The 288,358-nt window shown below is 33.3% G+C and overlaps 18 protein-coding genes, 1 long non-coding RNA gene, 1 other non-coding gene and 3 pseudogenes across 34 annotated transcripts; 11 read left to right on the top strand and 12 right to left on the bottom strand.

The window, feature by feature from the left end:
- Positions 1–55,838: 55,838 nt before the first annotated feature.
- LOC131181585 (coniferyl alcohol acyltransferase-like) lies at positions 55,839–57,501 on the top strand. Its single transcript, XM_058150359.1, has 2 exons — positions 55,839–56,513; positions 57,055–57,501. The coding sequence occupies exons 1-2, from the start codon at positions 56,305–56,307 to the stop codon at positions 57,083–57,085; spliced, it is 240 nt and encodes a 79-aa protein (XP_058006342.1). The 5' UTR covers positions 55,839–56,304; the 3' UTR covers positions 57,086–57,501.
- A 939-nt stretch (positions 57,502–58,440) lies between these two features.
- On the top strand, positions 58,441–62,058 carry LOC110660233 (coniferyl alcohol acyltransferase). The gene is made up of 2 exons (XM_021818456.2): positions 58,441–59,299; positions 60,978–62,058. The coding sequence occupies exons 1-2, from the start codon at positions 58,871–58,873 to the stop codon at positions 61,962–61,964; spliced, it is 1,416 nt and encodes a 471-aa protein (XP_021674148.2). The 5' UTR covers positions 58,441–58,870; the 3' UTR covers positions 61,965–62,058.
- A 9,998-nt stretch (positions 62,059–72,056) lies between these two features.
- LOC110660232 (cytochrome P450 71AU50-like) lies at positions 72,057–73,746 on the bottom strand (annotated as a pseudogene).
- A 9,434-nt stretch (positions 73,747–83,180) lies between these two features.
- Positions 83,181–84,854, bottom strand: LOC110671041 (cytochrome P450 71AU50-like; annotated as a pseudogene).
- Positions 84,855–110,262: 25,408 nt separating this feature from the next.
- Positions 110,263–112,171, bottom strand: LOC110671049 (cytochrome P450 71AU50). Its single transcript, XM_021833424.2, has 2 exons — positions 111,222–112,171; positions 110,263–111,130 (listed from the first exon to the last, which is right to left on the bottom strand). Exons 1-2 carry the CDS (start codon positions 112,095–112,097, stop codon positions 110,516–110,518), a joined length of 1,491 nt encoding a protein of 496 aa, XP_021689116.2. The 5' UTR covers positions 112,098–112,171; the 3' UTR covers positions 110,263–110,515.
- A 3,485-nt stretch (positions 112,172–115,656) lies between these two features.
- Positions 115,657–125,019, top strand: LOC110671018 (uncharacterized). Of its 2 annotated transcripts, XM_058150356.1 has the most exons (20): positions 115,657–116,294; positions 116,505–116,708; positions 117,851–117,955; positions 118,077–118,142; positions 118,211–118,375; positions 119,236–119,310; positions 119,411–119,553; positions 120,134–120,263; positions 120,358–120,427; positions 120,550–120,677; positions 120,784–120,840; positions 122,164–122,295; positions 122,392–122,484; positions 122,648–122,733; positions 122,804–122,870; positions 122,961–123,027; positions 123,099–123,229; positions 124,105–124,196; positions 124,273–124,339; positions 124,495–125,019. In XM_058150356.1, the coding sequence occupies exons 1-20, from the start codon at positions 115,719–115,721 to the stop codon at positions 124,657–124,659; spliced, it is 2,619 nt and encodes an 872-aa protein (XP_058006339.1). In that variant the 5' UTR covers positions 115,657–115,718; the 3' UTR covers positions 124,660–125,019. The 2 variants fall into 2 exon arrangements, with proteins under 2 accessions (XP_058006339.1, XP_058006340.1); XM_058150357.1 differs by lacking the exon at positions 122,164–122,295.
- Positions 125,020–127,000: 1,981 nt separating this feature from the next.
- On the bottom strand, positions 127,001–128,700 carry LOC131181426 (serine/threonine-protein phosphatase 7 long form homolog). Its single transcript, XM_058149490.1, has 4 exons — positions 128,312–128,700; positions 128,133–128,220; positions 127,652–128,050; positions 127,001–127,543 (listed from the first exon to the last, which is right to left on the bottom strand). The coding sequence occupies exons 1-4, from the start codon at positions 128,698–128,700 to the stop codon at positions 127,001–127,003; spliced, it is 1,419 nt and encodes a 472-aa protein (XP_058005473.1).
- Positions 128,701–131,470: 2,770 nt separating this feature from the next.
- Positions 131,471–132,652, bottom strand: LOC131181425 (uncharacterized). The gene has a single exon (XM_058149489.1). It carries the CDS (start codon positions 132,650–132,652, stop codon positions 131,471–131,473), a length of 1,182 nt encoding a protein of 393 aa, XP_058005472.1.
- Positions 132,653–143,782: 11,130 nt separating this feature from the next.
- Positions 143,783–154,695, top strand: LOC110671044 (uncharacterized). The gene is made up of 21 exons (XM_058149488.1): positions 143,783–143,936; positions 146,315–147,030; positions 147,368–147,571; positions 148,072–148,176; positions 148,309–148,373; positions 148,453–148,627; positions 149,551–149,625; positions 149,722–149,864; positions 150,527–150,662; positions 150,748–150,817; positions 150,914–151,041; positions 151,183–151,239; positions 152,041–152,172; positions 152,270–152,362; positions 152,525–152,610; positions 152,681–152,747; positions 152,838–152,904; positions 152,985–153,121; positions 153,497–153,588; positions 153,680–153,746; positions 154,256–154,695. Exons 1-21 carry the CDS (start codon positions 143,783–143,785, stop codon positions 154,418–154,420), a joined length of 2,934 nt encoding a protein of 977 aa, XP_058005471.1. The 3' UTR covers positions 154,421–154,695.
- A 264-nt stretch (positions 154,696–154,959) lies between these two features.
- On the bottom strand, positions 154,960–172,759 carry LOC110671021 (cytochrome P450 71AU50-like; annotated as a pseudogene).
- A 1,331-nt stretch (positions 172,760–174,090) lies between these two features.
- On the top strand, positions 174,091–177,260 carry LOC110671027 (pentatricopeptide repeat-containing protein At4g39620, chloroplastic). Of its 2 annotated transcripts, none has more exons than XM_021833385.2 (3): positions 174,091–174,502; positions 175,431–176,543; positions 176,951–177,260. In XM_021833385.2, exons 1-2 carry the CDS (start codon positions 174,155–174,157, stop codon positions 176,541–176,543), a joined length of 1,461 nt encoding a protein of 486 aa, XP_021689077.2. In that variant the 5' UTR covers positions 174,091–174,154; the 3' UTR covers positions 176,951–177,260. The 2 variants fall into 2 exon arrangements, 1 of the variants encoding a protein (XP_021689077.2); XR_009150127.1 differs by having other exon boundaries at positions 174,092–174,502; positions 175,431–176,671.
- A 434-nt stretch (positions 177,261–177,694) lies between these two features.
- On the bottom strand, positions 177,695–181,145 carry LOC110671028 (uncharacterized). Its single transcript, XM_058149487.1, has 7 exons — positions 180,666–181,145; positions 180,305–180,442; positions 179,525–179,985; positions 179,131–179,313; positions 178,951–179,007; positions 178,142–178,274; positions 177,695–177,952 (listed from the first exon to the last, which is right to left on the bottom strand). The coding sequence occupies exons 2-7, from the start codon at positions 180,426–180,428 to the stop codon at positions 177,936–177,938; spliced, it is 975 nt and encodes a 324-aa protein (XP_058005470.1). The 5' UTR covers positions 180,429–180,442; positions 180,666–181,145; the 3' UTR covers positions 177,695–177,935.
- An 8,079-nt stretch (positions 181,146–189,224) lies between these two features.
- Positions 189,225–193,496, top strand: LOC110671047 (pentatricopeptide repeat-containing protein At4g02750). Of its 2 annotated transcripts, XM_058150354.1 has the most exons (3): positions 189,225–189,794; positions 189,871–191,857; positions 192,542–193,496. In XM_058150354.1, exons 2-3 carry the CDS (start codon positions 190,313–190,315, stop codon positions 193,346–193,348), a joined length of 2,352 nt encoding a protein of 783 aa, XP_058006337.1. In that variant the 5' UTR covers positions 189,225–189,794; positions 189,871–190,312; the 3' UTR covers positions 193,349–193,496. The 2 variants fall into 2 exon arrangements, with proteins under 2 accessions (XP_058006337.1, XP_021689107.2); XM_021833415.2 differs by having other exon boundaries at positions 189,225–191,857.
- Positions 193,497–193,751: 255 nt separating this feature from the next.
- Positions 193,752–197,988, top strand: LOC110671046 (pentatricopeptide repeat-containing protein At2g22070). Of its 2 annotated transcripts, none has more exons than XM_021833414.2 (4): positions 193,752–196,583; positions 196,808–196,916; positions 197,062–197,237; positions 197,543–197,988. In XM_021833414.2, exon 1 carries the CDS (start codon positions 193,840–193,842, stop codon positions 196,189–196,191), a length of 2,352 nt encoding a protein of 783 aa, XP_021689106.2. In that variant the 5' UTR covers positions 193,752–193,839; the 3' UTR covers positions 196,192–196,583; positions 196,808–196,916; positions 197,062–197,237; positions 197,543–197,988. The 2 variants fall into 2 exon arrangements, with proteins under 2 accessions (XP_021689106.2, XP_021689105.2); XM_021833413.2 differs by having other exon boundaries at positions 197,058–197,237.
- A 463-nt stretch (positions 197,989–198,451) lies between these two features.
- LOC110671048 (transcription factor TGA1) lies at positions 198,452–212,771 on the bottom strand. 7 transcript variants are annotated; one of them, XM_021833416.2, is made up of 11 exons: positions 212,532–212,771; positions 212,286–212,444; positions 211,379–211,489; positions 210,331–210,572; positions 210,158–210,232; positions 209,835–209,894; positions 209,673–209,750; positions 209,493–209,553; positions 202,954–203,225; positions 201,767–201,994; positions 198,452–198,991 (listed from the first exon to the last, which is right to left on the bottom strand). In XM_021833416.2, exons 4-11 carry the CDS (start codon positions 210,523–210,525, stop codon positions 198,839–198,841), a joined length of 1,122 nt encoding a protein of 373 aa, XP_021689108.1. In that variant the 5' UTR covers positions 210,526–210,572; positions 211,379–211,489; positions 212,286–212,444; positions 212,532–212,771; the 3' UTR covers positions 198,452–198,838. The 7 variants fall into 7 exon arrangements, with proteins under 7 accessions (XP_021689108.1, XP_058006338.1, XP_021689111.1 ...); XM_058150355.1 differs by having other exon boundaries at positions 211,379–211,446; XM_021833419.2 differs by having other exon boundaries at positions 212,286–212,449; positions 212,532–212,770.
- Positions 212,772–226,925: 14,154 nt separating this feature from the next.
- Positions 226,926–231,130, top strand: LOC110671024 (uncharacterized). Its single transcript, XM_058150353.1, has 3 exons — positions 226,926–227,347; positions 228,090–228,238; positions 230,406–231,130. The coding sequence occupies exons 2-3, from the start codon at positions 228,125–228,127 to the stop codon at positions 230,853–230,855; spliced, it is 564 nt and encodes a 187-aa protein (XP_058006336.1). The 5' UTR covers positions 226,926–227,347; positions 228,090–228,124; the 3' UTR covers positions 230,856–231,130.
- A 737-nt stretch (positions 231,131–231,867) lies between these two features.
- On the bottom strand, positions 231,868–238,088 carry LOC110671022 (UBP1-associated protein 2B). 5 transcript variants are annotated; one of them, XM_058150348.1, is made up of 2 exons: positions 236,733–238,088; positions 231,868–232,312 (listed from the first exon to the last, which is right to left on the bottom strand). In XM_058150348.1, exon 1 carries the CDS (start codon positions 237,971–237,973, stop codon positions 236,750–236,752), a length of 1,224 nt encoding a protein of 407 aa, XP_058006331.1. In that variant the 5' UTR covers positions 237,974–238,088; the 3' UTR covers positions 231,868–232,312; positions 236,733–236,749. The 5 variants fall into 5 exon arrangements, with proteins under 5 accessions (XP_058006331.1, XP_058006333.1, XP_058006334.1 ...); XM_058150350.1 differs by having other exon boundaries at positions 231,868–232,223; XM_058150351.1 differs by lacking the exon at positions 231,868–232,312 and adding an exon at positions 232,788–233,094.
- A 1,136-nt stretch (positions 238,089–239,224) lies between these two features.
- LOC110671032 (uncharacterized) lies at positions 239,225–245,758 on the top strand. Its single transcript, XR_009150125.1, has 7 exons — positions 239,225–239,571; positions 240,109–240,194; positions 241,013–241,159; positions 241,296–241,404; positions 243,673–243,796; positions 244,782–245,052; positions 245,332–245,758. It is a non-coding gene; the product is annotated as an uncharacterized LOC110671032 (transcript).
- A 2,626-nt stretch (positions 245,759–248,384) lies between these two features.
- Positions 248,385–249,125, top strand: LOC110671033 (uncharacterized). The gene has a single exon (XM_021833394.2). It carries the CDS (start codon positions 248,736–248,738, stop codon positions 248,991–248,993), a length of 258 nt encoding a protein of 85 aa, XP_021689086.2. The 5' UTR covers positions 248,385–248,735; the 3' UTR covers positions 248,994–249,125.
- Positions 249,126–252,237: 3,112 nt separating this feature from the next.
- LOC131181584 (E3 ubiquitin-protein ligase RHA2B-like) lies at positions 252,238–254,889 on the bottom strand. The gene is made up of 2 exons (XM_058150346.1): positions 254,204–254,889; positions 252,238–252,471 (listed from the first exon to the last, which is right to left on the bottom strand). Exons 1-2 carry the CDS (start codon positions 254,661–254,663, stop codon positions 252,419–252,421), a joined length of 513 nt encoding a protein of 170 aa, XP_058006329.1. The 5' UTR covers positions 254,664–254,889; the 3' UTR covers positions 252,238–252,418.
- A 510-nt stretch (positions 254,890–255,399) lies between these two features.
- Positions 255,400–256,440, bottom strand: LOC131181424 (uncharacterized). The gene is made up of 2 exons (XM_058149486.1): positions 256,176–256,440; positions 255,400–255,485 (listed from the first exon to the last, which is right to left on the bottom strand). The coding sequence occupies exons 1-2, from the start codon at positions 256,438–256,440 to the stop codon at positions 255,400–255,402; spliced, it is 351 nt and encodes a 116-aa protein (XP_058005469.1).
- Positions 256,441–263,738: 7,298 nt separating this feature from the next.
- LOC110671034 (probable E3 ubiquitin-protein ligase XERICO) lies at positions 263,739–264,546 on the bottom strand. The gene has a single exon (XM_021833395.2). The coding sequence runs from the start codon at positions 264,485–264,487 to the stop codon at positions 263,996–263,998; it is 492 nt and encodes a 163-aa protein (XP_021689087.1). The 5' UTR covers positions 264,488–264,546; the 3' UTR covers positions 263,739–263,995.
- Positions 264,547–278,922: 14,376 nt separating this feature from the next.
- Positions 278,923–281,049, top strand: LOC131181583 (uncharacterized). The gene is made up of 3 exons (XR_009150124.1): positions 278,923–279,487; positions 280,232–280,287; positions 280,856–281,049. It is a non-coding gene; the product is annotated as an uncharacterized LOC131181583 (long non-coding RNA).
- The last annotated feature ends 7,309 nt before the right edge of the window (positions 281,050–288,358 follow it).

Here is a 288,358-nt window from a genome sequence, read left to right as displayed (position 1 = left end):
GAAGCCCTAGCTAAGGGTAGGGGTGGAGGAGCTTCCAACTATTGTGCACATGCTGCTATTTCTGTATTTTCATCATCCACTGTGTGGCTATGCACAATACATGCTTCAAGAGGATCTTTAAGATGTATCTTATGAAATTCCTCTTTAACTTGTTCGTCAATTATGTCAACCTTGCAGCATTCATCAAGTTCAAATTTGTTTTTCATTGTGTCGAACAAGTTGAACTCAACTTCCTCTTCTCCTACCTTGAGGGTTAATCGTCCATTTTTTATGTCTATGATGGCTCCGACGGTTGCTAAGAATGGTTTTCCCAAGATGATAGGAATTTGGACATATTCTTCCATCTCAAGGACAACAAAGTCCACTGGAATGAAGAATTTTCCCACTTTGATAGGGATGTTCTCAAGTATCCCTACAGGATATTTAATGGATCGATCAGCCAATTGCAATGAGATTGTTATGGGTTTCAGTTTCCCAATCTCCAGCTTTTTGCATATTGATAGAGGCATTAGACTGACGCTTGCCCCAAGATCGCAGAGGGCCTTATCTATTTTCTTGTTACCAATGATACAGGGCATGGAGAAGCTTCCTGGATCCTTTAACTTTGGAGGCAATTTGTTTTGTAGAATGGCACTGTATTCCTCTGTTAGAGCTACTGTTCCATTGTCTTCTAGCTTCCTTTTCTTTGACAGAATTTCCTTAAGAAATTTGGCATAAGATGGCATCTGAGAAAGTGCTTCAGTGAAGGGGATGTTAATGTAAAGTTTCTATAAAACTTCCAAAAACTTCCCAAACTGCTTGTCCAGTTTGGCTTTCTGAAATCTTTGAGGAAAAGGTAGGGAAGGCTGGTATGGTTCTGGTAATTTTTTTGTCTTCCTTGCTTCCTCTTCCTGATCTTTCTTAGCTTCTTCCTCCTTTTTCTCTACTTGGTCTTTAGAATTTTCTATGGTTTCCTCTGTCGATTCTACCTCTGGTTGTACTAGAGTTCTCCCACTCCTCAGTATAACTAATTTGCAATGCTCCCTTAGGTTCATTTCTGGTTGACTAGGCAGTTTGCCAGCAGCTTTACTTGAAGAACTTGCTTGCTGAGCGATTTGATTCTCTAGCATCTTGTTATGGGTAGCAAGTTGGTCCATTCTGGAAGTCAGCTATTTAATCAATTCAGTTTGTTGTTGTTAAGCTATTAGGGATCCTTCCATCATGGTTTCCATGGTCATTTTTTGTTCAGGTTGTTGAGGTTGGAGAGGTAGTGATGGCTATGCAAAGTTCTGACCTTTGTTCTGAAATCCAGGGGGTGCTAGAGGTTTGTACCCTTGTTGCTTATTTATTGGCTAGTTCTACTGATTGGACCATGAGAAATTTGGGTGGTTTCTCCATCCAAGGTTGTAAGTATTTAAATACGGATTGTTTGGCTGCCTCTGGTTGAAGTTTCCTCCATTATTCACATAGTTCATTTATTCTATAGGTTCATTGAAATTGTTGTATTCTGAATTCATGTATCCTCCTTCATAGCTGTCCTCAAGTTGACTATTTGTACCAACTGCATTGGCTTGCATTCTTTCGAGTTTCTTTGTGAGCTGATCAAACTGGGCATTTATCATGCTTAAGGCATCTACTTCCAGGACCCTGCAGTTCTTCTTGCTTTTCCTCTTTCATTTGACCACTCATAATTGTGGCATGCAACCCTTTCTAGAAGTTCAAGTGCTTGTGGCACTGTTTTCTTCATTAGATCACCCTCTGCAGCTGAATCAACTGTGCTCCTTGTAGAGGCTAGTAATCCATTATAGAAATTTTGCACCAATAGCCAATCTTCTATGCCATGGTGTGGACATTCCCTCTGCAGGTCTTTATATCTTTCCCATGCATCATAGAGTGACTCTTCTTCCTTTTGTGTGAAGGTGTTGAGCTCAAGCCTCAACTTTGCAGTCTTTATAGGTGGGAAATACCTTACTAGAAAAGCTTGAGAGAGGTTTTCCCAGGTAGTGAATGTTCCAACCGGTTGAGAAAGTAACCACTTCCTTGCTCTGTCTCGAAGGGAGAATGGAAATGCCCTGAGTTTTATTGCTTGATCAGACACTCTATTCATCTTGAATGTATCACATAGGGCAAGAAAGCACTGGAGGTTATAGTGTGGGTCTTCTGTTGGTGAACCTGCAAACTGGGTTTGTTGAATCATTTGGAGCCATGCTGGTTTTAATTCAAAGTTGTTGGCTTCCATTATGGGTCTAGTGACACTAGGCTGAAATCCTTGGGCAGATGGAGCTCCGTAATCTCTCAAGAGTCTTGGTCTGTCATTATTATCGGCCATGGTTAGGATTTCAGGATCTCCTTGACCATGCTCTTGATGTTTTCTTTCCCTCCTGATGGATTTCACAGTTTTATCTATTTCTGGATCACAGTCCAAAATTTCTTCTGGCTTTGTTCTGGTCATATACCAGATCGGGCACCTGAGAGAAAAGAAAAGAAATACAACCAGTAAAATAAAATTAAATAATAAATATAATTACCTAAATCAGCTAAATCGCCTATCGCTTGATATTACTAAAACCAAAAACTCCCCGACAACAGCGCCAAAAACTTGTTTTGCTATTTTGCAATCACCGCAAGTGCACGTATTGCTAACAAGTAATAAAGTGATAAGTAGAGTATCATTCTCATGAGGAATTTTGTTTAGCAAGTACCAATCTACACAGAAATCTTAACTGCCTAGGCTATCGAATAATTAGAGAATGAAGTTTGTTAACTTTAAAAATTAAAATGGTAAACTTAAAATTAAATGATTTATTTGAAGCAATTCCGGAATTAAGATTTCACCCTTGAATCATACTAGGGATGTTATCTCATTTATTTACTGAATTGAGGATCATTTTCCTTGATGGAAATCAATGCTAAGCTATCCTAAATCCTCTCTCAAGGCATTTAGAGTGTATTCTAATTAACTCGAACCCTACTTTCGTGGTGATCAAATTAATTAAAATCCTTTAAGACCTTTGACCAATTTTTAGGTTCCACAAAGGTATCAGCCTATGTCTAGGTCAGAATTCCTAGGTTCAAGATCTTGATTTTCTAATGTTAATCTTCACCTTTCAGTCCTTCAATTAACATCTACAATCATAACTAAGTGAGTACCAACGCATAGCATGCATTAAGATCGCAAGAAATTAAATCAAGAAACGAATCTCAAATCCAATAAATAAAACTCAGTGTTCATCTATAATAATAATTACAAGAGCTACTCTCCCAAATCCAGAATAAGAAAACTACTCACTCATGGTGAGTTCAGCAAATGTCATGATAAAAAGTAAGAATAATAAAAAAAGAGTTATGCAAAAGAAATAAATAGTAAAAATCTGTCTAAGGAGATGAAACGAAGGAACCAGAAAGAGTTTGCAGCTTTGATCTTGTGGAGCTTCAACTAGGAAACTTCTTTTGGTACTGATGTAGAGCCCGACAATAGCAACCTTCAGCAGCAGTCCCGATGACAGTGACCGACCTCTCTTCCTGATGTTTTCTTTTCTATTTATATTGGTTGCTCTAGGGTTAGGTCATTTTGAGACCAAAAGGCTTTAGGAGTCTCATTCAAATCAGAAAATAGGAGGGGAATTCAAGTCAGAAAATAGGCTACAGCATAGTACACGACCCATGTATCACTACACAGGTCCCGCAAAGTAAGGCCGTGTAACTTGCTGGAGGAGAATCGCGTGGTCTTTTTTTGGCACAGAAAGTTACACAGGTCTGTGCCAACTACACGGGCCTGATTACACGGGCCGTGTACTGTTGTTCCCATAAGGTTCTTCAAGCTTGCGCCCGGCAGAGACTTACACGAGTTCCTGCAGATTACACGGGTCTATTTACATAACTCGTGTACTTGTGTTTCTCATCGATTCTCTTGACTTTCTTCTGGCAGAGGGTTACACGAGTCTGGGGCTTGGTTTACACACCCCTTGTACTTTGTATCAGCAGCAATTCTTTGTCTTTTTACCTCTCCAAGCTTTCCTTTGCACTCCCATCCTTTGGGGCTTCACCCAAACACCTGGAATAATGCACAAAACATGGAATTAAGGGCTTGGCAACAAAATTTATGAAAACTAATGAAATCAACTACTATGCATGAAAATACTTGCCTAAATGCTATGATTTAGAATACAAATGTGCTCAAAAACATCTAGACAATTCAAGTGTATCAAAAATGAAAACAAATACAAACACAATTTATAATTTTAGTCAAAAAAGTCTCATTTCGGAAGTCCCAAAATAGATTTCATAAAAACATATAGTTATATCATGCCATCAGTACATTGTTTATCTCAATAGCCGAAGGCTTATGAGGAATCTCATGGCTAGGTAGCTCAAACTATGGGTGCCCATTCAATTTCTTCCTCTACTGGCACACACCTCAACACTTCAACCAAAGAGAGAATTCAAAATTCAAAACTAATTCCTCCCACTAGGCATTCTAGTGAGGCATTCAGATATATGGTCATGACACTATGGTTTCAAAACTATCTTAACATTTTACTAAACATTTATTGACAATTTAAACACATATAATTAAATTTCCAACAATTTAAGTTAAAAGCATAATATTCATTTCATTCACAAATTTGTAATAAAAATAAATCACAATTTATTCATCAAAATAAATTGTTAAGAGAATTTATAGAAAAATTTTATGTTATGCACAAACCTTGTGCGAGTTGCCTCTAGGACTTGACTCGATGTCTCGGGTTCTTTCTCGGTATTTTTTTTAACTGAAACACACAATTTTACAGTGTTTCAGTATCATAACTTATAATAAATTTATAATAAATTCACAATTACTTATGTCTAGCTCTAATATGCTTAATTTAACGTTTTTTAAATTTTACATTTTGGGGTTACTATTCACGACACTATTTAAGTCAAATTATTGACTTTCTTATGCTTAATAGGTATGGGAATTTCAATTTCACCCACATACCACATTTTAGTTGCTTATTTTGTTGATTTTAGTTGCCCCTTCAATTTTTAGATCTCCTAGGCACAATTTCAAATTTTCAGTTTTGATGTCCTATTTTGCACTGTTCTATTGATCATGTTGCTGTGGGACTTTGGCTAAGTGTTCTTCATAGAAGATGCTTCTTATTGTCTTAGATTTAATTCTCTTTTTGAATCACTCCATTCAGAGTTTTGTAGCCCAAGATATGGCCATTTGAACATGGCTGGCTGGATTGGTCTAACCCTGATTTCTGGGCACCTAATTTGGTTCTGGCAGTTTTGGACCCCTAAATTTAAGTGGCCAAATTACTGGGTTATGGGCAGAATTTGAGTTGATGTTCCTCATGAAAGTTGTAGTGCTATGTCATACCTTTCCAATGCCACAAAAATCAGGTCATTTAGACCTATACAGCTTATGTTATGGCCAAATGAACAAACACTATTCATTTGATCATTTTGGTACAGTGGCAGTACACTACACTCGGGTTTGACCTAATTGTTCACTATGTTAATATCATTTTCTGGGCATGGTTCCTGAATGAAAAATGTGTCATTATGTGTCTATTTTCATTCCCAATTGGTCTCACACCAATTGGGTTGGTAAATTTTCAGTTTTATTCTCTAAAAGAGACCTAGGTCAAGCTACTAGAATAGTGACTCTAACCAATCCGAATTGCACTTGGTTTCTACCAATTCAAACATACCACAAATGGTCCCAATTGACCATTTCTCACCTCAATTAAGGTCATTTGCACCAACTGACCATTTCCTACAATTTTTCTCCTAATTTCAAGAGGTTAAGAACCCTAATTGCACAATTATGCAATCTAATGCAATTAAAGTTTATAATCAACCTCTATACACTCAATTCAACTTAACTAATACTTCAATTCCATCAAAATCATGAAATTTCAATACCCTTATAGGCTAGCCGAAAATCCCATTCAGTCCCCCAATGATAGTTTTCTTTTGATTTAAGTTCAATTCTAGGTTAACTTAACTAAGAACATGAAAATTTAACAAAAGATGTCAAGTTTAAGTACTAACCTTTGTTTGATCTCTACTTCTTCAATTTCTTCCTTTTTCTTCCTTTCTTTCCTTCCTCAGTCTTCTTCTCAAGTGAAGATAACAAGCTTTAATCAAAGATATTTGGGGAATTTATGGGTAATTTAGGGATTTAAGAGCTTGATTTCATGCTTTAAAGGAGGTTTTTGGTGAGAGAAAAAATGGGGGAGAGAGAGCTACGGAAATTTGGAGAAGAAGAAGAAAAAAAATTATCTTTTTAATTTTTTTTTTATCTCCATTTATGCCATAATTAACTTAGTCAAAAATTTGGGTAAAATAATTTTAATTTTGACATCATTCATGATGTCACCTAATGATGTAATAATCCATTTCTTTTCCCTTTTTCTTTTTCTTTAATTTTTTCCATAGTTCTTTAATTTAATTCTCGATTCTAAAATTTTCATTTCTTCAATTTTATTGGACAGTTAGGTCAGGAGTCACCTCTATGGGTGAATTGACTAAATTGCCCCTCACCGGTCTGATCCGGTTTGCAAATAATTTGATATTTCTTCCTAATCCCTAACCTAATTATTAGACCCACTTATCAGTTCTTTTCTGTGGTTTTCTCTTTTCCACTAGGTTTGCAATAGTCCTAAGGACCGCGGCGTCACAATTTCCGGTTCGACATTAGGGTTTAGACTGACCTAGCAGTTACTTCCTGGGAAGGTCACCCATCACTGTGACTCTCAGCTCATTTAACCTTTTGTGTTCTGTTTTTCTTATTTATACTTAACTATCTGAAAATCACTAATTATTTGCATTCAGGGCTTATCTAGGTGTCTTAGATGTGGTTCTAATCCCCTTAATTGTCCAGACCGACACTGGTCACCGGAACAGTGAAATATATTAGGCTAGGCATATAGTGGTGTTACAAGGGTTTTACCAAATTATTGTGGAATTGATGTTCTAATGGTTAATTAGTGACCATTTGGCATGGTTTGACCTTAATTTGGGATTGATTGTGGCGTTGAATATTGAATTGGGTGAGCTGCCTTATGAGCTGGAAATACTATACTTGAGTCCAATGAGTTTGGGTGGCCATAAGTTGACTTGTGTAGCTTTAATTGGTATAAGACCAATTAGAGATGAAACTAAGGACATAATGCCACATTTTTTATGAAGAGATCCTACCTAGAAAACCAACCTAAAGTGACCTAAATTTGACTTGAATCTGGGTAACCAAAACATGGACATGGAAAAATAACCATATGAACAGTGTTTGTTCAAATAGCCATAACTTTGTATAGAGAGGTTCAAATGACCTAATTCTTGAACCCATGGAAAGCTTAGACATATTATAACAACTTTCATGAAGAACTAAAACTCAAATTCTGACCAAAACTGCCAGAACCATAATTGCTCAGAAATTCTGGACATAGACCAATCCGGCCAGTTATGGTAAAAATGCCATAACTTGAGCTATAAAACTCCAAATGGAGTGATTCAAAAAGGAAATTAAACTAGAGACATTAAGGAACAACTTTGGTGAATAAATTTTAGCCAAATTCCCACTGTAGAATTGTCCAATGGAATAGTAAACATAGTTAATGAAATTTGAAATTTTGGAATTAGTTCTAATAAGCTTTGAATTACAATTGGCAACCAATGCTAACAAATTTGTGACCCAAAATGTGGTATGACCATATTTTTAAAATTTATATATCTATTATTATTGAAAAAGTCAATATTTTGCATGAATAGTAATGTGAATAGTAACCACTATAATATCAAATGCAAAGAACCAAAACCTAACTTTGTTAAAATGCCCTAGTATGCCTAATATGATTGGTTTGGATAGGTTGGCATGCCAATAGGGTTCCGATTGCAGTATTGCCTATGGCTTTGCGCCATTTCATGATTTATGGCTTTAGTGCCATTTTGTGATATTATGGCCCACGGTCATTTTGCTATTCTTAACATACTTAGCTTTATGCCTGACTGCTTAGCCATTCTATTGCACACCTGGAGACTCTCTGTGACTAATAGTGTGATGGTCTGAGGCACTTGGTATCCAGTGCTAGTTTACCCATTTATCCAATCCAGTCAACTAGTATAGATTACTTGGAGAAATTAAAATAAGTCTCAAAAATTTAAACCAAATAATGAACATAAATAAAAATCACTAAATTAAGGATATTACAAATAATTACCAAAAATTCAGTCTGAATGAAATGATAGCATAATTTCTGTATATTTAATTATTTAGTTTATTTTTCTATTACATTGGCACCACTAAGCTTTATACTTAGCGCGTCGCTTTTTGCCACGTGTAGGTACTAGAGACTAGGAGTGAGAACCCAGTAGACCATAGACTGGGATCACTGTGAGAGTCCTAATCTGCATGTGTGTCCAATGTCACCTCATCCGTGCAGTGTATTTTGGTAGGACCACAAGGCTTCATCAGAAATTTTATATTTTGTATTTTGTGTTAGACATTAATTTTTGCCATGTAAATTATAAACTCATGTAATTATTATAAATTATGTAAATTAATGAAATTGAGTATTTCTTTATGAATGTGAGCATTTATTTATTTATGCATGGAATGAAGAAAGATTTGAGTTTGAGATATTGAGATGAGATTTGAGATTGAGAAAAGTTACATATATTTGAAATTATTATTGAGATTTTTAACAGGTGAAAATTGTCAAAATTATGAATAATTTAAGAGAAACTCTATTAGTTTCCCCGGTCAACAAATTGACCCTAAATTAATAAAATAAAATGTAATTACTGAGAAATGAAATAAGATAAGTTAAGGCACTCCGGCACTGAATGTGACATACCTCGCTCGGCTACATTATAGACGGGTAAGGTGTCTTACACAAGGAATGTCACATTCGATGGCGGAGCACCCTATCTTTTCTATTCTTATGCATTAGTAATTTAAATTCCATTTATTGGTAAATTTTTTTTAAATGAGAAATGGGAATACCTGATCTTATCTTGTTTTATTCATTATTACCTTTAGTCCCATTATATGTTTAAATTACCATATTTTTATGGAGAAACTGGCGGAGTTTTCCCTGTTTTATTAAAATTCGACCTGTTAAAATCAATTTTCTGTTTATAAATCTCATCATAATTTCAATCAATTCAATTCATATCATTTCTCACATCATCATGTATTCATATACTCATTTTATGTATAATCCAACTCATTTCATTCATAATGTTTATGTACATAATTTACATCAATATATTACAATCCCCAAAATTTAATTACAAACTTTATGATTAAATACAAAATATAATGACAAAAAAGATTTCATGTAGCTCATGAGCCCTATCAAAAGTACACTGCTTAGGTGACAACTCTCCTACTACAGATCCAATCACTACTGGTCCTTGTCTCTAATACCTATGCGTGGACAAACCAATGCGCTAAGCATATTGCTTAGTGGTGCAATAAGATAATGAAAATAAACTAAACAATAAAAATACAGGTTTCATGTGTGTAATATCATAAAATGTTATGTTTATGTAATTCATTCACATATCTATGTATATTTTAGGTTTACACATTTTTTGTGATCTTTGGAACATTTAGTTCATTTGAATCTTTTTCATTCATTTAGTGAACATCCAATCTTATTATAATTTTTCAATGCCAAAGTAATCTATAACAGACTGTTAAGACTGGATGCACGGGAGTATACTAGTTAGACAACCATGTGCCTATCAGGTATACATCTGTCAAGCATAAAGCCAGTGGGCAGGCATAAAAGCCAGTAAAACATGTCAGGCATAAAGCCAGCGGACAGGCATAAAGCCAGAAGAATAACCATATCAGACATGTATTGTTTATCAATGATCATCCATGAAGTAGGCTCGAAAGCCATGGGCAGTACTGCATCTGTGGTCCCTAATTGGCATGCCAATAGATCCAACCTATACACTAATATCTAGGCATACAAGGGCAATTTTATATCAGTATGTGTTCATAAATCTCAATATTTAATCACATATGTTATTCATATTTCTTAGCATTAGTACACTATTCATAGTGGGAACATAAGTCCCAATTACATATTCATGTGGTACATGTGGTACATGTGTTTAACAAATCATTTATGTTAAGTATATATTGCATTTCAAGTCATTTGTGAAGGTTTCATGAATTTTCAAAATTGTTGTTTTAAATTTCCCTAGCAATTTGCCAAGATGCAGAATCCTTTTGGCTATACTCCTTCATGGAAGTTGTTCCTTTATGTTTTAACTTTAATTCCCTTTTTGAATCATTCAATTTGAAGTTTTGTGGCTCTAGTTATAGTTAAATTACTAAGTATCATTCCAAGGTACTAAACCCTGCTCTTTCCTTATTTTCCAGAATTTCACTAAGTATTGCAACTAGAATCCAAGCACCTTAGGCTCAGAATTGGCTTCAAGTCACTAAAAACAAAGTTTTAGGCCTTTGTCTTAGGTTTCCAAGTCTTTTTGAGTCATTTCATTTGGAGTTTTCTAGAAAAAGTTATAGCCAAATAACCATTTCCGAGGTTGTAAGGCACATTTGCTGGAATTCTGGAATTCCAGCATTGTTACTTCTCACTTACCCTAACAATTTCCCTAAGTTGCATTAAGATCTGGGTTCTAGTCAAAATACAAAAGTTATAGTTCTATGTGTTATAAACATTTTTACTTTGGAATTACTATATTTGCAGTTTTTTAGCTTAAGTTATGGCAATTTTTCTAAAACTAGTAGGGTACCTAGGTTTAGTCTAGAATTCAGGGCAGGTTTCTGAATCAAATTTGTCCATCCATTTGGTTGAGTTAGGTTCATAACTTGGCTCTGTGTTCTCCATATGAAATGTTCTCCTATGTCTCAGGTTCCCATAGGTTTAAGGATCATAATAGAGTGAGTTATGCTCATTTTACTAAACACTGTTCATATAGTCAGTCTGCCTAGGTCTAGAATGCCAATTCCGGATTCAAGCCAAATTTAGGGTAACCTAAGTTTAGTTTCTGGGCAAGCTTCCTTCATGACATTTCTAGCATTATGTCTAAGGTTTCATCTTTAATTAGCCTCACACCAATTGGAGCTATGTAGCTCAACTAATGGCCAATTAACCATATTGGACTCAAACTATCCATAATCAAGTTCACTACATAAGTTCACTTACCATCAACCAATTTGATATCTTCTCAAGATACTTAAATAATTAACACATCCAAGAGTTATAATCAACATCCAATTGCATCAATTAGGGCATAAATAAGAAACTCCCTAATTATAGCAAACCCTAACAAAAATTCATAAAACTTCAAAATTGATAGGGATTTTTAGAACTAACCTTGTCTTCAAGCTCTCCTTAGCCTAAATCAACCATTAATTCAATCAAAACTCCACTTCCCTTTATAGAACCACTTCTTGGAAGAATTCTTACTTGAGATTTTGATTTGTTTTCTTCACTTCAAGGCTGGATATGAAGGTTTCTCTAAGTTTCCAACAAAATTAATGAAGGTAGGTAAGTGTTTGGGAGCTTGGATGATGATGTATCAATGGTGGAATTTAAGAGAGAAGAGAGAGAGAGAAATGGATGGGAATGAGGTTGAAGGAAGTCTAAAAATTTTAGCTCAATAATTCATTTATATATTAATTTAATGTTTAATGGCAAAATTGTAAATATGAAGAATGGTAAAATTGTAAATATTTTAAAGTTTATAATCATTATAATTTGACTTTTCAATAATTATTTTTAATTTTTATAATCTCAATTAATTAAACTAATCTAGCTTCATTAATTTAATAACTCTCATTTTTTGTCAATATTGGACCTTTAAATTTAATTGACCAAATTTTATCCTTACCGGGTTTATGTCTGTCTTTTTCATAACACCCGATAACTCCTTATCTTCCTTTGCTTTGTACTTATTTCTTTTCATTTTATTGGCTTATTAATTCATAGAAATTCCCTTAATTAAGTCTTCATTAAGGGTCTTATAGGGCTTTGCTTGAATTTAGAGTCACACCGAACTCATTATCATTTTCGAGTGAGGTCACCCATTACCGGGACTTGTGCTCATTTAACCGATTCCTACTTCACTTCTTTTATTTTTCTACACCCTTAATTGATTTTTATTTGATTTAATTATGATTTCTCACTCTGATTTAAGTGTGGTTCTATACATTCTAGCTACTCGAATAGACCTTAGTCATCGGAACAGTGGAAAGTATAGAATTGCCTACAGTGAGGGCATTACACTCCATTCGTCTAGCAGCTGTACACCTTGGGCCAGTACCCAAGGTTATACACCATATAGTCACACATGAGATTATTTTTAAAGTAGGTCATCGGTCTGACCTAACTTACACCAATATGTTTGTCATGAACTGTCTTTTGCAGAGTCATCCTTTAAACTTGCCTATTTTAATTCTTTATACTATAGCCTCAGCTCTTAGGCATTCCATGGCGTGTCTCCTCTATGATCATCTTATCATTAGACTTCTTGGGCCCTTAGAGTTGATTCGGGTATAGAAGCCACCATGATTATACCTAGAGACTATGGTTTCTACACCATAGACACTCTTCCACACATAGGGCTTACTATCTATCAGGATAGCTATGAGCATACTAGGAGGGATCGTCCTACTTCATCACAGTGACCATAGGCACATCGAGCACAACCTCAGAGCACACCAGTAAGAGTTTCTTCTAATCAGGCTGGTGCAACCACTAACCCAGCAAGACCCAGTGGCACAGTCGACTAGGGTGAGTCCTCTCGGACTTCACATGATATATATGACGCCTTGGCTCGTATGGAGCTCCTTACTATTCAAATGGAGGATTGACTGCAGAGGATGGAGGACCACCAGCTTCATCATCAGTGACATGTGGAGGAGCATATAGGCCATATCTTCTCTCTTCTTCAACATTTAGCCTCTAGCACTCCTTTACCAAACACGGCTACTCCACCTCCTTCGTAGACCTGATTTTCTTTATATTTCTAAAGATCCTTTTTATACATCTTCCCCTTTGGTAGGTGTTTTGATGATGCCAAAAGGGGAAGATATGTAGATAGTGGATGTACAGTTATAGGCTTTACATATGCTTTTCATTGCAATACATAGTTTTAGCCATATTGGTTTTTCGAATGATGCTTTTTCTTAGTATATTTATAATCTATTGAAATTGTTGTTGATATAGCAATACTTTTGCATCATCATTCATTTAGGACTCAATACATCATGGTATTATATTCATTGAGTTAAAACTTCTCTTATGTGCTCTCTAAATTTTATTTATTGAGGCATAAATCATTTTTGTAAGGGGGAGAATTTTTTTTTTTTTTTTTATAACCACACACTTCACTTGTGCTTAATTTCCTTCATCCACTAATTGTTTGTTATCATCAAAAAGGGAGAGATTGTTGGACCTAGGGATCTTAATTCATGTTTTAATGATAATTAAAAATTAGCAATTAATATGCTACTAATCTACCTTGGAAGTGTTTGTGTTAAGATCATAGGTCCCAAGTTCCAAACTGTGAAATTGGTTCAAATCAAGATTGAAAAAGAGCAAAAAATTAAAGTAACAATCAAGGAAACACTATAATGTAATTTTTTTTAGTCTTATGAATCTCAATTAGTTAGTTATGTTGGCTCAAGTCTAGGAATTTTCAAAATCTCTTTGTGTCTCTATTCTTATTTATTTCTTGACCAAAGCGGAGTAAAATAAAATTTTCATTGTTAAGAAATAAAAAATTTGTTTTTGAAAGTGTTTTATTGAAAAGGTTATCAAATTAGCTTTCTAACGATTTAAACGGATCGAAAATCCAAGTTCGTTGTCGCATGGTATTTTGCGGTCTCCTGGACAAAAGCTCTTCACTGAAGTGGAAAAAGTGAGGAGTCGCCACTTTAATTTTGAGGGAAATTAAAGAAAACCATTTGTGAAAACAGATCAAAAGGAAACGCTTCAAAAACAGAGATTCTAGATTCGGGGTCGGTATACGGGCGGGGAAGGTGTTAGGCACCCCACCTCATCCCTTAACGAGGGTAAACAGATTTAATGTTATGCTCTTTTATAAATTAAAAGGGTAATTAGGAGATTGAGATAGTGATGATGTTAATCCTTTATGCAAAATAAAGGAATGTTTGATATTTCACTTATCTTGGGTTGCCCAGGAACACGAGTTCGTGAGGTGGCCCTTTAGTAAATAAGTGTTTGAGTGAGATTTTCTTGTGTATTGGGGTCATGTCATTTAGTTTGAATTTTGTTAAGAGAGCTCGGGCAGGGAACTTCTCTCAATCTCTGGTATATTTTATTAAGAGTTTTGAACGGGAGATTTCGGATAAGAACTCTCCTCCGATCTCTGCGTTTTTGTTTGAATGAGGATCAGGTAAGAACTCTCCCCCGACCTCTTAATGTATTCGGCTTAAAGTTTTAATGAAGGATCTCGGATAAGAACTCTCCTCCGATCTCCGTGTTTTTGTTTGAATGAGGATTGGGTAAGAACTCTCCCCTAACCTCTTAAAGTGTTTGTGACATAAGACTAAACTTTTCACCGATCTCGTATATGACTACCTTGTCCGAACTCTTTGGCTGGCTACATCCGATCTCTCTCGGTTACTAGTCTGGGGTCTTATCTCGATTCCCGCTCTATTATGCTATTTCCTAGACTCGCTTAGTAGCCTGATCGCATGACTTTTCTCCTGATTTCCTATTTATTCCTTGATTATTTTTACTTATTCAAAAGAAACTATCACGTTAGGATATTGCTACTAAATTACCTATAAGTTACCCGCAACCGGAACACCTATATTCGAAGGAAATAAATAACGTGAACTTATGAAGGGAAAAAGTAAACTCAAGAGAATAAATATCAGCCTGAGGGATCTACGTGGGATCTTTAGTATGACTGGATTTAGTGAAAATTTCGAGAATAAAAGCAAAGAAAGTAAAATGCAAGCGTTCGGCAAAATGACAGTCTAGGCACTTACCTGTGTGAGGTTGAGGCTATCAAACTGACTCTGGAGATCACAAGTATTGTAGAGTTGAAAGCTGGTGATACAAGGACCAATGCTTACTTCGAGATTGCCGTTAGTCCTTCAAGAAACCGATCTACAATTGATTAGTCAAGAATACAATCTTCGGACCGACTCGTACGAGCTTATCAGATGCCATAGCGATCTCCAAGCCGATCACTTCTTTGAAGAAAATGATGCGATCATGATATATGAAGAGCAATTAAAAGCTGAGCTCCGGTTTCCTCTTGACAACTTCTACAAGGATGTTCTGAAGCTCCACCACGTATGTATAGCTCAAGTACATCCAAACTCATAGCGAATTCTGGTGGCTTTTAGAGGCTTATGCCGAGCTAAGAAGCTCGAGCCTACAGTGAAGGTTTTTGTCGAGCTGCATAGACTTACTCGTCGAAAGGACGACGAGTATTGGTTCTTCCAAGCCAAACAGCACTGTGGACTTTTTACCAATCTCCCCTCTTCACTGAAGAATTGGAAGAATCACTTCTTTATGTTGAGGAGCAAGATTCCGAACGGTTTTGAAGGTTTCCTACATAGCTGGCAATATCTAGGCCCATCAATTCCAAAGAAGGTCGCCCTAAGTAGGGACGAGGGTGCCATGGTAATGGAATTGAAGGATCAGGCGGCCACTCACAAGTATTCATGCTTATACGCTGTTATGGCCGAGCTGAGATGGTGGCTAATGCGGATAATCGCCAATGAAGGCTATGAACTATAGCTCTCTGACCTCAGACCCAGGACTAGTATAACCTAAATCTTTAGTGTCCCAATTTAGGTAATCTCACTAACTATTTTTTTGTGCAGAAATGGCTGGAGGCAAAGGCGCAAAGGAGAGCCACAAGCTGAAAAGAGAATTCTCTCGGAAGGTACGAGAAATGAAGATTGTCGCGGCATCACAAATGCCAAGACAGGATTCAGGAGAAGTGCCGCGAGACTTGTCCCGACCTTCGGGACAACCGATCCCAGAAGTAGAGGTAGCTCCTTCTCCCCCTCGACAAGAAGAGTGACCACCTCCACCTGTTCCTTCAAGTGCTGAAGAGGGGTCTTCCCAACCTACCGTGAGGACCCTTTCTCGTGGTGCCCAAGTCCTCATTCATTCTCTGGAGAAGAACTGATCTGTTCGGGAGAATCTGAGCTTCGCCAAAGTTCTGGGTGCTACCATTATGCCTTAAGGAGGACCGGAACAGGCTGACCTCGGGTAGCATTGACAATCTCCTGGCTCAGACGATGAGTTTGAGCGTAGAGAGCCTGGTGAATCAGCACATAATCAAGGAAAAGGCTCATTTTCTGAGGCAGGAGATTTTGAAAGCGGTCCAAGACGCAGCTTTTGCCCGAGCCCAAGTTTCATCTGCCCAAGACTACATTGCTGAAATCGAAGGTCGGATAAAATCCTACGAGGATAAGCTGGCCAAACAAGCTCGTGAACTTGGGGAAGCTCGGTCGCTTCGAACTGCCAACGTCACTCACCTTACTGAGGAGCTCAAAGCAAAGGAAGAAGAGGTTGTGACGAGGCAAGCTGGTGCTTATGCGAATGCACACGGCAATTTTCTGGCCGAGCTCGAGAGGCGTTATCCTGGGGAAGACTTCTCTTGGATGGTGGATCTTGCTCCCAGAGATGAAGAGGGAAGCGAGGAGGAAACTGAGAGAGAGAGAGGATGAGCGAAATGTTAATGTAGAACAGGCTGGGGGTGACCCTCCAGCCGAATGACTTGTACTTTTATTTTGAGATGAAATGAAATCCCTTTTGTTCAATTTCTTGATGAGATCAGAAAGTATTCAAATTGTATGAGTGCTTGATTGTTTGAACGTATTAGGACATCAAACTTAAAAGAGATTATTAATCTAAGTATAAGAGGTCAGAAAAACATTGTAACCATGAGATCGGCCTAAGCAGAGACCAAACACCGGATAGAACTTTAGATCATTAAAATTGGAAACTTGATTTGAATACTTAAGATCAGAAACACCATTAAGTTGAACTGAAACCTTAACTTTATTAAACGATTTTCCACAATATTTATAAAGGAGAGATCGGAAATAAGACGGGATGGCATGGAGACATGATATTGGTTTGATCTCCTTTGACGAGAGATCGAAAATGAGATTGGATGGCATGGAGACCTAATATTGGTTTGATCTCCTTTGTCAAGAGATCGGAAAGCATCCGACTAGATGCGGGATCGGTTTATTTCCTGATCGAGTCACTTGTAACCGAAGAATGTCGGTTGGGGGTTGATTTTCAAAGTTCATTGACTTCGGTGATCGGCCAAAATATGGTGTCGATAGCTGCCCCTCTTTACATAATTTCTATTGAAGGGAATAAAATTTTCCCGTATAGGAATTATGTAAAGATTCAAACCCATATTTTGGACGATTAGGTATCAAAAATTAAAACGTTGAGACTCAAAATTTGACTTGGAAGTTAAAGTTGGAAACTAAAATCAACTTGGATCAAGGAACCAGAGGTTGATGACAGGAATTTAAATGCAAGAAATAAAAATCAACTTGGAAATTTAAATGCACGAAATTAAAATCAACTTGGATCAAGAAACCAGAGGTTGATGATAGGAATTTAAATGCAAAAATTAGAATCAACTTCGATCAAGGAACCAGAGGTTGATAACAAGAAATTTAAATGCTGAAAATCAAAATCAACTTGGATCAAGGAACCAGAGGTTAATAACAGGAAATTAAAATGATGAAAATTAAAATCAACTTGGATCAAGGAACCAGCAGTTGATAACAGGAAATTAAAATCAACTTGGATCAAGGAACCAGAGGTTGATGACAGGAAATTAAAATCAACTTGGATCAAGGAACCAGAGGTTGATAGCAAGAAATTTAAATGCTGAAAATTAAAATCAACTTGGATCAAGTAACCAGAGGTTGATGGCAAGAAATTTAAATGTTGAAAATTAAAATCAACTTGGATTAAGGAACCAGAGGTTGATAGCAGGAAATTAAAATCAACTTGGATCAAGGAACCAGAGGTTGATAGCAAGAAATTTAAATGCTGAAAATTAAAATCAACTTGGATCAAGGAACCAGAGGTTGATAGAAGGAAATTAAAATCAACTTGGATCAAGGAACCAGAGGTTGATAGCAAGAAATTTAAATGTTGAAAATTAAAATCAACTTGGATCAAGGAACCAGAGATTGATGACAGGAAATTAAAATCAACTTGGATTAAGGAACCAGAAGTTGATGACAGGAAATTAAAATCAGCTTGGATCAAGGAACCAGAGGTTGATGGCAAGAAATTTAAATGCTGAAAATTAAAATCAACTTGGATCAAGGAACCAGAGGTTGATAGCAGGAAATTAAAATCAACTTGGATCAAGGAACCAGAGGTTGATAGCAAGAAATTTAAATGCTGAAAATTAAAATCAACTTGGATCAAGGAACCAGAGGTTGATAGCAAGAAATTAAAATCAACTTGGATCAAGGAACCAGAGGTTGACAGCAAGAAATTTAAATGCTGAAAATTAAAATCAACTTGGATCAAGGAACCAGAGGTTGATGACAGAAAATTAAAATTAACTTGGATCAAGGAACCAGAGGTTTATAGCAAGAAATTTAAATGCTGAAAATAAACTTGGATCAAGGAACCAGAGGTTGATAACAGGAAATTAAAATTAACTTGGATCAAGGAACTAGAGGTTGATAGCAAGAAATTTAAATGCTGAAAATTAAAATTAACTTGGATCAAGGAACCAGAGGTTGATAGCAAGAAATTTAAATGCTAAAAATTAAAATGCTTACAAAGTAAGCCTAACCTGATACAAGAAGTTCTTCCGTGACGAAGTGTACTTAATAGGATCCCAAAGATAAATGATTAATGGAGGACGAGTCTCAAGATTTAAACCCATAACTTTCCCTTTCTTACTCACTTCTCAGGATGCCCTTTTTGTTCTCGACTTTCTTATTTTGCGAAAAGTGCCCTTGTGAGTTTTCACTTTCCCCTCTGCCCATCTGACTAGAAGCGCCCTTCAAGGTTTTCACCCCTAGTTTTTTTTTTTTTTTTTTACCAATCATTTCCTGCAAATCTCTTAGCAAAGTACATGAGGTTATCAATATCCAAATCCTAATCTTATGACAAAATTTTAATAGATTAATAGCACACAAATAAAGATATAGAAAAAGACAGCATTAGAGTGTGAGTATACGAGAAAGATAAATCTGAGTGTAAGCCCAAAAAAAAAAATTAAAATGTAAATGTGTAAAGAAGATAGATTAAAGTGAAAGGATGACTTTATTATGGCTTAAGAGAAAAAGGTACAGTTTCAGAGAAAAAGGTGCAGTTTCAAAGAAAAAAGGTACAAGAATGGATCTCACAAATTCTTTGTAGTTGACTTTGAAGTCCCTTAACTGCCATTATTTCAAGTACTCTATTGACGAATATTCATGCCGTGGTGGTTTATTTCCTTCCCTAGTCCCGTATCCCCTTCCTTATTTCTGGTTCTAAGGGTGCCCTTTCGGGTTTTCGCGTCTAGATTTTTTTTTATCGCTTTTTCAGGGTGCCTTTTTGGGTTTTCACCCTTCACTCATTTTACAAAAAGTGCCCTTCTGGGTTTTCGCCTTCTTTCGCACATTTTGCTAGGAGCGCCCTTTCTGGTTTTCAACCCTACCACTTTTTTTTTTTTAGGCATAATATCTTTTGACAGTGTCGGCATTCACGGGTCTTGGGAATTCTTCGCCGTCCATATGGGTCAAGATCAGGGCCCCACCAGAAAATGCCTTTTTAACCACGTAGGGTCCCTCATAGGTTGACAACCATTTGCCCCGAGCGTCTTTTTGATTCGAAAGCATCTTTTTTAGGACCAGATCTCCTGGTCGGAATTCGCGCAGGTGAACGCCTTTGTTAAATGCCCTATCCATTCTTCTCTGGTATAATTGCCCATGACACGCTGCTACTAGCCTTTTCTCGTCCAGCAGATTCAATTGGTCTAACCTTGACTGGATCCATTCTGACTCATCGATTCCTGATTCTTTCAGAATTCTCAGGGAAAGAATTTCTACTTCAACAGGCAAAACAACTTCCATTCCGTAAACCAGCGAGTATGGAGTTGCCCCAGTTGGTGTCCTTATGGAGGTCCGGTATGCATGTAGGGCGTACGGAAGCATATCATGCCAATCTCTATAGGTAACTGTCATTTTCCGGATGATTCTCTTGAGATTTTTGTTAGCGGCTTCCACCGCTCTATTCATTTGGGGATGATATGGTGAGGAATTGAGATGTCGGATCCTGTATTAGTTACATAAACTTTGGACCTTCGGACCATTCAAATTTTTGGCGTTGTCAGTGACGATTTTGCTGGGGAGGCCGTGTCTGCAGAAGACATTATTTTAGAGAAATTTGAGGAATGTGTTCTGCGTGATGTGGGCATATGACTTCGCTTCAACCCTTTTGGAAAAATAATCAATAGCTACCAAGATGAACCTATGCCCATTGGATGCCTTGGGATTAATGGGACCAATTACGTTGATGCCCCACATTGCAAAAGGCCATAGCGAGACGAGTTTGAACAATTGATGAGGCGGAACATTTATCGGATCCACATAAATTTTACATTTATGACATTTTCAAAAGTACTCGATGCAATCTTTCTCCATAGTAATCCAGAAGTATCATCGTCTCATAATTTGCTTGGCCATCATATGTCCGTTAGCATGGGTTGCACAATTTCCTTCATGAGTCTCAAAAAGGATTTTTCTTGCTTCTTTTGCATCTACGCATCTCAACAGTTTGCCATTTGAGCTCCTTTTGTACAGAACTTCACCATTGGGGAAGTATCCCAAAGCTAATCTCCTTATCATTCTCTTTTTATTTCCGGTTGCCCCTTGAGGGTATTCCCTGGTTTTGATGTTGACCTGGATATCATGGTACAAGGGTTTGCCATCAATTTCTTCCTCGGCCATGAAATAATAAGCTGGCTCTCCCCTTGCTTTGATTTGCAATACCTGAGTTGTCTGCCCCTCTTCCATTTGAGCCATGACAGCCAGAGTGGCTAAGGCATCTGCAAATTGATTCTTGTCCTGACTGAGGTGGGTGAAAGAAATCTCTTCAAATTTCTTGATTAATTCCACCACAATTGAAGTAGGCTCCAGTGACCCTATGGCATATACCTCCGTGTAATTTCCCACAAACGTCACAAAGATGGGTAGGGTAGGAACTTCTGGTTCTTTGACGAATGGTTCTTGATTGCTTCCGCCCTGAAGATCCACCTCTGTCATACTTAGGAGCTCGGGGTCCCTCAAAATCTTTTCTCTTTCCCAAATTACTACTCGAACTTTGACCGATGGGTTTCCCACTTTTCTCTTTTTCATTCTGCTCTTGAGGGGGTTGGGTTTGTACTTGGGCCTGGGCTGACAGATTATCAGCCATTTGCTGAAAGAACATGGCCATCTGCTGGGCCGTTTGTGCAGTAATTTGTATAGGAGGGATTGGTGCAGTTGGACCCCCAACGCTCTGTGAAACTGGGGCCTCTCTTTGTACGTTAGTTGTATCAGACTGCTCTACAATTTTATCCCTCTTGTCCATATCTATTCACAGGATTTTTTTCTTTTTCCTGTACACCCAACACAAGGAGATTTCTCCCCATTAGTTCATATTCATGATGTAATGCACGGTATGTAACAATTATGGACATTGAGCAGTTGTACTTAACAAGAAAAGACACAAATTCACAATTTAAAATGTACTTCAAAAACTTGCTCTGATATCACTAAAACATGTCACACCTTACCCCTCTGTAAGGTATAACATGATCCCATAGAATCCTAATGAACTACCGAACTTCACCTACCGATAACTCATTAAGTACCCTACAAGGGATTTTAAAACAATTTTCTTATTTTTGATAAGTGGTGAGCATTTTCTAATAAGTACTTAAAATATTTAGTTAAATTAAATCTAGTTGGAAATTTTAGCCCATTTTCTTTTTCCGCAAATTTTATAAAAATTTTGACAGAGTTTCCTCTATATTTTGAGAAAACAGTTCTTCAAATACCTGTAAAAAGCACTTCTAAAAATTTTTCTCAACAACTGCTTCAATTTCATACTCAATCTCAATCAATTTCTCAAATTCACAAGTTCAATAATTCTCAAAATACTATCAATCAATATCATTCATATTTCATTAGAAACAAAACAATTTAGATATATCATTACAAAATTTACATTAAGAGAATTTCAAACTACAATAAATATTACAACTTTATACAAACTTTGTACAAGCTGCTCAAGACCGATTTTACATGTCCATACAATTACGTGCAATACATACATCAAAATGAATATTTACAGTCAGGGAATAAATTATACCCGATAACTTCTAGCAAGTAGCTCCCCTGTCCTCAGCAGCTCAATCTGCTGTTCCTCTAGTCTCTATATCTGCGACAGCATAACAAGCTATCGCTTAGTGGTGAACTCAGTGGTGCACAAACTAATAATTTAAAACTTAATACAATTTATGCTTGACAATTCATAACAAATAGAATTTTAAAATTTCTAAATTCTTCAAAATCCATGACCTTCAGAAATCAACATATTCATTTATGCAAATTATTCATTCGAATAACATTTTGATCAAATAATAACTATTTATTTACATTTCTTTTAAATTCCGAGACAATGCAAAAAATTTTGAATCATTAACAAATTATTTATTTCAATCACAATTTATCAAATTATGCATAATTTAAAGGGCGTTGCCAACAATACACACAGTCGAACCCATGACCCAAAATTCGAATAGATGCTGTGTTGTACACCACGACATTTCACATTCTCCCAATAACCGAGGCTAAAAGGGAGAAACAAAGACTAGCTAGTATATATGAGTACTCATTCACATCATTCCCCAACTGGCAAGCCAGAGAGGAAGAAACTCGCCCCATCAAGTGGAGGAGTTATCTCACTAGACAAGCTAATGAGAATTCACAACATATTTTGTCACGTCAACTGTGGTTTCAAATCATATTCAAAATAATTTCTATTTGCAAAGTATTTACAAATCAACATATTTAATCATCATAAATTCATGCTCAAGGTTGGCAACACATCAAACTTAAAATTTACAATCCTCAAAACAATGCAATAAATCCTTAAATGCATAAGAAAATTTATATTCAAATTATACAATTTCATTCACTAAGTTAAAACTTTTAACACAACAAAAATCATAAAACATACAATAAATTTATTTCAAATCAATTTGGAATTGAAAAGTAACAAAAGTGTTAGTTGTGCACAAACCTCAAACGAGTCGTCCCTTAGCCTCGACTCGATTCCTCGGGTTCCTTCCCAATATTCTTTTTAACTGAAACACACAATTTTACAATGTTTCAGTACTCGAACTTAACATAAATCCAATAATAAATTTAACTTCACTTTTATTTAGCTCCAACGTGTTAAATTCGACGTTCTTGAAATTTTGTGTTTCGGGTTACTATTCACTACACTATTCAAGTCAAATTGTTGACTTTCTAAGGCTTAATAGGTATGGAAACTCCAACTTCACCCACATACCACATTTTGGTCACCAAAATTGTTGGTTTTGGTCATTTTACCAAAGCTTAGGTCATTTTGGCAAAATTGCCAATTTTCGGTTTTGGTGCTCTTGGTTGCACTATTCCATTGGTCAATCTACTGTTGGAATTTGGCAAAACTTCCTTCATAGAAAATGTTCCTTATTGTCTTAAGTGTATTCTCATTTTTGGATCACCCCAATCGGAGTTTTGTAGCTCAATTTATAGCCAAAATACATTTACTGTTCACGTGCACTGTTTATACTGGTATTTTGGTTCTAGCAGATTTTTGGTCCAAATTTGTTCAGTAATTTGATCAAGTTAAGTTCATAATTTGATCTAACTTTCTTCATATGAATTGTTCTACTATGTCTTAGGTTTCCATCGGTTCAAGAATCACCTAAATCCGAGTTTCCTAGAGAGAGTTATAGCCCTTCAAACATTACTGCTCAAATGGAATTCTGCAGAATCGCAGGTACAGTAACTCAACTTTGCTCAATAATTTGAATGGGTTAATGGCATAATTTTGGGTTGTGTTCTTCATAAAAGTTTTAGATATATGTCCTATCTAATTTCTGGTAAAATTTCAGGTCAATTTGACCTGTCTAGCTCGAATTATGACCAAATGAACAGTTACTGTTCATTTGGTCAGTTTGGTGCAGTGGCAGCCTGCTCTCATTTCACTTTGGTCAATTGGTTCACCAAGTTTTAGTCAGTTTTTGGGCATGGTTCCTTAATGAAAATTGTGCTATTTTATGTCTATTTTCATCCCCAATTGGTGGTATATCAATTGGACTTGTAAAATTTCCGTTTTGGTCCTTCAAAGTTGGTTTGGTCATGCTGCCAGCAGCATGACCATTTGACCTACGAATTTGGTTTCACTTCCAATAATTCAAACACAACTTATTTGGTCACAATTGACCATTTTTCACTTCACAATAGGTTAAACATGCCATTTACTCATTTCTTGCATTTTTGGTTCACAACCCTAAGTCCCAAAACCCTAACTCACTAAGTTGTTTCATTTAACCAATTCAATGCCTATATACATGCTTCTTTAACTCTATCAAGCTCATATACACCTTTAAGTCCATCAAATTCATGCACACACATCAAAACCTAGCTAGCCTAAATTCAGCCTTGATCCCTCACAATTATTTTTGTTTCATTTTAAGTTACTTTCTAAGTTAATTAAACTAAGAACATAGAAATTTAGTAAAAGAATTCAAATTTATATACTAACCTTTATTTGATTTTCCAATCACTAATTTTCTTCTCTTTTTTCTTCTTTCTTGCTTCTTCAATCTCCTCTTCTAGTAGCCCAACCAAAGCTTAATCATAATTTAGTAGAATTTTTGGGGAGTTTATGTGGTTGATTCAAGCTTTGAAAGCTTGAATTTCATGGCTATGGAGGAAACTAAGGAGAAAAGAGAGAGAGAGAGAGAGGAGAGATACACGTTTCTGAAGAAGAAGAATGCTTTTTTTCTTTTCTTTTCTTTTATGTTTTTATCCTTATGGAAGACAACAATTAATCCATTTAATTAATTTATTAATTATGGGATTTATGGCATCATGCATGATGTCATGCATGATGTCATTTCCCTACACCTTTTTCATTTTCCTTCTTTTTTCTTTTTTTTTTTCTATTAGTTCTTTAATTTAATTTTCGATTCCGAAATTTTCTTTTCTCCGATTTTATTTGACAGTTAGGTCAGGAGTCAGCTCTCGGGGTCAATTGACTAAATTGCCCTTCGCCGGTTCAACCCGGTTTGCAAATAATCCAATATTTCTTCCGGCTCCCTAACCTAATTATTTGACTGGCTTAACAGTTCTTTTTTGTGATTTTCTCTTTTCCACTGTGTTCATAAGGGTCCTAAGGACCGCAGCGTCACTTTTTACGGTTCGAAATTTGAGTTTAAAACGACTTCGCAGTCATTCCCGAGGAGGTCACTCATCGCTGTGACTCTCGGCTCGTTTAACCTCTTATGTTTTGTTTTTCTTATTTATAGTTAACTAATTAAACATTACTAATTATTTGTGTTTATGGCTTATTTAGTTGTCTTAAGTATGGTTCTAATCCCCTTAATTGTCCGGACTGACACCGGTCACCGGAATAGTGAAATATACCAGGCTATGCAAATGGGGGTGTTACAACACAGGTTTCGTATTCTGCGATGTTGTTGGTGCAGTCAAATCTTAATTTGATAGCTATCGAGAAGTGTTTTCTGTCAGGGGATACCAGCACAGCTCCGATCCCATTACCAGACAAATTGATAGCTCCGTCAAAATACATTTCCCATACATCAGCTGGTTCCCTATGCTCATTGCCGACCTCGTTGACATGCTGATCAGGGAACTCGAAATCTAGGGCTTCATAATCTTGAATAGGGTTTTCTGCTAGGAGATCAGTGATTACACTACCTTTTACTGCTTTCCTAGTCGTATAGACAATGTCATATTGAGAAAGTATGACTTGCCATTTTGCTATCCTCCCTGGCACGAAAGGGCTTTCAAATACATACTTGATGGGATCCATCCGGGAGATGAGCCATGTCTTATGATTCAACATGTAGTGTTTAAGCCGATTCGCCATCCAGGCCAATGCACAACAAGTTTTCTCTAAAGATGAATACCTGGTCTTGCAATCATTGAATTTCTTGCTTAGTTAATAAATGGCCCTCTCCTTTCGACCTGTGTCATCATGCTGCCCCAAAACACACCCCATCAAACTCTGTTGGAATGCCATGTACAAAATCAGCGACCTTCCTACCACTGGAGGAACTAATATGGGCGGGTTCGACAAGTACTGTTTAATTCTCTCGAAAGCTTCTTGACAAACTGAATCCCATTGAGTGGTATTGTTCTTTTTGAGTAACTTAAAGATGGGCTCAGCCTTAGCAGTGAGGTTGGAAATAAATCTCGAAATGTAGTTCAGTTTCCTCAGAAAACTGCGCACCTCCTTTTCTGTTTTTGGGGATGGCATTTCTTGAATAGCTCGAACTTTATCTGGATCCACTTCTATTCCCTTCTCACTCACTATGAATCCCAACAGCTTTCCAGATCTAGCTCCAAACACACATTTGGCTAGGTTCAACTTCAGCTGATACTTTCTGAGCCTTTCGAATACTTTTCTCAGCACTTGTACATGACTTTCTCCCTCCCTGGATTTGATAATCATATCATCCATGTACACCTCCACTTCTTTGTGCATCATATCGTGGAATAACATAACCATAGCGCGTTGGTAGGTAGCCCCAGTATTCTTCAATCCAAATGGCATGACCCGATAACAGAATACCCCCCACTGAGTAATGAAAGCGGTTTTCTCTGTCTTCTTCATCCATGGGGATTTGGTTGTATCCGGATGCCCCATCAATACACGAACATCTACCCAATCCTGCAGCATTATCTACTAGCACGTCTATGTGTGGAAGAGGGAAATCATCCTTCAAGCTTGCTTTATTGAGATCCCTATAATCAACACACACCCTGACTCTCCCATCCTTCTTCATTACCGAGACAACATTTGCTATCCACTGAGGGTATTTAACTACTTCTAAAAATCTGGCATCATACTGCTTTTTAACTTCATCCCTAACCTTGAGCAGGGTGTCGGGATTCATTCTTCTTAACTTCTGCTTTACCAGAATTGTCCCGGGAATTAAGGGAATTTTATGGTCACTATGTGAGGGTCTAAGCCGGTCATATTGTTATAGCTCAATGAAAATACATGCAAGAATTCTTTGAGCAAACTGACCATATCTTCTAATTCTCCACTCCCCACAACCTTAAGTTCCCTCTTTATTTCTTCTGTGCCTAGATTTATGGTGTGTGTTTCGTCCCCACAAGGCACTAGGGAAGGTTCGTCTCTTTCACCCCTTTCTTCTGCAAGTTCTTCTTCGGAGTCAGTTGAAGTAATGGCAGTTATGAGAGTTTCAAAATTAACAAGAGGAATTTCTGAGTTTATTGAATTATTAGGCGTTAATTGATGAATGGTCCTGAAGAAACGAAAGTGGAATATATTATAAGAATGAATTTCAAGAGAAAAAGGAAAAGAGAATTGGATGCAAAATGCACTATTAATTCATTAACATTCAAATCATAAGAAAAGGGTCCATTTACAGCATTGCACTAGTCTTCATGGACAAAATGATCAACTGTAGATAACAAAATGTACTTTACTGGAGATTAAGCACAAGAAGGTCCTCTGCTTCCCAATTATCCAGTTCTTGCCCCTCAGCAATTGATGATATTAGAGCTTCATATAAGGAGTCCAGTTGTATGACATCAACAGATGGTTCTTTGGGTGATTCTTCACCCTTCTCGGGATTCTCAAGGATTGGTTTGGTGAAGACATCTGTGATTTTCAAGACAATCTTCATTTTCCCGACTCTCTGGTCAAATCTCTGATCCCAAAGCATGTTCCTCCTCCAAAATCGCCCATCCATAAGAGCATCTTCCTCAAATCCTAGGCCGAAATGGCCAATCTTCTAAATAGTGGGTATAGGTTTAACAATCCCCTGTAATGTGGTGCCTAACCCCTTGCCTACCTCATATCCACTCTTAAGCATTACCTTTGCAACCATAGCTATAGCCCCTTCATCCCTCAGGGTAATTTCTTGAAACTCTAAAGCCTGGAAAGAACTTTCCAAGGACTTTTCAGCTGCTTCCACATAAGGAAGTGATTGTGGGTTGGTGACCAGCATGGCTTCTTCCCCCTTACAGTAATGATCCTGCCGTTCATGATGTATTTAATTCTTTGGTGCAGGGTCAAAGGTACGGCATTTGCTGAATGGATCCAAGGTCTCCCTAGAAGCATGGTGTACGCAGGTTCAATGTCCATCACCTGGAATGTGACGTTGAAAGTGCATGCCCCGATTTGAAGTGGCAAGTTGATGTCCCCTAGTACCTCCCTCCTCGTATCGTCAAAGGCCCTTACCATATTGGCACTTTGGCGTATGTTTGATCGGTCGATAAGTAGCCTTTCCAAGGTGGCATTGGGCAAGACATTAAGGGTAGATCCGTTCTCGATTAGAACCTTGGCGACTATGCACCCCTTGCATTTAACTGTCACGTGTAAAGCCTTGGTGTGCTTCAAGCCAGCCCGGTCTATCTCCTCTTCCGAGAAAGTGACGAAACTGGATGCCTGAATTTATCCCACTATTTTCTCGAATTGCCCCAGTTTGATATCGAGGTTTATAAAGGCCTGATCCAGAATCTTCTGTAAGGCTTGGCGATGGACTTCCGAGCTCAAGATCAATGACAGCAACGAAATCCGGGCAGGCGTCTTCCTCAGTTGCTCGACAACATCATATTCACTTTGCTTCATTATTTAAAGCAACAATTCCTCTTCTCCACTCGATCCAGCAGGTTCTCCTTTGTCAACTTTCTCAACCTCCTCTTCTATGTTCTCTTGTGGCTCTCCCATTTTCACTTTCCCTCTTTTCTTTTCCTTCTCGTCATTCCCGTAACATCTCCCACTTCAGGTTATAAATTCTACCTCTTGCTCAGGTGGGGAGGAGTTGCTGGTAGTGACAGGTTTGGGGTTTGATTGGGGAGTAGCATTACCGGAGGGTCCGGTATAAGTCATTCTGAAGTGCTCGTGGGGGGCGAAGCACGACTTAGAAGGTGTCAAGGGTGGAGTATAGGTAAGGGTAGGAGCTAATGTACTGCTGGATGCTTCTTGAGTGAAGACTTGGAAATTGTAGTTCCAAGGCACAGCATGAGTGTTTGTGACTGGGAGCTGAGGCAGGGTTCGGATGACTATTACTGGTGGTGGTAGTGTTGGTGAATTGGGAGCAAAAAAGGTTAATCCGGGATTGGGGGTGGAAGCATTCTGGCCAAATCTGGCTGTGTTCACTTCACCCTCCGCCTTCGACTTTTTTTGACATCTTAAAATTTTGAGGGACAACAAGTTCTGGGCCTCTTGCCAAAATCCCTCACAATCTCGCAGCTCATGATCAACTGCTCCTCCATGGTAGGGACATCTCGTATTCCCTTCTGATCCTAATGTTTGAGGGAAAAGGTAGCCTTCCCTTACTGCCATAACAAAAATTTCCTCAAAGTGAGGAATCAATCGATCTATTTCTGTAGTTGACTTTTCATCCCCGGATTCTATCATGTTCACACCATTGCCTGCACCATGATTAGGTAATGGGTTTAACGTGACATTGGGAAGAGAGCCATTCCCTTCAATCTTCAACCACCCATTTCTAATCAGGGCCTGTACCCATCCCCTAAGGGCTCTATAGTTGTTAGTTGAGTGCCTGAGTGCCCCTCCATGATACTCGCATTAGGCACTGGCATCATACCACCTGGGGTATGGTGGCTGAAATGGATCAAGGGGGATCGGCACTATTTGATTTATACTGAGGAGGTATCAGTACATTTCACTGAGTGGGAGGGGAAGAGGTGGATTAGGATTTCTCTGTGGTCTAGGATTATTTTGGGGGTGGTCTTGATTGAATAGGTTGAAGAGGTGGTCAGGGTTGGTAAGCTGTTTGTGGTGGATACTGTGAGCGTGGATGAGGATAATTTGGAAAAGGGGATGGAATATTTGCAATTGTCGAGCCATGAGCAGGAGGATATGGCCGAAAATTATTCTGAGGGAATGAAGATTGGGTTTGTCGAGTGATGGAGTGCACATCACTTTCTTTCTTTTTGCCAAAACTGGCAATCTTCTTTGCAGGATTCTCAGTCAACTCCTGCAATTGTCCTAACCTGAGGTTAGCTTCAATCCTCTTGCCAGCTTGAATGATGTCTGAGAAGCTGTTGGAGGTGTTTTCGATCATCAGATTGAAATACGGAGCCTTCAATGTCTCAATGAACAAAGAGTAGAGTTCATTGTCAGTAACTGGAGGATACACCTCTGCCGCTTTCTCTCTCCACCTCTGGGCATACTCCTTGAAGCTTTCCCTTTCTCTCTATACTATATTTTGGAGGTCTCTCTTTGTGGGGGCGACATCACAGTTGAATTTTTACTGTTTCAGAAAGGCGTCGGCCAAATCTTTCCAGGAGCGCAGTTTGCTCCTGTCTAACTGAATGCACCATCTCAGTGCTACCCCGGAGAGACTTTCATGGAAGAAATGGACCAAGAGTTTATCATCTTCCATCAGGGCGGACATCTTGGCAATGTAAGTAGCCAGGTGAATGCGAGGGTCTGAGTTCCTGGTGTATTTGTCTAAGTCCGGGACCTTGAATTTGGGTGGCACCACCACATCCGGTACCAATCTTAGTGATAACACATCAACTGAACCATACATGTTCAGGCCCTCTATTGCCCTTAATCTTTCTTCAAGGGCAGAAATTTTTTCATTCTCTCTGGCTCTGCTCTCTCCTGCTGGATGAGTTATTACCCCAGTTGGGAAATAGGGGGCAGGGTGAATTGGAGGGATAAGGATTGAGAGGTGTGGCTCGGCATTTGAAACAGCCAGGTAGTAAGGGAAAGGTAGGTCATTATTTAGGGGGGTCGGATTGACAGTGATTGTCGAATCCGGAATAGGTAGTTGAAAAGTAAAAGAGGTTGAAGCTTGGTGAGAATCAACCGTCGTAGGGGGTGGGAGAGGTAGTGGCAAGTTTGGTTCTGATGCAGGTTTATTTTGGGAAATATCCCTCATCAGTTTCATGAGCTCTGAGACTTGATCTCTTAATTCGGAAACTTGTCCCTGTAGGTTCTGGACTTGTTCCTGATATTCCATTAGTTTTTTCGTTCGTGATCTTGTTAAGTACACTCGTCTTGGTCGAACTGCTTGTTCAGTCAGGCTTGCTTTGCTTGAAGCAATGTTGATTTTCTGTGTGAAAAATCATTAAATGAATTTCAAATTTTGTTAAAAATTAAAGGTCCTAATTTGAACAAAGGATACGGTGGCATCTGAAAGCTAGGAATGGGATCTGCAGAAGAATAATTGCATCAATTTTATCATGGCATCGCTCGATAGTCTGACGGTGAATGACCGGATCGAATGCGTGTCTATGATACTTGTCCATATGGAGCATTCATCTTTTCGCATAACCCTAGCGAGGATAGTTCCTACGGGAGTCATACTATTCATTCACAATTTCACTAAACAATGGCCCAAAGTGATTTTATTAATCAAATAGTTCATACATAGCATTCTTTACATTGGCTTAGGCTCAGGGAGACTTTTTATAATGCAATAACATCTTTTGAGATACTCATAGAGTCTTTCTTCTTGTCTAGCGGGGTTGAATGTTTTCAAGGCATATGCAGATTCTGGCAAAAGCTCCTGTTTGCCTTGTGCTATTATTATCTCCAACTGGTCAACATTTTCTCTCAGCTCTTGATGGAGAGTAGCTTGTCTTTCTTTTTCCTTTCTTTCTTTAGCACACTCCTTCAAAATATCATTGATAAGCTGTGCTTGCTCTTTCAGTTCAAACTTCTTCTTTTTTCCTTCTTGTTTATACTCTTTCATGAGTATCTCCTGGTATTCCACTTTCTCTTGCAGCTTGCCATTCTGAACTCCTGCCTCTTTTATTGCAGCTTGGAGGGAGATCTTTTCCCTTTCCCACTGCGTTTCTTGATTCTCAAACTCTGATTTTTCGATCATTGCCTCTTCCCTGAGCCTTTTCACCTCTCTTTTGAGGATTTGCTATTGATCCTCCAACTGCCTTATCCGTTCTTGTAATTGCTGGTTCTCGATATCTGATTTTTATAGAGAGCTGACCAAACGAGCATTAGCTTCTTCTGAAAGGATGTTCCAATGAGGGATGCTAGCTTCAAGTTCTATTGGCTCGGCAGTTGGGTGTCCTTGATCCCTGTAAGCCCTCCATTTAAGATAATCTTCCGTGGCACCCAGACCTTTAGGCGATCTTTCCATCATAGTGATGTTCTCCTAGGATTTGCGGACTACTTTCAATTCCTCCTCGCTACCTAGCTCATGATAGAAATGACCTTGATGGTGTTCTTCAATACTAAGTGTGGACTGGGTTGAGCCGAACTGCCTCATTACCAATGCTGGGAAGTAACTCGTGTATCCGGTCACTCTGATTAGAGATACTGAATAATTACTCCCCGTGCTGAACAAAATAGGTTGACCCGAAGTCCACAATTTCCTCCAGCAGTAATTGTGGCTGTTGAAGCTTAGAATCCGCTCTTGCCACTGGAGCTCATCCTTTGGACTGATTACTAATCTGGCCATTTTCTTAATAAGAGGCTGGTCAAGGTACCAAGTTAACCTCTTTATCTCCATAGGACACATGTGACTGATGATCCAGAGGTGCAACAATTGAGAACAGCATTTAATAGATCCCCTGCCTTGTTGTCGATAATAAGTAAGAGTCAATAGAGTCTCTGCAAGGATTGCCGATATTAGGTTGACCTTCTATTTTTCTACGGCCCAAAACATCTCCGTGACACTGCAGGTTATAATTCCCAAAGGCCTAAGGAATAAGATCAGGCCATAGATCCCCAAAGCTAGTGCCAATGAAGCTTGCTCCCATTGTTCACCCTAGATGTGCAGGTCCAACCACTTCTTGAGGTAGATCCAATACCATCCATGTGTGTTCCCTTTGATGATTTCTCTTGCCTTTGCTTCCTCTGGGGGAATTCCCAACATATGCACGAATCGTTTCCAAGTCTACCTATGCTCGAGGTGTAGGTATATCCGATTTTGTGCAGCATAAGGAATTTCTAGCAGCGCCTGATATTCTTCCATAGTAGGGGTCGTATCGATGTCGTTGAAGGAGAACACCCCATACTTAGGATTCCAAATTGACAGCATGGCCTTTAGCGCCAGAATTTGAACTTTGATCCGTATTAAGGTCGCAATCCTCCCATATTTTTCCTCGAACTTTGCCTTGACGTGATCGGGAAGCAACTTCCAACTACTAGATAGACCCTCGAGACCGGTCATTCTGACTTCGACCTTGCTTGGGTCTAGTGGAGGTAATCGGCTAGCATCTCCCCTGGTGACATCACTTCGTGGGGACACTGAGCTATGAGGCGGTCCGAACCATGATTTAGCGTTCTGTTCTGGTCTAGGAACTTCTTCTTTTGACTAACTCGAAGATACCATGTTAAAATTGACGTTTATTCTTTCACAGACCCTAATTCTGTGATGCCTGTGGAGAAAACTTGTTAGCAGGACAAATTCAGGTAATTTTGAATTATACTGTTGGCAGGGTGATACCCACACATTTGTTAAAGTAGGAAAATGTGTAGATCCTCCTAACAGTATGATCCAAAATTATCCTCAAAAATAAAAAAACATAAGAAAACAAAAACTGAGTAGGGTGAGAACAAGTATGTCCCTTTTGTCCTAAAATAGGGAAAACCTAGTACTGGGTAAGTGCTATCTAATTGAATAGTTCTATCTTATGAGGTAGTTTGCTACGGCTTCCAGCTACTGTGATAGTTTAGCTCAAGGTCTAATTTTCTAAAAGCCACAGGTTCCCAAATTGCCCCTATTGCAAACAGTAGAGCCTCATTCCATCACCATGATACTAACGGGAGAATTCCACGGGTATCACAGTAGATGGAACGAGTTTCAATCTGAGCAAAAGCTTTCATGGATACTAACGGGGTAAAACCCACGGGTACCGCTACATTACTCCTTCTTACTTTCCTAAAGGCTATGAAAGCCTGGGTATATGGCTGAGGTGTGTGAGGACATTGTGTAAGTACTCAATGTGTGAAGGGACATATTTACCTCTTCCCTTCGTGGGGGAGTTTCTTTTTGCATTTTTGTTTTGACAATAGTTGCTGTGTGAAATAAGACAAGCAAAAATGGTTAGAATAATAACAAACTGATATATCTAGATTTTCGAATTTTGCGAATTGAAACCCCCCCCCCCCCCCTTATTACGATTTCAATTTATAAGAACATAAAACTAAATTTATTCTTGGACCTCTAAATGATGGTAAAAACCAAAACTCCCCAGCGGAGTCGCCAAGCTGTCGCATGGTATTTTAAGGTTGCCTGGACCAAAGCTCTTCACTAAAGTGGGAAAAGTGAGGAGTCGCCACTTTAATTTTGAGGGAAATTAAAGAAAACCATTTGTGAAAACAGATCAAAAGGAAACCACTTCGAAAACAGAGATTCTAGATTCGGGGTCCGCATACGGGCGAGGAAGGTGTTAGGCACCCCGTCTCATCCCTTAACGAGGGTAAACAGATTTAATGTTATGCTTTTTTATAAATCAAAAGGGTAATTAGGGGATTGGGATAGTGATGATGTTAATACTTTATGCAAAATAAAGGAATGTTTGATATTTCACTTATCTTGGGTTGCCCAGGAACACGAGTTCATGAGGTGGTCCTTTAGTGAATAAGTGTTTGAGTGAGATTGTCTTGTGTATTGGGGTTGTCACACCTTACCCCTCTGTAAGGCATAACATGATCCCGTAGAATACCTAATGAACTACCGAGCTTCACCTACCGATAACTCATTAAGTACCCTACAAGGGATTTTAAAACAATTTTCTTATTTTTGATAAGTGGTGAGTATTTCTAATAAGTATTTTAAACATGTAATTAAGTTGAAAGGTAGTTGGAAATTTTAGCCCATTTTATTTTTCCGCAAATTTTATAAAAATTTTGATAGATTTCCCTCTGTATTTTGAGAAAACAGTTCTTCAAATACCTGTAAAAAGCACTTCTAAAAATTTTCTCAACAACTGCTTCAATTTCAAACTCAATCTCAACAATTTCTCAACACATTTATCAACTTTCAATTTCAAATCCAGTATCCAATGATCATCAAAATACTAACAATCCATTTCATTCAATTAAATAAAATAGTTACATTCCTATTTCATTAGAAACAAAACAATTTGAATAGATCATTACAAAATTTACATTAAGAGAATTTCAAACTACAATATATATTACAACTTTACACAAATTTTATACAACTACTCAATACCCATTTTTTACATGTCCATACATTTATGTGCAATATATACATCAAAAGAAATATTTACAATTAGGGTATAAATTATACCCGAAGACTTTAGGCTGAATGATCCTCAATCTTTAGCATTTCATCTGCTTCCTCTAGTCTCTCAGATTCTGACAAAGAATAAAGCTATCGCTGAGTACTAGGACTCAGTGGTGCACAACATACTAAAATAATTTTTATGCAAAAATAAAATCACATTTATTCAAAAATTTGACTAAACATGAGCATTAAACACAAAACATGAATTATGAGATTTTAATGCAAACCACGTTCATTTCGAAGTATCAAAACACATTTCATAAAACCCACAGTTAGATCATGCCATTTGAAACAAATAGAATCTCAATAGCCAGAGGCTAAAGAGAAATCACATCACAAGGCTAGCTAGCTCAAATATATAGATATTCATTCACATCCTCTTCTACTGGCACACCTCAACACTTCTCCAGAGAAGGAATCAAAATTCAAAACTAATTACCCCCACTAGTCGTGCTAGTGAGGTGTTCAAATATATGGTCATGACACTGTGGTTTCAAAACTTATCTTAACAATTTGCTAAACATTGCCATTTTAAATATACACAATAACTTTCACAATTTAAATCAAACATCCTGAACAAGATCACAATAACTTTCACAATTTCAAAGCAAGAGTAAAAATGCATATTTCATTCACTTTATCAATAAATTTTAAGGCATAGTAGTGTTGTGCACAAACCTCAAGCGAGTCGTCCCTTAGCCTCGACTCGGTTCCTCAGGTTCCTTCCCGATATTCTTTTCAACTGAAACACACAATTTTACAATGCTTCAGTACCAGAACTTAACACAAATCCAAAATAAATTTAGCTTCACATTTACCTAGTTCTAACGTGTTAAATTCGACATTCTCGAAATTTTTGTGTTTCGGGTTACTATTCACTACACTATTCAAGTCAAATAGTTGACTTTCTAAGGCTTAATAGGTATGGGAACTCCAACTTCACCCACATACCACATTTTGGTCATTAAATTTGTTGGTTTTGGTCATTTTCTCAAAGCTTAAATCCTTTTGGCCAAATTGTCAAGTTTTCAGTTTTGGTGCTCTAAGTTGCACTGTTCTATTGACCCTTTTACTGTTGGAATTTGGAAACACTTCCTTCATAGAAAATGTTCCTTATTGTCTTAAGTGTATTCTCATTTTTGGATCACCCCAATTGGAGTTTTGTAGCTCAAGTTATAGCCAAAATACAATTACTGTTCACGTGCACTGTTCATGCTGCAATTTAGGTTCTGGCAGATTTTTTATCCAACTTCATTCAATAATTTGATCAAGTTAAGTCCATAATTTGGTCTAATTTCCTTCATACGAAATGTTCTACTACGTCTTAGGTTTTCATCGGTTCAACAATCGCCTAAATCAGAGTTTTCTAGAGAGAGTTATAGCCATTAGAACTTTACTGTTCAAATGGAAATCTGCAGTTTTGCAGGTTCAGTAACTCAACTTTGCTCAATCATTTGATTAGGTTAATGGCATAATTTGGGTTGGTCTTCTTCATGAAAGTTTTAGATCTATATCTTATCTAATTACTGGTAAAATTTCAGGTCATTTTGGCCTTCCTAGCTCGAGTTATGACCAAATGAACAATTACTGTTCATTTGGTCAGTTTGTGCAGTGGCAGCCTGCTCTCATTTCACTTTGGTCAATTGGTTTACTAAGTTTTGGTCAGTTTTTGGCCATGGTTCCTCAATGAAAATTGTGCTATTTTATGTCTATTTTCATCCCCAATTGGTGGCATATCAATTGGACTTGTAAAATTTCCGTTTTGGTCCTTCAAAGTTGGTTTGGTCATGCTGCCAGCAACATGACCATTTGCCCTACGAATTTAACTTCCATTCTCACAATTTCCACACATCTCTTTTGGTCATTATTGACCATTTTTCATGTCACAATTGGTCAAAGATATCAATTATGCATTTTTCCAAAATTTGGTTCACAAACCCTAACATTCAAACCCTAACTCATTCATCTCATTCATTTAACTACATTTAATGATTTTATTGCTAATCATTCAACTAAGTAAGGTTTCTAAACTCATTCAAACCCATTAAATTCATGCAATTCATATTCCCTTTAAGCTGGCCGAAAATTCAATAATAGTCCTTCCCCCATACTTTCATTTCATTTAATGAATTCTAAGCTCATTTAAGTAACAAGCATGCACTTAAAATAGAAATTGAAGGTTAGAATACCAACCTTAGGTGAAGCCTTTGATCTTCACTTTTTGTTCCAACTTCACACTTTTTCTTTCCTCTATTCTTCCTTTCTATACTCTTCAAGATGCAAGAATGAAGTTTAGGTGGAGAATTTTAGGGGAAGCATGTTTAGTTTAGGGTTTCAAAAGCTTGGTGAGGCTTATCAATGGTGGAAAATGAAATAAGAGAGAGGGAAAAGAGAGAGAGGATTTCGGCCAAATGAAGAAGACAACCCAACAATTTCTTTTTTATTTGTTTTTAAATCTAATTATTTTAAATTTTGACTTAGTCAACTTTAATAAAATAAATTATATTCTTGACATCATGTATGTGTCATTTAGATGATGTTATAAGTCATATTTCATTTCCTTTTCTTTTTCCTTTATTTTTTTCTATTAGTTCTTTAATTTAATTCTCTATTCGAAAATTTTCTTTTCTCCGATTTTATTTAACAATTAGGTCAGGAGTCAGCTCTCGGGGTCAATTGACCAAATTGCCCCTCGCCGGTTCATCCCGGTTTGCAAATAATTCCATATTTCTTTCGGTTCCCTGACCTAATTATTTGACTGACTTAACAGTTCTTTTCGTGATTTTCTCTTTTCCACTGTGTCCATAAGGGTCCTAAGGACCGCAGCGTCACTTTTTACGGTTCGAAATTTGAGTTTAAAACGACTTGTGATGTTCGAGGAGGTCACCCATCGCTGTGACTCTCAGCTCGTTTAACTTCTTATGTTTTGTTTTTCTTGTTTATACTTAACTAATTGAACATTACTAATTATTTGTGTTTATGGCTTCTCTAACTGTCTTAAGTGTGGTTCTAATCCTCTTAATTATCCGGACCGACACCGGTCACCGGAACAGTGAAATCTCCCAGGCTATGCAAACGGGGTGTTACAATTCTCCCCCCCTTAAAATAAATTTCGTCTCAAAATTTTACCTGGTATCAATCTCTGAACAGCTGTGGGTGCTGTCTCCTCATGTCCTCCTCTCGTTCCCAAGTAGCCTCCTGGCCCGAATGATGGTTCCACAGCACTTTTACCAACAGTATCTGCTTGTTTCGTATCTGCTTCACCTCATAAGCCAGAATCTCTATGGGTTCTTCTTCATACGTGAGGTCTGGATTTACTTAAATTTCCTCTACTGGTAGTACATGAGATGGGTCTGATCGATACCTCCTCAACATAGACACATGGAAGACATTATGTATCTTTTCCAACTCTGGAGGTAGTGCCAACAGATATGCCAAAGGACCCACTCTTTCCAGAACCTCATATGGCCCAATGAAACGAGGAATCAGTTTCCCCTTTCTACCGAATCTCATAATTCTCTTCCAAGGAGAAACCTTGAGGAAAACTTTCTCACCCACTACATACTAAATATCCCTTCTTTTCAAATCAATGTAGGACTTCTGATGGTCTGATGCAGTCTTAAGTCGACCTCTAATCACCCTGATTTTCTCTTCAGTTTGCTGAATGATTTCAGGTCCAATCATCTTTCTTTCACCCACGTCATCCCAACACAACGGGGTTCTACATTTCCTGCCATACAAAGCTTCATATGGAGGCATCCCAATGCTTGATTGGTAGCTGTTGTTGTAAGCAAACTCAATCAAAGGCAAGTGTGTATCCCAACTACCCTCAAACTCAATCACACAAGCCCGTAGCATGTCCTCCAAGATCTGAATTACCCTCTCAGACTGGCCATCTGTCTGTGGGTGGAATGCAGTACTGAAGTTCAATCTAGTTCCTAGGGCTCTCTGAAGACTACCCCAGAATCTAGAAGTGAACCTAGGATCTCTATCTGACACGATGGATACTGGCACTCCATGCAGTCTCACAATCTCATTGATGTATAACTTGGCCAATCTTTCTAAACTGTAGTCCATCCGAACTGGCAGAAAATGAGCAGATTTAGTTAGTCTGTCAACAATGACCCAAACTGCACCATGACTTTTCTGTGTCCTCGGAAGTCCCATCACAAAATCCATCGTTATTCTCTCCCATTTCCACTGCATCGGTAGTGGATGTAACAACCCAGTGGGTACTTGATGCTCTGCCTTTACTTGCTGACAAGTTAGGCATTTGGATACAAACTCTGCCACATCTCTTTTCATACCCATCCACCAGTAATGCTCCTTTAGCCCTCTATACATTTTTGTGCCACCAGGGTGCATGGCAAAAGGAGACTCATGTGCTTCCTTCAAAATGATCTGCCTCAAATCAACATCATTAGGAACACACATTCTGCCTTGGTGTAGCAGTAAACCATCATCTTTGATTGAGAATTCTGGTTTCTTGCCCTGTCGGACTTCTTCCAACAGCTTCTGATACTTCTGATCATTCTGAGTAGCCATTCTAATCTGATCAATCAACACTGGCTGTACATGCCATGCAACTGCTGTATGACCATCATCATTAATCTCTAAGCTGGCATGCAATGATCTTAACTCATGTACCAAAGACAAAGGAGTAACCCGTAGACTTGCCATAGTCTTGCGACTTAAGGCATCAGCCACAACATTAGCTTTCCCTGGCTGATAGTCTATCAGACAATCATAGTCTTTTATCAACTCTAACCATCTCCTCTGTCTCAAATTCAACTCTTTCTAAGTGCCCAAATACTTCAAACTCTTATGATCTGTATAGATGTAACACTTTTCTCCATACAAATAGTGTATCCAGATCTTAAGAGCAAACACTATAGCTGCAAGCTCCAAGTCATGTGTTGAATAATTCCTCTCATGCGGTTTTAGCTGGCGTGATGCATAGGCAATGAAATTTCGATCTTGCATCAATACACAGCCTAACCCATTGTGAGAAGCATCACTATATACCGTATATTCTTTACCCGGAGTAGGTAAAGTCAGGACTGGAGCTTCAGTCAAACATCTCTTCAATTCATCAAAACTCTGCTGGCATTTGTCCGTCCACTGAAATTTTACATCTTTTCTAAGCAGCTTGGTCAATGGAGATGCCAACATGGAGAATCCCTTCACAAATCTACGGTAGTATCCAGCTAAACCCAGAAAACTACAAATTTCTATGACATTTCTGGGTGGCCTCCAATTAAGGACAGCTTCAATCTTACTTGGATCTACCTTAATACCCTCTGCTGATACTATGTGCCCCAAAAAGGATATCTCCTTTAGCCAAAATTCACATTTTGACAATTTAGCATATAGCTATTTCTCTCTCAAAGTCTGCAGTACAATCCGCAGATGTCTATCATGCTCTTCTACATTCCTCGAATAGACTAATATATCATCTATGAATACCACAACAAATTGGTCGAGGTATGGTCTGAAGATAGTGTTCATTAGATCCATAAAAGCAGCTGGAGCATTAGTTAACCCGAATGGCATGACTAGGAATTCATAATGGCCATAGCGGGTTCTGAAGGCAGTTTTGGCAATACTCTGCTCTTGTACTTTCAACTGATAATAACCTGATCTTAGGTTAATTTTGGAGAACACAACTGCACCCCTCAACTGATCAAACAAATCATCAATACGGGGCAATGGATATCTATTCTTTATTGTCACCTTATTCAACTACCGATAATCAATGCATAACCGAATAGTGCCATCCTTCTTCTTTACAAACAACACTGGCGCTCCCCAAGGCGACACACTAGGGCGGATAAAGCCCTTGTCAAGCAACTCCTGTAACTGTACTTTTAACTCTTTTAATTCTGCTGGTGCCATTCTATATGGTGTTATGGAGATTGGGTCCATACCAGGCATAACATCAATTTCAAACTGCACCTCTCTTTCTGGAGGTAATCCTGGCAATTCATTAGGAAACACATCCAGAAAGTCACATACAGTAGGGATGTCCCTTAGTGCTGGACTCCCCACTTGGGTGTCTATCACATGTGCTAAGTATGCTTCACACCCCTTTCTGATCATTCTTCTGGCTAGTGCAGCTGAAATGATGTTTGATGGTAGTAAATGCCTCTCCCCGTGTATTACCACATCACCGTACAAAGGGAGACCAAAAGTAATTGTCTTCAGTCTACAGTCAATCATGGCATGATGCCTGGCTAACTAATCCATGCCCAAGATGATATCATACTCTCTGAAGGGCATTTCAATCAAGTCTGACAGGAAAACATGTCCTTGGATCACCAAAGGACAGTCTCTATAAATTCTGTTGACCCGGACCTCTTGTCCTAACGGACTAGTTACTAGCACTTCAAAATCCATTTGCGCACATGGAACAGCAAGTGAATTGACTATGCTAGCACTAACATATGAATGGGTTGAACTCGGATCAAACAATACAAATACTTCTTGATCAGAGATAGAGAATATACCAGCTACCACGTCAGAAGTCTCAGCCTCTTCTCGCTGTCTCATTGTGTAGATTTTGGTTGAAGCACTCCCTTGTCCTGACTGACCAACTGTGCCCTGACTGCCTGAAGTAGTGCCTCTACCTCTACCTCTTCCTCTGCCAACAGACTGTGAACCTCTGGGAGCAGGACTCTGAATAGATCCCTCGGCAGTAGTAGGAGCTGGACTATATCTCGGAGCACTAGTACAGTCTTTAGCTATATGGCCCTTGCCTCCGCAGTTAAAGCAGGCTCCAGTGGCTCGAGAGCACTCCCATGAATCTTGCCACAAGTCTCATAAGGGCGCGAATGTGAACCTCGCCGATCACGACTGGACCTAGGGGTCTCGTCCGAGAATCGCTCCCTACCAAATCTTCCACCTCGACCCGCTGGGTCCACTAAACTTCTTTCTTTCCAGAGGTAGCACGTAACTCGTTCAACCGATTTTTCCCCTTGTCTTTTTCTCGATTTCTCACTTTTTCGATTTTTCTTTCACTGGGTTGCTTCGATTCAATTCTCTCTAGTTCAAGTGCTTGAGACATAAGCTCGAGAAGTTCCGTGGTCGAAATCCCACAACTTGCATCCTTATGCTGGGCTTCAAACCCGTCTCAAATCTCTTGCACCTTGCCTTGCTGGTAGTAAGGAGACTCCCCGCATAGTGACTCAGGCAGGAGAACTCCCTCTCATACTCTGCCACCGATCGGTTTCCTTGTTTCAGACTCAAAAATTCTTGCAGTTTCTAGTCAACATATGCATCTGGGATGTATTTCTGTCTGAATTCTCTAATGAAGTCATCCCAGGTCAACACTGGTGGTTCAGCCAAGCTGTGGGGGATGGTCTTCCACCAATCATACGCATCCCCTTGCAGTAGCGACACAGAGTACTCAAACTTCAGTTCATCTTGGCAATGTAGCTTTTTAAATACTCTGTCCATTCTTTCAAGCCATTGCTCTGCCTCTAAAGGGTCCACTGTACCCTTAAATTCTGCAGCCCCATACTTCAGTAATTTATCATATTGTCTGGCTGGAGACAGTGGTTGTTTCACAGGTCTCTGGGGTGGAGCTTGAGCAAGCATACCCCAACCATTTGTTGAAACATCGCAGCCATCTGTTGTAAACCGCGGTAGGAATCTGCATTTGTGGGGTGGTGTCACGACCCACTAACATTCGGTAAAGCCGGGCTTCCTTGTGCCTCAACAGCATCGCTCAACTGAGCGATCCCCTTCTTCCATAACAGTCTGGAGTAGGGTATCTCCTGAACAAATAACACATGGAGATTTCCCTCCGTTAGTTCATATTCATAATGTAATGCACTGTATGTAACAATTATGGACATTGAGCAGTTATACTTAACAAAGAAAAGACACAAATTCATAGGTTAAAACATACTTCAAAAACTTGCTCTGATACCACTAAAACATGTCACACCTTATCCCTCTGTAAGGCATAACATGATCCCGTAGAATACCTAATGAACTACCGAGCTTCACCTACCGATAACTCATTAAGTATCCTACAAGGGATTTTAGAACAATTTTCTTACTTTTGATAAGTGGTGAGCATTTTTAATAAGTATTTTAAACATGTAATTAAGTTGAAAGCTAGTTGGAAATTTTAGCCCATTTTATTTTTCCGCAAATTTTATAAAAATTTTGACAGAGTTCCCTCTGTATTTTGAGAAAACAGCTCTTCAAATACCTGTAAAAAGCACTTCTAAAAATTTTCTCAACAACAATTTCTAATTTCAAACTCAATCTCAACAATTTCTCAACACATTTATCAACTTTCAATTTCAAATCCAGTATCCAATGATCATCAAAATACTAACAATCCATTTCATTCAAATTAAATAAAATAGTTCCATTCCTATTTCATTATAAACAAAACAATTTGAATAGATCATTATAAAATTTACATTAAGAGAATTTCAAACTACAATATATATTACAACTTTACACAAATTTTATACAACTGCTCAAGACCCATTTTTTACATGTCCATACATTTATGTGCAATATATACATCAAAAGAAATATTTACAATTAGGGTATAAATTATACCCGAAGACTTTAGGCTAAATGATCCTCAATCTTTAGCATTTCGATCTGCTTTGCTCCTCTAGTCTCTCAGATCTGCATAAAGAATAAAAGCTATCGCTGAGTACTAGGACTCAGTGGTGCACAACATACTAAAATAATCTTTATGCAAAAATAAAATCACATTTATTCAAAAATTTAACTAAACATGAGCATTAAACACAAAACATGAATTATGAGATTTTAATGCAAACCACGTTCATTTCGAAGTATCAAAACACATTTCATAAAACCCACAGTTAGATCATACCATTCGAAACAAATAGAATCTCAATAGCCAGAGGCTAAAGAGAAATCACATCACAAGGCTATCTAGCTCAAATATATGGATATCCATTCACATCCTCTTCTACTGGCACACCTCAACACTTCTCCAGAGAAGGAATCAAAATTCGAAACTAATTACCCCCACTAGTCGTGCTAGTGAGGTGTTCAAATATATGGTCATGACACTGTGGTTTCAAAACTTATCTTAACAATTTGCTAAACATTGCCATTTTAAATATACACAATAACTTTCACAATTTAAATCAAACATCCTGAATAAGATCACAATAACTTTCACAATTTCAAAGCAAGAGTAAAAATGCATATTTCATTCACTTTATCAATAAATTTTAAGGCATAGTAGTGTTGTGCACAAACCTCAAGCGAGTTGTCCCCTAGCCTCGACTCGGTTCCTCGGGTTCCTTCCCGATATTCTTTTCAACTGAAACACACAATTTTACAATGTTTCAGTACTAGAACTTAACACAAATCCAAAATAAATTTAGCTTCACATTTACCTAGTTCTAACGTGTTAAATTCGATGTTCTCGAAATTTTTGTGTTTCGGGTTACTATTCACTACACTATTCAAGTCAAATAGTTGACTTTATAAGGCTTAATAGGTATGAGAACTCCAATTTCACCCACATACCACATTTTGGTCATTAAATTTGTTGGTTTTGGTCACTTTCTCAAAGCTTAAATCCTTTTGGCCAAATTGTCAAGTTTTCAGTTTTGGTGCTCCAAGTTGCACTGTTCTATTGGCCCTTTTACTATTGGAATTTGGAAAAACTTCCTTCACAGAAAATGTTCCTTATTATCTTAAGTGTATTCTCATTATTGGATCACCCCAATTGGAGTTTTGTAGCTCAAGTTATAGCCAAAATACAATTATCGCTCACGCAATCGCTCATGCTGCAATTTAGGTTCTGGCAGATTTTTGATCCAAATTCATTCAATAATTTGATCAAGTTAAGTCCATAATTTGGTCTAATTTCCTTCATACGAAATGTTCTACTATGTCTTAGGTTTCCATCGGTTCAAGAATCGCCTAAATCGGAGTTTTCTAGAGAGAGTTATAGCCATTGGAACTTTACTATTCAAATGGAAATCTGCAGTTTTGCAGGTTCAGTAACTCAACTTTGCTCAATCATTTGATTAGGTTAATGGCATAATTTGGGTTGGTGTTCTTCATGAAAGTTTTAGATCTATATCTTATCTAATTACTGGTAAAATTTCAGGTCATTTTGGCCTTCCTAGCTCGAGTTATGACCAAATGAACAATTACTGTTCATTTGGTCAGTTTGTGCAGTGGCAGCCTGCTCTCATTTCACTTTGGTCAATTGGTTCACTAAGTTTTGGTCAGTTTTTGGCCATGGTTCCTCAATGAAAATTGTGCTATTTTATGTCTATTTTCATCCCCAATTGGTGGCATATCAATTGGACTTGTAAAATTTCCATTTTGGTCCTTCAAAGTTGGTTTGGTCATGCTGCCAGCAGCATGACCATTTGCCCTACGAATTTAACTTCCATTCTCACAATTTCCACACATCTCTTTTGGTCATTATTGACCATTTTTCATCTCACAATTGGTCAAAGATATCAATTATGCATTTTTCCAAAATTTGGTTCACAAACCCTAACATTCAAACCCTAACTCATTCATCTCATGCATTTAACTACATTTAATGATTTTAGTGCTAATCATTCAACTAAGTAAGGTTTCTAAACTCATTCAAACCCATTAAATTCATGCAATTCATATTCCCTTTAAGCTGGCCGAAAATTCACTAATAGTCCTTCCCCCATACTTTCATTTCATTTAATGAATTCTAAGCTCATTTAAGTAACAAGCATGCACTTAAAATAGAAATTGAAGGTTAGAATACCAACCTTAGGTGAAGCCTTTGATCTTCACTTTTTGTTCCAACTTCACACTTTTTCTTTCCTCTATTCTTCCTTTCTATACTCTTCAAGATGCAAGAATGAAGTTTAGGTGGAGAATTTTAGGGAGAGCATGTTTAGTTTAGGGTTTCAAAAGCTTGGTGAGACTTATCAATGGTGGAAAATGAAATAAGAGAGAGGGAAGAGAGAGAGAGGATTTCAGCCAAATGAAGAAGACAACCCAACAATTTCTTTTTTATTTGTTTTTAAATCTAATTATTTTAAATTTTGACTTAGTCAACTTTAATAAAATAAATTATATTCTTGACATCATGTATGATGTCATTTAGATGATGTTATAAGTCATATTTCATTTCCTTTTCTTTTTTCTTTATTTTTTTCTATTAGTTCTTTAATTTAATTCTCTATTCGGAAATTTTCTTTTCTCCGATTTTATTTAACAATTAGGTCAGGAGTCAGCTCTCGGGGTCAATTGACCAAATTGCCCCTCGCCGGTTCATCCCGGTTTGCAAATAATTTCATATTTCTTTCGGTTCCCTGACCTAATTATTTGACTGACTTAACAGTTCTTTTTCGTGATTTTCTCTTTTCCACTGTGTCCATAAGGGTCCTAAGGACCGCAACGTCACTTTTTACGGTTCGAAATTTGAGTTTAAAATGACTTTGCAGTCGTTCCCGAGGAGACCCATCGCTGTGACTCTCGGCTCGTTTAACTTCTTTTGTTTTGTTTTTCTTGTTTATACTTAACTAATTGAACATTACTAATTATTTGTGTTTATGGCTTCTCTAATTGTCTTAAGTGTGGTTCTAATCCCCTTAATTATCCGGACCGACACCGGTCACCGGAACAGTGAAATCTACCAGGCTATGCAAACGGGGTGTTACAGGGGTCATGTCATTTAGTTTGAATTTAGTTAAGAGAACTCGAGCAGGGAACTTCTCCCAATCTCTAGGTATATTTTATTAAGAGTTTTGAATGGGAGATTTGGATAAGAACTCTCCTCCGATCTCTGCGTTTTGTTTGAATGAGGATCAAGTAAGAACTCTCCCCCCACCTCTTAAAGTATTCGGCTTAAAGTTTTAATGAAGGATCTCGGATAAGAACTCTCCTCCGATCTTCGTGTTTTTGTTTGAATAAGGATCAGGTAAGAACTCTCCCCCGACCTCTTAAAGTATTCGTGACATAAGACCGAACTTTTCACCGATCTCGTATATAACTACCTTGTCCGAACTCTTTAGCTGGCTATATCCGATCTCTCTCGGTTACTAGTCTGGAGTCTTATCTCGATTCCCGCTCTATTATGTTATTTCCTAGACTCACTTAGTAGCCCGATCTCATGACTTTTCTCCTGATTCCCTATTTATTCTTTGATTATTTTTACTTATTCAAAAGAAACTATCACGTTAGGATATTGCTACTAAATTACCTATAAGTTACCCGCAACCGGAACACCTATATTCAAAGGAAATAAAAACTAAGAACAAATAAATAACGTCAACTTATGAAGGGAAAAAGTAAACTCAAGAGAATAAATATCAGCCTGAGGGATCTACGTGGGATCTTTAGTATGACTGGATTTAGTGAAAATTTTGAGAATAGAAGCAAAGAAAGTAAAGCGCGAGCGTTCAACAAAATGACAGTCTAGGTACTTACCTGTGTGAGGTCGAGGCTATCAAACTGACTTTGGAGATCACAAGTATTGTAGAGTTGAAAGCTGGTGATACAAGGACGAATGCTTAATTCGAAATTGCAAAAACCAGGTTAAAATGCAGTTGAACCGAAGCGACAAAAACCGGGTCAGAATGAGATCAAGCTGAAAGAATAATGTGTTGATGTTGGGGTGATAAAAACGAGACTGAACAGAAATGGTGTGGTAGAGTGACGAACAAACTGAAAATGAAGGATTTTAGGGTTCGAAAACTCTATCAATGGAGATACTCGATAAAATTAGTTTCTGGAGTTTCTCAATTTTTATGCAAGCTTAGAATGGCAAAGCAGCAAGACTGAATTAAATTTCAGAGCCTTTCCACTATAATTACCACTACCTTTTTTTTCTGTCCGTCCCTTCTATAGTATTGCATGCAGGTATTTATAGGGAACGGGTGCTACTAATGAAGGGTCAGGATTTCCCCTTGGGGATACGGAAGGTTTGGATTTAAAAGGACATAATCCGACATCTGAAAATTAAAAGGAATCAAAATGGACGACTGGGATCCTATTCAGAATATCTGTCCTTTCTCTTCTCAATCCAACGGCTCAGGATCTTGCCTTTCAGGACAGATCCAAAGGCTGGGAATAAAAGGCGCCGGACCTATCGTCTGCCTTTTGATCCAAGGGCTCCAGATTCATCCTTACAAGTATGATCAACGGTGGAGATTGTGATGTACAAAACTGCCATAACTGTTTTTGGTGTCTATCAGCAATGTGGGCGATTCTGCAAATGAGGTGTGCGGTGAAGATTTGCTCACGCCTACAACGCTTTAACTAACTCGGCTCTGATTATGTAGAGAGTTATTGGAAGTCATCTCATCCTCTCCATGCTTTCCGATCTCTATTCCTTCCGCTCTCTCTATTATGACCCTCTTCTTTTTCGATCTGTCTCATATCGGCCCCTCATCTCTTCCCGATCTCTCCCATTCCAGAACCTTCCTCTTTATCCGATCAGCCTTAGTCAAAGCAATTAATTCTTCAGTTACCGATGCATCTGCTTTGGTTTCTATACGCAATAAATGCTCAGGCCTTATATATATGCACCAGCGAGAAAACTCCTCCACACTTCATTTCTCCTCCTTCCATTTCTCCATTTCTCTTGTTCTAGCTTCTCCGGTGACAATTCCTATTATGGTGACTACTTTTGATTTTTTTTCCGACTGTTTTCTTTGCTCCTCAATTGAAAATTTACGATCCCAGCGATCGGAGAAACATGAGAACAATATCTGATGACAGTGAAGGAACCAGATTAATTTACTGATCAGGATCGAAAACGACGATCATGCCGATCTCGAGCAACAGTACTGCTAATTTTAATCTTAATGTCGGTGACTGCCTCTTGAAGTTCATTTGGCTCCTCACCACATTGGGCGTCCCTACTGCAGCTCGGTTCCAGTCGATGACATCGACGATGACTCCATTCATCATCATGAGAGTCATAGTCACCCCATCTGAGCTGCACATCTATCCGATGCCTATGGTTGGCTTTCTGATCAAACACATCTTTTGATTCAGCCACAAGACTAGACTTTGACATAGGTCCTTACTAGGTAGGATGTAACACCGATCTTTAGAGATCGCCCAAATGATGTAATCTGACATTTAAAGGTTCTCTTAATGATGTAATCCGATCTCTTAAGATCGCCCAAATGATGTAATCTGACCTTTTGGAAATGAAATGAAATTTTATTTGAAGGTTATTATTTAATTATCGCATTGGTTAATTTTCGATCTCTGATGTGCATATCCGATCTGATCTCTAACTAAATCGTCATTAGCCGATCTGCGGCTCTGAAAATTATCACAACCTGATAAGCCCAGCTAGCCGATCTCATTTTATTCGATTTTATTATTGTGTTTCTGGAACTTTCCCGCGACGTGTCAAGAAAGCGGGTCGATTCCGCTAACCGAAGCGCCGCTTGGGACTTCGTGAGCATTAGATGCTCAGACGGGTATAAATAGGGGGAGGGTCAATCAGTTGCTCCCTTATGTCATTTTTAGCACTTTGCAAGCAATTTCAAAATTCTCTCGTTTCTTCAAGTTTTTCCGGCACCGATCACATTCTGGTAAGGGTTTTAATCCTTCTCTTAGTTAAACTTCTTTTATTTCTTTGAAAATGAGTGGCGCCGAGGGTCAAAGAGCGGCGAGCCCTCCTTCCATCCATATTTCTTGGATGTCGGACGAAGTTGAGGTGGTCAGGCCAAGTGGACGACCTAAGCCTCCTACGACCTCTGCTTCAGCCTACGGTCAAGTGGCACAATCAAGGCGAACACCTTCCTCTGGGAGAGAAAATCTTCCCATTGACGAGTTGCCGTCAGTCCTCCAAGAAACCGATCTGTAATTGATTAGTCAAGAATACAATCTTCGGACCAACTCGTACGAGCTTATTAGATGCCATGGTGATCACCGAGCTGATCACTTCTTTGAAGAAAATGATGCGATCATGATATATGAAGAGCAATTAAAAGCCGGGCTCCGATTTTCTCTTGACAACTTCTACAAGGACATTCTGAAGCTCCACCACGTATGTATAGCCCAAGTACATCCGAACTCATGGCGAATTCTGGTGGCTTTTAGAGGCTTATGCCGAGCCAAGAAGCTCGAGCCTACAGCGAAGGTTTTTGCTAAGCTGCATAGACTTACTCGTCGAAAGGACGACGAGTATTGGTTCTTCCAAGCCAAACAGCACTGTGGGTTTTTTATCGATCTCCCCTCTTCACTGAAGAATTGGAAGAATCGCTTCTTTATGTTGAGGAGCAAGATTCTGAACGGTTTTGAAGGTTTCCCGTGTAGCTGGCAATATCTGGGCCCATCAATTCCAAAAAAGGTCGCCCTAAGTAGGGACGAGGGTGCCATGGTAATAGAATTGAAGGATCAGGCGGCCACTCATAAGTATTTGTGCTTATACGCTATTATGGCCGAGCTGAGATGGTGGCTAATGTGGATGATCGCCAATGAAGACTATGAACTGCAGCTCTTTGACCTCGGACCCGAGACCGGTATAACCTAAATATTTAGTCTCCCGATTTAGGTAATCTCACTAATTGTTTTTCTGTGCAGAAATGAAAGAGGTGAAGGCGCAAAGGAGAGCCATAAGCGAAAAAGAGAAGTCTCCTGGAAGGTACGAGAAATGAAGATCGCCGCGGCATCACAAATGCCAAGGAGAAGTGCCGGGAGACTCGTCCCGACCTTCGGGACAACTGGTCCCAGAAATAGAGGTAGCTCTTTCTCCCCCTCGATAAGAAGAGCCACCACCTCCACCTGTTCCTTCAAGTGCTGAAGGGGAGTCTTCCCAACCTACTGTGAGGACCCTTTCTCATGGTGCCCAAGTCCTCATTCATTCTCTGGAGAAGAACCAATCCATTCGGGAGAATCCGGGCTTGGCCAAAGTTCTGGGTGCTACCATATGCCTCTTGGAGGACCGGAACAGGCTGACCTCAGGTAGCATTGACGATCTCCTGGCTCAGACGATGAGTTTGAGCGTAGAGAGCCTGGTGAACCAGCACATAATCAGGGAAAAGGCTCATCTTCTGAGGCAGGAGATTCTGAAAGCGGTCCAGGATGCAGCTTTCGCCCGAGCCCAACTTTCATCTGCCCAAGACTACATTGCTGAAATCGAAGGTCGGATAAAATCCTATGACGATAAGATGACCGAACAGGCTCATGAACTTGGGGAAGCTCGGTCACTTCAAATTACCGACGTCGCTCGCCTTACTGAGGAGCTTAAAGCGAAGGAAGAAGAGGTTGTGATGAGGGAAGCTGGTGCTTATGTGAATGCACACAGCGATCTTCTGGCCGAGGTCGAGAGGCGTTATCCTGGGGAAGAGTTCTCCTGGATTGTGGATCTTGCTCCCAGAGATGAAGAGGGGAGCAAGGAGGAAACTGAGAGAGAGAGAGAGAGGATGAGCGAAATGTTAATGTAGAACAGGCTGGGGGTGACCCTCCAGCTGAATGACTTGTACTTTTATTTTGAGATGAAATGAAATCCCTTTTGTTCAATTTCTTGATGAGATCGGAAAGTATTCAAATTGTATGAGTGCTTGATTGTTTGAACATATTAGGACATCAAACTTAAAAGAGATTATTAATCCAAGTATAAGAGGTTGGAAAAACATTGTAACCATGAGATCGGCCTAAGCCGAGACCAAACAATGGATAGAACTTTAAATCATTAAAATTAGAAACTTGATTTGAATACTTAAGATCAGAAACACCATTAAGTCGAACTGAAACCTTAACTTTATTAAACGATTTTCCACAATATTTATAAAGGAGAGATCGAAAATAAGACGGGATAGCATGGAGACATGATATTGGTTTGATCTCCTTTGATGAGAGATCGGAAATGAGATTGGATGGCATGGAGACCTGATATTAGTTTGATCTCCTTTGTCGAGAGATCGAAAAGCATCCGACTAGATGCGGGATCGATTTATTTCCTGATTGAGTTACTTGTAATTGAAGAATGTCGGTTGGGGGTTAATTTTCAAAGTTCGTTGACTTCGGTGATCGGCCAAAATATGGTGTCGACATTCGGGATAAAAAGTTATGAGTTTTTGAAGGCTTTTTGCATTTTTATCCAAAGAGTACTTCAGTAGCCGAAGTCAAATTTTCAAAAGTGAGTTTTTGGCACCTCCACCTTTGGTAGCCGAAGTAAGGGACTTCGACAACCGAAGTAAGGAACTTCTTGAACTCGATAAAATGGGGTTTTGGGTGGTTGAATGGCTATATTTGCATTAAATGCACCCCCAACGGTTATTTTCTTGCCAAAACTATAAATAGAGACCATTTATAACTGGAAGCAAGTACAACAATTAATTTTTCAGAATTTATTATTTTTTTAAAGCTTTTCCCTCTTTCTCTCTCTAAACTTGAGTTTCCATAATTAATTCTTGAGAGCTTGTTTGTTTAAGCTATAATTTTTTAGTTCAAAGAGTTATTTCAAAGTTGTTGAGAGTATTCATTGTAACTTGAGTGTGATAGAACATTCAAATGCTTTTGTAAGAAAAGGGAATTGTAAAAGAGTAAGGGTTCTCTCTTGTAGTTTTGTAAGGGGTTTATTCTTCACCCAAAGAAAAATTATAGTAGAGTTAACTCTCAAGGAGAGCCTGAGGAGAGGACGTAGGCTTGGAAGAGTTGAACCTCTATAAATTCTTGTGTTTTCTCTTTTTCCTTTTCCTTGTGCTTATTCTCAAAAATACCTCCTAACCTTCAAATTTTTTAATTAACACCCAATTCACCCCCCTCCTCTTGGGTTGTTACAAAGGACAACATGATTATTAAAATAGTATTAGACCTAATTGAAAATTAGTTTTTGGACCTCATAAAAATAGCCTAAAAAGTTTAAGGATTTAAAAATAAAAAGAAAAAAAAAAGGAAGTTAAAATGTGCAACAAACACCCCCTTCTCTCTCTCTCTCTCTCTCTCTCTCTCTCTCTCTCTCTCTCTCTTTGTTTCTTTTTCCTTTCCTTCCTTTTTTTTTGGCCATATCTCTCTTTTCTGGTCACCTTTTTCAGCATTCTTGATATCAAGATGCTCATCGCCTCATAAGCATTGCATAGATACCAAGTTTGTGTGGTATCATTTCCCGATTTGCGCGAATCGAGCTTTGAAAGTTTTAGCGTATTTTAACTTCTGGACAAATTTCTCCCAAACCAAAATTTTTTCTAAAAAATCCGAGTATACTAGCGCGTTATACACTCTGAGTGCTTCAAAACGATACCAATTTGAGAATTTTTTACACAAAAAAATTTTTGAGACCACGAGCTTACTAGTGAGATTTCGGGTCTTTAAACCTGTCTTTTGGGTTAAATAAAATTATATTCTAACCTTTTATGCTTTGGACAAGGTGTAGGTACTTTCTTTTCATAAAAATTCCACTGATTCTCAGGACTACATTTTGGTCTGGACGCGCTGACTTTGGGGTCCATCTCGAAAGCAGGTTAATATTACAGTCATTCCTACTATTTTCAAATGTCACAGACATGTTCTAGGTGTTAGAATTAGCATAGGCAACCCCAAATGTAAATTTGCTCTTTTTGCCTTAAGTTGAGCTATAGTTTGATAATTAATAAAATATTTATGGGCATATAAAATGCAGTCATGTTAATTGAAATATTAAGATAATATTATTAAGGACCTCTAGAAATATTTATAGAATTTTTAAAAATAAATTAAATATTTTTGGATAATAGTAAATTTTAAGCCCCTAAGCTGAAGTTGAGCAATAACACTAGTTAATCGATTTTGGCAAGTCCTAAATGGGCGTTGTGTTGTGGGCCTGAGGCCTTTGAATCATTGAGATAAAAATTGTGTTTTCTTACAAGAAGGTTAGGTACTAAGTGTAAGGGACACTCTACCAAATTTTCGGCATGAACTTAAGAAGTATTTTCTTTCTTTGATTAATTATTGTTGGTTTATTTTTTATATTTCTTTGGTATGTTTGCTTAGGTGATCTGAATCAACCATCTTTTTCTTTTCAGCAGAATCAACAAGCGTTGGGTCACAATGTGAGTTAAATATTGATCATATTTGTAATTTCAATATTATTACTTAATTATGTTTGACATGTTCATGCATCCGCATAAACATATATACATAAGTAGTTAAATATATATGAGCACTCTTTTGCTGCATATTTATTTCCTGTTAATCATTTGTGGCTATTGCCTAAGGATAATTTAGAGTTATATGTGTTTGTGCTTAAATGTGGAGTATGTTATGGATATGGAGTGGATGAATAGACGCAACTTAAACTTGTCTCGTTGGGACCTGGTCCTTATAGTTATGGAAAATCGGGATGAGATATGACTTTGAGTTGATCTATCTCGCTGGTTTCCGCACTTGAATTTAAGTACAGGCTTAAATTGAGCTCTCTAATAGATATTAAATTAAGAGAACTGAATAAAAGTAAGCTCCTATAGTTACATATGAAATGCTGAGTAATTACATATGAAATACTGAGTGCATACATAGCTTTAAAATTATATTATATTCAATGTTATCGATTCTTTAATTTATGTAAAAATAAAAATTTATATGTTGGCAAATAAATTGCAAATATAGCTATTTAATTCATTTTTTTAAAAAACGCACCGTAAACATTTCTACCAAAAGAACCAAACAACTCACATGCAACAATGCCTAATTTAAGCTAAATAACAGAATATCCGTGCGGAAGCATGTGCATGCCTTATTGAATATCCATTCAACTATATCTTCAATGGTGTAGAACAGCCATGAATCCACTAGATTTTAATTTCAATATTGTGGATACTTAATTTAATATGGAATTTTTCATTTTCTGATTTATAAATAAATATTATAACTTAAGCTTATTTACTTTAAATTAAATTAATTTTTTAAAAAAATAAATCAGTGCATGAACTAAAGCATATTCATTATTTTTAATAATTATCGGTTCGAATTACATAATAATTTTCAAAATTAAAATTAAATTAAAATATATCGATTATAAACTCATAACTAATATAATTTAAATGAAATTCATAAAATTTGAATCAAATTAATTAATACGATTTCACCGATTTCATCGATTTTGATGATTTCATGTACGCCTCTGTCTAAATTATGTCATTTTATACAATTTCATCGAATATTAAATAATTAAAATTAAATTTAATTAATTATTTAAATTATTTCAATTGAAGTTTCTAGATGTAAAAAATATAATGTAATTTTTTCTTTTTATTGGAAAAAATATATATATATTTCCTTTTGCTATCTTTATAATTAATATATATAATAATAATTTCTATAATTAATATTATATATCTTTCAATTTTTTTAATTCTATATTTATATTAAAAATAGATATTATTTTTTTTTAAATACACAATTCATTTTTCTTAATTTTGAAAAATAATTTTGTCCAATTCAAAATTAAATCAAGTTGAAATTGAAATCAGACCAAACCACAAATCAAAATAAGACTAAACTGAAATCAAATTCTGAATGGCTATACTTTGGATTGAAACCGAACCGATACCATAAGAAACCAGGATCCAATGGTTTGGTTTACGATCAAACCATCTACGTTGAAGCCACCAGTTTGGAATTGGTACTAGTCCAAAACCGGACCGAGTCTTTGAATTGATCATTTATTTTTTTTTTTTTTTTTTTAAATGGGATTGGTTGCTGGATGGCAACCTTCTCCCCAATGAAATACAAGGATCTACAAGAATAAGTCTTAAGCAGAATAATTTGCCTATAAATTCACAAGCGTCTCTCATCACTAACATATTCATCAACCATATTGATTTCATTTCAAGAAATAATATGGGTTCTGGAGGAGAAGCCAATTTCACAGTCACGGTGATCAGGAAGGAGGTGGTGGCAGCAGTACTACCACTGCAAGAGCATTGGTTGCCACTCTCCAACCTGGATTTGCTTCTTCCTCCACTTGATGTTGGTGTTTTCCTCTGTTACAAGTCACAGAAGGACATCAATTCTGGACGCGCTGACTTTGGGCTCCATCTCCAAAGCAGGTTAATATTACAGTCATTCCTACTATTTTCAAATGCCACAGACATGTTCTAGGTGTTAGAATTAGCATAGGCAACCCCAAATGTAAATTTGCTCTTTTTGCCTTAAGTTGAGCTATAGTTTGATAATTAATAAAATATTTATGGGCATATAAAATGCAGTCATGTTAATTGAAATATTAAGATAATATTATTAAGGACCTCTAGAAATATTTATAGAATTTTTAAAAATAAATTAAATATTTTTGGATAATAGTAAATTTTAAGCCCCTAAGCTGAAGTTGAGCAATAACACTAATTAATCGATTTTGGCAAGCCCTAAATGGGCGTTGTGTTGTGGGCCTGAGGCCTTCGAATCATTGAGATAAAAATTGTGTTTTCTTACAAGAAGGTTAGGTCCTAAGTGTAAGGGACACTCTACCAAATTTTCGGCATGAACTTAAGAAGCATTTTCTTTCTTTGATTAATTATTGTTGGTTTATTTTTTATATTTCTTTGGTATGTTTGCTTAGGTGATCTGAATCAACCATCTTTTTCTTTTCAGCAGAATCAACAAGCGTTGGGTCACAATGTGAGTTAAATATTGATCATATTTGTAATTTTAATATTATTACTTAATTATGTTTGACATGTTCATGCATCCGCATAAACATATATACATAAGTAGTTAAATATATATGAGCACTCTTTTGCTGCATATTTATTTCCTGTTAATCATTTGTGGCTATTGCCTAAGGATAATTTAGAGTTATATGTGTTTGTGCTTAAATGTGGAGTATGTTATGGATATGGAGTGGATGAATAGACGCAACTTAAACTTGTCTCGTTGGGACCTGGTCCTTATAGTTATGGAAAATCGGGATGAGACATGACTTTGAGTTGATCTATCTCGCTGGTTTCTGCACTTGAATTTAAGTACAGGCTTAAATTGAGCTCTCTAATGGATATTAAATTAAGAGAACTGAATAAAAGATAAGCTCCTATAGTTACATATGAAATGCTGAGTAATTACATATGAAATACTGAGTGCATACATAGCTTTAAAATTATATTATATTCAATGTTATCGATTCTTTAATTTATGTAAAAATAAAAATTTATATGTTGGCAAATAAATTGCAAATATAGCTATTTAATTCATTTTTTTAAAAAACGAACCGTAAACATTTCTACCAAAAGAACCAAACAACTCACATGCAACAATGCCTAATTTAAGCTAAATAACAGAATATCCGTGCGGAAGCATGTGCATGCCTTATTGAATATCCATTCAACTATATCTTCAATGGTGTAGAACAGCCATGAATCCACTAGATTTTAATTTCAATATTGTGGATACTTAATTTAATATGGAATTTTTCATTTTCTGATTTATAAATAAATATTATAACTTAAGCTTATTTACTTTAAATTAAATTATTTTTTTAAAAAAATAAATCAGTGCATGAACTAAAGCTTATTCATTATTTTTAATAATTATCGGTTCGAATTACATAATAATTTTCAAAATTAAAATTAAATTAAAATATATCGATTATAAACTCATAACTAATATAATTTAAATGAAATTCATAAAATTTGAATCAAATTAATTAATACGATTTCACCGATTTCATCGATTTTGATGATTTCATGTACGCCTCTGTCTAAATTATGTCATTTTATACAATTTCATCGAATATTAAATAATTAAAATTAAATTTAATTAATTATTTAAATTATTTCAATTGAAGTTTCTAGATGTAAAAAATATAATGTAATTTTTTCTTTTTATTGGAAAAAATATATATATATTTCCTTTTGCTATCTTTATAATTAATATATATAATAATAATTTCTATAATTAATATTATATATCTTTCAATTTTTTTAATTCTATATTTATATTAAAAATAGATATTATTTTTTTTTAAATACACAATTCATTTTTCTTAATTTTGAAAAATAATTTTGTCCAATTCAAAATTAAATCAAGTTGAAATTGAAATCAGACCAAACCACAAATCAAAATAAGACTAAACTGAAATCAAATTCTGAATGGCTATACTTTGGATTGAAACCGAACCGATACCATAAGAAACCAGGATCCAATGGTTTGGTTTACGATCAAACCATCTACGTTGAAGCCACCAGTTTGGAATTGGTACTAGTCCAAAACCGGACCGAGTCTTTGAATTGATCATTTAATTTTTTTTTTTTTTTTTAAATGGGATTGGTTGCTGGATGGCAACCTTCTCCCCAATGAAATACAAGGATCTACAAGAATAAGTCTTAAGCAGAATAATTTGCCTATAAATTCACAAGCGTCTCTCATCACTAACATATTCATCAACCATATTGATTTCATTTCAAGAAATAATATGGGTTCTGGAGGAGAAGCCAATTTCACAGTCACGGTGATCAGGAAGGAGGTGGTGGCAGCAGTACTACCACTGCAAGAGCATTGGTTGCCACTCTCCAACCTGGATTTGCTTCTTCCTCCACTTGATGTTGGTGTTTTCCTCTGTTACAAGTCACAGAAGGACATCAATCCAATGGTGAGTTTTGGGTCCATGGTTGGGGTTCTGAAGAAGGCCATGGCTCAAGTTCTGGTGTCCTACTATGCCTTTGCTGGTGAGGTTGTAGCCAATCCTTTGGGTGAGCCTGAGCTTCTGTGCAACAACCGTGGTGTGGACTTCTCTGAGGCTTTTGCTGATATTGAGCTTAAAGACCTCAACTTTTATAACCCTGATGAGAGTGTAGAAGGTAAACTTGTGCCTAGGAAGAAGAATGGTGTGCTTTCTGTTCAGGTCTGCAAGACTGTAACCTTAAATGTCTTTTTTTTTTTTTTTTTTCAATGTTTCCTCTTGTGGGCTATTAGGTTTGCTTCCATCTTACGGTAATATTAGGATGTGTTTGATAGAAAGTTAAAAAATTAAGAATTAAAATTTATTTATATTTTTAATATTAATATTTAACTCTGATAAAAATTAATTTAATTTTTTAAAAACTAAAATAATATTAATAAGAAATTAAAAATTAGAATCATTTTAGAAAAAAAAAATAATCATAAGTAAATTCAGAAACACTTATAACTTAAGTGCTATATCTAATTATCTATGTTTTATTTTATCTAAAAATATATAAAATTATTATTACCATTAATTACTAAATATGGATAAATTTATAAATTTATTTGAGTGTCATTTTATTTTTTTTAAACAAAAAATAGATAATTCATAGATTGCCATTAAGTTGGCAGCGCATGCGTAAATTTGAAGGATAAGCAATGTCAAAGAAAAGAGATTCACATTGACAAAATCTACTATAACAATGACAAAATATTGACAAATAATCTATCTAGATAGTTGATTTTTTTAAAATAATTTTTTAATTAATGTCAATAATTTTTTTATTATTTTATTTTATGAAACTTAAAGAGTGTTAGGTTTGGTTACTTACTTTTAACTTATAAATAAACTTAAAAATAAATAGTTAATTATTTGATAAAATTATTTAAAATTAACTTTTAAATAATTTAAATATTTGTTGTAATTGTAAAAATTATGATAGTGTTAGATATTTTTAAAAACTGGTTAGGTAATATAATATTTTACTTGATCAAAGAGTAATTTTAAAATAAATAGATAAGTTATAAGTAATCTTATTTATAATCTCTGACTTATTTTAAATAATTTTTTAACTTTTAAGTCAATCAAATATTAATCTACTTTTATAACTTTTTACTTATAAATTTATTTGACCGACTTATAAATCAAATCAAACACCTTTGAGATTTGTTAAAATTTTCAAAACAAACCAAACACAATAAATAAATCCGTTAATATCATATAAAATTAGAGAGGGGAGATTCGTAAGGGACTCATCTAAGATCAAAGTACCCATCAAATAAGAAGTAAAAATTGTCAACTAATAAAATTGTAAACTAATCAGTGAGATAATTAAATATTTTTTGAAAATCAAAATTTATTATTTTTATCCTTATGAGTACATGCACTTATATATAAGAGAGGAATTAATTATTAATTATGCAGCCTAAGTTTATTACCATAAGTTTAAGAAAACTTGACGAGTAGCATTAGCCTAATCTAAAATATTCATACTTTTACTTTAGTTTTTGCGTGCGTAACTAACAAAACTATAATTAATTTAATTAATTAAAAGACTTGGTATGCAGTCTTGAGTAGTTGAACTGTAAAGTCTTGGTAGACAGTCTATATGTGTGTGCCAGCGTAGGTGAACGCTCCTTAATTAATCATCCTTATAAGAAATTAATTATTTGAATTATTTGTGAGAATGCAATGTACATGGTGACTTTTCACACCATGTCAATGTTAAATATCTTGTCATATATATACTTGCTTTTATATATTATTTAAGGGTAAAAATAATAATAATTAAGTTCTAATTAACCATTTTGTTTTAATTTGTATGGTCTACCAAAGAATTAATCTCTATTCTTTTCAGGCAACAGAACTGAAATGTGGAGGTCTTGTAGTGGCATGCACCTTCGACCACCGCATAGCAGATGCCTACTCAACCAACATGTTTCTTGTATCATGGGCAGAGACAGCTCAATCAAAGCCAATATCAATCCTCCCATCCTTCAGGCGATCTTTGCTAAGCCCTAGACTTTCTGCTGGTTGCTTCGACCCTTCTATAGACGAAATGTTTGTGCCCATCTCCTCATTCTTACCTCCCAAAGATCAGCCTGAGGCCAATCCTGACGATCATCTCATAAGTCGAATATATTATGTTAAAGCCCACGAGCTTACTCGACTACAGTCGCTTGCTAGCTCTAATGGGTACAAGAGGACTAAGCTTGAGTCATTCAGTGCATTCCTGTGGCAATTAATCGCCAAATGTGCTAGTAACGAAGAAAATAGCACTACTGAAAGAACAAAGATATCAAAAATGGGGATTGTTGTGGATGGGAGGAGTAGATTAAGTGATAAAACAACTCCTGAGAAGGCAATACAAATGGCTACATACTTCGGAAATGTGCTTTCCCTTCCTTATGTTTGCAAGAGAGTTGAAGAACTTACTGAACTTCCATTGAGTAGGGTGGCAAATAATGTCCATAACTGCTTGGAAAAAGCAGCGACAAAGGAGCATTTCTGGGCGCTGATTGATTGGGTAGAGGCTCATAGGCCCGTGTCAGTAGTGGCTAAAATATATACTAGAGCTAGGTATGATGGACCAGCCTTTGTGATCTCATCAGGGCAAAGGTTTCCAGTTTCGAAGTTGGATTTTGGGTGGGGTGTGCCTGTTTTTGGGTCTTATCATTTTCCTTGGGGAGGCAACACCGGATATGTTATGCCGATGACAAGTCCGGGGGAGAACGGTGACTGGGTATTGTATATGCACCTTTTCAGAGAGCAACTTGAATTCTTGGAGGCTGAGGCTGCTCATTTTTTTAAGCCCTTGAATTGTGATGATTATCTTAACCAATAATTACATCAAACTAGCTTATCATGGTGTGTTTAAATGAACCTTGTTTGTCTTTGATTTGTACATATGATCAATGGATATCTTTGCACTTTGCAGATGTGAGTTAGCTGGAAATTCTATACCGTTATAATTAATTAGTAGTGGTACTTGATACAGTGAAGTGCGGCATAATTTCTTTTTTAAGCAAATAAATTATTATCTCTCTAAAATTATTCTCAGCGTAAACTTCATCTATTATAACCTTAAAATATAATATATATAGTTTATATGTTTAATAGATAAATTTATTGTATATATATTATCTTTTAAACTCATTATATAGCGGGTAAGAAAATTTAATATTTAAAATCGAGTAAGAAAATCTAATATTTACAATAAATTTATTTCTTAAATATAAAATATTATAATAAAATTATTTTTTAAAAGCACTAACAATTGTGGCTTGGCGTTGTTTTGAGAGTTCAGATGCATATCATATGATAAATAATCTTAAGTAATTGTACTGAATAAATACTACAATCTATTCATCTATCAACAATTAAAAGCTATCACAATAAAGAAAAAGAAAACTAATATATAAAGAGTATAAAACTCTCATTATGTAAATAATAATATTAATAAATAAAAAAATCTGCAAAAATAAGAAAACTAAAAAAAAAATAGATAAAATATTTGATTTTGTTGAAAAAATAAGACAAATGAGCTTATTGACGAAAATGATTACGTCAATGATAAGCTTATTTCTCTTTGTCTTATAACTTAATTATTGGAATTAGCAATAACGAAAATATTTTATTTTATTTTATTTTATATCTTATAAAAGAGATTAAATTATTAAAAGTCAAAAAAATAAGTCACACTATTAAATTTTATTGATGGAACATTATCATGCGTACCTGAAAATTCAAAGCCTCTAACACAAGAAAATCAACAATATATACTATATAGCAGTAATGGCTTATTATTAATTAGACTGAAAAATAAATTTAATATAATATATATAAAAAAATTGTGTAGCACTAATAATAATAATAATACAATTCTAGCTTCCCAACTAGGAAATAACGCTGTCACTCTCCGGTAATAAATGTTGAATATATGCATGCAAATCATTACTAATAATAAGCATGCATGTGGCTAAAATTAATGAATTGAGGCTTCGATCACTGCTAGTATCTAACCATCCACTTCTTCAAATTTTAAGTTTAATTTAAGAAAAAAAAAATCAATCTCAATTATTTTTTGCTTAATTTCATCTCTCATCCCTTAACTTTGAAATTATTTCATCATCGTCCATTAATTTTAGTTTGTATCACAAAAATACTCAAGTTTTAATTTAATATCACGCAATACCTCTCTGATCAGATGTCGTTGGATATTCATCCAGAAGCTAATCTAGACATTACACATAATAAAAAATATTTCTCCTTCTACTACTTGGAAAGAACAGTCTCTCTGCTATCTAAAAAATGCATGTGATGAGAGAGAAAAAAATTTGAGAGATAAGTGATCTCATTTATTAAAAATAAGGGAGAGAGACTATTCTCTCCAGGTGGTGTATGTGTGTATGTGTGTGTATATATATATATATATATATATATATATATATATATATATACAATGCTATGAGCCTCTGAAGATCAGTCCAAATGTCAAGTAAGACTGTAGATAAAAAGAAATAGTAAAGTCGGTAACTCATTGACCAGTTACTTAAATGCTCAAGTTAGTAATACTTATTAAGAATAGAAAGTTGTGAAAGTAAAGAGTACTGTAGAAAATTCAGCAGAATAAATATACTTGATTAATGGTTGTTTCTCATATTTATAAATCAAATGCTAAGTAGACATTATAGCTATCTGCGTGATTCTCGACTATTAAGTTAACGTCCGAGATTTCCTCCTGAAGATACGACTTTATCATTAACCGACACTGCTGGCACTGGGTATAGTTGATGCTCACTGAGCGATCGTCTACATGTCATCAATCTCTTCTTCTGCTCGGTCTAGGTTGCCTGAGCACTCTTCTATTCCGACTTGGCTATCGAGCATTCTTCTACTCGATTTGAATTGTCCGAATTAATTTTGCTCGCTCTATTTGGTTCGAGCATAAGCTCCTTTACTATTTTTGACTCTTTAACTAAACATTAACACTCTGATCGTCACATTGGATTTTTCATTTAAGCACTAACTATTTGACTCAATTTTGGATAGATAATATCAATATATATTGTGTCTAAAGCATGTTCAAATTAGCTTATGGTGGAAGTACCCAACAAAATATGATTAGAGAAATTTAGGATGATATTAAATTAAAATTTAAGTATTTTTGTGAAAAAATAAAAATTAAAAAGGGTAAAAAAAAAAAACCCTTAAAATAAAAATATGATAAGTGAAATTAAGCCATTAACTTTTGATTGCATCAATTAGAATTTATACAATATAAATTCACTTAAAGTATAAGCATATAAAAAAGAATTATTAGACAGATATAAGATTTGTTATATAAGCTATCTGTTCTTGCCAATAATTGAATGCAGCACGAGCTAGCTAGCAATGCATACGTGTCATGTAATAATATAGTTAGGGCTGTTGAGCCATTCCCATCGATGGCTTTCTAATTCATTTCCTTTCTCAATCTCGGAAAGATAAGTTGGAACAACCCTTAACTTTTTTAATTTCTACTCACTCAATCATCAGAAGACACTAGCCTACTCCAATTTAATATTGGGCTAACAATTCAATGATTTGTGTATTAAGCTATTTGTTTGATTCATAGATACAAGTATTTAAAGTCTTTTAAAAAACAAACGATGACAAATGTTTTTCCATTTTTTATGTAGCGAGATCGAAAAGTTAAGTTAGGAGTCCGGTTTTGAGATAGGGCTATTGTGCTCCTCATAAAGTTTAAATTTTTTTTCTTTTTGTTAATTTTTGGGGATGAATTAATCTTAATCTTAGAGCCTCTTCGATTAATATTGAACCTTCTATTTCATGTCTTAGGTATTCCAATCAAGGGGGTACGTTAATATCTCATATTAATTTAAGAGATGGATAATGTGCCCCTTATAAAGGCAATATTCTCATTTTGAGTTAACTTTTGAAAATGAGTTAATCCTAGTCCATTTCCTTAGGATAGTATCAAAGCCTCTTCCACCAATGTTGGACCTTTCATATATAAAAGTTTCACACTTCATATGCTCCGTTTAGAGGCACTATTCTCCTTTTGAGTTAATTCTTGGGGATGAGTTAATCCTAGTCTATTTCCATGACATTAGAGCCTCTTCCACCAATGTTGGACCTTCCATATATAAAAGTTTCATGCTCCAGATGTTCCGGTCAGAGGCACTATTCTCCCTTTGAGCTAACTTTTGAGAATGAATTAATCCCGGTTTATTTTTTTAAGGTAGTATCAGAGTCTTTTTAACTAATGTTGGACTTTTCATAACAGTTTCACACTCCAAATATTCCGGTAAAAGGGGTATGTTAATATCTCACATTAATTTTAAATAGGAGTCCTTATAACGTTTCAAATACTTTTTTTTTCTTGAATTAACTTCTATAATTGAATTAGGCTAGTCTTTTTTTCTAGACATTTTAATGATTAATTATGAGCGCATACAATGATACTAATTGCATTGACTTAGGTAACTTACAATACATGATATGTTGATGAAATTGTATTTTTGCGCTAGTAGGTGTTGAAGAATCCATGTTGGGTATAATTAGATGAGGACATAGGAACAAATATTTGAAGATGCAGACTGAAAGATCGTGAGATATAAACATTATCCATGAATATGAATATCTTGGAAGATGGTGAAAATTTTCATATAATATTCCTTTTAAGGTTCTAATGATTAAAAATATATATATTATATTTGACCCGATGAAATACCAATTGAAGTGTGGAAGTATTTGGGAGATAGGGGAGTGGCATGGTTAACTAAATTATTTAATAAGATTCTAAACTCAAAGAAAATGCCTAATGAATGGAGGAAGAGTATTTTAGTACCTATTTTTAAAAATAAGGGAGACATACAGAGTTGCTCAAACTATAGGGGAATTAAACTCATGAGCCATACTATGAAGTTGTGGGAGAGAGTTGTGGAGCATCGACTACGTCATGATACTTCTATCTCTCTCAATCAATTTGGTTTCATGCCCGGTCGTTCAACTATGGAAGCGATCTTTCTCATTAGAAGCTTGATGGAGAAATATAGAGATGTGAAGAAAGATCTACACATGATTTTTATTGATTTGGAGAAGGCTTATGATAGTGTTCCAAGAGAGGTCTTATGGAATGTGTTAGAACAAAAGAGGGTATCTATTAGGTACATACAAGTATTGAAAGATATGTATGAAGGAGCAACTACTATTGTGCGCACAGTGGGAGGGGACACAAGTGATTTTCCGATCTCAATTGGATTACACCAAGGATCAGCCATAAGCTCTTATCTTTTTACATTAGTTTTAGATGAACTGACGAAACATATACAAGAGAGTATTCCTTGGTGCATGATGTTTGCGGATGATATTGTTCTGATAGATGAGACACGAGAAGGAGTCAATAGGAAGCTAGAACTTTGGAGAAGTACTCTAGAGTCAAAGGGTTTTAAGTTAAGTAGAACAAAGACAGAATACATGCATTGCAAGTTCAGTGAAGGCCAAACTGGTGATAGGGAAGGAGTTAGTTTGAATGGAGTGGTACTGTCCCAAAGTAATCACTTTAAATATCTAGGCTCAGTTCTTCAAGTAGGTGGGGGATGTGAGGAGGATGTTAGTCATAGGATTAAAGCCGGATGGTTGAAGTGGAGACGTGCCACGGGAGTTTTATGTGATCGTAAGATTCCCAATAAATTAAAAGAAAAATTTTACCATAATGACCGGCTATGTTATATGGTAGTGAGTGTTAGGCACTGAAAGAGTCGTATGCATCTAAGATAAGAGTTGCAGAGATGAGAATGTTAAGGTGGATGAGTGGCCATACTAGACTAGATAAAGTCCATAATGAGAGTATTAGAGAAAAGGTAGGAGTGGTGCCAATTGAAGATAAGTTGAAAGAAGGGAGATTGAGGTGGTTTGGTCATGTGAAGCGTAGACATACGGAGGCTCCAGTTAGACAAGTAGAGCACATTAGGTTAGAGGATAGAAAGAAAAAAAGGGGTAGACCTAAATTAACTTGGAGGAGAGTAGTACAACATGACTTAGAAGCATTAAACATTTATGAGGATTTAACCAAAAATCGTTCAGAGTGGAAAAAGCGAATCCATATAGCCGACCCCAAATTTTTGGGATAAAGGCTTAGTTGAGTTGAGTTGAGTTGTATATTTGACCTTTTTTTAGTTTATTTGGCTTTAAAGCTATAGTTTAGATTTAAAATTTTATAATCGATAAAAATGATTCTAATATTATTATATTAAAATTTATATATTATTGTCAATTTTAATTTAAAAATATTTTGGATAAATAATAAGTTTTAATTAACATAATTAATCAAAATAATATTTTAAATTATTTTTTATAATGGAAATCCAAGGATTTGACGTGTCACCTAACTTGTTTACAATAATGGCCGAAGAAGAAACCAAGACCTTAGACTTGGAAAAGAATCCATCTCAATCAACTTGTTTAAATATTATTTTATCATATGGATTAGTTGAATTGAGACGTGAAATTTAATTTTTCCAATTAATTAATAAAAAATAATATTTTTATATAAATTTTAATTTTAATATAAATAATTTCTTACTGCATTAGAACGTTGACCGAAAAATTTTCTACATTGAAATTATAGGGAAGCTAGACGTTTTGTTAGTTTATATATTAATGCTTTATCGTTAATATTTTATAGCCGAATCCAACAAATCAATAATTGTTATTGTAATTGGGTAGATTCGAGTCCAAAATGGCTTCCTCCTTGCTCCCCAAAACTCTCTCCCTAATGAGGTATTATATAGTACTATCATAATTTTATATTAGTATTTAAAATGAAATGATAAACCAATCATGAACAGATAATTAAATATAAAAAAAATTATTATTATTAAAAAAATTATTTTTAATATATAAATAAAATTAAATTTTATAAAACTCATTATGAGTTAATTGTTACTCTATGATTAATTTGTCATTTTAGATATAATTGCCTATATAGAATAATTGATTCATTATATAATTTCTCTAAACTAATCTCATCATAAGGCTTTGTTTGGATAGACGAGGAAAGGGTAATTAATGAAAAAATATAAAAAAAAAGAAAGGACAAAGAGGTTAAAAGAAGTAATAAATATTCATTGTACTTGAAAAGAGGTGATGAAATAGTAAATTTAAGAGGTGTAAATAAAATAGTCATGGCTTTCATCTTCTCTCCTTACTCCTCCTTACACTTCAATTTATGATATATAAAAGCATATATATAAATTTGAGAGTAAAAGAGAAAAGGGCTTACCCATGCTTACTTTAACCCTTTATTTAATTCACGTTATTTATTCCTATTTGCTTTTATTTACTCCACATTCACCTTTATCCAAACAGATCTTAAAACCCAGTCATCACTTCCCCAACTACTTAGAAAATTATTACATAGTCTCCGCGCACCATGTCAAAGAGCATGATGTGGTGTTCCTTCTTAGATTTTCATATTATCTTTCACAATTTTAATTTTTCGTAACTTGCTTTTATTTACTCTATCTTCACCCTCATCCAAACAAAACTTAAAACCCAATCATCACTTCCCCAACTACTTAAAAAACTATTACATAGTCTCCGCGCACCATGTCAAAGAGCATGATGTGGTGTTCCTTCTTAGATTTCATATTATCTTTCATAATTTTAAATTTTCCTAACTTGTTTTGAATTTTAAATTATTTTTCATAGTGGGAATCCAAGGCTTTGGTGCATCACCTAACTTGTTTACAATAATGGCAGAAGAAGAAAATCACCAAGGCCGTAGACTTGGACAAGAATCCATCCCAATCAACTTATTTAAATATTATTTAATCCCATGGATTAGTTGGATTAAGACATGAATTTTAAATTTTCCAATTAATTAATAAGAAAATATAGTTTACATTTTATAATAATTAAATTTTATTATAAATATATTATTTATTCATTAAATATTTTTGTTTTGATTATTCATGTCAAATCAGCTTAGCATATATACGTAATGAAATAGGAAAAAGTCATAATTATATATGCAAAGTAAATATAATATATTAAAATTTTTTCATCAAATAATTATTCTATGATAATATTTATATCCTAACACTGCATTTATTTTATCAAAAATAATTTATATATAAAAAATATTTAAAAAATATTTTTTAAGAAAATATTTTATGTTATTTGGTTATAATGTTAAATTAATGGTATGTACTATGTCATATATCTAAAAATATTTTTATATTTTAATAAAATTATAAAATTAAAAAAGTAAAAAATGATTTCATCTTTTAAAAATAAAAAATTATTTTCTTCATAATTATTTAATTTTTTTATTAAAAAAATATTTTACATTGACTTTTTTTTTAAATACCTCAAATATTAAAAAATATATATTATATTTTCTGTGAAATAAAGAGCCTAATATATTAACTCTTTTAATTGTCTTTACGTTATATAACTATGGCTATAACAATGAATTATATTAAATAAATAGAGAAAGACGAAAGGAAGAGGGAGAAAGGAAAAAAATAAAAAATTTAATAAATTTAATATGATTATAAGAGTTAGATTTTTTTTTATATAATTAGTTTTGATTGGAATTTAAATTTGAGACTTCACTATTTTGGAGATGACTTTAATATTATTGAATTAAAATTTATTAGTAATGGAAAAATTATTTAAATGATGAAATTATTGACACATATATTGTAAGCATAATTTTATTAAATGAATAATATGCCGTATAACTGATATAACAAATCAGGCCATTACTTAATATATTTTTAAAATGAAAATTATTAATAAATAATGATAATAGCCAAACACTAAGTAATAATTTTCTCAAATATATAACTTCTTCCTATGTTCAAGTTCAAATATGAGCACTGGAATGGGTAGCGAAAATTTATTTAATATAATCGTTATATGTATAATGAATATACTCTAATAATTAATTATGATAAAATTCATACGAAACCCGTTATGGTGGTTATAATGGTGAGCTTTAGAGCTCATAAACAAGTACAATTCTATCAATATAACATTAACTTCACACTTTTTTTTTTCTAAGAATCTCTTTCTTTTGTTTTTTTTTTTAAATCTCTTCCTTTTTTTTATTACTTTTAATAAGAGAAAAGTATCATTAAAATCATAAAAAGCTATATTTACCAAAAAAAAAAAAGATAACTAATAAACATTAGCCCAATTCAAGTACAACAAAGCCCAATAATAAAAACCCATGAGCCCAATCAAACAATTTAATAATTATTATTGTAAAAAATACTATTAGATATAGTATTATGCATTCTCTTTACATTACAATTCTTTCATTTTTAATTATTAAATAATTACAAAATTATTCTTAATTTTGCTATATAGACTAAATTTTATCTTTGCATTTTATCATTTATTTTTATTAAGTTTGAATGAATATTTTAAATTGAATCTATTTCAGAATTATTTCCAATCACATTTGAATATAATATTCTTCGTACATAAAATTTAGAGTATTATTCTTGAAATAATTTCTTTAAATTACTCATGATATTTTATTTGAAAACTTTGATAAAGGATAATCAATTATAAATAAAACTGAAATATCTTATTAGTGAATTAACAAAAATATACAATTATGAATATATAATTGTTATGTGTATAATAAATTTATTTTGTGAATTTCATCATATCTGCAATTTATTAATTACAATTTCAAAAGTTCAATATATATAAAAAAATTTTATGTTAATTTTAAAGATTTAAGATTATCAAATTTTCCATCTAAAATTAATATAAAAAATAAATGAATATCGAAATACATAAAAACATAATTAAAATTACTTAAAACTGTGCGTTTTGTATAAATGTACACACATAAAATGAACGAATCATAAACTTATATAAACAATATTTGTGAATTTTCTAAGTAGACTCACTATTTCAAAAAAAAAAAATTAAATTTTTATTCATTTAGTTTCAATTAAATTTTTAAAAATTAATTTGTTTTTGCTTTTTTTTTTTAATTGGTGAAATTCATCTCCTTTACACGTTAGAAGTAAGTTACTTTCGAATTACATAAATTCTATATCTTCTATATATTTTATATTTTGTTGTTTAATTTTATTGTATTCAAATAAATTCTTCATCATCCCAACAGAAATTAGTGAAATATTTAGCTATAATAAAAGGATTATATATATATATATATATATATATATATATATATATATATATATATATATATATATATATATATATATATATATATATATATATTTACATTGATCACGTATTTTTTTATTCTATTTTACGATTGGTGAAAGACTATTTTCTTTCTATTGCTAAATATGCAATGTGAGGAGAAATTATATTATATTATTGTGATTTCATGTTAGCATTTGATATGAAATAACAAATAATAGTGTTTTGATAAATATATAAATATGGTTATATTTAAAAAAAAAAATACAAAGTGGTTATAAATTTGCGGGATCTACCCATATATATATGTTTACTTATTAGGACCTATCCATGTTTATATGTCCACTTATTATTAAATTATCATTTAATGTAAGATATTTTAACCGTTTTATTATATAATTTGAGACTCAATCTAAACTACTGACTTTACTAATCCAGCACAAAATTAATCTATAGAGTGTAATGTACATTCGTCACTACACTGGATTCACTTGAATTTTTTTTAAGACAATTAAGAGGAGAAAAATATCAAAACATATAACTCTTTATACCTTAAGATTGTGATGTCTGGGGTTTAAATTTCAATTAAAAAAAATAAATAAATTCTTCAGCAAAGACTATTATTTTAAGAGTATTTTCTCATTCTCTTGTTTATCAAAATACTTGGAGGATTAGAATGATTTGGAGCACATAATTTTTTTTTTTCAAGAATGTCAATCTATTAAGCGGCACATAATTTCATTGAACTGATGGGAACTGACATTACATACTAATACAATTATACAAACCAAGGACATAATTCCATATCTCAGGGTAGAAGACACAATGCCAAAGTTCAAATGTGAAGGCGATAAGTGGGTGGGGCCTCAAGATGCCTGGCCCTAGGAGTCACTAGACTGAACTCCTCAGCCATATCCAAATCGGTTGGTAGCGGGTCATTTTGGGGCTCCCAATCGAAGCAATGCACCAGCTGCGCCAGCACCAATCGAACCACATTAATTCCCAGTTGAATTTCAGGGCAACCCCTTCGGCCTGACCCGAATGGGAGAAGCTGAAAGTCCCGTCCTAGAACGTCTATGTTGCACCCAGCAAACCTCTCTGGCCAGAACTTCTCTGCATCACTCCAAGCATTTGGATCTCTTCCAATTGCCCATGAGTTTATAATAATATGTGACTTTTTTGGTATGAGAAAACCATCAATAATGGTGTCTTCGTTGCCTCATGAGGGAGTAGTAATGGTGCTACTGGGTCTGGATGGAGTCTGAAAGTTTCCTTTATAACCATCTCTAAGCATTCCAAGCTCTCCAAGTCTGATTCTTCCACCATTATTTCCTTGCCAACCTTCTCCAACTCTTTTTGGACTTTCTTCATTGTTCGAGGGTGTTTTATGAGTTCTGATAATGCCCACTCAATTGCTGCGGCTGAAGTGTCCATTGAGCATGCAAGCATGTCCTGCAATAAAATTATATCCGATCAAATCCCTTCAGATAGTAGCAGAATTGCAAGAGATTAGCAGTGTTTAGTGGATACTTAATTTCCTTACCGAGATTATTGCTTTGATGTTATCTCTACCTATGTGATATTCAGATACTTCAGAACCCACGAAGCCCAACATGACATCGACGAAGTCCTTTGTTCTGTTTTCGTCCTTCGACTGAATACGCTCGTCGATAATTTTCTCAAAGAAGTCATCAAACACCTTGCTAACAGCCTTCATGCGCCTTGTAAAAACCTGAAGATCGAGTGCTGCAATCTGAGGGATGTAATCACCCAAGTTAGGAGCTGCTGCTAACATCATAGCCTCTTGAATTACAGCTTTGAAGCCTCTCTCATCAAACTCCTTGTCCATATATTTCTTCCCAAAAACCATTCTACAACTCATATCAGCATTAAGAGACGAGACCTTGGCACTGAGATCAACAGAAACAGGTTGACGCGAAGCCTCCTTAATGTACTCAATCAAGAGTTCAAGCTCTTCTTTTCTCATGGATTTGAAAGAATTGATCTTAAGGTTACTGAGCAACTCTAGGGTGCACATCTTGCGCACATTACGCCAATAGGAGCCATATGAAGCAAAAGATAAGTTTTTTTTGCTCGTAGGACATGTACTTGGCAGCCTCATGAGGAGGCCTACTCGCAAAATTAAGGTCGCGGATCTTGAGAAAAAATTCGGCAGCTTTAGGGGATGAGACAACAATGGTTGGCACCAAGCCTAACTGCAGATGCATAATTGGACCATATTTTTTGGCTAGTTGATGTAGAGCTCGGTGAGGGGACTTCCCCAGCAAATGAAGGCTGCCAAATATAGGTAGCCCTCTTGGACCTGGAGGTAGTTTCTTATCCTTGTTCTTTCTAATCCACAGCCATGCTAGGAGAACCAACGCAAGGGCAATAAATGATAGAGAAGTCGAAGTTAAAGCCATGCAATGTGAGGAGGTGGTGGAGTTCGTCCATCCAATATTTATATTCTTATTATAGGTCGGCCCGGTTCACAGTAGAACTAAGACACGAACACGTGGTTTATTAATTTAATAGATAAGTTTTATGATATATTTTATATATTTTATTAGTAATAAATTAAGTTTAGAATAGAAAAATTCTTGTATATATTTAATTTATGATAAATTTAAAATAGAAATATATAAAATTATGTATTTAATAAATGATCTTATTATACATGTGTTTTATATATATAATTAATCTAATTTAAGTAATAAAAATTTAATATATATTTTTTCTTATCTAAACTTGATATATCATGAATTTAAGAGAGAAAATATATTATGAAATTTTTCTATTAAATTTATTTATATCTTAAATTTATAATGAATTGAGTTTAGATAAAAATTTAATTATTATTACTTTATTATTGATTTGTTATTCCATGTATGATTATCTATTTGGAATAATTGATTTATTATATAATTTCTCCTATTTAACCTCACCATAAGACTTTGTTTGGATAGGTAAGAAAAAGGTAATTAATGGAAAGATAAAAAAGGATAAAAAAGAAAAAGAAATGATAAAAATATAAAAAGAGGTAATATATATTCATTATATTTAGAAAAAGTTGATGAAATAGTAAATTTAAGGGGTATAAAAAATAGAATAGTCCTGACTCTCATCTTCTCTCTTTACTCTTTCTTACATTCAAATTGAAGTATAAGAAAAATTAAAATTTGAAGGTAAAAGAGCAAAAAAATTATCCATATTTATTCTTATCCTCTATTTAATTCACCTCTTGTGAATAGAAATATATAAATTACTTACTCCTACTTACTTTTATTTACTTCTCCTTCACCATTATTTAAACAGAATCTAAAATCAAATCATCACTTCTCCAACCTCTTAGAAAATTATTATATAATCTCAGTGTATTATGTCAAAGATCATGATGGGGTGTTCCTTCTTAGATTTTCATATTATCTTTCATAATTTTAAATTTTCCTAACTTGTTTTAAATTTTAAATTATTTTTCATAATGGGAATCCAAGGCTTTGGGGCATCACCTAACTTGTTTACAATAATGGCAGAAGAAGAAAGTCACCGAGGCCTTAGACTTGGACAGGAATCCATCTCAATCAACGTATTTAAATATTATTTAATCCCACGGAATAGTTGGACTGCGACATGAATTTTAAAATTTTCAATTAATTAATAAGAAAATATATTTTAAATTTTATTATAAATATATTATTTCTTCATTAAATATTTTAATTTTGATTATTCATGTCAAATCAGCTCAGCAAACATATAGTGAAACAGGAAAAACTCATAATTATATGTGCAAAGTAAATATAATATATAACAATTTTTTCATCAAATAATTATTTTATGATAATATTTATACGCTAACACTTCATTTATTTGAAAAAAAAATAACTTATATATATATATATATATCATAAAAAAATATTTTTTAAGAAAATATTTTTTATTATTTAGTTGTAATATTAAATTAATGATATATATTATATCATGTATATAAAAAATTATCATATTTTAATAAAATTATAAAATTTTAAAAATAAAAAATAACCTTATTTTTTAAAAATAAGAAAGTTATTTTCTTCAAAATTACTTAATTTTTTTTAATTGAGAAAATATTTTGCTGCTCAAGTAGAATAGCAGTCGCCATCAGTTCAGGAACAGTATTTTATGGCCTAGGGTCCCATGGATCCAATAGCAACTACCTTAGCCCAATTGCAGAGAACCATCGATATGATAGCACAATATATGGTCCACCCTCTCCAACAGCAACAGCCCACCGCACCAAGAGGAGAACTTTACATATAAATAATTAATTTCAAGAATTTGGTGCCTAGTACTTATGATGTGTCAAATGATGCCTATCGGTTTTTGGATTCCTGCAAACAGGCAGGGATGGAGTTGCAGTTGACTAATAGGAGGCTTATAGAGTGTGTGCAGCATGTATTAGTGCCAAGATAATGGATGACAGACTACATACTACCTCGTATTGAGGGATTATCATGGGCCCAGTTTGTGGAACTGTTCATCAGCAGGTTTATACCAGAAAGCTTCAGAGATCAAAAGCAGTGGGCCTTTGAGACCTTAAGGCAGAATAGCAGATTCGTAGATGAATATGCTACAGAATTTTTAGAACTGAGTAGGTATGCCCCCACAGCAGTGGCTACAGAAAGTATGAAGGTAAAGAGGTTCCTAAAGGGGTTGGACAGGAGGTATGCAAACCTGGCCATGTTGTCTGATCAGTTTTTTGATATGGTAGTTGATCGAGCCCGACAGATTGAGATTAGCTATATAGGAGATGACAGTGGAAGGGCAAAGAAGAATAAAGCAGAAGGTTCTTCAGGTGTTCCCTACATGGGTACTACAGATAGTTGAGGCCAAAGTCACTATAGAGGAAGGGGTAGGAAGAACAAGAAGGGTAGTTTTAAACACAACTCTTGAGGATTCAGACTAAGGTATGGATCCAGCAGTGATCATAGTTTGGGTTACAGCAGTTCTAGGTCTGGTTCAGCATCCTCCTTGGCACCTTACATGCAAGGTAGAAGAGGACATTCAGGACCTTGTATGATGGGTTCAGGAGTATGTTTCCGTTGTGGCCAGCGGCGTCACTTTGCTAAAGAATGTCTAGTGTTCAGTGAGCCACAAATGGGGTCACAGGGTTCTGTTTTAAATGTTCCTTGTCAATTGTATCCTGGTACTTCCAGCATGGCAGGCAGTCAGTTCAGTGGCTAACAAGGCCGAGGACAAGAAGGACGTGGATTTGGAGGCAAGTCAGGGGGTAGAAGTCAATTTCAAGGTTCTGCAATACAGGGTAGGGGTCAAGCTTGGGTTTTCACCTTGACCCACCAGGATGCTCAGGCTTCTAATGCAGTTGTGGCTGGTATTCTTCTAGTCTGTTCCTATGAGGCTCATGTTTTGATAGATTCAGGTGCTACGCACTCATTTGTCTCCCCTGTTTTTGCCATGAGATTGGGTAGGAACCCTACAACTTTAGAATACCCATTGTCTGTAGCTACCCCACTTAGTGACAACATAGATGTGGCTATGATTTTTTCGAGTAGCCCTGTGGTAGTGAATGGAAGAATCTCCCAGCAGACTTGGTTCCTTTATCGGTAATGGATTTTGATGTGATTTTGGGAATGGATTGGCTGGCAACTCATTATGCCACTTTAGACTGCATGAACAAAAAGGTTTATTTCCACATACCTGGTATGAAAGAGTTTAGCTTTGATGGTGACAGAAGCGTGGCTCCATATAACTTAGTGTCAGCAATTAGATCTAAAAAAATGTTGAGGCGTAGATGTCAAGGGTATTTGGCATTGATGAGAGATACATCTATATAAGGTGTTAACATGGAAAATGTTCTTGTTGTCAGAGAATTCATGGATGTCTTCCCTGAGGAGCTTCCAGGGTTGCCACCCGGAAGGGAAATAGAGTTCTGCATTAATGTTTTGCCGGTACAAACCCCCTATCAATGCCACCTTATAGGATGACACCAGTAGAATTGAAAGAGCTAAAGGAGCAAGTACAGGAGCTTTTGGACAAAGGTTTCATATGTCCGAGCACTTCACCCTGGGGCGCTCCTATTTTATTTGTGAGAAAGAAAGATGGGTCCTTGAGGCTGTGCATTGATTACAGACAGCTGAACAAGGTGACTGTGAAGAACAAGTATCTACTTCCTCGGATTGATAATCTGTTTAATCAGCTCCAAGGGGCTGATTCTTTTCCAAAATAGACCTATGATTAGGCTACCATCAGTTGAGAATCAGGAATGAAGATATGTCCAAGACAATATTCAGGACAAGATATGGTCATTATAAGTTCTTGGTGATGCCTTTTGGACTCACTAATGCACCAGCGGCCTTCATGGACTTGATGAATAGGGTGTTCAGGCCATTCCTAGACCGTTTTATCATTGTATTCATAGATGACATTTTGGTATACTCTCGGATCGAGGAAGAACATGTGTGGCATTTTAGGATGGTGTTGCAGACTTTGAGGGAGCACCAGCTATATGCCAAATTTTCAAAATGTGAATTTTGGCTAGAAAGCATCTCATTCTTGGAACACTTGATTTCTAGTGAAGGCATTCAAGTGGATCCCAAGAAAATTGAGGCTATAACTGATTGGCTTAAGCCTACAAAAGTCACTGAGGTGCGAAGTTTTCTTGGCCTAGCTGGCTACTATAGGCGTTTTGTGCAGAATTTCTCCAGGATAGCAGCTCCCCTAACTAAGTTAACTCGGAAGAATATTCCGTTCATTTGGACAGATGATTGTGAGGAGAGCTTCTAGAAGCTTAAGGAATGTCTAACTACCGCCCCTGTATTGACATTACCGATGAGTGGTGAAGGATATACCGTGTAAAGTGATGCCTCCAGAGTTGGCTTAGGGTGTTTTGATGCAAAATGGAAAAGTAGTGGCTTATGCTTCAAGGCAGCTAAAGAGGCATGAGCAGAACTACCCCACCCATGATTTGGAAATGGCGACTTTAGTCTTTGCACTAAAGATCTGAAAACATTACCTGTATGGTGAAGTGTGCGAGATATACGCCGACCACAAGAGTTTGAAGTATATCTTCCAACAGAGGGATTTAAATTTGAGACAGAGGAGATGGATGGAGCTTCTGAAGGACCATGATTGTACCATACAGTACCACCCTGGGAAGGCTAATGTAGTAGCAGCTGCTTTGAGCAGAAAATTTTCTAGCATCTTGGTGCACATATCAGCAGAGAAGAGACCATTGATTCAGGGAGTACATGAGTTGATGGATCAATGTATGATCTTAGATCTTTCAGATGAGGGGGTATTATTGGCTTATTTTTCAGTGAGACAAGACCTGCGAGATAGAGTCAAAGCTTCCCAGCATAAAGACCAGCAATTGATGAAGATCATAGAAAGAGTACAGTAGGGTGAATGTGGTGAGTTTGGATTTATCAATGATGGCGCCCTTATGCAAGGTTCTAGGATATGTATGCCCGACGTGGATAATCTTAGAAATGAAATCATACGAGAGGCACACTATACATTGTAAAATGTCCACTCAGGCTCCACCAAGATGTACCATGATGTGAAAGATAGCTACTGGTGGAATGGCATAAAAAGAGACATAACAGACTTTGTGTTCAAGTGCTTGACTTGTCAGAAGGTGAAGTTTGAACACCAGAGACAGTAAGGGAAGCTGCAAGAGCTCCCTATCCCAAAATGGAAGTGGGAAATGATCACTATGGATTTTGTAACTGGGTTGCCTCGTACCACGAGGGGATATGATTCGATATGGGTGATTGTAGATCACCTTACTAAATCAGCTCATTTCTTGCCTGTGAAAACCACCTATTCTGTTGCACAGTACGCCCTGCTCTATGTTCGAGAAATAGTTAGATTGCATGGAGTTCCTGCTTTCATAATATCTGACAGAGAGCCCTAGTTCACTTCTAGGTTTTGGAGAAAGCTGCAAGAGGCACTTGGCACGCAATTAAACTTTAGTACTGCCTTTCACCCTCAAACAGATGGGCAGTCCAAAAGGACAATCCAAACACTAGAAAACATGCTTCGCATGTGTGTTTTGGATTTTGGAGGTCAATGAGATGACCAACTACCCTTGGTGGAGTTTGCCTACAACAGTTATCATTCCAACATCGGGATGGCACCCTATGAGGCGCTATATGGAAGAAAGTGTAAGTCTCCTTTGTGTTGGATGGAAATGGGAGAAGCGAAGGTGCATGATGTAGACTTTGAGTAGTACACTTCAGAGATGGTTTCTTTAATCAGGGAACGATTGAAAATAGCTTTCAGTAGGCAGAAGAGTTACGCAAATCCCAGATGGAGAGATGTAGAGTTTGCAGTAGGCGATTATGTATTCCTAAAGGTTTCTCCGATGAAGGGAGTCATGAGATTTAGAAAGAAGGGCAAGTTGGCACCTCGGTATATTGGACCTTTTGAGGTTACTAATAGAGTTGGAGCAGTTGCTTACCGTTTGGAGTTACCACTCAATCTTTCTCATGTTCATCCTGTATTTCACATTTCAATGCTCAGGAAATACATACCTGATCTCTCTCATGTGTTACAGCCGGAAGTAGTAGAGCTGAAAGAAAACTTGATGTTTAAGGAGCAACCTGTAGCCATAGTGGACTACCAAGTGAGGCAACTAAGATCAAAACAGATCCATATGGTTAAGATTTTATGGAGGAGCCAGTCAGTGGAAGAATGCACATAGGAATCAGAGCGGGGCATGCGTAGCAAGTACCCTTATTTATTCCATATGTAATTTTGTTCTTTATTCTACCTTGTGTAAAAATTCAAGGACGAATTTTCTATAAGGGGGGAAGAATGTAACACCCCTAATTTTTAAATTAATTATTTTATGGGTAGATATTAATATTTTATTTTATTTAAATTTTGGAAAATTATTTGAAATTTTTCAGATTTTAAAAATCGAGTTCGATTTTTCTAAAATATAAAACTTTGATGATTTTTAAAAATTAATTTAAAGACCACATGGCAAAACTAAAAATATATTTGGATTTTACGAATTTTTCTGAGTTTTCTAAAATTTTTTCGGAATTTTTGGGCCTCATTTTTTATCCTAGGATAGAGTAAAAATTTAATTTTGGGTATCTTGAATCGAACCGATCGAATCGAACAGGACTGGATCAAACCAGCCCTTTTTCTTTTTCTTCTTCTTCTTCTTTGTGCGCCCCCGACACCCTCCCTCTCTCTCTCATTTTCTCTCTCCTCTCTCCTCCTCTCACCGCCCCACCACAGCCCCAGCCTCCCCAGCTCGCCGGCGCACCACCTCAGCCCTTCCCCCTCGCCAACCGCCACCTGTAGCGCTAGAAAAACGCCCCCAAAGGTGCTTAGGCGTGCAGTGCTTCACTTCGTCTTTCCGGCCACAATCCGGCCTCTCCGGCCACCGATTGGACCGGGTTTTGTGCCAAAACCCATCTACACCTCGATAGCTTTCCATAGACACTAAGAATACCAAAATCCATCGAGCGGTTTATCTAATTTTGGTTCGAGAAGTTTTAGCCCATTTTGACTTTCGGGCTAGATTTCTCAAAAATCGTAAGCCCCACCAAAAATTCGAGAGTACTGGAGTGCTCCACTCGTCAAGAGCTTCGCGGCAATACCCATTTCAAATTTTTTTGACACCTTTTTTTAGTCAGTCTCACGAGACTTCACAATATTTTTTCGAGTATTAAATGAGCTTAGAAAATTCCGTAAAAATTTTATACTAACCCCCGTGTTGTGGGCTTCGCGTAGGTACCTTCAATTCATGGAAATTCAACAGTTGCTTGAGTCTTCAATTTCGGGCCAAGCAGACAAGCTACCGAAAAAAGTCTCCGAATTGGGTCGAGGTTATAAGCTACCCCACCATTTTTAGACGTCTCAGACGCGTCTCCAAGGTCAGAATTAACATAGGTAAACCTGAACCCTCATTTTTCTTAATTATCTAGTGCTTGATTTCGATTAAAAATCTATAAAATATTCATGATAGGTTAGAAAAATATAATTCCTTTTGCGTTAGCTCTAAAATATTGCTAACGACTACGGGGCAAAGTTTTAGAATTTTTAGAGCTCATTTGAGTAGTTTTTGCAAAAGGGGTAACTATAGGGACTAAAGTGTAATTTTTCAAATTGTGATTGTTGACTGTTTGGGTGGGCCCAAGAGGGGCCATGTGATGTGATTGAGTTGTGGATGTGTGGCTTGTGAATATAGAAGTGCATTTTGAACCCTTTTTCAGGTTGGGTAGGTCCTAGGTATAGGGGAGACTCTGCCGGATTTTCGATACGACCTAGGATATCATTGGTCTTTTCCAAGCTTGAATCGAGTCAAATATATTAAATATTTATAATAAAATTTGTCAGGTGAGTCGGGACAGCCTTCCTCCTCTGCCCAGCCACCACAGTGACCTCGGTTAAGTTTGTGAGTAAAATATTAATTTTAATTATAATTTCGATATTATTATATGTTCAAACATTCCCATGCATCACTTATAAATATGTATCTATGTAGTTAAACACTAGGTACATTTTATATTGTATTCATAATTAATGAAGTACAATGGATGTTGTTTGTGGTAATTTGGAGCAGTGTGCGTGCGTTGGCGTGCGTGTGGTATAGTATTGGATATGGACAGGACAGGTAGAGACGGCTTAAGAGACGCTTGCTAGGACCCGATCCTTTATGGATAAGTCGAGGCAGACACAGCTTGAGAGACACTCGCTGGGACCCCGCACTTGGTTTATTAAGCGAAAGTCCGGCTTGAGAGACATGCGCTGGCAGAGGTTGGTTTAATAGAGCTGTATATGGGATTAGCTCCTATATATATACTGTTTGAACAGTGTTGGGTGTGTGAGTGCTCCAAATTGCCTTTTTATTGGTATGATGTGGTTTGTATAAAAATTTATAATGATGTTGCATTTCATGCCTTAGGATGCACTAGTTTTAGTTAGCTATAGAAATTGTGATTAAAATTAGTCTTTTACTCTCTGAGTCAAACGCTCACTCCTGTTCATCTATTTTTCTAGATTACAAGAGGATTATCTGTTATGGCTAACTTGTTTTTCTTCTTCGCAGGTCCATTAATAGTATTTAATGTATTTTGTACAATTGAGTTAAATTTTAGACTCCGCATGTGTTAAAAGTACTTATTTTTATTTTGAGATTGTATTATAAAAGTTATGTTGGACCTGTAAAATTATTAACTATATGCATAATGGTATTGAATGAGGGAGCTGAGCTCCCATTTGAGTTATGACATTTTGATTATGTGGAGGGTGAGCTGAGCTCCCTAATTTATTTTATATTGTGTTTACAGGTAGAGCGAGTAAAAAATTCCCCGTTAAATTATCCATTTTACGGCCGGACTCTGCCCGTTTGAATTCTTGAAATTGGGCCTAAATGGGCCTTAGGATTTGGTTGAGGAATAGTTAGGCTTACTATGAGTCTCGGGGCTTTAGGCTGGCTCAGGTCCCAGTGCCAGTCCAGCCCATAGGTTAGGTCATGACAGTTTTATTATATAATCTGAGACTCAATCCAAACTATTGACTCTACGAATCTAGCACAAAATCAATCTATAGAGTGTAAAGTACATTTGCCACTACACTAGATCCACTTGAATTTTTTTTAAGATAATTAAGAGGAGAAAAATATCAAAAGATATAACTCTTTATGCCTTAAGATTGTGATGTCTGGGGTTTAAATTTCAATTAAAAAAATAAATAAAATCTTCAACAAAGACTATTATTTTAAGAGTATTTTCTCACTCTCTTGTTTATCAAAATACTTAGAGGATTAGAATGATTCGGAGCACATAATTTTTTTTTTCAAGAATGTCAATCTATTAAGCGGCACACAATTTCATTGAACTGATGGAAACTGACATTATTTATTAATACAATTATACAAACCAAGGACATAATATCTCAGGGTAGAAGACACAATGCGAAAGTTCAAATGTGAAGGCGATAAGTGGGTGGGGCCTCAAGATGCCTGGCCCTAGGAGTCACTAGACTGAACTCCTCAGCTATATCCAAATCGGTTGGTAGCGGGTCATTTGGGAGCTCCTAATCGAAGCAATGCACCAGCTGCGCCAGCACCAATCGAACCACATTAATTCCCAGTTGAATTCCAGGGCAAACCCTTCGGCCTGACCCGATTGGGAGAAGCTGAAAGTCCCGCCCTCGAACGTCTATGTTGCACCCAGCAAATCTCTCTGGCCATAACTTCTCTGCATCAGTCCAAGCATTTGGATCTCTTCCAATTGCCCATGCGTTTATAATAATATGTGACTTTTTTGGTATGAGAAAACCATCAATAATGGTGTCTTCCGTTGCCTCATGAGGGAGTAGTAATGGTGCTACTGGGTCTGGATGGAGTCTGAAAGTTTCCTTTATAACCATCTCTAAGCATTCCAAGCTCTCCAAGTCTGATTCTTCCACCATTCTTTCCTTGCCAACCTTCTCCAACTCTTTTTGGACTTTCTTCATTGTTCGAGGGTGTTTTATGAGTTCTGATAATGCCCACTCAATTGCTGCGGCTGAAGTGTCCATTGAGCATGCAAGCATGTCCTGCAACAAAATTATATCCGATCAAATCCCTTCAGATAGTAGCAGAATTGCAAGAGATTAGCAGTGTTTAGTGGATACTTAATTTCCTTACCGAGATTATTGCTTTGATGTTATCTCTACCTATGTGATATTCAGATACTTCAGAACCCACGAAGCCCAACATGACATCGACGAAGTCCTTTGTTCTGTTTTCGTCCTTCGACTGAATACGCTCGTCGATAATTTTCTCAAAGAAGTCATCAAACACCTTGCTAACAGCCTTCATGCGCCTTGTAAAAACCTGAAGATCGAGTGCTGCAATCTGAGGGATGTAATCACCCAAGTTAGGAGCTGCTGCTAACATCATAGCCTCTTGAATTACAGCTTTGAAGCCTCTCTCATCAAACTCCTTGTCCATATATTTCTTCCCAAAAACCATTCTACAACTCATATCAGCATTAAGAGACGAGACCTTGGCACTGAGATCAACAGAAACACGTTGACGCGAAGCCTCCTTAATGTACTCAATCAAGAGTTCAAGCTCTTCTTTTCTCATGGATTTGAAAGAATTGATCTTAAGGTTACTGAGCAACTCTAGGGTGCACATCTTGCGCACATTACGCCAATAGGAGCCATATGAAGCAAAAGATAAGTTTTTTTTTGCTCGTAGGACATGTACTTGGCAGCCTCATGAGGAGGCCTACTCGCAAAATTAAGGTCACGGATCTTGAGAAAAAATTCGGCAGCTTTAGGGGATGAGACAACAATGGTTGGCACCAAGCCTAACTGCAGATGCATAATTGGACCATATTTTTTGGCTAGTTGATGTAGAGCTCGGTGAGGGAACTTCCCCAGCAAATGAAGGCTGCCAAATAGAGGTAGCCCTCTTGGACCTGGAGGTAGTTTCTTATCCTTGTTCTTTCTAATCCACAGCCATGCTAGGAGAACCAACGCAAGGGCAATAAATGATAGAGAAGTCGAAGTTAAAGCCATGCAATATGAGGAGGTGGTGGAGTTCGTCCATCCAATATTTATATTCTTGTTATAGCATATAGTGGGTCGGCCCGGTTTACAGTAGAACGAAGACACGAACACGTGGTTTATTTATTTATCCAATAAATAAATTTTATCATATATTTTATATATATACATTTTATTCATAATAAATTAAATTTAAAATAAAAAAATTATTATACATACTTAATTTATGATAAATTTAAAATATAAAATCATGTATTTAATAAATGATCTTATTATACATGTATTTTATATACATAATTAATCTGATTTAAGTAATAAAAATTTAATATATATTTTTTCTTATGTAAACTCGATATATCATGAATTTAAGAAATAAAATATATAGTGAAATTTTTCTATTAAATTTATTTATATCTTAAATTTATAATGAATTGAGTTTAAATAAAAATTTTATTATTATTATTTTATTATTAATTTATCATTTCATGTATGATTGTCTATATGGAATAATTGATTCACTATATAATTTCTCCTATTTATCCTCATCATAAGGCTATATATTCATTATATTCAAAAAAAGTTGATGTAATAGTAAATTTAAGGGGATATAAAAAAACAAAATAGTCCTGACTCTTATCTTCTCTCTTTACTCTTTCTTATACTCAATTTGAAGTGCAAGAAAAATTGAAATTTGAAGGGAAAAGAGCAAAAGACTTATCCATGTTTATTCTAATCCTCTATTTAATTCATCCCTTATGAATAGAGGTATATAAGTTACTTACTTTTACTTATTTTTATTTACTTCTTCTTCACCCTCGTTCAAACAGAACCTAAAATCAAATCATCACTTCTCCAACCTCTTAGAAAATTATTACATAGTCTCAGTGCACCATGTCAAAAATCATGATGGGGTGTCCCTTCTTAGATTTTCATATTATCTTTCATAATTTTAAATTTTCTTAACTTGTTTTAAATTTTAAATTATTTTTCATAATTGGAATCCAAGGCTTTGGGGCATCACCTAACTTGTTTACAATAATGGCAGAAGAAGAAAATCACCGAGGCCTTTGACTTGGACAGGAATCCATCCCAATCAACTTATTTAAATATTATTTAATCCCATGGATTAGTTGGAGTACGACATGAATTTAAATTTTCCAATTAATTAATAAGAAAATATATTTTAAATTTTATTATAAATATATTATTTCTTAATTATATATTTTAATTTTGATTATTCATGTCAAATCAGCTCAGCATAAAACAATTTTTTCATCAAATAATTATTTTATGATAATATTTATACGCTAACACTTCATTTATTTGAAAAAAAAAACTTATATATATAAAATATTTTTTATAAAAAAATATTTTTTAAGAAAATAATTTTTATTATTTAGTTACAATATTAAATTAATGATATATGTTATATCATGTATATAAAAATATTATCATATTTTAATAAAATTATAAAATTTAAAAAAACAAAAAATAACCTCATTTTTTAAAAATAGAAGTTATTTCCTTCAAAATTACTTAATTTTCTTTTTAATTGAGAAAATATTTTACATTGATTTATTTTTTTAAATGCTTCAAATATTAGAAAATACAAAATATATTTTTTTGTGAAAAAAAGGGCCTAATATATTAACTCTTTTAATTGTCTTTACGTTATATCATATTATAAGAATTATAGACAATGCTGAATTCGGCACAACTGTGGCTATAACAATTAAATATATTAAAGAAATAGAGAGAGAACCAAAAGGAAGAGGGAGAAAAAAAAAAGAGAAAAATGAATAAAAACTCGATAAATTTAATAAGATTATGAGAGTTAGATATATTTTTTTTATATAACTAGTTTTGATAGGAATTTAATTTTGAGATTTCATTATTTTAGAGATGATTTCAATATCATTGAATTAAAGTTTATTAGTGATGAAAAAATTATTTAAAAAATGGAATCATTGATATGTATATATTTTAAATATAATTTTATTAACTGAATAATATGTCTTTAACTGGTATAACAAATCAAGCCAAATGAAATTAATTAATATATTTTTAAAATAAAAATAATAAATAAATAATTATAATATTCAAACACTAAATAATAATTTTCTTAAATATATAACTTTTTATCTATGTTCAAGCTCAAACATGGGGACTGATATGGATAGAAAAAATTTATTCAGTACAATTATTACATGTATAACGAATATATTCTAATAATTAATTATGATAAAATTCATATGAAGCGGTGAGCCCATAAACAAGTACAATTCTATCAATATAACATTAACTTCACACTTTTTTTTATTAAAGAATCTCTTCCTTTTTTTTTATTACTTTTAATGAGAGAAAAGTATCACTAAAATCACAAAAAAAACTATAATTACAAAAATAAATAAATAAATAAAAAGAAAGATAACTAATAAACATTAGCCCAATTCTAATACAACAAAGCCCAATAACATAAACCCATGAGCCCAATAAAACAACCTAATAATTTTTATTGCAAAAAATACTATTATATATAGTATTATGCATTCTCTTTACATTACAAACCTTTCATTTGTAATTATTAAATAATTGTAAAGATATTCTTAATTTTGCTATATAGACTAAATTTTATCTTTGCATTTTACCATTTATTTTTACTAAGTTTGAATGAATATTTTAAATTGAATCTATTTCAGAATTATTTCCAATCACATTTGAATATAATCTTCTTCACACATAAAATTTAGAGTATTTTCCTTGAAAAATTAATTATTTTCATAAACTACAAGAAGAAATAGGAAATAATAATATCTTTAAATTACCCATGATATTTTATTTGAAAACTTTGATAAAGGATAATCAATTATAAATAAAACTGAAATATTTTATTATCGAATTAATAAAATATAAAATTATAAATATATAATTATTATATGTATAATAAATTTATTTTGTGAATTTCATCATCATTATCGACGGCCAAGATTTATCTGTAATTTATTAATTACAATTTGAAAAATTCAATATTTATCTAAAAAAATTTTATTTTAATTTTAAAAATTTAAGATTATCAAATTTTCCGTCTAAAGTTAATATAAAAAATAAATCAATATCGATATATATAAAAACATAATTAAAATTACTTAAAACTCCACGTTTTATATAAATACACACACATAAAATAAACGAATCATAAACTTATATAAACAATATTTGTGAATCTTCTAACTAGATTCACTAATTAAAAAAAAAATGAATTTTTATTCATTTAGTTTCAATTAAATTTTTAAAAATTAATTTATTTTTGCATTTTTTTTAATTGGTGAAATTCAACTCCTTTACACGGTAGAAGTTACTTTCGAATCACATTTTATATTTTGCTGTCTAATTTTATTTTATTCAAATAAATTCTTCATCATCCCAATAGAAATTAGTGAAATATTTAGCTCTCATAAAAGAATTATTATTATTATTATTATTATTATTATTATTATTATTATTATTATTATTATTATTATTATTATTATTATTATTATTTTTGCATTGGTCTGGTATCTTTTTGTTTTTGTTTTATGATTAGGGAAAGACTATTTTCTCTAGGTTGCTAGATATGCAATGTTAGAAGAAACTATATTATATCACTGTGATTTCGTGTCGGCATTTGATGTGAAATGGCAAGTAATGGTATTTTAACAAGTATACAAATATAGTTATATTTAAAAAAAAAATACAAGTTGGTTATAAATTTATGAGATCCACTCATATATATGTTTACTCTATACAGCTCTCTTAATCCAATACTTGCCAGCGAGATCAACTCGAACCGAACTTTATTTTAATAATCTAAATGCAAGGGTCAGCGAGATCAACACAAAGTCGTACTCACCTCGACTTATCCACAAAAAAGATTAGGTTCTAGCGAGTCAAGCTCCAACTATTCTATCCGTCCTACCCTTATCCAATATCACACTACATACACGTTAACACACGCACACAGCTCCAAATTACCTTAAGGTGACACCCACAACAGTTTCATCAAATAAAAATGCAATATAAACCGTGCCTAATATTTAACTATATGCATGTATTTATAAGTGAATGCATGAGCATGCCTTGAATATATAATAATAATAATATTAAAATTATAAATAAAATCAATATCTACTCACAGATCAACTAGGGACTACTGTGGTGGCTGGGTAGAGGAAGAAGACTGACTCTCATCTCCTAAATAATTATATTACAAATTCATTAATACTAGCTCAAATCAAGAATTTAAAGAGGCAAAGACACCATAATTTATATCGAAAATCTGACAGATTTTTTCCTATACCTAGGACCTACTCAACCTGTCAGGTAGCTCAAATAACACTTCTAAGATCACAAGCCTCAAGCCCACATATTGGCAACATCACATAGCCCCTTCTGGGCCTGCCAAACCAAACAATTATCAAGCATTAAGATAATTCCGCTATAGTCTTTAGAATTAATATTCTGCAAAAACCATCCAAACTAGCTCTAAAAATTCTAAAATTATGCCCGCGGTCCACAACAATGCTATAACACTATTACAAAAGAAGTTACAATTTTCAAACTGCCCACGAATATTTTATGGATTTTTATTCTAAATCCGACATTAGGTAAACAAAGCAATTTGGAGTTCAAATTTATCTACGCCAATTCTGATGCTTGGAACACGTCCAGGGTGTCTAAAAATGGTGGGATAGACTGTAATTTTGATCCACTTCTAAAGTGGGTCCGATAGCTCGTCTGTCCGGCTCAAAAATGCAAATTCGGATGTTGGTGAAATTTTCACAAAATGAAAGTACCTACGCGAAGCTCACAACACCAGGAGTTAGAATATAATTTTTATTTAATTAAACAAGTTCAATAAAGGCTCGAAAAATCACTGCAAAGCTCATGGGACTCACCAAAATTTTAGCGTCAGAAAAATTTGAAATTTATATTATTGCAAAGCTCTCACCGAGTAGAGCATACCAGTGGTATCGGAATTCTCGCGAGGTTCCCGATTTGAGAGAAATCTAGCCTAAAAATTAAAATGAGCTAAAATTCTAGCGCTTAATTTGAACAAACTGTTTAATGAAAATTTGTATTCTTGGTGTCTTTAGAAAGCTCTAGGAGAGTAGAACACGTTTGGGACTGGAATCGGTCTAATTGGTGGCTAGATCGGCTGGAATCAGGCCTAAAAGTTCAAGAGTCACGCGTAAGAAGGAGGAGTTTCATGCGCGTTTTCCCGGTGACTGGGGTGGCAGCCGGTAGTGGGGAAGGGTCTCGTGGGGTGCTAGCTTGTGGGGTAGGGCTGGAGATGGTCGACCAATAGTGGGGAGGGGAGAGGAGAAAGAAAAAGTAAGGAGAAGTGGGAGGGCTGGACGCGTGGGGAGGGGAGGGAAAAAGAAAAATGGACCGATCTAATTTGATCAGTCCGACCCAGTTTGGTTCAATTCAATCGATTCAATTTAGAATATCCAAAAATCAATTTTTGCTCTACCCTGGAACCCAAAAAGAGCTTCGAAAATTTAGAAAAAAAATTACAGAAAATTCGAAAAAATTAGTGGAGTCCAAATATATTTTTAAATTTACCACATGGTCTTTAAATTAATTTTTAAAAATCGATAAAGTTTATTGTCTCAAGAAAATCAAACTTGATTTTAAAAATCCAGAAAATTCCAATTTAATTTTCATAATATTTAATACAATAAAATATTATAATTTACATATAAAATAATTATTTAAAAAATCGGGGTATTACATTCTTCTCTCCTTACAGAAAATTCATCTTCAAATTTTTTTACACAAAACAGAGTAACAAGTCAGAATTACATATTAAATAGATAAGGGTACTTACTGCGTATATTCCGCTCTGACTCCTAGGTGCATAACTCAACTGATTGTCTCCTCCATAGAACTTTAACCATAGGAATCTTCTTTGACCGAAGTTGTCTTATCTAATTGTCCACTATGGCTATAGGTTGCTCCTCGAAGATTACGTCCTCATTTAACTCCACTGTATCTGGTTGCAGCACATGAGAAGGGTTAGGAACGTACTTCCTAAGCATGGAGATGTGGAACACAAGGTGGATATGAGAAAAGCTTGGTGGTCACTTCAACCGATAAGCAACTGCTCTCACTCTGTCTGTGATCTCGAAAGATCCTATGTAACTGGGTGCCAACTTGCCCTTCTTCCCAAGTCTCATAACTTCTTTCATAAGAGAAACCTTCATGAACACATAGTCACCCACTGTAAATTCTACATCTTTCCTTCTTAGGTCTGCGTAACTCTTCTGCCTACTGAAAGATGTCTTCAGACGTTCCCTGATCAAAGAAACCATATCTGAAGTATACTGCACTAGGTCTACATCATGTGCTCTTACTTATCCAACTTTTGCCCAACATAGAGGGGACCTATACTTTCTACCATATAATGCCTCATAAGGTGCCATCTCAATACTAGAATGATAGCTGTTATTATAGGTAAATTCCACCAATGGTAGCTGATCATCTCATTGTCCTCCAAAATCTAGGACACACATACAAAACATATCCTCCAATGTCTGAATTATTCTTTTAGACTGCCCATCTGTCTGAGAGTGGACGGCTGTACTAAAGTTCAACTAGGTGTTAAGTGCCTTCTGCAGTTTCCTCTAAAATTAAGAACTGAACTAGGGCCCTATGTCAGATATTATGAAAGTAGAAACTCCACATAATCTAACTATCTCACGGATGTACACCTTTGTATATTGGGCAACAGAATAGTGGTCTGCACTCGCAAAAAGTGAGCCGACTTGGTTAGACGATCCACTATCACCCAAATAGAATCATACCCATGGGTAGTATGAGGCAACTCAGTCACAAAGTCTATGGTGATCATTTCCCACTTCCACTCTGGGATAGGAATCTCCTTGTCACACCTTACCACTTTATAAGGCATAACATGATCCCATAGTATACTTAATGAATCACCGAACTTCGTCTACCGATAATTCATTAAATACACTACAAGGCATTTTAACCCATTTCAATACGTTTTAATTGGTAAAATAATGTTAAAACATTATTTAAAAACCTTTAATTGGAGTTTAAACACAAAGTAAGAAATTTAGTAAATTTTATTTTTTGCAAATTTTATAAAAATTTCGGCAGAGTGTCGTCTATAATTAGGAAAAACAGTTCTTCTAACACCTGTAAAAACACTCCCAATAAATTTATTTTTCAACCTCAAACTCCAATATAGTCCAAGTCAACACAATCTCATTTTAAAATATACAACTCAACATAGTTCAATAAAATTCTTTATCATTACCTTTAATTTAATTTACGTAAACAAGTTTCAATTTACAGAAAGAAAATTTAAAATAATATTATTACAGACTTTAATGTACAACTGCTCAATTAACTACATAGATACATATGAATAAAATAATATTTACATCAAACTAATTTACAAGGGTATAAAATAATACCTGTACAAAAATCCTCAAAGTAGCTCCCCTGACAACTTAGCAGCTCACTCTGCTATATTATCTTTTTCCTTATCTGCGACAATAAATAAAAAGCTATCGCTGAGTATTGTTTACTCAGTGGAGCACAATAAAAGTTTAAAGATAATGAATATCTAAACATACATCCATAAACATAAATTTAAACCATTGCACAAGATAATTCATAAAGTTCAAGTCAACTTTTATAATATCATTTTGTCAAAATAATTTATAAATTATAGTGTTGTCAATCCATAGACAACTTAGGTCATGACACAAAATTTTCTATCAATGCCTTGTTGTACACCACGACAAAGCAATCTCAACCCCACTAATCGAAATCAATGAGAAAGGTGGCTAGATAGTTATATGAATACTCATCTGATCTCAATCTCAACTGACAAGCCAGAGATGGAGGAATATAATCGATCTCAACCCCATAAACAGAGGAGGAACACAGTGATACTGTCATGCTAAGTGTGAATCCAAACCAATTTAAAATCAAGTTATTCAAACATTTCATTTAAACATTAAATAAATTCTCATTTCAAATTTCAATTCACAAAGTGGGAAACACTGCATTTCTCAAGTCACCATTCAACATAAATTATGTCAAAATATATTCAAATCAATTTTCTCATAGCAAAATCAAAATTGAAAAGGTATTGTGCACAAACCTTGTATGAGTCGCCTTTAGGCCTTGACTCACTTTTCCTTATCTTCCTTCCCAGTCACTTTTCCAACTGAAATACATAATTTATAGTGTTTCAGTATCATGTCTTATAATTATTCCAACAATTAATTTCATATATACTTAATTGTACCCTTGAATTTGCTTAAAATGGAATTCTTTGAGTTTGGTAATTTGGGGTTAGTATTCATTGCACTATTCAAGTCAAAATGTTAACTTTTTTATGTTTAATAGGTATGTTGGTCCTAAATGCACTCACATACCACATTTTGAGTGTCAAATTTGTTGGCATTAATTGCCATTCTAAATTCAAAGCTTCCTAAAAGAAATTATAAATTTTCAGTTTTGGGTCACTGTTTTCTACTGTCTCATTGGTCTTGATACAGTGAGATTTTGGCTGAATGTCCTTCATCAAAGTTGTTCCTTATTGTTTCTAGTTTATTTTTCTTTTTGAATCACTCCATTTGGAATTTTTTAGCTCAAGTCATGCCTATTTTTCTAGGGCCGGCCGGATTGGTTACAACCCAAAAATTATGAGCAATTATTGGTTCTAGCAGTTTTGAGCAACCAACTTTGGTTGACAATTTGACTTAGTTATTGGTAGAATTTGGGTTTGTGTTCCTCATAAAAGTTGTAGTACCATGTCATAGCTTTCCAATGGTATAAAAATCAGGTCATTTGGACATTTCTACACCAAGTTATGACCATTTGAAGTCATTTCTGTACAGTGGCAATTTGCCTAATCCGGGTTTGACCAAATTTTTCACTAACTTAAGTTTATTTTCAGGGCAAGGTTTCTATACAAAAATTGTTGCATTATGTCTTAATTTTCATCTCCAATTAGCCTCACACCAATTAGAGTAGCAGAATTTCAATTTCGGTCCTTTAAGTGAACCATGGTCAGGCTGTCCAGAATTAGACCCTTACCAACCAGCATTCACTTGTAATTCTCACCATTCAAACACCCTCTAATTCCTCCAATTGACCAAATTGAGTCTCAATTAAGTCAATTTGCTTCAATTTCAAAAGCCCCTAAATTTTTCCCCAATTTCCCTAAGGTCAAGAACCCTAATTTCTCAAATGATTTAATTGATGAAATTAAAGTATATACAATACATCTACACACTAAATTAAACTTAAATACACTTTTAATTTCATCAAAATCCATCAAACCCTAGTAAATCTCATGTTGGCCAAAATTCCCTTCTTAAAAGTTCACACCTAATTTCTTTAATTTTTAACATAATTCATGCAACTCTCAACCTAACTTCAAAGATTAATGAAGAAAGAAACTAAAATTAAACTAACCTTGGGTGAAGCTTTTCTATCTCCAATTTTCTTCAATTTCCTTCAATTTTCCTTTCTCCAATCTTCTTTTCAAGACTCAAAATCAAGGTTTAATTAAGAGAATTGGGGAATTTATGGCCAATTTTTAGGGTTTAGAAAGCTTGAATTAAGCTTTCATGGAGGAAATTAGAGAGAGAAATGGGAGAGGAGAGAGGGACGGCAATAATGGGAAAGAAGACCACCTTTTTTATTTTTAATTTGTCTTATAATTGTTAAAATTATCCCAACAATTAATTAATAAGAAATTAAAATTATTTATGGAGTCATGCTCATGTCACCTATGATGATGTCATAAATCTCTTTTAACTTTCTTTTCTTTTCTTTTCCTTTCTTTTTCCATAACTTCTTCAATTTAAATCTATATTTCAAAATTTTAATTTCTTACATTTTATTGGACATTTAGGCCATAAGTCACCTCTAAGGGTGAATTGACCAATTTGTCCGTTACCGGTTTGATCCGGTTCACCAGTAACACTGTATTTCTTTATGAACACTGATCTAATTATTTGACCTAATTCTCAACTCTTTTCTGTGGTTTTCTTATTTCCACTAGCTTCGCAATAATTCCTAGGACTGCGGTGTCATAATGTCCCGTATGAAATTAGGGTTACAACTGACCTCGCAGTTACTTTCCGGTACTGTCAACCATCACTGTGACCCTCGATTCATTTAACCTTTTATGCTTTGTTTTCTAAGTTTTCATTTTATCATCATATAATGGCTATTTATTTTCATTCATGGCTTTTCTAAATGACTTAAACATGGTCCTAATCCTCTTAATTGTCTGGACCGACACCGGTCACTGGAACAGTGAGATGCATAGAACTATGAATGTAGGGGTATTACAATTATCCCCCCCTTAAAATAAATTTTGTCTCAAAATTTTACCTGAGGTTAATCTCTGAACAGCTGTGGGTGCTGTTTCCTCATATCCTCCTCAAGCTCCCAAGTAGCCTCCTGGTATGAATAATGGTTCCACAGCACTTTCACTAATGGTATCTGCTTGTTTCTCAGCTGCTTCACCTCATATGCCAGAATCTCAATAGGCTCTTTTTCATAAGTGATGTCTGGATTAACCTCAATCTCTTCTACTGGTAGCATATGAGATGGGTTTGATTTATACCTCCTCAACATAAACACATAGAAGACATTATTTATCTTTTCTAGCTCTAGAGGTAGTGCCAATCTGTATGCCAAGTGACCCACTCTTTCCAAAACCTCATAAGGTCTAATGAAGCGAGGACTTAGTTTCCAATTTCTGCCAAACCTCATAATCCTTTTCCAAGAGGAAACTTTAAGGAATACCTTATCACCCACTGCATATTCAATGTCTCTCTTCTTCAAATCAATATAAGACTTCTATCGGTCTAATGCATCCTTGAGTCAATCTCTGATAAGCTTAATCTTCTCGTCTGTCTACTGAACAATTTCTGGGCCTATCAGATTCCTTTCACCTACTTCATCCTAGCACAGAGGAGTTCTGCACTTTCTGCCATACAAGGCTTCATATGGAAGCATCCCGATGCTTGATTGATAGCTGTTATTGTAAGCAAACTCAATCAAAGGTAGATGTGTATCCCAACTACCTTCAAATTCAATCACACAAGCCTGTAGCATATCCTCCAATATCTAAATGACTCTCTCAGACTGGCCATCTGTCTATGGATGGAATGTCGTACTGAAGTTTAATCTAGTTCCTAGGGCTCTCTGAAGACTACCCCAGAATCTAGAAGTGAACATTGGATCTCTGTCTGATACAATAGATATTGGCACCCATGAAGTCTCACAATCTCATCAATATACAGCTTAGTTAATCTGTCCAGACTGTAGTCCATCCGTACTGGCAAAAAGTGAGCAGATTTGGTTAGTTTGTCCACTATGACCCACACTATATCATGATTCTTCTGTGTTCTTGCAAGTCCCATTATAAAATCCATAGTTATGCTTTCCCATTTCCATTCAGGCACTGGCAATTGATGTAGCAAACCAGCTGGCACTTGATGCTCTGCCTTCACTTACTGGCAAGTTAGGCATTTAGATACATAATCAGTTATGTCTCTTTTCATACCCATCCACCAATAGTGCTCTTTAACTGTTCTATACATCTTGGTCCCACCATGGTACATGGCAAAAGGAGACTCATGTGCTTCCTTCATAATGATTTATCTCAATTCAACATCATTAGGAACGTACATTTTGCCTTGGTATAGCAATAACCCATCATTATTCACAGAAAATTCAAATTTTTTGCCATCTCGAGGTTCTTTCATTAATTTTTGATATTTCTCATCAATTTGTGCAGCTATTTTAATATGATCAATTAATACTGGTTTCACTTGCCATGTAGCTACCATCTGTCCGTCATCATCAATCTCTAAACTAGCATGCAATGCTTTTAATTCATGCACCATGGACAAAGGGGAAACTCTTAAGTTAGCCATGGTTTTACGGTTCAGAGCATCGGCAACCACATTAGCTTTTTCTGGCTGGTAGTCTATTAAACAATCATAGTCTTTAATTAGCTCAAGCCATCTCCTCTGTCTCAAATTCAACTCTTTTTGTGTGCCCAGATACTTTAAGCTCTTGTGATCTGTGTAGATATAACACTTCTCCCCATACAAATAATGTCTCTAGATCTTCAGAGTGAATATAATAGCTGCAAGCTCTAAGTCATGCGTCGGGTAATTTCTCTCATGTGGTTTCAGCTGGCGTGATGTATAAGCAATGACATTCCGATCTTGCATCAGTACATAGCCTAACCCATTGTGAGAAGCATCACTATAAATTGTCTATTCTTTACCCGGTGTAAGTAAAGTAAGGACTGGAGCTTCAGTCAAACATCTCTTCAATTCATCAAAACTCTGCTGGCATTTATCAGTCCACTGAAATTTCACATCTTTTCGAAGCAGTTTGGTCAGTGGAGATGCCAACATAGAAAATCCCTTCACAAACCGACGGTAGTATCCAGCTAAATCCAGAAAACTGTGGACTTTTATAATATTCCTGGGTGGCTTCCAATTAATCTATCTTACTGGGATCTACCTTAATACCCTCTGCTGATACTATGTGCCCCAAGAAAGAAATTTCTTCCAGCTAAAATTCACACTTTGATAATTTAGCATATAGTTGTTTCTCCCTTAAAGTCTGTAGCACAATCCACAGATGTCTATCATACTCCTCTGCACTCTTCGAATTCACCAAGATGTCATTAATGAACACCACCAAAAACTGATCTAAATATGGCTTGAAGATAGTGTTCATCAGGTCCATAAATGCAGCTGGAGTATTGGTTAACCCGAATGGCATTGACAGAAACTCATAGTGGCCATATTGAGTTCTAAACACAGTTTTAGGAATGCCCTATTCTTGCACCCTCAACTGGTAATAGCCCGATCCCAAATCAATTTTGGAGAATACAGCTGTACCTTTCAACTGATCAAACAAATCATCTATGCAGGGCAGTAGGTATCTGTTCTTTCTTGTCACCTTATTCAACTGCCAGTAGTTGATACACAGACGAAGAGTGCCATCTTTCTTCTTAACAAACAACACTGGCACTCCCCAAGGTGACACACTAGGGCGGATGAAGCCCTTATCAAGCAACTCTTTCAACTGCATCTTCAACTCCTTCAATTCAGTAGGTGCCATTCTGTATGGTGTAATGGAGATTAGTTCCACACCAGGCATAACCTCTATTTCAAACTGCACCTCTCTTTTCGGAGGAAATCTTAGCAATTCATCAAGAAACACATCCAGAAAGTCACATACTGTAGGGATGTCCCTCAATGCTAGACTCTTCACTTGGGTGTCTACCACATGGGCCAAGTATGCTTCACACCCCTTTCTGATCATTTTCCTAACTAGTGCAGCTAAAATGAGATTTGATGGCAGTAGCTACCTTTCCCCATGTATTACCACATCACTGTACTGAGGGAGACCAAAAGTGACCGTCTTCAGTCTACAGTCAATCATGGTGTGATGCCTGGCTAACCAATCCATACTCAAGATAATATCATAATCTTTGAAGGGCATTTCAATCAAATAGGACAGAAAAGTATGTCCTTGGATTAGCAAAGGACAGTACTTATATACCCTATTTATCCTGACCTCCTGGCCTAATGGACTAGTCACTAATACATCAAAGTCTATTTTTACACACGGAATAGTAGTAGAATAGATAACACTAGCATTGACATATGAATGTGTGGAGCCAGGATCAAATAATACATGTGCATCTTGGTCAAGGATAGAGAAAGTACCAACTACAACATCTGATGCCTCAGCCTCCTCTCTCTGACGCATCATGTATACCCTAACCGGTGCACCACTCTGTTCAGGCTGATTAATTGTGGCCTGACTGCCAGAGGAACTACCCCTGCCTCTGCCTCTGCCTCTACTAACTAATGGAGAACCCCTCGGGGTAGAAGCTTGGGTTGATCCTTCTGATGTAATAGATGGTTCAGAACGGCGTGCACTTGTATAGTCCTTAGCAAAGTGACAGGCCCCTCCACAGTTAAAACATGTGCCTGTGGCTCTATAGCATACTCCACCATGTGTTCTGCCACATGTCTCACATACATGGATAGATAGTGCACCTCTAGGTGTCTGCTGGGTCTGCTGACTGGATCAGGGTGGTCTCTGTCCAAAAGATCTACCTCTACTAGACTTACATGAGCTAGATCCTCCAAAGTGCGTTCTCTTTCCTGACCCACTATCAGGAGCTTGACTACTACTCTTTTTAGTTTTCTCTTTCTCTTCTGAACCCTTTTAAGGTGCCCCTTCCAATTCAATTCGTTCTAATTCTAGTGATTGAGATATCAGCTCAGAGAAATTTTCATGTTTGAATCCCACTACTTGCATCCTCAAACTAGGCTTCAAATCGGCTTCAAATCTCTTACATCGATCCCTGGTGGTGATAAGCAAATTTCTAGCATAATGACTTAATCTGGAGAAGTCTCTCTCATATTCTGCCACTATCTATTTCCTTGCTTCAACCCTAAAAATTCTTATAATTTCATATCTACATACGTGTCGGGGACCCATTTCTATCAAAACTCCCTCAAAAAATCTGACCATGTGAGGATTGGAGGCTCAACTAAGCTGTGGGAGATGGTTTTCCACCATTCATAAGTATCTCCTTGTAGTAAGGAAACATAGTACTCAAATTTTAGTTCTTTTGTATAATGCAACTTCTTAAATACTCTCTCCATCCTTTCAATCCATTGCTCGTCTTCCAGTGGATCCACAGTCCCTTTGAATTCAATAGCCCCAAACTTTATTAGTTTGTCATATTGCCTAGCTAGAGGCTGTGGTTGTACTGATGAGGTTTGAATTAGGGCTTGGGTGGGTATACCTCCAGCCATTTGTTGAAACAGTGCAGCCATCTGCTAAGCGAACTGAGCAGGAAACTGTGACATTGGAGGAGCTGGAGTGGCTGACCCACTCACATTCTGAAGAGCTGGGGCTTCTTCCTGTGCCTCAGCCTCAATAGACTATTCAACCGAATGATACCCTTCTTCCATTTCAATTCAAAGAGATTATCTATTCCCTGACAACAAACACAAGGAGGATTATCTCTATTAGTTTATATTCATGATGTAAATGCATCATATGTATCAATAAATGACATTGAGCAGTTGTACTAATCAAGTAAATAATTCAAATACATAGTTCAAAACTCATTCAAAACACAGCTTTGATACCACTAAAACATGTCACACCTTACCCCTTTATAAGGCATAACATGATCTTGTAGTATACTCAATGAATCACTGAACTTCGTCCACCGATAATTCATTACATACACTACAAGGAATTTTAACCCATTTCAATTCATTTTAATTGGTAAAATAATGTTAAAGCATTATTTAAAAACCTTTAATTGGAGTTTAGACACTAAGTAAGAAATTTGGCAAATTTTATTTTTCGCAAATTTTATAAAAATTTCGGTAGAGTGCCGTCTATAATTGGGAAAAACAGTTCTTCTAACACCTGTAAAAACGCTCCTAATAAATTTATTTTTCAACCTCAAACTCCAATATAGTCTCAAATCAATACAAGTCAACACAATCTCATTTCAAAATATACAACTCAACACAGTTCAATAAAATTCTTTATCATTACTTTTGATTTAATTACATAAATAAGTTTCAATTTACAGAAAGAAAATTTAAAATAATATTATTACAGACTTTAATATATAACTACTCAATTAACTACATAGATACATATGAGCAAAATAATATTTACATCAAACTAATTTACAAGGCTATAAAATAATACCCATATAAAAATCCTCAAAGTAGCTCCCCTGACAACTTAGTAGCTCACTCTGCTACCTTATCTTTTTCTTTATCTGCGACAGCAAATAAAAGCTATCGCTCAGTAATGTTTACTCAGTGGTGCACAATAAAAGTTTAAAGATATTGAATATCAAAACATACATCCATAAACATAAATTTAAACCATTGCACAAGATAATTCATAAAGTTCAAGTCAACTTTTGTAATACCATTTTCTCAAAATAATTTATAAATCACAGTATTACTAATCCATACACAACTTAGGTCATGACACAAAATTTTCGATCAATACCGTGTTGTACACCATGACAAAGCAATCTCTACCCCACTAATCGAAATCAATGAGGGAGTTAGCAAGCTAGCTATATTAGTACTCATCCAATCTCAACCTCAACTGGCAAGCCAGAGATTGAGGAATATAATTGATCTCAATCCCGTAAATGGAGGAGGAGCACAGTGATACTGTCATGCTAAGTGTGAATGCAAACCAAGTTAAAATCAAGTTATTCAAACATTTCATTCAAACATTAAATAAATTCCCATTTCAAATTTCAATTCACAAAGTGGGCAACACAACATTTCTCAAGTCACTATTCAGCATAAATTATGTCAAAATATATTCAAATAAATTTTCTCATAGCAAAATCAAAATTGAAAAGGTATTGTGCACAAACCTTGTATGAGTCACCTCTAGGCCTTGACTCACTTTTCCTTATCTTTCTTCCCAGTCTCTTTTTCAATTGAAACACATAATTTATAGTGTTTCAATATCATGTCTTATAATTATTCCAACAATTAATTTCATACATGCTTAATTGTACCCTTGAATTTGCTTAAAATGGAATTTTTTGAGTTTGGTAATTTGGGGTTACTATTCATTATACTATTTAAGTCAAAATATTGACTTTTTCATGTTTAATAGGTATGTTGGTCCTAAATGCACTCACATACCACATTTTGAGTGTCAAATTTGTTGGTAAATTGAAAGCTTCCTAAGAGAAATTATAAATTTCCAGTTTTAGGTCACTGTCTTCTACTGTTCCATTGGTCTTGCTACAGTGGGAGTTTGGCTGAATGTCCTTCATCAAAGTTATTCCTTATTGTGTCTAGTTTATTTTCCTTTTTGAATCACTCCATTTTAAGTTTTTTAGCTCAAGTTATGCATATTTTTCTAGGGCTGGCTGGATTGGTTACAACCCAGAAATTTTGGGATATTCTTGGTTCTAGCAGTTTTAAGCAACCAACTTTTGGTTGACAATTAGACTTGGTTATGGGTAGAATTTGGGTTTGTGTTCTTCATAAAAGTTGTAGTACCATGTCATAGCTTTCCAATGGTGTAAAAATCAGGTCATTTGGATCTTTCTACACCAAGTTATGACCATTTGAACAAATACTGTTCATATGGTCATTTTTGTACAGTGGCAGTGTGCCTAATCCGGGTTTGACCAAATTTTTCACTAACTTAAGTTCATTTTCAGGGCAAGGTTTCTATACAAAAATTGTTGCATTATGTCTTAATTTTCATCTCCAATTAGCATCACACCAATTGGAGTAACAGAATTTCAATTTTGGTCCTTTAACTGGACCATGGTCAGGCTGTCCAGAATTGGACCCTTACCAACCAGCATTCACTTTCAATTCTCACCATTCAAACACCCTCTAATTCACTCCAATTAACCAAATTGAGTCTTAATTAAGTCAATTTGCTTCAATTTAAAAACCCCTAAATTTTTCCCCAATTTCCCTAAGGTCAAAAACCCTAATTTCTCAAATGATTCAATTGACGAAATTAAAGTATATACAATACATCTACACACTAAATTAAACTTAAATACACTTTTAATTTCATCAAAATCCATCAAAACCTAGTAAATCTCATGTTGGCCAAAATTTCCTTCTTGAAAGTTCACACCTAATTTCTTTAATTTTTAACATAATTCATGCATCTCTCAACCTAACTTCAAAGATTAATGAAGAAAGAAACTAAAATTGAACTAACCTTGGGTGAAGCTTTTCTATCTCCAATTTTCTTCAATTTCCTTCAATTTTCCTTTCTCCAATCTTCTTTTCAAGACTCAAAATCAAGGTTTAATTAAGAGAATTGGGGAATTTATGGCCAATTTTTAGGGTTTAGAAAGCTTGCATTAAGCTTTCATGGAGGAAATTAGAGAGAGAAATGGGAGAGGAGAGAGGGACAGAAATAATGGGAAAGAAGACCATCTTTTTTTATTTTTAATTTGTATTGTTAAAATTATCCCCACAATTAATTAATAAGAAATTAAAATTATTTATGGAGTCATGCTCATGTCACCTATGATGATGTCATAAATCTCTTTTAACTTTTTTTTCTTTTCTTTTTCTTTCTTTTTCATAACTTCTTTAATTTAAATCTATATTTCAAAATTTTAATTTCTTACATTTTATTGGACATTTAGGCCATAAGTCACCTCTAAGGGTGAATTGACCAATTTGCCCGTCACCGGTCTGATCCGGTTTACCAATAATACTGTATTTCTTCATGAACTCTGATCTAATTATTTGACCTAATTCTCAACTCTTTTCTGTGGTTTTCTCATTTTCACTAGCTTCGCAATAATTTTTAGGACTGCAGTGTCACAATGTCCCGTACGAAATTAGGGTTACAATTAACCTCGCAGTTACTTCCTGGTACGGTCACTTATCGCTGTGACCCCTGACTCATTTAACCTTTTATGTTTTGTTTTCTAAGTTTTCATTTTTTTCATCATATAATGGCGATTTATTTTCATTCATGGCTTTTCTAGATGACTTAAACATGGTCCTAATCCTCTTAATTGTCTGGACCGACATGGGTCATCAGAATAGTGAAATGCATAGGACTATGAATGTAGGGTTGTTACACTCCTACAACTTCCCTGATAGCCTCTGATGTTTAAATTTTAATTTCTGATAAGTTAAGCACTTGGATACAAAATCTGCTATGTCCCTCTTCACGCTATTCTACCAGTATCTATTTTTTACATCATGGTACATTATTGTGGAGCCTGGGTGAACATGGTAGAGCATATAGTGTACCTCCTGCATAATCTCATTTCTGAGGTCAAACCCTGATCTATCAACTCATGTATCTCCCGAATCAACAATCTCCTTTCTGCTGATATATATGCTAAGTTGCCAGAAAATTTCCTACTCAAGACATCTACCACTGCATTCGTCTTACCTGGGTGGTATTGGTTGGTATAGTCATAATCCTTCAAAAGCTCCATCTATCTCCTCTGTCTCAAATTTAAATCTCTCTGTTGAAAGATGTACTTTAAGCTCTTATGGTCGGCGTATATCTCACAATCCTCATCATGCAAATAGTGCCTCCAGATTTTTAGTGTAAAAACCACAGCTGCCATCTCCAAATCATGAATAAGGTAGTTTTGCTCGTGCCTCTTTAATTGCCTTAAAGCATAAGCCATTATTTTATCATGCTGCATCAAAACACACCCCAAGCCAAGTCTAGAAGTATCACAATACGTTATATATCCTTATCCACTTATAGGTAATGTCAGCACAGGAGCTGTAGTTAAGCATTCCTTAAGTTTCTGGAAGCTTTCCTCACACTCGTCTGACCAGAAGAACATGATATTCTTTCGAGTCAACCGTGTCAAATGAGTTGCTATTCTAGAGAAATTCTGCACAAAAAGCCTATAGTAGCCTGCTAGGCTTAGAAAACTCTGTACCTCAGTAACTGTAGTAGGCCTAAGCTAATCAATTACTGCCTCAATCTTCTTAGGATCCACTTGAATACCTTCACTAAATGCCACATGTCCCAAGAATGAGATACTCTCCAACCAAAACTCACACTTTGAAAATTTAGTATACACCTGATGTTCCCTTAAAGTCTGTAACACCATCTTTAGGTGTTAAATATGTTCTTCCTCAATTTGAGAATACACCAAAATATCATCTATGAACACAATGACAAAGCGATTCAGGAATGGCTTAAAAACCCTGTTCATTCCATAAAGACCACTGGTCCATTACTGAGTTCAAAAGACATCACCAGGAACTCATAATGACCATACCTTGTCCTGAACGATGTTTTTGGTACATCCTCTCTTCTGATCCTCAGTTGGTGATAACTCGGTTGTAGGTCTATTTTTAAAAAGTATCTGGCCCCTTGCAGCTGATCAAATAGATCATCAATCTGAGAAAACAAATATTTATTCTTAACTATTGCTTTATTCAACCGTCTGTAATCAATACATAGTATCAAAGATCCATCCTTTTTTTTTTACAAATAGAATAGAAGCACTCCAAGGTAAAGTACTTGGCTGAATGAATGCCTTGTCTAGTAGCTCTTATAGTTGCTCCTTCAATTCCTTTGGTTTTGTCGGTGTCATCCTATAAGGTGGCATAGAAATGGAATTTGTACCTGGCACAATATCTATGTGGAATTCTATTTCCCTGTCCGGTGATAACCCTAGAAGCTCCTCAGGAAACATATTTACAAATTCTCTGACAACAGGTACATTCTTCACATCAGTACCTTTAATAGATGTGTCCCTCACTAGTGCTAAATACCCCTGATATCCACGCCTCAACACCTTCCTGACGCTAATAGCTGACACTAAGTTGTACGGAGCCACACTTCTGTCGTCATTGAAACTAAACTCTTCTACCCTCGAAATATGAAAGTACACCTTTTTATTTTTGCAATCTAGGGTGGCATAATGAGTTGACAGCTAATCCACACCCAATATCACATCAAAATCCATCACCAGTAAGGGAACCAAGTCTGCTGAGGGGATCTTTCAATTAACTACCATTGGACTACCCAGAAAAATCATATCCATATCTATATTATCACTAAGAGGGGTAGCTACAGACAAGGGACACTCTAAAGCAGTAGGATTTCTACCCAACCTCAAAGCAAACATAGGGGAAATAAACGAGTGCATAGCACCTGGGTCTATCAAAACACGTGCCTCAAAAGAATAGACTGGAATAATACTTGCTACCACAGCATTCAAAGCTTGAGCATCCTAGCGTGTTAAGGTGAAAACCTAAGCCTGGCCTCTACTATGGGATGCAAACCCCTGATACTGGCTCCTACGATAAAATCTACCCTCCAAAGCTACGTCCTCCCTGACCACCATCTGGTTAGCCACTAAACTGACTGCCTGTCGTGCTGGAAGTACCAGGGTGTAACTGGTGAGGTATATTAGCAACAGAACCTTGAGAACCCATCTGATACTCATTGAACATGGGGTATTTCCTGGCAAAGTGACCTTACTAGCCACTATGTGTATCAGGTGCTAAAGAAGACCCTAAACTAGATCTAAAACTGCTGTAGCTCGAACTCTATCCACTACTAGGACTATAGCCTGATCTGAACCTTTTGGTTCTGTGTCTAAGACCCTCTTTCTTATTCCCTCTGATTTTTTCACTATGATGACTCTGGTTGCCACCACCCATGGTACTCATATAGGGCATACCCAATGAACCTTCAGCTTTATTCTTCTTTAATCTGCTTTCCTCATCGCCCGTATAACTAATTTCTATCTGTCAAGCCCTATCTACTATCACATCAAATGGTTGGTCAGACAACATTGCCACGTTCACATATCTCCTATCCAGCCCTTTCAAAAATCTCTTCATTTTCATAGTTTCAGTGGCCACGGTGATTGGGGCATACCTACTCAATTCTAGAAATTCTGAAGCATATTCATCCACTGAGCTCCCATTCTATTTTAGAGCTTTAAAGGCCCACTGCTTTTGGTTCTTAAAGCTTTATGATATAAACCGATTTATAAATAACTCAACAAACTGTGCCCATGATAGTCCCTTAATTCGAGGGAGCACATAATTAGTCATCCATTGCCTTGGCATAGGTCCCAATACATGTTGTACACATTTTATCAACCTCATGTCTGTCAATTGTAGCTCCACTCCTGCCTATTTGCAAGAGTCCAAAAATCGATAGCCATCCTCTGTAGTATCATAAATTTCGGGCACCAGCTTTTTAAAATTTATTATCTACTTATACGGTTCAGCTCTCTGAACTAGGGGTAATGTGGAGGGTGGATCATATACTGTGCCATCATGTTAATAGTCCTCTGCAGACTAGCCAAGATGGCTACCATTGGATCCATAAGACCCTGGGCCATAAATGACGGCTCTTGTGATTATGGTTGTTCTTCCACCTAAGCAGTTCTGGGTCTCCTACCATGCCACCTTGGGGTGGGTGCCTCATCTTGTGTCGATATTTCATCTGGCACTGCTGGCTCTAGTGTCGTGGTAGCTCTCTTACCTCTACGCATTTTCCTGAAATGCAGCATTATTAGCCTGCAAAATCCAAAACAAAATACTATACATATCTACAAACTCATAAACACATACAGGTACGCAAAGCATAAACTAGATGCAAGGATAACAATGCGAGGATGAATATGGACCCTATACTCTGCATGAGACTCCCCTAACAAAACTCTTTTTTAAAACCCTAGATATGCACTTCCCATGAATCTGGAGCCTAAGCTCTAATACCAACTTTGTCATGACTCGAATTCTGGGTTGGACTGACACTAGGACTTAGGTCAGCATAAGGCCCCCAAAGCCCATAATAAGCCTAACTATTCCTAACCCAACCATAAAGCTCATAACTGTATTCCAATTTCCAAAAAAAAAAAAAAAAGGCAGAGTCCGACTATAACTTGGATTATCCAACAGGAAGATCTCAACTCACTCGACCTGTAATCACAAATTGTCTCACAATTCGGGGAGCTCAGCTCACCCTCACAATTCTCAAGCAAACAAAATAATCAAATGGGAGCTTAGCTCACTCATCCAGAGTATATATCCATTATACACATCTCATATGTCCACATAATAGATTTATAACTTCAAAAGAAATGAATTATTACAGTCCAAACAAGATTAAAATATTTCTAACACATGCGAAGCTTCTAGATTAAAAACAAGAAAAGGAAAATACAATTAAATGGCTACTGGTAAACCTGTGAAAAAGAAAGTAGATTAATCTTAATGAATCCTCTTATCACTTGAGGAAAAATAATTAAACAGGAGTGAGCGTTCGACTCATAGAGTAAGATATTGATTTCAAATACAATTTATATAACTATCTAAGGCTAATGCATCCCTAAATATGAAATGCAATATATAAAAACATATTCAATCAATTCAAACAATACTAGCACAAAAGATAATTTAGAGTACTCGCATACTCGTGTGTCACATCATTGTATATAAATATGGGAGTTGATCTCCTATATAGCTCTCTTAATCTAATACTTGCCAACGAGATCAACTCGAGCTAGACTTTCTTTTAATAATTTAAATGCGGAGGTCAGTGAGATTAACTCAAAGTTGTACTCACCCTGACTTATCCATAAAAAGAATCGGGTCCTAGCGAGTCAAGCTCCAGCTGTTCCACCCCTCTTAACCATATTCAATATCACACCACACACATGCAGACACACGCACACAGCTTCAAATTATCTTAAGGTGACACCCACAACAGTTTCATCAAATAAAAATGCAATACAAAGCATGCCTAATATTTAGCTATATACATATATTTATAAGTGAATGCATGGGCATACCTTGAATATATAATAATAATAATAATATTGAAATTATAAATAAAATTAATACCTACTCACATATCAACCAGGGACTATTGTGGTGGCTAGGTGGAGGAAGAAGGTTGACTCTGATCATCTAAACAATTATATTACAAATTCATTAGTACTAACTCAAATCAATAATTTAAAAAGACAAAGACATCTTAATTTATGTCTAAAATTCGACAGAGTTTTTCTTGTACTTAGGACCTACCCAACCCGTAAGGTAGCTCAAACAACACTTCTAAGATCACAAGTCTCAAGCCCACATATTAACAACATCACATGGCCCCTTATGGGCTCGCCAAACCAAATAATTCTCAAGCATTCAGATAATTCAGCTATAGTCCTTAGAACTAACATTTTACAAAAACCATCCAACTAGCTCTAAAAATTCTAAAATTATACCCCACGCTCCACAACAATGCTATAAAACTATTACAAAATGAATTATAATTTTGTAACTACCCATGAATATTTTATGGATTTTTATTCTAAACTTGGCATTAGGTAAACAAAGTAATTTAGAGTTCAGGTTTACCTATGCCAATTCTGACACTTAGAATGTGTCCAGGGTAGCTGAAAATGGTGGGATGGACTATAAATTTGACCCATTTCCGAAGTGAGTCCGACAGCTCGTCTATCCAGCTCGAAAATGCAGATTTAGGCATCGATGAAATTTTTGTAAAACGAAAGTACTTACGCGAAGCCCACAATATTAGGAGTTAGAATTTAATTTTTATTTAATTATATAAGCCCAATAAAGGCTAAAAAAATCACTGCAAAGCTCGCGGGATCCATGAAATTTTGGTGTCAAAAAAATTTGAAATTTATATCATTGCAAAACTCTCACCAAGTAGAGCGTGCTAGTAGTCTCAGAATTCCTGTGGGGGTCCTAGTTTGAGAGAAATCTAACCCAAAAATCGAAATGGGCTAAAACTTCTCAGGCTTAATTTAAACAAACCACTAAATGAAAATTAGTGTTCTTAGTGTTTTCGGAAAGCTCTCGGAGAGTAGAGCGTGTTTGGGACTGGACTCGATTCAATTGGTAGTCGAATCAGCCAAAATCAAGCTGGGAAGTTCAAGAGTCGCGCGTGTGAAGGAGCAATTTCATGCGCATTTTTTCAGTGGCCAATGGCAGGAAAGGGTCCTGGTGGGGCGTCAGTGTGTGGGGGAGGGTTGGGAATGGTCGGTCAGCGGTGGGGAGGGGAGAGGAGAGAGAAAAAGAGGAAAGAGAAGTAAGGAGAGCTGGACGTGTGGGGAGGGGAGGGAAAAAGAAAAGAGGCCAGTTCGATTCAATACGGTCTGATCCGATTCAGTTCAATTCGGCTGGTTCGATTCAGGGTACCTAAAAATTGATTTTTGCTCTACCCTGGGACCCAAGACAAGGTCCAAAAATTTTGAAAAAGAATTACAAAAAATTCAAAAAAATTAGTGGAGTCCAAATATATTTTTAAATTTATCACGTGATCTTTAAATTAATTTTTAAAAATCGATAAAGTTTATTATCTCAAGAAAATCAAACCCGATTTTAAAATTTTAGAAAATTTTAATTTAATTTTCATAATATTTAATATAATAAAATATTATAATTTACATATAAAATAATTATTTAAAAATTTAGAGTGTTACATATAGAGTGTAATGTACATTCGCTACTACACTAGATCCACTTGATTTTTTTTTTTTCAAGATAATTAAGAGGAGAGAAATATCAAAACATATAACTCTTTATGCCTTTTTAAATAAAAAAAGGATATAATATTTCAAAATTTTCGAGTGAAGTAATAAAATATTACTTAAGATTTTGATGTCTGGGGTTTAAATTTCAATTAAAAAAATAAATAAAGTCTTCAGCAAAGACTATTATTTTAAGAGTATTTTCTCACTCTCTTGTTCATCAAAATACTTAGAGGATTTAAATGATTTGGATCACATAATTTTTTTTTTTTTAAAAGAATGTCAATCTATTAAGCGGCACATAATTTCATTGAACCGATGGAAACTGACATTACTTATTAATACAATTATATAAACCAAGGACATAATTCCATATCTAAGGGTAGAAGACACAATGCAAAAGTTGAAATGTGAAGGCGATAAGTGGGTGGGGCCTGAAGATGCTTGGCCCTAGGAGTCACTAGACTGAACTCCTCAGCCATATCCAAATCGGTTGGTAGAAAGACATTTGGGATGGTAGAAGACACAATAGCAAAAGTTCAAACGTGAAGGCGATAAGTGGGTAGGGCCTCAAGATGCTTGGCCCTAGGAGTCACTAGACTGAACTCCTCAGCCATATCCAAATCGGTTGGTAGCAGTTCATTTGGGAGCTCCCAATCGAAGCAATGCACCAGCTGCGCCAGCACCAATCGAACCACAGTTATTCCCAGTTGAATTCCAGGGCAACCCCTTCGGCCTGACCCAAATGGAAGAAGCTGAAAGTCCCGTCCTCGAACGTCTACGTTGCACCCAGAAAACCTCTCTGGCCAGAACTTCTCTGCATCACTCCAAGCATTTGGATCTCTTCCAATTGCCCATGCGTTTATAATAATATGTGACTTTTTTGGTATGAGAAAACCTTCAATAATGGTGTCTTCCGTTGCCTCGTGAGGGAGTAGTAATGGTGCTACTGGATGGAGTCTGAAAGTTTCCTTTATAACCATCTCTAAGTATTCCAAGCTCTCCAAGTCTGATTCTTCCACCATTCTTTCCTTGCCAACCTTCTCTTCCAACTCTTTTTGGACTTTCTTCATTACTCGAGGGTGTATTATGAGTTCTGATAATGCCCACTCAATTACTGCGGCTGAAGTGTCCATTGAGCCTGCAAGCATGTCCTGCAACAAAATTATATCTGATCAAATCCCTTCAGATAGTAGCAGAATTGCAAGAGATTAGCAGTGTTTAGTGAATACTTAATTTCCTTACCAAGATTATAGCTTTGATGTTATCTCTGCCTATGTGATATTCAGACACTTCAGAACCCACGAAGCCCAACATGACATCGACGAAGTCTTTTGTTTTTTCGTCCTTCGACTGAATATGCTCATCGATAATTTTCTCAAAGAAGTCATCAAACACCTTGCTAACAGCCTTCATGCGCTTTGTAAAACCCTGAAGATCAAGTGCTGCAATCTGAGGGATGTAATCACCCAAGTTAGGAGCTGCTGCTAACATCATAGCCTCTTGAATTACAGCTTTGAAGCCTCTCTCATCAAACTCTTTGTCCATATACTTTTTCCCAAAAACCATTCTACAACTCATATCAGCACTAAGAGACGCGACCTTGGCACTGAGATCAACAGAAACACGTTGATGCGAAGCCTCCTTAATGTGCTCAATCAAGAGTTCAAGCTCTTCTTTTCTCATGGATTTGAAAGAATTGATCTTAAGGTTACTGAGCAACTCTAGGGTGCACATCTTGCGCACATTACGCCAATAGGAGCCATATGAAGCAAAAGATAAGTTCTTTTGCTCGTAGGACATGTACTTGGCAGCCTCATGAGGAGGCCTACTCGCAAAATTAAGGTCATGGATCTTGAGAAACAATTCGGCAGCTTTAGGGGATGAGACAACAATGGTTGGCATCAAGCCTAACTGCAGATGCATAATTGGACCATATTGTTTGGCTAGTTGATGTAGAGCTCGGTGAGGGAACTTCCCCAGCAAATGAAGGCTGCCAAATATTGGTAGCCCTCTTGGACCTGGAGGTAGTTTCTTATCCTTGTTCTTTCCAATCCACAGCCATACCAGGAGAACCAACGCAAGGGCAATAAATGATAGAGAAGTCGAAGTTAAAGCCATGCTATATGAGTAGGTGGTGGGGTTCGTCCTTCTAATATTTATATTCTTATTACAGCATCTAGTGAGTCGGGCCGCTTTACAGCAAATCGAAGACATAAACATGCAAGGTTGAACTATTTAATAGACAAGTTTGATAGTATATTTTGTGTATTATATTTATAAAAGATTAGATTTAAAATAAAATTTTTTTTATATATATTTGATTTATAATAAATTTAAAATATAAATATATAAAATTATGTATTTAATAAATAATTTTATTATATATATTTTAGATACATAATTAATCTGATTTAAGTAATAAAAATTTAATATATAATTTTTTTATTTAAAATAAATATACGAGATAACACATATGATAAAATATATTTATTAAATTTATTTATATATTAAATTTATAATAAATTAAATTTAAATAAAAATTTTATATAAAAAAAATTTTAAAAATCATGTAAAATTTATGTTTTATATTATAAAAAAATTTATTTTGTTATAAAAAATAATATTTTTTAATACCCCTAACATACCTAATAATTAACAAGAAGCATAATGGAAGGCCTAAGCTAAGCTAAAAAGGGAAATGTTGACAGACTGGAAAAAAGCGGAGATAAGTTCAATGTCTATATTATAGCCTCGAATCTTGAGAAATGGAATATATATATATATATATATATATATATATATATATATATATATATATATATATATATAATTGTCGATCGCTAATTAATGTGATTAAGTTCAATGAATATATAATTATCTCCGAGAAAGTATCTTGGAAAATATTTGTAAAATAATATTTAAAATATGACAAACTGCTGAAAATGCAAGTGCAGGTTATTTCAAGAAAAAAAAATATTATTTTGCACATAAAAAAGATTTTTTTTTTCATGTCAAGATATCATGATGTGTTGATTTTAATTAAGAAACAATTTTTAATCAAAATTTTAAAATAAAGCATCATGATTACAGTATAAAATTATATAAACCGTAGAAACATTGTATATGATGATTTTATTTTAAATAAAATAAAATTACTTTACTTTGTTTTAAAAAAAAATCATGAATTTTACTAAATTTTTATGTTTTACTTCATAAATTTTATGTAAATTAATATTTAGTTTTTGTAAAATTAATAATCACTTTGTAAAAAAATATCAAATTAATGAAAAGATAATGATATATATACTTCGAATATAAATTTATAATATAATTTTTTTAAAATTAATTGATATAATTGAGATATTATATTAACCTTATAATAATAATGAACTGAATTATTTATTTTAATAATACAAATACAATAATATTTTATTATATTATTCATCAGAAATATTGTATGCTTATATTCTTATAAAATAATTACTTCACAAGAAATATACATCACTTTATTTAAAAAATTATGAGATAAAATATAAAAATAATATAAATTTTAAATTTTTAAGCTTTGTTTCTTTATTTTGAACAAAAAATAACCATAAAAATCATTGTAAATATCAGTATATAATTATACAATTTTCATATAAATAATAACAAAATAAAATTATGAAATTAAACTATAAATTAAAAAATTACAACATATACACCTCAATGATGTAAAAGAGTGAAAAAATTTTTTTAAAATATTATATATGTCATTAATATATATTAAAAAAAATTTATTTATATTCAATCTAATCCATTATATATTCAAAATATAAATATATAAATTCATATATTTAATAAATAAATTTTAATATATATATTAAAAAAAATATCTCATAAAAAAATAGCATTATTTAACAAAAGAAAAGACAGAAGTCACGATATGTACAATGAAAGGAAAAAAACGATCATTTACTAAAAATTTTAAACGTTTGTTGTCGTCAACATAATTAAATTATTATATTAGCATAGTTCTAAAATAAAAAAAATAAATTAAATTAATCAAATTATTAATTATTATTATATTGTAGGATTTTTGTTAATAAAATATACGAATATGTCAACCTTTCTGTCCGCATGTGATTCTGTAAACTTGAATTCTCCACCATTCGGCCGGAAGGAATGGTTACAGCAAGCAAACTTACAAACCGTTGTGTTGTGTCTTTCGTGCCAAGTAGCTAAAGTATCACAACTCTTATGATTTCAAGATATTGGCTCTTTAATGTTGTCGCCAAGGTAGTAAATATCACTTTTGATGCTTAAATTTAATTTGTTATAAAAAAAATTTTAAAATTTAATTTTATCTGAAATAATATTTTTAACCTTTATAAATACAATTTTAATATTTTTTTTATGAAAGTTAAATTCTTCTCTTTTTTAAAAAGCAGATCATTGTGATGACATCAATATTTTTATGAGAAATTTATGTGGTAATTGAAACGGTTGATATTTTTTAGTGTGAAAAAAAAAAGATGAAAAGCTGATTTTATTATTAGCGTATAAGATAAATTTTTATGGAATAAAATTAAAGTTCAAAAAAATTTAGTAACAAACTAAAGTTAAAAAATGAAAATAAAATACAGAGCAAAATTTAAAAACAGAATATAAAAATTACTTGTTTAAATAATGTCAAAGTGCAACAAGAAAACAAGTATTTCAAACAATTACAAAATAATGAATGATAAATATATTATGTTTTGATAATTTTAAAATTGAGAAGAATAGAAAAAAAAATAATATTCAAACCTCAAGAATTAATAAAGCGAATATCTAAATAAATTAATCAGCACACATACATCAATTAAACAAATTAAAGTGCTGAAATTCAAAAGGAAGAAAAAAAAATCAAATACAATGATTTATTAAAAAAAATTAATTTATTATAAATTAAAATATATTTTATATCTTAAATTTATAATACCGTCTAAAAATCAAATGGAGTAAATTAACAGTTTATAATTGAAAACGCAGTTATCGCTAATTCAAATTTCAATTGTTAATCGCCTCTCTCTCTCAAATCTAGGGGTAAGCATTATTCAGTTTAAACCGAATAAACTGAATTGAACCGTCTTAATTGGGTATTTCAATTTGATTTTTAAGATAATTCTATTCGGTTCGATTTTATATTTTAAGAATTTTAATTATTTCGATTTGATTTGATTTTGAAGAAAAAAACATTGATTAAATCGAATTGAACTGAATTACTTTATTGATTTTTAAATTAATTTATTTTTATAGAAAGTTTATGAATTATATGTAATTATATATATATAAATTATTTAATTTAATTAATTAATAGCTATTAAATTTAAACTAAAATTAAAATCAGACAAAATAACTTAAAAATAAAGTCTTCAATTTAAAACGAATACTCAAATCATCACAAAAATCCCCATTTCCACTGGAGGGAAGGGGAGTTAAATGAAACGGTGAGTATTGGGCGTTAAATGAAACGGTGTGCGTCATTCACACGAAGATAAGAGGAGTAAAGCCACAACGACGATTGAACCAAAAGCAGTTGAAAATGAACTTATGGCGGGAATCGTAGCACCAGCTGGCAAGGTAGCTTCCAGAGCAAGCTAGACAATCTCTGGATTGTATATATACTTAGTTCTGTACAGCTAAAGAAGTTGAGGATTTTGGAGGGAACAGTTAAAGCTTGTTTTAGTTGTATCTTGCCCCAGCTGAGTAGAGAAAATGAGTTTGGAAGAAGATGGAGATGAACTTCAAGATCTGATGCCTAAAATAATGGAGGACCTCAAGATCTTCGAGGGCAGAGTAGTGTTTAATAAGAATGAAGAGAATTACGCACAGAAGGCGCTTGAAGATTTGATTGAGGCGACGAAGGACAGACCAGATCTGCTTCTGAATTGGATTGATGAGATATTTGAATGTATGTATAAAATCTTGAAAAACCAGAATTTTAATGAGAGAACAAGGTTTCTTGCGACGGAAATTGTGGCGCAAATTTTCTCGAATTTTAGGGAACCAGAAGCAGTGCCTTACCATACTGGAAGGTTTATTTCTCAAATATTTTCTATGCTTAAGGCCATTGATGATTACCCAGCATGGGATGAGAAAAAGTTGGAAAAGAACTGGAGTTTACATTTTCAGGGAAAAAAGAGGTTGGCTCGATTTGCACCTGCCATGGGTGGCCAATTTCTTCTGAAGAAATTCAGTGCAATGTTTGAATCACACTACAATTCTGATGAATGGCAAAGTCGCCATGCTGCTGTTGTATCCAATGTCATTATCGCCTGTGCTTGCTCTAAGGTATCAGGGTCGAGTCAACCGTCTCTTCCAATTTCACATATGCATCGTGTTCATCTTCTGATTCAAAATATTTAAGTTTCTTCAAAATCTCGAAGTGTGTTCTTTTTGGTTAGAATGTGCTGTTTCACCTGTAATCATTCATTGAATACTAATTTTCCTTACCAACTACCAAGTATTAGAAATGATTTTTCTTACTCTCTAATGTTACAGGAATTAATAAACAAGTTGGATCTTGTGGTAGAACCAGCCATGAAAGCTGTTGAAGACGCCCACTTCCATGTACGTTGGGCGGCCTTGAATGCAATTGAGGAGTTTTCCAAGAAATTGAACCCTGGATTTCAGCATCAGTATTATAATCAAGTGCTTCCTCCTCTAATAAAGGCCTCAAATTATTTCCAGAATCCCCGCATTCAGGTACATGGTTTGTCACTCCCATTTACATCTGTTAGCCCCATTATACAAGTTCCTTTGTGAGGCAGAAAAAAATAACTTGAATGGGCAAGCTGTAAGGGCAGGATATCCTTTTTTTTATTATTATCTTTTCATTGTCCATTTAATTCTATACAACAGTAGGACCTTCCAAAAATAATTCCTAATATTTCGGATCAATAATCATATTGAAAACTTCTGATAGCTTTTCTTTTTTCTCCGGATTCTAATTTCTAGGAGAACTGGCAGAGGTATTTAGTGTGGATTTGGTTGTTTACCAATGTCAAAATTATCTTCATTTCAGGTATACATATTAGAAAAATATTGGCCAAAATAAATTAGAAATGTCAGGCAAAATAGTGTTTCAACAAAAATAAAGATTTTCACTAGCTATAAATTTTAGCTAGATACCCTGTCTCATCAATTGTATATTGTCAATTGCTTTCTAACAAGGCGCACTGTTTATGGAAATGGTCCAACACGAGCATATAATGCTGAAACATTTTACATATATGCTTCTTTTTCAACTCAGCCACATTTCTACTTATTGATGGAATGATTAATAATTTTAGGAGCATCATTGGATGGTATAGAACGTTTAGACAGAACTGGGATTGCACAATCAACTACTGCACAAACAAGTTTTGCCTCTCTTAACATTCAAAGAAGACCTAAACGCATCCCCATCAACTTACAAGAAGCCCTCACATTTAGTTTTTCTTACTGCAAGAATGATATATATTAACCTTGACTTTCTAATTAAAGTTGCATTCACAGTTTTATGAACCCCAAAAATGCCTCTGGTTCCCTTTTCCTCATTTCCCCATTATGCAATGAGACTATGTCAAAATTTGTTTCCATCTACAGACAATATACGGTTTTTATATTTCTGAAATTATTTTCAATTAAACCTGAAGCATACTGATCTGCCAACTCCATTTTACAATATCATCTACTCACCCAAGTATTTTCTTTCAACCTTTGTATTGCCATTTAAGGCTTAATTTACTTGATTTGATCAAATGTGCTGCCTTATATCCTATTCAATTTTACATGTACATGTAACACATACATACCAAATTTTTTGAAAGACGTTTGCATTTTAATTTTTTGTAGTATCATTGCAGTTGCAAGCTGTTAAGGCATTATCTTATTTTGCTCAGCATTGCAATTCAGATCTCTTGACACCTTACATAGATGAAATTGTCAATATGCTGCTTAGGTGCCTACAGGTAATGCCTTACTTATGTGATCCTACTTTTTGCAGTCATTTTTTGCTCACAGTGTCCATGTGCATTTGTGTATCTCATTACTCACGCGTGTAAGTGATTAATGTTTAATGGCTCAATAAAGAGAGGACCACAAGTATTGAATGAGGCAGCTTTAATGGGGTTAGCATCTCTTGCTGCGTCATTAAAGGTACTTAAAGACTTGCTTCTGTTTTCTATGTTAAGCTCGCTTTTTAATATTTACCCTTTGTTTTGCAGGATAGTTTCCAAGAGTATTACGGAACTGTTATGCCTTACATGAAAGTGATAATGATGAAAGCAGCTGAAGGATCTAACTTCACGCTTCTTGCTCAGTCAGTGGATTGCATTACTCTTGTGGGATTGTCTGTTGAGAAGGAGATGATCAATGATTATTTTCAAATGGTAATTATCAGTACTGGAACTTTAAGATACAGCTTTCTAGTAATGTTTTAAGAAGTTATGGATGAAAGTTCCCAGAACACTAGTTAATTACTTGGTGTTGTGTTCTGCCATGCTTAACAGAAGATCTTTGCCTGAATATAAATAAAGTTTGATTCACTAGTCTGCTTCTAAAATAATTAAACTTTAGGAGTATGTAGACTTATCCCAGCTTTCTCCAAAGAACTGCAATTTTTTTCTTAGTCTAAGATCGAATTCTTGTGCTTAAGAATCTAAGTTGAAAACTTCAATCCTTTGTATTTTTCTCCCTATAAATTTAGTGTTATTTATGTGACTTGAATTTTAAATATGTTTTTCATGAACCCGAATTGTAATGTGACCTGAAAGTTTTGCATTGTGACTCGATTGGAATAAGAATGACTCGTTGGGGTGTAAGGGCAACACCGCTCGATATGGATAAGTATAATTGTATTTTTTGCCTATTGCAATAGAATCCTGAAAAATTCAAGAAACAAAATGGGGGTTTGGGGTTGGGGTTTGGAGTTCTGAATAATTGTATCTTATTTTTTCTCTGTAATAAATCTTGTGTCCATTCTTCTTCTTTTCTCTTTATTGTGAGATTATGCGATTTAAATTTGTGTGCTTGATTTAACATTTAGAAATGCCCGGTTTCCATTTTCTTCTCACGTTAAGTAGACATTGGTCATTGAAGCCCATTTAGTCAGAATTATTGAAAGGATTAATGTTCACCTAGTTCAATAGGTGCTATAATTAGAGGCAGTTGGATTCATTATGTTCTACAATTGTCATTAATTCTACTGTTGAATATGAAACTTTATTAACTATTTCTTTTCTTATTCAAGGTTTTGCAATTGCTTATCTCCTCGAAAGCATCTAAAATAGGGACAGGACATCCAATGAGAAATCAACTGTTAAAAGTATGTTAATAGTATTTGGTTTTTCAATTTCTATCAAAAACTGAATCAGCATTTTTCCTTAGTACCTTAGTTTTCTATGAAACTTGTAATTATATTACAGGCATGGGGCAGCTTATGTAAATGCTTAGGCCAAGACTTCCAACCTTACCTGGGTGTTGCCATTCCTCTGTTGCTTCAATCTGCTCAACTTGCGTCACATGTCACTTCACTAAAAGTTTCTGAAAGTAAACATTCATTTGAAAGGTGAGCCTTCATATTAAGAAAGGTTCTACTACTTTTTCTCTTGTGTTGCTTATACGACTTAAGAATTCAGATTATTCATTGAAATACACACTAAAATAAGCTTTAAACACTTCTTTTTCTTATTATAGATTAGGTGTCTTTCTTGTCTTCTTCTATCACTTTAGCACAAAGAAAGTTATATTCATGCAGACAGCAAATTTGAGTGTCTCAAATAAGCAAGTGGTGAATTATTATCTGTGAGATTTTTGCAGGTCCACTAAGAAAATTTTCTATTTATTTGTAGAGAACGATAGCCATATGTTTGTAAAAAATCAAATATCTACATCAGTTTCAAATGCAGAGTTTTTAGTGAGTTTCAAAATCTTATCAGAGTTTCTGATGGTAGATAATTGGAGGAATTTTAAATTAATGAATTTTTCCGTATATCCTTGTTTTCATATTAATGTAAGCTATCATATCAAATGAAAAATTTTATTTTGGTGCATACTAGTGTTCTACCGCAGACTCATGAGGGCAAAGATTCCCATGTAAAAATAAATACTACTTTGACATTTTCTGATTAGATATCTTTATACTGCAGCATTGTCACTCTTCAAGATCAAATAAGTGAGATCAAATCAGAGGTCTTGGAGGAGAAAGCCACAGCTTGTAAAGTGTTGTGTATCTGTGCTGATGAGTTGAAGGAAGGCTTCAATTTATGGACTGATGAGGTTCTTTATGAAATAATCTTGCAGCATTTTATAGTCATTCCTAGGCTTCCATGAACAAATGTGAAAGTGACTCGAGAGTGACTATTCTGTGCAGGCTGCTCAGACCTTAGTTCCACTTATCAATTACGATATCCATGAAGAACTTAGAACCATTTCTATTTCAGGTACTTAGAACAATTTTCTGTTTCAGGGATTCATGTTTTTTATATTTTATTATGATTTTCTTGTATTCCTCAGTAGCTTTCCTTAATCATCACTAATCTATGCCTTTGTGCTTTATCTTCAGCTATGCCAGTAATATTGAAATCATCTAAAGCAGCAATGGAGAAAGAGTGCACTGAGGGGTCTGACGATTCATCTTTCAAGAAACTGTCTTCTTACATTACACCAGCTTTAGTAGAAGCTCTAAATAAGGTAATTGTATGGTCAATAATTATTGAACATTATTAGTCGTTTAGAAATCTCACTTTAAGCTTATTATCTGGATAATGACCAATTTTTAATTGCTGTTGGTTTGTAGGAAAAGTTAACAGAAATTCAAGTAAGAATTTTAGAGTCGCTGAACGAATGTATGGAGGTTTGTAGCATTCCTTTTTTTTTTTTCCATTTGTCTATTTTTGTCTATTTAGTACTTGTTTTAGAACTTCTTTTTCTTAAACTTTTGGCACGGTGGTGACGTTGGATCTTACAATTGGTATCAGAACCGAGGTCAGTTCAGTAGACCAGCATTCTGCCTAAATCCATTTGGCCCATAGCGTTTGGGTTGCTTTCAACTCCTTATAGCTTAGCGGCCTAAGCGCCATGGTTCAAAGGGATCTAGGAAGATGCTGGCCCACTGAGTTATCCCCACTTAGTACTAACAATCCCTCAAGGATTGGAATCCATTACCTTAGCTCAAATGCCAATTGTACGATTATGATCGTGTTCAAAGCTTAAACTGTTAGCAAAGGCGCAATTCTAACTACTTAAAGCATAGCAACCCAAGTGCAATGGGACAAAGAGATTTAGGTAGTATGTTGGTATAAAACTATCTCTACTCGGTGCTAACAATAAGTTTTCTGGATTTTAGTGTCAAAAAATGTTAGTAATGGCAGTGTCCACTATTCATTAGATGTGCTCACTCAAGTTGAGGCTTAAACTTTAGGTTGTGTTTGGTAGGATTTCATGGAAAGGAATGAAATTTAATAAAAGATGTGATTTAATGAAAAATGTAATTGAATGGAGTGTATTGTCATTCTATTTCCAAGTTTGATTGCAAAAAATGAAAATTAATGTAACGCAATGCAATTATTTCATTCTTATATTTTGTTTATTAGGTGGTGATTATATTGGCAGTACGTAGAAGAAAGTGGTGGACTGGTGGAGGTGGTTGTGGTGTTGGTGGGGGTAAGTATGGTGGTAGAAGCAGAAATTAGTAACAAAATGCACAAAACTAATCATGATTACAAATAATGTTGCATGTAATGGGCATTACAGTAGTCAAAGCAATGATGATTACATTATGTAAGGTCAGATTTTTTTTTCCTGCAAGCAAACAAAGTAATGAGACATAATGTACTTAAGATTACACTAAACAATGGCTTATTGCTTTGTGTTGGATATGTGATCTCTCTGATTCAGGTATTCAACATCCCAAAACTAATTATAAAAAATAAAAAGAATCAATTCTAATGTCTCCTCCATTTCCAAACCCCTTAGTGGATTATACAAGCAATCTTATCTGAAATAGCTATTTTGTATGAATATTCTGTTTCTTACATGCTTCTCCTTTTATGCCTTATGATGTGGATACGTTTTAATCTAACAAATAATGCGGTTTCAATTTATTATGAAGTTTCTGTAGCCATTCCAAGGTTATGCAGAAACCATTCGCTTCTATGAATAGTTTCTTCTCTCGCAGATCTCTGGACCTACCCTGAACACAGAACAGACCAACTACTTCTTGCATATAATAATGGAGATTATCAAAACTTGTTCAGCCCTTCTAGGAAGCCAAGTGGAAAATGAGCAAACAGAAAAAATTCATAACAAAGTCTGTATTTTATAATCTCCATTGAATAATAGCTGTGCTAATTTTTGCTACTCATTTATATTAGGACGTTTAACTTTGCCTTCCTTTTTACCATAGGCTTTTGGTTGCTTGACCACTTTCACTAAAGCATATAAGACTTCCTTGTCACAATTCTTTGACCAGCTCTTATCATGCATGGCATATATGTGGGTAAGTTTCTTCCTTGATTACCCTTTGTATTATTGCTATTGCATTAGAAAGCAAGATCTGCAGCCCTTAAATTTGAACAATTATAATAGGATCCTCACACAGATGCGGGTTGTGAATGATTCAAATGGTTGAATGATATACAAAACGCGTTCTTTGGCTGTAGGAGAACGATAGAAAAGCAGAAGAGAGAAGAACTGCCTTGCATATTTTCAGTGATGTTGCAGAGAAATGCCAAGAAGAAGCATTGAGGTGAGCACACTCCATTATTTTGATTAATCATGATAGTTTGAATTCATTTTAACTCATTCTGATACAATAGGTACTGTGAGAATAGTCTTCAATTCCTATTTGACGCCTGCTGTGAGAAGAACCCAGAAGTTCAACAGGTGTCTCTCTGACTCAGTATATGGTTTGCCATTGTTGATTCTACAACTTGTAAGCGGTGCAACTCTGACTCCAAACAATAACTATTGCAGACAGTCGCACAGGGAATTGGTGTTAGTGCAGAGTTTGGTGGATCTATATTCAAATCTCATATCAAAGGTAGCATTTTTTTTTTGTCGCATTATCTCCTGTGCATGCTTTATACCTTAAATTCAACATCCTTTTGGCAGAGGCTCTTGCTGGTCTAAATGCTATCATGCGGGATCAAGAGACACTGCATCTAGATTACTTACTAGCCCATGACGCAGCTGTTTCTGCACTTGGAAAAATATGCCTTTGCCATTATGAGAGACTAGATGAAGTTAAGTTACCCTTGTTTTCATCAACATCATAATTTCTGAAGCTAACATTAGCACTCGGCAATCATCCATATTTAATAGCAAGTTCATATTTTTGTCAACTTTCATGGAGTAAACATCTTTGCTCAAGTGATTTGTGAGTCATGTCATCTTACTCTTGCAAGTTCATATTTTTGTCGTCTCCATTCTCAATTATGCTCTTATTTCTTACGTATAACTTTTATTTAACTTAGAGAAAATTTTGTTTATAGTTTTGCTACTGGCTACACTGCTACAGTAATACTACTTCTAGCACAGAAAGCTTCTTAGTAAATCTGTCATATGGGCACCAAAACTTCTGAATAACCTATGATAATACCGCAATTAACAATGATTTAAATTAAATTAAAAACATTGTTTGGAAGGAAGCATAAACTATTATTTTCCTAAGCATTCTGACATATGGCCTTGTCCATTGGAAAACTGCCACCTCTCCTTGACAACAAGTTCATCTGGACCAGCCATTTCAGTCAGGCTGTGGGTGATACTATTAGTGTGGGTAGAATTTATCAAGAAAAGATATCTCTCATCCATAGAATTTGTAAGATTGTAAACTGCATTCATGAAAAGGCCACAATATTAACTGTCTGGACTCTGGACCTCAGGTTAATACTAGGCGTATAGTTTACTCAATCACATAATCCATTAATCTTAAAGTTTAGCAACAAATACTAATGTGTCAAATTTCAATTGGAATACATGATCCTTAGTCCTTGGGACAATTTCATCACCTTGTATCGACTATTTTACTTGTATTTTGCATCATTAATCACAGAATGGTCAGATATCCCTAGTTCTTACAGTGATTTTGTGATGTTACTTGTAATTTATTGAACAGGTGTTTGGTATATGGTTAAGCCATTTGCCAATAGTTAATGATCTAGATGAGGCCAAAGTTGCCCATGATCGGCTTTGTTCGATGGTTGAAAAGTAAGCTGATTGTATACCTTAAATCACTTGTGTAACCATAATGTCAGTTTTCCAGTGATTTTTCGACTTATTTCAGGTTCAAAGAGGAACTTATTAGCAGAAATGATACTCATCTTTCCAAGATCTTTGAAGTCTTTGCAGAGGTATGCTCTCTCTGCCTATCATTTTATTTTTTTCTCTTAAATTTACCTTATCTTACTCCTACACTACAAAGTACAAAGTCGAATCCTTAAGGGTATATAAACTTTTTTTTTGGTCATAACGATGGTGAACTTTATTTATTTATTTTTTCTTGCAGATATTATGGGTTGCTGATGATCTGGCCACAGAAGCAACTTTCAAACAAGTGATTGAACTGTTGAAGCACTTTAAAAGCAAATTACCACCCGATACATGGACATCTATTATATCCTCCCTGATACCCTCTCGAGCAAAGATTTTGCAGCATTTGATGTCATCATAATCTGTTCTTTCTGGTAGATATGACATAGGTCCTCTTCCAATTCGTTTCATCTGAACCGTTAGCTTTTAAGTATATCATGTAAAATGTAAAAAAATAATAATAATAATAATTAGGATATAGAACTTGGGATTCTGCAGGTTAAAAGCAGTATTGCTTCATTAAGATCTGTACATGGTTAGAACCATAGTTGCCAGATTCTCCTAAAACCCCTAGGTTCCGCGACTCAGATCTCACGTTCCAAAATGCGAGACTTTTGTGTCCCAAATCTCTTGAGAATGCATTCTGGTTCTCTAAATCAAGCTATCCCATTTCATTATGTTCAACACAAAATCAAAATGAAGAACAAGATGATCCTATTCATTTTTTTTTTATTTTTTCTTCTCTTTCTTTTTAATAAAATAAGAGTACCTAGGATGTTAGTATACAAAGAAAAAAAATAGAGGAAGAGAAGAAATGAGAATAAAAAAATCAATAAGTAATAACAGTCAGGAAGAAAGAGAAGCTTTCTAGAAAAAGTATCATATCTTTTATATTCTCTCTGTATTATTGTTTTAATATTCATTGGCTAAGGTGATAGTAAATATAGGTTGTTAGTTTCACATACTGCTAAGTCAAATAAGACTCATTAAGTAATTATAATGTGTTCTACATTCCTTTAAATCTTAAATTATAAAGTTTATTAAATGTCAATTAAAAACTCATTCTATTTAAAATACTATTATTTTTTAAAATATAATTGATAAAAAAATTTAATAGTATATTATAAAAAAATTAGATTTTTGAAATTTTTTTTACTAATATTAATATTGTAAAATATATACATCATACAAAATTTAAAAATTATGAAAAAAATATTTTATTGACTGTTTTTAGAGTAGAGATTATATAATTAATTGTAATTTATGTATCATAAATTGAATTGATATAATCACGTATTGCGTATCAATTAAGTCACTCTTTGTGTACCATATATTTGGGCAATTGACCGTACAGGGTCAATTTAAAAAATAATATACCGAAACGGAGTAGAATTTGGGAAAATTACGGGAAGGAGGTGAGAAGACAAAAAAACGTTGATAAAAATAGCGTCCCAACACATAGACGCTATTTAAAATAGCGTAAAAAAAAAAACGCTATTTTGAATAGCGTCCTCACGTAAAAACGCTATTCAAAATAGCTTTTTTACGTGGGGACGCTATTCAAAATAGCGTCCCCACGACAGCACCACGGTCTCGGCCCGAAGCAGAAACATGCACCGTCCCGAAGCAGAAACACGCTAATATGATTAGCGTCCCAAAGGATGAAAACGCTAATATGATTAGTGTCCTAGAGCATGAAAAACGCTAATCATATTAGCGTCCCGAGTACGTCCCAATCAATTTTTATATTTTATTTATTTAATTGATTTTATAAAATATATTAAATTTATAATATTTTGATCGATCATTTAATTATAGTTATTTATTATATTTTATAAAATATATAGATTGATTTTGTTTAAAGTTTATTTTATATTTTAGTAGTAGTAATATTTATTTAATATTATATATTTATGAAATTAATTTAATTTATATATTGTAAATAGAATATAATTGTACGGTTTAAAAAATATTTATATTCAAAAAATTAATTTTATATTTTTGTAAAAAAAAATTTATTAATCATAAAAATATTTCTTAATTTATAGATTAAAAAATATAAATGTATAATATTTGAATATATTAGATTGATAAATTTAAAATTATGTTAGTTATAAACGTTAAAAGTTATTAAAGTATAACTAATATTAATTTTTATTCTTATTATAATTATGGATAATATATTTTCTTCATAGCAATTAATAAATGTAATTACTTAATTAGTTTTAATTACTTTATTATTTTCAAATTAATTAAAAATATATATATAAAATGTTTACTAACATGTCATACGAGCAATTGACTTAAAGCAAGATATAAATTAAGACAAGTATTCATAATTATTATATAAATAAAAATAAATATTTAAATTAGTCATGTGCCACAACCAGGTCTTCGAATATGTCATCTCGGTCGAAGAACTCGATGTTGTCCCCCTTCTTGCTGCTCTTCTGGATCACCTTGTGCATCTTGGGGTTGGCCAGGTTGCCCTTGTTGTTGTCCTGATGATTCCCCCCCTGCAGTATAATGCATAGCACCTTGTTCATGGTGTCCAAATAGACCTGCACCAGATGGAATATGGCCTAAGGCACCAGACTGATATAGTGCATAGTATTGATCTGAACCATATCCGCCAAATTGACTCGAAGCATATTGTGATGGCCCAATGCTAGATGGTCTGCCAAATGGAGCAAATAAGCTACTCATTGGTGTTTGTGGTCACGACTCTCAGTGAAGTCAAATGTGCTTCTGCTTTGCACATGAGAATGATATGTCATCCATGGTGTTGATGGGCCAGGTATTGATGGGGTAAGCATCCAACCAGTATAATGTGGGGGGATAGTTTCTGAATATGGTTGGAATACTGTGGATGGTCTAGGATGAGACGGTGCAGGAGCTAAGGGAATAGGACCAGCCCGATGCCATGCGAAAGGGTGAAATGCGATGTGGGGCATAACATCATCAGGTGGAGAGGATTGACGCATTTGATGTTGACGACGTCGAGGAGGACGTGATTGACGTCGTGCTGGTCTACGTGAGGGCCCAGGTTGGTTGATGGGTTGGTCCTCTTCCAATTCATCATTAAAAGTTGCTGCTTGAGGTGCAGACTGAGGAGGTGGCATTTGGCAAAGCCTACTTTCTTGTTCCAGAGCAATCATCATTTTTCTTAATGTACGCTTAACTTCTGCCACGTTTTGTGTTGATGGATTTTGTAATTTTATCAAACAATCCTCAATTGCGTCCTCCTGTAAAAATAAAAAATATATACATAACGTTACATTTTAGGTTAAAAAATACAAAATTATTATTATAAGTATTTAATAATGAAAAAAATACATGTTGTTAATCATTACCACACAACCAATAGCAGCTCCACTTATTGAGATCCAACGTCTACCAGCTCGACGGTACCACTCCATATATTCAGAATGATGGTGGAGTGGTTGTCCCATTTGTTGCCCTTGAACAATATATTGTTCTCGCCTATTCCAACGATGAATATATGTTGCATGGTGGTGTGCCCAATTACTCTCACTGAGTCGGAGAGTAATATCGTGCAACTCATCTGTTTGCATCGGTGGTGCTGGAATAGGCTGGGCCAAACCAAACTGCCTCATCACTCTGTCAGGTTGGTGCCATTCAATAATATGAAAGCAAATTAATGGCACCACTGTCTTCCAACTGGGACGACCTTGGATACACATGTCTGGCAGCTCATCCAATAATTCCTCACTATATGGTTCCCAAGTGATCTGCAAGTGAATATTAGCAAAACATGAAGTGATTATAAATGTACGGAAAAATATAACATATTATTTTAAGTCATATTATTACATCTTCAGGTCGCATCCGGTCAAGGTTGTACCGAATTTGTGGCAGTACATGAGTTGTTACTTCAGTGATTTGTCGAGCTCTACTCCACCTGTTAGTTGATAAGAAAATTAAAAATATAATACAATAAAAGGCAATTTATTCATTGCTTAATGGATAAAAATATAAATTTAATGACATACCTAGCACCTAGAGGTGCATCATGAGGAGCTGATGGATCCCTTATTGATGGAGAGATTATTTTAAATCTCTCCCAAGCCCAGATCTGCAAAATGAATAGTGGTCCTGAAATCTCCTTTGTTTCAGTAACAGCAACACGGCATAGCTCACGATAAAGGAAGGCTAAGCAAGCTCCACCCCAACTGTATATCGCAGCTTCCCTCAAGTCTTCTAGAAGGGGTAGAAACATCAAGTTGACACGTGAGTTTGTCTTGTCGGGAAATATCGAACTAATGAGTCGTAATATGAATGCTCTTGCATGCCATAATACGGTTAAATCATCAGCTTGATGTGGAATATCTCCAAACTCATCAACTAGCCACGATAATTTTAATGTATGTCCTCGGATCATTTCTAGGGGTGGTCTAGCTCCCAATAATGTCTCACAAACTTACGGCGATCGGCCGTGACATTCGATTCTAAAGACCCATGTATCGGCAAGCGGAAATAATCTCGACATCACGAAGAGTGATTGTTCACTCACCAATTGGCATCATAAACGTATGGGTTTCCGGTCGCCATCGCTCAACAAAGGCACTGATCAGGTGCCAATCAAGAGAAAAAAACCCTAGTCTAGCAATACTAATAAATCCAGAATCGCGAAGATGAGGAACAATTCGGTCATCAATGTCAGTATGTAATATTAGCCCCTGCCTCCTGCATGTAACCACTTCATGCTCAACTGTACCATTCCAAATCCCTTCAGAACGGTGTTGTGGCTGGAGTCGAAGAAGCTCTTTATCAATTGGACCAGGCACAATGTAATCTCTTCTTTCTTGTTGTGTAGTCATACCTATTTAGTATTACAAAATATACATTTTCAATGGATCTTTTGATAGGTAAAACAATGCACATATGTTTCTTGTACATTAATTAATACGAATGGTAACAAAAACATATAATGAAGGAATTAAATTATATAAATAAACATAGTCAATACATTACTTAAAAGTACAATATTGTTGAGTACATCATCAAAACATATAAATATACATGAACAACACATATAAATATTAGAACTAATTAGGTCACCCTGACTATTTGATTCACAGGACATGATCTAATTAGCTCATCATAAAGGTCTTTGTCCAATGTGTAGTTGATTTTAGGTAACATGGGCTTCAACAGAGTATGTTTGTTACTATCACGAATTTTTATACCACTTGACCGACACATTGTCCGCGTAGCGACCCAACTAGCATATTCTTTTGCGAATCCCTTAATTAGCAGTAAATATGATGGGGGTACGGTTAGCTTCTAATTTTTGCCATACGCGGTCAAGTATACCCTTGTCGTAGATACAGCTAAAAGCTGACCTTAAAGCCAAATATCTAGGTTTATCTGTTAATAGCTCTCCTTCCCATATGATTTGTTGAATGAGCCCGTTGACCCTTATCATATGCTTAACAATGCAGAGTAGGTAATTCCCTGTAGTTGAGGGTGTTACTTCCATTGGTAGATTAATCAAATTCTTAATTAGACCATGTACCCTTGCTCTTTGTTGTTGATTGACAATCCTTTTTGGAGTGCGCATTATACGAGCCATTATATTATCTACGACATAAACAAAATGGAGCACAAATAAATATATGAGAATCACATGATAATGCAAACATTATGGGAGATAATGTACTTGATAATAATACATGTTACATTTACACATAAAATTAAAATATAAAAATAAATACATTCCGCAACAATTTATAATAATGATACATATTAACATAATTAACTTATGTTGTTCCTTCGCATGTGACAATTTTTTTTTGTGTGTCCTTGTACATGACATAACGAACAATGATTTACACTCCAATCCATTTCATTCTTCTTCCTTGACGAAATTGGTCGTCCTTTAGACCTTTTCTGGGTTGGGTCAGGTAGAAGAACTGGATAATTATCTGTTGGCCAATCATCAGGATGTCCAAGAGCATGAAACTGCCACTCATAGCACTTAAGTGTTTGCTCCAATGTGTAATAATTTGAAACGTATTGCTCATAATTAATTGACATTGCTTGGCATGCGGCAATCACATGAGACCATGGAATGCATATTTCTTCAAACTTCTTGCATGTGCATTTCCTTTCATCAAGTTTGACCACATGCTTTGTTTCAGATCTTCCCTTCCAAACTTCAAATTCACCACAATCGCGGTTAAAGATTCGGACATTATATGAGTTTCCTTCATTTAAATTGTCAAGTAATATTTGACGACATGCTGGTGTAAATTTGAAGCCCATTTGCAGTTGCTCAAGGAGGGTCGTGCGGCGTGTGTCAAAATAATCAACACACTGGAAAAATATTTTTTCTACTATTGCAGTTATGGGTAAAGCACGGATCCCTTTGAGTATTCCATTAACAGACTCAACAGTATTAGTTGTCATGGAGCCATAACGTTTCCCTCCATCATGAGAACGTGTCCATTTTTCCAAAGGTATCTTTGTAACCCATTCAAATGTATCAGGATGCTCATTCTTGATTGTGTTCATGGCCTCATAAAATTTTTTTTTTCCAATTGTTGTGCTGTAAAAATAAAAAAGCCATGTTATTTGTTGGATACACATGTCAACTTTATATTTAGATTACAGTAACAATAAATAGTCAACTTAGAAAACTAACCTGCCTTTCGGAGAGCTTCTTTCATATTAGTATTCTTAAACTTTGTGTTGTAATTGCTGATGATATGTCTTAAGCAGTATCGATGATGCCCAGCAGGAGGCTGCCACCAATCTTAATTCATTGCCTTTTTTATGGCAATATGTCTATCTGATATAACACATATTCCATTACGATCTGTCACAAACACCCTCAAACAAGACATAAACCAATCCCAGTTTCTTGTATTTTCACTGTCGACTATTGCCCACGCAATTGGGAAAATATGGTTATTACCATCAAGTGTTGTTGCACAAAATAAACATCCTTTGTACTTTCCATATAAAAAAGTTGAGTCTATGAATATAACTGGTCGACAGTTCTTGAATCCTTCTATTGTTTGTTTATATGCCCAAAACATTCTATCGAAAACTCGATAAGCAGGATCTAATATATTATTAACAAAAAAAGGATCATCTTCAATGAAGAACATACTTTCAGGGTTCTGTTTGCACAAAGCAAGCATAAATTATCGCAACCTTCCGTAAGATTCGTCCCAATCACCAAAGATCTTAATAATTGCATCGTGCCTAGCCTTCCAGGTCTTTCGATAACTTGGCATATATCCAATCTTATCTTTTATTTTAGACTGTAACGCTCCTATCTTCACATTGGGTTGTTCACGTACAATGGCGAGAATGAAATCAGATATAAATTTGCTATCTAATTGCTTATGATCTTGTGACAGTGATGGATTAACACATGTATGTGGTCCATTATATCGCGTAATTTTCCATATATCACTTCCTTTCCCTCGTGAGGCACGCAATCTCCACTTACAATTGCTCGTTGTGTCTTTGCACCTGATGGCATATGTTCTACTCTTTGTCTCCTCATTACAAAACTCATGGTGCCTATGTAAATGATATTCTTTGGCAGCTTTTTGGACATCCTCTCTAGATGAGAATATCATTCCTAATTCAAACTCTTTTAATGGATCCCACATTGAACTACACTGTGGTGTTGACCATGGATCAACCGTTAGCAATGAAAAATCTATTTCACTATAAGGCGGAGGAGGGACAAGCGGCATTATTGGGTTTGCAACATGAGTATTATAGTAAAAAGGCAAATCTACTACTAACTCATTATGATGACCACCATCCTCATTCATGTCCCAGTCATCACTATCAATCCATTCTTCATCAGACTCCGCATCATCCTCATCATCATCAGGACAATAATCATTGCTAGCGGATTCAAAATCATCCGTACACTTCAGTGCTTCAGTGTAACAACTATTTGATGGGCCCGCTTCATCAACAACATTTGCAGATGGTCGAAAAATTTCAATATATAATTCAATCGATGACATACCTCCAATTTCATCAATGAAATTAAACATAATATTCACATCGTCATCGTTTGCCAAACCCATGCAATCCCATTTAAACGAGCCATTTTTTTCAATGGGTTGTCTGAATAAGATTTTCGATATAAATTCATGTCCACCTTTAAGATTAATTCCACGGACAATTTTCATTCCTAAAGTACCAAAATCCATACGTTTACCAATAGTAATGACGGTTGATGAACCCCCATAATATTCATAGCCTTCATCATCCATAATGATTTCTCCATCCCAATATAAAGTAGCAAAACTTGGAATTGACATTTCAGATAAAATAAAAATCGCAACAACCATCAGCATAAACGGTCTGGTTGACAATACGTTTTACATTGTACATTACTAATTTTTCTATTTTTTTAATTTTAATTAATAAAATAAATTAATATTTTATTTCTACTAATTATATTTTAATTAAATATGCAATGATTTCGACAAATTTTTATGTTACTCTTGTTTTAATTTTTTAATCATATTTTAATAATATTAATTTTTTTAAATAATTACATATTAATTGTTATTTTGAGTTTCGCCAATTTTTTTATTTTACTATTTTTTATTTCTTTCATATTATCTAAATCATATAATTTTATAATTTATTTTTATTAATTACATTTTAATTAAAATGCTACTTATTTTTTTTTGGCAATTTTTTATATTACTAATTTTTCATTTTTTAATAATATTTTATATAAATTTATATTTTATTTTTATTACATCCTTTTCTATAATATATTATTAACACAATTTTCTATTAATAAAGAAATTATTTTCAACAACATTTTACATTCCTAATTTTTCTATTCTTTTAATTTTAATTAATAAAATAAATTAATATTTTATTTCTAATAATTACATTTTAATTAAAATGCTACTTATTTTTTTTGGCAATTTTTTATATTACTAATGTCTCATTTTTTATTAATATTTTATATAAATTTATATTTTATTTTTATTACATCATTTTCTATAATATATTATGAACTCAATTTTCTATTAATAAAGAAATTATTTTCAACAACATTTTACATTACTAATTTTTCTATTCTTTTAATTTTAATTAACAAAATAAATTAATATTTTATTTCTAATAATTACATTTTAATTAAAATGTTACTTATTTTTTTTGGCAATTTTTTATATTACTAATTTCTCATTTTTTATTAATATTTTATATAAATTTATATTTTATTTTTATTACATCCTTTTCTATAATATATTATGAACTCAATTTTCTATTAATAAAGAAATTATTTTCAACAACATTTTACATTACTAATTTTTCTATTCTTTTAATTTTAATTAACAAAATAAATTAATATTTTATTTCTAATAATTACATTTTAATTAAAATGTTACTTATTTTTTTTGGCAATTTTTTATATTACTAATTTCTAATTTTTTATTAATATTTTATATAAATTTATATTTTTTTATTACATCATTTTCTATAATATATTATGAACTCAATTTTCTATTAATTTTTCCCTTTTTTCTATAGCTTTTACTAATTTTTAAAAACTTAAACTATTATTTTATTTTATACTAATATTCTCTGTTCAACTTATTAAACTATTATATTATGAGATACAAAAATTATATGACTTAATATAAAATTTATTTTGTAACATAATTTACATTTATAATTTTTATTTTCTCTTTCCTAATATTTTCTTAATACTACAAATTTATATTATACACTAAAAATATAATTTTTTGTATTATTTTTCCCAATAACTTATACTCATTTTATCAGTATTATGCTATTACTATATATATATCAACTTGCTCACAAACATACCAACATGCATGCATAAAAAAATATATATATATTATTTTCAGCATAATAATTACATTAACAGTCAAGCATTTTATATATTGCATGTTAAAACTTGTAACGAAAATTTATTTCTTAAGGAATATTACATTATTTTCACAATAATAAACATTATTATCACCTAAGCATTTCATATATTACATGTTAAAAATTATTAAACAGTCAAAATACATACCTTAATATAATTTTTTTTCAAATTTCTTCTTTCTTTCTTTGTGATCTACCACTGCAACTGCACCTGTCTCTTCTCCTTCTTGCTCCACCCGAGCTGCTCCACCAAAATGAGACAATGGATGAGGGAATGAACGAGCGAGGGAGACAATGGACGAGGAATGAACGAGAGCGAGGGCTTGAGGGCGAAATGAAAGCCGTAAATGAGAGCACAGGGATGAAGGAACGAAAGCGTGAAAAACACAAGATTATACCATTGAATTCAAAAATTTTTACCTAGGGTCACATGCACCATGCAAGATTTATTTTTATCTATTTGATTTCAATGATAAACAACATATTAAAACTCTTTTAATATGTTTTTGGATCTGTATTTGCCATTTAAGATTTTAAAATTAATCAGATTAATTTTAGAACCCTAGATTAAATCAAGAACGATTACACTAACCTCTTGATGTGCTGCAGCGTGTCTGCGCCTTTGAGATTTGTCTTCAGGACACCAAATGTTGTCCCTCTAGCTTGTCCACACCAAGAACACCTATGGCAGCCCTTGAACAGCTTCTAAAGCCTTTTCTATTAATTAGAAATTCAATTTCTGCCTTTTAAGAGATTAAAGATGTAAACAGGACACTAGAAACAATTTCTAGCGTTCTTAATTCAAGAGATTGATGGCTAATCTCTTTGAATTGATGAGAGATGAAGAGAAATAGCTGGAGAGGCTCAAAGTGGCGTGACATATGAGAGGAGAGGCTGCTGGTTGTGTTTTCTTTTCATAACCCCACTTAAATAGCTAGGTTAACACATTAAACCCTAGCCACATGTCACCTTTTGATTAGCTCTAGGTTTAAGTGACCCAATCACATTGTGCCAAGTGTCAAACCTATATTTAATCTTGATTTTAATCATCTTACATGATTAAAATTATTTGGCAAGCTTATGTGTTATGCCATGTGTCACCATCTCATGGTGCCACGTGTCACACTGCAACATGACCAAAATGCCCCTGTGTCTTAATTTTGAGTTCTTAACCCAAAATAATTATTTTCTTCTTCTAATTAATTTATATCAAATATAAATTAATTAATTAATCTCTATTAATTAATTTCTCATCAATTAAATTCATATTTAAACACTTTAAATATAAATTTAATTTATACTACACATCCAATAATCTAGATTTGGTTTCAAGTCATGCTAGGGACTTTGCAATTTTATTGCAAACCAAATCTATTTAATTAATCAATTAAACTCTTTAATTAATTAATTAAATCATATTTAAATAGGTGATAACTTGTGTATGTGTGTGACTTACTAGGCTCATCACTAATTGGCAATGAGACATGATATCAACTCTTAATATCATCAGAACTCTTTCTTACCATAAATGATTTCTCTAAATCATTTTATGAACCTCATAGACCATGGTTAACACCTAGCATAGCATGCCATGGCCACCCAATTAGTAATAAGATTTACCTTAAATGAACCTATAATCATATGTTACCATGCACTAGAATCTCTCTGTTACAAAATCCCAACTCAATTTGAGTCATGGTTTATGTCAAACTCCATTTGCTATGAATATTATGTTCTCTTTTAATTTCAGTTCTTGATTAAAAGATTTTTTCTCATCAGAAACTCTTTTCTGAATAAATCTATCTGTCCTGGCCAGGAACTTGAAACATCAAGAACAATTAAATGAACATAGGATTTTATCTCCATTTACTTAGAGGAACAGATTCCTTCTTGATCAACACCTACCTCCATATATAACTAGCAGGAGCCAACACATGCCCATATACCCATACATAGTACAAGTATGAAAGCAGAATCAAACTCAAACTACCTATATACAAGATAACTGTGCTATCTCAGGTCTAAAGATTATATGCACTGATATGATTTATGACAAAACATTGACAAGAGTAAACTCCATGTGCTTGTCATAAGTGTCACTGGTTCGGCCTACTTATCATTTATAAGTGCCTATCAAGTTTGTTATATGGCATGAGACTCACCATTCCATCTTATTTATATCTCATATAAATAACTTGGGAACAAACATGAATACAATCTTTCTGGATAAGTCATGTCCTTATTATGAAGTATCCTCGATTGTGAACCTATTTATGATACTTTGTGCTAGAAATATTGTCACTCATATTCTTAACAACTTAAGAATAATATTTCTAACAAAATATCAATGGACCTTTTCTATTACACATAAATATATTATGTAAACGGAAAAGTGGAAATGCCTTTTATTATTAAAAGATGTACAAGATACATACTAAATGATATGCACTAGGGCATACTACTAACAAGGGAGAGAGAGCAGCGGTAGAAATGGTGAATGTGGGACGCTAATAAAAATAGCGTCCCGCGTGCAGGAAGATTCCCTGCAGAGATTGGACATGCACCAGGCTTGGGTGGGAGGAGGCTGCAGCCAGGCTCGGGAGGAGGGGTGGATGAACACGGGAAGCTAATAAAAATAGCGTCCCGCGTGCAGGAAGATTCCCTGCACAGATTGGACTTGCGCCAGGCTTGGGTGGGAGGAGGCTGCAGCCAGGCTCGGGAGGAGGGTGGATGAACACAGGACGCTAATAAAAATAGCATCCCGCGTGCAGGAAGATTCCCTCCACATATTGGACTTGCGCCACGCCATGCCCAAAGATGCTAATTATACTAGCGTCCGGAGGTACAAGATGCTAATATAATTAGCATCCGGAGCAGATGGGACGTAATATTCCTCGCGTGCAGGAATTGCTGCAGTGGCTCATTCCGGACGCTATTCAAAATAGCGTCCGAGCTTCAGGTGCTATTATGAATAGCGTCCCTTGTTCAGACGCTATTTTGAACAGCGTCCCACGCGCTGACCACTGCAACCCGCCCCCTCTTCGTAATTTTTTTAACCATTCTGGTATTTTTCCTTTATGAGTTACCTTAGTACGGTCATTTGCCCCATATATTTAGCTAAGTGACAAATTGCATATCCATACTCGTACCATGATCCAAGACGTTCTGCGTTCCAAGTAACTATGGTTAGAGCTATTGTTTCACAGGGGAAAAAAATTATATAGAAAAATCAAGATAGTCATTATGCCCTTTGTTGAAATTCTTTTATTGGTCTTGTTCTCATCATTATTCATTAAGAAAAAAAATATAAAAATAATTGCCTCTTCAATAGCTATTACGGCATACTTTTGCTCTTTATCTTTATCTACTGTGTGCTCTTCAACATTCTCTTCGCTTGAGGACCAGAATCTGAATTTCTTGAATTTTGGGTGCTCTCTTCTCTATCTCTTTGATACGAGAATATGCTATTAATAAAATGGTTTAGAGCTGTTTTACTATTCACCAATGAAAAGAAGAAACGTGACAGCTGTAGCGTAGAATATGGGAAGAAGCAGAGCGCTCATGGTTCTTCTTTAGCCACTCTTCTGTAGCTACCTCTTGTATAAATAATGAAAGAATGTTTGTATGATGTATCTTGGATAATAGATCAATGAAGGTATGTCTCTCTCTCTCTCGATTCTATTGATTCTCTCTCTATTCTTTGTTCTTCCTATTACTGTGTTCCTGTGGTTGGCAAATCACGTAACAATGGTATCAGAGCTAATGGTCCTTGGTCATGAATTTCTTCTGCTATTTCTTGAATCTGGAACTGTTAGATCCTTGGGAATGGCTGTGCGGTAATTCCTCCTCTTTTCTTGAAACTAGAAGTTCTTCTAAATTTCCCTTTGTACTTGCTAATCTTTCTATTCCTTTTTCTCTTTTTCTCGGTCTTGCCTTATTTCTTTCTTTGTCATCTCTAAATCTGTTTTTCCCTTTCTATTCTATTCCTCTACCTTATTCTCTCTTTTCCTTATTTTCTTGGTTATCGAACAGAGCCAACAATACTTGGCTATGGCGGACGAGATCGGTTCACACGAATTGGAAAGAAAAGTTATAACTATTACGCAAGACTTTGAGTTACGGCAAGAAACTCTGAGGAAAGAAGCAGAGCAGCGTAATCAAGAAGCTTTAGATGAAATTAAACTTTACTTAAAAGGTTTAGCTTGCAAAATATGCAAATCGCTGGTGGGGAAAATGCAGATGAAGGTGCAACAACAACGAAAGAAGGAACTCCAAGAATTAATCATCCATGGGCATGGGAGCGTTTCTCTAAGCTAGACTGTCCTTGCTTTGATGGGGAGAGGCTGGAGGAATGGTTACTGCAACCGGAAGATCCATTAATGGATTTAAGGAATTTGAATCGAGAATCTACCTTGCAAGATTATTGGAACTCTTTTAATCAGTTATATTCAAATGTCAGAATTCAAAAAGATCACGCGTTGAATTTTTTTTTTCTTTCTGGGCTAGTTGATGAGTTCTGGTAGCATAATTACAACAATTAGTATGATTATAGGAGATTTGTGTTGACATAATTACAATAATTAGCATGATTATAGTGGATTTGTGTAACATAATTATAACAATTATTATTCTTGTCTAAATTAACTCATATTCTCATATATAAATAGATGTAATATCTCTGTAAATAAGACATAGACAAATACACAATCATTTCCTTCATTACTTATATTCTTTCTTCTAATATGGTATCAGAGCCGTAAAGCTTTTATTTCCAGTTTCTGGGGTCTCTCGTCTCTCTCTACAACCTGTTCTGGTTCATTCTTTCATTCTTGTTATTATACCATTTTTTTTTCTCCTCATCTTGTTATCAATGGAGAAATCTGATATTTCAAAACCTATTGCAACAGTTCTGACTGGTTCCAAATATAATCTTTGAGTTCAAGGAATGAAAAGTTTTTTGATAGGTCACAAGCTTTGGCGTATTGTTACTGGAGATATTACTACGCTGACAAGAGAGAACGATGAAACTGATGCAAAATTTGTTGACCGTCTTGAGGATTGGGATAGTAAAAATCATCAGATCATCACCTGGTTTTGCAATACCTCTGTCTCGTCCATCCACATCCAATTTGCTAATTATGACTCTGCAAAAGAAATCTTGGATTTTTTGGCTAATCGATATCAGACCACTGGACTTGCCCACTATTATCAGTTGTGGACTACTCTTCATAATTTGAAACAAGAAGCCGGTCAATCTGTGAATTATTTTCTTGCCCAGGTCCAACCCATTTGGAATTTAATATCTCAGGGCAAAATCAGTGAAGATCATCTTCATCTCATTTAAGTTCTAATGGCTCTTCGATCAGAATATGAGGCCGTTCGAGCATCCCTGCTACATCGAAATCCACTCCCATCATTGGATACTGCTATTCAAAAGAATATTTTTGAAGAGACTCGTCTCAATTTGGATAAAACTCCTCAATTTGAAACTGCTCTTGCAACTACTCGATCCTCACATCAGAAATCCGGCAATCAACTCTGTAAGCATTATAATCAAATTGGTCATGCTTTTGCATATTGTCCTACTATAGAATGCAGATATTGTCATGGTTACGGTCATATTCTTGAACATTGTCCCACACGCCCTCCAAGACCAAAAGGAGGGCATTCTAAATTCAAGAATGTCTCAAAGCCTGGATCTTCCTCTGTCACTGCTGTTGCTGCTACTGAGGGTTCTACTGCCATCACCATGAGTGATCTTGAGGCACTATTCAAATAGGTTATCTCTTCTAATTCTCCTTCTGCCATGTCTGCCACTCCGGGTAATTCTTATTGGCTTTTTGACTCTGCATGTTGTAATCATATGACCACTAATCTTAAATTCTTGTCTTCTGCAAAACCTGTATCTTCCTTACCACCAATCCATACTGCAAATGGTACTAAAATGAACATCACACATACTGGTCATGTGTTTACCTCAAATCTTCATCTCTCTGACACCTATTATATCCCTAATTTGGCACTCAATCTTATTTCTGTTGGTCAGTTGTGTGAAAAAGGACTAAATGTTATTTTTTCTCCCCATGGTGTCCAGGTACAGGATCCATAAACGGGACAGATTCTTCGGGAGGGTCGCAGAGTGGGTCCATTATTTGAGCTTGCATCTTTACATCTTCCTTAGAGATTTGTGTCTGTAGCTACAATCCCTAACTCCTCCATTCACCAATGGCATCTTCGTCTTGGTCATGCTTCTGCCAGTAAAATTCAACCTTTAATTTCTCTTGGATTATTAGGATCTACTAAGTTTGAGTTATTTAATTGTTTAAATTGTCAGCTTGCAAAACAACCTGCATTATCTTTTTCTCATAATAATACTACTTCAAACACTCCTTTTAGTTTAATTCATTCTGACATTTGGAGTCCTTCTCCTATTTCTTCAATAAATGGTTTTTGTTGTTTTGTGATATTTATTGATGATTATTCTCGGTTTACTTGGATATATTTTTTGAAACATCGATCTGAGTTATCACAAATTTACATCATATTTGCAAAAAATGATTAAAACTCAGTTCTCTTGTGACATTAAAATTCTCCGAACAAACAATGCCATGGAATATTGGGATTCTTCTTTACTTCAGTTTCTTAGTCAACAAGGCACCATTGTTCAATGTTCTTATCCTCACACCTCTCAACAGAATGGGTGAGCCGAACGCAAGCATCGCTCTATTCTTGATTCTGTACATACTCTTCTTCTTTCTGCCTCATGTCCAGAAAAATTTTGGGAAGAAGCAGCTCTTCATGCTGTTTATATTATTAACTGTCTTCCTACCTTGGCTCTTTATAATTTATCTCTTTTTGAAAAGTTGTTTGGACAACCTCCTGATTATTCCATCCTTAAACCTTTTGGATGTGTTTCTTTTGTTCTTTTACAACCTCATGAACATACCAAATTAGAACCCCATGCTCGTCTATGTTGTTTTCTTGGTTATGGCATTGAACACAAAGAGTATCGTTGTTGGGATCCTATTTCTAATAAGTTACGCATCTCTTGTCATGTTACCTTTTGGGACAATATTATGTTCTCTTCTCTTTCCAAATTTCATCACTCTGTCAATACTGACTCTCTATTTTTCACTGACTCATCCATAGAGCTGTTTCTAAGTCCTGATCCAGGTGATTGTGATGTGCTCAATATTAGCCCAACTACACCTGCCCTGTTGAATCTGCACCAGTTGTTGATCCAGTACCTGCGCTTGCATCTCCTCCTAGCACTACTCTTCGTCGTTCTACCCGTGTAAGAGAAACGCCTTATTATCTTTTTTATTTTCACTGTTACTCTACTATTGCAACCCTTCATGAGCCTCGTTCTTATCGTGAGGCAAGTACTGACCCTCTTTGGCAGCAAGCTATGACTGACGAACTTCAGGCTTTAGAGAAAACTCATACTTAGGATTTAGTTGATCTTCCACCAAATAATACCCCTATTGGTTGCAAATGGATTTACAAAATCAAAACCCATTCTGATGGAACTATTGAACGCTACAAAGCTCGCTTAGTAGCCAAAGAGTACACTCAAGAGTATGGTATTGACTATGAAGAAACTTGTGCTTCAGCGGCCCGATTAACATCTATTCGCAGTCTCTTAGTTATTGTTGCAGTTCGTAAATGGAAACTTTTCCAGATGGATGTCAAAAATGCTTTTCTTCATGGTGATTTAACAGAAGAGGTTTATATGCATCCTCCTCCTGGTTATCATTCTCCTCATAAGGTTTGCAAACTTCGGCGAGCCTTATATGGATTAAAACAAGCTCCCAGGGCCTGGTTTGCTAAATTTAGATTCACTCTTGCTCAACTTGGTTTTCTCTCTAGTCCACATGATTCTGCATTATTCACTCGCTGAACTGACAGTAGTATTGTTCTTCTGTTGCTTTATGTTGATTATATGATAATAACAGGAGATGATTCATCTGGTATTTCAGAGTTATAACATTATCTCAATCAACATTTTGAAATGAAAGACCTGGGTTCTCTCAGCTATTTCTTGGGTCTTGAAGTTTCTCAAAATTCTGATGGCTATTATCTATCTCAAGCCAAGTATGCATCCGACTTACTTTCTAGAGCAGGCATCACTGATAGCAAAACAGTATCAATCCCATTGGAGCTCAATTGCAAACTTACACCTCTTGATGGCACTCCTCTTGATGATCCTACTTTACATCGACAGCTTGTCGGGAGTCTTATTTATCTCACAGTTATTTGACCTGATATTTCATATGCTGTTCATCTGGTTAGCCAGTTTATGTCTACTCCTCGCTCAACTCATTTCTCTGCAGTACTTCGAATCCTTCGTTTATCAAATGCACTCTTTTTCATGGTTTGCACCTTTCCGCTACCTCCTTCCTAGTATTATCTGGCTACTCTGATGCTGATTGGGCTGGTGATATGACAGATCGTCGCACTACAACTGGTTATTGTTTCTTCTTGGGTAATTGTCTCATCTCTTGGCGTAGCAAAAAGAAACTGTTGTTACACGTTCTAGCACAAAATCTGAATATTGTGCTCTTGCTGATGCTACATCTGAATTACTTTGGTTACAGTGGTTATTAACTGATTTGGGTGTCACTCATTCTTCTGCCACAATGCTTCATTGCGATAATAGAAGTGCCATACAGATTTCTCATAATGATGTATTTTATGAGCGTATCAAACACATCGAAATTGATTGTTATTTTGTACGTTATCATGTTGCTCATGGCACCATATGTTTGATTCTTATCTCCTCTGTCAGCCAAATCGCTGATATATTCACCAAAAGGCATCCTTTCGCTCGCTTTCAGGATCTCTTAAGCAAACTCAAGTTGGCACTTGTGCTACCACCTTGAGTTTGAGGGGGGGGGGGTGTTGGCATAATTACAGCAATTAGCATGATTATAGGAGATTTGTGTAGCATAATTACAGCAATTATTATTCTTGTCTAAATTAGCTCATATTCTCATGTATAAATAGATGTAATATCTCTGTAAATAAGACACAGACAAATACACTATCCTTTCCTTCATTACTTGTATTCTTTCTTCTAACAAGTTGCAATTGACAATGAGAATGTTTAAGCCAAAAACACTTGCAGATGCTTACACTCTGGCTAAGTTACAGGAGCTAACTGTAGCAACAATTCAAAATAAGCCAAGCCCAAACCATCTACTAAACCCACAACCTTTGTTAAGGCTGAAACTGAAGTTTTGAAGTTTGAGGAAGTTGGGAAAATTAGCAACCTTTCACTAGATTCTACTGACGAGAAAATCTGGTAAGATCAGTTTGACCACCCCTTATAGTCTACTTCAATTGCCCTCTATGGTGGCTGTCTAGTTCCATGCTATCTTGATGAACCTACTGGGTGTGAATTGGAAATTTGTGAGTCCAAAAAGAAACTACAAGATGCAAAGTCTAAGGAAGTTAATTAGGTTCTTATTGAGAACAACCAGAAAACAATTTTGGCAAATGAAGTTCATCAAGAAGATGTGTATGTTCCTAAGAAGAAGTTCCACTCATTTAAAAGGATTTCAAGTTCTATGGGGTATGATGAAGAGGATATATGTCTAGTCTCTTTATCTGCAATAGACGCATTCAAAATGTACAAAAGATACTCACAGATAAAGGGTTGGAAATATGCAGGAGTTGATATTACTGAATTTGATTTGAAAGATTACAAGGAAGCTAGTGTTGGTAAATAAGTTCTTTCACTTTTGAAGCTATTCTTGGAAAGGATTAGATGTAAGATGAAACAATGTTAAACTAAAACTAAATTGGATATTTGAGAACAATTAAATGCAAGATGAAGCAAGGTGCTTCAAGTCCTGCAGATGCTTCTTTGGAGTTTCCTGGGAGCACACCAATGAGTTGAGAGCTTGGTTTCTTGCATTCCTCAAGGAAAAGGAATTTGAAAGGGGGGCTATTGATACGAGAATATGCTATTAATGAAATAGCTTAGAACTGTTTTACTATTCACCAATAAATATAAGAAACGTGGCAACTGTAGCTTAAAATATGTGAAGAAGCAGAGTATTCGTTGTTTTTCTTTAGCTGCTCTTCTATAGCTACTAGTTGTATAAATAATGAAAGAATATTTGTATGATATATATTGGATAATAGATCAATGAAGAAGCGTCTCTTTCTCTAAATTCTATTAATTCTCTCTCTGTTCTGGGGTTGGAAAATCAAGTAAACCTCTTCTTTAATTAGAAAAAAAAGAAAAAAATGTTAAAAATTTATTTTTTGTAAATAAAATATTTTTTATTTTAATTATTAAAAAATAAAAATGTAACTTATTTTGAAAAAAAAAGCTTAAATTACTAAAAATGTTTCATTTATTTGGCCAATTTAATTGCTTGAAATATTAATAACAAAATCAATACCACTACCAAAAATTTCAAATCACAACACTTTCAAAAATAAATCTCTCATGAAAAAAGACATATTGAATTAAAAAAAAAAACATTTATACTTAAAAAGCACATATTAAGAGATTTAGAGATCCATATTTAAAAAAAAAAAAGAAAAAATAGTTGAAAAAAAAAAGTAAGAGACACTGATGAAAGAAAAAAAAAAATAAAACGGAAATAAGAGAGAAAATAAAAAGAGACAGCTAGGATTTTTCTAAAAAAATTAATTTAATCCAAATTATGATTATCCGAACAGCTTTAAAATGCAAGTGAAAATATCCTTGTGGAATGAAAGGGCCGAAATCTAAAGAGTAACGCATTACTCTGCTAGTTGAGAGCTTTATAATCTAGGTTAATCATAATAATATTCATGCAGGGTTGAGATACAAACGTTTACTATGGCTAACGAATCTCAGGATGATAAATTATTATATAAAAGTACATTTATTCTATTGAATATCTCTGTTTGATCACAGAATTATTCAAGGTTGCAAGAGTTAGTTGATAAATTTTTTCAAGAGGCATGTTGTACACGTTTTAATAATTGATTTTTGAAATTTCATTGATTTTCAAATGACGAGGAGCACAAATAGAGTAAAATAAAGTTTTTTTTATAGTTTTAAATTTTATTTTTGTTATTTTGAATTTTTCCATTTTAGAAGTTTTAAGGGAAATTTCTATTTAAAGGGTTAAAAGTTCAAATTTCTAAAAATTATAACTTTTTTTTAAAAAACCTTATAAAATATGAATTCTCCTGATCATAAATTTATATTTTTATTTTAAAATGTTTAAAAATTTTCATTATTTTATAAAATGCTCTCCAAGTGTTCTCTATTTTTAGTTTGGAAACCATTTAATGCTTCTGTTAACTTTTAATTAATTAATTAATTTAGTTAAAGGAGGAAGAATAGTTATAGATATAAACTAAAATATTAATTATTTTATAATTTTGAGAATTAAATAATTATATTATTCGTATTAGAGAGATTAAATAGTAGAGTTAGGAAAAAATTTTGCTCACTAAATATTTTTTGAACTAAATGTTAGCATAATTACAATAATTAGCATGATTATAAGGAATTTGTATAGTATAATTACAATAATTATTATTTTTGTCTAAATTAGCTCTGATATCATATTAGAAGAAAGAATACAAGTAATGAAAGAAAGGATTGTGCATTTGTCTTATCATAATTACGGCAATTAGCATGATTATAGAAGATTTATATAGTATAATTACAGCAATTAGTATGATTACACGAGATTTGTGTAGCATAATTATAATAATTATTATTCTTGTCTAAATTAGCTCATATTTTCATGTATAAATAGATGTAATATCTATGTAAATAAGACACAGACAAATACATAATCCTTTACTTCGTTACTTTATATTCTTTCTTCTAATATTAAACAATAGAGAGACTATGAAAAGTGTTCAATTTAGTTTATGAAACGTAGGTTATAAGTAAATTTGATTGATTTATAAATTTTATTTTTTTTAAAATTAATATAAATACATTTTAAACGGTATATTTTTTTAAAGTGTATAAATTAAATAATTAATTTTGTTAAAAGAAAGGAAAAAAAAATTTTTTCGCAAGGAAAATACAAGCACCCAAATAAGATCTGCACAGTTGGCGCCAAATGCCATAACAGAATAAACGAATTCAAAATTCAATCCTTATCCACCTCTCTTTTCTTATCTCTCTTCCTTTCCTTCTCCATCAAATCGCCACTTATTAGAACTTCAAAACCCATTTTTCACTTTCAAGAAATCCTCACTTTCACTAAACCCACCAGGGAATCCATTCAAGATCAGAATGAGTGAAGAAACTATGAGTAAACAAAAAGAATGCGAAGATGCCATTAAAGATTTGTTGCGCAAAGTAATGGTAGCCCTCATCTTCCAGGGAAATTTGGCGTTTGATAAGGATAATGAAGATTATGCACAGATGGCATTTGAAGAATTGATCGAGATGACCAATGAGAGACCTGATTTGTTGTTGCCCCATGTTAATGAGATTTTTCAATGTATTTATCAAGTCTTGGACAAACCTGAATTTGAAGAGAAAACAAGGTTTCTTGCTGAGGAACTTATGGAGCTACTTTTATTGCATTACAGACATGCGGGGCAAGTGGTTATCCAAACTGGGAAGTTTCTTGGTAGAATATTTTCTATGCTTACGGCCGTTGATGATGACCCTGAGAAATATGCTCAGGGAGTAAAAAGATTGGCTCGATATGCACCTGTTATGGGTGGCCAATATATTCTGGAGAAATTTAGTATGATGTTTGAATGGCACTACTTTTCTCAGGAATGGCAATGCCGCCATGCTGCTGTTATATCCCACTCCATTATTGCAAATAATTGCCGGGTCTAGTCTAACTTCTCTTCCATTTTCTTTTTTATAATTCAAAATCATAATCTTTAAGTAACAACTCTGCAGCTTCTGCCTTGTTTTCCCAATCTTGTAATTTTATCTCTTATTGTTATATACTAGTCCAAAATATTGAGATATATTCTTGTTTTTACAATTCTGTAATTTTGTAGATATGCTACTTCTTGTTGCTTTTAGAGTGAGCTACTATTATTTGATTTCTTGATTTGTTGGCCTCAAACAGAAAATTATGTCTCTGTTCATTCATTGAAATATTGCCTTCCTGGACCATATACAGAAACAGAAATCATTTTCTCTTTCTTTAATGTTACAGGAATCAATAGATAAGTTTGATATCTTGGTAGAGCAACCTATAAAAGCTGTTGACGATACCCATTTTCGAGTGCGTTGGGCAGCTATAGGTGCAATTGAGGAGTTTTCCTGTTATTTGAACCCTGAATTTCAGCTCCAGTATTATCAAAAAGTGCTGCCTGCTTTGATAAAAGCTTTGAATTTTTCCTCGCATCCCTGCATTCAGGTACATGGTTTGCCACTCCCTTCACATGTAGCTTGAATAGGCAAGGAGTACTATGAATTCAGAATACCTTTTTGGCTTTTTCAATGTTCATTTGATGCTATACATCATTATGACCTTCCAAAAACCATTCCTAAATTTTTGGACCAAAAAGCCTATTAAAAGTTTTTGATAGATTTTGTTATTCTATACTGGCTGAGGTATTTAGTGTGTGTTGGGGTAATTTCCTTGTGTCAAAATTATAGTCAAGTTCAGGTATACCTGTCAGAAAAATATTGGTCACAGTAAATTAGAAATGGCAGGTGCAATCTTGTACGCTGCCTAATATTTTTGTTTAGTAGCCATCCTGCTTAGTAGCATAGAAGGCTTAACTGAAGTGACTTGATTTGATTAATGTGTTGCCTATGTTCTATTTTATGTGTGCGTGTGATGCATAATGCATATGCAGCTATCTTTTTGGTATGAAACACGTTCATGTTGTTATTTTGCGTATGGCTTTGTAGGTTCAAGCTGCTAGCTCGCTGTTTTACTTTATTCAGCATTGCACTTCAGATCTATTGAAACCTTACACGGATGAAATTATCCATAAACTGCTTAGCTGTCTGCAGGTATAATGCCTTCAACTTTACTGATCCTAATTTTTTTTTTTTTTTTTGTGTTAAGCTCATACCCCCAAAGTTCATATGCAACTGTACCTCATTTCTCATTTGCATAACTAATGTACACACTGCTCAATTAAGAGAGGGAAGCAACTACTGAAAGAGGAGGCTTTAACAGCAATAGCATCACTTGCTTCATCATCAGAGGTACTATTTAAGACTTGCTTTGGTTTCCTATTCTAAGTTTCACTCTCTTTTTTTTTTTTTTTAAATATTTATCCTTTTGTTTTTGCAGGATTGTTTTCAACCGCATTACAAAACTGTTATGCCTTATGTGAAAGTTGCAATGATGAAAGCATCTGCTGAATCTGACCACATCCTTCTTCTTAAATCTATAGAGTGCATGACTATGGTTGGAGTGGCAGCTGGAAAGGAGAAGTTCTGTGATGATATTCAAATGGTAATGATAGAAATAACACTTTTAGATACAACTTCCTAATGAGAAGTTAGGGATAAAGTCAAGGTTCCCAAATTCTCTAGTTATTTAGTTGATATTCTTTTCTGACATACTTGACAGAAGTTCTTTACCTCCATACATGTGTGATTTGTTTAACTAGTCTGCACGCAAAATTCATGTTGGTAGGATAATGCCTTATCCCAACTTTCTTCAATGAATTGTAAGAATTTTGCTCTGTTTCTAAATTAATCATTAGTCTTTTTTTGGGCTTTCGTCTCATTTCCTTGGTCTATGTTCTATGCCCTACATTTTCTTTAATTCATTGTGCTTAAAAATTTAAGTTGAAGACTCCAATCCTATGTTCTTTCGCTCCCATAAAATTTCACTTGGATTGGTGGAAAATAAGCAAGTTAAGAAAATAAGAGTGGAAAATAAAAGAATTTTCCACCCCTCACTTGTTTGGAAAGAAAGAAAATAAGGGGAAAATGAAAATAACCTAGGAAAATATTATGTGAGACCCATGATTAAGTTTATTTCCAAAGTGGAGAGAAAGTGTATGGAAAATGAAGGAAATTGCATTTCTATTCTTATAATCCTTTATTTTAATTGCAAATAAAAAGGACAAAATAGATATTTTACAATTCAAAAGCTACTTTTCTCTCTTATTTTCCTTCCTAATATCCAAACAAGGGAAGGAAAATAATTTTTCATTCACTTATATTTTCCCTCCTTATTTTCCCTTCTAAAAGGTTTCCCAAACATAGTGCTAGTTCACTGGGTATTGTAGTGTAGATGTAGTTGGATTCACGATAAAGGTCCTGAAGCCTCCATAATAAAGATGTACTGTCTTCATTTTTGTTTTAGAATAGCCATTTATGTTATCATTGGGATATGAACCTTATTAACTGTTCTCTTTCTTATGGAAGGTTGTGCAATTGCTTATCTCCTTGCAAGAATCTAAACTAGAGATTGAAGATCCAATGAGAAATCAAGTGTTACTAGTATGTTAATAGTATTAGTTAAATTTCTTTTAAAAACTGAATTTTCATTCTTCATCTTACCCTTATTTTTCCGTAAACATTGTAATTATGTTATAGGCATGGGGTAGACTCTGTAAATGCTTGGGCCCAGACTTTCAACCTTACCTGGGTGTTGTTATTCCTCATGTGCTTCAGTCTGCTAAACTTGGGTCACATGTCACTTCACTCAAACATTCTGAAAGTGAAAACTCATTTCAAAGGTTGGTCTACCATTAATAAACTTTGTAATACTTTTCTCTCTTGCTGATTAAATGCTTCAGATTATTTATATAAACAATTGTAGAGTAAAAATTAAGCCTTATCAAGTAGCTTTGAAATCAAATGAAAACCCTAAAATTTCCTACTTTCTAATTATCTATAAGGTGTCATTTTTTTTTCTTCTTCAATGATTTTAGTGCAATTAAAGCTAATATCCATCAGAAAAGGATAATTCAAAAGTTTCCATGCCATGCCTATAATCAAGTTTGAGTATCTCATCTTGTCCAAAAAAAAAAAAAAAAAAGTTTGAACATCTTAAATAAGCAAACAATGAACTATACCTCTGTGTTATTTTTATGGGACAGTTAAAAGAAATTTTCCATGTAATTCTATAGAAAATTATTAGTGTTTGCAAAAACCTAACATCTATATATCACTTTCAAATCCACAGTTTGTTTATGATTTTCAAACTCTTCAAAGTTTCTTTTAATAGATAGCTGGAGGAGTTTTAAATTGATGGACATTTTCCATGTTTCCTTCACCTAATGTAACATATCATACCTAATATAGTACCACAGTTTCATGAAAGCAAAAAATTCCCACATAAAATATTGCTGCTTTAACTAAATTTTTTGCTTTCAAATGAGGTATATATCTAGTGCAGTATTATGCCCTTGAGTCTTGGAGATGAAAGCACTGAAAGAAAACAACTGGTCCTTGAGGAGATTGCCAAAGCTTGTAAAGTGCTATGTCTTTGTGCTACTGAGTTGAAAGAAGGCTTTGATTTATGGATTGATGAGGTTTGCTTATGACATTATCTTGTTTCACAAATGTATTTATGGGTCTCACTGAACAAATGTGAAAGTGATTGACAATTCTATGTAGGTTGCTCACACATTGGTCCCGCTTTTAAATTTTGATCTCTATGAAGAAGTTAGAGAGGTTTCCATCTTAGGTATTCTCATGCTTTATAGTTTGTTATCATTGTTTCTTGTATTCCTATCCAGGCTTTCCCTAATCATCCCAAATGTAAGCCTTTGTTTATAATCAGCCTTGCCAGAATTATTGAAATCTTTTAAAGCAGCAATGGAAAAAGGGTATGTTGAAAGATATCAGGAATTGCCTTTCGAGGAGTTGTGTTCTTTCATTGTAACAGCTTTAGTGGAAGCTCTTCATAAGGTAAGCGTATGGAATATTGAATAATCCAGTATGGTTAATAATCATTGAATATCAGTAGTCCTTTTATAAATATTATTTCTTTTTGTAGCTCAGGTTTATTGTCTGCATAAAGAGCAATTTTTAATTGCTTTTGGTTTGTAGGAGCCATTAATGGAAATTCAAATAATAACTTTAGAGGCAATAGAAGAGTGCATGGAGGTCTGTATCATCTATATTATAATGAATCCTAATTTCATGTATTATTTTGTACATTCTTGGCCATAAGATTATGAAGCCTGTTTTAGATCCTTTTTTTTGCACATTTTTCCTTGTAAGTTTTGTATGTTTATGTGTCAAAGAAAGCAGTAAAGTTATTTTTTATGTGATCTACTCACTCAGATTGAATTTTAGACTTTATTTCTTGGTGTTGGATATGTGATATCAAATTTAGTTATTCAAAAATCCTGGCCCTAAATGAAAAGAAACTAATCAATTCCAATGTCTGGCTCTGCTGATGCTCTCCCTTGACAGATTAAATAAGCAAGTCCATCTAAATTGAAAAAAATATAGGGATTTCTTGAATAAATAAGCAAGTCCATAATGATTATTTTTTATGCATATGTTTAAAAATATAAGAAAATTATAGTAAAACATGAACTTAGTAACACTTGAAAATTAAGTTAATAAGTAAAAGAGAAAAAAAAAAATCTAATTTAAAAACATGGTTTATTTTTTATGCATATGTAGGGATCCAATGAGCCTTGATTTACTACAATTAAGAAAATTTTAGGTGGATCAAGTAATTCTTAATTTAAAAAAAGAATCACTTTTTGTAATTGTGTTATTATTACTGAACTGTTAACTAGGTGACATGTATAAAGTGTTATCTGATGGGTAATTGCCGTTTTCTGTTGATTGTAAAGTTTGCTAAAGCCTTAGCCTTCTTTCCAACGCCATATTACTTGTCTTATGAAGAAACAATCCCTAATATGAAAGACAGCAATTTTTTCTTTCTTTCAGATATCTGGACCTACGCTCAACACAGAACAGATCAAGCGTTTCTTGCATATAACAATGAAGATTCTTATAACCAGTTCTAACCTTTCAAGAAACAGAGTGGAAAATAAGGAACTGGAAATTTTTCATAACAAGGTCTATATTTTGTAATACTCATTCAATATTTGGCTTTGTTACTGTACCCTAATTATTTACACTGAGGACATTGAACTTTGCTTCTTTCTTAATACAGGCTAGTGATTGCTTTATCACTTTCACTAAAGCATATAAGGATTCCTTGTCACAATTCTTTGATCAGCTCTTATCATCCATGGCATATATGTGGGTAAGTTTCTTCCTTTCTCTTCCCTTTGTATTATTGCCAATGCATTGGCTCACAATATCTGCAGGCTTTGGATTTGATTGAATTATAGGATCCACGCACAGATGCTGGTTTTGATTGACTGAGATGGTTGAATGATATACAAAATATGTTCTTTGGTTGCAGGAGAATGACAAAAGTTTAGAAGAGAGAAGAACTGCATTGCGTATTTTCAGTGATGTTGCTCAGAAATGCCAAGAAGAAGCATTGAAGTGAGCACACTCCATTATTTTGAATAATCATGATACTTTGTATTCACTTTAACACATTGTGATAAAACAGTTATTGTAAGGGTAGACTTCAATTCCTATTTGATGCCTGCTATGAGAGGAAACCAGAAGTTTTACAGGTGTCTTTCTAACTTATTCTATTGTTTACCAAAGGTGATTCTACAGCTCATAAATGGTGCAACGCTGATTCTAAACAATCATTATTGCAGATAGTTGCACAGGGTATTGGTGTTAGTGCAGAGTTCGGTGGATCAATTTTCAAATCTCACATGAAAGGTAGCATGTCTACACTGATTTTGTCACATTATCTCCTGTGCATACTATTTATACATTAAATTCAAAATATCTTTTGGCAGAGGCTCTTGGTGGCCTAAATTCTATCATGCTGCGTCCAGAGACACTACGTCCAGATTACTTAGCAGCCCATGATGCGGCTGTTTCAGCTCTTGGAAAAATATTCCTTTGCCATCATGAGGAACTAAATGAAGTCAAGGTGCATATACTTCTTCCATTTTATATTTATGATGAGGTCCTCTTGAATTTTTCCTGGAAGTCATGCAAATTCCATTCATTAGTACCATCCTGAAAGAGCATACAAAAGACTAATTAGGTGGATTGCAAATTGGCAATCCGCTGACTCCCCAAACTGACACCACACCAGTTTGGGTGATACAATTAGTTCAATGGAGCAGAGGTTCCTTGATAACAAGTCCAACAGGGCCAGTTCAACCAGGCTTTGTGTTACAACTAAAGACCATTGGTGGAATTTACCAATTTATTTTATCTTATCCATAGAATTTGTAAGATTGTAAAATACCTAGTAGTTTTTCCAGCAATTTTGTGATGTTACTTGTAATTTGTTGAACAGGTTTTTGGTATTTGGTTAAGTCATTTGCCAATATTCAATGATCTAGATCAGGCCAGAGTTGTCCATGATCAGCTTTGTTCAATGATTGAAAAGTAAGCTCTTTATTTTACCATGCATCACCTGTGTAACCAGTTGTCTAGTGATTTTCCTGCCTAGGCTTATATGTGTTGTGTATCGTTTCAGGTTCAGTGAATTAATTGTTCATAAAGATAGTACTCATCTATCCAAAATATTTGCAGTCTTTGCAGAGGTATCCAAAATATTTTATGTTTACTCTTAGTTTTACTTTGTTGTGCAATGTTTAAGCTTTTCCAATATTTGAAGTCTTCTGAAATTCAATCAATGGCTAGAAATGAATTCAGTATAGAAATTTTCATATCTTTTAAAAGAATAAAGAAACAGTTTTGTAGTTGGAATATAGTCATACTCCTTGACTTTGCTTTTTCCTATTTATAAACTTAAAGTAAAATTGTGACTAATCAATTAAAGAAAATGTACACATTATCAAATTCAAATCTCACATTTCAAATTCCTCCATCCAAATGCATTGCCAATTGAAATAGTGAATCTCTATTGATAGTTTATTCAGTTTATTCAAGGGAAAGGGGATGTCTGGGTCTGAACTTCTAAACCTTGACCTCCCATACTATAAAGCAAAAGCAATTTACATTTTCTTTTACTTTGCTGCATAGTAGCATAGGCTCTGCTCACCCCACTTACCTGTTTGTCTTAACTTTGGGAAACTTTGTTTTTATGTAGATATTACGGGCTGGTCAAAATTTGGCCTCAAAGGAAACTGTCAACCGAATAATTGAACAGTTAAAGCACTTACAGAGCAATTTACCACCCGACACATGGGCATCTATTATCTCCTCCTTGGTACCCTCTCGAGCAAAAGTTTTGCAACGTAAGTTGTCAACTTAGTCTGTTCTTTCCAGTCTTTATGACGTTGATCATCTTCTGAATCTTCTTGTCTGAACAATTAACCCATTGGATTTCTATAAAACACTGAATTCAGTGTACATCTTTTAGTTTAGGATTTTTTGTGAAGCAGGACACAAAATTGAGATTCTGCAGTTTGCTTCAGTTTCATTAGGATCTGTACATGGTCAGGGTTATACTATACAGGATACGTCCTATATAGAAAACAATAAACATACAGAAAAAGAAAAAAAAAAATGAAGATCGGCCATTTTTTACCTGTGGTGAAATTGTTTTCTTGGTCTTATTTTCATCTTTATTCGTTTTATAATTCATCAATGTAAATAGCAGATAGAAGTGAAAACATATGGATGACAGTTGATGTACCCTTCCATTTATATGTTTTCTTTTCTTTTCTCAAAAAAAAAATAATAAGGAAAAGATTTTGTCTGAAGTTGAAATTGGATCAAAGATGAGCTATTTAAAACTTGAGCATCTTGTAACCCAACATTAATGGCTTGCAACTTTTTAAATTCAGGGTCTCATTCAGATTTTTCATTGTTGAGGTTCTTTCTTTCTTTTTCTTGAATGAGGAGTTCATTGCCATGTAAAATGGGCACCAACAAAACCTGGACTTTATCAAAAGGCAACATTAGTGTCAAATATTTCTCAGTTGTAACACTCATAACCTAGAGAGGAAAACATTACTATGGCTAATTACATGTAAAAGTTTGATGGATTTTACTATGATTAAATATATGATTTTCATTTAAGGCGAAAAGTAGGAACAGCTTATCAACTTTTAATACTAGATGTTTGGCCCTGCATATTACAAGACCAAATTCCTCATTCATATCCAACTCCGATGGCAATATGCTGTCTGGAAGCTCCCAATCAAAGCAATGCACCAACTGCACAACCACTTCCGGACAACGGTTAGTCCCAGATGCATTCCATGACAGCTTCTGTAGCTAGAGCCAAATGGAATAAGCTCAAAATTATTGCCCCGAACATCTATATCACTTCCCAAAAACCTCTCTAGCAAAAACTTCTCTGCATCAGTCCAAACCTTTGGGTCTCTGCCAATAGCCTAGATGTTAACGATAATATGCGACTTCTATGGAATGTGGAAGCCATTGACAGTGCAATCCTCCTTGTACATATTGTATATATGTACAATATATGTACAATGTGGAAGCATTTTGTATATATCTTGTACACATTTTATTAATAAAAGGCAATTTCACTTTTCCGTTTACATAATATATTTATGTGTAATAGAAAAGGTTCATTGATATTTTGTTAGAAATTCTATTCTTAAGTTATAAAGAATATGAGTGACAGTATTTCTTGCACAAAGTATTATAAATTGATTCACAATCGAGGATACTTCACAAATGATATGACTTATCCAGAAAGATTGTAATCATGTTTGCTCCCAAGGTATTTATATGAGATATAAATAAGATGGAGTGGTGAGTCTCATACCACATAACAAACATGATAGGCACTTATACATGATAAATAGGCCAAACCAGTGACACTTATGATAAGCACATGGAGTTTACTCTTGTTAATGCATTGTCATATATCATATCAGTGCATATAATCTTTAGACCTGAGATAACACAATTATCTTGTATATAGGTGGTTTGAGTTTGATACTGCTTTCATACTCGTACTGTGTATGGGAATATGGGCATGTGTTGGCTCCTACTAGTTATATATGGAGATAGGTGTTGATCAAGATGGAATCTGTTGCCCTAAGTAGATAGGGATAAAATCTTATGTTCATTTAATTATTTTTTATATTTCAAGTTCCTGGCCAGGACAAACAAATTTAGAAAAGGGTTTCTGACAAGAAAATCTAATTAATCAATAACTGAAATTAAAAGAAAATATAATGTTCATAGCAAATGGGGTTTGACATTAACCATGACTCCAGCTCGAATTAGGATTTTGTAACAGAGAGATTCTAGTGCATGGTAACATATGATTAAAAGTTCATTTAAGGTATTCCTTATTACTGATTGGGTAGCCATGGCATACTATGCTAGGTGTCAACCATGGTCTATGAGGTGCCTGAAATGATTTAGAGAAATCATTTACGATAAAAAAGAGTTCTAATGATATTAAGAGTTAATATCATTTCTCATTGCTAATAAGTAATGAGCCTAGTAAGTCACACATCTACACTAGCTAATCACCATTTAAAATGTGATTTAATTGATTAATTAAAGAGTTCAATTAATTAATTAAAGAGGTTTGGTTTGCAATAAGATTGCAAAGTCCCTAGTATGACTTGTTGGTTTGTGGGCCAATCATGCAATTGTTGTATATCTTAAGGCCCATAATTAGGCTCATACCTAATTAAATTATTTAATTAGAAATTATAATCACACAATTAATTTTTTGAAAATTATTTTCATGATATTAAATTTGGAAAAGGTTTCTAAATTTAAATTTATTTGAATGAGATTTAAATCTGAATTTTGGTTGAATATGTGATATTCAATTTAATTTTAGTATGTATATTTTATTTAACTATTAAATTTTAATATGCATGATGGATGATCATGGATAATAAAAGACCAATGTGATTGGATTTATTTCTTTTTTTCTTCTTTGGGATGTAAAATAATTAATTTTATTTTAGTGACATGTATTATAAATATTGTAATAATTTGGGTTATAATTTCATTTATTTGAGGACTTTAAAGTCCATATTCTTGTAAATTCGCCTTGGTATGCCAAGGATTACAATGTAATTGGATTGCAAGAAGATCAAGGAGGTCAAAAGCATTAGTGGGACCAGTGGGAGGAAATCAAGATCAAGTGTTGATTATGTACTCCTTCAGCAACTCTTGTAAAATGAATGAATGAAATACACCTAGGAATGCCCTGATTCAATTCTTGGCGGCTAAGAATTGAATACCTTAGAAAGTCTATAATCATATCATATTATTTGTTTATCCATGTATGCATGAGATGTATGAGAATGTATGCAAGTGTATGATATATGCATGCCAATTAGATATGTGCAAAGTGAGACCATAATAGTACACAAAATCTTTCAAACAAATGATTAAGTTGAAAATTGTATAACTAAGGTAATTATATCATGTCACACCTTACCCCTCCGTAAGGCATAACATGATCCCGTAGAATACTTAATGAACTACCGAACTTCACCTACCGATAACCCATTAAGTACCCTACAAGGGATTTTAAAACAATTTTCTTACATTTTGGAAGTAGTGAGCATTTTAGTAGGAATTAAAAACCATTTATTCAAAGTTTAAATGCTAGTAAAAATTTTGTCCATTTTAAATTTTGCCGCAAATTTAAAAAAAATTTTGACAGAGTTCCCTCTGTATTTTGAGAAACCAGTTCTTCAAACACCTGTAAAAAGCACTTCCAAAAATATTTCACAATTCCCAACCTTCAATAACTCAATCATCTCAAATCAATTCATTCCAAAACAGTTTCACAATCCAAATCAAATTTGTCAACTCAGAATATTTAATAATTCCATTCACAAAACATAAAGCAGGAAATTCATATGTACAAATATTAAATTTACAGAAGAAAACCCAAAATAATATTATTACAATTTATTTACAACTGCTCGACTTTATATTGATACATACAATATTTTCATGTTTACATCAAAATTTATCTATAAGGGCATAAAATAATACCCGTACAAAAGATCAATGTAATCCTCGATTTAACAGCAGCTCACTCTGCTGCTTTCTCCTTGCTCTTATCTGCGACAGCAAGTTAAAGCTATCGCTGAGTATAAAGATACTCAATGGTGCACAATAAAACGTAAAATGTATAATTTAAGACATTCATAAACAATTCATAATTCAAATATTTCACAATCATATTTCAAATTTTCAAATCACATTTATAACAAATCATAATTTTCAAAGCTTAACACAACACAACTTTGATCAAATAATTCAATATAGATAGTGTTGCCAATCAATAACACAACTTAGGCCATGACACAAAATTTCCGAACATGCCGTGTGTACATCACAATAAGGCAAACACCTCCACTAATCGAAATCAATGAGGGAGGTGGCTAGCTAGCTAATGAGTACTCATCCAAACTCGCCCCTCAGACTGGAAAGCCAGAGAGGGAGGAAACTGATCAAATATCAAACTCACCCCACAAGTGGATGAGGAACATATTAATATTGTCATGCCAAGTGTGAATTAAAACAATTTAAAAATATGATGTTCAATTATAATTAATACAACAATTAAACAAGCTTTATTTCAAATCACCATTTCCAAAGTAGGCAATACACAAATTCTCAAATAAAATTTCCAAAGCCCTAACTAAATTCAAAACCATATTGTTCAAATATTCCACACAAATCAATAAATAATTTTCATTTCAAATTTCCATTGTAAAATAGCAACACAACATTCTCGAATTTCATAATGAATAAAACATATTTACAATGCATAAAAAATCAATTTTCATTGTAAAAACTATAATTTATAAATTTTGTGCACAAACACAACCAATTTTCAAAATCAAATTTCCATTAAAAAGTGGCAACACCATAGTTCTCAAAATCCATAATTAACACAATGCATACAAATCAAGTTTTCAGTGGAAAAACAATAATTTAAAGTTATTGTGCACAAACCTAGACTTAATCGCCTCTAGGCCTTCCGGGTCTTTTTCAGCTGAAACACAAAATTTATAGTGTTTTAGTACCTTATTTCACAGTAAATATAATAATTAATTCATAAATACTTAATTTTAGCCCAAATATGCTTAAACTAATATTCTTAGAAATTTTCATTTTGGGGTCACTATTCACTACACTATTCAAGTCAATTTGTTGACTTTCTAAGGCTTAATAGATATGGGAACTCCAACTTCACCCATATACCACATTTTGGTCACCAAACTTGTTGGTTTTGGTCATTTCCTCAAAGCTTAGGTCATTTTGGCAAAATTACCAATTTTCGATTTTGGTGCTCCGAAGTTGCACTGTTCCATTGGTCAATCTACTGTTGGAATTTGGCAAAACTTCCTTCATAGAAAATGTTTCTTATTGTCTTAAGTGTATTCTCATTTTTGGATCACCCCAATCGGAGTTTTGTAGCTCAAGTTATAGCCAAAATACAATTACTGTTCACGTACACTGTTCATGCTGAGATTTTGGTTCTGGCAGATTTTTGGTCCAACTTTGTTCAGTAATTTGATCAAGTTAAGTTCATAATTTGGTCTAACTTTCTTCATAAGAAATGTTCTACTATGTCTTAGGTTTCCATCGGTTCAAGAATCACCTAAATCTGAGTTTCCTAGAGAGAGTTATAGCCCTTCAAACATTGCTGCTCAATGGCAATTCTGCAGAATCGCAGGTACAGTAACTCAACTTTGCTCAATAATTTGAATGGGTTAATGGCATAATTTGGGTTGGTGTTCTTCATGAAAGTTTTAGGTCTATATCATATCTAATTTCTGGTAAAATTTCAGGTCATTTTGACATTCCTAACTCGAGTTATGACCACTGTTCATTTGGACAGTTTGGTGCAGTGGCAGCCTGCTCTCATTTCACTTTGGTCAATTGTTTCACTAAGTTTTGGTCAGTTTTTGGGCATGGTTCCTTAATGAAAATTGTGCCATTTTATGTCTATTTTCATCCCCAATTGGTGGCATATCAATTGGACTTGTAAAATTTGAGTTTTGGTCCTTCAAAGTTGGCTTGGTCATGCTGCTGCCCTACGAATTTGGCTTCCATTCTAACAATTCCCACACATTTCCTTTGGTCATTATTGACCATTTTTCATTTCACAATAGGTCAAAGATATCATTTGCTCATTTCTTACATTTTTAGTTCCCTAAACCCTAAGGGTTAAGAACCTAATTCTTCAATAACTTCAAATCATGAACTCAAAGTGTATAAACATTATCTACACTTTCAATCAAACTTGCCTACATATTTAATTGCATCCAAACCCATCAAATCCTATTCATCTCTAACATGGATGAATTTCATGGGTTGCTATACATGCATGATTTTTTTTTTTTCATTTGTTTCTACAATAATTCATCCACATGAACTCAACTTCAAGCATTTATACTAAAGAAAGAGATTTGATTAACTTACCTCAAATTATGAATTTTCTACTTCTTCAAACCTCCTTCCTTTCCTCTTCTTTCACTTTTAACTATCAACCCAAGATGAAATTTCAATATTTAGTGTTAAGGATTATGAAGATCATGAAGGAAAGTAAGGTTTTGATGAGCTTTTAAGGTGTGTTAATGGAGGAAAAATGAGAGAGTTAGGGGGAGAAGATGGGGCGTCACTTTAGGAAGATGAAGACCAGAATGAGTTTTTTTCTTTTTTTTTTTGTTATTTTATGTCTTATTTAACAATAATTGACTTGGTCAATTATGTAGGGAAAAATCAAAATTACTTTTGACATCATAATGATGTCATCAAATGATGTAATAAACTTTTTCTTCTTTTTTTTTATTTTTTTTTTCTATTAGTTCTTTAATTTAATTCTCGATTCTGAAATTTTCTTTTCTTCAATTTTATTTGACAGTTAGGTCAGGAGTCAGCTCTCGGGGTCAATTGACCAAATTGCCCCTCGCCGGTTCATCCCGGTTTACAAATAATCCAATATTTCTTCCGGCTCCCTGACCTAATTATTTGACTGGCTTAACAGTTCTTTTTCGTGATTTTCTCTTTTCCACTGTGTTCATAAGGGTCCTAAGGACCGCAGCGTCACTTTTTACGGTTCGAAATTTGAGTTTAAAATGACTTCGCAGTCGTTCCCGAGACGGTCACCCATCGTTGTGACTCTCGGCTCGTTTAACTTCTTATGTTCTGTTTTTCTTATTTATACTTAACTAATTGGCAATTACTAATTATTGGTGTTTATGGTTTCTCTAGTTGTCTTAAATATGGTTCTAATCCCCTTAATTGTCCGGACCGACACCGGTCACCGGAACAGTGAAATATACCAGGCTATGCAAACGGGGGTGTTACATATCATGGCCCTACATTGAGGCAATTATTTTAAGAAATTTTAAATACTTGCATGTGATGCATTTATTTAAGAGATTTTCTTAAGAATAATTGTTAAGCATAAGATCTTGTAAATATGTAAATAGTTAGTGGCCAATAATGGATGTTCCTGAGGACATTAAAATTATTTACATGTTTACTGGCTCAATAGGATCAACTTAACTAATGCAGGATAAATCAATAATGGATGTGCCTGAGATTTTGAGCATTAGGGGCTAAATAAATGATTGAACCTCACATGAGATGTGATGGGCAAGGAGTTACTCACTTATAGTTTATTGTGATTCCAATAATGGATGTGCCTGAGGATGATCAATAAGACTATAAGAATTTAATCACCCACTAGAAATCTATCCAACTAGGATTTTCGTTTCCTACTTTGGAAGTGTAGGATTCGCCAAGTTAGTGGGAAGACCAATTTGATTAAAAGACCATAATCATTTTGGTTATTTACTTGATACATTTACTAATTAATCTAGTAATTTTCTGCAGTTAATTTTCTGATAATAATGAGCACACAACAACTACCACCATCCAATATCCTTGCGAGCATACTTGATCACAATAGGTTGATGGGAATTAATCTTTCTGATTGGCTCAAAAATTTAAAACTTGTCCTAAACCTAGAACGTATTGGATATGTTTTAGACTCAAAGGTTCCTAGTCCCTTACCTCCAGAGGCCACTCAAGAGGAACTAGATACTTTAGACAAGTGGAAGGAGCATGATATGAGAGTCAAATGTTACATGCTTGCTTCTATGAGTAATGAGTTACAAAAGCAGCATGAAAATATGCAAAGTGCAAGTGAGATCCTCCTTCACCTGCAAGAGTTGTATGATGAGCACAGCAGGAATGCTAGGTATGAGATATATAGATAGTTATTCCGCATGAGGATGTCTGAGGGACAGAATGTAGGAGATCATGTCCACGAGATGATTCGACTTATTGAGCAACTGGAACATCTTGATTTTCACATGGATTTCCAACTGCAGACGGATCTGATCCTTCAGTCCCTGCCTGAGCCATTTAGGAATTTTGTGACAAATTTTCATATGACAAAGCAAGAGTATACTTTGGCTGGGTTGCTTAACATGCTAGTTATTTCCCAAAAGAATATGCAGGGTAATAAAGGAAAAGAGGTGGCTTTGATTGCATCTTCTTTTTCTGCTGGAAAGTCCAAAAAGAAGAAGGGCAATAAGAATAAGAAACCTCAAATTCCTGGACCTTCTAAGAAGATAGCCAAACAGAAGGGCAAGGTCGAAGCTGACAAAGGCAAGGAAAAGTGTTTTCACTATCAGAAAAGATAGGCACTGGAAAATAAACTGCCCAGAGTATCTTACTTCTTTGAAGGACAAGAAGGATAGACCTTAAGAAGGCATATCTGTGTCTTGTTATTTAAATTCTGATGATACTCATAGTTCATCTACAGCTTGAGTTTTAGATATTGGTGCTAGTTCTCATATTACTTTTGATATGCAGGAACTAGTAAGTAGTAACAGCTTGCAGTCACAAGATATTAAACTCTGGGTTGGCAATGGCTCAACTGTTGAAACTTTAGCCATAGGATCTAAATTTTTATACATGTATGGACATGTTTTGTATTTAAATAATGTTTTGTATGTACTTGATGCTTTTAAGAATATCATTTCTATATCTAGTTTGACTAGAAATGGCTATGAATTTCAGTTCACAAATGATGTTTGCAATATTTATTTTGGAAATAAATATGTTGGCTCGGGTTATATGCATGATGGACTTTATTATTTAGATAATAATGTTAAATACAAATCTAATGCAAGTAATCTAAATAAATGTAATGTCATGATGAAAATCAACTCAAGTTCAAAATATATTTGGCACTTAAGATTAGGTCATGTTACAGAATATGGAATTACAAAGCTGGAGAAAATAGGTATTTTATCCTCATTAGGTTCTGAACCTACTTCAACTTGTGATTTCTGCCTTCAAGGCAAAATGACTAGATCACCTTTTGGTGGACAGGGGTTAAAAGCTGAAAATATTTTGAAACTTATACATAGTGATGTATGTGGTCCATTTAAGGAAATGGCTAGAGGTGGTTTTCATTACTTTATTACCTTCACTGATAATAAATCAAGATTTGGGTATTTGTATTTGATGAAATGCAAACATGAATCCTTTGAAAAGTTCAAAGAATTTAAATCTAAAATAGAAAATCAAACAGGAAAAAGTATTAAAAACTCTTCGATCAGATCGTGGAGGTGAATACTTAAGTACTGAATTTGATAAATACTTGAAAGAGCATGGCATTGTCTCCCAGCTGACTCCTCCAGGAACGCCACAATTAAATGGTGTATCTGAAAGGAGAAATCGTACCCTATTAGATATGGTATGCAGTATGATGAGCTATACTAATATGCTAGTCTCCTTTTAGGGATTTGCATTAGAATCAGCTTTGCATATTATGAATAGGATTTCATCTAAATCAATTTCTTCCATACCTTATGAGATATGGCATGGAAGAAAACCAAGTCTTAAGCATGTTAAGATTTGGGGTTATCCAGCTTATATTAAAAAGCTGAACACTGATAAATTGAAAACCAGATCAGAAAAAGATCAATTTGTTAGATATCCAAAAGAAAGTTTTGGATATTATTTTTATTTGCCTACATCACAAAAGGTTGTGGTAAGTAGAGATGCCATATTTCTTAAACAACAGTTTATTTAAGAAGGTGGCAAAGGAAGGCAAATAGAGTTAGAATTGGAGAATTCTAACCAACCAACAGATTAACTGGATATAGATACATCTAGTCAACCTACACCTATTGATAAAACATCTACAGTAATTCCTCGTAGATCGACCATGATATCTCACCCACCAGTGAGATATGGTTTTCTTCATGAAGATGAATAAGAGTTGTTTACTCATGAAGAAATAGATCATGGAGATGATCCTCTTACCTATGAAGAAGCTATATCAGATATAAATTCTTCAAAATGGATTGAAGCTATGAAATCCGAAATTGATTCCATGCATAAAAACCAAGTTTGAGACCTTGTTGACCCACCTGAAGGTATTGTACCTATAGGGAATAAATGGGTTTTCAAGAAGAAAATTAGTTCTGATAGAAAGGTAGAGACCTATAAAGCAAGGCTAGTAGCGAAAGGATTTCGCCAAAGGCAAGGAATCGACTATAAGAATACTTTCTTGCCTGTTGCCATGCTTAAATCAATTAGGATTCTATTAGCAATTACTGCATACTATAATTATGAGATTTGGCAGATGGATGTCAAAACACCTTTTCTCAATGGATACATTGATGAGAACATTTTCATAGAACAACCTAGGGGTTTTGAATCCTAATGATAGTTCCAAGGTGTGCAAGCTAAAGCGATCCATTTATGGGTTAAAACAAGCTTCGAGGAGTTAGAACATCCATTTTGATGAAGCCATTAAGTCATTTGGTTTTATCAAAAATGTGGATGAACCATGTGTATATAAAAAGGTTAGTGATAATGCTGTCACTTTCCTTGTCTTATATATGAACGACATTCTGTTGATAGGTAATGACATAGGTATGTTGACAACTGTCAACATATGGTTGTCAAATATATTCTCCATGAAAGACTTAGGGGAGGCAACCTATATTCTTGAAATTCGTATCTATAGAGAAAGAGCGAAAAGAATAATTGGTTTATCTCAAAGTCTATACTTGGAAAAGATATTAAAGAGGTTTAACCTGCTTGATTCTAAGAGATGATTGTTGCCAGTAAGACATGGTATCCACCTGTAACACCCCTATATGCATAGTCTGGTATATTTCACTATTTTGGTGACCAGTGTCAGTCCGGACAATTAAGGAGATTATAACCACATCTAAGACACCCACATAAGCCCTAAATGCAAATAATTAGTGATTGCCAGATAGTTAAGTATAAATAAGAAAAACAGAACATAAAATATTAAATGAGTAGAGAGTCATAGCGATGGGTGAACTTGCTGGGAAGTGACTGCGAGGTCAGTCCTAACCCTAATTTTGAATAAGAAATTATGACGCCGCAGTCTTAAGGACTATTGCGAACCTAGTGAAAAAGAGAAAATCACATAAAAGAGTTGATAAATAGGTCAGGGATCCGAAAGAAATATCGAATTACTTGTAAATTGGATCAGACCGGCGAGGGGCAATTTGGTCAAATCACCCCTATAGGTGACTCATGACCTAACTACCCAATAAAATTAGAAAAATGAAAATTTCAAAATCGAGAATTAAATTAAAGAACTATTGAAAAATTAAAGAAAAAAAAAGTAAGGAAAATTGAATTATTACCTCACTTTGATCACATCATGAATGATGTCAAAATTAAATTTTAATTACCCAATTTTTTTTGACCAAGTCAAATACACATAATTACACATAAATACAAAAAAAAATTAAAAAGGAAAATCACTTTCTTCTCTTCCCATCAACTTGGCCGAGACCCTTCTTCACCCCACCTCCATTGATAACATTCCATTAAAGCTTGATTTAAGCTTTTGATCCCATCAATTAACCCTAATTTCCTCAAAATTTTCCATTAAACCTTGTTATCTCAACTAGAAAAGAAGATTGAAGAAGAAAAAGGAAGGAGAAATTAAAGAATTTGGAGAATTAGAAATCAAAGTTGAGGTTAGTAAGTAAACTTAAATTTTGTTGTTTAATTTCTATGTTTTTAGTTCACTTAACTTAGAATTTAACTTAAAATAAAACAAAAACCATTATGGGGACTAAAGGAAAATTTCGACCAGCAATAGAGGGAAATGGAATTGCAAGAATTTGATAGAATTAAAGTGTTAATTTAGTTGAATTAAGCATATAAACAAGATTTATGCACTTTAATTTTATTAGATTACACAATTGAGGAATTAGGGTTCTTGAGCTTTAGAAATTGAGAGAAAAATTGGAGGAAATGGTCAATTAATGCAGTTGACCCTAATTGAGGTTAAAAATGGTCAATTGGGACCATTTGTGATGTGTTTGAATTGGTAGAAACAAATTGCAATTTGGATTGGTTAGGGTTCCTAATCTAGCAGTTTGACCTAGATCCCTTTGAGAGACCAAAACTGAAATTTTATCAATCCAATTGGTGTGAGGCCAATTGAAAATGAAAATAGACACATAATGACACATTTTTCAGTCAGAAACCATGCCCAGAAAATGACATTAACATAGTGAATAATTAGGTCAAATCCGGATAATGTGCATTGCCATTGTACCAAAATGACCAAATGAATAGTGTTTGTTCATTTGGCTATAACTTGGGCTAGACAGGTTGAAATAACCTGATTTTTGTGGCATTGGAAAGGTATGACATAGCAATACAATTTTTATGAAGAACACCAACTCAAATTTTGCCCATAACCTAGTCATTTTTCCACCCAAAGTTAGTTGTCTAAAACTGCTAGAACCTAAACAAGTCTAGAAATTCTGGGTAACACCAATCCGGCCAGCCTGATTCAAATGGCCATATCTTGAGCTACAAAAGTCCAAATGGAGTGATTCAAAAAGGAAATTAAATATAAGACAATAAGGAATAACTTTGATGAAGAAAACTTAGCCAAATTCTCACAGTAACTTGACCAATGGAATAATATAAAACAGCGCACAAAAACTGAAAAATTGAAAGTATCCTTAGAAGACTTAGAAATTGAAGGGGTAACCAAAACCAATAAATTAGGTAACCAAAATATGGTATGTGGGTGTAATTGAAATTCATATGCCTATTAAGCATGAAAAAATCAACCTTTTGACTTAAATAGTGCCATGAATAGTAACTCCGAAATGCAAATTTTAAAGAACATGATTTTAAGCATATTAATATTAGAATTAAGTCGACATGAATTTATTTATTGGATTTATTATAAGTTGTGATACTAAAATACTGCAAATTGTGTACTTCAGTTGAGAAGAATACGGAGAAAGGAAAGGAAACATTGAGTCAAGGCCTAGAGACGACTCACATGAGGTTTGTGCATAACATAGAAATTTCTATAAATTTTCTTCTGCAAATTATTTTGAATGAATTGTGATATTAAATTGTGACTTATTTGTATTGAAATTATTATTGAAAGGAACAATATGCTTTTGATCTAAACTGTTGAAAAAATAAATTGTGTGTGTTTGAATTGCAAAGTAATGTTTAGAAAATTGTTAAGATAGTTTTGAAACCACAGTGTCATGACCACATATCTGAATGCCTCACTAGCCTAACTAGTGGGAGGAATTATTTTTGTATTCCCTCTCTAACTGAAGTGTTGAGGTGTGTGCCAGTAGAGGAAGAAATTTGAATGGGTACCCATAGATATGAGCTAGCTAGCCTTGGTATTCCTCATAAGCCTTTGGCTATTGAGATGAAAAATATATTGATGACATGATATGACTGTGTTTTTATAAAAATTATTTTGTGACTTCTGAAGTGAAAAATTCTTTGACTAAAATTACAAATTGTGTTTTGTATCTGTTAAATAATTTCAGTATTGTATTTAGAATAATTGTGATTTAATATATGCATAAATTAGTATTTTTGTTATGTTGTGTACCACTAAGTAATTATACTCAGCGATAGCTTTTCGTTGCTGTCGCAGGTAGAGAGATCGGTAAAGCAGCCAAGTAAGCTGCTAAGGACCTCAGTTCTATATTTTGGATTTTGTCGGGTATTGAATTTTACCCTTTTGTACATATTTATTTTAATGTATATGACTGTATGTATGTTTTGTAATTGGTCTTTAGCAGTTGTACAGTAAATTATAATAGTATTATTTTTGGATTTTATATTGTAAATTAAATTTGTGGATGTAAGGTAAATATTTTAAATGCAAATGTGATGAATTGATTTAATTGTTTTGAAATATTATGAATTGTGAAAATTTGAGTTGTGTTGATATATTGGAGGTTGGGGATTGTGATTGAAATTCATTTTGGAAGTGCTTTTTACAGGTCAAAAATTTTGATTTTTCTCAATTACAGCCGGCACTCTCTCAAAATTTTTACAAAATTTACGGAAAAATAAAAATGGTTAAAAATTTTACTTAACTTTTAAACTTCAATTAAACGTTTTTAATACCTGCTAGAAATGCTCATCACCTTCAAAAAGTAAGAAAATTATTTTAAAATCCCTTGTAGTGTATTTAATGGGTTATCGGTAGGTGAAGTTCGGTAATTCATTAGGTATATTACGGGTTCATGTTATGCCTTATAGAGGAGTAAGGTGTGACACTATCTTTCTAAAGAGATGTCTCTAAAGACACCAGAAGAAAGAGATAAAATGGCCAGGATTCCATATGCTTCGGCTATTGGAAGTTTAATATATGCAATGTTGTGTACTAGGCCGGATATCGCATATGCTGTTAGTTTGACTAGCAGATTTCAATTCAATCCCGGTTTGGAACACTGGAGAGCTGTCAAGAATATCCTTAAGTACTTGAGAAGAACTAAGGATTTATTCTTGATTTATGGAGGAGGTGACTTGCAATTGGATGGTTATACTGATTCTGATTTTCAATCAGATATCGATGATAGAAAGTCTACCTCTGGGTTTGTGTTCATTTGTAATGGAGGTGCAGTCAGTTGGAAGAGTTCCAAACAGAGTACGACTGCTGATTCCACTGCAGAGGCCGAGAACATTGCTGCATCAGATGTTGTAAAAGAGGCTATTTGGATAAAGAAGTTTGTGATAGAACTTGCAATAATTCCTTCCATTGAGTCAGTAGTTCCTCTCTACTGTGACAACAATGGAGCGGTCATACAGGCTAAGGAACCTTGGTCTCACCAGAAATCCAAACACATAGAAAGGCGCTACCACATTATCAGAGAGATAGTTAGGCGAGGCGATGTAGCCATGCAGAAAATAGCATCAATTGAAAATCCAGCTGATCCATTCACAAAGCCTATGTCACAAACTCAGTTAGACCGACATCTTGAGAAGATGGGTCTAAGATATTGTAATAAATGGCTCTAGTGCTAGTGGAAAATTATTAGTAGTTTGCCCTAGAGCATATCATTTTGTATGTATCTTATACACATTTTATTAATAAAAGGCAATTTCACTTTTCCGTTTACATAATATATTTATGTGTAATAGAAAAGGTCCATTGATATTTTATTAGAAATTTTATTCTTAAGTTGTTAAGAATATGCGTGACAGTATTTCTAGCACAAAGTATTATAAATTAGTTCACAATCGAGGATACTTCACAAAGGACATGACTTATCCCGAAAGATTGTAATCATATTTGTTCCCAAGGTATTTATATGATATATAAACAAAATGGAGTAGTGAGTCTCATGCCACATAACAAACATGATAGGCACTTATACATGATAAATAAACCGAACCAGTGACGCTTATGACAAGCACAAGGAGTTTACTCTTGTCAATGCATTGTCATATATCATATCAGTGTATATAATCTTTAGACCTGAGATAACACAGTTATCTTGTATATAGGTGGTTTGAGTTTGATACTGCTTTCATACTCGTACTGTGTATGGGTATATGGGCATGTGTTGGCTCCTACTAGTTATATATGGAGATAGGTATTGATCAAGATGGAATTCATTACCCTAAGTAAATAGGGATAAAATCCTATGTTCATTTAATTGTTCTTAATGTTTCAAGTTCCTGGCCACGACTGACAGATTTAATTAGAAAAGGGTTTCTGACAAGAAAATCTAATTAATCAATAACTGAAATTAAAAGAGAACATAATGTTCATAGCAAATGGGCTTTGACATTAACCATAACTCCAGCTCGAATTGGGATTTTGTAACAGAGAGATTCTAGTGCATGGTAACATATGATTAAAAATTCATTTAAGGTATTCCTTATTACTGATTAGGTAGCCATAGCATACTATGCTAGGTGTCAAGCATGGTCTATGAGGTGCCTGAAATGATTTAGAGAAATCATTTATGGTAAGAAAGAGTTCTAATGATATTAAGAGTTAATATCATTTCTCATTACCAATAAGTAATGAGCCTAGTAAGTCACGCATCTACACAAGCTAATCACCATTTAAAATGTGATTTAATTGATTAATTAAAGAGTTTAATTAATTAATTTAAGAGGTATGGTTTGTAATAAGATTGCAAAGTCCCTAGCATGTCTTGAAACCAAATCTAGGTCATTGGATGTATAGTATAAATTAAATTTGTATTTAATTTGATTAAATATGAATTTAATGATGAGAAATTAATTAATTGAGTTTAATTAATTAATTAATTAATTAATTTATATTTGATATAAATTGATTTAAAGAGGAGAAATTATAATTTTGGGTTGAGAACTCAAATTAAAGAGTAAGGGCAAATTAATCTTTTCACATGGTGACATGTGGCACCATGAGATGGTGACGCATGGCACCATATGATCTTGCCGCTTGTCTTCCTATGATGGAAGACCTCATGTCATGATTTAAATAGAGTTTGACACTTAGCTTCATAGGATTAAATCAAATAATAAGAAGATGGAATCTTGTGATGACATGTGACAAGGGAGTTAGGGTTTGACCTAAATATATAAAGAGAGGTTATAAAGAAAAATCAGCCTACTCTCTCTTTTCTCTCATATGGGACGACAACAAGGTGTCTCCATCTCTTCTTATATTTCTCAATTGATTCAAAAGGAAAAACTTAGATTTCCTCTTGAATTAAATTATTAGAATGTGTTTTTAACACCCAATACATTCATACAACCTTCACAAAGCATAAACCCCATCTTAAAATTATTTGACAAGGCTTGAAAAGCAAATCTAGGGGCTGTCATTGCTACTTTGGTGTGTGCTTATGGTGGACAAACTAGAGGGGCAACATTTGAGGTCCTAAAAACATCCTAAGATTGCATCAATTGTGCATTAAGAAGTTAGTACCTAAAAAGGTTTAATTGAATTAAATGTTAATTCATAATCTTTAATGGCAAATGAAATTTTAATGCATGCTAAAATATATTTCGGTATGCAATTGGGCATTGGAAATTGATTAGGTTCATAAGAAACTTGGCATGGTGCATTTAACCTTAAAAATAATTTTTGAAATTCAATGTTCTAATGCCCAATTATCATGCTTCTACTCCTTTCAGTATCAACACAGGTCCCACAGGATGGAGCCTGAAGGTTTCCTTCAAAACCTTGTCTACGTACTCCAATTTCTCCATGTCTGATTCTTCAACCATTCTTTGCATGCCCACTACCTCTTCTAATCCTTTTTGAACTTTTTTCATCACCTGAGGATTTTTCACTAGCTCTGAGAGTGCCCACTCGATTACACTGGCTGAAGTGTCCATTGAGCCTGTAAGCATGTCCTACATATAATAGTCATGTGCAAAGACATGGTATTTAGATTGATAATACTAATGAATTATCATAATTGTATGTTAACTGATACTTACCAACATTATGGCTTTGATATGTTCACGGCTGATTCGATACTCAGTTTCTTCAGATTCCATGAAACCTAACATAACAAAGTCCTTATTTCTGTCCTTATCCTCCTTGAGTTGAACATGCTTATCAACAATCTTCTCAAAGAAAACATCAAACACCTTGGCAATAGCCTTCATTCGCTTCATTAGCCCTTGAAGATCAAGTCCTGCAATTTGAGGAATGTAATCCCCTAAGTTTGGATCTGCCGATAGGTGCATGACCTCTTTAATTACTGCTTTGAAACTCCTCTCATCAATATCCTTGCCTGTATATTTCTTCCCAAACACCATTCTGCAGCTCATAGCTGCACTAAGAGACGAGACCTTGGCACTAAGATCAACAGGAGCATGCTTAGTGGCAGCATCTTGAATGTCCTTAATCAACAGGTCGAGCTCTTCCTTTCTCATGGACCTGAAAGAACTGATTTTCAAGCTGCAAGAAGCTCTATAGTACACAACTTGCGGATGTTTCGCCAATAAGAGCCATCTGAGCAATGGCCATGCTCTTTTGCTCATGAGATATGTGCTTTGCAGCTTCATGTGGTGGCCTGCTAGCAAAAATAAGGTCATGGGTCTTAAGAAACAACTGAGCAGCTTCAGGAGAAGAGACAACAATGGTTGGAACCAAACCCAGACGCAAGTGCATAATAAGGCCATAGTTTTTAGCTAACTGATGCAAGGCTCGGTGAGGAAACTTCCCTAAGAAATGAAGACTTCCAAAAATAGGGAACCCTCTTGGACCAGGTGGTAATCTCTTGTTCTTGATTCTTAACCATGACCATGCTTGGAGCAATAAGGCAGCTGCAAGAAGGGCAAGAATGGTCCATGTCCAAGCCATGGATGATGCTACAATCAAAGCTGAAGTGAAGTCTAGTCCCTTCATTACTATATATGGTGTTATTATTTGCCGCTTAGGCGTTGAAGACACAGAAATGAAAACAAAGTGGAGATAAGTTTAATAACAATTCATGATCTTTTAATCGAGTTGTCTCGTCTATCTAAAGAAGGAAAAGGGATAAATTTAAACAATTGTCTCTAAACTCATTGAATTATAACATCACAAATATCTAACTTGTAAATTTTATATAATAAAATCTCTTATACAATAAATTCAATCCTATTAACCGCACGTGAAGTAAAATAATTCTTCAAACAATTGGTCCTATAAAATGGCAATTACTAATAATTTTATTCACCAATCAATCCAATGACGACGTACACAATTACTTTTTTAACAAATAAATCTCCAATAAAAATCGAGAGTTTTTATTATAATTTTACTTTTATAAAACAATATTTATATTTTTAATAATTAATCTTAAATAAATTAATAAAATGTAATCTAACGAAGAAAAGAGTAAAATATAAATATAAATAATCATAAAAAAAATTAGCAAAATCTTTTTAACCGTGATAATTACACTTGAAATCAAATAAATTTTTATCAATTTAGATGATTTTTTAATCTCTTGATAATTACATTTAGGATCAAATAATTTATTATCAATTTAATTAATTTATTTAAATCTCAATAAATTAAAAATTCGTTTTTATGAACCCACGCTTGACTTTGTGTGTTCAAAACTTGAGTCTAGAATGCCCAATGCCACTGGTACGGTGCTTAAAACTCTTCTTTTACATCTAGCAAGGGATATACAAAAAGCACTGAATTCGATTCTATGCATGCTAACGTGCACAGTTTTTAATAGTTAATCTTCTATTAATGGAATTAAGTCACAAGGAGAGTGAGAAAGCAATGAAAAATTTTGCTCTGTTTTTAGATTACGTAACAAAAATAAATTTTAACTAAACTTCTGTCATCATGTAAGGTGATAGAGATTAGACATTTTTAACATCAAATTTTAACATTTTGACTCAAAAATAATTGTTAAGGTTTAAATATATCAATTAAATTGATAAAAACTTATTTAGTTATAATAATAATTATTAAGAGATTTAAATAGATTAACAAAATTTATTTGACTCTATATATAATTACAAAATAAATAAATCAATTAAATTGATAAAGTCTTTTTCCTAGAAAATTCTGTTGCTTTGTAAACTTTTGTTATTTTCCTTTATTCCCTGAAATATTCTATTTTTCGAATTGAACCCCAAATATTATCTTATTTATGTTCCAACCCTTTTTTTTTTGACAATAATGATTTTTCCAACAAATACTCTCTCCAGAAGTTTTTATCGCACTCCCACTTCTGCAAAAAAGCGTCGAGAGATGCCACTGAATCTATCGCCACACTCTCTGCAACTCACCACTCTCAAATCTTCTTCCTTCACCCAGCACTTTTCGCAAATTCTCAATCCTACTCTTCTATGGAGTCAGCAGAAACATCTCCGCCGTACCCACATCTCATGCGTCTCGACGCGACCCAAGAAGAAAGCGGTTCCCATCAGCGAGAAATCGGAGGCCGAAGAGTTGGTTCGGGTTCTCATGAGGAGTTTCACTGATAAAGTGCCGTTGGTGCGGACAATGGATAAGTATGTGAGAATATTAAGGACTGAACATTGTTTTTTGCTTTTTGAAGAGCTTGGCAAGCGTGACAAATGGCTTCAGTGCCTTGAGGTACTACTGTTCCTTTGATTCAATTTTTGTGTTATGTTACATTATGGGTGTAATCAATTCTCACTTCTTTGTTGAATTTGTTTTTTAAGGTGTTAAATTATATATGGGTTTGATCTGGTTTGGTTAATTGTTTCTAGTTAAATAAGGGTTTTTGGTGAAGTTTTCAAGATTCTTGTTTGAAAGAGTAAAATTTTGTTCATATGGTCATCAATTTGTAATGTCTGTTAAGCCATTGTAATTGATCCATGTTCAGTCACAATACATTTAGGTCATGTTTGGTATGTAATCAAAGATGTAATGTATTACATTGCATAGCATAGTATGTAATTGCATACAAAAATGGATTATTTGTTTTTGTTTGGATTTTTTTATTTATTATCGATACAACCACCGTTACCCGGCCTTCTACTATCAACACTACCCCACCATTACCACCACCGACACCATCCTATTGCTACCATCGCTGCCACTACCACCACCATCACCTCACCACTACTATCACTATTTAGCCACTGTCATCTCTATCCCACCTGGTCACTACCACCACTATTACCTCACCTTGCCACCACCACCATTTAATCACTGTTGTCACAACCGTCACTACTTAGCCACCACTACTAATTATTACAATCACTAACACTTATCATTAATGCTATAAATAAAAAAATATATATATTAAAATAGAAATTATCATGACATTACACTATTTATATTTTTATTTTATGATTTATATTTTTATTTTGCAATCAAATATAGAAATGTAATAACAATTACAATACATTATATTACAACTTTGATTGCATTACATAATGGATTACATTGTATTACGTTATGCACTACCAAATACAACCTTAGATTACAAACATAACCTTAGATTACAAGCATCAAATAAAATGAATGGTCACTTATTTAGGAATTACACATTCAGGTGTTCAGATGGATGCAGAAACAACGTTGGTATATACCTGATAGTGGTGTTTATTCGAAGTTGATATCAGTTATGGGGAAGAAAGGTCAAACTCGGATGGCTATGTGGCTTTTCTCTGAGATGCGTAATAGTGGGTGCCGGCCAGACACTTCAGTTTATAATGCACTGATCACTGCCCACCTCCACTCCAAGGATAAAGCAAAGGCTTTGTCCAAAGCTCTTAGTTACTTTGAGAAAATGAAAGGTATGGAACGATGTCAGCCTAATGTCGTGACTTACAATATTCTTTTGAGAGCTTTTGCTCAAGCTCAAAATGTGAATCAAGTTAATGCTTTGTTTAAAGATCTTGACCAAAGTATTGTTTCCCCTGATATATATACTTTTAATGGTATGATGGATGCCTATGGCAAAAATGGAATGATAAGAGAAATGGAATCTGTACTTTCTCGGATGAAAAGTAATCAATGTAAACCTGATATTATTACATTTAATTTGCTGATTGACTCTTATGGAAAGAAACAAGATTTTGATAAGATGGAGCAGGTTTTTAAGAGCCTGTTGCATTCCAAAGAGAAACCAACTTTGCCTACTTTCAATTCCATGATAATGAACTATGGGAAGGCACGGCAGAAAGAGAAAGCAGAGGGTGTTTTTCAAAAGATGACCAAAATGAAATACACACCAAGTTTCATCACATATGAGAGTCTTATCATGATGTATGGATTTTGTGACTCTGTTTCAAATGCTAGGGATATTTTTGATGATATGGTTGAATCTGGAAAGGAGATCAAAGTTTCAACCTTAAATGCCATGCTTGATGTTTACTGTATGAATGGTTTGCCAATGGAAGCAGATTTACTATTTGACAGTGCTCGAAGTTTTGGGGTGCTACCTGATTCATCAACATATAAACTCCTTTATAAGGCTTACACTAAAGCCAACATGAAGGAGCTCGTTCAGAAACTGCTAAAACATATGGATAGAGATGGTATTGTCCCCAATAAGAGGTTCTTCCTGGAAGCTTTGGGAGCTTTTAAGTCTATACCAGCAACTTCAAATTCTGCCACTCTTGCCACTGGTTCAGGAAGTCAACAGAGTTATGCTAAGACTTAGGTGGAATTATTGTTTTCTGTATTCTTCTGTTCTTTTCCTATTTAAGTGACATTCAATGTAAAGCTTGCAGTTTGCAAAGGAATAGTTGGCTGGTTCACCATCTAATTAGTGGGTCCTTGTGTGACGTGGTATGTATTATTTGCTCTTTAGTTAGCCAACCTACCATATTCTTGCTTCCAATCCTTTATTTTTTTTTATAAAAGTAGCTTCATCCTCCAATTCCATCTTCATTTTTATTTCATAAATCAGTCTTCCAATCGCTTAAATTGTTTGTCTTCTTCTAGCAGTCATGTGCTTAACCCATCATGTCAGTTTCCCTTTCTTCTGCTTTCCACTTTTTTCTACTATTGTTCATGCTTGCAGTTAGGTATCCCCAAAACTGATGTTTATGGCACTTATATACGCAGGAGTCATGTAGCCTCGGCAAGAACCAGACTAGGACATTCAACCCAGCAAATGCTGAGTAGGTTAGTGGTTCAGAAAGGGAGATCTTCCAACTTTTTGCAGTATGGTTTACGTTTTTGTACTGGCAATATTGCTACTCCAAGAAGGTTGAAAGAATACCTTTGCTTAAACATATGTTGTAAAAGATGAAATTGACAGAATTTTGTTATCCTTTGGATCAAACATGGGTAGATTTACATATCAAATTGTATCTATGAAACAATAGTATTACCTCATCATTTTAACATTCAAAAATAAGTCATTGTTTAGTTATCTGCGATTTGCCTCGCTGACTTCGTGCAGCCTGTATTCAACCTCCAGTCTACGCATATTTTCTTATGGCTTGAAAACTGTCTATAAACTCTAGGCTCGAGCCCATAAAAAGGAAGATTCATTTGATGTCATTTCTAAACTGGAGAATTTTACTGTAATTTACCAAAATGCGGTTCGTTTGTTCTGACACTTTATTAGGAGTTGTATTACTCTTTCAATGCCAGCTTCCTATGCTAACTGTGGAGGGTGCATAGTCTTTGCAGGCAAGGTCAGCAGTAGCCAGTGGCCTTTTCTTTTCTTCCAAGAATCACCTAATTTTTCGTTATGACAAACTAACATCGTCAAATTCCTAAAATGATCACAGATAAAAGTTGATCATAGGCTCTGCAAAAGCAAGATTGCTGCCAAATTGAAGATATGCCACTCAAATACAGTTGCTGAAATATCCAATTTTCTGTAAATAATAAAGCATGTAAACAGTTTATTTGAACAGATCCTTAACTTACAAGACTAAGGATTGTGGTTATGCCGGAAGACAACTGCACATTGGAAGAAGTACAGCTTCTTGTATTATACATTAGATGTTTGTACAGTCGATGAAAGTACATTCAGACCAACCTTCAGCTGCCAAATGCGTCATACTTTTTAACTCTTAACTGAATGGCATGGAGCCAATCAACCCTCTTCTGACTCTGAAATCAGCAATTGACACATCAGAACAAAAACGGAGAGATAACGTAACTGAAGTGAATGATTTCAAAAACAAAAAGTTAAAAAAAAAAAAAAAAAACAATTCTGAACAAAATGGATTTAATCAAACGGTATTGACTTCCTGAACTGGAACAAAAAAAACTATGAAAGAGAATATGCTAAAATCTTACCCTGTATGGCTTCCATGTTATCTTCCTTGTAAACGCCAAGTGGTGAGCCACGCACAGAGAGAAGCATCTCACCGGGTTTAGGCAGCCTTAGAGTCTTGGGTGTCATCCCAATAGACAACCTCTGGCTGGTCGCCTGCATCAACGATTAGAGCTATCTCAGTCACTTCAGAGATTACGAAGTACTACGGAGCCAAATGGTGCTCCTTTAGCTTGCCAGTACTTAACAATCATCTGAACTTTCCAAATATATCTTACAATACCATTATCAGGTCCTAGATAGCTCATTTATTACAAGAAGATAACTCAATCAGCAATACTGCCATTTAGCAGAACTGTGGTAACAACTTAAAAATTGTCCGACACAAACAAGCCTTCCTTGTGATTTCAAATCTAGCAAATAGAATCACCAGGTATTTTACCATTACAGATTTGGTTCCCATTATCAATTAGATTCCTCATTGCTACTTAAACCTTAAACATTACCTAAACATTAACATTTACAAGCACAAACTTTGTTTTAGGTATTCAGAAAGTTCTTTACAAAATACTAACTGGCAACACAATTATAAAAGGAGATAAGGTATTTCATAAAAAAAAATATATACGTATACATACTAAAAAACATATTATCTAATCCCTTTTAGTGTCTATTTTATGCTTCCAAAAGTCAATAAAAGTTTCTTTGGTAAAAGAGGTGTTGGAAAAATATAATTAAAGAAGTTAACTTTAAGGAACTTAACATAAAAATTACATTTAATATTAAAATGTCACATTAGTTGGAAATAAGGGAAAACATAAGATATACAAACCCCAGGAGTTCGCAGACCATCCCCAAGCATCTGAGAATCAGATGGCCCTTCCAAAACCTATAAAATAGAATGTCAAATTAGCATTCAATAAAAATTTGTTTAATCTTGAATAATAAGGGGTGTTTTCATGAACAAAGCATAGTTATCGAAATTTTATCCATGAATTGCAATACAAAATACATTGAGCTGAAACCTCAAAAAGAGAACATATTTTTCTTCTGCCAGATCAAGACAGAAGGAGAAAAGGCAGGAAATGCTAAAATTCTTCTTGTCAGGGCCAAGGGTTGCTTGAGTACCCAAGAAATCTGCTATAGTTTCAGGTTTTTCATCCAGCAAACACTTTACAAGTAAACATTTTCTTCCCTTCTCAAGAAGGAAGATTTCACAATCCATTGGCAATTAAAGCAACAATAGAATAAAGAAACCTCCAAGCGCCCATTAAATTATGTAACTTCATGGACTCAAATGAATCTTAGAAATTATGAGTCCCTCCCACCCATTGCCCTCTCAAAAAACAAAAAGCAGCAACAGAAATAATATAGAACATACGAAGTCCCTTATCTGCAGATCGTCAACACCTAACAGGCTGGTTCCCACTGCCACCAATCAAGCAAACCATTTTAGATAAAACCAAAAGAAACCAAATGTCAATTCTCATATTTGCACAAAAAAAGGACAAGAAAACTTCGCCATTGCCTGCATCACTTGATAATTCAATGCCACCAAGAGATGGGATGACAGAGCAGTCAGAATAAGCTATTGACAAACGATGTAAAAGAGAAGCATGCAAGTCTCTTCCGCCAGGAGCTTCGCTCATAGATAAATTATCATCTTTATCATTCCATTGGACTTCGAATTGTGCATTCTTCCCATTTTTTATGATGGACAAGTTTGGAAGGTTTTCTTTGAAGAAGTGGAGAACAGGGGTTTGAAGTTGTCCCTCGTTAAAATAGGAGCGAAGCAAACGCAACCCAGTTAGTGAATGTTCAATCTCCACATCACGCATAGCCCTAATTGCAGCACTTTGGCGCTCAACTATTTTGGGGACAGAAAAAGGTCAGAAAACAAAAATAATAAACATTTAGCACTAGCTGCTATATTTGAACTGGAGAGAAAATATAATATATAGATCATGAAAAATCCTACTAAAGAACCTAAATCCAAAAGACCAAGAACGTCATCTTTTATCTAGAAATTACAATAAATGGAGAAAATTAGAGGTAGGAAATCAAGAAATAATCAAACATTAGCAAAATTTAGAGGCCAAATAGGACTCTAACTGCAAATAAGTTCCCAATTACTCACAAAACAACTAAAAAAAGGGAAAAAGGGAAGCATGAATAAGAGCTGTAACCTTCCTGATCTATCAATGGCACTTGTGTTTCTTTTTCTTCAATTTGGGGGTGATTACCATCAACAGTTGACTCAGGTGACGATGCAGCTTCTTTTACCGTCTTTTTAACTCTTCGTCTCGCCATTTTTCAGCACAAACCTTAGCAAAAGAAAACAAAATTGCTTCGTTTATCAATCTATAAGAAACCCTAATCGAATCTATATAAAAGCAAACGATGATTCTTAGTTTGAGCATCTCTTAACCTCAATTAATATTCAAATGAAGGAGAAGAATGACAGCTGAAAGCATAATATTATGAGGAAATGAAAAGGAAAAAAAATATTAGAAAAGAGAGATGGATTAACCGAAATTTCAAACTAACCTAAAACCAAAAATTTGAAAGTACAGAGCGCCAATAATTTGAGGAAACGACGACGCTTAGAGCAAGGACATTCTGTTTGAACTTTGGAGCAAATACCACTAGCAGCCCAACACCGGTTGTTTGAAGAAACGACAGGTCGTTTGTTGAACACGTTCATCATGTTATGCCTTAGGCCATTGACTATGGGTCGGAAACAATTGATCGTTTCAAGAAACGATCGAGTTGGCCCCGTGGAGGTGATGAATTGAAGGGGTTAAGGATGGAGAGAGCAGAAGATATATATACATATATATATATATTAATCACAAGTTTCAATAAATTTTTTAGACTAATTTCAAGCAATTTTCATCATAACTCACATATGAAATCACTTTGGAAGAGCCTTTATGCTGATAATTAGAGAAATTGCATCCATTAAGAGCAGAGTCAGAAATTTAATTAAGTGTTGTAATGGGTAATATGAATGTAAATTTCATTAACAAGTAATTTAATAAATACATTAAATTTTTATTAGATGTATGTTAATTATTAAAATAATAAATATAATAAATTTTAATTTACTAACAATAAAGTATTGAAGTAATATAATATTAAATGATATTATTTTATTTACTTTATCAATGAGTCTTTAACTTGATTCTTTGTTATAAAAAAATTATATATCAAACACCAATTTACCAATTGATTAAATGTACTTATAATTAAAACACACATAAACAATTAGAAAATTTTAATTCTTTATTATTAATAGAATAATAGAATTTAACTTTTAATTATAAAAAATGTGAAAAATAAATAAAATCGAAAAAAAGTTAAAAAGGAAATAAAAAAAAGGTAGCTATGTCTTTTAGACTTTTAGTAAATGAGTTTCAACTTTTTTAGGTTTTATTATTTATTTTAAAAAATTAAAACAATAAGTATTTGAGGTGATATTTATTAAATATAATAATATTTTAATGAATTAAAAATTTTATTTTAATGATTAAAAATTTATTTTAATGAGTCATATATAATCAATATAAAATGTATATAACTTTTTTTCAAATCAAGTGGAAAAATTGATCCACTAAAATACACGTGGATCGGCCTTTGGCAGCCATGCAAAACTTTCCGGTACTCTCAATATATATTACCACATTGCTTTCTTTTTTATTTTACACTTGCTGTCAGAATTAACCTTGATAGACATGGTAAAAATTTTCAAATTTGATTCAATCCATTTCACACCTAATTAATTTTCCCTCACCCCATCTCAGCCTCTATTTGTGCCATGAGGGGATAGGAAGAATTTCTTCCCGCCTCAAAATCTGCTTACACAATAATATATTTTTATTTTTTATTAAAAAATAATTTATTTTTATATATTTTTAAAAAATATATTTAAAACTTATATTGTTAATTATATTTTATTTTTTAATAAATAAATTTATACTGTATAGTAATAAATTAAAATAAAAAAAATTTCAGTAAAAAAATCCTGGGGAAATTACCAGGAGGGTGTGAGTTTGAAAATAAATTATCAAAAAGAGGAGTGGTAAAAAGTATTTACTAAAATTGGATATTTTTGATGATGTGGAGGAGAGAGAGATTCCAGTATAAATAACGACCAAGTACTAAATTATAAAATAAAAACTTATTTTGGATTGAAATGTAAAAAAAAAAAAAATTACCCAACTGGGTGCTACCCATGATAGCACCTAGCTGAAGAACAGTAAGATTCTCTCAATTTTCCAAAATGTCTAAAAAATGAGTGATGAGTTAATTGAGGCAACTAGGTGCTATCCATGGTAACACCAAGTTGTTGTGGCGTGGGCCTAGCTGCTAGACGCTACCAGCTCGTTGGTGGCTGCTACTCATGGTAGCACTTAATTGCCATGCGTCACTTTCACTTCACATTAGCAATCACTTCACATCAGTAATTTATCTCACACTTCACATCAGCAGACACATCGACAGCAGGTAGACTCTGGTTATAGTAGCACCTAGTAGTACTATTTATACGTCCCCCGGGTCCCACCTCTCATTTTATGCACCAATATTTCATTTTATAGATGGGCACTGGAATCTTATGCATAGGCTCTCTCCAACATTTTAAGATATGTATAGTATATATGTATATGTGTTTCTTTTTTTCAATTATATGTGATAATAAATTTGATATTAAAGAAAATAATTTATATATTAGTAAAATACTTTAAAAATTTTGTAGTCAAAATATATATTATATAATTATTGTAATAGTGTAATTAATGATTTGCATAAGTAAAAAAAAAATATATATATATATATATATATATATATATATATATATATATATATTAGTAATAAAATTTAAATATTATGTTGTAAAAATTAAGATCTCCTTCATTTCGGCCCAAGTAGTAACACCCCTCATGCCATGTCTTCTCCTCCTTGCAAGTAATTAATCCCACCAAACCAATGCATAATTTTTGAACTCAACTGCTGCCAACTTAACTTTTTCTCCTCATTATAATTATGACACTCAAAAATCATCTCAATTTGCCTCTCCCATTCAATATAGGCTTCAGCATCCTCCTTGCCATGAAAAGGAGGTATTTCCATCTTTATGCTTCCTACATTGGCATCAACTCTCTCATGGTGCATCTCTCTCTCACCATAGTCATCAAATCTAAGTTGTCTTCCTCATCTCCTACCTCTAACACCTCTCCTCCTGGGTGGCTGAAACCTCCTACCATCAAAGTGATGGTTCCCATACTCAAACACTTTCCCAAACTCATCATCATACCAATTCAACTTTTCTCGCTCCTCTATCCTAGTTTCTACCCGAATTCCCCTTCCAACTCTACCTCCATCTCCCACATGCACACCTACTTCCTCCCTCCTATTTCTGTTCTCTCTCTCATTACTTATCATATATTCCATCATTCTATTCACATCAGCTCTCAAACCCTTCAACTCATTCAAGTCTCTTCTCATTGTTTGCAGTTCTTCATTATGAGTGGCTGTTTGGAGAGAAAATCTCTCAAATTGTTGTGCCATAGCCTCCTCATAAACCCTTTTATCTTCAAAATTCCTCCCCTCAACTCCACTACTACTACTTGTATTTTGTTCCATTTTGCTACAAAGAAAACAAAATTAGAAAATAAATGACTCACCGTCTCAAGTGTTTAACACATAATTAGGCTTTTACCCTCTTATGCACTCACTACTCTTGCCTTTTATCACTCAAATTCCTTCCTTCACTTCTTTTAAGAATCCAAACACAAAACAAACAAAACACTCACAAACTATATCAAAATATTCAAGAACGAGACGAAACGAGACGAAACAAGACTGCAATGAGACACAGAATCAAAGAAAAGAAGACTCCAAAATTAAAGCAATTAATATAAGTGAAAAAAGTTTGTAGACTGGAAAAACTAATAACCTAAGGATCAAATATTAAGCCAAAATCTCAGAAATCATAGCCAAATCACATAACTTTCAACAATAGCACAATGTCGCCACAAGATGCAATAATTCAGTTTACTAGCCAAATGAATGAGTTTTGCTTTGAAATTTTGTGGACAAACCTGTCTCGAAATTGACTAATTGCTGATAAAATTTCAGAATTTTCTGAGAGGGTTTGCTATATAAACCAGAAAATGCTCAGTTTGTATTAAAAAAAAAAATTTTCAACCCAAATAATAGAATTTTATGCTAAAATTTTATCTAAAAGCTACTAAGATAGTATCTAAATAGTGAAAATTTTTTCAGATTTTTCTAAGTAGGTTTACTATGTAAACCAGAAAATGACTAGTTTGTATCAAAAATTTTGTTTCTAACTTAAATGATGGAATTTCGAGCTGAAATTTTATCTAGAGACTACTGAGATAGTATCTAAATAGTGAAAAAAAAATTTTAGATTTTTCTAGGATGGTTTACTATGTGAATAAAAAATTAGCCAGTTTGTGAGTAAAATTTGATTCAATAGCCAAACAGTATCATCTACCCCCTAAAATTGATATGTGATATCCCAAATATCTCAAAATATCACAAATTAAATTTCAAGATTAGCAGCTAAGTGTAACCCCAGAAATCAATGCAAGCAACTTATCACAATTTTCTAATTCCAGCCAAACAGTAACAATCATGAACCAAACAACAACTATTTTTGTTCAAACTCAGATTTTAATTCAATCCAACAACCAACATCAATTCCCAATCATCAGATGCATCATCAATAATTTTCTCAACTTTGATATTCAAATTAAAGAGGTAAAAGATAGTAAGAACAAATAGATTAGCTTGAATGATTACAACCCTAAGATAAACACAACAAAAACTCAATTTTAAGCAAAAATCAAATATAAAACCCAATATAGAGTGTTCGGCTATGATGTATTAATGTCAGATTTAAATAAAAAATCATTAAGAAAACAAGAAATATTCAATCAAACACATGAAAAATTCGGACAGATTTAAAGCTACTACAAAAAGAAACTTTAGAAAAATCACTTTAGCCGAATGCTATTGTGATAAAAACAAATAGAACTTGAATGAAGGATTCTAGGCAGAAATTAAAAGAGTAAATATAAGGATAAATACTTTGTTTGATGCCCAATTACTCTGATACCAAATGATGAACACCCCCCAATATTCAAATTAGAGACATAACATCTAAAGATGGAATTATATCTTTTAACAATAAACAAGGTAGAATTGATAACCAATCAAGACACAATAGTAACTAGGCTATAACACTTTGATTATAGAGATAAAATAAACAAGTAATCAATTTACTTAAATCCAAGTTCTATTCAAGAAACAAGGAATAAATCATAAAACTTTCATAATTGACGGCGATGGTCGAAAATCAATACTCTCTCGATGTTTGATCTTAGCTATCCTTATTTGATGTAGAAGACAAGTATTTATATGAGTTATAAATAACTAATCTACCACATGGCATAAAGAAATAAAAATAGAATATTCTAGAGGCTAGGCTCCAAGGTTCAATTGTGTGAAACTGATCCATTTGCCCAAGCCCAAGCCCAATCTGATCCTCTTGGCCCCTCCAAAGTCTATTGATCAAGCTTTACAACTCCCTTGCCCTTGCTCTTGTAATTGGACCCTTAAACAATGGAAGTGGCTCTGGTGGTGGCGTCTCCTCATCACTTTTAATGTATTAATATCTATTATAACATCTTATATAAAAAAACCTAACAAATAAAGTTTTGTATTCACATCAATTTCTGTTTAAATTTTCATATAACAATAATAATACAAAAATTAATGTCAAAATAAATATTACCTTAAATTTTCCACAGTAATCATAAAATGTCATATATGAATAATAAACAAAAATTAGCTTAAAATAAAAATTTTCTCCAAATTTACTGCACCTTAATTTCTCTACAAGCAGAGAGAGAGAGAGAGAGAGACAGAGAGGGAGAAAATAGAGTGTCACAAAAAATTATACTACAACAGTTTTTTTAGAGTGCTCTTATAAATTAGACTATAGTAATTTATATTATAAAATTATTATTTAACATCAACAATAAAAAAATTATCTCAAAATAAAAATTACCTCAAAATTTACTGCACCTTAATTTCTCTATAGGCACAAAGAGAAAGAGGGAGGAGGAGAGATTAGTGTGTCACAAAAACGTAGACTATAGTATTTTTTTTATAGTATAATAAAAAATTAATCTATACTAATTTATATCATAAAATTATTGTTTAACATCAATAATAAAAAAAATATCTCAAAATAAAAATTACCTCAAAATTTACTGCACCTTAATTTCTTTACAGGCACAGAGAGAGAGAGAGAGAGAGAGAGAGAGAGAGAGAGATTAGAGTGTCAGAAAAAATTATACTACAATATTTTTTTTACAATATAATAAAAAATTAAACTATAGTAATTTATATTATAAAAATATTATTTAACATCAATAATAAAAAAATATCAAAATAAAAATTACCTCAAAATTTATTGCACCTTAATTTCTCTACAGGCACAAAGAGAGAGAGAGAGAGAGAGAGAGAGAGAGAGAGATTAGAGTGTCAGAAAAAATTATACTTCAGCAATTTTTTATAGTATAATAAAAAATTAAACTATAGTAATTTATGTTATAAAAATTATTATTTAACATCAATAATAAAAAAATTATCTCAAAATAAAAATTACCTCAAAATTCATTGTGCCTTAATTTCCCTACAAGCAAAGAGAGGGAGAGGGAGAGGGAGAGGGAAACATTAGAGCGTCACAAAAAATTATACTACAATAATTTATAAATAACATCAGTAATTAAAAAAAACCCTCAAAATACACTGTATCTTACTTTCTCTAAAGAGATACTGAGAAAGAGAGAGAGAGAGAGAGAGAGAGAGTAGAGTGCTGCATAAAATTACACTACAGTAATTTTTATTGTAAAAGTATTATTTAACAACAATAATAAAAAATAAATGTTATACTTTACAAAAAATTATTTTTTTTTCTTAGAGTGTGCTAGAATTTTAATAAACAATAATTTTTTTAGAGTATTATGGAAAATTATACTATAATAATTTTAAGACAAATTTTTTTTTAACATCAATAATAAAAATTACCTCAAAATGAAATTTACCTCAAAAATCCGCTTTAATTTATCTACAAGCAGAGAGAGAGATATTGTTAGTGTATAAAAAAATATATCAATGACATTTTATATTGTAAATTATTTATAAAATATAAATAATAAAAATTAACTCATAACATATTTGCTTACCTTTTTTTTTTCTCTATAATCAAAGAGGATTAATCAAATAAATAAGCACTAAAATTTTTTTCCCACAGTTTATCTACACTAATTTGGAGGGAAAGCAGAGTAGGGTTGTGAAGGTTTTTTTTTTTTTTTTTTTTTTTATGGCTAGAGGTCGATGGGAGACGAGAAAGGGGGGGGTTACATAGCGTTCTCAAACGCTATTATCAATTGCATCCAGTTGTTGGGATAAGACCACACAAACACGCCTACATGCCAGACAAGGAGCTGTAGTGGAGTTGCAACACACCAGATGAGGACAGTGGGACGCTATCATAGGTAGCGTGTGGCACGCTAGACTCTACCTATGGAAGCGTTTGGCAGGTGGGCCCCATGGCGCACCAGCTAGGCGCTACCATTAGGGGTGAACATTCGGTTTAAACCGAACCAAACCGAATTATATATTTTAGAAATAGAACCGAACTAAAATGGATAAAAAATCGAATCGAATCGAACCGAACCGCTCTATTTCAGTTCGATTCGATTAAAACCGATCGGTTTTGATTTTTGATTATTTTTTAATTTAGACTTATTTTCAAGTTATTTGATCTGATTTTGACCTTGGTTTGAACCTCATAACCATTAATCAATGAAATTAAATATTATATATTACGTATAATTCATAAATTCCCTATAAAAATAAATCAATTCAAAAATCAATAAAACTATTCGATTCGATTCGGTTTAATCGATTTTTTTCTCTTTAAAATCGAATCGAACTAAAATAACTGAAATTTTTATAATATAAAACTGAACCGAATTATTTTAAAAATCGAACCGAATTACCGAATTAAGGCGGTTTGATTCTATTTTTTTTGTTTGAACCGAATAATACTCACCTCTAGCTATCATGGGTAGCACCCAACTGCCTCAATCAACTCCTCAATGCTTTTTCAAACCTTTTTCAAACATTTCCTTTTTCAGACAATTCAGGAAATTGAAAGAATATTACTGTTCATCAACTAGGCACTAGGTGCTACCATGGGTAGCACCCAGCTGAGTAATTTTTGTTTTTTACATTTCAGTCAAAAATAAGTTTTTATTTTACAATTTAGTACCTAGTCGCTATTTACACTGGAGTCTCTTTCTCTCCTTCACATAATCAAAAATACCCCTTTTTGATAAATACTTTTTACCACATCCCTTTTGATAATTTATTTTCGAACTCACACCCTCCTGATAATTTCCCCAGAAATCCTTATGCTCTGCCGGACTTAGACAGGGGGGCAACCCCTACCCATTGAATCAGCTATAGGAGGTCAGGAGTTCAAACCCCACAATTCACCTTGTTCCCTTTCAAAATATGTATGCTGGCAATGCTACTAAAATGGCTTCTAGTGCCCTCTCCATAGCTGTTCCGGAAGAACTTGCAAACTTCACCAACCATGGAAACAGTATGGAAGGCTTTTGTTAGAAAAGTGTGGAATTTTCATATGGAAAAATGTGAGAAAAGTGAGAGAAACATAAATAGAAGGACCTATTATCTATTGGCTTAAGTCGCTTAAGATTTTAGGTTTTAAGTTAGATGTGGCCTTCCATACAAATCCCATGTTCATACACTTGCTTGCAAACTACAAGGCCAAAACAACTCATTCTTGAAGACGAGAATTTTTCAAGATTTGTTTACTGAGCTTATATTATTCAGTCGTGTGATATTGAGCTCACAAACATTCTAATTCAAGGATATTAAATACTTCGATAATAAGAGACCAAAAAAAAAGAAAAATAGCAGTAGCAATTTAAAAAACACTGAAAAACTTGGAAAGTTTGCAAGCTCAATGGCCTACCATCCAACAATATAAGCTTAAGAAACAAAACTTGAAAAGTTCAAGAGCCTGAAATTTGATTTTTTTCCCCTATATTTTAATATTCGAGATTAATTCAAGTTTCTACTGCCATAGATTATAAACGTCCTTGCTGAATATGGAGTCCATGATCAAGATAGCATTTATGGCCCCATTGGGATCCATTGTCAAATTGAAGCATTTGCAGTGAGGATGAATCTTGGTGATCCTGATTTTTTTAACATTACTGAACTTCTATCCGATAGCTGAACGTTACCTTTTTACATAGGCCATTGTATGCGGGATGAATTTGCTTGGCGGGTTATTACTTATTTGCTATAAATAATCCTTTTCCCCAGTAAAGAAGAGAATCCTGAATCTTGATAATGAAATAAGTCTCTCTCTCTCTCTCTCTCTCTTCAGATTCTTCTTCTCCTTCTTCTCTCTTAATCTTGATTCATCTTCTGTTTCTTTCTTCTTCAAAATTTCAGTTCGTATCATATGCTTTCTCCAAGCTTACAGCTGAAGAAAGCCATATACGACAACATGACCTTTGATCCTTGTCATTATGGTGGCAGGTAAGCTATTAGAATTGGCAGTACAGTCTCTATTTGCACCTATCGTCATCTTGACCTGAGTCCTTGGTTCCCACAGGTGGAACCAGGTTAATGATCATGGCACCAGTCATGTATTTATTTTCGATAATGAGTAGATGCTGTTTCTATGACCAATACAGTGAACTCATACTTTGGTGCACAAATATTGTCTCCAACTACAGGAACAGTCTTGAACAATGAAATGGATAATTTCTCCATGACACTGTAAATGAGAAACCTCCTGCTGAGTTTTGTAGTTTGGAAGCTTTTTGTGCTGAAAATTTTCCAATGCGATACTGTTGTGTTCTTTGCTTATGTGAAATCGAGTATCTTTTGGCTATTTGGTTAATGCGTTCACTTCTGGAGTTGGGTGTTGTGGTTTTCCTATATTTCTTGAGTTGAGAAACAGTGGCCCAGAACCGATATGAAAACTCGGTTATTCAAAATTTCTGCAAATAAAGCAACGTAACCGAAGAACATCAACTTTTGAAATTAAAGCAATGTGCAGTAGATTCTGTTGGAGACAGTTTCATAGTGGATGCATTCGCGCGCAGGAAGCCCAACAAAAACTCATCAACAATCCCCAATCACTGAAGCTCACTAATCCAATCCCAAACTCATATCCATCAAAGAAAGAATTAAGCCGAAAACACAAACCTTCTAAGAATGAATTCGAAACCACCACAGGCTCGGATATAGTGAAATTGAACATGGCTATCACAACCCACATGCGCAATGGCCAATGTGAATCCGCCCTTAGAGTATTCAACTCCATGCCCTCTCGAAGCACGGTCTCATACAATGCAATGATTTCTGGGTACTTACTGAATGGCAAGTTTGATCTTGCAAGAGAAATGTTTGATAAAATGCCTCATAGAGATTTTTTTTCTTGGAATGTGATGCTAAGTGGGTATGTGAGGAATAAAAATCTTACTGCTGCTCGTGCACTGTTTGAGAAAATGCCCAAAAGGGATATTGTCTCTTGGAATGCAATGCTGTCTGGGTATGCACAGAATGGGTTTGTTGATGAGGCAAGAGAAATTTTTGAAAAGATGCCGTTTAAGAATGCGATTTCATGGAATGGTTTGCTGGCAGCATATGTGCACAATGGAAGGATAGATGATGCAAGGAGGTTGTTTGAATCAAAATTGGATTGGGACATTGTTTCTTGGAATTGTTTGATGGGTGGATTTTTGAGGAGGAAGAGGTTAGCCGATGCGAGGAGGCTTTTTGATAAGATCCCTGTGAAAGACGAGGTTTCATGGAATACTATGATTACAGGTTACGCACAGAATGGAGAGCTAGAAGAAGCACAGAGATTGTTTGAGGAGTCTCCAAGTCGGGATGTGTTTACATGGACAGCAATGGTTTCTGGATTCGTGCAAAACGGGATGTTGGATAAAGCAAGAAGCATTTTTGATAGGATGCCTGAGAAGAATTCAATTTCATGGAATGCAATGATTGCAGGGTATGTACAATGTAAAATGTTGGACATGGCAAATGAACTGTTTGAGGCAATGCCTTGTAGAAATATTAGTTCTTGGAATACAATGATCACAGGATACTCTCAGAGTGGGGAAGTAGCGCGTGCAAGGAATTTGTTTGATAGGATGCCTCTGCGTGATTCCATCTCTTGGTCAGCCATGATTGCTGGCTATGTTCAAAATGGTTATAGTGAAGAGGCTGTACATCTTTCTGTAGAAATGAGAAGAGATGGAGAAAAGTTGAACAGGTCCTCATTTACCTGTGCTTTAACTGCATGTGCCAATATTGCAGCTTTGGAGTTGGGGAAGCAATTGCATGGTTGGCTAGTTAAGTCTGGATACCAGACTGGATGTTTTGTGGGGAATGCTCTTCTTGCAATGTATTGCAAGTGTGGAAGCATAGATGAAGCACATGATGCATTCCAAGAACTATCAGATAAGGATTTAATCTCATGGAATACAATGATTTATGGTTATGCAAGGCATGGATTTGGTAGAGAGGCACTGATGGTTTTTGAGTCAATGAAGACAATGGGTGTCAAGCCCGACGATGCCACTATGGTAATACTCATTTATTTAATTCACTTTTAAAAATTTTTCATGCACATTTAGTGAACAAGATATCTGCCTTTTCTCCTATTTAATCTTATCTTTGCCAAGGATTTAATATGAATATTGCTTAAATGGCATAGTGAAATTATAAATACGTTTAAGTTCCAATCCATATGGTTGAGAGTAAGGCCTTTTTGAGTTGGGTCTCAGTGAGGACCTCAAACTTGCTAAGCAATCTACACAAGAAGAGGTGTGAGAATTGAAGAGCATTTTCTTGATTGATTATTCAGCTATGTCATCACTAGGCAACGGTTTTGCAAAATTCTGGATCAAGTTGGTCAAGTGCTTAAGCATTCTTTTGCTTATAATGACTACAGGCTCACTGTGTTAAGGCATCTGTATAAATGCTGTTTTTCCCACTTCTTTCTTGTACTCTCCTCAATAGAACATGATCTTGGGGTTTTACCATCTGAAATTTTCATATATTTTCTAAATATCTATAGCACTGTGGTAAAGAAACATCTATTGAAAATGTGAAATTTTGATTAACAATTAAAATTTGTTATAAGTAAATGCTTTCTCATATGAATATTGCTTCATGATAGTATCTTCCAACAGAATCAAATCCTTTTATGCACACAACTTTTCTCTGTTCAAAAGTTCTAGTTTTTGCTTCTTTTTTTTTTTTGTCAGGTTGGTGTGTTGTCTGCCTGTGGTCATACTGGCTTAGTAGACAAGGGAACTGAATATTTTTACTCAATGAGTCAAGAATATGGTATCACAGCAAAATCAGTACATTACACTTGCATGGTTGATCTTTTAGGTCGAGCTGGGCGCTTGGATGAGGCCCAAAATTTGATGAGGAACATGCCTTTTGAACCAGATGCCGCAACGTGGGGTGCTGTACTTGGTGCAAGCAGGATCCATGGCAATACTGAATTAGGTGAAAAGGCTGCTGAGATAATTTTCAAGATGGAGCCTGATAATTCAGGAATGTATATTCTTCTCTCAAATTTGTATGCAGCTTCAGGAAGATGGCCTGATGTTAGTAAGATGAGACTGAAAATGAGGGATAAAGGTGTGAAGAAGGTACCTGGGTATAGTTGGCTTGAAGTGCAAACTAAAATTCATACATTTACGGTTGGGGATTGTTTTCACCCAGAAAAGGATAAAATATATGCATTTCTAGAAGAGATGTACATGAAAATGAAGCATGAGGGATATTTATCCTCTATAAAAATGGTTTTACATGATGTGGAAGAGGAGGAAAAGGAGCAAATGCTCAAGTATCACAGTGAGAAATTGGCTGTAGCATATGGGGTTCTTTCTGTGCCTACTGGAAGACCTATTCGTGTGATAAAAAATTTGCGGGTCTGTGAAGATTGTCACAATGCCATCAAATATATATCCAAGATCACAGGAAGGTTGATCATCTTAAGAGATAATAATCGCTTTCACCACTTCAAAGAAGGTTCTTGTTCTTGTGGGGATTATTGGTGAAACAGGAAAAAAATATTTAGGATCGCTGATGCATTTGAATGTATTCTCCATACCTGTTAAGTATAGGCATTTTCTCTGCTCAACCAGTTAACTGTTGTCAACTCTTAAAATGAAAAAATAGAAATCAGCATTGCTGTAACTTTGTTTCTCTTCATCTCTGTAACATTGTTCTCATCTGCAACTTGTTTCAATCTTTATTCTTTCACTATAAGGGGAAAAGCTAAAACGGATGTTCGGTTTGGTTCAGTTTGGTTACCTTCTCTATTTCGGTTCGGTTTCCGTGCTGGCTCATTAAATTTGGTTATTTGGGTTTTGGTCAATTTGAATCGAGCCTAAACGACCTATGCACAGTTGTTAATGTTTGGCCTATAGCCTGCATGTAATATGGACTCTAAAGTAACTTTTTGATGGAATTGGCTGAAACTCTATGAAACATAAACCTTTGTAATTGCTTTTCTAATTATTTTTCATTTCCTTTAATCCTGTTTCTGATGGAGATATCACCTTCTTCTTCTTCTTCTTCAGATTTTTATGCCTTTCTCTTACAAACAAGCCTCAAATCCAAAGACCAATCAATGGGTAAACCAATCCATGCCCAGATGATTAAATTAGGCCTCAACTTTAGTGTCTACTTAATGAACAACCTCATGAATTTGTACGCAAATTCTGGGTATATTATTGATGCCCACGACTTATTCGATGAAATGCCTGTGAAGAGCACATTCTCATGGAATACGATTCTCTCAGGGTATGCAAAACTGGGGAAAATGGGCAAGGCCCGTCGTCTGTTTGATGAAATACCTGATCGTGATTCTGTTTCATGGACTACAATGATTGTTGGTTATAATCGAATGGGTCTATTTGAGAGTGCAATAAAGATGTTTGTAGAGATGGTAAAGGATAAAGTTACACCTACCCAGTTCACGATTACTAATGTACTTTCTTCTTGTGCTGCTCTGGGGGCTCTAGGCATAGGTAGAAAGGCTCATTCTTTTATTGTTAAATTAGGGCTTAGTGGATATATTCCTGTAGGGAATTCACTTCTGAATATGTATGCTAAGGCTGGAGATTTGGTTATGGCTCAAATTATTTTTGATAGGATGAGATTGAGGAGCATTTCAAGCTGGAATATTATGATTTCGTTGTATATGCGTTGTGGTAGAGTTGACCTTGCCCTTGCACAATTTAAGCAGATGAATGAACGGGATATAGTTACTTGGAATTCAATGATTGCAGGATACAATCAGCATGGTCTAGATAACGAAGCACTAGAGCTATTCTCTAACTTGTTGCAGGATTCTACTCTGAAACCTGACAGGTTCACCTTAGCAAGCATTTTATCAGCTTGTGCCAATGTTGAGAACTTGAATCTCGGGAAACAAATTCACGGTTACATTGTTAGGACAGAGTTTGATATATCTGGTGCAGTGCAAAATGCTTTGATCTCAATGTATGCAAAGTCTGGAGGGCTTGAAATAGCTCAAAGGGTTGTAGAGCAAAGTGGGACTTCAGATCTTGATGTTATAGCATTTACAGCCCTATTGGATGGATATGTCAAGCTCGGGGATATTACTCCAGCGAGACAGATTTTTGACTCATTGAGAGACACTGATGTCGTTGCATGGACAGCCATGATAGTAGGTTACATACAGAATGGCTTAAATGATGATGCTATGGAGCTTTTCAGAAAAATGGCTAATGAAGGACCTCAACCAAACAGTTTTACGCTAGCAGCCATGTTGAGTGTCAGTTCAGGTGTGGCTTCTTTGAATCATGGAAAACAAATTCATGCAAGTGCCATAAGATCAGGGGAAGATTTATCAGTTTCTGTGGGCAATGCACTGATCACAATGTATGCAAAAACTGGAAGCATCAATGGTGCACGGAAGGTATTTGATCTTATATGTTGGAAGAAGGACACTGTCTCTTGGACTTCCATGATTATAGCTTTAGCTCAACATGGTCTTGGAGAAGAAGCCATAGAGCTGTTTGAGAAGATGTTGGTACTCAGTATTGAGCCTGACCATATAACTTATGTTGGTGTGCTCTCCGCTTGTACACATGTAGGATTGGTGGAACAGGGCCAGAGCTATTTTAATTTGATGGCAAGGGTACACAAAATTGAGCCAACTTTAAGCCACTATGCATGCATGATTGACATGTATGGGCGTGCTGGGTTGCTGCAAGAAGCATTTAATTTTATAGAAAATATGCCTGTTGAACCTGATGTTATAGCTTGGGGTTCACTGTTATCTTCTTGTAAGGTTTATAAAAATGTTGATCTGGCAAAAGTTGCTGCAGAGAGACTGCTACTTATTCAGCCTGACAACAGTGGGGCATTCTCTGCCCTTGCAAATGTGTACTCGGCTTGTGGAAAATGGGAAGATGCTGCTAAAACTAGAAAGTTAATGAAGGATAGAGGAGTGAAGAAAGAGCAAGGATTTAGTTGGCTTCAGATTCAGAACAAAGTTCATGTATTTGGTGCTGAAGATGGCCTTCACCCGCAGAAAGATGAAATATATAAAATGATGGACAAGATCTGGAAGGAGATAAAAAAGATGGGTTTTGTCCCAGACACTGAATCTGTATTGCATGACCTTGATGTAGAGGTGAAGGATAAGCTTCTTAAATATCACAGTGAGAAACTTGCCATCGCATTTGGCCTAATAAGTACCCCAGAAAACACCACCTTGAGGATTATGAAGAATCTCAGAGTCTGTAATGATTGTCACACAGCTATCAAATTTATCTCCAAGGTTGTGGGAAGAGAAATAATTGTGAGAGATGTTACACGTTTTCATCATTTTAAGGATGGTTTCTGTTCCTGCCGGGACTATTGGTAAGCATAAGAAAGGGACTAGAAGAGTTCTGCTGTTAAGTCTAGTTGACGTATTTTGAGATAATTCTCAAGTCAATGGAAGTCTACAAAAGGCAGGTTCTTGACACATTAAGAAGGCACTGTTTTCGTTAATTTTTCAGTTTTTTTTAACGTTCTGGGTGCCTACTGTAGTCAACTTCCCCTTGGAACTATGCTTAGGAGGTTAACAACGGATGATTATGGAAATAATTATGTTACTGTTCTCTTGGCATTGAAAATGTGTCGCATATGCTTCTGAAAGGCTCTTTTTCTTGGAGGAGGGATTGGCATGTCCTGATGCACTGTATAATTTCAACAGAAATGCAGCTTGATTTAGCAAAACATTAGTTGTTGTTCACGCACAGCATCAAAAGGCTGGTATATATACCTTCATCAATCTTTATAAGTTTCTTCTATAATCTGGTGGAATTTTGACTAGGTTTTGATGTTGTGGTTTTATTATTACAAAAATTACCAAGGCCTGCACTTGTAGAATTTTCATTCTTTGAACAACTTTGCCTTTGCAAAATATCACTCTTTATGTTAGACTGGCAGTTGGCAAGAAAGCTAAAGCCAATGATTCTAACCCTCTTGTGCTGCAGGTTGAAATCTTTCATGTGATTAACCCAAATCCATACCAAGGAATCTTTGGTTCTGATCCCACTGGTTATGCCAAAGATGTGCAAGATGACATTGATTATGGTACTTCAGGTAAAGTTGCTGGATTTATATCTGAAACAATTCAGGCTGGCAACTTGGCATTTATATTTGTCAACAAATTGTGGATTTGATAACTATGAATCAGGAATTTTCTGAACCTTTATTTTCTTGTATATTAATTTTTAATTCTAGGAAGTTGGAGGAACTGTTGAATTAGCCCCTGGATACTTGAAAATGGATTATGACATTGTACACAAAGCTGGAGGTGCCTGCATTGTTGATGATGTGCAAGCTGGATTTGGCTGCATGAGAAGTCATTATTAAGGTTTTGATACACAAGGAGTCATTCCTGACATAGTTACCATGGCAAAGGTCTTTAAAATAATCCCTTTCAGTTTTGTTCCTTTGTCCTATGTGCTTGATGCATGGTTAAATTTCAAATTTGCAGTTCCTTATTATTTATTGTTGTTTACTTTTACGTTTTAAATATGCCACCTTTCCAAATCTTATTTTCACTGTCTCATAAAATCTTGTCCAGTCATCCTTCAATATCCATGGCTCCCCCTAGTTGGATGAAAAAAAAAAAAACTCATTTTATTAAAAAAATTATAAATATATATATAAATACATGTTAAATTTTACTTAGGCCCCCTAAAATTTATTTCTGGCACTTTCAGGGTATTGGCAATGGTTTACCATTAGGAGCGGTGGTGACAGCACCAGAAATAGCAAATGTGATTGCTCAGAAAATTCAATTTTACACTTTTGGTGGGTACCGTCTGTTCTGCCGGTGGACTTGCAGTGCTGAGGGTTATTGAGAAAGAGAGGCATCAAGATCATTGTGCCAAATTGGGTTCCCACATGATTGACCGCTCGTGAGCCCTTCAGCAAAGACATGATAGTAATTTTCTTTAAACTTCGCATCTCGATCAAATGCTCGTTTTCATTAAAGGACATGTTTGTCCTTATGTTGAATATCTGTTGGCTTAGCCATCAACAGGCTGTATTTTGCATCCTCTAAATTTTCAGCAATACATACGTGGTCAGCTAAGTATTGGGGGTTTGAACACAAGTGAATCTTTTTTTTAACATTCAGGAATCCTTATGCATTCATTGGTAAATATACTCAACTGATGTTCATAAGCTCACTAGTTTTATAGCAAGTTATTCTGGCTCTTGGTATCAAACAGTTTAGAAAAGAAGGGCTTCTCCAGTTCAAATTGGGCCATGCCATCAATTTCTTTGAGGAATTACAGTAAAACTTACATATCGCCTGCCAACAAGAATGGTTAATATATAAAAGAATATATTAATTTTATTTATAGCAAAAAAATATATACTTACCAAACCATACATTAATTTTTTTTACTATGCTTATATTACATTAATTTCATAAATTCAAAGAATATTACAAGTTTTTTTTAAAAAAAATTTTGAAAAGCATTAAAACTTGAAATCAAATGATATTTGAACATATGAAGCAATTTCAGCTTTAATAGTATAACAAAGAAAATGACATTTTAACCAGCAAGCAATCTATTTCAGTACTAGTATGTATGAATTTTCTAAGCACAAAGAGAAGTACATACATATCCAACAATCAATCACCACCTTTATGTATATAACAGAATCAAAATACAGGAGAAAAGTCTGCAAAAATTTTTACATGGCAAAGGTCCAGTTTGTAGACCAAGTGAAGAACATATATCCTTTGAAAACATTACAGCATACAACAGGCAATGAAATTTGATTTAACTAAGAACTTGCTCTTTGATAAAATGGCTACTTACATTTACAACTTATCAATTGTGGAAGGCTGCTTGAAAAATGTCAGCAGTTTGAATTATGTCTATATAGGTTTACAACATCATTACCAAAAGGCACACCTTGGGTTGCCAGTGCATGGCTCTGTTGATGACTTTTATCTCTGTCTCCATGAGATTTTCACTTGCTAGGGTCCCTGTATTGCAATACTAGGCAGGCTCACGAGGACGAGTCACCCAAAGTGTGCTCAAAGCTCGTAGTCGTTGGAAGTACTCCCCCAAGGCAAGCAGACCTCGAGCTGCTTGACGTGTTGTTAAGATTATTGACATCTGCTGCAGAGTTATCTGGCGAAGATGATCAGCCTATTTGCCCACAAAAAAAAAAAAAAAAAAAAAAAAAATCCATTGTCAGTAAAAATGCTCCCAAGCTGAGGTGCATAACATTAATTCATTGGGCCTAGTTCTATCCATGATCACAGCTAAAGAAAAAGAAAAAAAAAATGTTAGTCATTTAACTGTAATTTGTAAAATAAAAATCAATCAGCCTTGTTATATCTTCCAATAAGGTTATATTACTGAATTTTAGTAAAATTTCAGTCAAACTTATAATATAACCAGATATCTACCAGAATCAAGCAAGTGACTTTAAACACAATAGAGTGATTTTATGCTACAAATTGAAGATACCACGCTGAATTAAATGGTAAGTTCAATCCATAAATGAAATTATATCTTTGTTGGTAGAAATAAACTTAGCTACCAAAATAATCAATCTTCCAAGCATATCATGAAACATATTACCTCCTAAACCAATAAAGGCAAAATGATATTAATAAATAATAATGACTTCATGAGTTTCAATTCAGAACCATTTCTCAATTTTTAGCAATGAAATCAGACATCTCACATGGTGGACTATACCTGTATAACGATATATTAAATGACTTCAAGTTCTCCTGTCAAAGGTTGAGTAGGATGCAAAGATGAAAAGAGAATCTTTTTTTGTGATCATTGTTATTAAAGGCATGCCTCAAGCTCAAGGCTCACCAGGCTCCAAGCCTCCAACCCTAACGCCTTTACAAGAAAAATGCAGGCGACATTCACCAGGCACTCGCCTTATGCGCCTAGGCATGTGCCTTGTTCCAAGTGCAAGGTTCTAAAAAGGCACGCCTTCTTTTTTTTCCACCTTTGGCAAGCATTTCCATTAGCATAAAGCACTTCCACCTTCAGCAAGCACTTCCATTTGTTGATTTACTAGAATCCAATACTAACGCACTAGAAATTTTTCAAAATTTGTATCGTTGGTAATAACTAATCATCGAAATCTTATCAAACCACCACACTCAGACTTGCAAATCTCCCATATTTCCATGTATAGCACTACCACTCTCTTATTATCTTTTCAAAAAAAAAGTATTGTATCTACACCTCTTTCAAGATCTATACCAACGGAAAAAGGGAAAACATCATCCACTAGCTTAAGAACTAATACTCCTTTAGTTCTTAGAGAAAAGTAATATGATAATATATTAATTTTCAAGACAAATATCAAGAGGATGAAGGTGTAGAAGAAGATTAATAAGATTATGATGCTACTCTTGATAAAGATTTTTATGATTGCTTGATTTTAGTTTTGAGACATTAAAATACTTAATTTTTAATATATTAGTGTCTTAAACTTTTAGTTTATTTTTATTTTATTTGAATTGCAAAAATATTATTACTTGAATGCTTATTGGTTATTATTATTTTTGGTTTTATGATATTTGAAGTTTGATGAAATATTCATATTTCTTTGACTTTCATGAATATTTTTTTTATTTTTGCGCCTCATTTCTCTCAAGCGCGTGCCTACGCCTTGTGCCTAGGCTCCAAGACCCCTTGAGGCCTTAGTGCACTTTGAGCTTTTAATAACTATTACTATGACACCTCATCAAAAAGTGTAATAATAGCTATTTCTAATTCAATAAGCAGAACACTAGAATAGAAACAAGTATCAAGTTGAATAAGAGAAAGATAGAAGGGGAACAAAAAAGAAACAAAGAAATTGAACAAAAACTAAAAACAGCTGTAATGTAGCCTGCCTTGAGTTTTCTTCCCAAAAAACCAAGGCAATTAAAAAGACTAAAACAAGTTTAAGCATAGTATTTATTTATGGCAAACGGCATATTAATACCCTTGTAACATTTTTTGCAGTCAATCCTATAGCAGAACTTTCTGTAGGGGTGAGAGAGGAGAATAGAAAGCCAATATCAGTGTAAAGTTTGATACAACTTCCAGCTTGTTACAAAGGTTAATAATCAAAAGAGTAGATTTCAAGACAAAAGAAATGATATCGAGAGGTAGAAAGGAAAAAAAGTACCAAAAAAAGCAGGACAAGAAATATTCAAAGCAAAGCCCATGCTAATGCCAAAAGAGCTCTTCAGTCCCACAGCAAATTGGCGAAGAAATTATCCCAGAAAAGTTGGACAATAGCGTGGAGCAAGTATAATCAAGTTCAATTTTCTTTAATAAAAGTTGGATAATTTCAACTGAATTTTTATGAAACTTATAGATTCAGTTTCTTAAAAGCTTGCCACATAAGTTGACCTTTATAAAACAAAGATGATTTGTACCATCAATAGCCTATACCATAATTTAACAATATGACTTAATTAAGAGGGAAAATGCTTATGGAGCAGCAGAGAGAATAGAATAAGAAATGATAAGTTTACAAGTCCTTAATGCACAATGTTTCAGACAAGTAATAGACAGGTTAAAAAATGTATAACCATGTCAAAATTAACAATATTATATTTGATGTTATGTATTATTTGAAATAGTTGTTTATAATTGATTAACAATATCGTTTTGGACTTCCAATGACTTGTTTCTAATTGATTATGTAATATTAAATTTTTTACAACAAAATGATGATGGTTATAATTGTTGATACTATTTTCTTCATGAGAACCTCTCAGCACATACAACTTATGAATTAAAACATAAAAAGGATTTCTAACACCCATTGGACTGCTAACTAGATGATCTGATGGACAAGGATTTCGAGTGAGAGAGAAAGAGAGATGCATGAGACCAACTGACTAAGAATATTGAGTAAAACCATTGACACAGCAATGAGAGGTTGCCCTATATTACCTGCTGCACAAAGCGTACCAAACCCTCCAACTTCTCCATTGCAGTATCCATCTGTGGCATATGACTTGCTTCACCCAGTCGACCAGCTGCTACAGTCTCGGCAAGAGTTTGCTGGAGTTTTTCCATTCCTTGTGAAAGAGCATCTTCTGCCTGCTGGCATGATTGTTTAAGGTTACAGACGTCCAAAAGTTGTTGGTCTGTCAAGGGCTCAAGCTGAGGCTTGAGAACCTGTAATCAAAACTTTGTTAATATACCTCAGAATAGAGTTGGATCAGAACTTCATTAAAAATATGACAGAAATTTCAATGAAAGAAGCGCAAATAAATTGGGTGCTTTGATAAATGCAGTCACCATTATGGTGGGCCTTAAAGTTACAATTAAACAAAACGGAAATTAGAAAATTTTTTACCCCTTGCAGGCACATCACATTACAACATAGTAAGAACTAGAAGTCTGGAACATACAAACCCAGCAAGAGGATGATCAATGCTAAGCAATATTCAAGCATATGCGCAACGAAACTATTTACAGGAGCAAAGATTGCATGGACTTCTACGAAGCTATGTTTCTGGCATTCAGGGATGAAAGTGTGAGTTTAGGGCACAATCACCTTTTGTGAGGTGTAAGGGCCACCTTATGCTTTTGGTAACAACAAAAGTGCCCATCCAAAATTCTGTAGTAGTTTACCAGAATGCACATAGAAGACACAAAGTGTCACCACTGTATTATGAAGAACAAATATAATGTGTGGCAAAGGAAATATCTCAAAGACTTTTACACAACAGACATGAAAGAGCAATAACCAAATTCTTCTGATTAGTCACACATTCAAGCAAATGCCAACATATTGCGTGACATAAAAGAAACTTTAAATACTAACCAAAGCACTGCCATAAACAAAGATAGGTTTCAAATGACTTAAATCAAGCGATCTAAATCCAAGTGGTAAAGGGGCAAAATGGGACTGGGTAAATCATAGTATCAACCTGTAAAGTGCATGGATATATGCACATATCTAGTCTTCCCCAGAACCCACATAGCAAGAAGCGGTGTGCACTAGGAGTAGGACATCCTATTTATTCTGGTTCAATATATTACAGTATATAGATCACACAATTCCTAACCCTAATATTTCAACACATTAACAACCTCACATACTTAAAGAATACATAACCCTCGTGCATCACCTTAAGAAGCTCCGAAGGGCGAAATCCTCCTATCCACAAGAAAAACCGTTCCGCTGATGATTTCCACATTCCAGACATCAGATAGAAAACATCAGCCTTTGCAGCAGTTGCTTTCATGCGAAAAAGTTCAGAATAGTGGTTTATGCCAGTATCTACAAGTATGCGAAGCTCAAAATCACTTATATGAGCATTTAAAGCAGTCCTTAAATCGCAAATGTTTTTATTTTGTTCTTCCAACCAGTGTCCGTACTCCATCTCAAAAGTGGCAATACCTGCAGAATCCTCATTGTGGGCTTATAACAGAAAAGAAAAACATAAAAGAATAGAGCACAGAAAAGAATAGCAAACAAAGAACTTTGCACATCAACCTTCAAGAAACATAAGTTTAAATTCTCCCATGGAGCATAAGCAAACAGATGCATATAATACATTTAATCTGTGTTTATGGAAAGTCAATCACTATATTATTTCTCTGTATATTCTGTATTCTGTATTCCTATTTAGGATTTCTTATTTAGGATTTCTTCCTAATTAGTAGAACACAATTATAGGAATCAATTGTATATATATACCCATGTACAGATTAATTGAAATTAAGGAGAATCATCTCTTTCTACATGGTATCAGAGCAGGTCATCTATCTAGGGTGACTATTTGTTCTCACCACCCAGCTCAGGAGAGACCTTGGCCGCCAACGGGCAATTTCGACTCCGATCAACATCGCCGGCGTCGCCTCAACCCCCTCATTCCAATTCCACCACTGTGTGCTGTTGCCTGATCTAATACACCATTAAAGGACTTTTGAGGTTTGGCTCTCAGATCCTATTTCGGTATTTGCTTGATTTTTTATTTTAGATTATTTTGCTGCTGTAAGCACTTTGGATTAACGTTTCGGTCAGTTTTCTTTGTCTCAACAAATGGTAGACAATAAGAATGTTATTTCTGATGTGATTCCGGTGATGACTAAGATCACGGAACACAAACTTAATGGTTCGAATTACCTGGAGTGGAGTAAGACTGTTAGGGTCTATTTGCGTAGCATTGATAAGGATGATCACCTTACTAAAGATCCACCTACGGATAATACACGACAAACTTGGCTAAGGGATGATGCTCAGTTGTTTTTGCAACTTCGGAACTCAATTCACAGTGAGGTAATTAGTTTAATTAATCACTGTGAATTTATTAAGGAATTAATGGATTACTTAGATTTTCTTTATTCTGGTAAAGGGAATATCTCCCGTATTTATGATATTTGTAAGGCATTCTACCATGCTGAAAAAGAGGATAAGTCTCTCACGGCTTATTTTATGGATTTTAAACGGGTATATGAGGAACTTAATATATTGTTGCCTTTTAGTCTTGATGTGAAAGTTTAGCAAGCCCAACGAGAGCAACTGACTGTTATAAGTTTTCTTGCAGGCCTTCCTTCAGAGTATGAGACTGCTAAATCTAAGATTCTCTCAAGTTCTGAGATTTCCTCTTTGCATGAAACGTTCACACGGGTCCTTCGTATAGAGAGTACCCAATCTTCACAACCTGCCAGTAGTGCTCTTATTAGCCGTAATCCAAATGGACAACGGGGTAATAGAAGAGGAAGTAGAGGAAAAATTACAGGCAACAGAAGTAATCAGTGTAATGAAGAGGCTAGTTCTAATCAGGACTCAAGAGGAGTCATTTGTTATTATTATCATGAGCCTGGCCATACAAAAAATAATTGTCCGCAACTTCAGAGAAAAAATCAGCGATCATAGATGGCAAATATGGCAGCAGAGAATTCTACAGTATCTTCCTTTGAGAAAACTACTTTGGTATCTGCAGAGGATTTTGCACAGTTTTCCCAGTATAAGGCATCTCTAAAGCCTACCAGTTCCCCTATCACTGCGATCGCTGAGTCAGGTAAATCCACTACATGCCTTATGTCTTCCTCATCCAAATGGGTTATTGATTCTGGTGAGATAGATCACATGACAGGTAATTCTAGTCTTCTATTTGCTTTTCAATCTAATCTCACTTCCTCTACAGTTACTTTAGCTGATGGTTCTACTTCTTGTCATGGGTTCTGGAACTGCGAACCCGACTTCGTCAATTTCTTTGTCATCTGTTTTGTGTCTACCAAAATTCTCTTTTAATCTACTTTCTGTTAGTAAACTTACTCGTACCTTACATTGTTTTGTTTCCTTTTTTCTTGACCAGTGTTTGTTTCAGGATCTTACGACGAAGCAGATTATTGGTAGAGGACGTGAGTCACGTGGTCTCTACATTCTGGAAAATCATGTACCGCAGTCGCTTATTTGCTTCAGTACCTTAACACTTCTTGAAGGTCATTGTAGATTGGGCCATCCTTCTTTGTCTACCATAAAGAAGCTGTGTCCTCAATTTCAGTCTTTATCAATACTAGAATGTGAGTCGTATCAGTTTACAAAACATCATTATTTGCTTTCTGTGTCTAGAGTCAATAAACGGGCTTCATCCCCTTTTGAGTTAGTTCATTCTGATGTTTGGGGTCCTTGTTCTGTTACTTCTAAAACTGGATTTCGTTATTTTGTTACTTTTGTTGATGATTACTCTCGTGTTACCTGGTTATATTTAATGAAGAATCGTTCTAAATTATTTTCTATTTTTTGTGCCTTTTGTAATGAAATCAAAACTCAATTTAATATTTGTGCGCATATTAAGAAGCGACAATACCAAAGAATACTTTTCAGCACAATTTCAGTCTTATATGACACAATTTCAGTCTTCATCAGTCTTCCTGTGTGGATACCCCATCCCAAAATGGCATGACCGAAAGAAAAAATCAGCATCTTCTTGAAGTAACTCGTGCTCTTCTTTTTCAGATGAAAGTTCCTAGACACTTTTGGGCGGATGCAGTTTCTACGACATGTTTTTTTATCAATCGTATGCCGTCTTCTGTCCTTAATGGGGATATTCCTTATACCGCTCTGCTTCCTACAAAATATTTGTTCCCTGTTGAACCCCGTATTTTTTGTTGTATCTGTTTTGTGCGTAATGTTCGTCCACAGGTTACTAAATTGGATCCAAAGTCTCTCAAATGTGTCTTCCTTGGGTACTCCCGGATGCAAAAAGGGTACCGTTGTTTCTCTCCTACTCTTAATCGTTATCTTGTTTCTGTAGATGTCACATTTTTTTAGTCCACTCCATTTTTTCCTCAATCATTTGTGTATGAGAGTCAGGGAGAGGAGGATGATCTCTTAATATATACTGTTCAACCAATGTCTAGTCCTCTTCCACAGCCTATTCCTTCTGTCTCTAGACCTACTCGACCTCCCGTTGTTCAGGTTTATTCCAGGAGATTGGAGATTCCTGACTCAGATCCTCCACCAGCTACTTCGTTGGGAGATCCTGTACCTCATACTGATCATGATTATGATCTAGACTTATCCATTGCTCTTCGTAAAGGTAAACGTTCATGTACTTACCCTATCTCTTCTTTTGTTTCTTATAATCAATTATCTTATTGTTCTAGGTGTTTTGTTACTTCTTTAGACTCTGTTCCTATCCCTAATACTGTGGGTGAAGCATTGTCTCATCCTGGATGGTGTGCTGCTATAAAAGAGGAAATGGAGGCTTTAGATGCTAATAGTTCATAGGAACTGTTGCCTTTGCCCACTGGTAAGAAAGCTATTGGTTGCAAATTGGTATTTACAGTAAAGGTAAATTCTGATAGTTCTGTGGCTAGGTTAAAAGCACGCCTTGTAGCAAAAGGATATGCTCAGACATATGGGGTTGATTACTCTGACACTTTTTCTCCTGCAGCTAAACTTACTTCTGTTCGCTTGTTTATCTCTTTAGCAGCTACATATGATTGGCCCCTGCACCAATTGGATATCAAGAATGCCTTCCTTCATAGTGATCTTCAGGAGGAGGTGTATATGGAGCAACCACCTGGATTTGTTGCTCAGGGGGAGTTGGATAAAGTTTGTAGGCTTCGAAAGTCTATTTACGGCTTGAAACAAAGTCCTAGGGCCTGGTTTGGGAGATTCAGTGAAGCAGTACAGGAATTTGGTATGCAAAAGAGTAAGTGTGATCACTCAGTATTTTATAAGCAATCTGAGGCTAGTATAATTCTCCCGGTAGTCTATGTGGATGACATTGTCATCACTGAGAGTGACTCTACAGGTTATTTCATCTCTTAAAACCTTCCTCCAAACCCAGCTTCAGACCAAAGACTTGGGATTATTAAAGTATTTCTTGGGTATTGAAGTTATAAAAAGTAAGAAGGGTATTTTCATTTCTCAAAGAAAATATGTCCTCGATTTATTGACAGAGACAAGAAAATTAGGTGCTAAGCCTTGTAGTGCACCAATGACTCCAAATTTACAACTGTTAGCAGGGGATAGTGAGTTGTTTGAAGATCCAGGGAGATACAGAAGATTGGCAGGAAAATTGAACTACCTTACAGTCACTCGTCCTGACATTGCTTATGCCGTTAGCGTGGTAAGTCAATTTATGTCTTCCCCAACTGTTGCTCATTGAGAAGCCTTGGGACAAATCTTGTGTTATCTGAAGGGCGCTCCAGGAAGAGATTTTTTATATGGTAATCATGGGCATTTGAATGTTGAATTTTTTCAGATGCCGACTGGGCTGGATCTAAGGTTGACAGGAGGTCAACTACTGGATATTGCGTTTTTGTCGGAGAAATTTTGGTGTCTTGGAGAAGTAAGAAGCAAAGTGTAGTTTCTCGATCTATTGCTGAATCCGAATACAGAGCCATAGCACAATCAGTATGTGAGGTAATGTGGATACTTCAATTACTAGATGAGACAGGTTTTAAGACCTCCCTGCCTGCGAAATTGTGGTGTGATAATCAAGCTGCTTTCCACATTGCTTCTAATCCGGTGTTTCATGAGCGGACCAAAAATATTGAGATTGATTGTCACTTTATTCGTGAAAAGATTCAACAACAGATCATCTCAACAGGACACATCAAAACTGGAGAGCAGTTAGGAGATATTTTCACAACAGCTCTGAATGGAGCTAAGATTGACTACATTTGTAACAAGTTGGGCATGATTAACATCTATGCTCCAACTTGAGGGGGAGTGTTATGGAAAGTCAATCACTATATTATTTTTCTGTATATTCTGTATTCTGTATTCCTATTTAGGATTTCTTATTTAGGATTTCTTCCTAATTAGTAGAACACAATTATAGGAATCAATTGTATATATATACCCATGTACATATTAATTGAAATTAAGGAGAATCATCTCTTTCTACAAGGTTTATGGCTGTTAGACAACAATTTGCTTTTATTGCCCATTGAAGGTAGTATCATTCCTCGTTTGCATAATCTTAGAACAGAATTGCATATCATACAAAGCATTAAACTTTGAAATAGCAACAAATAACTTCAAGTTTGAGTTGTTCCCCTGATCAGCTACTTTCCTTTATTTTTTTATGGTTTCTCCTTGTTCTCTAGCAACAGTCAAGATAAACCTAATCTAGAATCATCAAAAACTATCCACACTAGACCCGGCCATAGGCCGGTTCAGAACTGGAAAAGTTTAAACCAGACAGGAATTGAACTGCAACCGTCCGGTTAGGTTTTGGGCCAAACCAGATTTTTTTCATTTAAAAAAATTAAAAATAAAATTAAAAAAGAAAAAAGTGGACCACTGGATTTGAACCGGAACAAATCGAACCAGAACTAGAAGCTTGGGGGATTACAATTCTGGTTCAGGTTTACCCTTTGGGTGAACTGGAACTGGCAGTTCCGAGCCAGTTCGAATCAGAATCGGCCCAGTGTCCAGGTCTAATCCAGACAACAGATTTGCAAACTTGACTTTAAAAGTTTATCGAATGGGACATTTAACAATACAATCTGATTGCACAATGCTTGTCAAGATAATGTCTTAAATTTCTTCCATGCCACAAAATGAGTTCCTAGATGTCAATTACTAAACCAAGTGATGCAGTATAGGAAGATGATATTTTTGAATTATTTTAATTTAATTTTTGCTTGTGAATTAGGAACTTTAGGTTTCTATTATTAATTAGGAAGTAGAATTTTATTTTATTTAGGAAGTTTAATTAATTTTACATTCCTAATTAGAGTTTGATTTGTATTTTCTTAATTAGGTTTTCTTAATCCTAGTAGTAGTAGGATTAATATTATTCTAGAAATATCTATGTAATCTAAGTATTCTAAGAGAGATTATTATGATATTATTATTGAGAATTAATAAGATTTGAGGATTTGTTTTTCTTCTTATTTGTGTCTCTACCCTTTGAGAATTTAATTCTCAACCTTGTTTCCAGGTTCTACATCAATTTGGTATCAAAACTTGTTCTACATCAATTTGGAATTAGAGCTTGCTCTACATCAATTTGGTATCAAAGCATGTTCTACATCCATTTGGTATCAGAGCATGTTCTATATCAATTTGCTATCAGAGCTTGTTTTACACCATCAACCACAAAGTGAGAGAGACATGCAATTTCAATTAAACATATTAACATTGGAGAAAGATAAAAACAAGTGTGTGATTGTGCCAGCATTTTGAAAAACAAACCTGAGTTTATTGGCCCAGCAAACCCCATATGACTAGTTTCTACCCCGCCTATATATAGACCCTGCAATAAAATATATATTTGCTTCAATTGATGAGAAAAAGAGGAAAAGAGGCAGTTTATTAGGTCAAGAAAATAACAAAAAAAGTCATTTATTTGCAAAATATCAATCTTCTCCATGCCTGATGTCTAGCCCTTTCAAGCTCCTGCTCCAACTGAAACAGCTTTAAACGGCTTGATTCTAACTGCTGAACATAAGCCTGCAAAGAATTAAATAAATTCAAATCACCACACCAAATCACTTGTTGCATATGGGTAGTAGGTTTCAAAGTAATTCTTCATACCTTTTTCCTTAAACGGCTTTTACGAGCAGCCTCACGGTTCTGTGCAAGACGTCTTTTTACCTGTAAACTCTAATATGTAACTTTGTGAACCAAGTTTTCATGAGATTTCAGAAGAGCAGCAAGCAAGGAGCATCATCTCAGTTAAAAATTGACTAAAACTAAAGGAAAACTAAAATTAGAATTTGATGAACCAAAAGACATTCAAAAATCGATATAGGGCATCCACAGAAAAAAAATAAAAATAAAAATAAAAATTATATTGAATAATGGGAGAATAAATTATTAAATCAGGAAGAGAGAGCCTGTGAGACGGTCAAACTTGCCTTATCAATGGGTTTGCTTGCTTCTTGATCATATTTGCTAGAAGGCCCAAGAGTACCATGTGAAGTATCTTCTGACTAGAGAAATTATATAACATATATGCTTTAGCATATCAATTAGAAAAAGATGCTCAAAAATAAAAGGATTTAGCAGAATTAACTTGAACAAGCAGCACCTGATTGTCTAGCTTTGTATCTGCTGCTATTAATATTGGTTGAGATGAATTTGGATTGCCAGCTATAAACATTGATGTGGATGCATTTGAAATTCCATTACTCTTAAAGTTTTCTCCCCACATGCCAATCTGGTGGATAGGGTCATACATACCCATCCTTCCTGAGGAGACAAACTGTGTAGATGGAGAGTTCATGCTTTTTCTACTGATGATAGAGGTAGCTCAATAAGCTTTTGAAACAACTGCATATATGTGGTCAAAGAAAGAAGATAAACTTCTACTTCAATTGATATAAGAATTTCAGAGCTAAGAATGTTTATATTATCATTCAAGGGTAAGCATGAGAAGTAAATTTTTTTTAAGAAAAAAAAAAAGAAAACTGCAATGAGATACTGACTGACTCACTAATTATAATTTCAAACTAACAGAACTACAGTGCAGAAGAATCTTCCCTGAAAACTTAAAAGGCAAAAGGTTGAAAGTGAACTGACAACACCCCAATTACACCATTATGCTATCAAAGTACAAACAAAATGCCACACTGCACATCAACAGTGAAGATGTTATGCAAATTTTATGGCAAATAAAGGACGAATGATGGCTTGTGCAAGTGCCCAAGTTGCCAACACTTCCACCAAAGGGCACACTCTGCCAGGAAAATCAATATGAATGTGCTCTTCTGAGACACATTTTACTGTAACAAAAGAATACTCACTAAACATCAAATCCCTTTTCAGCTTTATTTTCATTTGTCCAGATTCAGCCCTAAACCACAAGTCATTTCCAGTATTGGATCTCACTGTTTACTTGTCTCCCTTGACTTGCTTATGGTGGACCTAGTTGCTTATCATTTGACATTGTAAAAAAAGATCTTTAAATATATGTTTAAACATATTAAACATTTGTATAAATAAATAAGAAGGAGACATAAATAAAGAAAAATCAAAAGGATACTTTGCACAAAAATTGGAGGGACTTGCCTAGAGAAATGAGAAAGAAAAGGATCACCAACATTTTTGTAGATTTCATAATAAGAAAAAGTCCTCACCCAGAGTGAAGGAAATAAATTTCACTGATCTTATAAGTGAAGACGCATCAATTAGCCAAAATTCTAGCCTATCAACATAAAAGTAGTCGTGACACTTCAGAACAGCACAATCTGTAGTGAAGGATGATAACAAACACTATGAGAAAGGATATACGAATGAGAACAGTTGAAAGTCAAACAACGAAAATTGTGCATGAAGTTCCCACAACAGGAGGTCCACAAAAACAGGTAAACAAGCAAGCTAAACTAAGTTGAAATTTTCCAGAAACATATGCTCAAGCATTTTTCACTATCAACTTAAAGAGCATCCACAAAAGCACAAATACTCTAGACAACAATCCAACTCCAAAGCAACATAGGACTCTTATAAGTTCACAATGAGGTTTCCACTTTGCAGTGGAGTGGAACATATCTAGCCATAATTGGAAAGTTAAGAAAATAACACTTCTTTTCCCAACTGATAGCCGCAATCACATATCTGGAATTTTTACTTCCAAATTAACCAGAAATTCAGTTTAGTTGCGGAACAAGAAAATTAAAAAATAGCAGAATTCACTAAAACAAGCACCAACACAACCCCAAAAAAGAAAGAGAGAGAATCAATATAGAAAAGAACAATCCTTTTCATTCAATCCATGATTTCTGCTATTTCATTATAAAAACCATAACTCAACCCTTCAAATGAACTTACAAATCCAACATCTTCTAAGAAACAAATAATCAAAACACCCCCTTTGGGTACTGGAAAACATAGATAACAGCATGAAACCAAACACATATTATATTACATGTATGAGAGATTATGCATATATATTATATGCACATAACTAAAAAAATCCAATCTTTCATCTCTGAGAACAACACTTTATTTCAAATCAATTGAGTAATATATATTATATATACATACCTAAAAAAAATCCAATCTTTCATCTCTGAGAACAACACTTCATTTAAAATCAATTGAGTACCACTAGTCCATAAGTTGAACTACTCCTACTGCTTTCAGTAACAACTGAACAGCTATAAAGCCCCAAAAAGAATCTGAATTTCCTGTTCTTTCGCTTCCCTGAACTTTCTCAGCAATCAAACAGACTTCCCAAAAAAAACACACCAAAAAGAACTGGAAAAAACACAAAAAAAAAAAATTACAAACCTTTATTAATGGTTTCAGTCAAAACAACATGAGAGAGAGTTTCCCGCCTCCACAAGCAGCAATACCAGAAGCAAGTCTAAATCGAAACCCTAGTAGTCCTACTTCTTCAAGGGATCCTCTCAATGTCCTTTGTCCCATCATCATTTCCAACAAGAATCAATTTGGCAACACGACAGCTTAAAAGAGACTCCCCTTTCCTCCAACTGTTCTTTTTTTCTTATTGTTAATCCTATATTCATTATTTTATTTATTTCATAATTCTTTTCCTTTTACTCTCATTTTTCACCCCCCATATTTTTTACTTTATTTATTATTATTTTTCATAACATATTCTTATTACTTATTGTTATTACACTTTTCCATTGTAGATATATATTCTATACACAAAATCTCCATTACAATAATAGAAGATTAACTCCATGTCTTCAAATGCCTAAAAGATAACATATAACCTCACACCACACATAAATATAATTTTAACTTTTTTATTTATATAAAAAAGTGATAGGATAAAATAATACATATTTTTTAATAAAATTATTATAATTTTATAAAGATATATTAAATTATATATTTTATACATACAACGATGGAGATTTCAAAATATCATTGTAGGATCTTAATATCACATGAGAATTAAAAAATTATTGAACGCTTGATTAAAATATCATTAACTACTAATTAAGTAATTAAATTTCTTTTATTTTAATTTTAAAATTATAATTTTCTTTGTATATTTAATTTTCTTTTTTAAATTTACAACCCCTTTACTATAGATATGAAAAAGTTTTTTTTTTTTTTTTTTTGAGAAAGCTCATGATTTTCCACAGACAGGGAGAGCCTATAGGCTTTCTTCTCCACATGACTGACATCCACTAATCCATATACACATTTGCTTACATAAACAATAAAAATTCTGTCCCATCAAATATATATATATATATATATATATATATATATATATATATATATATATATATATATATATATATATATATATCCTTGGCTTATCGTGAGCTACAGATAGTGAGCTACAGATAGTCAAAGATTACACATATGCTTCCACTATGATAGCTAACATGCGCACCAGGTATCTTTCACTACTTCTGGAATGCTTAACCTGCGCACCCCCAGCCTATAATCTCCCTACGTTTACCCCTGACGTCATTTCCCGGTGTATGCACCGACCGGACATAACCAATGCATCGGATTTCTCTCCTCTTTTTTTTTTTTTATTTTGAGCAACATCAACGCATCGGAATTCTGCGACAGTTTTACAAGTAAAAGAATGCGAATCGAAAGGCGTGTGAGACACGCATTTTAAGAGCATGAATACAAGGTGGGAAGAATGAGGACGTTATCGCGGGAATTTGAATATCAGTTGTGAATATGGATAGAGCCCGTATATATTTTAAATTATTTAATTTTCATGAATATATTATTATTGTGTGAATTTCAAAGATTTAGAGCAAAAAAATAATAATTTCTCTATTTTTGCTTTACAATATTAAAATTAAAAATAAAAATAAAATAATTAAATTAAATTAGATCAAAACCAATACATGAAAATGGTAAGTGCTACGTCGTCAACAAGGGGATGATGATTACAGAGATGATTTGAGAACTTCAATCATTCATTCATTCATACGCTCGAATCATTATGGTGAAGTGGCACAACTTTTCTTCAAGTAGCAATTGAATATTCTCGTATGTACTCCAACCCCTCAGCTTCAGCTCATCTTCTCCTCCCAGCATGCCACTTCAATCAAATTATTAAATATTTTTAGGGCACAAAATTCCAAATCTCTAGTGAGTGAGGCCCCCAAATCCACTTGCTTAATTTTATTTTATTTTTTTAAAATGTTTGGTGAGGCTACCTAATCACTACACGTCCATGCGTTGCCTCTTCATGTCCTTATAGGGACTTTGATGACTTCAATAAACAAATCACTTTAATTATAATTAAAAAATAATGAAACCATTTAAATGAATTAATCGAATACATCATAAAAAATTAACTAATCCCTATTGAAAATTTCTTTAAATATATTATTTAATTAACATAACTTTTAAAATAATTATTTTTTTTTAATATTTACACCTCATGTTGTTCATAAAATAATATTCCATAACATTAATCCTAGTCTGTTTTCCACTTATTGGGAACTGTTTTTTTGTCTTATTTTCACCACTGAAGTACCCTAGCAAGACTCGGAGAATTGGACCTTAGAAAGACAGGTTTGATAATGAAAACTACTAGTATTTAATTAGTAAAGCTCATCCAAAATATTTTGTAAACAAAGTTCCCATGCTAGCCTATATATGAACTCTTTGTCAAATTCTTAACTTTTCTTTCTCTTCTTCTTTTTTTTTTTTTTAATTTTTTAATAGTTTCCAAGCTAAATTGTCAAACCGACAAACTAAATTTGCCTACTTTTTCATGGCAAATTGGAATCAAGTAAGCTAATTATTGGAAAAGGACTGTGTCCATGGCGTTGGATTTAATTCTATTTATTTTTTTTTTTTAATTTTCAAATTATAGAGGAAATAATGGCAAAAAAGAAATTCATAATGCTTGTGATTTGCATTGGGTTATAATATTGCTTTTTTACTAAAAAAAAAAAAAAACTGTCTGCCACGCAAGGCAAGTACGTGCCCTATACGACTATGTTGGGATAAGCATAAAGAAGACAAAAGAATATTGACAAAATATTTAATTTAATTTTATATTTATTAAAAAAGTTTAATTTATTTTATTTTTAATTTTTTATCTAATGTAGTTTTAAAGTTTTAATTTAATTTTAATTTAATTTAAAAATAAAAATTTTTTAACTAAATTTTTTTTATTTTATGATTTAAATTAAAAATTAAGAAATTTAATTTTGAAACTAAATTTTTTAAATTTTTTATTTAAATCTAAAAAGTAAGAAGTTTAATTTATTAATTTTATTGATTTTTAGATTAAATTAAAATCTCGAGCTAAATTAGATAAAAAAATTAAAAATATGTTAAATTAAAATTTTTCAATAAGTATAAGAGACTCTAACTCAGTGAATATATATATATATCTTAATTTTTTATTTAAACTTAAAAATTAAAAAGTTTAATTTCTTAATTTTATTAATTTTTAAGTTAAATTGAAATTCTAAATTAAATTAGATAAAAAATTAAAAATAAATTAAATTAAACTTTTTTAATAAGTATAAGGGTATAATTAAATTCTAACTCAACCAATATATATATAGGAATGGTAAAGAGTACGATACCCATGAAAATTACTCTATCCGAATTCTAATCCGATTAATATTAGTAAAACCCAAACTCACCCCAAATCCATTTAAAATTTATTCTCAGCTACCCGGACCAGTCATAAACTCAATTATTATTACTCGAAAAAAAATTAGAATTTATTTAATTTTATATATTTTAATTAATATTTTGTATAAAAAATTATTTTAATTAATAATTTATATTTTAAAATTTTAATAATTTCATAAAATATTTTAATTCCATTTTATATAAAATAAAATATATAAAAATTTATAAATATTATTATAAAAATATATATTTTATATTTAATCAAGTATTTATAAAAAATGGATTCAGATAATGAATACCTAACATATAAATTTGAACCCAACTTGAATCCGTCGTAGATATTATTTTTCAAACTCGAATCCGTCTCGAATCAGATTATATAATATTCAAATCCATCCTATTAGAATTTAATCAAATCGAATACCTATAAAAATTCGACCCGTTATCATTCTTATATATATATAAAAAATAAATTATTTAAATTATAAATTGAATAAGATATATATTTTTTTTACAAAATGTAAAGATATACAGTATATATAATTAGTGCAAAAAGATGACATGAAATGTTTCAGTAGATTAACGTTTCAATAACCTGAGTATTTATTTCATAATGCAGAAAATTAAAAAAAAAAAATAAATTTCGTTTTTTAAAATATATCATTTCAGTGTAAAAAAAAAAGGTAATTTTAGGTTAGGACACCGATCGAGAAAATGGATTCTGGAGTGCAATTAATAAGTATATATACTGCAAATCGACGTTGATGCGAGTTGTCTTCACGCATCACTTTATTACTAACCCTTCCCTTTTAACTTTAGAATAGAAACTTCCTCTCCATATTTATCTTTATCTTTGACCATCTGGGCCCTATTTTATTTTTATTTTTATTTTTATTTTTATTTTTCCACAATTTTAACTTCCTCTTTTTTTTTTCTTAATGTATTGAAACAATATTAATTAATATTTTTAATAAATATTATTTAATAAAATTTGCTTATTTTGAAATAATTTTTTTAATAATTATTTTTTTTTCAATGTTAATTAGTATGATATTTCATTTTTTTTTTTATAAAATTAAAATTAAAAAATTTTAAAAAAAATTGTTTTGATTTATTTTATCCATATTGATTGAAAGCAAATTATGAACCAAAGAATTGATATTAAAATTATAATTCATTGGCACCGGAGTCATTTATGGGATGAGTAGTGTGTCTCAAATTGTCTATTAACAAGTTGATTAATTATAAAGAGTAAATATTAACAGATGTTTTGTATGAGTGATTCGATATTTTTATTTTTTAAGTAAAATTAAGTATTTAATCTCTTAAATAGATAAAATATCCATTTAAGTTATTTTACTCTTTAATAGGTAGACTCGACATGAACAATATTTATTTTAATTTATTGAATTGAATATAGCAGTGAAATATAAAAAAAAAATTATAAACTGTAAATGGATTGTCTATTTGGAGGAAAAAAATTTTAAATTATTTATATTATTATTTATGAAAATTTTAAAAAACGAAGATAGGATAATAATAATAATAATAATAATAATAATAATAATAAAATTAGGTAATGATGGGAATGACTTGTGTAAAGTTGGCAACTAAGGGGAGGTAAGTGGTGTGGTGGTGCATACTATATAATGGTTGATTGATTCCTTAGTGATTTTCCTTTTCATATTCTTCTTTTTCTTTCTTGTAATTTATTTATTTATTTAAAAAAATAATTTATTATTCTTGAAATTCTATTTCATGCTACTACTTGTGGTGTTATTCTCAAGTGCAATATAAAGTGGGTTGCCACTAAGAATGGCTAATGTGTCGTCACAAATGTGCATCTTCAAAAATTAAATTATCAACACAATTTTAGATTCCCTTCTCTCCTCTATTCAATTCTACACCCAAATTCCCATTCCCATTTGCACTTTTTTTGCCCATTTGATGTGCTACACAAATTCCCCTTTTTTTAGTGTTAAACACGCACCTATCCATTTTAAACCCCCCTTCATCAGATAAGGTGTTTGAGTTATGTATAAAATTTGATAAATTTTTTTTTCTTAAATTAATTTTTGGGGTGAAATTAAATAGAAATATTTTTTTTCTATTATTATAAATTGTTGATTTCAAATAATACATTTTGTTTATCAAGAACTCATTTTGAGTAATTGAACCTGACTTAGTTGAATGATAAAAAGTATATCACTCACTTCATAAATTTATATTTGAATTTTCGCTCTTTTGATTCCTTACCGAAAAAAATTATTTTTAATTTATTTCAAATAATATCATTTTATTAAATGTTTCAAATTCACATTTTTATGTGCCTTATATAAATTCTGGACACTTTTTTGAAAAAAAAAATAAAATAAATTCATGACTCTAAATAATTGAAGGAAACTTACAATAGAAATGTATGAATTAAAAGTATAATAAAAAAAAAGAGAAAAAACTAAAATTGAGATAACAATATATTATTTAATTGCTATGTTTTTTCCTTTAGTAGGAAGTTTGTTAAAATTAATGAAAATATTAAAATTACTAAACAAATTAAATAAATTAGTTAAAACTGACTAATATAAATAAAAATATTTGAATAATTTATTAAGGGACGAGTTTAATTGTTTTTAATTAAATTTATAGCTAAAACTAAAAAATATGAAAAGTTTATAATAAAAATAATAAAATTAAAAAAATTGGTTAAAATAGATAATCAATTTAAAATTTTTATTTTTTTATTATTTAACCTATTATTAATCAATTTGATTGAAAATTAAAACTAGTTTATCCATATAAAAAATAATTTATTTAATTGGGCATATAATCAATAATTTAAAGGCCAATTTAATCTTTATTAATAATTTTTTAATAGATGGTTGCCCTTATTGTTTGATGAATGGCTAACTTGTCTCTAGTAAGAAAATGATGTGGCATGCACAGCTGCAAAAGTACAAAACTCCTGAAGGAAAGAGTAAAGCTCTGATATATATTATATATACACACACACTCTATAGATATCAACTTTGGTATTCATGGGGTTGATTAGAGCTTAGAAAAATTAAGTTTAAATTTTATTTTTTAAAATTTTTTATTTTAAAAAATAATATATTAATTGATTACTTAATTTGGTTAAGTTTTTATTAAAATAAAAAATATATAGCTTTTTGTAAATCATGATTCTACCTTAATATTAAATTAATTTTATGAATAATTTAATCAACAATAATTTTTATATTTTTATATTTTGGGTTTTGTCATTTATTCATTTATTTATTTGAAGATATGTACTTGAGTTTGTCGCCAACCAAATGTTAACGTCATCCACTATTTTAATATTTTTCATGCTAATCTTTCAATACATTATTATTTATATTAATATTAAGAAAAATATTATCTTCAAAATGCATATTAATAATCTTTAAAATTTTATTTTCTTTTAAATTTGATTTATTTTTATTAAACATGTCTGATTTCGATTTCGATTTTGATTTAATTTTTTGTAAGAATTAGAATCAAAATTAAATTTTGATTCTTTCAATTTTTTTTAACTAAAATTATAATCAAATTTCATCGGTCTTAAGTGGTTTCAGTTTTGATTTGATTATAATTTTAATTTTGATTTGTTTTGACTTTTATTTTTACATTCAAAATTACTGTATTATTGTATTATTTTCAGAATAATAAAAATAATTATATATTTATAAAATCAAAGTATTAATAAAAATAATAATACTAATATCAAAATAAAATTTCAACAAATATAAATATAATAACTTATTCAAGATAAATATTAAAAATCAAACTAATAATTATCATATAAAAATATAGAATAATATCAAATATTCACGGATAATATATTTATGATTAAAAACAATAAAAGTATATATATATATTGACAAATTAGATTAAAAAATATAAAACAATATATAAAATTAATTTTTCGATTTGATTTTGGTTTGAATAGATATCGATTTCATTTTTTATTCAATTTCAGTTCCGTTCTTGATGAAGTATCAAAACCAAATCAAAACAGTAAAATAGGTTTGGTTCGGTTTAATTTCTATAATGAAAATTCTTTTTTAGTTTCAATTCAGTTCATCATTTCGGTTTGGATCTCTAAGAATTATGCACAATTATAATTTTAATTATAAAAATTTTGAAATAATAAAACATTTTTAATGTTTTTGTAATAGCATGAAAAATTATTTTTTTTTTTAAAATCAACTCAAATAAACTCTTAGCATATGGTAGTTAATGGTTGAAATGCAAAACAAAATTAATAATAAAAAAAAATCTCAATTAATTTTCAAATTTTGATATAATTATAAGTTGTGAATCATATTAATTAAAAATTAAAATATTACTCAACGTACACTTTAAATTTATTAAAAATTTTTCTATTTTTAACTAATGCAATTAAAGGGCAAGCTACATTCATTTGCAAGAGCAGTCAAAGATAGGCTTGGAATTATAAGAACTCTTTCAAGCCTAACCTCAGAAACATCGCAAGGAGAACCCAAATCTTCCAAAAAGTTACGAAAATTAAACACGAGATTAGCCATTAATTATATGCATACTAAAAATAAACCACATAACCTAAGAATCTTTGCCTAATAAAATAATAAGAGAGAATGGTGATGATGAGAAGAGATAAAATAGAGAGGATAAAAAGGAGAAAATAAATAAAGAAATTATAATAAGGTTAATATTTAATTATGGAATATTTATTTTGTAATAAGCTATTAAATGTTTGTTTAGCCCAATCTTGTTGGAAAAAAAAAAATACTAATTTTAATACTTGGAAGCCATTTTTATGCACACCCATGGCCCAATATCTTGGCTATTAGGCCTTACCAGGCCACTCCCAACCCTGTCATGGGTAATCCATTACTTCTGCTTTGGAGAAATTGAATTTAGTTATGTAATAATAATACTAAGAGAGAGAGCAGATGGGGTGAGTTCTATAATTTGTATAATGAAATCCACCCTATAAATATACTTCATAATATATATTAAGTTATATTTGATAAGATATAACATAATGTAATAAAAGATATAATATATTTTAATTGTTATTTTATTATTCTATTTATTTATAAAAATAAAATATGTAGTATAATAATAATAAATTTTTTTTAACATTTGCATTCAGCCTTATATATTGTGTTGAGGGTGTTCCACGTATTTACAGGTCAGGTAAGTTTTACTCTATCAAAATGCTCAATTTACGATCGGATTTTATTTATTTGATTTATTAAAATTGGACCTCCATAATAATGCGGTATTAGGTTTGATGTATAATTAACTTACTATAGATTTTACGAGTCTTACGTTAGATAAATAAAAATTATTACAATACATTTAAATAAATAAAAATTATGCATATTTTGTAATAATAATAATGTTGATTAAAATATAATTAATTATTTAATATAATTCTTATATTTCATTAAAATTTTATTACGTATAATTAATTAAAATATATAATACAAACGTAATTTCATTACAATTTTAATAATTTCCTACCAAACATAAGTGTAACTATTTTAAGTAAGAATTTATCACAAATAAATAAAATATGTGGGGACGGAGGCGAGGGCCAGCCTTTGCGATTTAAGAAAGTGATAGAAAGTGGAGGCCCAAAAGCTCGACAGACAACAAATTAAGGAAAGATAGCCTCTTTTAACTGCCTGCAGCTGTTTCCACTCAACACGGATTGAAGCAAATATATATATATATATATATATATATATATTCAATGGTGTTGATGAGAAACGGTTGCAAGCATTTAAAACGTCATCTAATTTAATGAGAGTAGTTGGAAAATATAATATGGCATAAATTTTTTTTTTTATATAATTTATCATGTCAAAAATTAATTTTATCTAAATAATATTTTTAAATTTTAATTACTAACATTTTATCTCGTAAAAAATAATAAAAAATTATTTTTACTATATTTTTGAAGAATTTTAAAATTCATTAATTTATAATTTTTGACATTATAAAACTATATTCATTATATACATATATGTTCAAAATAATAATTTTTTAGTTAAAATTTTGATTCAATTAAAAAAAATATTTTTTAAAAATATTATATTAATATATAATTAATTATTCATTAAAAGATTATCTACTCTTTTTTCTTTTCTCTTTTAGATCTGCCATCAGTGAGTTTCTCATTGGTGGTTATCTTTAAATCAATTTTTTTTTATTTTTTATAATAAACTCTTAAAAATATTGTCATCACGATTTCTTTTATTTATATGGGTTTCTATCTCAATATTATTCATTTAATTACTTTCACCTTTTAAAGGGATTAGTTTATTAAATCCCCTAATGTCTAAAATCACTTTTAAAGGAAAATCCACAATTCTACTTCCTTGTACTATTATTCAAATCTTTAATTTAAAGAGTATAATTGCAATAAATATTTACTTGTTGATACTCCTAGAATTTACTATTTAAGTGCCTTCCCCTCTTAATTTGAATCTCCTATTTCTGACCCCATCTAGTATTCCTAAGGCTAAGGTACATCTTAGTTTTCTCTTATTTTACAAGGTTTAGAAATGGAAGAGAGAAAGGCAAAGGAAAACAGGAAGGAAAGGGAAAGTGAGAAGATTATGGAATAAGAGGGGAATGGGTTTCTAATAATATCTAAGGTTTTCTTCCCTCTTCATATTCTATCTCCCAAAGTTTGGTGGCCAAAATATATCTAAATTTCTCTTATTATATTTGAGTTTATTAGAAATAGATATGAGATTCTTTCCTCCAATATTAGAGTCTTATTCTCTCCATCATTAGGGTTTTATTTTCTCCCCTTAGCGGGTTATATTTACACTTTTAAAGTGTTTCAAAAAACTTTTTGATAGTTCAAAATATAGCGTGAGTCGTTGATTTATTTTAGTCGGAGATTTTAAATATTCAATAATAATATTTTATCAATGGAGCATATTAGCGCAATCTATTTTTTCATTGACATTTAATGGTTTAATATCTTTTGCTGGCTATAAAGTAACAGTTCTCAAAAGGACAGTATCGTAAAAAATTTTTTGATCATCTAAAATGAAAAAATGACTAGTTACTATTTGAAGAATTATTCTGCTCTACTAAAATCATCTTTAAATAGGAGATTTTAATTGTTCATGTTTAAATATTATATTATACTTATCTTATGATTATTATTAATAAATTGTCAAATTTTATCAACAAAAGATATTCATTTAAAAAATTATTTATAATTTTTTTATATTTAAAATCTAAAATTTTTAATAATGTTATTTTCAAATTGCAACGTGGAATATGTTATTTTTTTCTACTTTATTTACACTTTTATTTTATATGTTAAATAATTTAAAAATAATAAAAAATAATTTATTAATTAACTTATTTATTTATTAATACTTAAAATAAAGTTATGATTAATTAAAAATTTTATCATTAACAAAATTTTGTGATATGATTATGAAGATATAAAAACACATATTAAATTAAGTTATTAAAAATAAAATAAAAAAATAATCCTTTCGACACATAGACTAAATAATTAATTATATAATACACTAAAAACATGTAATTCTTTACTTATATAAATATAAAATTTATTTTTCACAATTTATAAAATAACCTACATTTATGTGAGTAAAATAATTAAAGCATTACTGCACTGAAAAAATTTCAATCATTTAGTATATTAAATAATGCTTTTTTTTTGAGAATTTAAATAATACATTTTATTATTTTCTAAAAAATAATGCATTTTATTATTCTATACTTAAAGCAGAGGCAGAGTATTATTATTATTAGTATTATTATTATTATTATTTTAATCAAAGCAACTCATGAATTTATTTCGTGTTTATGGTGGCATTATGTCCATTTTATAGTAAGATAAAATATAATTTATAGAAAAAAAAATTAATTATTTTAGAAATTAAATGACGAATTTTAAATCAAATATGTTGTGTGATTATATATTTTACTTATCTTTATCAAGTGTGTATATATTTAACACGTGCACTTGGATTATACACTAATACATCTATAAAAATATCTTCAAATATCCAATTGACCGTTGGGTCAATTACGAGAATCAAACCCAAAACTGGTTTGTTTTTGAATTTTGAACCGATTAAAGTAATATAATCGGAGTGAACCAACCGGATGATTTGTACTAATTCTTTTATGGAGGCGAAACCGCAGGTAAATTGCACCGAAAAATAAATATATAAATTATTATTTTTTGTTTATTATTTTATATAAAAAATAAAATATTAATAAATATCATTTATTAATAAAATAAATTTTTAAAATTTATTATTATTTCATGTTGTAAATTAAATTTTACAACATGAAATAATATATATAATTAATAATTTAATGATAAATTTAGTCAAAATAAAAATAATTTTATTGAAATAATTATTAATTAATTTAGTTATAAAAATAAAAAAAGAAAGAAATGAGAAATAAAATAAACGGATAACTTTATTAATAATAATTAAGAAAGAGAAAAAGAAATAAAAAAATAAAAAAGATAATTTTATTTTTTTTAATTTAAAAATTTATTATTACAAGTTAAATGAGATTTAAAAAAAAATAAAATTAAAAAGTTCATTTTAATAAAATAAAATTATTAAAACAAAATAACCACCCGCGAAATAACGTTCAAGAGCAGTATTAAAGTGTATATATATAAAAATTTACATAATTAACCCTTTAATTTTTTTAAAATTTTTAAAATTTTTAATTTATCCTTACTTAATCCAAATGGCAAAATTATAAATTTACCATAATTTTCTCTAATCTCCTTAATATTCTTTATTTTCCTCTTCCTCTAAAAAATTTCCTAAACAGGATGCGAAACGCCAGAAGCCACAATTTTCTTCCGACGATCATTGACTGCCGAAGCCATAATTTTTCTGTGTTTCAATTTCTTCCTTCGAACCAGTGCCAGAGACTCTCGTTTTTTACCTTCATTTTCTTCTATTGCAAGCCAGAGTGTTCATTGTCGAAGCTAATAACAGGATTCGATTGTCGACTGCCAAAGCTCCATTATCGAAGCCAAGAACCAGATTTCAAAGTAGCCAAAGCAGAAGCTCGATTGGTCGTCTGCTCTTTCAAAGTTACAGCTGGTATTGCTAATATATTTCTTTGTTAATATAAATATATTACTTATTGACATATATCTTATGGTTATGATTAAGTGCATTGATGGATTACTGAGCAATTAGGATGTAAAAAATAACCTACTTTTTGAACAAAATTTAATCTGGAATTTTATATAAAAAATGTTCTGCCTTATTTTCGTAGGAAAAAAAAATCGAATTTTATTTTCTATTTTCCTTAATCTTAATACGTCTCAATTTTTTTTTAAAAGAACTAAATCCTGTTTTCCTCAAATTTATCAGAATATTTTTTATTAGGATAACAATGGATCATGCATTTTCAGATATTCAATTTAATTAAATTTTATTAAAATATATCTAAATAATATATAAGCGAAGTTGAGATATGTTTTCAACTTTAAAAAAAATAATATTTGAATTTCATAAATTGGTACTGGTACATAAATTCTCATTTATTTAAATAATTAATTAAATGTATATATTATACAATTTTATAATAATATTTACAAATTTCTGTATATTATGTTATAAATAAATAGGTTTTAAATATTTTATAAAATTATTAAAATTTTTAAAAAATAGTTTATTAATAAAAATATATTTTATGTAAATTATTAAATAAAATAAAATAGTTAAAATATTATTTAGACAATAATTATTAAATTTTAGATGAGTTCAAGAGATTTTAAATAAAATTTAATCAAATTTAGAATGAATTCATATTATTATGATAATAATATTGCCATCTTAATATAAATTTAATATATATTAAAGTTAAATGTTCAAAATTATCTCACAAAGAGTGTATCACTTAATTTAATAGACATGTGGTATAATACTTTTTTATTTTTATATTTTTATATAAAAAAATTAACTTACCATATTAAACATTAATTTTTTATATAAATATTTTTAAATTTCAACTACTAAAATATTATCTCATAAAAAAACACTATCTAAATTTTCATTTATTACATTTTTTAAAAATTTTAAAATTTCTCTAATTTAAAATTTCATGTATTATAATACTCCACTCATCATATTATATCTCTAAAATGAATAATATTTTTTAAATAAATTTTTGATTAGATTAGAAAAATAGTAAATTATTTAAAAAATTACATTAATATATATTTAAATAATTATTCACTAAAAATTATTTATAAAATCTAACATTTATTTTAAATTCATTTTTATATTAAAAATTTAAAAATTTTAATAAAGGTACTTTAAAATCATAATCTACATTTTTTTAATCTTTTTGTTAAAATATAATTAATTTTGAAAATAATAAAAATAATTTATTAATCAATTTATTTATTATATATTTTTATAATTAAATAATTATATCGTTTGCTATTAATAAATTATATACAGATAAATGAAATAAAATTATAATTAATTAAAAAATAAAATTTAATAATATAATTATAAAAATATTAAATTATACTATTAAAATAAATAATTTATAATATGCAAGAATAAAACGATTGATTACGATTAAAGTGATAATTAAAATTGTGTAAAATTTAAATTTATTAAAATTAATCTTAAATTATATTAAAATAAAAATTTTAAAAATAAATAATTGTTAAAATTTTTAAAATTAAAGTCAAGTCAAAATTTAAATTTAAATTGAAAGAATTCCACAACTAAATTACAATTATACCTGTTAAGAAAAAAATCAATTCTCCAGGAACCGGTCACCACTCCCAGCTGTAGGCAAATTAAACGTCAACTAGAATTTCAACAAAAGCTAACGATGAGACGTTAGTAATTAATTTAATGGAAGTTAGATGAGTTAGATAACCCAAGTTTAACCAGATTCTGTGGTTAACAACGTCACCATGGTTAAACACACCACGTCCATACAAGAGTACAAAACACGACACCAAAAGAGGGAGAAACTTAAATCAAAAGCGATGGGCTCAATAAATTAAAGAGAAAAAAAGATAGTGGTAATTAATAAATCATAATCATTAACATTTTAAATATAAATAAAACCCAAATATTATCTTGTCCTTACTATCTCTTGCGGGCTGCCCAAACCCCCGATCTTTTTAATTTTTATGCTGAGAAGGACCCTGCCCGTCCCGCCCGATACCTGACCCTGCCCGATACCTGACTGAGAAATTTCGGGCAGTCAGTCACCTACACCACACCAGTTCTCTCTCTCTCGGTCTCTCTCCCTCTCTCTCTCTCTCTCTCTCTCTCTCTGATATTTTTCTATAACTTGGTGTCTCTGTGTCTCTACGATCACGATCCAACGGTCCAAAATGAACGGAGCTCCTTACGCTTATTTCTCCAGGTTTTAAGCCCGAAACCTCCAGATCTGTTCTCTCTGTGCTCAGATCTTCAATTTCGGTAAGCTTTTGCTCTATGATTCGCTTTTTTTTTTTTTTTTTTTTTTGCTTCGAATTCTCTGTTTAGCGTTTCTCTACTTTATTTTTGCTTCAGTTCGAGCTTCCTTTTTCACTTTTCACTGATTATGTAATTCACTTGGTGAATTTCTTATTTGCGTACGGTTATGAATGTTTTGCGTTTGTTTTTAGTGGAATTTAGCCTTTTTTGGGTGAAATTTAGCTTGTTTTGCTTTAATTTTTTTTTCTTTTCATCTGATTTTGGTGCTTTTTGTGCGAATAATTTCGTTTGTTACGCGAAATTTTAGTTAATCTAGCTATGAACTTTACTTGCTTTCGTGCAGTCTTTGAATTGAAGGCAGTTACGGTGCAATCTTAAGTTCTTAACGTCCAAAGCTTCTATTTTTAGCTGAAGTTTGACTAATATCTTTCTAGTTCACTGCTAAACTCGTCACCGGCGAGTTTTCCCTTCACTGAAAGTGGTTTCTTGTCTTTATTCTCTTAAAAGAACAGCTTTTCTCTGTTGTTTTTTTTTTTTCAAAGAAATCCTTAATTTTATTTTCTCTATTCTAACTTTTTTCACTGTTGAAGAAACATTTTTAGTTCACAAAAGTGCTTTTTTTTTTTTAAAAATTTTTTAAACAATGTTTTGCCTTAAACTCGTCGAATTTGGTGTGAGATCTAACGGCTGACTTAGGTGTTTGAGTAGATCTAACGGTCGCCAGTTTATTGTCTTGTTTTTGCAGGTTTAATATTTGTATTTCTTTTTTGACGCACGCAAATGGAGGCTAGCTACGGCTTAGTGACAGTTGCGCTAATTAACGGTGCACTAACGTGCGCCGTTGAGGCAATAGCTAGTTTGCTAGTTTCGGCAGCATTGGTCAAAGCAGCCCAGGTACGCCAAAAAGGTTTTTAAGATTTTCGTTTCCTAGTAAAATTTTGGGTCAGTGATATCTTAGCGTGCGCCTTTTCTCCTGAAATCCACTAAAACGCGCCTCTGCTTTTCCTTTCTAACATGCGCGCGCCACCTCCTTTCAATCTCGTCTGAAGGTGTTCATATTTTTTGGTCTGCTTCAATTTTATCTTTTCTGCTAACATGAGCAGGCATGGCGTGGGTCTGTCCTTTGCTAACTGCGTTGTGGGATTTTTTGGGTGTTCCGACTGTTTTCTATGCTTTTTGTATGGATAGTTATATTATTCGTGCCTTTTCCACACCAGCTTAACGTGCGCCCCCGTTCCCTAATCCGGTGCGCTTTTATTTATTTTTTTTAAATTTCGTTTAGTCAAGTCTACGTTGAGCTAAAGTGAGCCGGATTTGGAAGGAATATTTAACAATAATTAATGATCTAGTTTGAGTCCGGATTTTTACACGTGTGGCCTGTGAGATATAATACAAAATATTCTTTTGTCGTGTATAACGATTGTTGGAAATGTTAAAAGTCAAAGGAGAGACATTGTTCTCGTTTATGCCACCAATGTTGGGCTTGGGAATATTCGTTTTATGATGCTGAGTTTATAGAGTCCGTCTTTTTTTTTTTATACATATAATTAAATAATATTTAGACTTCTTGTTCATCTAATTTGGATTTTTTAAATCTGGGACGGTGCAGATTTTCTTCCGAAGAATATTTTGGCCATTTTAAAATTAAAAAAAAAAACTTTTGAGTTAGTTCGTCATCGTGATTTGTGCACTTATACAAGTATTTTGTCTCTTTCTAGGTTTTTTTTATTTTATTTTTTAATTTTTGTTTAACTTCATGCCTCTGGCCTTTGTTGGTATAGGGTTTTGGTGCGATCGTTAGTTGACAAACCCACTAGCCTGATTTCCTGAAACAAGGCTCTAGCCAAAAAAGAAATCCAATTTAAATGGATAAGAAATTACTGATGAAATATCAAATTTTGGGATATGTGATACTGATCACTAATGATATATGTAAATTCTCTAAATTATACTAAGCACCCCACAAGATTGAATAATTATACAAACCACTTCTAATTATATTATGTGATCAGTTTGTTTCTTAATTGAAATAGGCTGTTACAGCTTATCTTCTAAAATATTTTAAAAAATAGGATTTGGACGAAAACTTGTTTGTCATAAATTATAGTCTGTGGATAATTAATGTAATCATTCAAGCTAGAGGAGAAGGTTGTGTATTTTACCCGGATGATCAGTTTATACTATTTCTAGGGCAAGGGCGCCTCTAATTTCTCACTTGGGAAAGGGGAAAAGAAGGAAAAAAGATTTCCAAAGACAGAATCATATTTCCAAAGATTTCCAAAGTAGTTGGGGGGAATGTTTCTCTCTCCTGTAAACAGAACCATATTTCCTTTTCCTGCTATGGTGGCAGCATATTCTACTAGCACAGAGGCCATGTCACCCATTCTTTTTGAAAAAATAGGGAACATAGAATCTGAGCCTGTCTATTATTCTTGTAAATAAATATTGTTTATGGCCTATAGGTTCTTAGTTATTTGCTTTTCACCTCCTCTTTAAATAAGATTGTTTATGCTGGCAAATGTTCTCATTTATCTTTCTACTTTTTGATAAAATTCCATCAACCTGATTGGAGAATTTATCCCACTTTTTAATCTTCACATATCCTTTCTAATTTACAATCTTCGCATACACACTTATAAAGCTACTGTGAGATGGACTATAGCAGCAGTGGAAATGATGCATTTAAAGCTTTCTGCTAACATTGAGGGTAATATTTGTATTTGGCAAAAAAGTGTCCTCATAAATGAATTTAAGGTTCATAGGGCAGTATCAATAAAATTTTTTACTTATGTACAAAATCTGGTTTGACTGAAAGTGCTGAGAATATAAACCACTGTGTCTGTCTTTCTTGATAGGGCTGGTCTCCCCTGGAACTTATTAATTACACAAGATGTCTTTGGGATAGCTAACTCTAGTGAAATTGTATTGTGCAGCATGCTACTAATTCAACAATTTGAAATACCACTTGCAGAGCTTGCCTCGAGCTATGATTTATTATTTTGATTTTGTCTAACCATCTTCTTGACCTGCTGTGGAATGCACTTTATAAAATTTGTTTCAGGATCCCGTGGAATTCTTTCTGACTAACAAACCTAGAATGAAAGGAGATGACGCACATGGCCAAGCGAAGCCAGTTGATGCAGGTGGAGATGATGGCAATGAAGATGATGACGATGATGATGAAGGGGATGGGGAATTTGGAGAAGGCCCAGAGGAATTATCATCTGAAGACGGAGGGGACAATGGCAACAACACCAATAACAACAAAAGCAACTCAAAGAAGGGTCCAGATGATGGAGCAGGGGGAGCCGAAGAGAATGGAGAAGAGGAAGAGGATGATGATGAGGAAGATGGTGAAGATCAAGATGATGACGACGATGATGATGATGACGATGATGATGATGATGATGGTGGGGACGAAGAGGAGGACGATGTTGATGAAGTAGAGGACGAAGGAGAAGAAGATGAAGATGAGGAAGCCCTCCAGCCCCCCAAGAAGAGGAAGAAGTGAAGTAGGGTAAAGGCAGAAGGCTCCTCAGATTATACTGTTTTCTATGACTTGTTACTTTTAACTTTATGGATCTACTGAGATTATGAGGAGGCTTATTTAGGGATAATGTTATTATGCATAATTATCTTATTTTCTTTGCATGATTAGAGTACTTAGAACTGTGAGCAGTGAGCTGCGGCAAGTGATTAATTCGACGAAAAATGTGATGATCATGATCTTTAGCAACATTTAATTAGATCTTACTCGTAGAATTGTTAAGCATGTTATTGTTTTAATTGGGTTTCTGTTGCTGATTTTTTTTTTTTACTTCATTTGCATGTCAGCTGATTTTTTTTATTTTATGGAAGATAGATGCATATGAGCTGATTTATCGACTTGCTAATAAGAGCAACAGATGTATTATGATTTTTATTTTAAAAAAAATATAATTATGTCAAAAAATTTTTTTTTCATTTATCTTCTAATCAATTATATTTTAATTTTTTTAATGAAAAGTTAGTTATATTCTAATATATAATAGAAATTGCTTCTAAAAAAAAAAAAAGGGTTTTGCTTACTCCAACGTTGATGGCGAACCATAACTCGGGCTTTTAAGATTTATTTATTTGAGATTATGTTGAGCACCATTATTGAAATTGTTATAAAGACAATCGCGTAATTAAACATTCGCTTAAAACTCCATTATCTAATTTTTCAAATTTTATTTTGATTTATTTAATGTTATTATTATTCATCGAATAATTAATTGTCCATTTGATTAATTTTTTTAATCTAAAAAAAAAAAACAACTTTGAATCTCATGTAACATCGAGTGTTCATAAAGAAAAAGCAAACATAGCCGTTATAACAAATCCCAAGGCTAGCAATTACGGTTTGTACAAGAAATTTTTTCATCTCATCTTTAACCTTACAACCTATAAATACTTTTTTTTTTTTTTGAAACTTACTACCTATAGATACTTATAATTAAAAAAAAGAAAAATGAAATCGTTATAGCTCTAAACAGAACACATTAGGAGAAGAATCCCTAGAATTGAAATCAGCAACAGAAACCCCATTAAAACAATAACATGCTTAACAATTCTACGAGTAAGATCTGATTAAATGTTGCTAAACTTACTACCTATTCTGTTCGAATCTCACTTATCTATGTTTGGCTCTTTTAGAGAGGCATTTATATCCAGGCAACAGTATGGTAATAAAAACAGCCAACATCCCTCCACTGGTGAAGTATAAGTAATCATGGGAATGCCCAGTGGTTGATGGGTTAAAAGTCTACTCGGTACCTCAAGTTTTTGAGTGACTCGTATCAAACTCCATACTTGAAGTATCTTCTTGCAGACGTCTGGTGCATGCTTTCATTTATTGCTGAGTGTATATATGCAATCAGCTTTTCTTATTAGATAAAAATCAACCTTAGCGATCGGCAGAATAGACTAAGTCAAGCTCGCAAATGGCTTCAATGGATGACACGTGTCAATATCTCAAAGGAAGATTATCAATATGCAACAACAAATAGAATTAAAAAAAATATATATATGAAATTCTTATAGAAGATAATTTCTAAATGTAATCAAACCATTGAAAATAAACAATTTTCTAAAAAAGTTTACCTCCTAAAATATTATTTTCCACAGAGATGTTACATTTTCACCAAACAAATAGAACCTCAAATCAAAGATATCTTACAGTGAGTGGGGTTAAAATTTCATAGCACCAACACATGTTGTGGCTAGATTATTAAAGCAATGTTCTTTTACTCTAATGAATAGATTTGCTATGTAATAACATTTAAGAGCACAATATCTATTCACAACCTAAGAAAAAACCAGAATCTACCACTCAGCAAGATATGCAAATTCTTTTCCAGGGCTATACTCTAATGAATTGCCAGAAAAATCTATACTTCCACTTAGTACCATTCAATGAAAATGGAATAAAAAAAATTGTGGATCAAGCAACCAATAAATGTAGGAATTTTATAACAACCAGAATGTTGCTTATGGCATCTGTAAATGCTAACTTAACTTTTCAGTTAATGCAAATGTTTGATTCAGAAAACATCAAAACAATCAAGCAATTTAAACACCATTGCCATTACTCATTATAGATTTGCTTGTATTTGAAGTCGTTTTATGCCCCTACCAATCATCATGTTCAAGTCTTCAAGATAACAAAATTTCCTTCCATAGCCTAAATGAACATGGTAAATTTCACTTTTAAAGGACCTATATCACGCCTGGAAAAAGGGCAAATTGCAGTCTGCACATTAATCTCTAGGGCACTCTTATCATTAATGAACATATATATCTAAACTCCTATTACCCTAATTGTGCAAGAAAATTATGATACCTTAGCAATGTAATACGGTCACTAATATTCTTTTTTGTATTTTCATGAGTTGTGACATAAGGGAGACAAAGGAAGAGGGGGACAAAAGAAAAGGGGAACAAAGGAAATAAATGAAAAGAAATCAATTATAATTTGAAAAAGGGGGGAAGAAATAGGCATAACAAGATTCTCCATTCAAGTTCAATCCATACCATTTGCTAACCAATTTTCTAAGGACAGGGTGAATCCTCAACTACCAGGACCTTGCATGTTATTTTCTCTAAATTTGCACCCAGCTTGTCTTATAACTAACACTTATTCTTAACTATAGATCTATCAAAGATAAATCCACATCCTTTTGCACCCTGAAATTGAAAGTTCTATCAAGTGGATTTGTGGGCATTCACTAAACCCTAAGGAAGTAAAAATGTTAAAGGCGCAAAATCAATTCCGTGATTTCCATGTGATAAACGATAAACATTTAGGGCAAACGATAAACATTTAGGGCCTGTTTACTTTGAAAAACAGTTCTCCATTTTTAATTTTCCATTTTCTAATGAAAATTTCATTTTTCATTTTCCTGAAGAAAAGGGAAAACATGAAAAGGCGTGTTCGGCTGTCAATAATGGAAAACATTTTCTAATTTAAAAAAAAAATTCATATCCTACATAATTAAAACAATATAAGGAAAATAGTAGAAACCAACTTAAAATTCTTTTTCAAATTTTAGTTAAATTTTGAAAAACTGTCACATATGAACCAAAAACTATCTTAGTTTTTCACAAGTGAACAGGCCTTTAAATTTTCTCAACCCATAAGATAAAGGACTCTAAGAAATCCATTTACAGGTCCATCATCACATAACCAAAATATAGAGTTGAAAAAATAGAGTTGCTTGTGTCAAAGCTCAAAATCCAAACCATCACACGTCCTAAAACTTCCAATCCAAAAAACAAGTACAAGAGATAAAGCTAAACCAAGCCTCAAAGAATAAAGTCATTTTACCTTGTAAAAATTGGAGAACATTGCTTACAAGTTACAAGATAGCTAATTCCTCAAATATGTTAGATGCAAAAGGAGGTTTTAGTAAGTTTCAAAAAAAAAAAGAAAAGGATGTTTTAGTATAAACATAATATCCATAATAACCATGTTGGATATATGTGAAGGTAGATCAGAAAACAAAATTTGTGAAAATTTTACATAACAATAATGCAATACAGCATATCCAATTTGCCTATTAACAATGAAAACAACTTATGCATTCCAAAAGTATATGCAAGCACAAAATAAAAAATATAGTTAAATTTCAACATTATTAAAATAAGTCAGAGGAAAAAAGGGGAAAAGGCCAAAAATAAAGAAAATAAAATTTCATAAGAGAAAATCCAAGTTTTCAATTCTTACAACAAAGCAGGTATAAGAAAGTAACAATAAAGGAAAAAATGATGAAGATTAAGAAGAAAATTAGTCCACACAGCCCTACTTTTGGGTCACTCAAAATATCATAAACTATGAGAAGTTTAATCCAACTTCAAATTTCTTCTAGCAATTGACCCATAATAACTTCATAGATAAATAAACCCCAAGGTGCATGAACATCGTTCCAAAAGCTCAGCAGCAAATCATCTGCAAATATGCAGCCCAAGCATGCAAAGGAAATTAAGCAAGCTAAAACATGATTGTCCTTTCAAATGAAATAATTTTTTTTTTTAAACCTGTAAATAAAGTCAAGCTTCAGAACGCAAAATTATATATCATGACCATATGTAAGAAAGAAAAATTAAATTTATGACAAAATCACCAAAAATAGAAATAAAAATAGAAGTTGCATTGTGAGCAAAACAAATTGTATGGGCAAAAACATTTTGGGAATGGCATAAAATGGCCCAAAGAAGAATTGGAGTTAAATTATTGTACAAGCAAAAGAAAGAAATAAGAGAACCAGAAAAGATTCATTTTGAAGGTCTCCCACTGGACAGGGCTTCCCACATTGCCGACTCTATGGAGAGTTAGATGCATGTATGTGAGGAAAATTAGAAAACAAAAAAGGGAGAAACTTAATAAGGATGCATATAAAAACTATATATTATGCAGCACTCTGGGGATGAGAGTGGTTTCAAGTAAAGATGAACTCAGTAACTTCTATAATATTGGTAGAAAATGATCTGTAAACATAGGATAAGCTGGAACCAATGTTGTTAGAATGTAAAAATTCTCGATTCAATTCAAGTCAATTTCCCACCCTGAAAGTTCAAGTCCAGTGGCCGAAATGCAAATTTACATAAACCAAGGCCAATTGGAGTGAATCAATTGTCTGTGATTGAAACGAGTATGAACTTGATAGTAACTATTAGTTCTTTCCTTATTGAGTAAAACCCAAATACTCATCAGACCAAACAGACTCAAAACCTAATACTTAACACGTTTCCTTTCAATTCCGCCCTGAAAAGAGCACCATAAAAGGACTTATTTACACATGCATGCATCTTCTCCTATTCCCATCCAAGTTTCTGCACTTCTCTTAGCACTTGAGCCAACAGTTGACTTACAACTCTAGAAAGATATTTTTCCTCCACATCAACTCTTTGCCTCTCACCCTCTCTTTTTTTCTCTCTTTTCCCCTTCCTTCTCCGTTAACTACTGTTGTGAGTTGTTGTATCGCACATAATCACAAAATTCCTATGCCCATCGGGTGATATGTAATACCCATATTATCATTTTGAAGGTAAGCATCTTTCCTATTGACACATAACATTTTCCAAGGCATCGGTTACATTGAGAACTAAGAAGATGTCAAAGGGTTCAAGTGGCCCTGCATATTTGGAGTATAAATTTAGAACTTGTAGTATTTACCATAAGCTATTTTGCAAGCCAAATATCTTGTTTAAAATAAACACTCAGTAGGTTGGCAATCATCAACAAGAAGAAACAAAACTGTGTATTCATTCTCATCTTGAGAGTTGAGACTAAGCTTAATGGGATTTTGCTATCCTGGTGCAAAACATCTATGCAATAGAAACTTAAAGCCTTTCCACTGCTGTTCTGTTCCGTTCATTTTTCCTAGTTCATACATCAAACAATTCCATCAGTAACCATTATAATTTAACATGAGTACAAGAATTGTGAACAGAAACGCTTCTCTAGTTTTTTAGAATGTAGGAATGATATAGAAAACAACAGAGTAAAACAGATAACATGAAAGTTGGATCTAATATTTAAAGCCTCATTTAAAATGATTCAGGCCAGAAGGAATTCAAATTCAGGAAGATAACTAGTTTAGATTGTTTGTAACAAAAACATATCTAGAAGTGAGAATTATTTTCATATCAATCTTAATATGAATGAAATTAAGTGAAAAGTATCCTATAATGTACAATTTATTGTCAACTCCACAGGATTTAGACCATATTTTGGATGTTTCGGAACTACAGAAGCAATTAATATTTAGAATGTACCAAAAAATAAAGTTGAATATGCATAAAAACATAAGGTCATAGATTAAACACACATATAACATTATATAAATATGGCTTAAATAAACCATACCACATATGTGTTGGATATCAAGCAAATGACCCAAAAAGCTCCTGACCCCTACGCACCCCGCCCTGTCCTGTCCGTGCATTTGAATAAACATGCTGCAACCCCCGACCTGCCCCATAATTCCCAAGCAGTGACTGACGTGCAACTCCTAATCCTCCAACTTGACGAGTTGGCACGAGACTCTGGCTCATTGCACCAGCCATTACCGGACTAATTATCCCAGTAGGACCAGGAGAAGCAGCAGCAGCAAGTGGGTTACCCAACAACCCTCCATAAAGTGGATTAAACCCAGGGCGCTGTCCAAACAATGCGAAATTCTGCGCTGCTGCTACTGCCGCCAACACCTGACCCTGCGGTAGTTGCTGTTGCTGTTGCTGTTGCTGTACCTGTACCTGCACCTGATTAGTCTTGCTCTTCCCATCCGTGGCTATAGAGCAATGCAACTGCTGACCCTCAAACACTTTGTGTGGTTCCTCCAGTGCCCTTTTAGCTCCCTCCACCGTCTTATAAACGAACAAAGCAAACCCTCTCGACCTTCCCGTTTCTTTATCAAAACCTGTCGGCCCAGACTCAATTTCTCCAAACTTAGCAAAGAAAGCTCTAAACTTTTCTTTATCAATACTCCCTTGCACATTACCCACATATATCTTCCTAGCTCCAACATCCTGATTTTTAGCTCCGTTAACTGGCCCAACAGACGCCAATTGGCAGTTGGCAATCCGATTATTAATATTCTTCTTGGGATCTTTTAACGCCATAGCTGCACCTTTTCTCGTCTTGAACAAAACGAAACCGTACCCTTTAGCTTTCCCAGTGACTTTGTCCATTACAACGTTGCAATCCTCGATTTCTCCAAAGGGTTCGAATTCGGAGAGGAGTTTTTCACGCGTGATGTCCCAGGTAAAACCATGGACGAAGATTTTCCTGTGGGACGCCTCCCGGTCCGCGTGTTCATTGATGAGGGGATAAAGAGAGGGGTATTTGGCAGCCGCGAGGGAGAGGAGTTCGATGAGCTGGTCTTTGGTGTAGGGTTCAAGGAGAGTTGGGAGATCAATGGAGTCAGAATCAAAATTGGAATTCTCATCGGAAGCAGAATCAGAATCAGTGTGGGTGGTTTTGGGAGGAGGAGTTGGGAGGTGAGCTTTTATAATCTTTCGTTTCTTGAGTTTGGGTTTCTGGAGGGGATTTTGATCGGCGATAATATCTGACTTTTTGATGAGAACGGTTTTTTGGGTTTTCACCATTGGAGAGGGAGAGAGAATCGCGCGCGACAGAGAAGGTGTGCTGCTCCTGGGTACTGTAACTGTGTAAGCTCAGACCAGTTTTACTTGGCCCGAGTAAGAGGATTGATGGGTTATTAAAAATTTAATTAAATATATTTAAGTTAATTAAACATAATACATATTATTATAAATAAATAAATAAATAGTACCAATTAATTAAATTTTAATTATTTAAAATCAAATTATAACTGTTATCAAGTTATATTTTGGTTTTAAATTTTATATAAAAGTATAAGAAATATAATACATAAAATTTTTTTATAAATTTATAATTATCTCAAATTAATTTAATTAATTTTATTTAAAATTTTTTTATTAAATTTTGTGTTAATTTTTTTATGAACATTAAAAAATTATTTTTATTAATTAATTAACTAACTGAATCAACTGAATTTTAACTACTAAATCAATTAAGTTATATTAAATTACTTTTTTACTTAATTTAATTATAAATTTAAATTAATTTAAGAGCTGCTTTAAAATATCATGTTTCAGTCAATAAAAGGAAGGATAAAACAGTAAATAAATTAAAGGAGGCGGACATTATTGGCAAGTTCTTTTTTTAAGTAAATTTTTTTATGAGCTATTTGATTTAATTAATTATTATTAATAGCTAATAATTAATAATAGAGTATAATTGATATATTTTAAAATTTTAATAAAATTATATTTAATTATGAATATTAATATTTAAAATGATGATTTTAAATTTTTAATTTTCTAAAAGATAATATGTTTCATTGTTAAGATACAGATAGCAACTAAAAATATAATTCTTAAAAAAATATACTCTTATATATATATTATCATATGAAAATAAAATTTATAATTAACTTAATTATTATTTATAATATTATTATATTTGAATATTATTTTTTTATAATTTTAAATAATTTATTAATATAAAAAATTAATTTAAAAATATAAAAATTATATAATTAATTAATTTTAAAATGTTAATATAATTTAAATAAAAAATAAAAAATAAATATATACCTCTAAAAGTTAAAGATAAAATGTTCAATTTAAACCTGCATGTATTAAGGAAGCTTAATTTATTTATTTTAATTTTTTTAAAAATTTGAATTTAAATTTAATTTAATTAAAAATTAAAAAAATTAAATTTAAAATTTTAATTTAAATTAAAATTGCTGAGTCAAGTGAGTCACAACTTTGAAAGTGGGCTAATCAGATATCAGCACATAAAATAACTATTCAGATCCCCCGCCAAACCAAACACCACGTCTCGCGCTTCCATTTTCCGCTGGTTCAACAGTTGAAAATTTTCGTTTCTCCTAGAAGCCCACCGCTCACAGTAAGACCTTCACACACAGAGAGAGCAAGTCAAGATTCACCTCTTCCCGAATGAAATCTCTAAATTCTTAATCTAATTTGTAAATAAATTTAATTCATTCTTTCTCTGGGTCAACTTCCAATGGCTGATGATACCGGCTCTTCACCTCTCATACCTCCCTCTCCTCTCAACGAACCCACAGAGATCGACCTCGAGTCCGGCCCCAGTGAGAAAATTCAGTGCCGAATTTGCCTTGAAACCGACGGTAATTTTGTCCTTCTCTCCCCAAATCCTAACGCCTCTTGTTTTTATTGCTTAGGTTTCACGATTTCTTACGCCTTCATGTCATTTTTCTTACGTTTACTGCTTTGTTTTTCTGTTTTATTTTTTTTTATGAGAAATCAGGCAAAGTGTAACTTGTTTGAATTTATACGTTTGGATGTATCTTCTACGTGTTTTTGCCTGCATTGTTGGAAAAGTGGAAAGTTAAATTTATTTTTGGACTTGAGGACGAACTTCAATTATTCGTTTGTGTTAATGTACAGTTTAGTTAGCTAAGATTTTGTAATTTGGGGCCAACAGCCAATGATTTTATAATGAACATTCGTGTTTCTCAGTACTCAAGTCTTATTGCTCAGCATAAGAGCTTTAATGGATTGGTTTTGTCTATAGAATACAAACACCTTTCATAGCTTTTATTTTGTATTTCTTTTTACATGCTCCATTAATGGGGTTTGGACTTTTGAGTTCAGTTGATCATTTTTTGCTGATCCCATTTATTTCATACCTTTCTTTCACTTAGGTAGGGATTTTATTGCACCATGCAAATGCAAAGGATCATCAAAGTATGTCCATCGGGAATGTTTGGACCATTGGCGAGCTGTGAGGGTATGATTGCAGTCGTCATTTTCTTTATCCTGATTGCTAAATTAGTAACAATCATTTCTTGTGTGAGCTCAGCGATATAGGTTTACCGTGTTACAGATGATCCACTGTTGCTTACATTCCATGCAACTGCATTTTGTTATGTGAGTCTACTTGTGATCCAACTGAAGCCCTTTTGACAGGTTGATTATCAGTCAAATGGTGTTGATCAATGTTAAAGATGTCCTGGAGCATGTACTTTTGGGCATATGTTGTAAAAAATTGTCAAAAAGTTTGTATTTAGTACCATCTTCTTTGGTAATACTTGAAGCAGATTGTATTTGTACAAGAGGCAAGGCAATTGCGTTGAAATGTGTTTGTGTACTTAAAAGTTGCATTCGTTATGTTTGCTATGCAATATGTCTTATGTTCATGTAAAATGCATTAGTTTTGATTTACTGATTAAATGATGTCTTGGCAGCCTGAACTTGTTTTAAAGGAGACATCCTGTTGATACTTGATTTGGATACACTATACATCATCCACTTCACATGGCTAAATTGCACTTGTAGTGTTTATACAATTTTAAATTTGGCTATCCGGAGGCAGTCTGTAGATTGTTTTGGATATGTTTGTAGGACTATCTTGTTTTACTTTTAGCCATTCGTTTTCTGTAGTTTTCTTTTCAAGTGTCTATGGACAACTGATGGTTAATGAAGAGAAAAAGTTTATGCTTTTTGCATAAGGTGTTGGATCTTGCCAATCCAAATGGGTAATCTGACATGCATGTGCATTTACTTGTAGCCTTATTTATGGCAATTATTTCTCTTGTGTTTTTGCAGGAAGGATCTGCATTTTCTCATTGCACAACCTGCAAGGCCCCTTACTATTTAAGAGTTCATGTTGCTGCCGATAGGAAATGGCGAACTCTGAAATTTCGGTTCTTTGTGACTAGAGACATAGCATTTATATTTCTGGCCGTTCAACTTGTAAGTCATCAGTTCCCTAATTTTATTTATATTTACATTTTACTTTATTTGCTATATTGTCCCTACCCCTCACCCACCTCTTTTTGCTTGCTCTGTTCAAAAAATTGACTGTTTTCTTTGTATTCATTGTGTGCAGGTTATTGCTTCACTTGGATATTTGGTGTATTTAATTGATAGTTATCAGCATTCTCGGCTTTGACATGCATGGGGCTTTGATAATGAGCTTAGTTTCTATTACATATGTGGTAAATCTCAAGAACCTGAACTAATAGTTATTATAATGCTTCTCAATGCAGACATCTGGTTGCTGGCACTGTTCATTATAATTTTTTGTTTTAGGTCTTGTCAGTAAAGAGACTTGTCCACGTGGATCTTTTGATGATCTTGTCGTTGGCATTTTAGTGCTTTAGCAAAATGCCTCAAGTGTTTCACATTAATTTCGCTACTACTGTCCTCCTAAAATAATTGCTGTATCATATAAAGGAGCAACAATTTTTGTGATTTGAATTTTTATCGCAATACTAATGAAAGGCTCTTCAATCTACTAGGAACAAAAATTAACTAATCTTCAATTTCCATTGTCATCTCCATGGCTTATTTTCTTCTTTTCCTAGGATAGATTCCTCAAGCTTTTTATACTCATTTTCATCAGCTTCTTTTTTCAGAATAGGTTACTAAAAATTTTTCAATTCAGTCTTATCATCTTGGATTTCAACATGTGAAGGCTTAACTATCAAAGTTTTGAATTCTTCGAGTTGTTCTTGTTGTTCTTCATTATGAAATTCCATCATTTCTTCCTTCTAAGTTGCAATACATCTTCAAGCAATCTTGATAGCTCTTCTAGCTTTGCTTTCAGTCTACCTGAAGTTTCTTCAAGGTGTGTCTTACATTTTTCTTGAGATTTTTCTTGAAATCGAATATTTGAGCAAGTATCATAAGCCAAATAGTTAGAACTTATTTTGGTTGAATAAAAGAAGTTTTTCATTATACTTGTTGAAATAAATAAATAAATAAATAAATAAATATATATATATATATATATATATATATATATATATATATATATATATATATATTCCTTCTTCGATGCTTTAAGTTCTATCTCTCTAACTTGTAAAGTTGTTTGACTGTTCAATATTAATAATATAAGTTAGGGTGATAATATTCAACACCACCATATGAATCCCTTGAATAACATATCTCATCTGATTTTGGCTTTTAGTCTTTGAATTTCAGTCCACATAAAATCCCACTTAAACACAATTTGGATATATGTTTGTGCTTCAAATATTTGTCTTTGTCAGAAATTTCAAAATTAGAATCAAGATATTGAAATTACCAGGAAAGGATTTTGCCAAAAAATTGCTAACTTTGCACTTTGAAATGATGTGGCGCTGACATGGTATACTGTGGTGTGTGGTGTGGCAGGAAGTAGGCACAATCAGGTGTGAATGTGCGTAAAATTAGTGGCGTGATATCAGATGGAGAGATGGGCTAGTTGAACTCTACTTGGCGTTTGTGGCTGGTAGAGGCTCGAACAATCAATTTGACAATGGGAATGCGAGGCACAGGTGAGGCGCAGTTGTCAAATTCGGTTTTCATCTGGGTTCTTACTTGGGTTGGCATCTGACCCAAACAGAATGGTGGTTGTAGGTTGCTTCTGGTGGTCAGATTTACACTAGAAGGATTGCCCAACAACGTGTAGTTGATTGGTGGTGGTGGTGTGATAGCTTGGTGAAAAGAAGTAGTGGTTTGTTTATGGGCAATAGTGACAGTGGTGAGGCTTGCGAGAGGGAAATTCAATGGTGAGGAACTAGCAGGCGAGTAAAAAAAAGTTTTAGATTGAATTCTCTGGGTAATTTCCAGAGGCAATTGGATTAAAAGCTTTGATACCGAATTGATGTAGAACAAAAAGAACACTCAAGAGGGAAGAGAAACAAATATCAAATTTTCTATTAATTCTCAATTTCAATTGTAAATAATAATAAGCTCTCTCATAAGATACCTGGATGACATAAGTATATATAGTATGAATATAATATAGATTCTATTACTAGTAGGATTAGGAATCCAAAATAAGAAAATACTAAATCAGTCTAACTAGGTATATAAAACCAACACTAAGTAAGAAAATACTAAGCCTATTATAACTCTTTAAATATTTCTAAATAATAATTAAATTCCTAAAATTCATAATAATACTAGAAAATCTTAAGTAAAGATTTTAATTTTACAATTAAGAATTAAATATAAATAATTGCTATCTCTAGTATTCCTTGACTGCATCACCACTCCTCTTAATGCAAGGAGGGCCACATCCTTCTTTCCTCCTCTCTCCCTCACTCAATCACTCACCCACTCTTCACTAGAGTCCAAAATGGCCTTATAAATTCAGGGTTATGTGGCCCTTATTGACCCCTCCCCTGTTTGGCTTATTGTGGTTGTTTTGGTAGTTGATTGCTATTTTTTGCTAGAATACGTGGTTGGCATCTTTATATGTATGTGTTGCACAGGAGCGCTGCTATTTTTTGCTTTGCTGGGGCTATCTGGGTGCTTCATTACTTGCTATGATCGAAGAGTTCGCAGTGATTTGGCTCAGCCTTGTCGAGAATTATGTCTTTGTTGCTGTCAGCCTGGGTATAATATACTATTTCTTATTTCGGAAGATGGTGCATGTGATATAGTTGATTACCCGTGGTTTGATACTGACAGGAGCTATGAGAATGATAAGAATTATTTTGTTCTTTTCTTATTGCTTGTTGAATTTTGGAGCTATTAAACTTTTTTTCCCCTTGTTAACTATGATTATTATATGTATTTTGAGAGAGACAGATTCAATTCCTCATTGTATCTGCATGCTTGATGAAAGGCATGAGGAATTTGAAAAGCCTTCTCAAGTGTTGAAGAATCTTAAAATCATTACCTTTCCCCTGCCCATAAAGGGAACTCCATATGACCTTTCCCTCCTTTCTATGAGTTTGAAATCAAAAAGCCTTTTGCAGATTATGTGTTTTCCTTGTTAATGTGAATGCTATGATGACTATCATGCATATCTTGTACTTTTTAGAACTCTTTCATCTATTGAATTAAGGTTTTCTTATGTTTTGCTTGCTTATTTTGTATCCCATTTAAGCAGTGGAAAGGATGGAGGGCCTTTCTAGTAATTTTGTATCCTGTTTAAGCAGTGGAAAGGATGGAGTGCCTTTCTAGTAATATTGAAAGCTGCCTTTAAAAGCTATTATTTTCATCTCCTCATTTCTTGCTTTAAGCAACCAATTCTTCTGCCTAAATTGGGTCATCCTTCTTTCTCCTCTCCCTCCCGTGTTGTAATTGTATAATGAATAGAGACGATGATCATCATGGAACACACTGTGCCTAACTAGGCTTTGTGCTGACTTGTACTGGATTAGTAGGCAAATAATAAAATGAATTGTAACAGGTATGCCTCGATATTTGATGAATACATTTCTTTAGGTCATACTTACTCATGGAATTTCTTCACCTTTTTATCTTACTAAGCTGTGGTTATTGAATTCAGCAAGTTCAGACAAAAAAAAAAAAAGAAAAAAAGAATTCGGTAGCGATAATTTTGGTTATCCATTTGGCTTTATTATTTTTGCAGAATGTGTGCGGACTGCCATCTACCTGGCACTCTTTGCATGTGGACTGACTGTACCACTTGCTTTGAAAGCTGTGCAAGTGCGGCTGGTGAATGTGGTTGCTTGGGAGGTGCTGGTGAAGCAGGGCTACCATTTTTATTTATAATGGCTGTGATTATGCTTGTACTCTTTACAGTGATTGGCATATTCTATAGTGTTCTAGTAGCTACTATGGTTGGACAGCGAATTTGGCAACGGCACTATCACATACTTGCAAAAAGGATGCTAACAAAAGTGAGTGGCTATCCTGTTTATCTTTAGTCTCATAAGGTCCAAGGATCTTTCTGCACTCTGATGTTTGCATGGCATTAGTATATTGGTTAAAAGTTGGTATATTTTGAGAGTTGGCTTTTCAGATTTGACATATATATTTTTATTCAATTTGTTTTCTCACCACAACATTTGTTGCTGGTTGGTGCATCACATGTTAATTCTTTGACATGTAAGCAAATTTTATTTGACTAAATATTATAACTTTATTTGATATTTTTTTTATTCATTCTTCTTTGTTAGGAATATGTCGTTGAGGATGTTGATGGTGAGACTATGGGATCTGATTGGTCTCCCCCACCTCTCCCACCTGAACATGTTCAGCAGCTGAAAATTCTGGGTCTCCTATGAGTAAAGGAGGCGATATCATAACACGCTGTAGAGATGGAATGGTGCTCTATTTTGGTAGGTCATTCTATACTCGGAGCCTTTGAACTTTTAGTACGAAATGCTTTGTGCAGTTACTTGGTAAGAAAATATCAAAGGCTCTTTGATGTTGTTTCAAAATACATTTACAAATCTGTAAAGGATAATAATTTGTGAAAATGCTCCTGGTATTGTTACAATACTTTGATGAGTAAAGAAAACTGAAACAAGGTGTACTCAAGATAACTAAGAAAAGATGTTCCATCATCTCTTCCATGTTTGTAATCTATCATAAGTTGTACTATGTATGGCATTAAACATTACATGCAATAATTTACTCTCCTTTGGACAGGAGATAGAAGGGGACAAAAATCTTAGTTTAGTAATCAAGTCACATGATATGCTTAACTAGGAATAAGTGAGGACAAAAAAGGATGCAATAATAGGATATTCAAAAGACAGAGTCTTGGGTAGTATTGACAGTGGTTGGGGGCATCATGTGAGCCAATATAGAAGCAAGACCTGATATACTTGTGATATTTGCAACACTATATAGTATATACTATGAGATTTGACCTCATGTCTCGTCTCTATGTGGTCATCTGTTTGAACTTGTAACATGTACTGTGTTTTTGCTATGGAAAGCTGGGGCACACCCACTGTTCCTAACAGGGAAATGTTCGGGCACGTGAAGCTACCATTTTCCGCACTCGTGCGTGGAATCCATTAACTCGTGAAAATAGCTTGCTACCACCATTTTCTAATAATTTCGCAGTGACTAAAGCCAAGTGGACCATCACCTACACACCTGTGGACTGCATGTGGCGGTTGACGTTAGAATTCACGGGTGTCTAGTCACTGGTCACTGCTGTTAAGGTATTTTACTATTTATTAGCTTTGTTTGCTGATTTTCTTTCAATTTCCAACTTTTTGTTTGGTTGGATGGATTCGTCGTCCCGAATAATTATCAAGTAGTAGTTCAGGAATCTGGCGTCAGAAAGAAAAAATAAATAAATAAAAAATCTGGGTTCGGTGCATTGTAAAATCAGAATCGATTTTAAATTTAATTTAAAATAAAAATAATTACATTTATATTAATTTAAAAGTAAACTCAAAATTGGTTAATTTAATTTGAAAGAAAAATATTCAAAAATTTTGACATTTAAATTTAATCAGCATCAATCTTTGAAGACTTTTAGCCTGAAATTAAAGTGATTAGTTTTGATTTTAATCCAGAGTAGTCAAACATGTATAAAAATTTCTTCTAACTAATCGAAATTGGTCTTTCGATTTGGTCACTTAAAATCAACCACCTGTTTTTGGCATTATTTAACGCTGTTGTTGAACATTTTGCGTGAGAGGTTATTAATAATAACGTAATAAAAAAAAATCATTTGTTAAAATGCTATTGCAGGATGGACGGTCCACTAAAAACTGGGCATGGTTCTCGTGAATGTTTTCCTTTGAAGACTTGTTTATTTATTTCTAAAATTGATATTAAATTTTTTAAAACCATAACAACATAAGTAAAGACATTTTTATCTCTATGGTTTGCTAATATTTAATTCTAAAATTTATATTAGATTCTAGTTTGTATTTAGTTTTTGAATTATTATATTGCAAAATAAATTATTTTCTCAAAAATTTTATAATTTTCTCATAATAACATAAAACAAAAGTTTATTGTATTTAAAGTTGTAAAAATTAAAATAGAATGCAGTTACAGAAAATTTAAATTTATGTGAAAATAAATTTAATAATTATTATTTAATTATTTATATTTAAATTTATATAATAATTATATTAGATACACTATTAAAATGAATTTTTTTTTTAAATTAATCCTAGATTGATGTGCCGGCGCCGACGCTACAACCTAGGAAAGCCATTTGTATTTTGGTGGCAGTTTTCGGTTTAGTTTGATGGTTTGATTTGCACCCACACCGTCCAGTCGTCCACCGTTCCACAAAACTGCTACCCTTTTTTTTAGTTGAATTAAATTTGTTGAATTAACAACTTTCATCCGGTAATATTAAATCCTTTAAAAAAATTTCTTAAATTTTCAAATTATATATCAATTAAAACTAAGTAAAAAAATTAAATTTATTGATATCTCTCATTTCTTTTGCCTTCCTTTGTTTAATAAATATTTTATTCGATTATAACTGATAGGAAATTATATAAATTTTGATTATTTTGATATTAGTTTTTAAGTTTTTTATTTAAATTAGTTAATTTTTTTTTATAAAATTTTACTTTTACTAATAATAAATTAAACATAGAAACTCAATGAGATTTTATTATTTAAATACTCAATTCTATTTGATAAAATTTAATTATTAAAAATTTTTATTCAATTTTCTGAATGTTCACCCACCATCAATAATAATTTATTAGTATTTTAAAATTGTTAAATACTTGAATCATTTATTTATTTTTTATTTTTAAAAATAAAAAATTTTAAAAATTGAAATAAAATTAGATTTTACTTTTAGAAAATAAACGAATTAAAAGATTTTTAATTATTAAATTAAATTAAATCTAACTGAGATCAGTAAAAAAATTATTATTATTTTGATAATTTTTAATTTTTTTAATGTTATTTAAATATTTAAAAAATTAATTTTTTATCTTATTAATATTTATATATTTTTAGAGACTAAATATTAATATTGAAATTGAATTAATAATTATCCTTTTAAAATATTAAAACTTATCATCTTTATTATTTTTATTTATCGTATTTAATTTTTTTAAAATTATTTATTATATTTAAAAATTTTAATTATTTTTAAAATTTTACTCTTTATTTTTATTAAATATAATAAATATTTATATAATAAATAATTAGATGAGAAATAATAATTAAATAATTATTAATATATATATATAAATCTTTTATTTTTAAACCTTTTAGAATTGTAAGGGAAACCGCCAGTTTTATTCCGTTATGGCCACCACTATTTATTTACAGTAAGATGGGGTTGGGTCCCACCATTTAAAATGGTGGGTGCCATCCAAGTCCATGAGCAATGATGCAAAACGTGTAATCTGCCTCTGCCACGGTCAAAACCATCAAATAAAAAACCAGCATATAAAAATGGCCAAAAAAAAAAAGTTGAAATGCTTCACGCGCACGCTACCCTGCAGCCTTATCCATTCTATATGAAACTGCCCACTTACATGGTCTTCACCCTATAAATACCTCTCTTTCCACTTTCTTGATACCATCTTCTTTTCACCCATTTAACCATTTTCTTAAAAAAAAAGAGCAAGTCTCCATGGCTGACATTGCTATTCTGGTTGCTGAGGAGTATGAAAGGAGAGTCAAGAATTCAAGGAGAGTCAAGAATTCAAGGAAGTTGTCTGAAGATTCAGGTTCAGACATCAAGGTTTTTAACTGGGTTTCTTGTGTTTCTTTCCTGTCTCGGAGTGTCAAGAATAAGGTTAGGCAAGAGAATATTGAACTTGCCAAAATGGTTTTGGAGCCCAAGACCCAAATTGGTCTTGCAGCTTCTAATGGGTTCTTCTCTGCCTGAGTTTTTTCTCTTCTTGATTTCGATCTTCTATTTTTTTTTCTTTTAGTTTGTAGTTCTGTACAAATTTTATGTTCCGATGATGTAATATCAGTATTATACATGAAAATTTAATATCCTTTAAAGTTTATTGAATCATAACCTAGATTGGAAATTCTTGCGGTTCTGCATTTTCAGCTTCAGATTTCTGGATGGAAAACAGTAATTTGTGCATAATTCCTTATTAAGTAGCAATAGTAATAGAAAAAACTTGGCAAGCCTTCTTGTTACACTTGGAGAATAAGGAATGAGCTTGAGCAGGATTCATCGTTACAAATCCATTTGCCATGTTTGCTAAACCTGTGGGCTTGTTGGTTATATTTTGTTCTCAAAAGTCAGAACCCTCTATTGATTTTGTTATCTGCTGCTAAGGATAAGATTTGGAATCTCAATTCAAGTAGTGGTCCAGCCATGGAAAGGAAACAAAAAGAATCTTGCTTTTAGTTTTCTTATAACATGTTCTTGATTTGTCCGCCAATACTCACCTTAATTTTTCTGTGCATATTTAAATTTCTGCTATGCTAATCCTAATTTTTCTTTCATATCGCAAATTCTGTCATCATTGTTATCATTTAATCAAATGAAAGTTCCTCCCCACTCAACAATATCCTGTTTAGAGCTCAATTGGCCGACAAGGTATGTTTGGAAGTAACCATATTTCAATGTTTAAGTCTTGGTTTATAGCTTTATAATATTCTTACATGGAATGGAGACTTGAAAACTCTGATCACCCACACCAAACAATGCCTTCTAATATCTCTCACCCTGACTTGTTGGCAACAAAAAAAAAAAAAAATTAAAAAAAAAAATAAAAAATTATTCTCTCCTTGACCAAACACGTAACTTGTTGCTTTTCTACTTACATTTTCTAACATATTGCTTTTCCGATTTATGAGAGAATTATCAATTTTTAACAATTCTTATCATAAAAATTAAGGGTTTATAGTTTTGATTTCGATTTATGATCTATTCAAGAATAAGAATTGATCAAAATTTGATATTGTTTCAATTTAATTTTTTGATATTTTAATTTTAATTTAATTTGATTCTCTATACTTCAATTTCAGTTTAATTTGAATTTTAATTTTTAAAATAATTTTATTTAATTATTATGGTGGAAGGTTCATACTTAAATTATTATTAAAATTTTAAAATTAATTGTTAAAATATAATATATCATTTAATATACTTTTTATCTATTTTTTTTAATTATATAGTGTTTAATTATAAGATGTATATATAATAAATATATTGTAAGGTGATTTAATATATTTGTAATTAAAATTATTAAAAAAATAGAGGAATATATATATATATATATATATATATATATATATATATATATATATATATATATATATATATATATATATATATATATTGAAAATATATGATGTCTAAAATTTATTAAAATATATGTATATAATTATTTTTTAATTATATTTTTATTATTATGGGTCTTGATACAATTTTAATACGATTGTAAATAATTCTTAATTAATAAATAAAACCTAATCAAAATAGTAAAATAAGTTCAATTTAACATTATTTTATTCGATTTAATTTGATTTAAAACCTCAAAAATTATATATACTCCTAAGAAAAAGTGATGAATTGAGAACAAACTCAAATTTTACCTTAAAAAATGTAGAATTAGAAAAATCAATTAGAGTATAAGAGAATTGCTAATTCAAAGTTGATTTTCTTTTAAATCATTCATGTGTAGGGCAATTAAAATGTTATAGTCATGCTTATTTAAAAAATGTCGTTTTCAATTCCTAATGGTAACCATGCACTCAATTGTCTCTATTTGGAGAATAGGAAATTTTAAATAGAAGAAATTAATATTTCAAGCATCTCATTTATTGATTGCTAATGTAATAACATATTTCAATGCACGTTTCCTTTTATTCTGGTTGCTGCTAATTAATACTCATTCAATTATCTATCTTCCATTATTTTTTTTAAGGCTCTGTTTGCTTGACGTTCACATTTTTAATATTTAGAACAGTAAAAAATATTAATAAAAAATATTTTTTTAATTAAAAGAAAATAAATCATCTTGTAAGGTCTTAAATGGAATTGATAGTTACTGAAAATGAAATGTTAGGAACACTTGCTTTCAAGCTTGGACAGAAGCCCCTAAAAGTGAGGAGGCAACATCATCTCTTAATCCTGAGTTTTGGGCTTGGATTGAATATATGCTGAGGCCTATTCATTTACTAAAATGGTTAAGGGAGCCCAATAATACCAGGAAAATGGGGATAAACAAATACTAGGAATGGCAAGGAGTCCATTCTATTGAATTTTTTTTAAGACACATTTAGATAATATTTAAAGAAAATTACACTTTAATGTATTGTAGTTTGTGTGTTTTTATTAATAGGGGCTTGAGACTTTGTTTTTTATACTTAAGGGTCTGTGTTATTATGCTGTTAGCATTTGAAGATAAAATTGCTAAATGGTATCAATGTATATTAATATAGCAAGTTTCCGTATACTTTAAAACTGACGTGACAAGTGAACTCCACCTATTTAGCTATATATAATCATGTTAACCATTTAGTATTAAGTTAGGAAGAATAAGAGAAAACAGAATATGCCGACATTTACTCTCTATCACGAGGAAATCAACATGCAAACTGATATTTACAGCTAAATAGATGGGTTCACTTGTCACGTTAGCTTAAGAGGACAGGAAGACTTGCCACGTTAATATACATTGACATCGTCTAGTAATTTTGTCCGTTAATATTAACGGTTTAATAATATAGACTGTTAAGTGTAAAAAAAAAATCTCAAACATCAATTAATAAAAAGCGTAAATCATAAGATATTAAAGTGTATTTTTTCTTAATATTTAATGAGGTTTGGAATAAGTTTATTTTAGAAAATAATACCTATGTGGAGATTAAATTTTATTTAATGAATATTTGTTACTAAGTGGTTCATATAAATAATTAATTAAATACAAAATATATATTTTTTATAATAATATTTATAAATTTTTTATATTTTATATTTTAAATAAATAAAAATTTAAATAATTTATAAAATTATTAAAATTTTAAAATATAAATTATTAATAAAAATATATTTATTTAAATTATTAATTAAAATATATAAAGCAAAATGGAATTAAGCATTATGTAGATAATAATAATTAAATTTGGAGTGAATTTGAGTAGTTTAGAATAAATTTTAATCCGATATAGAATGGATACAGATATTAAAAATACTAATCTTGGGTAATCACTAAGAGCATGATTATAGTTGGGAAAACAACCAACAAAGCAGCTAAGGTTAAGGTCCTCAAGATATTGAAGCCCAGGACTTCCTGCAAAGACTTGACCTTCCTGATTCAGGTCCCTCAACACTAATGGCAATAGTCAACCTGAAAATCTAATATTTCTTTGCATTTCTTTGTTCATATGCTGTCTCTCTATAAGAAAAAGAAAGAAACACAGTAAGTCCATACGTACCTCAAGACTAGAAGAAGATGAGCAATTTTGCCACTATTAGAATTTTCTCTCAATGCAAAATGCAACACACTCTCAAATCTCAATCGGCCTGTTGCCACTATGCAAACAAAAGTTTGGCAAGCAAGAAATGTGCGAGTACTTTTCTGGGTCTTATCTAGAAGTAGGCAAAAGAATACTTTGAGCAGAGAGATCTGAGAAAAAGGTAAGAGGCTGCTTAAGCATATCAGGCTTTAACCATTCATACAAAGAATGGCTAAGACTATCAAAACATTTTGTCAAGTGAAACTCATAAAGCCATAAATTTAGCATAAAACAGAAAACGTTTAATTAGCATTTTTCAGTTTTTTGGGTATCATACCTCCCTCTAGACAGCCCCAGTTGATGAAACCTTTGAACCATGATATACTAGACAGGTATAGCTTTCCAGAGAGTCATTATTCAACTTATTTGGATCAGTATCACTCATTCAAAACTTCTTGAAAAGTGACAGTCAACATACTGAAATTCAAGTTTAATATCTAACAGAATCAAAATTTTTCAGTGCCCTACTATAGGATTCTGTGCAAGGTCCTAGGAAGACTTTTGTAATTGTGTAGTTACGAAAGGAGGCATGGAGAAGGATTGTGAGTCGAGGTTTTGCAGCAGAGGTTAGACTGGTACCTGCTCAAGTAAGATTCTTGATCAAATCTTGAATTCAGCAATCCATTAAGCTTTTTCTCATTGGGTTTGTTTGGAATAAATTATTTATAAGAAAAGAATTCTCACACAATCAGGTGTGAATTCTATTTCTTTAAAAATGAAAAAAATTAACAAAAAAGAAATAAATTAAATTGAATTCTTGTAAAATTCTACATTTAAAAATGCCAACAAGTTGAAAGGAATTGTTTTCTGTGAATTGGAAAGGAAACAAGAAATTAGGAAAATCAAATCTACTTTCTGTAACTTTCTCAAGAAGGTGATGCCCTGAATTAGACAAGTAGCCAGGTATTAACAGCACCAGTTTGCGTTCACATTTTGAGCTCCCTCTCACCACCTTGATTTTAGCAAATTCCCAAGTTAGAACAAACATTTGATGTTGGCAAATCACTGAAAGCAAGACCATGGTAGAGAAAGTTAATGGCTTTCCAGGGAAATTAATGTTGTCTGGAATGTAGGATCAAGCTCTGTTACTAGGAATAATATTTTCAGCAGTTGGATTCTATTAACAATAGAAGGATGTCAACTTCACGTATTTAGCAAGTATTTCATTACTTCACGTATGTTTTTTTCTCCTCTTTTTGATACATAGAAAACCTTCATTGTGTTTGCCAAAATTTAAAGCTGATCCACCTTATATTTGTACACCATAGCAAGTATCCATTGCTTGTTATATACTCTTAATAATTTTCTTTAAAAATATTTTCATTCAATTAATAGTCTTGTGATTGAATTATCATAAAGAAATTATTTTATGTTAAATTTAATATATTTTAATTATAAAATTTTTAAAATAACTATAAAATATTTTTTAGTAATAATTAAATTAATACTTTTTTTTTATAAAATAGTAGATTTCAATTTCAATTCCAAAACAACACCATTTACATAATTTCTTCAGAAGCTGAAGAACTTAAAATTCCCTTCTGCTGTCAAAAATTTCCTTTCTAAATCCACAAATTAATTTTTATCATCAAAAACTTGAAAAACCATTACCATGAGATACCAAGAAAACAATCTCCTCATTGCTCCGATCATACCCCATCTGATCATCTTTCAACCGGCGATAACCAGCGACCACTTCATCCGGCAACAACTTAGTCCTGCAAAGTGGGCAAGTAGACCTGCACTGCAGCAACCACTTGTCCAAGCAATCTTTGTGGAACACATGCTTGCACTTCAAGTCTCTTACGATTTCGTCCACAGCAAACTCCGATAGACACACTGCACATAATTCTGGTGGTGTTTCCTGCAGCTTCATGAGCAGTTTTGTGTAGCGAACCCCCGGATTCATTTGTTCAAGGTAACTGAGGAACTGGGTGGTGGTGAATACGCGTTGGCCGGAGAATATTCTGATGAGAGATTGAATTGCAGCTGTGACTTTTAGGAGGAGGAGATTGATGCAGAGTATGGTTACGGTTTTAAGGGTAGTTAAGACCTGAGAGAGAGCTTCCATGGCTGCTGAAGGTAAAGCTTTAACGTATATTGATAGACGGATAAAAGATAAAGCTTTTATGTATATACAAAGAGAGAGCTTGCTTGAATTAGAGTATGGCAGGGTTCATTGGCTTTAAGGTTGGTCCATTTTCATTTATTTATTGAAAGCTTGACTTGTACTATTACTGCCTACAGAATTAATCTGGAAAAGATGATGTGTGAGCACATAGATTTAGGCCTATTGGCATTTGCGATTGAGTTTCAAGATTAAAAATTGTTAAAAAAAAAAAAACAATACCCTTAAAGAATTTATTTTTTTTTAACCATTAATTACCAATTATTTTATCAATTATTAGTTATTAAATATTAATTATTTATATAATAATTTAAAATAAAAATATAATTTTTTATAAATTATTTTTTCAATTCCAAAATATTAATATAAAAATTATATTATTAAATAATATAATTAAAAAAAATAATATTTTACCTATAATCAAAATAATAAATGTTATTATCGAACAAGGCCATTCTCTAATTTAATTTCGTTCAATGATTAAAAATATGACAAAGCCAAGATTGAATCTCACCCCTCTAATCCTTCTATTAAAAATATTTATTTTATTATTTTAAATTAAATATATTAAATGACTTTTAATTAATTTTTATCACGCAATACCTTTTCATGATTAGCGTGCCTTGCCTCTTTTTCCAGCAAACCAAAGCACCTTCCCCTCTAAATCACAGTATGCTGGCTAAAACAGAACAAGCCCACAAGGCAAGCCATCCACACAGAACCAGTAAGCATAGTAATGGAAAACCCTCGCCAAATATTCACGATCTGCTTCAAAAACAACCAAAATTAACTATTTACAACTCATCTCAGAAATAGGGAGGGTGAAACCCACTTCTGGGTGAGGGAGGGAAAGCCCCCTGCCCGTCGAGGCAAAATATATATTTATGAAAAAAATAAATTACAAATTCAAACTTTAAAATATATTAAATCAAATAATATATTATTCGTTTTGTATAGAAAAAAAAAATCCCTCTTTCAAAAATATCTAACATAAGAGACAATTATATATCATATCAACAAGGCAAGGAAGACGACAAATTATGAAAAGTGTTGAGTTTTTTTTTTTTTTTCGAAGAAAAGTGTCGAGCTTGGTTGTGGTCTCCACTCTGCAGAAAATGAAAATCTATGGAATTTGCAGTGCTAAAGATAAGAATGAATCGAATGGATAAGATCATAGCATAAGACAGTGAGCGTGGAGCGGCCTATCATCAACCTGAGAAACTGCATGCTACTACAATTCTTTTCTTTTAAATAAGTAAGAGGGGTCCCCTTATCCCAAGGAGGGAGACCTATAAATTACTAAAAATTTATAATAAAATTAAGATATTATTTTAAATTTAAGTCTATCAAATCAATAATATATCTTCAATTATTACATTAAAAATTTCCTTCTGCTGTAAAAAATTTCCTTTCTAAACCCACAAATTAATTTTTGTCACCAAAAACTTGAAAAACCATTGCCATGTGATACCAAGAAAACAATCTCCTCATTGTTCCGATCATACCCCATCTGATCGTCTTTCAACAGGCGATAACCAGCGACCACTTCATCCGGCAACAACTTAGTCCTGCGAAGTGGGCAAGTAGACCTGCATTGCAGCAACCACTTGTCCAACTTGTGGAACACATGCTTGCACTTCAAGTCTCTTACGTTTTCGTCCACAGCAAACTCCGATAGACACACTGCACATAATTCTGGTGGTGTTTCCTGCAGCTTCATGAGCAGTTTTAATTTGTGTAGCGAACCCCCGGATTCATTTGTTCAAGGTAACTGAGGAATTGGGTGGTGGTGAATACGCGTTGGCCGGAGAATATTCTGATGAGAGATTGAATTGCAGCTGTGACTTTGAGGAGGAGGAGATTGATGTAGAGTATGGTTATGATGTAGAGCTTCCATGGCTGCTGAGGGTAAAGCTTCTACGTATAGAGATAGACGGAAAGATAAAGCTTTTATGTAAAGAAAGAGCTTGCTTGAATTAGAATATGGCAGGATTCATTGGCTTTAAGGGTGGTCCATTTTCATTTATTTATTATTCCTTAATGTTAAAAGCTTCACTTGTGCCATTACTGCCTACAGAAGAAATATTGAAAAGATGATGTGCGATCGCATAGATTTAGGCCCATTTGCATTTGTGATTGTGTTTCCAGAATAAAAATTGTTTATAAAAAAACAAAACTCCTAAAAATTTTATTTTATTGGCATATACACAATATTAAACATTTTAGTAGGTCAATTATTTTATTAGTTATTAATTATTAATTATTTATATGATAATTTATGTTAGCATAATTATAGCAATTAGCATAATTACAGCAATTAGCATGATTATAGGAGATTTGTGTAGCATAATTATAGTAATTATTATTCTTGTCCAGTACCTGTGCCTGCATCTGCTTCTAGCACTACTCTTCGTCGTTTTACCCGTCCAGTTTACCTGCCTCTGTTGAATCTGCACCAATTGTTGATCCAGTATCTGTGCCTGCATCTGCTCCTAGCACTACTCTTCGTCGTTTTACGTCGGCTTTACTCTGTTGAATCGCACGATTGTTGATCCATGCACTGCGTATCTGCTCCTAGCACTACTCTTCGTCGTTCCCGTCCAGTTTACCTGCCTCTGTTGAATCTGCATCAGTTGTTGATCCAGTATCTGTGCCTGCATCTGCTCCTAGCACTACTATTCGTCGTTTTACCCGTCCAGTTTACCTGCCTCTGTTGAATCTGCACCAATTGTTGATCCAGTACCTGCGCCTGCATCTGCTCCTAGCAATACTATTCGTCGTTCTACCCGTCCAGTTTGATTCCTGTCTCCTTTATCAGCCAAACCGCTGATATATTCACCAAAACGCATCCTCCCGCTCGCTTTCAGGATCTCTTAAGCAAACTCAAGTTGGCACATGCGCTACCACCTTGAGTTTGAGGGGGGTGTTAGCATAATTATAGCAATTAGCATAATTACAGCAATTAGCATGATTATAGGAGATTTGTGTAGCATAATTATAGCAATTATTATTCTTGTCCAAATTAGTTCATATTCTCATGTATAAATAGATGTAATATCTCTGTAAATGATACACAGACAAATACACAGACAAATACACAATCCTTTTCTTCATTACTTGTATTCTTTCTTCTAACAATTTAAAATAAAACTATTTGATATAATAATTATTAGATTAATAGTTGAATTTAAAATAATAATATTATTTTAGTTAAAATATATTTTTAATTTTTAAAAATTAGAATGAGTAATTTTTTATAAATTATTCTATCAATCTCTAAATATTAATATAAATATTTTATTACTAAATAATATAATTAAAAAAATAATATTTTAATCATAATCAAAACAGTAACTACTATCATAAAGCATATTGCCGAACAACCATTGTCTAATTTGGTTTCGTTAAGTGACTAAAGATATGGCAGGGTCAGGTTTGAATCTCACACCCCTAATCTTCCTATTAAAAATATTTGTTTTTATTATTTTAATATTTTTATAATTAAAATATATTAAATTACTTTTAATTAATTTTTATTAGCGTGTCTTACCTCTATTATCTCCAGCATTTTCAATGTGTAGTAATTTTTTAGTATAGGAGTTTCTATGTTAATTTTATTTTTTATGAAATAAATTTTATTTATCTCTTAATAAAAAATTATTTTCAATAATTACTTTAAATGAATTGTTAAAATTTAATTTAATAGTGAAATGCATAAATTATAAACAAAGTAAATTGAAATCAAAGTAATCATAAAACCATATCATGAATATGCCTTTTTTTAAATATATAATTCATACAAAGAAATGCACACACACGATATAATAAGACTTACTGTATACAATTACCTGAACTGAAAGTAGTTATGCACACGCTTATATACCACACACACAGATGCTACTTGGACGATGTGGGATTCAAGACCAGAAGCAAAAACACCATGAAAGCATCCACCTAACCACACTACGAATATGCCTTTTTTTTTTTGATAATTCATACCAAAAAAATGCTCACACACATGGGATAATAAGATTTATTGTACACACTGAAAGTAGTTGTTGATTGGAAAAACAGTTATGCACACGCTTATATACCACACACACATGCTACTTAGGCGATGTGTGATCCAAGACCAAAAATAGAAACACCACGAAAGTATCCACCTAACCACACCACGAATATCTTTTTTTTTTTATAATTCAAATCAATATTATTAAACATTATATTTGAAATATTTTAATGAGAGATGATTAAATTTTCGTTTTAAATTAAATTTAATATGTTTAATTATAAAAATGTTTAAATTATTTTTTAAATTATTTTTTAAATTATTTTTTAATATATAAAAAAATACTTTTTTTTTTAACTAAATTGATAGCCAACAACGCCAAACCTTTTGCGGCTATGTTCATATCGACGGAAAATTGGAAGAGCAGGACCTTCAACACTTAACAATAAATCAATCAATGAAGAATAAACCGTCAACAAGACAGAAGAAGGAGATCGTCCAAGCAAGTTGACCACTAGCCATAACGGTAGCAGTCACTGATCTGTACCCAGTGAACCATGGGAAATAGCCAAGACAGCTCATAAAGCCTATCAATCTCATTTAGTAAGAGGGGGTGACGACGAGAGAACCCCAGCCAACTCTTATATACATCGGGATGGCTCCTCCTCTTTTTCCAGCAAACCAAAGCCCGTTCCCCTCTAAATCACAGTATGCTGGCTAAAACACGACAAGCCCACAAGGCAAGCCATCCACACAGAACCAGTAGGCATAGCAATGGAAAACCCTCGCCAAATATCCACGATCTGCTTCAAAAACAACCAAAATTAACTATTTACAACCCATCTCAGAAATAGTGAGGGCGCCGAGCTCGGATCGATTTAAATTTTACGTCTTGAGTATTTGTTACCTTATATAAATATTTAATTAAATATAAAATATATATTTTTTATAATAATATTTATAAATTTTTATATATTTTATTTTATATAAAATAAAATTTAAATATTTTATAAAATTATTAAAATTTTAAAATATAAATTATTAATTAAAATATTTTTTATATAAAATATTAATTAAAATATATAAAATTAAATGAATTTAAATTTTTTTAATAATAATAATAATTAAATTTAAAATAGTTAAAAATAAATTTTAATCAATTTTAAAAAAATTTAATTTTGATAATATTAATTAAATTTAAATTTAAATAAAATAATTTTTATATACCTTATTTATTATCATCTCTATTTATTCATAGAGATAAATTATACATTTATCAAAAAAATAAATTACAAATTCAAGCTTTAAAATATATTAAATCAAATAATAAATTATTCGTTTTATATAGAAAAAAAAATCAATCTTTGAAAAAATATCTAACCTAAGAGACAATTAAATATCATATCAACCAAGCAAGAAAGACGACAAATTACGAGCAAGTGTTGAGTTTTTTTTTTGGAAAGAAAAGCGTTGAGTTTGGCTCTGTAGAAATTGAAAATCTATGCAATTTGCAGCGATAAAGATATGAATGAATTGAATGGATAAGAATCATAGCGTAAGACAGCGTGCGTTGAGCCGCCTATCATCAACCTGAGAAATTGTATTCTTTTCTTTTAAATAAAAAGTTAATGAATAATGTATGTTGATTATTTATATGAGTTAAAATCTGTTTAATATTATTATTGAAAAAATTATTTTTTTTTAAATATAATAATTAAAAAATATTAAAAATAATTAAAAATTAAATTTAATTAATTTTAATTATAAAAATATTAAAATAATATAATATTTTTTTCAAACTATTTTTCTTAATAGCATCTAAAATAATGCTTTTATTTAGAAAAATAGTTTCGGATTCTAAAATTTAATATCAAAACAGGACTTTAATATGTGTGTATACCTTTAGATAAAAGAAAAATTAAAATATTTGAAAGGGTGAGTCAGTATATACGTGGGTAACCCCTCAAGATTCGTGTACACATGGAGGGTTGATTCTTTGAAATTTCATATTAGTTATAAATAGTGTGTGCATGCGGTTTATATAGGTTAGCATACCATAGTAAAATTGTTATAATTTTATCAAGGGGTGTATCCTGTCTCTGAATCACTTGTATGTATATATACCTTTGGATAAAATAAAAAATAAAAAGTTTAGAGTAAGGGGTCCCCTTTTCCCAAAGAGGGAGACCTATAAATTACCTAGAATTTATAATAAAGTTTATATATTATTTTAAATTTAAGTATATTAAATCAATAATATATCTTTAATTATTAAATTAAAATATTAAATCCGTTAATAAATCTTAAACATTCTATCAAAGTTTACAAATTACTTGAGTCGCACTCGAATTTGAATTGTTAAGCTGTTCAAATTAATCAATGGCTCAAACTTGACTTAATTAACATCAAGTTTACTTTGAATATATTAGTCATATTTATTTGGTTGGAATGCAGAAATTTGACATTTATATTTTTCTCAGCAAATGATTTTTTTTTTTACAAAGACTCATGATTTTTTTTTTATGAGATCATTAATTTATTTATTAATTCTTATTTATAATGTATAATTTTATAAAATATAGGTAGTGGTTACGATCAATTTGATGAAAAAGAAAGATAAATACATATTTTTGCAGGAAATTTTGTAAAAAAGGAAAAAATCATGGCATCTTTGCATTAAAAAGATATTCAGCTACATATCCAGTGTGTTGTGATGCAGATGTAGGCTAGAAAAATAAAACAAAGCGACAGTAGTGATAAGTTTCCACATGAAGTATAGCTATCAGTGGGAAGTAGTTATCAAGCTCTTCAAGAGCCAAAACTACTCAGAAAGCTTCAAATAAATGCATTATAAATTAAAGGAGAGTAGGGGAGCAGATTCAAAACCTTCAATAATATATTTTTAGTCATTCAATAAGATCATAAATAACGTAATTCCCTTTGACTAGTTATCTTTCTATGTACCCATCGTTAATTAATTTAGCTTTTATTGGGGGCAACATATTCTTGGTAAGAAGGAAAGGGAAATGGAAAGGAAGACACAGAGGGGTAAAAGAAAAGAATATATATAAATTATTATTTTATTATTTAATAATATTTTTATTTTAATTTCATCAATTGGATATATATTTATATTTAATTTAAGAATTAAGATAAAAGTGCCCGTTTGTCACTTCCATATTTTTTTTAAGTTTTTTTTTTCTTTTAGCTTCTTTGGTAGTATGATAAAGAAATTAAAGAGAGAAAAAAATGTGGTTAGAGAAATAATTTTGTATTTTATAAATAATGAGATTTCTTTTATTTATATTGAAATTGTCTTTATAAGGCAAAATTAATATTAAAGTTATAGATATATAAGTCCTCTTCAGTAATATTAGCCGTTTTATTAATTGTTAGTTATTTTATTAATTATCAGTGATTAATTATTTATATAGCTGTTAAAGTAAAAATATTTGATAAAAATAATTATTGAAAAATATTGATATAATTTTATTGACTCTTTTTACCTCTAAAAGTTAAATATTATGCCATTAAATAATATAAAAATGAGAGATAATATTTTAATCAAAGTTAAAACACTAAATATTATTTTAAAAGTGATACCGAATAAAGTCATAATAGAAAAATTATTATCTATATCTGATTCATTATAGATTTAAAATATAAATATATGAGACTCATGAATTAATAGGTGAGTTTCAGTTGAATATACAATAGATTAAATTTAAAAAAAATATTATATAATAATATTAATTCTTTCCATAAAATATAAACGCAACTTCAACCTCAAATTATAGATACTAATTATTTTAATTATATTATATACGTAGTTTAATTAATTATATACAAATTTTAAATTAGATGCTTCATTTCTTAAAATAAATAATTTTTTTGTTTTAAATATAAATACTTCCAACTGAGAATTAATTAATTTATTTTTAATGATCAAATTGAGATGATAATAATTTAATTAAATAGTTTTTTTTAAGGACCAAAATGAAAAGATTAATATGAAAACAATCAACTTGTCCATCAAATGGCACATCATTTTGATCGTTATAAATGCCTCCAAATTTAGCTTTCTACATCCATATATTTATTTTAGGGTTGGTTTTGTTTGTTTATCAATGAAAACTAATAAGTGATTCATATTACTAGTTATATTATTTATTTATATATTTTAAGATATATAAATATATATAGTGTTTTATTAATAAATAATTAAAAAATATTAATTAAAATTTTTTATTCAATTTTATTAAGATTTTAAATGATAGATATTTCAAACATATTTAGTACGTGGTAATATTAAAAAAAAAAAATCCTTCGTCAATTATATGTATATTCATAGGAAAAGGATTTAAATGGAGAATAAAAATATACATAAAAAATTAATAGATTTTAATTTAATAATATTAAAATTATTTTTAAATTTATTAATTTTCAAATTTCAAATTTAATTAAAATTAAATTAAAAAAAATCTTCCATTTTTATTTTTCCAGTCCAATAATGCAAAGGAAAGTAAGGCAGCTGTCACTGGAGGGACCAATTTTTTTTTTTTTTTATTGGTGGTTCAAGTGTCTCGATTGTACAATAAATTTCACAGCCGTTTTATGATCTCATTGGTATTTATATTTAATTTTTTAAAAAAATATATTTTCTTCAATAACTATTAGACACATATTTAACAATTAAATTTCTGATTTAATAACTTAATATATATTTCTATTGATTATAAATAAGCTTTGTTTTGTGAAACATGCGTACATGATGGAGAAATGGTAACAAAGCGAGTCAGGGCAAGCGACTGATATATAATATAAATTTATTTACTAAATATTAAATTTTAATTAAAAATATAAGTTTTAGATATTATTTTAAGAATATATTTATAATTTTTAAAATTATAATATTTAAATATATAAAAATAAATTATTTTTTAATAAAAAATAATAATATGAGAAAAAAAATCTTCTCATCCTCACCCAGCAAATGAAATTGAAGAAAATTGATAAATTCGAAATAAATTGAATCAAATTCGAAAATTTTGCCATCCCTAGAGCTTCAGAGAAACGCAATGCAAACACCCATTTTGAATTTTTTTTTTTTTTATTATAAGTAACAAATTATGATCATAAAGATCTAGAAAGTTATTTCTTTAATTTTTGGAAGATAAAATTATAAGTAAATAATTAATAGGATAACTAAGTATCTAATAAGACTAACATCTATGGTTGCTAATTGCACATGGAGGAGGAAAAGAAACTAGAAAATTCTCTGTAAACCATTACCATGCAAAGCAGAAAGCAAGAAAATCATCTCTTCATCACTCCCGTCATAGTGATCGATCTGATCTTGAAGTTGATGATAATCAGCAACAATCTCATCAGGCAAAACCTTGGTCCTGCAAAGAGGGCAAGTAGCCAAATATTGCTGCAACCATTTGTCAAGGCAATCCTTGTGAAATGTGTGCTTGCATTTCAATTTCCTAACACTTTCCCCTTCCAAAAATTCCGATAAACAAACTGCGCATTCTATTACCGATTGCTGCCTAAGCTTTTCGGTATAGAGAATTGCTGGATTTTTCTCTTCAATTAGCTGCAGATATTGGCTTGTGCTGATTACGCCGCGGTTATCGGAATTGGTGATGCTTCCGGTGACCAACCGGAATAGGATTACGGCTTCGAGTGTGAGGAGGCAGAAGAAGACTGTGGCTACAGTGTAGAGGCGAGATAGGAATTCAGAGAGAGTAGCCATGGCTGCTTAAGGTAGGAAGAAACTCAGTGGGTGGATAAATAATTCTGATATAACACTAATGAATAATAGGGTCAGCCGGTCTGATCATTTCGTGTTTCTTTCACCAATGAGATCATAGAATTTTCGTGTTACCCAATTCAGGTGGGGACATGTGGAATGCCGGAATTCATGTCTTAAAAAAACACATTAGTCAAAATTTATAATTTAGTTTCTAAATTTTTTTATATTGCGCTTAACCTTTTGTGTTTTAAAAATTAATTATTTAATTTATAAATTTTATATTATATTATATTTTAATTTTTAAATTTTTTTTAAAAAAATATTTAATTTTTTTATTTTAATATATAAAATAATTTAATTTATTTAAATTTAATATTTACAATAATTTTATTTATTAAAAAAATAATTAAATTATTTTATATATTAAAAAAAGTTAAAGTATAATATAATATAAAATTTAAAAATTAAATAATTAATTATTAAAAATTTAAAAATTAAAGTATAATATAGTGAAATAAAAATTAAATAATTAATTTTTTAAAATTTATAGATTAAAATATAATATAAAAAAAAATTTAAGAATCAAATTATACTCTGAACTTTTTTTTTTTATTTATGAAAAAATTATAAGAGGGTTAGTTCAGATAGGAAGGTTTCAAGTTTAAATTTTGATATTTCTTTAAAAATATTAATAAATTTTAATTTAATAGTATTATATTTGTATTGAGATTATGGATTTAAATTCCAATTAAATCAAATATATATATATATATATATATATAAAAATTGACTTCCCTTTTAAATATAGATGATTATTTTCATAAATAAATATATATATTTTTTTAAATATGAATATTCTAAACTCTTAATTTTTTTTATATTACAAAATAATAATCCAAATACTTAGGATTACCCCAATAAAACTAACTTTATTTTTATTTAATTGTTGAATTAGATAATTAGAATATAACAGGCAATTAATTATCAAATAAACCTAATAATCCCTCAACCACATGCGTATTTACTCCTTTAGTTAAAAAAAAAAAAAATAAGACTCAATATTTGTAAATTAGAAACAATATATATTTTTCAAAATTTATAATGGAAAAAGATATTTATTTAATTGTCATATCAATTTATTATTTTGCATACATAAATCAGTCGATTGATGTAATATTTTTTAAAGAACATACACGATGAAATAGATTTTCACATTTAAGTACATATTAACATTAATTATATATAGTTGACCGTCACTTATCATATAAATTTAAATTTATTTTTTTTTTGAATAATTTAAAATATATAATTAATTTGAAAATCTTAAATTTTTATTGCTATTATACAAAAAATTTTGATGTTTATTAATTGATTTCATGGATTTTCCATGATGCCCTCTCAAGGGCCCAATTGCACGAAGAACAATAGTCCCTCCTCAAGCACCACCAACGGGATAAACCCGTAGCCGCCGCTCGCACTGAATATCAGAAGTTGACGTTACGTTGTTCTACTTGCACAATGCGTCCCAAAGTTGGAACATGCATTTAAGGTTAAAAGAACTCTCCGGATTTCTCAATAAATTATGGCATATTTTATTCTATTTTATTATGGATCAAATGAAAAATTAAAAATTATTAACCATTTAATTAAAAAAAAATATATTATGTGATGAAAGAAATTTAAGGTTTCTGAGTTTTACAATATTTTCAATCTTTTATTTGGATCTTTATTAAAAAAAAAATTATTTTATATTATTTAAATAAATTATTAAAATAAAAAAATATAATTTTAAAATAAATAAGAAATATAATTTTTTCTTATGAAAGAATAAAGAAGATTTTCTTCTCCTTTTTATTTGATGTCTAAATTTTTTTTCTTTTCCTCCATTTTTTTTTTCTCTTCCTTCCATTCACTTCAATCCAAACAAAGGATAAGTGAATCTTTATCTTCTAAAAATAATCTTTTATTTTTATTTTTGTGAAATTTTAAATTTTTTTTATCCAATTTAAATGGAATTTAGCTGTTAATGTGAGATAAAATGACGATACTACCCTTTGCCAATGTAAATCGTGTACGCTCTTTCAAAATTTCCATTTTGACCATATTATTCCTCTGTTTTTGAAGGACGACCGTGTTTGGAGAGATAAGATCATCATCTCTAAGGCAAAGAGCTCACAGAACCAAGAGAATCTAGAAGAGGAAATAGGTTTGTCTCACAAGGGGATTGATTTTCTTGCGGATGGGTCTTGATGGGTTTGCCTCAAAGTCTCAGGACCTCACTCTTAGCTACCTTTGTGAAAATCCCAAACTGGGTTTCACTCGAAAGGGCAAAAAAGTTATCCTATCAGAGAATTCAAAACAAGGTGAGAAATGGGTAGACGGAGATATCATGAATACGAGTGAAACATAATCCAATTCTTCAAAAAGAGAAGTTCAAGAAGGAGGAGAAGATAATACCTCCAAAAGACAAGAAGCCAAAGCTAGAAATTACATTAAATCTTTTCTATTGCTTTGTATGATGTCTCCCTTTTTCTCTAACTGCATCAAATGCATTGCAAAATGTTGAGCCTGAGAGTAACAACAACACACAGACAACCTGTTCTAATGATTTCACCGCAGCTTCACTTTCCTACTCATATTCTCAGCCATTTTGAGAATTATGATTATCCGTTAGGAAGAGACGATCAAATATAAAATATAAAATTGTAGCCTGTAATCACTCTTACCTACAACAGCAGAGGTTTACGGGTTGGGAAGATATAAAATTATTATTTTACCCCTCACTAAAAAACAAAATCACGGTTTTGTGCCAATTTCTCTTTTTCTCTCTCTCACTCTATGATTTAATTAATTATCAGTAAAATTATTTTATTTTTAACAAAATTAATATTTCTTAAATTTACTGATGAAATTATTTATTTATTTATATTTTTATTAATTATTATCAGTTTAAATTTTGAAATTCTATTTTGAAATTTTATTTCAATAAAATAATTTAATTCAAGTGTCAATTAATTTACTTATTCTCTATAATTTAAAAAATTATTTTTTAAAACATAATTTAAATTAAATAATTAAATTCAAATGAGTTAATCAATAAATTAAATAATAACTATAATTACATAATTTTAGAGATCAAATAATAATTTTACATTATTAAAAATTAATAATTATATTTTTTTTCTTTAGATTTTTTTTTATTATCATCTTTGTTTGAATTCATTTACAAATCTATTATATTTCCTATAACACACTATTTTTTTTTTTATTTAATAGATCAAGATATCATAGAAAATAATAGAAGATATCATAGAAGGAGACCAATTAGGAAGGAGCAGGATAGGAGGAGGATCAGGGTTGGTACTTGGAATGTTGGATCACTTACAGGAAAATTAATGGAGCTTGTGGATACCTTGGAAAGGAGAATGGTGAATATTGCTTGCATTCAGGAGACTAAATGGGTAGGAGAGAAAAGTAAGGAAGTGGGTAATTCAGGTTACAAATTGTGGTTTACCGGAAAGGAGAGAAACAAGAACGGAGTGGGTATAATCATAGACAGGACATTGAAAGACGCAGTAGTAGCTGTGAAAAGAGTAGGAGATAGAATTATACTAGTAAAGCTAGTACTAGACGGAGAAACAATAAATATAGTTAGTGCTTATGCCCCACAAATAGGACTAGACAGTGAGAGTAAACAAAGGTTTTGGGAAAATATGGATGATTTAATGCAAAGCATACCAAATGAAGAGAATGTTTTCATTGGTGGAGATTTGAATGGACATGTAGGAAGTGATAGGCAAGGTTATGAGAATGTTCATGGAGGTTTTGGTTTTGGCAGTCGAAATGAGGAGGGAAAAAGCATCTTGGATTTTGCTATGGCATACGACCTAATACTAGCAAATACCTACTTTATAAAAAGAGAGTCACATTTAGTGACTTTCAAAAGTGGGCAACATAGAAGCCAAATCGACTTCCTCTTAACCAGGAAGACAAATAGAGCTCTATGCAAGGATTGCAAGGTCATTCCAGGAGAGGCTTTAACAAGTCAACATAGGTTGGTGGTCTTGGATGTCAAGTTTAGGAACAATTCAAGTAAGGTCAGAAGAAATAGTGTAGCTCGAACAAAGTGGTGGGAGTTCAAAGGAGTAAAGCAAGTGAAGTTCAAAAATGAGCTTCTTGAGTCTGAAGTATAGAAGCTAGATATGGAGGCCAATGATATGTGGATACAGATGGCATCAAAGATTAGAGAAGTAGCTAGAAAAGTACTTGGGGAGTCTAAAGGACATGGACCACCTTCAAAAGAGAGATGGTGGTGGAATGAGGAAGTACAAAAGGCAGTGAAGAGAAAAAGGGAATGGTACAAGAAATTACCTAAATGTGATAATAATGAGGCATATGAACAGTACAAGATAGCAAAGAAAGAGGCAAAAGACATTAGCCAAGCAAGAGCACGTGCCTTTGAAAAGTTATATGAGAAACTTGGAACTAAAGAAGGGGAGAAAGATATTTATAGATTAGCAAGGAGTAGAGAAAGGAAATGTCAAGATCTCAATCAAGTTAGGTGCATTAAGGGTAAAGAAGGAAAAGTGTTGGTGAAAGATGAGGACATTAAAGAAAGATGGAGAAATTATTTTAATGATCTCTTTAATAATAGTCAAAATGGAAATAGCGTGAATATAGATTATAGAACAATAGAAAAGAATGTAAATTATACTAGAAGGATTAGATCTTTAGAAGTAAAGGAAGCACTTAAGAGAATGAAGTAGGTAAAGCCTGTGGACCCGATGAAATACCAATTGAAGTGTGGAAGTATTTGGGAGATATGGGAGTGGCATGGTTAACTAAATTATTTAATAAGATTCTAAACTCAAAGAAAATGCCTGATGAATGGAGGAAGAGTATTTTAGTACCTATTTTTAAAAATAAGGGAGACATACAGAGTTGCTCAAACTATAGGGGAATTAAACTCATGAGCCATACTATGAAGTTGTGGGAGAGAGTTGTGGAGCATCGACTACGTCATGATACTTCTATCTCTCTCAATCAATTTGGTTTCATGCCTGGTCGTTCAACTATGGAAGCGATCTTTCTCATTAGAAGCTTGATGGAGAAATATAGAGATGGGAAGAAAGGTCTACACATGGTTTTTATTTATTTGGAGAAGGCTTATGATAGTGTTCCAAGAGAGGTCTTATGGAATGCGTTAGAACAAAAGAGGGTATCTATTAGGTACATACAAGTATTGAAAGATATGTATGAAGGAGCAACTACTATTGTGCGCACAGTGGGAGGGGACACAAGAGATTTTCCAATCTCAATTGGATTACACCAAGGATCAGCCATAAGCCCTTACCTTTTTACATTAGTTTTAGATGAACTGACGAAACATATACAAGAGAGTATTCCTTGGTGCATGATGTTTGCGGATGATATTGTTCTGATAGATGAGACACGAGGAGGAGTCAATAGGAAGCTAGAACTTTGGAGAAGTACTCTAGAGTCAAAGGGTTTTAAGTTAAGTAGAACGAAGACAGAATACATGCATTGCAAGTTCAGTGAAGGCCAAACTGGTGATAGGGAAGGAGTTAGTTTGAATGGAGTGGCACGTCCCAAAGTAATCACTTTAAATATCTAGGCTCGATCCTTCAAGTAGATGGGGATGTGAGGAGGATGTTAGTCATAGGATTAAAGCCGGGATGGTTGAAGTGGAGACGTGCCACGGAGTTTTATGTGATCGTAAGATTCCCAATAAATTAAAAGGAAAATTTTACCGTGACCATACGACCGGCTATGCTATATGGTAGTGAGTGTTGGGCACTGAAAGAGTCGTATGCATCTAAGATAAGAGTTGCAGAGATGAGAATGTTAAGGTGGATGAGTGGTCATACTAGACTAGATAAAGTCCGTAATGAAAGTATTAGAGAAAAGGTAGGAGTGGTGCCAATTGAAGATAAGTTGAGAGAAGGGAGATTGAGGTGGTTTGGTCATGTGAAGCGTAGACATACGGAGGCTCCAGTTAGACAAGTAGAGCACATTAGGCTAGAGGATAGAAAGAAAAAAAGGGGTAGACCTAAATTGACTTGGATGAGAGTAGTACAGCATGACTTAGAATCTGAGGATTTAACCCAAAATCGTTCAGAGTGGAAAAAGCGAATCCATATAGCCGACCCCAAATTTTTTGGGATAAAAGCTTAGTTGAGTTGAGTTGAGTTAATAGATCAAGGCTTGTCCTTCCAATTTTCTTTTATTGACAAGTTAATTTTTTCTTCATTGCTTTCACATTTGACAGGTTCAATGGGACGAACCTTTTTCAATCTTGTATCCAGAAAAAGTTTCTCCGCGAGAGTTAGAGCCACTAGTTGCAATTACTACCACAAATTTTCTCCCTGACCAAGGGAAGAAGCCGGCACGATCATCTCCTTCGCTCTCATCTGCACTATACCATGGTATGCGTTAGCTTTCCTATCAGTGTTTCTTCAATCCTGATTTGCTTTGATTGTTATTTATAAACTTTTCCTCATCTTAATTTGTGCCGTAAATATGTTGAAATTCCCTGATGAGTCTCCTATTATGACCTCTATTCATCATCCAGTTCCTCTGCTACTTCTAAGAGCAATTCTCTTGATTTTAGTGGCTTTGTTTCACAAGCTAGCATTTCCCCCAACCGATTGGAAAATGTGATGTTGTCTTCTGCATCTGCTATTGAAGAAGAACCTGGAAAACTGAGAGATGGTTGCTCAGAACCAATATTCTTCAAATCTGAATTTAGTTCAAGTATACAGAGAGATAAGAGGAACAAAGAAGGTGAAAGAGGAGATTTGTGAGTTGTAACTGGGAAACTTGTTCCACGAGGTAAGAGGGATTTTTTTTTCTTCTTTTTTTTGCTATTACAATGAAGTTTGAGGGATCAAAATTAAACAATGAAACCAAACGATTTGAAATCAAAAGTGTAAGAAAAGCTGAAATCAAAATCAGATTAAACCATAATTGGAATCAAAAATAAAAATTGAATTTGGATTGATCCAAACCAAATCAAAATTGAAAACTGGAACCAAATCAAGATCAGCCAGAATCAAATTGGTTGAGAACCGTGCTAAAAATTGGAGTTAAAACAAAAATATTAAAATTGAAACAGGATTGAACCAAATTAAAATTGCCAAAAGGAAACTGAATATGAAACCAAAACGAAAAAGCATAATTGTGAGCAAACTGATTTCCAATTCAGTCAGATCTTTTTCTTTTTTGTCAAAAGGTAGGGATTTCATTAAATCCTTAATGATTAGAGTTGAATACATATCCAAATCCAAAGAAATAAAAAAAAAAAAAAAAACAGTCAATCTCCTAGCAATGCATGATTGATACGAGAAGATCACTGTCGAACAGAGGCCTCATGCACATCTGCTCACATGAAGAGGGCCCCAAAACTAGGGAAAAGAAACAATGGGAAACAAAAGCTACAAAACCAAAGTAGCCCGAAGAAGACAACAACTTATGGCCAGAGCTCCATGGCATCCCAGAGCCTCAAGGGTCGCTATCAATGACATAGCCTAGCATGCGACCCCAAGACATATACCATCTTTAAAATAAAAACTCTCTCACAAATCAGCTCCTTTCCAAGAAGAACACTTCTAAAACCCTTTCCAAGAAGCACATTCTACGAGAACAAAACAAAACATATATACAAATTCAGCCCGGAGGTGGGGAGAGAGAGACTCACGTTACTGGCAAGCAGAGAATAATCACCCTTGCCCAAAAGAAGCAAAGAAGGCCGTAGTATCTTGCAGAAAATAAGAACTTAGCCTTAAAAAGGAAAAAAAAAAAAAAAAAACGAAAGATGAGAGGATTTTCTTTCTCGAGACATCCTCCACCACCCTTCATCAGATCTTTGACCTAGAACTAAAATGATCTCATTCCTTATTGTAATGTCTTCCATACATTTAAAATTTACTCAAATGGTATGCTCTAACTTGTCATTTAAAATTTATTATTTTCAAAATTTAAATTTATATGTAAATTTACATTAAAATCAAATTCTTTTATTTTAGCTTAGTTATACAATTAGAGATAATAACGGGTAGGATATTCATTAAAATTCTCCTACTCAAATTCAAACCCAATTAGTATTTCTTATCAAACTCATTCCAAATCCAATTAAAATTATTTGAAATTATTTCAAACCCAATTATTATTACTCAAGTAATATCAAAACTCATTTAGCTTTGCATATTTCAATTAATAATTTATATATAATATATTTTTATTAATAATTTATATTTTATTACTTGGTGCAAATCCATCTATCCATATGATAAAACAATGATACATATTTGTGGCCAAAGAGATCCATTTGATTGACACGATGTCTCCTAATAATTCATCAAGTGAAAGGTGCGTTTGATATGCAAAATCATGAAAAATACCTAAGTGTAATGATAATGAATAGCAACTAGCTATTGTGTTTTTTTCCCCCATGGAATTATGGCTTCAGTGGTCTAGTCGCAATCCAACATTCTGAAATTGTTGAAAATGTATTTCATCCATGTGATGAATTTTCTCTATAATTCTTTTTTTTTTTTCAGGAGCTTGTTTCTGATTAAAGCTTTAGTGACTTCCATTTTAAAGCCACATCTATAAATTTGACCTTTTCTTGAATTACATAAATAGTGTTGTTTTTCTTGGTCTGAATCCTTATATTGGGTATTATTATAAAACTTATCAGATAAATTTTTGTAAAAATTTAATTAGAATCTCACTCTTTTATTGGTATGAATTATGAAATGTCAATGAGAGATAGCTTGATTAATATTTTTTTTTCTACATTTAAGATGCAAGGAGTAGAGAGATGATATCGAATTTGAGTTTTTCCATCTATTTAATATAAGATTATTCACTTTTATATTAAGTAAAGAAGTTGATTATTTTCTATTGTACAATTCATCAATTTTTATTTAATTTATTATGCTTCTATTATTGTTATTATTATTATTTTTTAGAAAATAAAAGGAATAACTGACATTTATCCAAGTCCCTGATTTCACCGAGTTGACCCTCTCAAAAGTTGAGTGCCAGTTGAGTTATATTTATTGGAAAAGTTTAATTTAGTCTATTTTTAATTTTTTGTTTAATTTAGTTTATAATTTTCAATTTAAACTCAATTTAGCTCCAAAAATAATAAAAAAAATTAAAAAATTGAGTTTCTTAATTTTTGGAATTAAATTAAGAATTTAGTTTCAAAATTAAAAAATTAAATTTCTTAATTTTTAATTTAAATTTCTTAATTTTTAATTTAAATTAAGAAGTCAAGAAATTTAACCCATAAATTTTAATTTTTTTATATTAAATTGAGGTTAAATTGAAACTTCTAAGTTAATTTGGAAAAAAATTAAAAAGGACTAAATTAAACTTTCTCAATCAGTAAAAGAGCTAAATTAATTATTTTGCCATTTATTTTTTTTATTTATAAAAATTACCCAATAAAATATAATGTATTTTATTACTTTTTTTTATACAAACTTTTCTTTCTATTAAAAATACATATTTAATATCAATGTGTTTTAACTTAATAAAATTAGAGTCATTTTAAAGTTTGTAAAATCTCAAATTTAAATTTTACTTGAACTCAATTGTACTAAAAAAAAAAATACACATGTTTTCAATAGTTAGTTTTACACTCTTAATTATTTTTTTAGGCTCTTAATTATTTTTTTTTAGGTTCTGAATTCATTTCATTTTTACTAAATAATTAATTATCTAAAATTTAAATTCTGTGAAAAAAAATTCATTTGACAAGTTCACAACTGGAACTGAAATTGAAATAAAACTTGATTAAATTGAACTAAACTCAAAATTGAAATAAAATAAAGAAAACCACAATTGAAATTGTATTTGAACCATAATCAAAATCAAGATGAACTGAAAATTGGACATTATCCATTAGATTGACATGTTATCTCCTAATAATTCATCAAGGGAAAGGTGTTTTTGATATGGAAAATCATGAAAAAGACCCAAGTGTGTAATGATAATGAATAGCAATTGCATGATTTTACTGTGGTTATTGCTTCAATATGGTCTTGTCACAATCCAAAATTATGAAATTCTTGACAAGTTCCATGTATTTTCTCCCTGCCATGAATTTTCTCAAGAATGCAAATTCCTTTCTTTTTGTTCTTATCCCTTTAATGGGTTTGTTCATAAAGCTTTTATGGGTTCTTTTTAAAGCCACATCCATAAATTTGATCTTCTATTTTGGCTTTATTATTACACATGGAACAGATAGAAGATATAAGTGTCAAATATAATTTTTTTTCCCTTAAATATAAGGTGCTAATCATGTTATAAATTTATAAATTTTACATTTTAAATGTTTATGTTTAGACATGAAAAAAGAGGTGTGGTGTTTCACATTTACTGAATATAAGGTAAAATTTTTCATATCAACTTAATTTAATTTAACAAAATCAGCTTCAAATTTTGACATTTAACTAATTTTTGTCAATAAAATTATAATAATAAAAGAGAAGTTAATAACTATAAGCCTAAAAATTTAGTCTACATAAAAATTGCAATAAATTTACTTAATTTGATCTACATTATCAAAATTTAAGTATATTCATCCATATTTTCTAAGAGACTTACCTCTCACTGTATGACCTATAGGGGCATGAAGCTTTCATTAAATATAAAAAAAAATAAAATAATTAAATTAAATTATAATTTCACAAAAAAGTTTCTTTTTTTTTTTTATTACTACGATTGAGAAGTGATTATGTTGCTATCACTTATGGAACTTTATAAGTGAAGACTATTATATTCTCCCTTCATACGTAAAATAATCAAAATCAAGTGGCCCATTAGTTTAATGGCATTGCAAATATCGTATAATTAATTATAAGCTAGAAGGAATTTCAAGATTTGTTTACTTGCAGGAAATAATTTTTTTAAGAAAAAATATGAAAAATGTATTCAAATGTTAATAATTAAAATAATTATTTAATTCAAGAATTAAAAAAATATATTTTCATAATTAATAAAAATATTAAAAAATGTATTTAAGAACTTATTTTACTTTAAAAATTTTTAATATGTATTATTCATTATTTTATAAAATATGGCTAACTTTTTTATTATTATTTATAAATATTTTCCTATAGAAAAATTAATTTTTTATTTGAAAACTTAATAACAATTTGAGCTATATGATTAAGAAGTAATTAATAAAAGAAAAATTACTATTTCGTCTTAAATTTTATATAACACCCCAAATTTTTAAATTTATTATTTTGTGAGTAATATTAATATTTTAATTTTATTTAAATTTTAGAAAATTATTTGAAATTTTTTGGATTTTAAAAATCGGGTTTGATTTCCTGAAGATATAAAACTTTGATGATTTTTAAAAATTAATTTAAAAACCACGTGGCAAAACTAAAAATATATTTGGAGTCTACAAATTTTTCTGAGTTTTTTAAAATTTTTTTAGAATTTTTGGACATCGTTTTCGGTCCTAAGGCAGAGTAAAAATTCAAAATTTTATATCATTAATCGGACCAACCTAATCGAACTGGACCGAATCTGACCGTTCGAATCAGACCGGCCTTTCTTTTCTTCTTCTTCCCTTCCCCGCGAGTCCCGACCTCTCTCCCTCTTTCTCCCGTTTTCTCTCTCCTCCCTCCTCCCCAGGCTGCGCCGCCGCCACCCAGCCCTCCCCACCTCTCCGGCGCGCCGCCCTAGTGCCTCCCCACGGCCGGCCGAAGTCCCAGGTGGCCGGAAAACACGCGCGAACTCCTCCCCTGCCTGCGCGCGACACCTCACCTTCCTAACCGATCCAGCCACCGATTGGGGCAGGTCTTGTGTCAAACACCATCTACACCTCAAGAGCTTTCCATAGACACCAAGAACACTAAAATCCATCGAGCAGTTTGCCTAATTTTTGTCAGGGAAGTTTTAGCCCATTTCGACTTTGGGGCTAGATTTCTCGCAAATCGTGAACCCCAAGAGAAAACCGAGAGTACCAGAGCGCTCCACTCGTCGAGAGCTTTGCAGCAATATAAATTTCAAAATTTTCTGACACCGTTTTTTGGTGGGTCCCATGAAACTTCGTAGTATTTTTTCGAGCATTAAATGAGCTTAGAAAATTTTGTAAAAATTATATACTAACCCCTGTCTTGTGGGCTTCGTGTAGGTACCTTCAATTCGCAAAAATTCGACGGTTGCCCAGGTTTGTGAAATTCCGGCCAGACAGACTGGCTATCGAAAAAGTCTTGGAATTGGATCAAGATTTTGGCTACCCCACCGCTGTCAGACGTTCCGAGACCGTTTCCAGATTCGGAATCGGCATAGGTAAACCTGAACCTTGCTTTTTCATAATTTTCTAGTGCTTGAATGGGATTAAAAATCCATAAAATATTCGTAGTAGTTTAGAAAATTATGATTCTTTTTGCATTAGCTTAGTAATGTTGCTAAGGACAGCAGGGCAAAGTTTTAGAATTTTTAGAACTCATTTGGGTACTTTTTGCAAGAAGATTAAATTATGAGGACTAAACTGTAATTTTACATGTTGTGAATGTTTGGATGGGCCCAGGAGAGGCTGTGTGATGTGATTGAGTTGTGGATATATGGTTTGTGGATATGGAAGTGTGTTTTAAGCCTTTTTGCAGGTTGGATAGGTCCTAAATATAGGGGAGACTCTGCCGGATTTTCGGTACGACTTAGAACATCTTTAGTCTTTTTCTTAGTTTGTATTGACTCATATTTATTAAATAATTGTAATAAAATTGTCAGGTGAGTCGGGACAGCCTTCCTCCTCCGCCCAGCCGTCACAGTGACTTCGGTTGAGTCTGTGAGTAAAATATTAATTTTAATTGTAATTTCGATATTATTATATGTTCAAGCATGCCCATGCATCACTTATAAATATGTATCTATGTAGTTAAATACTATGCACGTTTTATGTTGCATTCATAATTGTTAGAGTGCCATGGATGTTGTTGTGGTAATTTGGAGCAATGTGCGTGAGTTGGCGTGCGCGTGGCGTGGTGTTGACTATGGACAGGACGGGTAGACACGGCTTGAGATCTTTGTTGGGACCCGGTCCTTCGGGGTAGACACGGCTTGAGTTCTTCGCTGGGACCCCGATTAGGTTTATTAAGTGGAAGTCCGAGCTTGAGTTATTCGCTGGCACAGTTTGGATTAAGAGAGCCGTATAGGGGATTAGCTCCCATATATGTATTGTTTGACATTATCGGATGTGTGAGTGCTCCAAATTACCTTTTTGCTGTTATGATGTGAAAATATTACCAATGTTGCATTTCACTCTACAGGGTGCATTAGCTTTAGATAGTTATAGAGATTATGGTTAAAATTGATATTTTACTCTCTGAGTTGAACGCTCACTCCTGTTCATTATTTTTCAGGCTACAGGAGGATTATTGTTGTGGTTAACCTGCTTTTCTCCTTCGCAGGTTGTTTATTAATGTTTGTGTAATTCTATTAACTCTTAGAATTTTCGCATGTGTTAGAAATATTTATTTGATTTGGGTCTGTAATATAATTATCATGTTGGACCTATAAACTTATTATATCCATGTATGTTGGACTGGATGAGGGAGCTGAGCTCCCATTTATTTTTATGACATTTGAATATGTGGAGGGTGAGCTGAGCTCCCAAATTGATTATATATTGTGTTTATAAGTTGGGTGAGTAAAAAACTTCCCGTTGAAAGGTCCATTTTATGGCCGGACTTTGTCCGGTTGAATTCTTGAAATTGGGCCCAAATGGGCCATAGAGTTGGGTTGATGAATAGCTAGACTTACTACGGGCCTTGGGGGCTTTAGGTTGGCCCAGGTCCTAGTGCCGATCCGGCCCATAGGTTGGATCGTGACATTTTAATAAAATTAATTATTTGGTCTTTGTATTTAAAAAAATATAATATTTAGTTTTTGAATTTTATTTTCGTTAAATTATTTAGTCACTCCATCAAATTTTTCATTATTCATGCTATTTAAACTGCTATTTAGTCCATCTATTTTAAGAAAACTAATTACTTAATCTCTATATTTTAAAAAATATTACTATTTAGTATATCTATTTTAGTGAAACTAATGAATTAGTCTATGTATTTTGAAAAATATATTATTAGATGAAAATAGAAATTCCACTATATGAAGACTAAATCTAAATTTACATTTTTTTTCTTAAATTTTCAATTCCTTGGACATTATTTTTATAATTTCTCTATTGAGAAATAATTTTCCTTTATTACTTACATGTAACAACCCAGAAAATTTAAAAAAAAAAAAAAAATTTGAAGAATGGGATTGGCGTGTGACAGTGGGTTTCCCACTGTCACAGCAGCCTTTTTATTAAAAAAAAAATATATATATATATTTTCAAAAGAAAAACGGGAGGAAACCCCCCCATTTCTCTTCTCTTCTCTCCCTCTCCTTCCCTCCCTTCTTCTTCTTTCTTTTTCCGGTGACCGGCCGGCGACGTCCCAAGCAGCTCCCCACCGGCCGGCGACCCTCCGGCGACAACCAGGACCACCAGAAACGGCGGCAAGAGAGGGAGAGGAGAGAGAAAACGCACGCACAGTGGGCAGCGGCTTTCCGGCGCGATTCCGGCTTCGTCCGACGTCCGATCGAGGCGATTCCAGTGGCGTTGGAAAGCTTGTTCCGAGAGCTTTCTTTTGAAACCAATTTTGAAGCAAATGGAGGTCGGATGAGTGAGATATGGAGGAGAGAAGTTTCGGGTTTTTCAAGCTTTTTCGTCAGATCTACGACGATCCGACCGTTGGATCGACGATCCGAGACCACATATGGACTGAGGAAGAGGAGAGGAACATGGTGGTATGATCAGATTCGGCAAATGTCGCCGGCGACCGGCGGCCGGCCACCGTGCGCGGTGGTGCCGGTGGTGGCCCGGTGAGCTATGGAGATGTTTCAACTTCCAGAGGCTTCCTCATAAATTTTTGGAATTTTTGAGACACAGATAAACTTCGGGTAAGATAATTTTTATTATTTCTCTGTCTGTGGAGCATAAATACAGTGTTTCTTAAACAGGAAAAATTGGAGAAAAATTCTAAGAAAAATATATGATGAAAGTAAAATTATTTGGAGATATTCTATGGTGTTAGTTAAATTTTTGGGTGATCGTAGAATATTTTTGAGAAATATGGATGGATTTTAGTTAGATTTTTAGCATATAGGCATATAAGATTGTTTGAAATTAAGATGTTTAAATTTTATATAATTGGTTGAAGCTTGAGGATGGAGGTTTAAATATGTGAATATTAAATTGGGTTGAATTAAGAATATGTTAGCTGTTGGAAACTTATGGAATTGAGTAAAATTCTTGAATAAAATATTCATGGGTGACTAGAAAATTACAATTTCATTTTGCAATAGCCTTATAATATTATTAAGGACCGCGGGGCAAAATTTTAGAATTTTTAGAGCTTGTTTAAGTGGAATTTTGAAAAATGTCAATTATAGGGACTAAAACGTAATTTTTGAGATTTTGAGTATTGTCTGATTTGGAGGGCCCAGGAGGGGCTATGTGATATTGATGAGATGTGATTGTGAAAATTGAGAATCTAGAAGTGTTATTTGAGCCTTTTTGCAGGTTGGGTAGGTCCCAGGTATAGGAGAGACTCTGCCGGATTTTCTGCATGAATTAGGCTGTCTATTGCCTCTTTAGAGTTTTATCTTAACTTAGTACTAATAAATTTATAATTTAATTATTAGGTGATCGAGGTCAGCTATTTTCTGCATCCAGCAGCCACAATAGTCATCGGTGTACTGTGAGTAGAATATTAATTTTAATTGTAATTTCGATATTATTATATGTTCAGCATGCCCATGCATCACTTATATGCATATATTTATGTAGTTAAACTCTAGGCACGATTTTTGATGCATTGATAAATGTTAAAGTGCCATGTATGTTGTTGTGGTAATTTGGAGCAGTGTGCGTGCGTTGGCGTGCGTGTGATGTGGTGTGGACTATGGATAGGACGGGTAGACACGGCTTGAGCTCTTCGCTGGGACCCGGTCCTTCGGGGTAGACACGGCTTGAGTTCTTCACTGGGACCCCGATTTGGTATTTAAGTGGAAGTCCGAGCTGAGTTCTTCACGGCACTGAGTTGGATTTAAGAGAGTCAGTATAGGGATCGGCTCCATATATTATGATTGATGCTACAGGTGCGTGAGTGCTCCAAATTACCTTTTGATGTTATGATGTGAAAATGATGTGGATGTTGCATTTCACTCTCTGAGTGCATTAGATTTAGATAGTTATAGAGATTATGGTTAAAATTGATATTTTACTCTCTGAGTCGAACGCTCACTCCTGTTCAATATTTTTTCCAGGCCACAGGAGGAGTTATTTTACAGAACAACCTGTTTTCTTCCTCGCAGGTTTAACGTCAATTATTTAATTATTTTACTATCTTTTTTCTAAATTTAAAATCTAGAACTCCGCATGTGTTAGAAATAGTGTGGACCTTGGTAGAGGTTGTGTTAATTTAAATTTTTAAGATTAATAAATGAAGATTTGTATGGTATTTAAACAGTTTATAAGTGAGGTAACAGGGTTGAGCTGGGCTCCCGATTTTAGTTCTGAAAATTTCAGGCTAAGTTGGCGAAATGAAATTATATGATTTGATTTAAATTATTTTATATGCATATTGGGCCTAAATTGTGGGCTTGGTTATGGATTTGAGGAATAGTTAGGCTTACTACGGGCCTCGGGGGCTTTAAGCTGGCTCAGGTCCTAGTGCCGGTCCGGCCCATAGGTTGGGTCATGACAAAGTTGGTATCAGAGCTTAGGCTCTAGATTCATGGGAAATAATATACTTAGGAGTGTAAAAGGAGTCTTGTTAGGATGTTACATGCGGAGTATGGGATTCTGTTTCGTCTTTTTTTGTAATTCTTTGTTTCTAGATTCTGCGTTATACCTCGGGAAATATAAAAGTTTCTCAATTAGTGTCTTGATTTTCGTGGAGTACATAGAAATGTGAAATAGAGTTAGTAGACATGTGAGGTCCATCATGAGGATACGTACTCCAAGAAATGCTATGTTTCTGTCTGTATGGGTTTAAATGGTGTGCCCATTTCGTGCAAGGCACGAGTACATAAAGGTGAGTCTTGAAAGTACAGTTGCCCTAGATAAGGATAAGAATACCATTGCTGGCAGTCATCAGTGAATGACCCAGTCAGAATAAGTTTATGATAATAGAATATTCAAGAGAGATAAGAAATTAGGAGAACTAGTCGATCAGGACGTATCGTAGTAACTATACAATGTTCTCGATGTCTGCTCTGTAAGCTGCAGATTACAGTACTGACATGAGATTATTGTGTAGAGTTGCGTGCATCCCCGTGGTGGTCCATAATGAGGGTGTTTACGGATGGCCTCTGTTTTGGTACAGTAATACCAGAACTGAGTTCTATATCTGCAGAGGAGTTGGGAACTCCTGGTTAAGAGTCCAGAGCTAGAATATCGAAGGTCACAGTTGGGTGATAACTAGAGTCAGTGACTCAGTTACCCTAGCATAAGCTAGAGTTGCATTAAGAGTTGCCATCAGACCAGAGGTTTCGCACTAGATGCAAAGTAAAGGTGACACTTATAGGGGAAGATCATCTAGTCTTCAGTATGGAATTTTGGATCGTTTTTGTAGTACGACAGACGTTTTGCTTAGAGTTTAGTGAGAATAGTATACCTTGTGTGTATTAGTAAGGAATAAAGTACAACCCTACTACCTAGGGAAGTTTGGAACTATGAATTGATGATTTACAAGCTATGATATGATAAGAGAGTCATTAATTTGACGTGGTTTTGGCAAGGTAGTAAATGTAGTACCTTTGTTGTAACAAGTTAGGGTATAGTCCTATCTTTTCAGAAGGGATCGAAAGTTATTACTAATAATGGTGACCAACAAAAATAGTGTCCCAGATGGGACTGTAAAGTGTGGTAGAGAGTAGTTGGCTCGGGTATCCTGCAGAGGGTACAAGTTCCATTATAGGAACTATATATAATCAGATCATGATGGATGTAAATCCTTTGAATTGGATGATGGGTTTGGGTGCCCGGAATCTTAAGTTTTGGCTAATTGAGTAAACATGGAAAATAATAATAATAATAATAATAATAATAATAATAATAATAATAATAATAATAATAATAATAATAATAATAATAATAATTAAATAAAATTACTGCAGAATCAGTTCTCGAGGTAGTAAGGGTATTATGTAAGCTAAAGGATAAGAATAGAAATCATACGATAAAGGTATGACTGCAATTTCCTGAGTTCCTTTCTAACTTCATATTGTTCAAAATAATAGTATAATCTAATTATAACAGTATTAAGAGTAATAAATTAGCAAAGATAAATCATAGAAGGCCAATGGATAAAGGAAGTGCAGAATGAAAGTTTGAAAAATTGATTGCCGATGCAATATAATCTAAATGCTAGTGGAAGTACTAGCTAGAGTGGTCAAAGGACCAAATCTGAGTAACACAGATATGTGATAACGTGGTAGAGACTCTGGAAGATATAGTTAGCAGGTACAGCTGTCATGTTAGGAAGAAGAATGGAACCAGGGATAGAATAGTCAAGTTCTATTTTGGGTAAGACAAAGGAAATAAATGAAAGGACAATTCGAAGGGCGCATAATAAAAGGAACAAAGTTAAGATATAGGGTAGGCTAAGTGTTATTTTTGGCAAGGTGAATGACAAGGATGGAGAACCCAAAATGGGACCATATTAGCAAGAATAGTGATGGAGGTATGGGATAACATAATAATGAGTAAATACTAGAAGGTGTGCGATGGTATTGCGGACTACCTAATTAGGTAGAGAAAACGAAGTTAGTAAGTAGTAAGTTGAATAAAGGTCAATCTAAGGGATCAAATAGGTATGATGAGTGGAAAGAATTATAGATAATGACACATAAGTTTTAGGTTAGACTTTTGAGATAGTGAGAAGGTAGTTAGAGGTTCGTTATGAATGTCAGGCAAACATTTTTAGTGTGATCAACAGAATCACTTTGCAGTGAAGCAATAACGACAGAACAACAGTAGGGGTAGAATGAAAAGTGACAAGTATGGATGGTAATAAATCACTAGAAAGTTCAAGGATCAAATTAATGACCAAAGATAAGGGTGGAATTAGTGTTGGAAGAATCTATTAGTAAGAGAAATCTTTCAAGATTCAACAAAAGTTAAGGGCACAATATAAACGATGATAGATATGAATCATAGGTCGAGTATAAGTAAAGTTAATAAATTATAAAAAAAAAAAAATTTATGTCAGGAAGGACAATGGTACGGTAAAGTGTTCATGCAGATGATATCTTATAGGTAGAGCACAATTGTGCTAGGAGAAGTTGAGGCTGAAGTTTGGAAAGCTATGGAAGTTTGGAAAGCTATGGGCAGTATATGTGATTATATTAAGGAGAATGAACTTGTAAAGTATCTTGTTTAGAATTAAGGCATGGCACACATTTCCCACAGCCGTGTAGTTCAGATGGAACTTATAGTTTCAAGGGCTCCTATCCATCCAGGATGAGCAATTTCCTACTGAGGCTGGTGGGGAATGATAATGTTCTGATAGTTAAGTTGGGAAAGGGGATACAAAAAGAATTTTCTGTGGTTAATTATAAGTGTTACATAAGGTGAAGAATGTGCTGGTAGGAGTAAATCGTAAGGTTGGAATTCTCGAAGTAATAGAACTAATAATTAAGATAAAACTAAGAAATAAAATAAAAGTTAAAGTTGATGATGGGATGGACATCCTTGAAGGAAAAAGGTGTAAGGGTGAAATGGAATTAAAAATTAAGGAATAAGTACAGCAGGTTGAAAAGATATCAACAATACCAAAAATAGGAAAAGGGAAGTGGATAAGATGCAAAGGACACGAAGAAAGCTCGATAGAGCCAGTTATAATGATGAGGATAAGGAGGAATAGGTATGCTAGGAACACACTAAGGGATGTTTAAAATAAGTTATTATGAGATGATAGACTAAAGGAGTAGTGGAGCCTCGATCTGAGTGCCAATGTGTCAGAAATAGGCCACATACTAAGAAGCTAAAGAAAGAAGTCTAGATATTTCCATTCCAGAGAAGGAGTGAGAATTGATAAAGTCGCATTGGATTGAGTTGTCAGGGAATATAAACACTTTTGTTACCTAGAAGGAGGGACCCAGTTTACTTTCCAATGTTGATAAATGATACACTTGGCCCCTGGAGGAGACTCTACCTGACTAGTTACATAAGATGGACAGAGGTTGGTCTAAGTACCTTAGTAATGACACAAAAGAGATTAAAAATTTGGAGTATTATGGGAGTGAGAAGATTTATAGGTATTGACCACTGAGGTCATAAGAAGAGTGAAGATCTCGAACAAAATGCCTAGATTAGGTGCTACAGGAAAGCTACTCATAGGATACCATGGAATAAGGAACATAAGTTATGTCATTGGGGAAACAGAAATTATTAAAACAAAGGAATGATGACTGAAGTCACCAAGAGACATGTTGAGGCGTAATAAAAGTGAGGTAAGCACCAAAGTCGATTGAAGTTATGAGACATCAAGTCAAGAACAGTTAAGTGTAGCAAATACCTAAAGTGTCAGAAGAATGGTCAATGAATAGCCAAGAGATAAGAGCATCTCTAGAAAGAGATCATGACAAATAGGACATTATAGTAGAATCAGAGAACAGTAGAATGTCATATATAATATACAAAGAGTTCGAAGAATAAATGTTTTACCAATATCTGCATAGCTGGAGGAGTAATGATTGCACTTATTTCGATAATATTCTTTTCCATATCTCTTGTTTATTCGAAAATTCAAGGACGAATTTTTCTTAAGGGGGGAAGAATGTAACAACCCAGAAAATTTAAAAAAAAAAAAAAAAAAAAAAATTGAAGAATGGGATTGGCGTGTGACAGTGGGTTTCCCACTGTCACAGCAGCCTTTTTATTAAAAAAAAAAAAAAAAAAAAATTTCAAAAGAAAAACGGGAGGAAACCCCCCCATTTCTCTTCTCTCCCTCTCCTTCCCTCCCTTCTTCTTCTTTCTTTTTCCGGTGACCGGCCGGCGATGTCCCAAGCAGCTCCCCACCGGCCGGCGACCACCAGGACCACCAGAAACGGCGGCAAGAGAGGAAGAGGAGAGAGAAAACGAGCGCACGATGGGCGGCTTTCCGGCGATTCCGTCCGACGTCCGATCGAGGCGATTCCGGTGGCGTTGGAAAGCTTGTTCCGAGAGCTTTCTTTTGACACCAATTTTGAAGCAAATGGAGGTCGGATGAGTGAGATATGAAGGAGAGAAGTTTCGGGTTTTTCAAGCTCTTTCGTCAGATCTACGACGATCCGACCGTTGGATCGACGATCCAAGACCACATATGGACTAAGGAAGAGGAGAGGAACATGGTGGTATGATCAGATTCGGCAAATGTCGCCGGCGACCGTGGCCGCCACCGTCTTGCGGTGGTGCGGTGGTGGCCCTGAGCTATGGAGATGTTTCAACTTCCAGAGGCTTCCTCATAAATTTTTGGAATTTTGAGACATAGATAAACTTCGGTAAGATAATTTTTATTATTTCTGCATGCATGGAGCATAAATACAGTGTTTCTTAAACAGGAAAAATTGGAGAAAAATTCTAAGAAAAATATATGATGAAAGTAAAATTATTTGGAGATATTCTATGGTGTTAGTTAAATTTTTGGGTGATCGTAGAATATTTTTGAGAAATATGGATGGATTTTAGTTAGATTTTTAGCATATAGGCATATAAGATTGTTTGAAATTAAGATGTTTAAATTTTATATAATTGGTTGAAGCTTGAGGATGGAGGTTTAAATATGTGAATATTAAATTGGATTGAATTAAGAATATGTTAGCTGTTGGAAACTTATGGAATTGAGTAAAATTCTTGAATAAAATATTCATGGGTGACTAGAAAATTACAATTTCATTTTGCAATAGCCTTATAATATTATTAAGGACCGCGGGGCAAAATTTTAGAATTTTTAGAGCTTGTTTAAGTGGAATTTTGAAAAATGTCAATTATAGGGACTAAAACGTAATTTTTGAGATTTTGAGTATTGTCTGATTTGGAGGGCCCAGGAGGGGCTATGTGATATTGATGAGATATGATTGTGAAAATTGAGAATCTAGAAGTGTTATTTGAGCCTTTTTGCAGGTTGGGTAGGTCCCAGGTATAGGAGAGACTCTGCCGGATTTTCGGCATGAATTAGGCTGTCTATTGCCTCTTTAGAGTTTTATCTTAACTTAGTACTAATAAATTTATAATTTAATTATTAGGTGATCGAGGTCACTATTTTACGCATCCAGTGACCACAATAGTCATCGATTGTCTGTGAGTAGAATATTAATTTTAATTGTAATTTCGATATTATTATATGTTCAGCATGCCCATGCATCACTTATATGCATATATTTATGTAGTTAAACTCTAGGCACGATTTTTGATGCATTGATAAATGTTAAAGTGCCATGTATGTTGTTGTGGTAATTTGGAGCAGTGTGCGTGCGTTGGCGTGCGTGTGATGTGGTGTGAATTATGGATAGGACGGGTAGACACGGCTTGAGTTCTTCGCTGGGACTCGGTCCTTTGGGGTAGACACGGCTTGAGTTCTTCGCTGGGACCCCGATTTGGTATTTAAGTGGAAGTCCGAGCTGAGTTCTTCGCTGGCACCAGGTTGGATTTAAGAGAGCTGTATAGGGGATCAGCTCCCATATATTATGATTGATGCTACAGGGTGCGTGAGTGCTCCAAATTACCTTTTTGATGTTATGATGTGAAAATGATGTGGATGTTGCATTTCATTCTACAGGGTGCATTAGATTTAGATAGTTATAGAGATTATGGTTAAAATTGATATTTTACTCTCTGAGTCGAACGCTCACTCCTGTTCAATATTTTTTCCAGGCCACAGGAGAAGTTATTTTACAGAACAACCTGTTTTCTTCCTCGCAGGTTTAACGTCAATTATTTAATTGTTTTACTATCTTTTTCTAAATTTAAAATCTAGAACTCCGCATGTGTTAGAAATAGTGTGGACCTTGGTAGAGGTTGTGTTAATTTAAATTTTTAAGATTAATAAATGAAGATTTGTATGGTATTTAAACAGTTTGTAAGTGAGGTAACAGGGTTGAGCTGGGCTCCCCTGATTTTAGTTTCTGAAAATTTCTGGGCTAAGTTGGCCCGAAATGAAATTATAACAGTTTGATTTAAATTATTTTATATGCATATTGGGCCTAAATTGTGGGCCTGGTTATGGATTTGAGGAATAGTTAGGCTTACTACGGGCCTCGGGGGCTTTAAGCTGGCCCAGGTCCTAGTGCCGGTCCGGCCCATAGGTTGGGTCGTGACATTACAAATTTAAGAAAATTGATTAATATTTTTGTATAGATAATTTGTATCATTTTTATCAACAAATAAACGTGAAGAGAGAATAAAGGGGAGAAGGGTGTGGACATATAGGAGAAGAAATATGAAAAAAGAGAAATAAGTGAAGATAAAAAAGAAATAAAGGGGAGATGATTAAAATAGTTTAAATATAAAAATAATTATGAGACTAAATGGTTAACATAGTTTAATTATAGAAACTAATTAGTATTTTTTTTAAATATAAAAATTAACTAATTAGTTTTATTAAAATAAATAAATTAAATAATAATTTAATTAATATTAACTAATGAAAAAATTAGTAAATTTAAATAATTTAATTAAAATAAAATATAAAAACTAAAAAATATATTTTTTAAAATATAAAAAATATATAATTAATTTTATTAAAATTTAATGACTAAATAATAAGTTAATCATTAATAAAACAA

This window comes from Hevea brasiliensis, chromosome 7 (assembly GCF_030052815.1).
Source record: "Hevea brasiliensis isolate MT/VB/25A 57/8 chromosome 7, ASM3005281v1, whole genome shotgun sequence".
In the NCBI taxonomy this organism is placed as follows: Eukaryota; Viridiplantae; Streptophyta; class Magnoliopsida; order Malpighiales; family Euphorbiaceae; genus Hevea; species Hevea brasiliensis.
This window is presented reverse-complemented; position numbering and strand designations above follow the sequence as displayed.

What these genes read in the sequence shown, in the direction of transcription:
- LOC110671049 (XM_021833424.2), bottom strand. Translation starts at nt 112,097, where the DNA reads ATGGCTTTAACTTCGACTTCTCTATCATTTATTGCCCTTGCGTTGGTT. An exon ending in ACATCAAAGCTATAATCTTG is followed by an intron (nt 111,131 to 111,221) that starts GTAAGGAAATTA and finishes ATTTTGTTGCAG; the next exon opens with GACATGCTTGCAGGCTCAAT.
- LOC110671034 (XM_021833395.2), bottom strand. Translation starts at nt 264,487, where the DNA reads ATGGCTACTCTCTCTGAATTCCTATCTCGCCTCTACACTGTAGCCACA.
- LOC110671044 (XM_058149488.1), top strand. Translation starts at nt 143,783, where the DNA reads ATGGGGTATGATGAAGAGGATATATGTCTAGTCTCTTTATCTGCAATA. An exon ending in CCTCGCATCCCTGCATTCAG is followed by an intron (nt 147,572 to 148,071) that starts GTACATGGTTTG and finishes ATGGCTTTGTAG; the next exon opens with GTTCAAGCTGCTAGCTCGCT. An exon ending in TGAGAAATCAAGTGTTACTA is followed by an intron (nt 149,626 to 149,721) that starts GTATGTTAATAG and finishes ATTATGTTATAG; the next exon opens with GCATGGGGTAGACTCTGTAA.
- LOC110660233 (XM_021818456.2), top strand. Translation starts at nt 58,871, where the DNA reads ATGGGTTCTGGAGGAGAAGCCAATTTCACAGTCACGGTGATCAGGAAG. An exon ending in ATGGTGTGCTTTCTGTTCAG is followed by an intron (nt 59,300 to 60,977) that starts GTCTGCAAGACT and finishes TATTCTTTTCAG; the next exon opens with GCAACAGAACTGAAATGTGG.
- LOC131181425 (XM_058149489.1), bottom strand. Translation starts at nt 132,652, where the DNA reads ATGCTGATGGTTGTTGCGATTTTTATTTTATCTGAAATGTCAATTCCA.
- LOC110671022 (XM_058150348.1), bottom strand. Translation starts at nt 237,973, where the DNA reads ATGGTGAAAACCCAAAAAACCGTTCTCATCAAAAAGTCAGATATTATC.
- LOC110671027 (XM_021833385.2), top strand. Translation starts at nt 174,155, where the DNA reads ATGCCACTGAATCTATCGCCACACTCTCTGCAACTCACCACTCTCAAA. An exon ending in AATGGCTTCAGTGCCTTGAG is followed by an intron (nt 174,503 to 175,430) that starts GTACTACTGTTC and finishes TTACACATTCAG; the next exon opens with GTGTTCAGATGGATGCAGAA.
- LOC131181424 (XM_058149486.1), bottom strand. Translation starts at nt 256,440, where the DNA reads ATGAAGCTGCAGGAAACACCACCAGAATTATGTGCAGTGTGTCTATCG. An exon ending in CTTGGTATCACATGGCAATG is followed by an intron (nt 255,486 to 256,175) that starts GTTTTTCAAGTT and finishes TTTTTGAAGCAG; the next exon opens with ATCGTGAATATTTGGCGAGG.
- LOC110671033 (XM_021833394.2), top strand. Translation starts at nt 248,736, where the DNA reads ATGGCTGACATTGCTATTCTGGTTGCTGAGGAGTATGAAAGGAGAGTC.
- LOC110671048 (XM_021833416.2), bottom strand. Translation starts at nt 210,525, where the DNA reads ATGAACTCTCCATCTACACAGTTTGTCTCCTCAGGAAGGATGGGTATG. An exon ending in AAAGCCGTTTAAGGAAAAAG is followed by an intron (nt 209,751 to 209,834) that starts GTATGAAGAATT and finishes AATTCTTTGCAG; the next exon opens with GCTTATGTTCAGCAGTTAGA. An exon ending in TGCTGGGCCAATAAACTCAG is followed by an intron (nt 203,226 to 209,492) that starts GTTTGTTTTTCA and finishes AGGATTCTGCAG; the next exon opens with GTATTGCCACTTTTGAGATG.
- LOC110671047 (XM_058150354.1), top strand. Translation starts at nt 190,313, where the DNA reads ATGTGCAGTAGATTCTGTTGGAGACAGTTTCATAGTGGATGCATTCGC. An exon ending in AGCCCGACGATGCCACTATG is followed by an intron (nt 191,858 to 192,541) that starts GTAATACTCATT and finishes TTTTTTTGTCAG; the next exon opens with GTTGGTGTGTTGTCTGCCTG.
- LOC110671018 (XM_058150356.1), top strand. Translation starts at nt 115,719, where the DNA reads ATGAGTTTGGAAGAAGATGGAGATGAACTTCAAGATCTGATGCCTAAA. An exon ending in CTCTTGCTGCGTCATTAAAG is followed by an intron (nt 118,143 to 118,210) that starts GTACTTAAAGAC and finishes TTTGTTTTGCAG; the next exon opens with GATAGTTTCCAAGAGTATTA. An exon ending in AGAACCCAGAAGTTCAACAG is followed by an intron (nt 122,871 to 122,960) that starts GTGTCTCTCTGA and finishes TAACTATTGCAG; the next exon opens with ACAGTCGCACAGGGAATTGG.
- LOC110671024 (XM_058150353.1), top strand. Translation starts at nt 228,125, where the DNA reads ATGGAGGCTAGCTACGGCTTAGTGACAGTTGCGCTAATTAACGGTGCA. An exon ending in CATTGGTCAAAGCAGCCCAG is followed by an intron (nt 228,239 to 230,405) that starts GTACGCCAAAAA and finishes AATTTGTTTCAG; the next exon opens with GATCCCGTGGAATTCTTTCT.
- LOC131181426 (XM_058149490.1), bottom strand. Translation starts at nt 128,700, where the DNA reads ATGATCCGAGGACATACATTAAAATTATCGTGGCTAGTTGATGAGTTT. An exon ending in GATGCACCTCTAGGTGCTAG is followed by an intron (nt 128,221 to 128,311) that starts GTATGTCATTAA and finishes ATCAACTAACAG; the next exon opens with GTGGAGTAGAGCTCGACAAA. An exon ending in GAGCTGCTATTGGTTGTGTG is followed by an intron (nt 127,544 to 127,651) that starts GTAATGATTAAC and finishes TTATTTTTACAG; the next exon opens with GAGGACGCAATTGAGGATTG.
- LOC110671046 (XM_021833414.2), top strand. Translation starts at nt 193,840, where the DNA reads ATGGAGATATCACCTTCTTCTTCTTCTTCTTCAGATTTTTATGCCTTT.
- LOC131181585 (XM_058150359.1), top strand. Translation starts at nt 56,305, where the DNA reads ATGGGTTCTGGAGGAGAAGCCAATTTCACAGTCACGGTGATCAGGAAG. An exon ending in GGGCTCCATCTCCAAAGCAG is followed by an intron (nt 56,514 to 57,054) that starts GTTAATATTACA and finishes TTTTCTTTTCAG; the next exon opens with CAGAATCAACAAGCGTTGGG.
- LOC110671028 (XM_058149487.1), bottom strand. Translation starts at nt 180,428, where the DNA reads ATGGCGAGACGAAGAGTTAAAAAGACGGTAAAAGAAGCTGCATCGTCA. An exon ending in GCCATTGATAGATCAGGAAG is followed by an intron (nt 179,986 to 180,304) that starts GTTACAGCTCTT and finishes TCCCCAAAATAG; the next exon opens with TTGAGCGCCAAAGTGCTGCA. An exon ending in GGAACCAGCCTGTTAGGTGT is followed by an intron (nt 179,314 to 179,524) that starts TGACGATCTGCA and finishes CTTCTTGAGAAG; the next exon opens with GGAAGAAAATGTTTACTTGT.
- LOC131181584 (XM_058150346.1), bottom strand. Translation starts at nt 254,663, where the DNA reads ATGGAAGCTCTCTCTCAGGTCTTAACTACCCTTAAAACCGTAACCATA. An exon ending in TGTTTTCTTGGTATCTCATG is followed by an intron (nt 252,472 to 254,203) that starts GTAATGGTTTTT and finishes TTTTTCTTATAG; the next exon opens with AGAGACAGCATATGAACAAA.